At 41.1% G+C, this 267500-nt stretch overlaps 8 protein-coding genes across 19 annotated transcripts in view; 6 read left to right on the top strand and 2 right to left on the bottom strand.

Moving 5' to 3' along the window:
• Positions 1-36888: 36888 nt before the first annotated feature.
• On the top strand, positions 36889-48613 carry LOC137601104 (CTP synthase 1-like). Of its 5 annotated transcripts, XR_011037026.1 has the most exons (20): positions 36889-37219; positions 38337-38517; positions 38658-38828; positions 38916-39016; positions 39634-39750; positions 39883-39966; positions 40096-40176; positions 40267-40418; positions 40642-40774; positions 40932-41020; positions 41443-41537; positions 42983-43045; positions 43186-43229; positions 43334-43430; positions 43531-43586; positions 44227-44323; positions 44470-44614; positions 45068-45117; positions 46499-46636; positions 48488-48613. XR_011037026.1 is itself a non-coding variant. In XM_068323114.1 (19 exons), the coding sequence occupies exons 2-19, from the start codon at positions 38352-38354 to the stop codon at positions 46528-46530; spliced, it is 1773 nt and encodes a 590-aa protein (XP_068179215.1). In that variant the 5' UTR covers positions 36889-37219; positions 38337-38351; the 3' UTR covers positions 46531-47894. The 5 variants fall into 5 exon arrangements, 4 of the variants coding, with proteins under 4 accessions (XP_068179215.1, XP_068179216.1, XP_068179213.1 ...); XM_068323114.1 differs by lacking the exon at positions 48488-48613 and having other exon boundaries at positions 46499-47894; XM_068323112.1 differs by lacking the exons at positions 46499-46636; positions 48488-48613 and having other exon boundaries at positions 36890-37219; positions 45068-46118.
• Positions 48503-52244, top strand: rab42b (RAB42, member RAS oncogene family). Of its 2 annotated transcripts, none has more exons than XM_068323117.1 (3): positions 48503-48696; positions 48907-49159; positions 49955-52244. In XM_068323117.1, exons 1-3 carry the CDS (start codon positions 48639-48641, stop codon positions 50400-50402), a joined length of 759 nt encoding a protein of 252 aa, XP_068179218.1. In that variant the 5' UTR covers positions 48503-48638; the 3' UTR covers positions 50403-52244. The 2 variants fall into 2 exon arrangements, with proteins under 2 accessions (XP_068179218.1, XP_068179219.1); XM_068323118.1 differs by having other exon boundaries at positions 48626-48765.
• Positions 52245-52393: 149 nt separating this feature from the next.
• taf12 (TAF12 RNA polymerase II, TATA box binding protein (TBP)-associated factor) lies at positions 52394-57131 on the bottom strand. Its single transcript, XM_068323119.1, has 6 exons — positions 56995-57131; positions 56198-56419; positions 54607-54684; positions 54180-54294; positions 53573-53661; positions 52394-53108 (listed from the first exon to the last, which is right to left on the bottom strand). Exons 2-6 carry the CDS (start codon positions 56273-56275, stop codon positions 53073-53075), a joined length of 396 nt encoding a protein of 131 aa, XP_068179220.1. The 5' UTR covers positions 56276-56419; positions 56995-57131; the 3' UTR covers positions 52394-53072.
• An 883-nt stretch (positions 57132-58014) lies between these two features.
• si:ch211-79k12.1 (uncharacterized protein LOC568891 homolog) lies at positions 58015-66955 on the top strand. 2 transcript variants are annotated; one of them, XM_068324729.1, is made up of 8 exons: positions 58081-58164; positions 58652-58753; positions 58829-58950; positions 59315-59513; positions 61389-61534; positions 63503-63647; positions 65198-65339; positions 66274-66955. In XM_068324729.1, exons 1-8 carry the CDS (start codon positions 58113-58115, stop codon positions 66359-66361), a joined length of 996 nt encoding a protein of 331 aa, XP_068180830.1. In that variant the 5' UTR covers positions 58081-58112; the 3' UTR covers positions 66362-66955. The 2 variants fall into 2 exon arrangements, with proteins under 2 accessions (XP_068180831.1, XP_068180830.1); XM_068324730.1 differs by lacking the exon at positions 58652-58753 and having other exon boundaries at positions 58015-58164.
• Positions 66956-69901: 2946 nt separating this feature from the next.
• On the top strand, positions 69902-211981 carry cadm4 (cell adhesion molecule 4). 5 transcript variants are annotated; one of them, XM_068324231.1, is made up of 10 exons: positions 175893-178211; positions 185250-185396; positions 191534-191821; positions 194253-194414; positions 195957-196047; positions 200330-200502; positions 206049-206159; positions 208703-208831; positions 209802-209880; positions 210066-211981. In XM_068324231.1, exons 1-9 carry the CDS (start codon positions 178109-178111, stop codon positions 209840-209842), a joined length of 1245 nt encoding a protein of 414 aa, XP_068180332.1. In that variant the 5' UTR covers positions 175893-178108; the 3' UTR covers positions 209843-209880; positions 210066-211981. The 5 variants fall into 5 exon arrangements, with proteins under 5 accessions (XP_068180331.1, XP_068180332.1, XP_068180334.1 ...); XM_068324230.1 differs by lacking the exons at positions 175893-178211; positions 209802-209880 and adding an exon at positions 69902-70261; XM_068324233.1 differs by lacking the exon at positions 206049-206159.
• Positions 211982-214367: 2386 nt separating this feature from the next.
• LOC137601488 (adenosine receptor A1-like) lies at positions 214368-216815 on the bottom strand. Its single transcript, XM_068323687.1, has 2 exons — positions 216448-216815; positions 214368-215214 (listed from the first exon to the last, which is right to left on the bottom strand). The coding sequence occupies exons 1-2, from the start codon at positions 216813-216815 to the stop codon at positions 214368-214370; spliced, it is 1215 nt and encodes a 404-aa protein (XP_068179788.1).
• A 3326-nt stretch (positions 216816-220141) lies between these two features.
• rps19 (ribosomal protein S19) lies at positions 220142-226123 on the top strand. The gene is made up of 6 exons (XM_068323495.1): positions 220142-220181; positions 221187-221257; positions 221574-221674; positions 222249-222432; positions 224910-224964; positions 226068-226123. Exons 2-6 carry the CDS (start codon positions 221187-221189, stop codon positions 226095-226097), a joined length of 441 nt encoding a protein of 146 aa, XP_068179596.1. The 5' UTR covers positions 220142-220181; the 3' UTR covers positions 226098-226123.
• Positions 226124-243550: 17427 nt separating this feature from the next.
• Positions 243551-267500, top strand: part of bcam (basal cell adhesion molecule (Lutheran blood group)) — a 43444-nt gene continuing 19494 nt past the window's right edge. Inside the window, exon 1 of one of the 2 annotated variants that reach the window (XM_068324479.1) lies at positions 243551-243858. In XM_068324479.1, coding sequence (XP_068180580.1) covers positions 243795-243858 — 64 coding nt within the window. In that variant the 5' untranslated portion in view covers positions 243551-243794. The remainder of the gene's footprint in view (positions 243859-267500) is intronic. The other variant, XM_068324478.1, reaches the window with a different exon arrangement.

Genomic DNA, 267500 nt, shown 5'->3' with positions numbered 1-267500 from the left:
TCTTCTCATGTGTTCCTTCCAGGTGCTCAATTCTCATCCCATAGTTGAAAGACATTCAATGAGTGAATTTGTGATCCACAGTTGGGTGTTGTTTTTCACCATAGCCCTGTTCTTACGAAGACATTGCACTACATGCCATTCTTTGTTTGTTCACACTGAACAAAACCATGTTGAAACAATGCTGCTCTGTTGTTGTGATTTTAATAGCAAGCCAGCATTCCTCAAACACAAGAGGCGTGACGGACAGCAACACTGTCACCTAGAGCGACGTCTCACATGCATCAAGCAGTGCTTTGTAGACAATGTTTGGTAACATGGCAGAAACAATCATTCACCATTCATTCACTTTTGACATGGTGGTTGTTCTTACCCTTTGCTCAAAAGGTAAGGGGCTCTTGGACGTCGGGGTCTCTCCCCAACTTGATGGATTTTGAACTGGATATTTTACGTCTTATTCTTGTACTCAATCCTCAGTTCAGCCTAGCATTCATATAAAGGTGTGGTTCACCTCTGTTACTCCCTCTGGTGCTGTCAGAGAGTTGAAGTAGCACATACAACCATTATGAACAAAGGAAGAGTAAAGGTACAACAGTTCCTGAATACGGGGCTCATCGGTATCAACCCTGTGATGATTTGGTGACCTTTTAAAGATGAGCCTTGCCTCTGACTGAATGTCTGCAGGAATATATACCCTGTGACCCTGCAAAGGAAAATGGATAGACGGATAGATTTAATGAACACCCCAAGCAATATACAAGCAATTCACAGTGAAAATAACATAGTGTCACCATTAATGAACTCTTCTTTTGTATTTGAAAGTAGAGAATATTATGGAATGGATCTTATAGAGGAAAACTAAACTGGTGCTAGTTTTATCTGTCTGTGTGTGTGTGTCTGTCTGTCTGTCTGTCTGTCTGTCTGTCTGTCTGTCTGTCTGTCTGTCTGTCTGTCTGTCTGTCTGTCTGTCTGTCTGTCTGTCTGTCTGTCTGTGTAGAGAGAGTGTCAGTGAGAGAGAGTGGTCGTAGTGGAAGAGTGTTGAGTTCATTCAGGGAGTGACTGGAACACATGCAGTTCATTGAAAGCATAGCTGAGTGACCACACCAAGGCACAGAACAGCCATCAAACCTCAGAACTCTTCAGAGAACACTTTGTGAACAGGGTTTTAATTGGAGTTGCAGTCAGTACATGTAGTCGTTTCAGCCGTGTGTTTTGCTATAACATGAACTGCACATGCCAGCATTATATCTGTCAGGTTATAATTAATTTGTAATCTAGGAGTGCCACCTTGTATGGATATGTAGTTGATTTCTCATGACCCACCTTGTGGTTCTTGTGGTGTTTTCTATGCTTAATCCTACACCTTTAACATTATATTTACATCAATTTTGGCTGATAAATACCAGTTTTGCATGCCTGCGGGCCCATTGTGTGTGTACGTATGTGTGTGTATGTGTGTGTGTGTGTGTGTGTGTGTGTGCGTGTATGTGTGTGTGTGTGTGTGTGTGTTTGTGTGCGTGCGCTAGGGCCTGCATACCTACATGTATAAAAAGTTTAAAAAGAGTGGAAAAATTTCCACTCATTTTCCAAACATTTTGAAAACTAATCTCTAAATAAATAATAACAGCTGAAACTAGATGGGCAGTGAGTAGGTAGAGTACTTTAGGCTTTATGCAATGCTAATGAAAAAAAAGTTTTCAAAATCATGAAACTGTCCCTGATCCACAATGCTTTAAAGTTTAAAGTAGTCTAGGATCTGACTGTGTATGCAGATCCACTTCACAACTTAATGGCCTCTTCTTTACCATATGTCTGATCCACTCACCAAGTTTCATGACGATCTTTCAAGTACTCAGTGCAATTCTGCTGACAGTCAGAAAAACCAGCCAAAAAGCTGTTGAAAACATAACCTTGTTGGTGGAGACAAAAATAGACTGCTTGCATTATGACTCAAAAGTTAATGCATCCGATATTGTGTAGCCTCATAACAGGGTTGTCTCCAACATTGGATTTTGTTTCTAAAAGCAGTCTAATTTAGGGCCTTGCTTCTGAAAAACTGAGCTAGCTAGTGGGAAAACATGGTTATCTCCACTTAACTGGTGCGCTGTAATTGCCATTGTGATATTGAAATGATGTATTTTAATTTTATGAGGTTTTTTTAAATTTATGTGAATTCTTTTGTAAAATGCCCAGTGGCTGCTGTAAAAAAAAAAAAGCCAGACTGCTCTGGGCAATTATATGTGTCTTTTAAAACAAAATAAACTACTATCTGTAGGCTGTGGTGGGCTTTGCACTTTCGGGGTAGTGGTTGTATTGAATTCAGAGCTGCTGGCATATCTTTCATTTGTATTTTTCAATAAAGAGCAACTGTATGTTCAGACACTTATTGACAGTATGCTATTTACCTTTTTATGTAAGTCATTTTCTCAACAGACTGGAGCTGTGTGAATGCCACTGATCCAACAATTACTACAGTCTGAAACGCGACTGATTTCAGTTTCAGCAGGCAGCAAACAGTTGTGCACATCCATGTGCAAGAGATAACGACAGGGAGGACAAAGGACAAGATAAGACACTCCGTTCTTCAGTCAGGGTGTATGGCCTCCTCTCCCTCCTCCATTCTCTCTCCTCTCCTGTGTCCTCCTTATCTGCTACCTCTGTCTTGACCTCCACCCTTCTTGCATGGTGAAAAAACATCATAGGACTGTTATAAGTACAAGTAAACACAGGGGTAAAAAAAAGAACAATCCTCAGCACTTCTCTCATAGAAGCAGTTAGTTCATTACACTTTTCTTTTTAATCTGTTGAAATAGAGCTTCTGAAGGTGTTGCGTAATAGACAGCATTTAGTTTTTCTATAGTATAAGTTGTATGTTGAGGATTTTGTATTGAAGACGCAATAACATTTCCTGGACATGTTAAACAAAGAAATCATGTGTGCATTGTTAGTCATGGCACAGCACAAATGTTAACACCACATAATGGCTTATGATTAAATAATCGTATCCTTCACCTTTGTTGCTAGTGACATCATTTATTAGAGCATTCCACCCTTGTCAGTACCGTACAGTGCACTGCATTGCATTTTATTCCTCACATTGTAAGTCATTGCTCAAATTCAGATTGAATAGTTTTTCAATTCTAGTCACCAGATCAACTTGCTTAACCACTGCTTTTAATTAAATGTACGTATCAATGCCATGACGATGGCTGGGCAACTGATGTTGCAACTGCAAAGATTACAACAGGCAGTGTGTCGACATGAGCCACAAATAGAGTTCCAAAGTCTGATGTTGAAATGTAACAGGATCTATTATATTTTTGTGTACAAAAATGGTTGGTTGACTTGATTCTATATAGAAATAATGACACCATCTAGTATCAAACGAACTACTGGCTTTTACGCTTTGGAAAAGGCTAATAAATATCTATATTTAAAATCTTTGCACACATGAATGACTGTTGAACATGACTGTTGCAACACTTTCTCTTAAGACTTTTGTTTTTATTTTAGATGTCTTCATCATTTATGCTATTGTCATTTAAAAAATATTTCTGGACCAAAAACATACTGACCCAGAGGATGATGTCTCAAAATGTATCTCAACTCTTCATTCATAAGAGCCCAGTGTTATTTGTCTGTCATACACAATCATGGGATCATGTGAAAAAGTCATGCCATACGCTACAGTTATTTACTGTCATATAATAAGACGATTGTACGCCAATATCAAGTTTTCATGCTGTTAATATGTGGATTAATTCTTTTGAACTACGGGAGAATGTATAGTGTGTAAAATGACGGTTTGAAAAGATCTTTCTTCCAACTTCAGTGGGTGTCTGGTTTAATCTGAATCTGAACTCATTCATTATGCAATGACTTTCAGCTGGTGCTTCAAAAGATCCGTAAGAAGGACATCCCCTAATGTTATAGCATCTGTGCCATTCAAACATTATTGAAGTGTTGTGTGCATTGGTTTTTTTTTAGAAATGTATATACCTGTTGTGAATGGCCTGAAGGTCACACAATAGAACTACAACAAAGTCCATTCTCTACATGTATGGCTTTGTTTCTTTAGGGCCATACTGTGTGATGTGAGATTGTATAGCATTTGGCATTCCACCTGCTAAAGAGATATAACACTGTTGACATATAGTTTGACATTTTCCGCATGCATCTTGTAAACAACAAAACAACATGGCATTTATCATCCCTGTCGTATAGCAGTAAGACAGTAAGGAGCTCCCCGACTCCCTGGGTGCCTCTTTAATTTGACGATGCTTCCTCTTCGTCGTTGATGAGGGCCTTGGTTTATGATGCGAATGATGCGCCACTAATATTTCTGAGTTTTGATTAGGGTTAGACACAAAAATCACATGATTATGTTGAGAGAATTTACTTTTTATCATGCTTACTCTAATAAAAGGTAGGAAATGTTTTGAATATGTTTGTTGATGTTCTAATGACTTGTTGAATTTAATTGTTGCTCATTCTACATTTTATTTTAATGACAATAAAAATAAAAATGTCAACTGGTTATGAAGACATCACTGGAAGCAAATTTAAATGAGCGTACTCTTTGGCATGCACATGCTTTAAATTGTAAATTGAATTTACTTGGTGCTTAGTTATCCAAAAATGGTTATTCAAGGTCGACTTGCCATTTCTGCAAGTAGAAGCAATTCCCGAGTCAGCTTCAGTAACTACTTCCTTGTGAAAAAAACTGTGATCATCCTGTTGTTATGTGCAATTTTGCCACGAGGAACTGAAACACCTACACAGACCTGACACACTGTGGATGTGTTAGAGCAATTTCAACAAACGCTTCTGAAATGTTTTGCAGTTTTGGGCTGTGGAAAAACCACTGCTACTGAGACGCTGCTCGCTTTAATGTTTCATCAACATGTTCCAATGCACAAATCATTTACACATAAATGATAAGGGGTCAGAATCAACAACGACGAACCACAGTAGACAAATATATCTATGCTATATTGTGTCAGGAAAGGGACATCATGATATTATCACTGAAATGGGACGAGGTATCATCAGTAATAGTGAGACCATGACCGGGTAGCTTGTGACGCATGAGTCATAGGGGAACAGATTCATAAGACAACTAAAAATCAGTCATAGTTGTCTAAAGAGACAGGCTGCATGTAAGTCATTCTGTTGTTCAGATATCAAGACTTATGTCACCGATAAACTGACGATGTCTATTCTCGGTCGACGATGACAGGAAGGCCGTGTTTGACAGAAACAAAACGAATCCTATTACTGCAAACCACGTTTATCAAGTCACGAGATCTTTATGACAAACATGAGCGTCTTCAACATAAGCAGCACCTGTCATCTACAGAACAGGCACATTATTCAGCTTCTACGGTTGGAGATGAATGAGGGAGGAGAGGAGATTCAATTTAGGGCAGACTCCTTTTGTTCAACTGAGTTTCATATAGGAGAAAAACAGTCTCTGTAGCCTTGCTTTCTTTGTTGCTGTCAGTGTCTCCTTCTGGCTTCTTTGTTCCTTGTCACAATACAGGCATACCTTCAGGCATCAAGGCTTTTCAAAGTCTATACAGCATGTATAAGAAGCTAGGGAAATCAGTGAGCTAAATTGTTTGCTAGCTGCCGATTGAGTTGAATCTCTGTAGTTCAATCCATGTAATTAAAGTTTGCCCCCTGCTTCAAATCCCACAGTTTGATTCCAAAGAGACAAATCTATGACACTTCTATTGTTTTTGTTAGCTGACCTTTTGCCAGTGTGAGGTTGACTTTATAACTGTGTGTGAAAGCGAATGAACGAATCGCTGGCGAGACACCTCCATGTGACCAACCGTCATATTCACGTAAGATGCTGACAATAACAACTGTCCACAGCATCAAATAAGTGTGTCACGCCACTGAATGGACTTCTCTCTGCCTGGTACGACGTGACCTTTAGATAGCTGTTAAAGCATTTATACAAGATAAAAACCACTGATCCATAACTGCTAGAATTCATCTGGTCATTGAGCACAGATTTGAAAATGGTGTTCAGTCTAACTAGAGGAAGTACCTGACAGACCAGCATTTATATGTTATGCACTGCAGGCGAGTGAGAGTCCCTCTCATTCTTGATGCGTTGATCTGACCGTCTATCCCAGGTGAAATACAGATAGAGCAGATGTTGAGCATCAAAAGGCATCAAATCTTTGTCTTTTGGGGGAAACAAGCCTGTTTCTTTATTGAAGAGAGTTCTGATCGGATACCACTCTCATGACCTTATGCTAAATACAGTGAAGTTTCAGCCAGGAGACAATTAAGCCCTTTATACTCCAAGATTATGTAACCGGGCCACAATGAACACAGTATGCTGTCTTCTTATTTAAACTGCCCAAACAAAGGGTTATGTGATGTCGCTTCAATGTGTGTTTTTAAATAGCATATGGTGTGAGCGCTTTATTCACAACAAAATAAAGAATCATTTCATTCCCTGTTACGTGGCAGCACTCTCTCACTCACAGTACGATCTCTAGTTAGCAAGCCAATTGCCACTAGCCGCTTTCTGAATCTCCCAGTTGTAGGTCAGGTCAGGCATGGCTGCTTGTGTTAGTGGTAGTCAATCAATCAACTTCTATTTATATAGCGCTTAATCATATCTGAAGACATTTCAAAGCGCTTTACAGATAGAAAGCCAACAATGCCAAAAAACTCCCTCATTTAGGAAGAAACTCTGGGCAGGACCCAGGCTCTGGAGGGTGGTCATCCGCTTTGACCTGTTGGTTGGGGAAAGAGATAGGTCAGGTAAAAGAGACGGAGAGAGAGAGAGAGTGAGAGAGTGGCAGATAGGCCAGTTTGAGTTTAATGTCCACAGTGCTGTCGCTGAATTGGGGGTAGGATTTCCAGGCCTTTGGGTATCCTGTCTTCCATCCGCGTTCTCCACCTTTGGAACAGAGGCACAAAGACAGCACAGTGTCATGCAGACAGAGAGTGTGATTTGACAGTAGTAGTAATAAATTCTAAGAGCACAGAAAGATAAAGAAAGCGAAGGAGAAGTGACAGAAGCTTCAGAGTATATCCCTTTAACGGGAGAGACGGAGAAAAAATACCCTCAGCAGTCTAAGCCTATAGCAGCCTATCTAGTGGGGTGAGTGTTATTTCTAATTGTTGTAGGCTCTATCAAAAAGGAGGGTTTTTAGTCTACTCTTAAATAAGCTAAGGGAGTCTGCCCCTCGGACCAAGGTTGGGAGATTGTTCCAGAGTAGAGGGGCCAGATAGCTAAAGCTTCTGTCTCCTGTTCTACTCTTAAAAACCCGACGGGTCACCAGAAATCCAGCATCCTACATACACTTCAATAAGATCTTCAATGTAAGATGAAGCCTTACAGTTGGAGAGCTTTATATGTAATCATAAGGAGTTTGAATCATATTCTATAATTAATGGGGAGCCAATGAAGTAGTTAGTCTGATGGCTAACTGGTTCTCAATGTTAATGATGGATACAGATAAGGACAGAGCTATTTGTCAATACTCGACATTCATTTTGTCTGTATTTGGAAATGTTCACTGGAAGCCCATGGATGGGGATGAAACGAAGTGCTGCTAGTGGAAGTAATGACTGCAGCGTAGCCATAATTCAAGCAAGACATAAATGAATTTGGACATGACAAAGAAGATATATCTCTCAGTGCATTTAATGGCCTCATTGAGCAATGAGCATACTGTTACTGCTTTTTATTTATTAGGTACATTATCACAGCCTCTGACAATGCCATTGTTGTTGCCGTTGAAACTGTTGACTTAGCATTGCCAACTGGCAGATGTAAATGGTGTATAATTATAAGGGCATTTACAGATGCGTTGTGAAATGTACTTATTTTTTTAAAATATGTACACAGTGAATAGTTTAGCCCTTGTAGGTTATTGTCTGATTGTGCTGATATGTAAGGTAGGTGTGTAGACATCAGTTTGACACTGTTGCTACCTTTAGATTAGGGTTAGCAGAAATAAAGCTGCAGGCTCTTTCCTGAGTTTAAAGAACATGCCTTTCATCAATAGCTCTCACTAATTGCCTCATTGGTTCAATCCATACAGAATCAAGTAAGGGTTTTAAGGGGAAATACATGCTGGAGCTAGTTGGTGGGTGATTCCCTGTAATCACAGTCATGACAAGACTCCAGGAAGTTGCACCCAGACAGAGTTGTTCAGCAGGTCAGTGCCCTTTTAAACCAGAAATTTGTTGTGCTGATGTGTTGTTTGTTGTTGAGGTGCAGGCAAGCTGCTCCTGGGATGTACTCTGTCTTTAATTTTCAGATTTATCCCATGGACATTAACAGATTATAGATCATTTTGTTTATCGCAGTCTCACTGTCAAACTGCTCCTCGTTTATATGTTACTGAAGAGTTTATCCCCTCAGAAAATCATTCCCTGGACCATTCATTTTTAGCAGTGTGATGCAACGACTTAACAATGGGGGAAACAAAGGAAGCCAATGAATAACAGGTTGTATTATTGCAGAAAAATGTGCAATCTGTCTGTCCTGTTTAGGGTAGGTGAGATGGTGATAATATAATTGCATTTTTTTTGTGAATCCTTGCAGCCATAGTTTCTCTGGACTTCTGAGGATTTAAGTTGGACTTCTCATAAATATTATTAGTGCTCATGAGTTTTAATGGGGATTCAGGAGGCTCGATCAGCAATAGTGTGCATATTGAGAGATTTAGCATTATAAACTCACATGTATGTGTACGATTGTGCACACATTGTAAATTGTATTACAGGCCAATGCATCAATCTTCTTCTTTTCGTCGCTTCTGTCCACGGAGACCCCCACTTTATTTCTCCACCAGGCTTATCTTGCACAGCCATTTATTCTTGTGAGAAGCAGCGTTCGGCAGAAAGAGACATCTGCTCAGTGAGAGAATGCCCTAATTATTCATGACCATTTAGCCATTCAGGATTTGGACTGCGTGGCATATGTGGCATTTCTCATAAGTGTGCATCAGCCGCACTTATTAATGGCAGTTTCATTACTGTTGTATTGTATTCTGTTCCTCTAAATTGTCACACAGCATGCAAAAATTCAGTCTAACAGTAGTTGGTTGTTATATTTCGAGACAACTGTATTTGTGGGCTGTAAGGAGAAAACACACAAACAGGACCCTTCTTCTTGTTCTTCTCTGCCCTGCCTTGAGTATGTTTTTCTTATAATCTGCAGTGGTTTAAATGTTTTAAATATTTGTGACATGACACTGGCAGATCTTTTGTAAGACTATTTTTTTTCCCCAGGTGTTGTTTTTTTTTTTGGGACAAAAATGAACACATGGCCAAACGGCTCTCCTAATTTGTTTTTCCTTTTGTTTTCATCCTACTTGACTTTCCATCCTCTCTCTGTCCCTCCTCTCTTTCTCTGCCTCCCTCTCTCTCTCTCTGTTTGTCCTTATCACAACAAAACCTTGTCACCCAGTAGCCGGGGCCACGTAAATCAGCCCGGCCAGCATCATCTGTTCCCAGCTGTTTACCTCCAGCCAAACAAAGGAGTCTGCCTTTTTGTTGTCAATGGGGTGGAGTGCTGCGTCGGCTGAGGGCTGTTATTCAACAACGCATGCTGTTCTCACCACCCCCAACCACCCCTCATACCCCCCCCCCCACAATATACACACACACACACACACACCACACACCTCCTGAAAAGGCCAATTCAACACTCGGAATCGATGGAATAGGAAAGGAGGAAAGATGTAAGTGTGGGGGTTGTCGTACACTTAGAAACTATATGCAATCCCTCTTTCCCCAAAGGAGGAGACAGACAGGGCACAAAGGAGGCTCATCACAAGCAAACGTGAAACGCAAATAAATAGTTGCGCATCCCCTCTCTCCTCAGTTCAGGTGTATGCAGGAGCTGTTCTCTGGGGAGGATGGGGGGGGGGGCACAGTCTGTGTCTCCAGCGGAGGCTTAGAAAGCCCTGGTAGGAGCTTCGAGGTCTCGTTTGCATCTGCAAATGAGACAGAACCCGGCTGGTCCATGTCACCTTGGCAACAGGCCATCAGCACCTCCCTCTCTGCTATATTAGCAACCACGGTTGTCTGTCTGCTTGTCAGTCTGCGCTCAGCCTCCCTCCATCCCTCCACTGCAGGTCTCATCACCACAACAGCAGCAGAAGTCAGTCCAGCTGACTAGACACGCAGGATTCAGTAGTCACCTAAATCTTTCATCAAGCCTATCAAATAGAGACAAAACATCATCGTAAAAGATAAAAGTGGTGACATGCTGTGGTCATTAAATTTACATGGTGTGTTTGTGTGAAGTGATGAGAGGCAGGAAGCCTGTTTTTTTTTTTTTTTTTGTATTTATTTATTTGTTTGCTTGTTTTTAGATGGCTGGTGCTGTTCGTCGAGCGCCAGCTGACAAGTTGTGCAAAATACAATCCCAGGTTTGTTAGACTGAAGATATATGATATATACAGTATATATACATATATATATATATATATATATATATATATATATATATATATATATACATATACCTATATATATATATATCTTTAGCCTATATATATGACCTTTCTTTCTTGCTTGCTTGCTTGTGCCTCCCCTCCCCCCTTTGACATGCCACACACTTCCTGTTTACTCTTGATACAACTGGAAGAGAAGAATATCTGGTTTGGGTTTGGCTCCTTACAGCTCCTTAAGGCAAACAGCAGAAGTAGCTGGCATTATAAGAACCCCATCAAATCACTGGATATAAATTCCCCTTCAATCTTACAAATCGTCCGCATGTCTGTAAATGTGAGTACTCTAACTGATTAAGCTGTTACATGCCAGTCAGGAACTGAGTCAAGCTATCTATTTTCATGGTTTTGCACACCAAGTGTCAAACACTGCCAAGCCCCTCCATTCAATGATGCAGTGGATGGGATCCAAAGTCTTCATGCTGAAAACAATTAAACTAAACCAATGCTACCCTGCCAGACTAGAACACGTTTAGCTCATCAAGTTCAAAAAAGACTCTCTCTATAAGAGAACAAGCAGAAAGTGAGGAGTTTCTTTTCGATATAAATCAATCCATCTGATGTGTCATCAGTAGTCGCCTCGTGATTTAGCATGACGACACATGTCATTGTCTGACATATTGCAAAATAGCGCTCTACTACTTTCAAGATTTTACATGTCTGATGTCACGACACTTAACGACAATTTGCTTTTACTTACATGCTAATGTGGGATCTTTGGGTATTCATGTAAAAACAGCCCAAAGCCTTGTGACCTTTGAGCCTGTGAGTTCAACATGCTTATGTTTGCCTTGGTGAACGGTGTAACACTAGCCCCAGCACTCTGGCCACACGGCGTGTAACTTAATCACGTCCGGTGTGATTGGCAACACTGATGAATGTCCACTTTGTTTGCACAGCGAATTCACCTCCCCCCCCCCAGGTTGGGTGCAAGCAAGACCAAATCTAATTAAATAAGGACACCAATGCTCCCTACCCCCAATAATATACCATCAGCAGTGAGGGAGTCATGGTCCCAGTGTACTGTGGCCAACATGAATACTTTTGTTTTTGTAATAGACACAAAGCTCAGTGTTCCCACACATGTGACCTATTTTCTGACATCCTGTCGTCATTGGGCCACACCTCCAGCTGTCTTGTCTGATTGCTCATCGCAGGTCACAACACTCTTTTTACGACTCCCGTGAATCTAATCCATTCCAGCACTCATTGGTGCTTTGTCATTGTGGTAAGATCATCCTTACCGGTGAAGGTAAAATGGAAATGGATCAATACAGAGTGAAGCAGTGACGGGGGTAACGAGGGCCCACTTGTCCTTTTGCTTTACAATACAATGTCCTTTTCTTATGGAGACCTTGCCCTTGTTGGAATTGATCCGTGGCTGTCTAGGGTAACTCACTTATCCTGGTTTGGATTATATAATATAAAATATATCATATAAAACATTTGTTGATATTGTCTATCGCAGGACAAGGACACTAAAAATGTAGCTGTTCTATGAAATATAGTTCTATGAAATAAAGAATTGAAATAGGGGGAACTCATTAAAGCACATCCCTACACCAAAGCCCAAAACTGCATTATATTTATCTTGCAATGTTCGAGATTGTGAAATAAAATCTTGGATCTGCCCTTTTATTTGAATCCACTATAAAGTTTCTTTGGGTTCTTTTCTGGTATTTAACATTCCTACCACTTTAGAGGAAAACATGCAAATGTCTTTTGTGTCTTAATGTGTATTGGCTTTGCTATTATATGCAAATTAACTTTGCTATTATATGCAAATTAACAAATGTAGCCGCAAGAGGACACAAGCCAGTGTCTTATTGTGCCGGTCCCAAGCTCGGATAAATACAGAGGGTTGCGTCAGGAAGGGCATCCAGCGTAAAACTTTTGCCAAATCAAAGATGCGAATCAAACCTATGTCTTCCATATCGGATCGGTCGAGGCCCGCGTTAACAACGACCGCCATCGGCGCTGTTGACCTACAGGCCCAGCCGGGTGTGTGGTTTGTACTGGTCATCTACTGTGCAGCAATCACCGTTATAAAGCAGCACAAGTAATGACAAATGATGGCTTTCAGAGTGCAGTAATTTTGTTGTTGTGTTCTGCTCCATCACTCCACAAACGGCATTGTTTTGGGAATAGTAAACCATTTGCTTCTTTCGTTTCCATTTTGATGAACCTCACTATCTATCTAGCCTAATTATTCTGCCTCTGGCTCATTCAATCTCTATCTCTTATACACCAGAAAAAAAGAACATGATCTAAGTAGGAGGAAATGTCCCAAATTCCACTATTTGCACGTTTTGTTTTGTTTTGTCTGATAAGATGGTTCTTATTTCCAGGCAATTTTAACATCAGAGTATTTGTGTCTCAGACTAATTTGTCCTTAATCAGATAATAAGACCTGTTGCTTGGATTATTTTTCTTGGTTCTGAGTAAGAAATAAAATTAAAGCTATATGCACCAGATTTTTTATCGACACTAACAAGTTGATTACTGCTTCATCCAAGTCAGTGTTTCTACTTTCAAACAACATTTCAACCTTTTCATCTCTTCACATTTTTAAAACTGAGCTATATGTCTGACAGAACTCATTCCACGCTTTAAAAGGGATTTGTTTATAATTAAGAATCATAGAAAAGCCTTGCCACACTTGACATCTTAACAGCTTATATTTATATTTTTTTTAGGGTTAATAAAAATGTACATGTTAGTTGTACAAACACATTTATCTGAGTCAACATTGGTTATTTTGTTTGGTGTTTAGCATAAACAAACTGTATTTCAAGATGACACCAGTAGCATTCCATTCTAGATTACAGTCACTGTGACACAGGGTAATGGTGGTACATACACTGGTAAGGGGTTTCTGATTGAATTTGCTTGGCACTTAGTACTAACATGCCTAAGTTCAACTAGGTTTGTTACAAGTATTCTTCAATTCTTCATTATAATGATGAATTCTTGAATTTAGAATCCCCACAATGAAAGATAAAAATGTTCAAGGTCATTGAGTTTATGTTTAGTACATAATATGTGCTTGGAATAAGGATGGTCACTCGTCTATTGCCTATTTACCTGGTGCAATTACCTGTCTGAACTGTCGGATATATTCACCTGTTTATAATCTACATTTTCTCAGGTCAAGTATTTATTTCTTATGTGTTGATGGTTAGCTTTTGCAGTGCCAGTTCGTGACTAAAACATCACCTTCCATCAATTAACAAAAGCCTGAAGTTAATAAGTTCCCACAGAAAAAAATAAAAATGGAGGACCAGGAGCAGAGATGATGTGCGTCTTTGTTAAGTCAAGTATATTATGACCATACTGAAGACACAGATAAACAATGGAGATGTGGCTGCAGCCTTTTAATGCTGCTGAGATGAGTGCAGCAGGGGAGGCTTTCTGCACACAAAGAAGCTGGTGGAAAAGACTGAAAAGACACAAACACACAGCTTCATCCTTTTGCTGAGCCACTTAACTTAAGTAACAACAATGACAATTTCCCTGTGAGTGTAGTAGAGTTCATAGGGCTAGGATACTTGAAAAATGGCCATGTAACGCAGTTAACTGCTGTTTTGGTTGTCATTTATTTTTGAAAAAGCAAAAGTCAACATAAATGTGTTGTGCTAAAAGGAAAATCTACTCCAATTATACGATAGGGTGTCAAAAGGTCAGGTGGGGTAGTAACGAATGACAGAGTGATGGTTTGTGCAAAGTACTGTATATCTTGCAAAATGAAAAATGAGTAGTATATGAAAAATGTAGCCTATTAACATAATATATAGATAAAACATTGTTATGCAGGGAAAAATAAAAATCATATTTTGGAAAAACTTTGAAATGAAAGTTTTTTGTTTTTTCCTGGAACAATTCTCACCCCAACTGTCCTTGGAAGACTGCAGTGAGCCTGGATGACAATAATAAAGTAATGTGTGCTGATAAGGAGCAGTAAAGAAGTATCAGCCTGAAGGTCATTCCTGGTTGTGCAGGGAGCTCCCAGAGCACTGAGGATTCTGCTGACATCCGCCGTCTTTGTTCTGCGTAATTGGCTAAAAGACTGAGCAACTATATTTACACATCCCCCGAAGAACATTAATTACAGACAGAGAGAGAAAGAAGTATCATCACTTTGCTGGTAGCTGCACATGTGAATTCTTATTAAGGATGGTAGCTGATGTACTTGCTCCGGTTACATTTAAGATCATGCACCAGATTCAGCCTGAATAAATTTAATAAGCATGACTGTTGACTTACAGAGTATGCATAATCCTTGTCTTGTTTTACATCATTTTCTGCACATGCTTATTTTTTTTCCATTTCCCATGTAATTCAATGCTATCCTTTTGTCAATTCAAACATGCATGCCATACAGAAAAAAAGTCAGAAATCATGTTGAATATGTGCGTGTATTAGATCAGAGATAATCGGAAGTCACAAATTACACTGATATATTCTTTTTGACACATAACCACACATTACTCATTTACACCCGCTGCAGGTGATTAACTCCTTCATTTCTTCAACGGCATCTTAATAACCTTAAGAGAGAAAAAAAGATGTGGAATATACAGGAGAAATGAAATCAGTAAAATAAATACCGGTGGGGAAAAAAAGCAATCTAGAGGAACTCATCATGGTCCCATCACAAAATGTACCTTTATTTATGAATATCACTAGTTTGCAGAAGGAAGTAATTAAAAATGGAAGAAAAAAAATTACCAGAATCTTTGTTATCAAAATCATTTGGAATCTTTTTGTCATAAAAGTGCTGAACCAATTTGCACAATGTTTGTTTTCATCATAGTAAACAAATATGTTTGTTGTTTTTACTAAAGTATTCTTTGGTAATTTGCTCATTTGACTGCTATTGCAAAACAAATGATACTTGCTGCAGGTCAACCATGATAAGCATTTTTGTGTCACAGACAGGCTCTGATGATTAATTCAATTGTTGTGCAGCTATATCTTGTATAGGGTCAAGCTAATACTGTATTTAATTCAACTCGAAAAATTGATCCAGATATAAAGAGGAATGTAGGTGTAATGGTTAAAATAAAACATGAAAAGGTTCATTAACTATTGATTAATCCTGATTTTAAGTTTGACATACAGTATACAATATATGCTCACTGTTTTTCATGAATTGCAGACTTGATTAGTTAAGAAAAAAGCACATGGATTTCCTGTAAATCTCACTTAAAAGCCTCTAAACCTCTGGTTTCCTCGCCTTCCCACTGCTGTACAACTGAACTTATGAAATAACAGCTCCCATCAAGGATGGCTGGTATGATGGGGCCCCAGAGATTGCCCAGATGGTCCCTTGAAGGCCTTGGTCTTCAACAATATTAAAGTATTGCTGTAGCTCACAGCATAGCTACTGATGCTTTCTTCACTGTTTTATGATGGCCATACTTTGCCACTGTATTTTAGATGTACTGTATATCTATTTATAATCATTATGTCACCACCCTTGCCAGAGGCTTCAGAAATATGACCAGGTGAAATAGTTCAGTTTTTGCTAACACACAGTAACAATAGGCAAGAAGACAAAGCCTTGGATCAGTTCTGAAAAGATTCCTATTTTTCTCTGAACTGTAAACACTACTCATATGTATTCACACAAATTAGTACAGTTTTAACCCCTTAGTTTAAACTCTATGTGAAAGTGCTTAAAATAATCTGTAAAATTAGTGTAATTTGTTCTTGTACAATCAAACCTAACTATGCATGTGTTGGTAACAGAGAGGTGCAAAAAAAGAGGAAGAATATGAGTGAGATGAAGACAACACCAAAGACTGTTTTTTCTAGTGCCTTTTGCGTAATAATTTTTCAGTAGTTGGGTGTGTGGGATGATAACTGCAGCTTTTACTTCTCCACAGTACCGTTTTTTAGCTACCTTTTTTTGGGGTTTGTTTTACAGAAATGAAAGACAGCCATCACCTACTTGCTAACCAGTAATTTTTCAACAATGTTGCAGAAAAATTCAGCCTTGTATTTGACTGAAAATATGCAGAGTACGGGTGAAACTGCTGTGTGCAGTTTGACAGGATGTCAACAGAGTGAAGACCCAATGTACTGTAAGTGTAGGTAACAGTAACTTTCAATTACTGTATGCAGGCGATACTTTGTAATGTGGTTATTTTATAAACTCAGATTGCTGGACTTCCCATGATGCACTTAGGATCTCTCACCTCCTCTCCCTCTCCTTGTCTACACATCCATGTGACAATGATGCATGTTACTAAATTGACTTCTTTGACATCGTTGTGCATTCTCATCCTGCAGGTTCTCATTAATGATGATAATGATGATGTCTTAGTCCCATGAGTACATCTTTGTTGATGCCGCAAGGTTTATCTTCGTGAAAAAGCACATGACAGCATGGAACATAACTACAACTTCAACAGTAAAGTGACACAGGGTACCCAGACCAGTTCACTGACAACCATTTTCACTGACTTTTTCTTACTTGCATGGTCTTTTATACATTAGAGGTTTTTCTCTCAGGAAAATACTGGAAGATTTTTGACAGAAACCTCTAAATGAAGTAAAGTATGAAAGTCATCCAAGGCTGGATAAGGCACACATTTTAACATTTTCTGTGCTGTTATTGGGGTTTTATGACCAGATCAAGACCACAGAAGCGATGATGTGTGACATTTTGTTGCACAATATTATTTTTGAATGCTTTTTAATGTTGTTTCCTGCATGGGTAATTTCTAAGAAAGTGATATTACAGCACAAAAGACAGCACATTTCAGACTTTAATATGAATTTCTCAAGTGTCATGGTTGTACAGCTGTGAAAGACTAAAGAATCTGGTGCTTGAATAACATTATGAATGGTTTCAGAAAATGTGTCAGGAAACAGTTTAGCATGTTAATATTTGATAGTCCTGGTTTAAACCAATTTTACACGTTTACAGGAACTAAAACACTGCACAATAATCAAATCTATCATCACTGAGTATTTGTACTCCAATTGGTCATATGGATGGCTTAGTTAAAAAATTGGCCACACCGTTTCCTGCTGTTCTCGGTATGCTTCCTGTTTTTTATGTACAAAACTTCTTTTTTTTTCTTATTTTTTACAGGAGTAGTGATGATTCTGTGCTCTCTGACATTCAGTTTGAAACCAGCCATGCTGCTGTGGAAGGAATTGCATGCATTTCCACAAATGGGAATGGCTGATGGGGACCTTGTTAACCACTTCCTGTTATTGTCTGTCACAGGAATCTGGAAGCCACTACACTGCAACGTTGAGTGGAGGAATTTTAATTTTCTTCTGTGTGTGTGTGTGTGTGTGTGTGTGTGTGTGTGTGTGTGTGTGTGTGTGTGTGTGTGTGTGTGTGTGTGTGTGTGTGTGTGTGTGTGTGTGTGTGTGTGTGTGTGTGTGTGTGTGTGTGTTGTGTACGTATATTCATATTAAGTGTATTTTCCAGAAATCATTAAGGAAAAAGGAGAAAACATAAATGACAATTGAAAGGTTGCAAAATGTGACAATTGTCAATGTGAATGTCAACTGTCTGTCACATCTGCAATTTCATCCGTGCTGTATGTCATGCATATATGGTACATTTGACAATAAAGCTGACTTTGACTTTGACATCCGAGCTAGCACTTTTTTGTGGGATGATCAAACTGTCCTTTTTTGGTGCTTATTAACACTCCTCCAATATAAGTTTGTTGAGTCATGTCTGTGATCGCATTTTGTGGTGTTGATATTGAGAAGTCACACCACCAACCCTCCTGCCTACAGTGTTTTTAACGGTTTTTGTGTATCCATGTGGACGGGGATCGAAAACAATATCATCAACTTACGAAAAAGCAACAAAAAACCCCACAAATTTTCGACAAAGAAAAAAATGTGTCAAGGGGGAAACAGCATGTGACAGACTTAATCAATGCCTTAAAGGGGTGCAGAGAGGAAATACACTTCACAGCAAAGTCAAGCGCAGCTTATTTCCTTAAGACTTCATACAATTAGAGGAGATCATTCAGAGATTATTTTAGAAAAAGCAGTTGATTAGTTAGAGCTGAGCAAGAAATACAGTCGGAATCATGGTAAAATTCAAGGGGACTTAGCAGATTGTGAATTATCAAAATGTTTCTGATGTGCCACACTGGAGTTATGATGAAATACAAGACAGTTGTGTAAGCAAGAACCAGTTTGGCTGATGTGGCTTTAATGGTAGCAGCAAGACACCTGCAGTCTACAAACACGACTGGAGAATAAACTCTTGGCTTCTAACGGAATTTGAAAGTCAAATATCTGAAATTGCGTCACAACAGATCCTAATCCTTACCACCTGTCACAGAGAGTGGAGCATTGGAAGAAATATTTTGGATTTTATTGTTCAGTCTGGAGACATTTAAAAAAAAAAGCATCAAATTACAGCAAGATGAATCCATAAGGGATGAGTCATTTTTCGCTTGTTTTTGCATGTCAACTGACATTGTCCCGTAACATCATAGTACACAAATTTAATTGAACTTGAGTTGATAATGTGTGACCAGTGCAGCTTATTGTTTTATAACCAAGAGCGGTGATGCAATTGAATGCCAATGGCTAATTATTGGAGCATGATTTTGTACCCTAATCTTATCCATCATTAATCAGCACTGCTTTTCTCTGGGTTTCAAAAAAACCGAACTGACGCCTGAAACCTGTTGACTCAGGTGCCAATCATACTCTTCATATTTATTTTAATTTGGGACATTCAGCCTATTATTACAAAACCCTCAATTCTATTTGACTGAGACAAAATTGACAGAAGATGAAGGTGCAAGCATAGGAAAAGAAGAAAAACAGTTCTTGCTGAGGAGGATAGGGAGTTGGCTGATGTAATTGAGATAGAATGAGATGGTATCAGTACTGAGGTCACCGTGAATAAACAGAGGGGGGGCACTGAGGACAATTGAGTGCGTGAAGGAGAAAGAGGCCAACCTTGTGCGTGTGTGGTTGCATTCGCTCATGTGCCTTTGAGCATATGTATAGCTTGCATGCATGTCCGTGTCCATGTCTGTGTGTGTGAGTGTGTGTTTGTGTGCACGTACGTACGCTAGCAAGGATCATCTTTGTGGTGGGGGAGGGGAAGCCCGTGCTTTTAAGCCATGAAACTGACTGACTGGTGCTTTGCTCTGTTGAGTGCTGGCAGTATTTGTGCTGCGTGGAATAAAGACCTTGCTGCTGGGGAATACCCAGGGGATTGTCACCTACACAAAACATCACCACACACAACATCGTCCTCTCCTTTGTCCGCCCACATGTCTAGCTCCCAAATGCATTTACTGTACTCCAATCCGTGCACTCACACACGCACACCTATCACGACACATCATCCGCATCAACAATCAACGGCTATCATACAACACGTACAGCCGACAGGGATGTTCATGAGGGAACTATTGTGAACATATACTGTAGATCAGAATTCTTCCCAACGTGTTTAGATTACCACATGGGTTTGGTTTACCTGTCTTACACAACGCAAACAGTGTCAGCTGATTGTCACAAATACCGTGAGTCAACTGGATTGTAGACGCCTCTCTGCAGGGTTAAATTGAGCTTAATGTCAATACTGATTTGATGCCTAGAGAGTAATAACCTGGCAACAGACCTGCCTGCAAAGTGTTGTACTCTTTACACAGTATTATTATGTTTTAGAATGACAGTCTAATACTTGATGTAAATAAATGGTCTATTAAATTATTCTGGTAATGTTACAGTGAAATATTGGCATGTTTCATCATTAAGAATCCACGTTACTGTTATTCTGCTGCTACTACAATGGGAACTGGACCGTGATTGCATCCTTGTAGTCTGACAGAATTTGCAACATAAGTCAGAATGAACCCATTCACACATACGTTCATAGATTATCGGTAGAGGATGTCGTCCTGATTGGTGCACAAGGACTTGTGCACCAACGCAATTGAAATGAAAAATAATTAGTTGCTGGGACTCCCAAAAGTAGTCTTACTAAACCCCTAAACCTTTATTACTACTCAATAATAATAATAATAATAATAATAATAATAATAATAATAATAATAATAATAATAATAATAATAATAATAATAATAATAGTTGTTGTTGTTTAAATGATCATGAAAACAATCTATTTATAGTTTAAGTGTAGACGATTGAAGGTGGTGCCTCATTCATTGGAAACTGCTTTCTCAATGCAGCTCTGGACATGTGTGAGAAAAGGCTGAGCAGATTGTTGCACAGGGGTCTTCAATTAAAATTGCAAGAGGTCGAGTGCGTCAGCTCTTATCCCCTGCTGTGATCCAAACAGTTAGATGCCGACAAATATGGGGTTTTGCTTTTTGCCAGACTGAAGGCATCAGTTTAGTTCATATTTTTATGGAACAAAGCATATAGTGTTATCAGTTTTGCACATGTTAACAACATGTTTTCGGTATAACTAATCTTTAACAAACATCTGTTCTCTTGGCCTTGGCAAGGATACAAAATTATTAAAAGCCGCAATCAGGCAAACATACAGGACAAATATGGACACGAAGTACAAGAAAGTCTTGATCTCTAAATTTGCATTGTAAATGGATTTAATTCAGTCCATAAAAAACAATATTGAAGGATGTGTTGTTTGTTTGTTTGTTTGTTTGTTTGTTTGGGTTTTTTTGGGGGGGGTTACTGTACTTAACAATCAGTTAAAGATATAAGCACAAACTCACTAAAAAAAATTTTTTTTAAAACGTGAGAAAGCTTGAGCACATTCATCGTTTTTTTCTTCCAAAATTCATTCATTTTTGTCCAAAGTCAACATGAGAGGGAACTCCTCACTCACTCTGAATTTGAATCGTTGCTGAAATGTCCAACCCTGTTAGAGATTCACATTGAAAATGTCTATGTTACTCTGGAAAGACCCAGTAGCTGCTACAAATCACACACCTCTTTGTTTTCACAGTGTAATTTTAATACAATGTCATCATTGAGATGCGATGTGATATCAACCGGAAAAGTTATCAAATCAGATTTCTTCTCATCTTCTAAAAAAATGTTTAGCATTATCTTCTGCTGTGCCAAAAACATTTTCATTCCATTGGAACAAGCGACAGTGTCTACAGTTGATGTTGCAGCGCAGCACTAAGTCATTTGAATTTGCATCAACTTCAGTGAGAAATTCTCCAAGGAGGCGATGCTGATGAGATGAGGATGCCTGAGGAAGCTTTATCACTGCATTTCATGGAGTACAGTCTGAGGGATAATGCCCTGATGGCTATAACATGAAACATAACCAAACTGGCTGAAATCACAATAAAAATACTCTCTGGTTGATTGTTATGCTGTCTGGTACTGACTTCATGAAGGATGTGTTTATTTTAATATTCAGTAGTTTTCTGCTGTTAAATTGCTGCGTAAATAACATAGTGTAGACTGATGTGTGAAAAATGTACTGATGTTATGCACAATAACATACAGTATAAATTGCCTGTGTGCATAGAGACAAATACGTAAGCGTGCATGAAACAGAGACAAGCATGTAGATGTAAGCATGTCCTGACTAGTCTCTCCTGAAGCAGCCTAAGGAGAGTCAGGGTAATGAATGAGTCCTTTTGAGTCCTGGTTGGTGAGAGGGAAGGTCCATTGTTAAGGACAGCTGCGCCTCTTGTTTCTTCCTTTCTCTCTGGGGGGCCATGAGCACCCAGTATGGGGAGATTGGGTTTCATCCACACACTCCCTCCCAGCCTCCCAAGCATCTGTAGCAGCATTTTCCTGTGACTGTCTACCCTTCTGCCTGAGGTAGACTCTGGGCTCCATGCTGACTGTGAACAAGCTTTGACATCTGGGCAAGATGGAAAAACATGTATCCACATTTTACAAATACAGACACCACTTGCGTTTGATGGTAAGGATTCAATCACAATGTGAAATTCAGTGTGATTCACCAACAAATGGTGCATTGCATATGGCAATATCATCACTATGCAACATCACTGATAAAGTGTACCTGGTAGTTGTAAACTCTTTCAGTACCATTCCTAAATGCCAACTGGAACATCACTGCTCATCGTCGGTTGCCATATATTGTCCCTCTGTATCTCCATCCTCCATTCCTTCACCCCCCCCCTCATTTTTCCCCACACTCTGCTACTTCCTTCCCTCCCTGAGGAAGAACTATGATTGGGTGAACTCTCTATGGAGAGCACTCCTTCTGTCAGCATCCTTGTGGCAGAAGAATGAAAAGGAATAAAGCTCCCAAACAGGACTATTAGTGGTTATTTCCATCCCAGCGTTCCTCTTTCTGTGGAGCCAATGCCCCAAATATAGACCTGGAGTTAGGCAGTGACGTTAATGAAATGCGTCCTTCTTTCTGCTGCTTTTAATCTACTTATGTAATCTCTTCATCGCATGGAGAACTGGACATAGGGTACTTTTTTTTTTTTGCCTGATCCGACAGTTAACTTCTCCTGTCATTACAAAGCCAGGCCTGTGTTTTTTTCTCTTAGAGGTCAGGTGCATGAGATGAAAGTGAGAGTGCAGTAATGTTTTCGTTTGGATGTAAAGCACCAAACCAAGAAAAACACAGCTGGGTGTGACCTGAAAGTCCCAGCCAGTATCCTGTCATTCCAGTGCACAATGCAGGGAGGGAGGTGACAAATCCCTAAGCCACTTTGTGTCGGAGGCGGACACAAATAGAGCGGCATTCCATGTGACAGATGCTGCACACGTTGGGTCGTGCATGAAAAAAAAAAAAAATCAATGATAGTTCAGTTCACTTGATGTTTTTGGCTTTGCTTCTCAAAAGAATAAATAAGTAACATCATATAAATGAAGCTGTTAAAACAAAGTCTGCACACATAAGAGTGCAACATTAAACAGTAATGTTACCGTCACCCTAAGATGCAAACATTGGATGATTTGTTTATATAACCTGTCTATTTATTTATTTATTTCTTTTTAGTAAAATCACATTGTAGTTATTTATAACACGAAGATTCTGCAAGCATTCTCATCAGTGAAATGTACTTAATACAGTTAAACTTTCAAAATCAGGATGTACGCACCAGGGAGAGAAACACTTTATGTAAAGGAGGGACAGATCTGTTCCTAATATATACAGATACAGAGACGTTTCATTCTGGGCCTGAATGGTGCTGCTTCAGCAGTAAATCCTTATACAGGTGCAAGAATTCACAGCAAATATAAAGTGAATTATACGACTGAACAGCTCCACATGAACGCTCGTGGCAGTATTCCCTTTACTCTCCGATGTGTGTGTGTGTGTGTGTGTGTGTGTGTGTGTGTGTGTGTGTGTGTGTGTGTGTGTGTGTGTGTGTGTTGGCAGAAAAGTGGTACTATGGGTCAGTGGAGCAGCTGGTGACTAGGAGGAAGAACTTAACCAGGCCTCCTTTGTGGATCAGCTGTCTCTGACTGAGCTTTGTCATTCCAAATTGGGTTCCTTACATCCTGAGTCTGGGGAGGTTTTGACATGTAAATGGGGGGCTGAGAGCAGCACAATTATGCACTGAAATGCTACCGAGGCCAAAACTGTTCCCTAAGATGCGCTATTTGGGGGGAGGGAGGGAGTGACACCATGCATGCTCACACAAACACACACACACACACACACACACACACACACACACACACACACACACACACACACACACACACACACACACACACACACACACACACACACACACACACACACACACACACACACACACACACACACACACACACACACTACAGGCCGAAGTGTGCCTTGCAGCCTGGATTTATGTTAATGACTGAGCTTCCGTCTGGGCACAAAAACAGTCTCCACCCTAATAGAATTATTTAAGGATGTTATGGGCAGTCATCGTGAGGGCAGTTATGCGAAGCATGTAAACACAAGGCCTTTGGGACACTGTATAACGATTTTGACTGGTAGGAAAAATAAAATTTGAGGAAAAAGAAATGGAACAGATGTTGCGATTCATATTGGGGCCAGTTTGTGGCACTTTGATTTTTAAACTGGTTTAACAGACACTAAAATTTGAGAGAACAATTTTTTTTATGGATTCAATGTGTGCCTATAAACCCTGAATCAAATGATTACAAAAAAATAGATGCGATATTTATTTTAGACTACGATGTAAAGTGTAGAAATTACGGCAGCATTAAGGAAGTTAGGAAATCATGTTCTTCAGTTTTGCAACCAGTGTATAAAAACACATCCGATGGAACATGAACAAGTGATGAAGACAGTTGAGATGATGTTTAATGATGCCATGGGTTCCTGAAGTGTTGTAAAATACAAATATAAATTGTTTTTGCAGGGTAGATAAAATGTAGAAACCAGTTACTCCCTTTAAACCATTTCCACTCTGTGCTATTTAACATTTCTGTATTTATTGTGTGTTTTTACAGTAATGATATAATAATGATTTATTTCAAATAATTATAAATTTCCCATGTAAATAATCTGAAGTATGAAAAAATGCAAAAGAAACATATGTCAAAGCGTTCTGAAATGTCATATTATTGTCATATATGTCATAGTCACTTTTTTCAAACATTAAATAAAGCTCACAACAAGATGGGGATGCCAGCATGTCTGCATGCCACATGTGCACACTGAAAGATTTCCAGCTCCCTCACTTGCGAGAGTAGCTGCTCATATGTGGTTAAATAGTTACGATGCTGCTTTGGGTCATGTTTGTGTTCTCCAAGAGAAAAGAACAGCAAATAAACAAGAATAACTCGGCACGTTGGGTCAGGCGCCAGAGCTGCAAACATTATTGCATGAACACAAAAAAATAAAAAAAAATCTGTGATATCCTCAATAATACAAAACATCACAAGGCCGACATGTGCAACTGTCACATTTTTATTAAAGAGGGGAAAACCAGCAGCATAGAGCCGTTGAGCAGCAGCATTAGGCGCACAGGAAGTGAAATTTACTCAATATACTGTAGCCTGCGGCAGTTTGATGGATAATTGCTGACACTCCTTGCTTGCTAGGCAGCCATCCTGTGCTGCAATGCACAGGAAAGCCCTGACAGCTGTGTGAAGCATGGCACACAGAAAGGACATGCCGCGAAGCATGTAAACACAGATTGACCCATGTTCTCTGTGCAACTTATTACATACAGAAGGATGTTGGATGCACAATAAACCAGGAATGGATGCCTGCTGTGGCAGAGTGCTTCTTTCCAGGCTGCCCTACTTTCTGCCTCTAGTTGTTAACTTGGTTTATTTGTTCTGAATGGCCCCTCATTGCTCCTTTTTCCCCTTACTTTTCTGTTTATGAGGAAATGGAGTGACTGTACAATTGGGGCCAGAGAATGTATAGACCTACTGCTGTGCTTCGCTGAATAGTTTCCATCTCTGGTGTCGGGGTTGTGAGGGAGGTTGGGCCTCTTGAGCGAGGAGACATTTTTCACACAAGCAGAGAAAACCATAATAATGAGTTTTAAATGACAGCAAAACAACTACCTAGTGCGTGTGTCTAGTGTGTACATTTAATACCAATTTTTAAGTAATTTCATATGTCTTTTTTGTACACTGATGCAGTAATAGAAAGAGACAGACAGACAGAGACAGAGAGAGGAAGGGTGTGGCTGTTTGGGGGTAAGGAGATGAATAGAGCAGCAGATAATGACCTCAGCTTCCATCTGCTGGCCACTGTGGGGCGGAGACACTTCCAACCTGCCACCGGTCGGTTGCTACAACAGTCTGCCGCTCCCCGTCATCCCGGTGACATCTGCTTTTGGGTGACTGAAAGATGAATGTCGCACCAGCCAGCATGGGCACCAAAAAAAGGACACCACGCAGACCCCGAGACATTCACTAGAAGTGCAGCACAGATGGCCAGAGACACACTGCTGAGGAGATGACAACATAGGCATTCTCCACAAGCGCTTACCTATCACTTTATGATAGAAAATATAATTTAAAATAGGTTTGGAGCATGAAACAATGTTTGCACTTTTGATTTGGGTTATGCAATGCCTGCTGTTACACTGTTTGCGCACACAACATAAGCTTCCACCTGTTTGAGTCGGTCATGTCATAATACCAATTTGTTTGTGGAGCACTGGGAAAAAGCATTGTTGTTTATTTGCACTCTGTATCTATAGTGATATTGTTTTTGCTTGACAAGAGTCCCCAGTCACAGCTGTCATAATTATTTAGTGCCTCTGCAGTAACCTTGGTAACACCCACTCTGCATACCAGTGTTTTTCACAGAAGTGAGAACCTGATTAGCAGGTGAAGAGCGGAGAACACGGTGACTGCAAACAGACCAACGTGAAAAAGGCAACGAAAACAAAAAAAAACCAAACTAATGTGTCGGGTTCAGTTTGAGGAGAAGGGCAGTTGGAGAGAGGACAGAAAAAGAGGGAGAGGAAATGAAAGGGGCGGGGTGGCGGTGACCGAAGAACAGTAAGCATTCGAGGCAAAGGAGAGAGGGGAAATCAGGTCAGTGTTGTGGTTGGTGCGTGCAGGGCTGCAAAATTTTTTTTTTTTTTTGATCCACCTCTGGTTTAGAGAGAAGGAGAGAGAGAGAGAGAGAAAAAGAAAGAAAAGCTGTGTGAAAAAGCAACCTTTCTGTGATTGATGGGTCTGAGAAAGGGGCAGCAGAGTGAAAACATAATCAATTGTAATTGACTTTCATCATTTCTCAGGCAGCAGGACTGAAACTTTTTTCACAATCATCTCATGAGACAGCCCGTTAGATTTAAAGGAAGTGCTGACAGGTTATGCCAGGCCAGAAAATATTACGCTACCCTCAGCTAGATGAATGTGATCCAGAATGACAACAACATCCAAAGGCTGCTTCTTTTTTTCTTTTTTTTTTAAACGAAGAAAGTAAAGCTAGGAACTGGAATTTACAGCAGAACCAAAGTTAATTTAACGGTTGATGTCAAAGACCGAATAACCATTGGCAAACGCAGGTCAGACTTTAATGGGTTGATTTCACTTTTCTGAAATACCTGGCAATTTAGAGAATGATTGTAATTCACTTCATGCCTTCCTTCAACAGCTCAGCTTAGAACTCAGCCTATCCCTGCTGACTTAGGTGAGGCGAGGCACATTTGAGGCAAGTTGCCAGTTTGCCTCAGTGCCACATAGAAAAATAAACAACCTAACTCACATTCACACCTACAGTCAATATGACAGGCTGCTAGAATGAGATGAAAAATAAACTGTATTTCAAGTATGCAAAGGTTTAGTCTAAGTTTGACTTTTACATAAAAAAAAAAATACTACAAAAGCTATTACATAATGTGCTTACTCGAAAATTTGGTTTAACCAGTGGCAAAATCTCATTCAGTTGTACTTCTCATTCTAAAAGCTCATGAGACGTAGGGTTGGCCATGTAGAATAAAGAGTTATAAAAAGTTATAAAGTTATAAATTGCAGCCAGTTTTAAAACTCAGATTTCATTAGAATCCAAACAAGGAAATTAAAACTATAATTTTTCTCGTCGGTTCCCGAACAAATTGCACATGTGTTCAAGTTAAGTTTCAAATTTCAGATTTCATGGTGGTGGCATGCTGCTTGTGTAGTTTCTCTCTCACATGTTGGATGGGGTTTGTCTTTCATGTGGTTCTGCGATGTGCTGAAAAACGTATCCTGAGCGTCTCCCTGCCTCGTACCCCTAAGCCCACTAGGATAGACTTCAGCAACCCCCGTGACCCACAAAAGTGGAAGAAGCAGTATGGAAAATGGATAGAATAACAGAAATAAAACAAGATTAGCTGATCGCTTGATGAGCAATGTTGCCCTGCAGGGGGCGCTGAGACTGACAGGAGAGCTTTCATACATAAAAACTACATCAGTGAGTGAATTTAGTCAGAATGATGATGTTCCACGGACAAAAGAAATGTGATGTCCTCACAACAGTGACACTTACTTTTATATTTTACATATGCCTCAAGCAGCGCATTCAGACCAATAGAATAACACAGACAACAAGTGTTTGCCACTGACATTACAGGGGAGTTCGTCTTTCCCTCTGCTCAGAGAGAGATTATCGAAAAACAGTCCATTTAGTATAATGCTCAAGCAACTGATGACCACTGCAACACAGAACTGGCTTTGTACATTGTATGCAGCACTAATTCTTTTTGTCAGCAGTTCTCTCAACTGACAGAAAGAATTACCTTCACGTCTACAAGATCAGCTGGACTGACCTGTGAGTGCTGCAGAAGTATTCTTTGCAAAATGTCACCTATATCCTTTACGATAGATCTGCTAGCCACAATGTTAGTAAATGTGATGCAGTGAGCATTATTTTGCAAAACTACAAATAGAAGTTGGTACGATAGAGTTCATATGTCCATGTGTTAACGAAAGAAGAAAAAAATGAAACGAGGAAATAAAATAACATCAAAACAGGAAACAAAAGGAGGAAATGAGCCAATAGGTAACAAGAAAACAAAACAAGGAAACAAATGAAGGAAACAAGGGCACAAGGAAGCAGAAATTAAATTGACGAACAGAAAAAATAAAGTCAAGGAAATGAAAAAATACAAACAGAAGGAGAACACAAAACAAGAAACTTTTATACAGTAGCTATATTTATTCATTTATAAATGTTTTTACACTCAATTTACATGGTTTTTTATGTTTTCCTTTCTGAGAGATGTTCGTAGCATTTCACATAAAACCACGTATCTGATCGTAAAGATATGATTTGTAGATATAGAAATTTTTCTTTTCTCGTGCATGATTTGTTAAGTGAAGTGACTGCTTGTTTGTAGATATTAAAATTCATTACTGTCATATCTAAATGTGAAATGTAGAAAGTGGTAGGATGGCCTGGAGCCAAATGTCTTTATTTTACAAAAGTGATTGGCTTGCCCATAGCGTTAGAATTTCATGCTGGGTTTGCATAATATGTAGTTTGTCCATTATTTAAAATCTAGCTGTGCGTGTTTTATTACAAATCCTTCAGAAATATATTGGTTTATACATGATTGACATTTTAATGTTTTATTGCTGGGCAGGAACATGCAGGTGGTTCAGAGGAACTTATTTATTGAAAACAGGTGCTTGATGCTGAAAAGTAATGAAAGAGGTAAGAAGAAAGACAGATCCTGACAACTTGACATGAATCAAGCTAGATAATGCACATTAAGATGCCGCGCCGTCTGCAGGTTTACCAACAATGATTGTGTGTGTTTTGATGATCTTAAATCATCAGCGTGTCTTGCTTGTTAATGTGCAGATCAGTATCTAAAAATGAAACACGAGCTGAAGGAGGTTAAAATAGAGACTGCCGAGTTTGGTCATAATTCTCTGTTTGTCACAACTTTTTCATGATGTGTCTGTATGATTAAATGAACATACAAACAATGGCAATCAGTATAACTTTCAAAGACAAGACACATGATTGCTAATAAAGCTAATGTACCTTCCTGAGAGGCTTGTTTTTGTTCATTGCAACAAAAACATCGCCGTATTGCCATGAACTTATGGAAGACCAGCTTTTCTCTGACTCTTCAAACTCTGCAAATATAACATCAGTATCCGAAGATCCCATCCAAGTGTGGACCCCCCCCCCTCCACTCACCATGCCCCGCTGTAAAGTATTTTAAACACACGTGTGCCCACAAAATCACATGTTCCCTAATGCTCATGTGGGTACTGACTCACAGAGAAACACCACCATGTACCCGATCCCTGCTGCGCCTGTAAAATCGGCATAACTCTCAGAAATTCCACTAACACCTCCCACCCCATGTGGATGCACACAACCTCCTGTGATCCCACACAATTAATGTGAAATCACATCTATCTCAAACCCCCCCCTCCTCCTCCCCTTGTCTCCATTACAAATAGCTGACGACTGCCTTCTCTCCCTTTGGCCTTGCCTGATGTTGTTTTTACGTGTCTTCTTGTGTGCAATGTTCTCCCTTATGTAAGACAAAATTACCCAACATGAGTGCTATCCTCAGTGGGGGCGATTGCACTGGTGCATTCCAAACTCAATGAGAGATGGAGGGAAATTGAGAGGGAGGTGAGAGGGAGATAATCTTCCCTTAATGATTATTTTTATGGCGGCCATGCTTCACTAGAATGTCTACAATGAAGACGGAGAGGAAAACACGAGGAGAGAGAAGTGTGCAGCAAAAAGTCATGAGTCAGATTCTATTCACGAGCACCTGATGAGCTACTACGGCGCTTTGGAGTGAAGAATCTTAAATGGATTATTTCTTTGCAGATTTAACCCCTACCCCAACACGAGCACGAAGGATTCCTAGATAAACATTGACCAAGAGATAAAGGGGAGTATATGCAGTTAAGATTTTTGTCAACCTTGTACAAACTCACAGGAGGATGGAATGTAGTCTGTCATAAATTGGATGGAGGAGTGTAAAATATCTTGAACATTCACTCCTATTGGTACACACTGTATTGTAGGCAAACACACAAGCACTCAATACTCAGACACAGACATAGGGATCCCCTACAAGGCAACACATGGAAACATGACATGATGGTAAATAGCTCTTTGTTCCTGATGTTTCATGCGGTGCAGACGACAAATGGCACATTCAGCCTTTTCTGTCTGTAATTACGTTAAAGTCTCATGGTGGACCTTGATGAACCTTTGGACTGTGTAGTAACACATACAAGCTTTTTACCAAACAGTTCACAATTCACAAGTGCCAAACCACATTGGTTCTGGCTGGGTCATCTTCCTGCATTCTTTCATACATGTGATCTGAAGTGATACGTCCTCCAATCAAGTCAGCCATTGTCCCCTGCGCTCTATGGTGAAGTCCTTTCACAGATGAAGTGGGGGACTGAGATGTAGACAGATCTTCTATTGATAAGACGACCAAAACAGGACTCTTTATCATGATGCAATGACCAGTTCATATGACTATCACTTGTGAAGCAGTAACAGAGACATCCATTGGATTAAAACAGGTTCCTCTGGGCAAAAATATCACATGTGACTGGATTTGGCAAAGTTACATTACATTACCTTTTGAAGTACAAACCTCAGTTTTTCTTTTGTAACTTACCATAAACATGTCAGACATTCAGCCTGACCCCAACAACCTTGTCTCCAAATGCTAGGATGTTTTCTACAAAAAGAAAAAACTAGCGTAGACCAAAAACAAGATAAAGAGAAGATGAGTATTTGACTTAATTTTGAAATAGGGCTTCAAAGAAATGCTAAAGTTCTTAATTTTTTCATGTCTCTTGAATGTAGAGACGGACAGTTTGCCTTTTACTCTAGCCTTGATAGGAAGAGACAGGTGTACGACATATTGATCAGTAAGTAAAAGATTGGCAAATAAATGTCTATGGATTGTGATGACAATGAAGTCCTACCCTTCTCAGCAAAAGATGGCATCAGTGGCTGTATAGAAGAGGTCAGTAAGGTAAGTGATCATTGCTGCCATGTTATGTATTTATATATTGTTTTGAAATAGCTTCATATAATGTATGTAGATTGCAGGTTTTACCTGTTTACCTGTTTTAGGTCTCGAGATTACAAACCGGAAAAGCATTATGCTGTAGTTTTTTGGTTTAGTGTCAAAAATCATACCCAGCATGTAATGGTGTGTTGAAGTACAACAGTGCAGTCCTTGTATGAAGTATGCAAATGAGAATAATAATGTGTACGTCTCTTTAATTATTTCACATTACATGTTGACTGGAAAAGTCTAAAATGTTTTCATACCAACTAAGAATATGAGATAAGAATAACTATCAGCAGCAGCAACATCTTAAAATGACCTGAAGGTTAGGAAAATTCCAAATCATCAGATCAGGTCATGAATTAGTTCAATTTGATGTTATCTGAGTAATCAGCAGCCAAATCCCATCTCTTCTGCTTGGAAAAGGATGCTGTCACAGCAAGGTGGTGTGTCCAAGCTGAACAGTTTCAAATGCACGAGGAGGTTGAAATAATGGAATAACTAAGTGATAAAAGAAAACGTTGTTTAGTCCTCTTGTGCATCTGACATGAGAATGGCATGAAGACTATGAGTGCTAATCCCCATGGATACACAGAAAATTGAAGTTCTTCTCTTTCCCATGTCCGATATGGTCTCTTATCCGGGGATTTGTCAGTGCCACCAGTGAACACTGACTGAGGACGGACACGGGAAATTAATTGTGATTGAAGAAAAAGACTAAAACTACTGAGTTGCATGATCTTGCTTCATAATAAATGAGTCCCAGGAACGTTTATGTGTGCTGTGCAGCAGTCATCTTTACATGCTTTTCTGTTTTACTTGAAACCAGTAATGTGGCATGCAATTAAAAGAGAACATTGTGTTTTATTACCTCAACTGGTGTTAGTTTGTTTGTCTCTCTTGTCTGAATGTCATCTGGCAGGATTATACAACATCTAACTGATGGGTTTTTGTGAAATATGATATTGAATAGGATGGCTAATTCGTTTTTTCACTGTCTGATTACTTTTACTACGAATTTGTAAAATGTGATGTTTGATGGTTTTGCAAGGAAAATTATATTTGGTGACACACTCTTGGAAATGATAAAAACATGATTCCAAAAACTCTCGGTTCATGGTCAGTGTGTCATGTCATGAGTATCACGCTATCATGCAGCTATTAGATGCAATGACTTAATGGGGAAATGTGATTGATTTGAGTTGACCTTGTCACTGTTGCACCAAAAAATCTTCATAGATCATGTTGTAGCTGTCCCGGTCAAAGGTCACAACCCAAAGTGGAGTTACGGTTGTTTTCACATTACATACATTGTAATAGCATACATGTCTTGATAAATGAGAGCTCATGATCTCCCTCTTAACCTCTCATTGAGCAGACATGTCCTCCTTAAAGTGGGCTCAGTGTTGAGAAACTGACTACCCCCCCCCCCCTCTCTCAGCAGAGACACATCTCCTGAAGGGGGGTCTGCGGCAGTAGAGCAGAAAAAAAACGGGAAAAAAAACATCAGTGTCATCTGTTTTCATGGAGATGGCAGAGGTCCAGCCGCTAGCTGTGCCTTGGCTAGGAGAAAGAGACGAGAGAGATAGAGAAATGAAGCATTGAAATGAGGATAAGGAGGCGTAGAGAAAGAACGACAGATAAAATAGACCACCGGATGAGATTTATGCCATGATAATAGCTTAGGATCATGGGATATGTCGGCCTCCATACGTGTACATGGGTTGATGCCAATGGAACACTGAGTACTGAATCAGATGCTGACCATTCATGGCAGGAGTCTCTCTTTCATTCCATTTGTCTCTCTCTTCGCTTCTCTATTACAAAATCACTAAATTTCTGTGTTTCCCTATCCTTCATCTTCTCATCTCTCTGTTGTCATTCTTGGACCTATTTCACCCAAACAAACTCTTTTCCTCAATGCCTGTCCTCTTTGGTGCTGATAATCATATTAGACTTGCTCCAAGCAGCATGAGGCAAGACAAACTCTTAGCTCAGACACCAAATAGACAACGCCCTTCAAGCGACTTTTGTTTTCTCAATAACTTGTGGCTTAGGCAATGAGAATAGAATTGGTTGCCACCCCCCCCATACACACACACACACACACACACACACACACACACACACACACACACACACACACACACACACACACACACAGAGTGACACTCTGTAGTGAACGTAGTAAAGCAAAGATTTAACAATCCTAGCTCGGTAGTTTTGCGAAATTAGGGAAAATATTAACTGTTGAAAATTGAATGCATGCATTCCTGGCACATGCACCAGCTTTTCACTGAATTTCATGAAAATCAGTCCAGTGGTTTTTGCACAATCCCTTTCACGAACAAGACAACCAGTCTTCCAATCAATCCTATAATATCCATTAGGTATGAAAACCTGACCTCCTGTCCTGGGAAGAACTAAGTACAGGTAACTAAGTACACACAAACAACAACCCATGGCTATGGTTGAGTCGACCCAATTCATCTCTCATTAGTGGCAAAACACGATAAATCATAATTCCATCAAATTCAGCGTTCCATATTGCTGGAGGCAGTCGGTGCCTGTTAACAGAAGCTGTCAATCAAGCTTCCAGGAGGGTGTGACAGCATCGGACACGATCACTCATTAGTGGGCCAGTGCCTCTCTTGGTTATTTCCTTTCCCTCTGGGTGTGTTATTGGCCAAAGTTTTATGTTAATAACTTTTTAAAATCCTAGGTTAATAATGATATTCAGGCAATCATTTACTGTTACAGGATTTCACTGGAACTGCTTATTAACTGCTTGTTAATGGGAATTATTGGATAGCTTGCAGCTAGTCAAAGTAATGCACTCACCCAGACAATGACAATTAATCATTGCTTGCAGATCTGAGCTTTGATGCTCACTTGACGCTGTTTAAATTTTCATTTTCCTTTCTATCCCGTCTCTGCACCAGTGCTGTTCCGATTACGATGGCTATCCATATGGCTAACCATTTGCCACTGCATCCACAATGTCATCCAGACTACCAAGCACATAAGCAGCCATAATGACACTAATTGCCCAAGAGCTCACTTTTCCTCCGAGAGGCTTTGGCACTACGTTGTGCATTAACAGCCATCTGTGTCCCAGTCTTAAATCGATGGATATTTCAAATTATAAAATTACAAAGGGACAGGGAGACACACCACTCCCATTCATAAAAAAACAAAACATGTACGGCATGTGGGGGGATGTGGGCTACTGTTTCTTTTGTGTGTCTGGTTGAACAGGAAGTTGGAGGTTTCCATCCCATCGGAGGTCTGGAAGAGTCAAGCAACTCATGACATTTAACCCGAGTCCCATTTAACTTCTGAGGGTGGAGGTGAAGAAGATGCTGGCAACACCAGTTGATATTTTTACTTTGGTAGAATGCTTCTATCCTTTAGCTAAATGTGCATTTTTGTGTTAAGGTTGTTTTTTTGTGTGTGAACCATTTCAGTTTATTATTGTAAAACAGAAATCCAGAAAGTCAAGAATATGTTAGTCATCAGTAGCAGCACGATGCCAATTATTACAAACTCTGGAAAAAGAAAATATCACTTGTGGGGTTTTTTTTTTATTTCAAGTGGAAAATGGATAATGATGTGTTGACACAGTTATTAAATTAGTCCAAATTGGGAGACATATTCATTCACTTACTTGTGAATGGTGTTAAAATATAAGACTAATATCATACGTGGGTGTTGTAGGAATAGGAATATAGAGGTTATGCAAAGATGTATCAGGTTAGCATTAAGACTGAAGGCAAGGGAAGCAGCTATCCTGCTCAGAGTTCACAGATATTCTTTACCATGAGTTAAACAATACTGGCAAGAAATACTTTATAGTCATGACTTTCCAACGCCTGGTCTGTGGTGCTAAATCTTTTCATTTAACTTCTGGAAAGGAAATGTAGAATTTTTCTCAAAATGTCAAGCTATCCCTTCACTGATGACAATTTCCAAACAAAATTAATTGAATTCCTAAGTGTTTCCACTTCACAGTCATTGGCATGATCTTATGTACATTTAAATAATAACAAAGTCAACTGATTGTGTGGGTGCACCAACTACACTGTGAGTAATAAATAAAATCAGACTAGTTTGCAGATCTCTCCACATTCATTGGCCTCTTCTAATCTTTATGGAAGGTGGTATATGTGTATAAAAAATAGGAATCAATTATTAACAAAGGCAGACTGGCTGTGAAAGCTGACTTTGGACCCAGCCACACATGTGACATAAACACATTGCAAAAAATTCCAGCCCACAGTGTTATTTTGACATCTGTATCAACATGTTGGAGGGTAATACTGTGTGCTGCCATCCCCAGATGTCTTTTCCAAGATCCATTCACAGACATGGAATTACCTTTGAATTACACTCCCAGTTATTTCAGTATGACAGTGAGATAAAGGAAGCGCAGCACCTCTTCATGCAGGAGGTTAATTTGTGTCTGTGCTCACTTGTCAAATGTAATTGAAGTGAGCAGCTTATGAAAATGAGGTGGAAGGGAAGAGGTCTTTAATTAGATCAAGTTCACAGAATGAAATGAATTAAAATCACCAGTACTTTTGCCCACAGCAAAACTAGAGCAGCACAACATTGAATACAGGAATGAAAAGTTAAATTGTCATGGATACAGTCTCACTGTATGAATGTTGTTTTGGTTGAGCATTGTATCATTATGTCGCATCTCACTCAAACAAACCATAATATGTTAGGCTACTTTTGCTTCCTCCCATATTAAGTCCGTATTTTTTAAGAATAAATCTGATGATTTATTTCCTTGAAGAGTGTTCATGTTCATTTCATGTGAATAATTTCATTCCAGTGCGAACCCGTGTGAAATTTGTACATAGGCCGTAAACGCCATCTAGTGGTGAAATTATGTTTCGAAAGAACGCAGAAAGGTGACGCAGGTGACGGAGGCGTTAAGTAGAGTAAAAATAAGACCTGTGGCAGAACTGACAGGGGAACACGATAATGCGTCGGTCAGGTTATGCTAATCATCATATTTCAAATTAATATCGTTGCGAAAGCATTGAGTTTTAAGAAACTTCTAATCGCAACAGATGTGTCACGGGGTGAAAGCACAAAATGTAGGGAATTTACGGCTTAGATTTCAGCTGAATTCGTCCAATTTATTGGTGGATCCTGCGCGCCCGGTTGACAAGTGTCTGCCTGACAGGCAAGGAAGAAGGTTTTATTTCCCAAACGAGCCGTAATCTGTGGGAAGTGACTATCTGACATGTGCTCGTCCAGCAGTACAGCGGAACTAAAGCGCAGCATATAGCTTCATAAACAGAAGTAAGTTTGGTTTATGGTATTTTTACAACAGGTATCTTTATTGAAGCGGAACTGTACTTGCCGATACCGTCTTTCTGTTCAGTTGTCGATTGAATTTGCGTGTTGTTTTTTTTGAAATATTACATTTGTGTGATAGTTAAAACCTGACATTGCAAAGTAAAAGTTTTTAGCGGTTAAGGTAGCTGCTGATGCAGTTAGCTTTTCTCACGTTAACTCGTCAAGTTTAGCTTGGCTGCCGTAGACGTCACGCCTATGGTCTGGCTTCATAAACTAGGGGACGTTTAAGGTTAAGATTCAGGCGCCATTCAAATGGGACGATAATAGAGCCTGCGACTCTGGTTTAACAAGTTTTCAGTGCGATTCATGCTAGAGAGTTGACCTCTTTAAATTCAAATGAAGTCTGTCGCTATAGTTTCTAAAAACAGTTAGCAGTTAGCTGCTTTTGCTGTAAAAGTTAGCTAAAGCTAGCTGCTCAATGCTAGACGCACACACACCCTTCGTCAGCCCAGTTTCTAAACTCTCAATTTCTGACACCGAAGCTTGTCAATGTGTAGGACTGAAATGCAAAAATTCAACAAGGACGTTTAAGGATAAGAGTCAGTTCTTTGCGCAGTTATGAGTTCACTGCCTTTCATTTTAGAACATGTGGGAACACACCCGTAATTATGGGCGGGAGTCGGGACACTGAAGTTTTGTCGGTTGTGGCATTTTTGTTAAGCGTCTAAATGGGATACGTTTGTCTGGAATGGAGAAAAAAAAGTTACGGGTGGAATAGGAAGTTAATTCGTTGCATATCCAGATGTGTGGTTCCTGGTTACTGATCTTGTCCATTGCTGATACTGGTTTGTGTACAGCGATGTTACGTTCAAGACACAGAAATGACGGTAGTAAATCAGAGGACTGGTTTGCTTCATGATGCAATGGGACACAACTACAGTACATGAAATACGTCGATATATGTGGTTAAATTGAGTCCGCGACATTCACTTTACACACTGCTTATATTATTTGTCCTGCATCCGAGTTTCATTGTTCCTTTCACTTACATGTGATTGACTTACAAATGTTCTTTTACTTTTGACCTATGTCGTGAATGCGTCCCCTTTCTTATGTCCAGTCTTCACTTGTCACTATGAAGTACATCCTGGTTACTGGTGGAGTCATATCTGGCATCGGAAAGGGGATCATTGCAAGCAGTGTGGGAACCATCCTCAAATCGTGCGGTCTTCATGTGACGGCAATTAAAATAGATCCATACATCAATATAGATGCTGGTACATTTTCACCTTATGAGCACGGTGAGTAGAGTTAATAAAGCGATGCCATTTCCTTATTGTTATTTTATGCGTTACCTGATGTTTTATTTAATGTTGTGATTAGCCATGCGGCCTAAACCAAGTTTTTAACAGATGTTGAATGGATGATGTCTGTTGCACAGGTGAAGTCTTTGTTCTCGATGATGGAGGGGAGGTGGATTTGGACTTGGGGAACTACGAACGTTTCCTGGACATCTGTCTTACCAGAGACAACAATCTCACCACTGGAAAGATCTACCAATCAGTTATTAACAAGGAAAGGAAGGGAGACTATTTGGGCAAGACTGTACAGGGTGAGTTATGAAGTGGAAACATACCCTTTTTAGCATTCTTGTATTTTCCAAAACTGCATATTTTGATAATACTTTTGTTATTTTCAGTGGTGCCCCATATCACAGATGCGATTCAGGAGTGGGTGATGAAGCAGGCCAAGATCTCTGTAGACGACGATGGCGTGGAACCTCAAATTTGTGTAATAGAAGTGAGTTCATCCTAGGTTTGTGGAGTTCAAACCCACTGTGGAAACCCCCTTCCTCAATGAGTTATAAATGATATTTCAAAAGATTATTGGTCCACACCTGGGTGATTTATTACCTGAGCATTTATTTAGTGCACAGAATGGAAAAATAGAATGTTTTTGATGAGAAATGAAACTGAGTGCATTGCCTAAAGCAGTAGGCAATATTGGCATCACTCAGCATGCAGTGGGAGAATTTGCTGACTTGGAGCACAGTGTGACTCTGTAAGCAGAAACATTATTTAAAAACTAAAATATTTAGGGATTTTTTTGTGCAGTGTGTATAGAATATTTCTCATTTCTAAATCTGGCTCCATTTCCAATGGAAAAAACACAAAGTCATCAGTTTCCTTGAGACCAAAGAGGCATCTTCAGATTTCTTTATTCATTAAACTAACAGACCAAAACACAAAGACCCCTTATTTACTGCTTTATTATTTAAATCTATTTCAATGTGTTTATGTCACATTAAATGAAAACGAGTTTGGCTCAGTACATTGTGTACCCTATAAGTCTCAGTATTATGCAATGCTTCCGAGAAGTAAACCTGTGTTCATGCATGCCTCTCTGGTTGTCAACAGCTGGGGGGCACGGTTGGCGACATTGAGAGCATGCCTTTTATTGAAGCTTTCAGACAGTTTCAGTTCAAGGTGAAGAGGGAGAACTTTTGCAACATCCATGTCAGCTTGATCCCACAGGTACGGCACACTATGAACACGCATCACATCTTCATCACATTATCCAAACGGCGTCGCTGCTGGATCACGTTTAAAATGACTGCTTGTTTATTTTTCCTGTCATTTGAAGTTAATTTGCTTCTGTGTTCTCAGCCCGCCGCCACAGGAGAGCAGAAAACCAAACCGACACAGAACAGCGTGCGAGAGCTCAGAGGCCTGGGTTTGTCCCCCGACCTGGTGAGACCCTTTTAATCTTACATCGTTTCTTCCTATTTGCCTTTACGTTAATTAAATTGATCTCCAAATGGGACTCTTTGAGACCTTGTATGTTTTAAATAAGACATTAGACACTTTATTTTTTGTCAGATTATGTGCCGCTGTTCATCACCCCTAGAAACGGCTGTCAAGGAGAAGATTTCCATGTTTTGTCATGTGGAACCTACACAGGTGCACTTCTGGTATTTTGGTATTTTGTTTTTGTGTTTGCTGATGCGAAAGGGACACAGTATGTTTAACTGGCTTTATAAATGTGCGCAGGTGATCTGTGTTCAGGATGTCTCCACCGTCTACAGAGTGCCCCTGCTGCTGGAGGACCAAGGGGTCGTCAGCTACTTCTGTCAGCGGCTGAATCTGCCCATCGAGATGAGGCCCAGAAAAATGCTCAAAAGGTGGAAGGAGATAGCCGACAGGTAAAAACGTGTGTCTCAGCCGATAACTTTGCTGAAAGTTTAGGAAAGCGCTACTTATTAAACCCGCAGGTATGGAACAAATAGTTTAATCATTCTGTCGCTTCACAGATTAATTACAACCCAGAAATTAGAAAGACAAATGTTCCTCTGTTATTACGGCATGGAACACAAGTTCTGGTTAGATGACGCCCTGGGTAAGCACCGACTTATTCCTTCTTTTCAGATCTGACCGTCTCTTGGAACATGTTTCGATAGCTCTTGTTGGGAAATACACAAAATTAGCTGACTCCTACACCTCAGTTATCAAAGCCCTGCAGCACTCAGCCCTCGCCATTAATCAGAAACTGGAGGTCAAGGTATGGAAGTATTTCACACTTACGTGTTCTTTGTTTTTATGTTGTTATCTGTCACAGAACAGTGTGCATAACAAGCATCAGCTCCTGTTTGGACAATAATGAGCTTCTTGGCTGCGATGTTGATCATTCCAAATAAATCCATTTGCTGTCTTTGCAGTACGTGGACTCTGAGGACCTGGAGCTCACCACTCTGCAGGATGAGGCAGTGAAATATCATGAAGCCTGGCAAAAACTATGCAGTTCTCAGTGAGTAGACAAACCTAGTAAAGTAGGGAAACTGTGTCAATGAGTTGCTTTTTTTTTTATCCCCATCGTGGACCTAGCGAGAATAGGGGTACATCAGTCCTGTTATGTCAGTCACATGATGGCAGTAGAGAGCTGTCATGGTTTGAGTTTGGCAGCGGTGGACTTGCCTGTCTTGAAGATATCCAGTTATATTTCACATTCATTTAAAGACTTGCATCTGCAGTGTACTCCACAGTCTGAGTCTGACAGCTGTTTTCAAGCAGATTTATTAATTTTTTTTATTTGGTGCAATAGTTTTAACCGTCCTGTCTGTGGAGAAAGTAAGTCAAATTAGAGTTTGAACAAACATTTCTAAAGTATAGAATATCTAAATATAGTGTATCTAAAGAATGTCCTTCTTTTTTTTCCATCCATTTCCACAGAGGTGTTTTGGTACCTGGAGGTTTTGGTGTGAGGGGGACTGAGGGCAAGATCCTTGCGATCAACTGGGCAAGGAAACATAATATACCATTCCTGGGTAAGAGAAACTGGAAATTCCTGCATAGCACAGATTCTGTAACACAAAACAGCAGCAGGCTGCCTTCAAAATAAGATCAGTTAAAAGCTATTTAAAATGGCAGATCAGCCCAAAGCAGTTGAATTACAAAAAAAGTGCTCAGAGAAAAGAGTCAAGTAGCGTTTCAATGGTGGATAAACTTGTTTAAAATAAGAGGTGAAAATGCTTAAAGCGGTGAGTTGGGAGAGGGAGGAAACTAAACACCCCCCTTGTTGAAATAAAAGTTCGACAATCCATCATTACAATGAGGTCATTGATCAGGCTCTGCAGTGTTTGTCTGTTGTGAGACCGTGGAGTTTACAAATGAAGTACTGCTCTTATAGCCATACATTGAATTCTAAATAAATAGCTTGGAAAGCCTGTGATATTCCACATAATTTAAAAGGCAATGTAGCATACAAGGACCAGCGGAGGCAGGGGGAAATGTCCATCTGGATGCAGGGTCAAATCCAGATAATTAATTTGGGTGGCCGGCTGCAAGATTAAGAAGAAACAATGGCTACGCATATGGCTGTTTATTGAGACCAAATTGTTCAATTATCACTGTGTAGCATATGTTCTGCTAAAGATACGTTTTAAAATTAGATTTGCAATCATTCCAGAAAGCAGATTTTATATTAAATCGAGCTCACTGTTGACCCTAACCAACATGTTGGTCTCGGATGCCACTGACGTGTCGATGATGCCAAGCGCTTATTGTTGCTGTTCAAATGTTTCTGCAAAGATGATCATTTGTGGCGCATCAAAATCTCACTATGTGAATGAGGTTGGCCCAGATGCACCTTCATTTTGAAGCGGGTTTCACTAAATTATTCATTCCTAATTGCTATTTGATAGCCTACTTTTTACAGAAGTAATATTTGTACTGGTTTAAATGAACAATTTGATTGTCCCACAACTCCCATCTGTACGCAGTGAGATTTTTTTTTTTTTTTTGTGAGGAAGGAATTAAAAGGCCTGTCTCAAAGCCGCTTGTCCAATTATAGATGGATTGAGTCCAGTGATTGAAGCAAACAGAAGCCGGAGTTTTTATTGAAATTGTTCGGTAATAGCTACAGAGTCCCTAAGAAGTCATTTGCTGGTGTGTTTTGTTCTACAGGCCTGTTTACAAGAAGTGAAAGCAAAGTGTAGCGCTGCTACTACAAAACAACACATAATTGATTGTCTAAGTATTCCATCACTGCAACACAAATCACTGCCGGTGGAACTAAGAGTATTTTGAAATTGCATTTATGGTTCAGTAGAATTTATGGCAGCATTCATGCCGTGGGGGGATGGCTGATGTCAAGTCCAAGGAGAGGTAAATATTATCATATGTGAGTGGAATAGTGTCGTGCAGAGAGATGTTGTTCAGTCTGTAAAACACCTCAATGAGTAAGAATATTTCTGGATTTTTTTTCTTGTAGGGGTGTGTTTGGGTATGCAGCTGGCAGTGTGCGAGTTTGCCCGCAATGTTCTCGGATGGGAAGGTGAGTGATCACGTAGTTCAGCCAGGGACACTTCTAAGGAGAATATGATTCCTGTGTTTTCTATTTTAACGATGAGAGAAGCTCAGACGTGTTGTGAAGTGCGACTTCAGCTTTATGCCATCTCTGCTTATCAATTTCAGATGCCAACTCCACAGAATTTAATCCAGAATCTAAACACCCAGTGGTAGGTTATCCTTTTCTGCAGAGCTCACACCACATTGTATTAGCTGGGGGGGAGGGGGGTGCTGCCATGCCAGCATGGTTCTGACACCGTTTTGATTGCGATAGGTTATTGACATGCCAGAGCACAACCCAGGGCAGATGGGAGGGACGATGAGGTTGGGAAAGAGACGGACCATTTTCAAATCCAGTCTCAGTGTGCTGAGTAAGTATCTTCTTACAGTCGTGGCAGTTTCTTGGGGGGTTGGGGGGTGTTTGTCTTTTCCGGCTGTTTTGTGTCTAATAGCTGATATTTCTACTCACAGGAAAACTCTATGGAAACGTGGATTATGTTGACGAGAGGCACAGACACAGATTTGAGGTAGAGGCTGAAACAAAGATTTTAACCAGTGAATGTTTGATGTTCTGTACATGTTGGACCAGAAAAATAACAAATTGATATTATCAGATATTACACAATAATGTAATCATTACCGGTGTATAGAGTTGGTCAAACCTAGCTATATTCCAATCATTGACTTCCCAAGCACGTCCACGTTTTATAGTTGTCTTTGCCATCCACCGTTAAACACGGAACAGAAGAAGAAGCAGAAGAAGAGCAATGCTCATGTCAAGCCGCTGCAGCTGCAGTGGAGGCTACAGAGCCAAAGATGTCGCTAACGCGGACATTTTTTTTTAACTTACGACAACCTGACTGCAGTTTGCAATAAATCTTCCACCGGGGTTCAGAGAGGAGAGAGAAGCCTTAACACGAGTCTTAGTTTTGCTACGGAGTAGTAAACCATCAGCTTTTTCTCACTGAATGGTAGTCTGCCTTACCTTCAGGTGTGTGTTAACTACATTTCATTTTAAAATGAAAAATCCACATGTATCTTAAGTTGTGAAGGTTTTATCTGATCACAGCAAACATTATTCCACTCTCCTGTTTTTCTGCCTGTGTTCAGATGTACTGGTAGTGTATTTTAATATTTTTTCCATCCCTTGGTCGTGGCTCTTTCCAGGTGAACCCTGTACTGAAGCACCACTTTGAAAACAACGGCCTTCAGTTTGTCGGTCAGGACGTGGAGGGTGAGAGGATGGAGGTCATCGAAGTGGAGAGTGAGTCGAACGTTGTCCTTAAAACCAGAATGCACCTCCTGTTGAGTCATGGCAATACAGCAAGCTGTATAGAACGAGGCAGGAAGTAGTTGTTTCTGCTGTGGACGCCAGTGTGTTCACACTAATCGACAGACGCGTTGTTCCAGATCATTGTTACTTCGTTGGAGTGCAGTACCACCCAGAGTTCACGTCGAGGCCCATAAAACCTTCTCCTCCCTACTTCGGTCTCCTGCTGGCTGCTGCAGGGAAACTTCAGAGCTACCTGAACAGGGGTTGTCAGCTTTCTCCCCGGTAAGCAGTGGAAACAGCAACATATTGCTTAAATCGTATCTGATTTGGAAGTAAGCGAAATAGTTCCTGCATGATCGTAAATTCCATTTTGGCTTCTCTACAGTTTGCCAACAAATTAAACACTGAGTTAAAATGTTAATTTAGTGCTTTATGTGTTTCTTTATTCTCTGCAGTCTTTAAAGTGGGTTTAAAAGTGATCACACATCACACTCAAAAACTTTATTTCTTTCACAAGAGACAAACTGAGGTTTACTATCATTTATAAATATATATTATGCATTAACTTTGGAAACTGGAAGTTAGCTAGCATATTTTTATTTTGCTATTATTCAATGCAATTGCATCAACAGCCCCATGGGGTCAGGCAGTTAAAAGGCACACTCTGTCTTCATTGTACTTTCAAACTGGCTCTTATTATCGCTCTAATACTTGGAACTTTATCCTCCGTTGCAGGGACACTTACAGCAGCAGCAGCGGCAACAGCTCTCCCGATGCAGATATCTGTGAGCTGAAGTTCCCGTCTTTGTCTGGAAACTGAAGTCTTGCTTTCATTGCGCAGCACCGGCATATGCGCTGTCCTCTAATGGAAAACAACCTTGGGTCATAACAGTACCTGAGACTATAATCGAGTTGTATAGAGCCGCTGCCACAAAGTAGAAACACGGCAAATGTTACACAAGGTTATGTTTGAGTGATATTGGTGCGGGTAAATCCTTAAAAAAAAAAAAAGTCTTCTGCAAAAGCAGCAATTTTATGAAACTGTTACACTGATTAGAACTTTTATTGAGTTTTTGATAAGGAATATATTACATCGTCTGGACTTACGAAGGGAAAGGGATGTCTTGCTGTGAACTTTTGAGATTTTAGTACAGCTGCAACCAGCAGGATAGTGTTATGTCGGATTGTGGAACACTGCACCAAAATAATCACTAAATAAAATACTTTTAAAAGTACATATTAACAAAAAATAATCATCGGCATTTGTCAATATGTACGCTTTTTGTTTTTGGCAGCTCATCTGCAAATCAGTTTAATCCAACTGATAAATTCTGATCGGCTGATGAATTGGTAAATTGTTGCCAAATTTTTGCACGTGTCTCTTTTTAGTTGCGTATACAGCTACGGTTCACGGTGTACCTGCACATGTAAAGTACTTGCATATCGATGAAGTCCTGAGTTTCCATTGATTCCTGTCACTCTTATTGTTCTGTTATGGACTAACAGAACAATAAGAGTGACAGAAATTTCATTTGACAAAAAGCTGTCAAATGAAATTGAACTGCACCAATTATGGCAGGATTGTCAGACATAAAGCAGAAGCCTGTAGATTGCTGCCAAAAGCACCTACGGTCATATGAAAAAATTAGGACACCCTATTGGATAATCAGCTCTTTATTAAGAAATGTTTGCACATCAATGTCCAATCTTGTTTTATTCATTTCTGGAAAAGAAAGTGATTTACTTGCAATTGAACAACAAATCTACATTTTAAAAAATATTCCAACTAACGATATTAACAAAAGTGTGTATTTTAATGGAGGGAAAAAGGACACCCTATCCCATAATAACTAGTGTTGCCCCCTTTGGCTGAGATAACTTCAGTGAGAGTCTTCTTGTAGCCATCTACCAGTCTCTGACATTCATCTGATGAAAGTTTTCCCCTCCACCCAATGGAGATTTCTTTCAGCTGTGAGATGTTTGAGGGGTGTCTTGCGTGTACAGCCTGTTTGAAGCAGCATCTCAGAATCCGGGTTTTGACTTGACCATTTCAGGACTTGCTAATTTAGGGTTTTTAGCCAGTCCTTGGTGGATTAGCTGGTATGCTTTGGGGTAATTGTCGTGTTGCAGCATCCAGTTCCGCTTCAGCTTTAATTTTTTTTACAGATGGTTTCGCATGTTCCTCAAGAGCGTTCTGACACACATTATAATGCGTGGTGGATTCTGTGATGGTGAACTGGCCACGTCCTGCTGCAGCAAAGCATCCCCAAACCATGACACTGCTGCCTCAATGCTTCACAGTTGGTATGAGGGTGTTTTCTTGGAATGCTGTATTTGATTTACGGCAAATGTGTCTTCTGTTCTCTTGTCCAAATACAGATAGTCCTCAACATACGAACACATTTTGTTGTTCATAAGCTGAATTGTTCGTTTATCGTTAATTGTTACATTTCAATCTATAATCGCCATTTGAGGTCATTTAAATACCATTATTACTATATATATACGAAAGTACTATTCCCTACGACTTCCTAGGAAAACGGAATACATAAAAACAACAAATTGCATTTAAAAAAAATCACATGTTACATCAAGTTTTAAACAGATTTTTCTTCATTTCTTATTATTTAGTTATATTGAATCCCTTAATACTGTACTCACAACTGTAACTGATATGTGAAACTGGAGATTGCCATGACACACACGCTCTTTACACATGTAGGTAACATCTATCCTCAACTGTACATACAACTTGAGTTCTATGTTGTTGTTATTCACTGTTCCAATTTTATTTTCTATATATTGCTGTATTTTTACTGTTAAATTTAGAGCCATCTTATTTAACACAGAACTTGTTCATTTATCTAAAGATTTATCTATACTACACTGACATGATAATTCTTCAGGTGAGCGTTTGCTGGACCTCAAAGCTGTACTTGTGTGGCTGTATCGTATGTGTGAACATTTGTCTTTGTTATGAAGTGGTTTGTTGACAGCGGGTTTAACTTCCCCGTGAAATATTTTTCTACAGTGTTCAGATTGCATGACTGGCACATGTGAGAACTCGTGCCTGTTGGCATCCACAAATGTAGTTTTTAGCTGAGTCAACGCTTCCTAAAGTGAATTTATACTGATGCACATGTCATCTGACAATGCTAACTCAACAGTATCAGTAACCATTAAAAGAAAGCTTGGTTTTTTTGTTGCCTTTTAAAGCCAAACAGACTGAGCAGTCAACTGGAGATGATAAATGTTCCAATTTCATTTGCAGTCTTGTCAAACTGACAATGAGTTGTTGCTCACAGTTCTTTTACACATCTGTCAGAAACCCATTCGCACGAAACAAATATTTTTGTATTTATGATGTTAAGATGCATATTTTATGTATGTTGAAAATAAATGGGGTTTTATTGTAGTTCGAGTATCTGCTTCTGATTCCACAGTGAAGCTGATGCAGCGCTTGAACTTTGAAACCATGAAAAGACATGCACTGATGTAATCACACTGAAAAGCTTTGTCTCTATTGACTTTATTGTCTTAGACATCAAGACCACACCAAACTACTCTGGCCAACAGCATTTAAATACAAAACTAAAAGCCACACTGGGAGCTCCTAGAAGCTGATTTACTCACATTATGAAAAGGTAGCAGCTGCTGTTTGCTCAGAATTAATTAAATCAAATTAGAAAAAATTGCATTTTGGTGTTAATTGAATGCTCAGTGAAAGAGCATTCAAAGGGCGAAAGCGGTTTAATGGTGTAGAATGTTTGTTTGAGTCTCGGTCATCACACACACAAAAAAAATGTTCTATGAAAATAGAATCCTTTCCTAGTAAATGAATTCCAAATCCTGAGCCTGTCTGTTTCCCAGGGAATGAAAAACTATATTTTTATCAACTTCCTTTTTTCACTCTTCAGATACCATAGACTGAAAAGATTTACTGTATGTATTGTGACCTGAGAGTCACCCACGTTCAGATAACGGTTGTTAATGGCTTATATTTATGACCTGGTGACAGCAGGAAACTACATGGTTTGTCTGGATGTGGCGTTAGACAAATGGAACTTCCTCATAATCCACACCCCCTTCCTTTTCTCCCACATCTGGCCCTCCCTTTTCTCCCTTACCCTTGTGCTTTCACTCCACCTTATCAAGTATCAACAGGCAAATTGAGAAGTCCACGCCCCTGAGCGACAAACTCCTGCACATGCTTACACTACCAGTTGCGATCAGCAACTCTTGACAAGAAAGTGCAGCACAACTGGGATCTACTTTGTAGGATAGATGCTTCTGCGTGTCCGGTTTGATGCTTCCTCCGTGCCAAGAGATAAGGCTGAGAGCTGTGATGCAGCCGCCAACTAGAAGTAAGTGTTTGGGATGACTGTAAACACAGACTGTGCTGCGGAACAAGACATTTATAAGGAGTGGTTGAGGTGAATATTTCTGGAGCAAACAGCTGTGACGCTGGTCCCCGATCCGTGAGACTCAACTACAACAATTATAATTTCTGCATTTGCCTTATTTATTTTTCTTTCCCACAACTTCATCTGTGCACCCCCCCCTCTATCACCAAGAGCTTTCTGCACCCGTCTTCATCCCTCCAATAAAAATGGACTCGAGTTTTTGGCGGTACCAGTTCAGGTTCATCATGCTGGGGGATTCTACAGTGGGCAAGTCCTCGCTGCTGAAGCGTTACACTGAAGACTTGTTCACGCAGTCTGTCAACCAGACAGTGGGAGTAGACTTCTATGTTCATTTCCTGGAGGTGGAGCCGGGCGTCCGAGTCAAGCTGCAGTTCTGGGACACAGCTGGACAGGAGCGGTTCAGGTGAGGATGAGCACATGTTGTGACACGAGGCCCCCGGGCACTGGCTTCTACTTAAGTGTGAGTCACAACTGAACATGTTGGATTCATTAGATGTCTTAGCATGAAGACATGCATGTAAACAGTCTAGAATGTTAATGTTAAAAGATACCTGAAAATGATTCTTCCTGCTCAGCTGATTTATTAAAAACTAGGAGTAACACATTTTATTCCCTCAAGAAAGAAAAAAAAAAATCATATTTTCGGTTGGATAAAATGTACCAAATTGCAGACTGTGTTGACCTCTTCTCTGCCCGGTGTTTGCAGCCATCTAATCCCACATGAGTCAACTAAAAAGTTTTTGTTTTTGTACAGAAGTATTGTTATGAAGAAAGTTATTTTTCTTTTAGCAGACAGCCGCCAGGAGAACTCTTCACTAATCTGTCCCTCAGGCTTCACCACTCGGTGGCTCATGAGTTGACTGTGTGCTGCTTTACTTCATGATTAGTGTGAAAAACCTGTGACTGTCAATTCCTTAGACTCTATCAGCTTATCTAAATAAAAAGCTAAACTCTAACAGTGCAGATGATCGGCTGATTATTTACTCACTGAACAGGAAAGGCTGAACTTCACACTATCATAGTGAGTGTTGGGACCTTCTTTTCTGTTCCGTGCGTTAAAATTCCAGCCAAGGGTTGCTACCAAATGTAAAGCACTACAAGGGCACATTTCTAGTATCACTGTTCTACAAAATACTCATGGTTCTACAAATTTAGTAATACAGTGCTGGTAATTTTACTGCTGTGACTCTTCTCTCAGGTCAGTGACTCGTTCTTACTACCGTAACTCGGTCGGAGGCCTGCTGGTGTTCGACATATCCAACCGGGAGTCCTTCGACCACATTAACGAGTGGTATGATGAGATTTATGACCGAGTGCAGCCTCAGAGGCTTCAGTTCATGCTGGTGGGCCAAAAGTGTGACCTGGATGCTGAAGGGGAGAGAGTGGTGAGCCAGGAAGATGCCGAGAAACTGGCCGAGCAGCTTGGGGTGCCCTACGTGGAAGTCTCCGCCAAGACGGGCGAGAACGTGAAGGATATCTTTGAGCAGCTCACTCAAACGGTCTACCAAGGTCTCGTGCACGGAGACATAAAGCTGCATGAGGGCTGGGACGGAATCAGATGTGCCCTACCACAGACGGTGAAGTCACAGAGGACCAGTCTGACCAAGACCAGCAAAACCCCCAAGCCCAAGAAGTGCTGCAATTAAAGAGTAGCAGCACTCCTGTTCCTGCAGACCGGAAGCAGCCTGTGGGAGGTTGGATACCTCTGGTATTACACTGTAATGAGATCATCATGAGACACTGATTACAATGGAGGTTACGTTTGTTTGTTACTAAAACATGAGAGTGTTTTGATGAAAGTTTGTACAGGATTGACTCTTGGGAAAAGCAATTATTTATTAAACCTTGATGGAGATCTGAGTACGAATGAGAAATCTGGGTCACTTTATCTCTTTCTCTGACAAAACTTTTATTTTGCCAGTGCCTTGAAACTTTCGGGTATGTCAAAATAAAAACACCCAGCTGTGTACGACTCACAATGTTCTTCCACTACGCACAACTGGATTCAACAGAGAAATCAAAATATGTATTAGGTCACAGTGCAGTAAAAATAGTAAAGACAGCACTGTGGTAAATTGTCTGATTATTTTGGTGAAAGGTTGGAAGAAGTTTGTTATGTTAAAAATCCTGAAATTAAGATTTAACCTAAAATTCCGTCCTTTACAGTTGTGTGAGAATGTGAATCACTGTGGCCTGGACTGAAACCATTGAATGGATCACTGTTTTCTTACTCAACTGGATTGATATAATGACCTCTGACCTGGGTGTTTCCGTAACATCAAGGGTCTCCAAACTTATTCCTGTAAGGGCCACACAACTTTTCTCTGATGGGGGCTCAGGGTCAGTTTGTAACTGAAAGACTGTCGATCGCAGGGGTGCCTAAATATAAACATTTATCTTCTAGAACCAAATATTAATAACCCTTTCCAGTTGCTATGTCATTTGTGAGGGCGGCATAGAATGAGACTGTCGGGCTTGAATCTTTCAGAACATCACAGTTCTGTAATTCGGCAAACTCATAAGATGGCTAGACTTCATCAACGTAACAAAGGGGTTCTGGAAAAACGGTTTTCTTTTGCATTAGCATGTAGTTCACAGAATCTCACACCGAACTCCGCCTTCAGCATTTCCAGTGCTTCCACACTTCAGCTGGGAACGGGACCGCTGGGTTATCTGCATAGATGTTTTGGGTAGCAGGAGATGGATGGAGTCATGCTTTTTCACTTGTTCCAAAACCAGAGCTATCACCTCAAAAGCTTTTATGTGGGAATACATGTCGCAAATGAGTTTCCCCTCGTAGTTGCAAGTTAAAGCTGCTCAGCATTTGTCACATCTGTTAAAAATGCAAGGTGCTCTGGAACTGTTTTGCCTTAGATTGGGGACCATTGCCCTAACGTTTCATCTAGAACCACACTTAGGTTAACTTTTGAGGGTCTTGACAAAAACAGTTGTACAAATTTCATGGCCACTCTTGGTTTGATGACATTGTCGCATTTTAACCAGCTCTGACTGAATACTACCCAGAGAGTTCTTCCAGACTTTAACTACACCCTCAAATCCGAAGGTTGGTTTTGAGGTTGCAAAATTACACATTGTAATGTAATGTTTTGAGTGCAAGTCGTTCATTGCAGTATTTCAGCGTACAATACTTTACTATCATGCTCTGAAGATCTTCCTGCAACACTGCAGAAGTGTTGTCCAACCTGTGGATCTTGAACCACCAAGTGGTTTAAGGTAAAAGTGACCTAGTGTAAGATGAGGTTGGGAGCAACAATACGACAAGAACATTGTATTTTTTCTTTGGAAGCCATTTATGAACATGTATCTATAAGTATATAAACTCTAGAATGCTTTTCATTGTTGTGCTTTTGGAAGGTTGTGACATCAGTTATTGTTTATCTGATTATTACTTTGTTTCAGAATTTATTCTGCTGCTCGCTACAGATTTAAGATTCACCTGCTCACTATCCTGTAAATGAACAGAAGGACACACATGAATCCTTATAATTCATGATTGTGGAATGTTTTGCCTCCATTAAACCACTCAAGTCCTCAATGAAGCTGCACTTCACTTACTGGGGAGTCCAGTAAAAGCATTTTGATGCAAATTGAAAGTCAAAAGCAAATGACACGTTGATAGTTGAAATTAATGTATTAATGTAATAAAGCCTACCACATTCATTAACAATACAGAACGGCACAGACATGTCTAACAACAGAGACAAACTATCTGTGGCTTCTTTATGGCCACTATCTGGAGAACAAATCTGGTACAGACCATCTATTGATTTAAAAAGAAAAGTTTTCAACAGCATTGCAAGAATAAAGTGGATAAACAAGGGGGCCTTAATGTCTGACATTGGTCAATGCTTATGATTATCTATTCTTGAGAGGATGACAACAGGCATCAATTTCAAAAGAGACAGATGTATCGGTAGCATTCACATTCAGATGATCTAGTATCAAAAGGTAAACTGGATACAGCAGTGGTCGTAATCCAAACGAAGTATTCCAGTCTGTGTTTGTTTCAAAAAATGTGATGAATAAAGATTTTTGCCAGGTTTAGCTTTTTGGCAACAGAATGAATCAAAGACAAGAATTGCATTGCTGTGTGACGGCACCGGTGAGACACTGAAACCCTGGGGAGCCATGACAAAGAAAACACCATCAAATGGAGAAATAAAGAAATAAAAACACCTAACATAAACCTCTTTTTCATCTTCATTAGTCCAAAAACGTGAGTTAAAAAAAGAAAGAAAGAAAAAAAGAACAAGAGACAATACAAAGAGCGGGTGCGACGTGTTAGCATACTCTTGCTACTTTTTGGTTGTCTTGCGGATTAGCGCCATTCTCTGAAATGAAAGCAAAGAGGAACAGTTAGACTAATGTGATTCTTAACAATAAAGCATTGATAAAAAACAACATCAGTAGACGTGGCAACCTTGGAGTAGAACAGTAGTATAACAGTAATGCTGAGTCCACGTTTTCTCTCTGTTCCACATAATACATTTACCCACTCCCTGCCAAATCAAATTATTCGACACACAAGTCATCCAGGACAAAACCAGTTTCAGCTTTCCTCCTCCACATACTTTACTCTCGCAAAGGTGATAAAAGCAACAGACTCAGTCAAATGTGCTTCCTTTTCAGAGAGAACTTGCATCAGCATACTTTACAGTCCAAATGCGTAGCTGCTACTAAAAATGCGTCACGGTTGGAAGGTCTGCATAAATAATGGACCGTAGTCATTCTTCTTGTGTATCTAATACAGATGAATATTCTATCATCCACAGAAACAAGACCCTCTATCTCTCACCTGTTTATGAGCTTCTGTGGTACAAGCCTTTTTGAATGGCCGGATCTCCTCTGAGCCGTAACCAGGAATCCACATGTTCCATTGGCGCTCTGAGAAAAGTAATACATGAGTTCAACAAGACGGATATGCTCCCAGAACATATCCAGAGCACTCCTAAAATCTACTTTCCATCTCATTTCCAGCTTGAAATGCCACAACACCGTCATCTGTCTCAGCCAGTTACAGTTTACATGATGTCTTATCCAGAGTCGCATATCAAAACAGTTTCATGGTAGTCAGCCAGAAATACTGTCACCAATTCTATATCCAACTGATTCTGAGGTATTTTCACAATCTTTGTTTGTGATTTATGGCCTAGAATAATGATCACAAGATAATTGCACACATGAATTGTTCCTTAATGGCCAAAATCTTTTTGTGATGTCAAAAATTGACAAACTATATCAAGTTTAGGATTAAGACCAACTAACTGATACTTTAACACATATATCATTATAGCAAGCATTGATACAGCAACACTTTAGTTGAAGATAGAAATGATTCATGCATTAAATCGGTATATTTTTAAAAATTATCCAAAAGAAAAAAAAAGTCACCAACAACTTACCAAGATGCAATTGAACATCTTTCACCTCCAAGGTATTGGACTTGCGATGACGTGCCAGTTGACAAGCTGCTGTCACCACACTCTCTATAAAGTCATCTGCAATTTGTAAAAGCATCTGCAAAGAGATAGAAATTATTAAAATCAAGAACTGTGCAGATAAAAGAAGCAACATCCCACAATGGCTGGAAAGTCCTTCATGTTTTCAGCTGCTCACACCATATGCAGCCAGACTTTAAATAGATTTAGATTTCTAAATGATGGATGTGGCATTGGTTGGGAACCGCTTTAAAGGAACAAAAACAAGAGGCAAGTAATGCTTATTTCAAACCAAAAATTCCAATGCTGCTTACATTTATGCAACACTTGACAAACAGCAAAAGAAAAAAAGACTTCATTTTTAAAAGTGCACATAAAAGGTCTGACAGACCTCCTCGACATCCTCATCCAGCTGCTCGTTCGGATCGATTTCTCTCACCAGGTCCTGCAACTTCTTCTTACTGAGCACCTGGATAGGAACCAGAATTATTTTATTACAGACTCTTTGTTTATTATAGGATTGAATTTTGAGATTTTTCTTCTCACATTTAAAAGCGTATCTTGATCATGACTGAGAAATGCAGCAGAACTGACAACCCATTATCAGTCATCTAGTAACCCTGAGCTGGGCTCAAATCTAAAGGGGACAAGCTGGGTCAGAATGCCTCGGCTTTGGAACGACCATTCCAACTAAAGGAGTTTCGCATTATCATTGACCTCTAATCACTTCTTAAGGAGAATATTTCAACTTTGCTATACTAAAAGATACTCTGTACTCTTGTTTTATTGCTAATAGTTGTCTTCATTGTCTTTCATCATTCGTTGACTATTATTTGGACTTTTGGACATCACCCGATATATACTCTTTTTGTTTGCAAATCTGTCATCACCGTCTTAGATTTGTTGGGTCTTATCTTGTCTGCAGAAAATTACTTGGTAGCTAAATTTGATTCAAAACAATTCTTTCAGACTTATGCTTTTCCACAGGGTCCCTGTTATCAATAAACTCATTAATTCATAAACTCAATAAATGAAAATTAGAAGTATGATTTTAAGGTTCCTGCTATGACCATGTAACATCTTTTGCTTTGTCAAACCACTTTGTAAATGTTTGTTCTGCTGCTATACAAATAACTGTTTGAAGGTTGAATATGAAGCAACTGGGTTCGAAGACATTTCAGCTCTCACTCAGGAGCTCTGCTCTGATTGGTGGCCAGTACAGACACTGAGACTCTTCTGATGTCATCAAAATTATCAAGTCACCTGATTCAACGTTTGAACAGTCACCAGATTGCCTCTATTCAGATCCAATGCCAAGAATTACTTTGGCATACGTGGATTAAGAATGACACCAAAATTTTCATAATGGCATTTTGTCATATCTAAACTTGTTTAAATCATTGGACTTTAAGAAGATTTAAAGAAAGTTTCTTGAAGACTTGTCATCGCTCATCCAAGAGGCTTCTTCAGTTCTAGTGTTGGTTAGTCTTGTCCCAGCTTATTATATCTGTGGGGTGTGGTCAGTGATATTCGCATTCCAACAACCATAGTCGAAACCTGTCTGGGTGCCCACGAAGGTTGATGGGGTTGTCAGGGAGTGCCAAAGAAGGGTCGTTGAAATTTGAGTTTCACCAGGCCTTTGTTTAATAATGGGTGTCATGAGCATGAGCCACATCACCTGGGTTAATCTGCTGAGTCGTTCTTTATGGTGTTTCAGTAATGCACATGAACAGTGGTTCTTTAAAAGAATTACTTATTCTTGCTAAAAGATTGATGGTGTCATTAATACTGGGACACCAGCAGTGGGGAGGCATATAGTAGACAATCTTGTCAAGTAATGCACAACTTTGTCCATTTCAAAAATGATACAAGACTTGTATGAGCAAAATTTATGTAAAATATGCAAAATGGGTATTTTTTTGTTTTGTTTAAACTCATTTCTGTATACAGCCACTCATTTAAGGATGAAAAGCTGGACTGACCTGTGATCCCTCTGGACTGCTTCTGCCAGCAGGGCCAGGCTGCAGAACCTTCATTGTTGTTGTGGTGCTGTTCGCCATGCTGGTAGCAACAGAACAAGTGGAGGGACTCTGGAGTTTCAGAGGATGTTTTTTGCTTGTGTGTGTGTGTATGTGTCACAGTTCTAAGTGACGGTCCAAAATGGGAACGGATGTATTATGTTTGCAAGGACCAGGTCCGAAAATCTGTAGAAAATAGTCATCAATTAGACAAGTTGGTATCACAAAAGGTGGATAAATCTGGAAGCAGATCTTTTATGATGACAGTGTAAACTGGTGCTTTGAGTCTTGTTGATTTTTTTCAGTTTACTGTATAGCATTGGACATGGTGTTTATTTCCATTTCTTTTTAATTTCTATTCATTTTGATTTTTGTACGCTTTCGGTGTTGTTTAATTTACACCACAGCGTAATTATACGTCAACGGTTCAATTCAGAAGGCTATCTATAACAGTTAAGAATAGCATGGCTACAAAACGCAAATATAAAATCTGCCGTTACAACAACGGTATAGGCGCAACTAAATGTACTGCACAAGTGGAGCAATAACACCGCACTCGTAAAATAAAACTGCCGAGTAGCTGGGAATGTTCACCAATTAAAACAAACACACAACATTTCGACCTAAAATACTGTTACGTGCTAAAAACAATTAGCAGCAACCTTTGAATTTAGCCACTCTGGCTAACATCGGTAGCTAATCTAATGGCGCGTTACTACACAGGATGCATTCTAGAGTTCTGCAAAAAAACGCCAACTTACCCAAATAAATAAACACTATCTGTCCATGTTTCACGATCCTTGTGACGGCAAAGTTTGATATGAATAACGAAAACCTGCTTAAAATTGACACAGCACAACCGAGAACATCGGCGATGAAATCTGTGTACTACTTCCGCTTTAATATCGTCTATTTCCGGTGGTAACGTATCATTATATTCTGCCATCTACTGGATATTTTTAGAACTACAGCACGATTCAATAACCTGGAACCCATGTTCTGTATTATTCTTTAAAAAAAACAATGTTTACTCTCAAATCTTTTCTCCGTGTTGTGTATGGCTTTATCTTTTGTAATGTTTGTCAAAACAGCTGTTGATGACACTGATTTTTGTGTCATTGTCAAATAAATTGTTTTTGAAGATTGCAGCCTAATACAGTATAGTTATTTGGTTATGATTCATGCACTATTTTTTAAGTTATTTTAGCAAAAAAAAAACCCTAATATTTACTAACTTGCATTATCCTTTTCTGAATGCGCAAAGACGTCATATTGAAAGTGAAAAATTAACATTTTGCGCGTCAATTTAAAGCGCTGACGCTGCAAGCATTTAAAGTCTGTGTTGTCTACAGCTAAGAGACTCTTGGACGGGCTTCAATTTATTTGATCACTGTCGTCGGTTGGGCTTTATTTAACAGATAATAAAAGTAAAGGCCGTGCCAAATGAAGCATGAAATGTTTGCTTGTTCGGCGTTACCTTTCACGTCGTCCGATCAAGACGCGCTTCAAATTTTGATTCCTCGCAAACAGCAGCGAGCTCTGAGTGAGACGCGTCTCTTCTCAGTGACAAATGACGCGCTTAAATCTAATCATTTAGGCATCCGTCACGGACAGACGTGTGCAATATTCCATGCGTAAAATATACCTCTGTAAGAGAGAATCTGGGTATAAAGCTTGTTTAGTAATTTATTTGTTGTACCATGTTTGAACTTTCCTTGGGCCTTTACACTTTCTGGCTATTTTGAGTTGAGTTTCTGGTGTATCAGGTTTGTAAACCACACCTCCACGCTTTAAAGGCAGTGACTTTACTTTCATTTCCGAATACAGTACAAGCTGCGTAAGACCGATTGTTCTGAGCCACAAAAGGTTTTCCACAGCCATGAAGGCATTTATATTCGTTGCTGTGGCCGTCCTGTTTCATGGCACTTATGGTAAATATCTCTTTCATTTCCCCAATTTCTATTAGGAAAATATCTTTAAAACTATGATCTATTCTTCTGTGTTACCTGTAAGCTGCCGGTTTAATATTCGAATGTTGATCTAATCTGTTTGTTTTTGGTTTTTGTTTTTTTTCACTGACGCATTTCCAGTTTCTGGCCCTGGGATTTGTGTTCGTGTGTGCTCGCCTGTCTTGTTTGTCCTCAGGAGAAAACACTTTATTCTATCTTCCTTGACGACACTGATGGGTTTCCCCTGGTGGTTTTACGAGGCTCAGACGAAAACAGGAAATGTTCCTTGAATTATCAAGGGAGTGAAAGACTGAACAAATTTCTTATAGGTTCAGTCTGTATTCAGAAAATAAACAGTGCGATGGTGGCTGTTCTTGTTCCATAATATTAGAAACACATATTGTTTTCGTTGACTTTAGCTTCAGTAAAGTAGAATAACCTGTTCCTGGTGATGTTGTCTTTGTGGAAGAAATGGCGCCTTTCCATCGGCGGCCTGAGACAAAAGGTCAGGAAGAGGGAGAGGTTGTTTTAAAAGGCTCTCCAGAACAGAAGCCAGAGTCCCGACGCTCGGGTAGGAACTCTGTTTTTCCCTGCCAGTTCATGTTGAGATCAATAACCCAAATATGTAATCTCTGTCCACATGCAGCCAGATTGCTCATTAAAGGGCCAAAGGAGCCAGTTCTGGAGGGAGAGGAGATGATGCTGGAGTGTCTGTACTCTGATTCTGATCTCAACATCAGCCAGGTCCATTTTGAGATCTTTTCCACGGTGAGCCACAGGAACTAAATGATCCTCTTCACACCAATCGTTTAAAAATCATCCATTACGAGAGAAGAATATCACTAAACATTTCAGAATGTAAAAAAAAATTACAGCCAGACTTAATTTGCAATGCTTGGAAATTAAATGCTCTCAACAAATATCATACTGAGCAGCTAACTGCTCAATATTTTATAAAACCCACGCATATTCCACCAGAATTTGCTTCAATAAATATGTGGATTTATGCTGGATCTCAATTTTAGCTCTGAATTATGTAACATATGTATATATAATAGACTGTTATGATCTTCACGAACTATAACAATGATTCTTCAGTGACCAATCTCCCACTCTCTCTTTCCCTGTGCAGTACACAAAGAGCTGGCGTCCACTCTGGGACAGATTCTGGTGTCGGTATTCAGCACAAATCAAGCAGACTGCAGAGAGTCTGGTTCTGTCCATCCCCAGAGCTGGAAAGTACTACGAAGGACCCTACCGCTGTGTGTCTGATGCCCCTAATGCGACTGCTCCAGACAACTCCTCCGAGGTGTTTGCTGTCCAAGTACATTGTGAGTGTTTGATGTTTTGATGTGTGTAGTGGCTGTGCAGTGGCCACCGTGGAACAATGACTGATTCCTCTGTTTGCCAGATAAAGAAAGCTCACATCTTTCATGTTGTCGGTATCCTGAATAGGTCAAAGATATTTCTGTAGGGATTTGAAAATAAAAAGGAAAAGGAAAGGTCAAATTAACCCCACAGCTGTTTTTTGGGGGTTTTTTTTTGTATGATTATAAAGTTTTTCATGTTAACAGTTAATTTAAAGTGATATCAAAACTGTGTGAGTGTAAATGCAGGTGGTGGTAAAACTTAGTCATTCATGAAACAAATGAAACAAACCATTCTCGCTGTTTAAATCCAAATGCAACTCCAAATTGTTTTCATGGAAATGCAAAATATTAGAATGAGTATTATTTGTAAGTAACTTGAGGCATGACTCTTGCCTACGTTCGATAAGTTGGCAGGTTTAATGAAAAATTATTATTTATGCTTTAAAAGTAAAGAAAAATATCAGCAAAACAGTCAAAGCAATTGTCTGTAGGGGGCCTTGAACATCAGCGAGAAAAGGAAAAGAAAATATCACTGCTATATTTTGCACTTTGTTAAATTCATAGATTTTTAAATTGTGACCATATGACAAGATTATAGAGACTGAGAATAGCATACAAATACAAATAAAACACATACTTTGTCAGATAGCCTTTTTCTGTGAAATGAGGAAGTCTCTGAACTGCCTAACCTCGAGGGAGCTGCCAAATCCTGGTTAATCCAGCAAAAAAAATATTGTCCTCATATCTCATTTTCTGATGTACAGTTTGAAATGTCTGTTTTACCTCACCTGGTACTCTTTCATTTCTCTGCTTCATTCTGTTTGTCATACAAAGGTCTTAAAAACAAATAGCATTTGTCATAAACCTCGTGATGCTGGGATTGTATGGCTATATCTATGCATGGGGTATCTGTCCCCATCCATTAAAGAAAGAAACACATTATGATAAAAAAATGCATGTAAACAGACAGACAAAGTGATCGCTATATCCACCTGTGTTGTGTGCCGGAGGGATAAATATGTGACTTACAAGAAGAGCCACAATGTCTGTGTTTTACGTCTATGCAGAAGTGACTTGACAAAAAAAGGAATGGACTTTTGGCGTAGTTGGTTAGGTTTGGTGGCACAATAGATGACACTTCCTCATATTTCAGATGTTGTGGATACATTTTTCCAAACAGTGAAATACATGAATAGTTTATAAATTAAGATATATCCATCTGGTGCTGTAGCAGAATTCACACTAAGACTAAAACAACTGCAGAAATCCTTCACACACACTGCAGCATCTGTGAACTCCAACAATAATAAAAAAAACGTTAAAAAAAACTGGGATGACGCATTCTCCAAGTGGAAGACTATCAGTTCGGGGTACTCGGCTATATGACTTCCGTAGCGCTAGTCACATTATCTTCTTCCTCTATCTTCTCAGCAGCCATCAAATCGACCGTGATGCTGTTCGATAGGCTCTTCAGCCTCATGGGGGGAATCAATAAGAGGCAAAGATTAGGATGGACTAAGGGAACCAAGGAGATGGAGACAAGGAGAAGCCGGGTGCTGGGTAGACATTGGCCTTCTTAAAAGATGGAAGAAAAAACAAGTCATTATTCACAACTCTGCCTCCCAGAAGACTTCGATAAGATGAAGCCTATTATCATTATTATTGACTGCTTGTTCAACTTGTACCACTGGGAAACCTTCATACTTGAGTCTATATGCTCAAATTGACTTTAATGTCTTCACCAGCTGCTCAGGAACGTCAGTCTACATCAAATGTTTTGCTTCATTAATGCTCAAACATGCTCCATCTTTCTGTCACATTTTCTATTTTGTGTAGATATGGGACAGGTGTCGGTGACCAGGGAGGGCTTCACCAGCTACCTTGGTCTCCCACGAGATCTGAGGGTGCTATCTGGGGAGGATGTTGTTCTTCAGTGCTTTGCCAGTTCATCGGAGGACCCGACGTACTCCTGGTACAGAGAGGTAACAGGAAGTCCCTCCATTACGTGTTCTGATACTCATCATTCTTGCTTCTGCTCTCCACCTCCAATTTCAATGTGATCTCTCCTAGTTTCTCTTCCAGCATCCTTTTAATTTTCTTAGTATACGTCTGTTTCTGTCCCTGATTTTCTCAATGTTCTTGCATCCAGTCTTCCTTCGGCTTAGGCCCACCCCTCGCTGGGGATTGCAGCTTGCCCGTTTACAGAGGATTAATAGTTTAATGAGGTCTGGACAAGAGCCAGTCAACCTGAAAACAATTACGTGGATGGATTTTTAATGTTTTTTTTTTGTGTGTTTGGTTATCCAGTATTGAATTATTTGGGGGGGGGGGGGACCTTTGCCCAAAGGGTATTAAGACATCTCAGCATCAAATGCCACAGTGACAATAACAATCTATAAAAAGGGGGAGGTGAAGTATTGGGAATGAAATTCCCCTAGTGGTGAAAATATGTACTGCACCTTCAAATTCACCTCAACCACAATACAGTACAAGATTAGTCTGTACTTTTATAATTTTGAAATTTTTTTTGGATATACTTGATCTAGTTTATTTAATGCAATGGATGTGTGGTAGGTCTTATGAGACTTGCATTATACACTATGATAGAATCATGAATCATATTAATGTCCCTATAGTCTGAGGGTAAAAAAAATCCTTTAATATACTGTAATCCTTTAAATAAATTCTGGATGCAGGCGATGAGCTCAGTGTCAACTAAAAATTATTTTATCAATAGTAATTCCCTGCCCCTCCAAAAAAAAATGTTATCAAAATCCATTCACAACTTTTTGACGAATCCTTCCAACAGACCAACAAACAAACTAACTAACTAACCACTCTTGGCAAAGGTAACAGTAATTATTGGCAGTTTGACTGGCAGGTCCATCATTGTATGCAGTTGGAATCGTTCACCGGTCTGGTGCTCACAGTTCACCTGTACCTATCAAATATTCTCGCTCCGTTTAAATAAGTCACAAGACCTCGGGAGAAAAGGAATGAGACATTCTAGGAAATGGAGAGATGAAATGCGAGCCTGTCGATCTGTGTGTAAACCCACCCTGTGTGTGGTATTAATAGATATGGGGCAGACATTGGACTCAAAATCAGCCACTTTGACAGATAGCTGCCGTGGGCACATTGGCCTCCGGTGATGACAGCAGGACAGAGGCAGAAACAGGCGTGCTCTGGGAGCCAGTGGATTTGCATACAAAATGCTGCTTTGGCCAGACCTGGCCTTTATGGGAAATCCTCTTAATTCAGATCCATTGAAATTGAAATGGACTTTCTTGGCAGGAGCTGACTCTCCCAAGAGCCAAATCATTTGCATGGTGTAATGTCTTTTTTTTTTTTTTGCCCTGTCTTCTACGTTCATTTGTTTTCCAATCCTCATGTTCAGCTTATTATTTGTTTCCGTCCATGTCGGGTTCTATCTCATAATAGTGCAGCTATTTTTGTGTCAACAATTCATCTTTCTCCCTTGCCATCTCATTAAATGTTGTGTTAACAGTGTGTGGTTGTGGCATTGTTCTTTGCGGATGATGCCGTTATCTGGGTTATTGACTTGTGCCCATGTGTGTTCATTCATAGGGATTACTGCTCAGGTAAATACTCTTCATTCGGGACTTTGAGGGTTGTTCTCTCAGGACCAAACACCCAGGAGATAGTACTGTCAGCATCACTCTGCCACTGCCAGTCACTTGGTTTCTGTCCATCATGTTTTATTTTATTGATGGGCAACCTTTTTTGTCCTTTTTGTGGTCCTTTTTCTCCCGTCATGTCTTACAGTCCCCATTTATCTGTCTGTATTCACTAACTCCATCTGTCCTCTGCTGTCAGCTCAGCTTGATTTTAATTATCCTAGAACTGCTATCAAACCAGCCAATAAAGAATGTTCTCTGGCCTGCTGAAAGTTTATCTCACCCTTCTATGACTCTGTCTTTCTCTCTCAGGGTGATGACTGGATTTTGCCTGAGTCTGAGCTCAGGCTAAAAGACGTGGACGAATCAGATTCAGGACTGTACACTTGCACGGCTGAACATCCCTCCATCGCATCACTAAGGAAGAGTCGCACCGTCAAAATTACTGTCCTGCCTGGTGAGAAAGCTTCTGTTTATACAGCAGACCATTCTCTCTTCCTTTTTCTAAAGAATGTTTTGGGGATTTTTTTTTTTTAATGCTGGGAAATTTAGCTGTAAACATCCCCTAGATATCCAATCAAATGTCTTTGCAATGCATCATCATGAGCTTTTGCAGTAGTGCTCATTTGTAACTCTGAAACCTTAAAAGCTCTGAATTTACTACAAAATTGTTGACCATTGAAATTCATCTTAGCTAATTTATCCACACAAAAAATGGTAAAAACAAGGATCATGGTGCTCTTATAAAACTTTAAGGCCATTTTTACAAAAAAAAAAAAGATAAAGTAGTCCTGATTCTAAAATAACAACCGACATAGTTGATAAGATCCCAAAGGATGTGGGACATTTTAATGAATAAATAAAAAACTATTTGAAAGAATAAAAGGATAGTAATTAAATAGTAAATAGTAAAAGGATACATTAATTTACCTTATTTTTCGCTTTTGACAGAAATACTTATGGAAACACAAGTGGTCTCTAAAGAACAGAGTGGAGGAACACCAGAAATAGAAATAGTCCAATAGAAAATGACATTTTGGAGCATGTCATTTGCTTTTAATTTTTAAAAACTGTATTATATTTGCACCAAATTCTATTTTTAGTTGTAGATACACTCACTGGCGTTTGTAACATCATCAGGAAGTATTCAGCACATCCTAACAACTGATAATAATTCAAATACGTTGCGTTAGCTTTTGTGGATGAACTTCTTTTGGAGTGACGGCCTTTTTCTTTATCTGACAAATTGAGTTATTTCTCACAGATTGCATTCAAATGCAGGGCTAATTTCATTACAGCACAACTCGTACAGCTAATCCAATTTACGGCACTTCATCCGTCTTCATCATCTTTATCGGTGACCTGTGAGACGAGTGCTCTGTGTTAATGCACTGCAGTTTTTAAACACCGTTCTCCCACCAGTAAGCTGTGCGATTTCACTCATTTAAATTATGCAACCTCTAAAAATGCAATTAAGCCAGTGTATGTTATTTATTATGGTGGGGTTATCTTATTACCGCTGCAGTTGACTTATTGGTCACTGTGCTCCGCGGTGTCTCCTGTGTTTTCTGTGAAGCACATGTACTAATTAAAATGATAATAATTTCTAGATGCTGGACTAATGTTTGCTCATTCGTGAAGGCAGGGTGAGCAAATGTTTCGTGTCACTTCTGTCGCTCTGAAGTTGTATGAGAAAAGTCAAAATAGTATTTCCAAATTTGAAGAACCCCACCACCACCACCACCACCTCCACCCCCTTCATTTTTCCACCATGCTAGAGAAAGATTCAGATCAATCCAGTAGTTAGGATCTTGGTTTCCCCTTCAAGATTGGTGTCACATATCATGGGGCAGTATTAGAATCTGAGCCACAGACACCCTCCTCATTCGGAGGCTTTTCCACAACCTTTACAGGTTTTTGCCCGGAGGTGGGAAGCTCATCGTGCTGCTGATTTCAGAGTCTGTATGATATATGCTTTCCTTCATGTCTGGCTGATTTGTCCCACAGCGAATGCCCCCTGGTACCAGTCTAGTAATGGATTTGCTGTGTTGATGACCTCTGCGGCGGCCGTGTCTCTCCTGGTGCTCTTCATTATGGCTATATTCATGTGCCGCAGGGCCAGGCGGGCCAAGACCAGCAAGGGACCCATGTAAGGATCAGTGACATGTGTGAATGCTTGTGTCTGCCTCTCTTTCATGATAAGGAATCACTTTGCACTTAAGACTGCAATCATTTTAAATCACTTTCAAAATCTGATGGATGAAACGCCTCCGACCACAGGTTAATATGTGTTTGGGTGTTTTTTAATTTCTTTACGGTACTTTATTTAGACCCACCTTCATATTTTTCTCAACTCAGCCTGCAGTCTCTCCTCCTGCAGTTTGACTTTATATAACAGATATGGTTATTGCTGTAATATTTCATTCTGTCACGTGTGATAGAACCAAGGCTATTTCAGCTAGAGCATGTATTTTGGTGCAAGCACCTTGGTTTACACTTCACAGGGTTGGCATGTCACGTATGCTGGGTGTTTTTGCAGAACACAATTCCACACATGCAGATGTGAACCTTGTGCTTTTTAAAAGGCGCTATTCATACTTAGTATTGAAGTCTACCCCTGTAGGTTTGACTTGTACTCATCCTCATCCTTGACCTTTATCACTTTCCCTGTGTCATGTGGTTCTACCTGTGAAAAGCCTGGACTAATTGCATCAGCTTTCATTTCTCTGTTTCAATATTAAGCATTAGAAATTATTTAATGGAAGTCCCATTAAATCTGTTGCTGTTTTTAATGTGCAAAATGACCCTATGCAGCCTTGCTCATTAAATTGTTTTTCACATGTGCTGCACAGAAAATGAATATTTGATGTCTTTGAAGAATGGTTAATCCTTACAAAATGAGGGCTGGACATGTGTGCATAAAAAGAGAAAAAAAAAATAGACTTTCATGTTAAGAGCCAGGTGCAGCTCCATCACATGGATCTGGTGTATAATTTATTCACTTATACATTTCTAGTTCCTGCTTGAGGTTTATTGTACTGATAATCTTGCTTCTCTGTCTTTCCTCCTGTCCCTTTCTGCAGTGATGATCGTTCTCAGAAAAAGCCCATCTACAAAACTAGCGTGGAGTCCTTGCCTTCCAGTTGCGGAGACAAACAACCTCTGGTGTGACTGCATGGGCAGGTGGAAGGATGCAAAGTGTTGAAGAAAATAGAATGGGGGGGTGGGGGGACGATGAAATGGAGTGGGTTTGCAGAAAGTGAGCGATACGTAAAGAGGGAGGAGAAGGCATGGGGTAATGAATGGTAACGTTGGACGAGAAGAATGGGAGGAAAGGATGGAGACGGAGGGATATTTGGAAGCTGGGGAGAATGAAAATCAAAACCAGTAACAAGCTATGCTTTAAAAAAAATTTGAAGGGAAAATGATTGCTTTAGATACACAAAAGCTGCTTTGCTTGTGGGTGTGTGCTGCACTTATGAATCTTTAATAAAAAAGGTGGGCAATTTCACTTCATTTATTCTGACGGGTAAAAGATGCTGAGCTACATTCATATCAAAATGAGGCGGGATGAGTTGTGTACCGCTAGAGCCGTAAAGACTCCACATGTAATTCTTTGCTTTCTGAGCCTCCTTTGAAGAGCTGAACCAGCTCAAAGCGTCTGTAAGAAACTCATCTCCTCACTGTCAAAGCTATCAAGCGCATTGCACTGTAATATTTCTTTTACTGTACTTTAGATTTGTTTGCTATTAAAAGGATTTCAGAAAAATATTGTTTGCGGTTCTCTTGTTTGCTTTTCAATTTGTTCTATATTAAAGGTACAAAAGCTGTCGGAGAGTGCAGACAACTTCATAAAAGCTGCACACTCGGTAACACGTCTTCTCCATCCATCTCCATCTCAAACTTGCATCATCTTGTTTACCAACCTTTCCCTTCAGTCCGTTGGACCTTACTCTGAAGCAATGACCTTTACTCAAGTACGGCGCAAGCTTGTGTTTTTGTTTTTTTTCCTCCCATCTGGCTGTGAGCACAAAAGCCATTCTCAGAGAGTTCAGCTCACAAAAAACATACCTAAGGTTGAAAACCACAGGCTGAGAATAATAAAGTCGGGTAACCTTGGAAGAATTGGTCGCTGCTAGTTCAGCTTAGTCTGTTGTGATTCACCTGCTATAACCACAGATAATCATATCACAGGCAACAAATTCATCTTTTTTAATTTTCTCCTCTGTTGCCTTGGAAACCTTAACGTCCTGCCACACCACCATAATTATCAGCATATTACCATAACCGTGCCCATAATACAAAGAAGTTCATTATGCTTGTCTATTGAAGTTATTTTGGCTTTTATTTGATGGGTTGGGGTTTATTATTGGTGTGAGGTTGACCATGGGCCGTCGTTAATAATGGGGAAAGCGGCAGTTTAACATTGACACTCCATTAACGGGTGCATGCACCACAGAGCACAGCCAGGCTAATGTTATTAAACTTATTATTCAGGCACCCTGTGCAGCTTGCCTCTGCTGCAGACACCCTTTTTGTAGAGCGTTTCGCAGACTAGTAGGATTTATTTTCTAACTCCCCCCAAAAATATCTGCTTATTTCATATCATAGGTTGAACATGAGAATAAAGAGACAACAGATATCAAGACTGCAATTAAAATACGAGTTTTAAAACTCATGATTGATAGGAAAATGAAGAAAATCTTATTTTTTAAAATTAAGATGCCCTCCTGTATGTGAAATGCCAATGAGCGCCATTTGTTTTTGGCCTTTGAATCAGTCGAGAGTGAAACGATGTGCTCTCCCTTGCAGGCGATGGTCCTGGGGTTTCAGAAAAGACAAGATTTTCTGTCAGGAGTTTCACTCAGTAGAGCTGTCCCCTGGGCACCGGGCTCCAGTTAGGAGGTAAGGAAGTCTAGTTTACAGTGACAGTTTGACCTTGATAGCGTGTCATGTATAAACCACCGGACAACAGCTTTGGGGAAGGCAGGAGCCGTGCAGAGAATACACAGCAGTGAAAGTGGTGTTTCAGGGTAGAAATAGGGCCCTAACAGGACAAGGGTATAGATGTGTGTAGTTAGTCTGGGCAAACTCATACAATGAGTCATCAAAGCCTTGGGCATTGATAACCTTGTTTTATCCCCCCACTGCTGTTCTTGTCATTGTCACTTGGGTTCATGCACGCTTCCTGCATATGCTGTGTCAATTGGCTGAAAATGAAGGAGTGGCAGTCGTTGGAGAAGCAGGTGTTTTCCCTTCATTACTCCCTGACAATGCCCCATCTGGTGTGGGGGACACGCTGCCACCGCCAACCGCCTGCCAACCAGGGGAACAAACACTTGCAAGAGAAGCTGACGGTGAAAAATGGGATGGCAGTTTGGAAACTAGTGGGACACATATAACTCTGGGATAAACAGTCACAATTCAGTCGAAAAAAATGTCGATAAGATTTATAAAAAGTCATCAATGCTAGTATAATGGTTTGATATTTTACTGACAGTTTGAGGCACACAAACCAGGAGAGGACAGATTGGCTGAACCAGACTTGAAATCCTCGACTTGCTATTCCCAATATTACCTTTAGGGGGCGCCAAAGATACAGTCTTTCAAAAAAGATGTCAATCCTGGATGGATGTGCCAAACCATGTCATAACACTGGATTGTAGGGGGGAAAAAAGGAGATGTGGAAAGAGGAACAATTTTCATAATGGAGCATCACTCTCTGACTGGAAAACACAATTATGGGCAAAATGTGGCCACAGCATGAGGGTAAAGTTAAAGTGGCCCTTTAGCGAAGCCTAATAGGTTCTGACTACAGATGAGCAGAAACTGTGGCCGGTGTGGAGCACAAGTTTTAGTTCCGGGCCATTACTGTCATTCTGAACGACAGTTTAACCGTATACACTCAAGCCGGCTCTGCTCTCCTTCCTTGGTCTTTTGAACAATTATTTTGAGTCTGAGCAGCTTCAGGGGAGTAATGTGCCCTCATCACCTGAAGACCGCTGCACACATGCTCATCCAGCAGTGAGTCAGGATGTAGCCTTTCCATCAATTATAGTCAAATAATAGATAACAAATTACAGAATATATATCTATTTGCCATCTCGTCAGACCTAAAATGTAGAAATTGTGAGTCTATTACTTCTAACTGGCTGATGAATCATACGTACACACACACACACACACACACACACACACACACACACACACACACACACACACACACACACACACACACACACACACACACACACACACACACACACACGCTAAGTAGTTTGCATAATCTTTTACAACCGTGTTGGGAAAACAATAAATGATAAATAATGATTTCAATTGTATAATTTCTGGAAACAATAAACATCTGTTTCATTTTGTTCATCTTAATTATTGTGCCTGGCATCTTTCGTCCCTGGAAGTAAATTGGATATAAATTGGTTATTTGCGTCTGAAAATTAATGTTTGTTATCAATCAAATTTAAAACAAATTGATTTCAATTAATTGGAAGTTGCAGCCCGTCTTTCCTCCCCGTTTTCCTGCTGTAGGCTTTCTCTTATTCCGAAAGCCCAACCCCTCCGTCTCATCCACACACCCCTCCACCTGCTCCAGCTCCCTGCAATTGGTCGGTAACGCACACAGGCCCGCCCTAATTGAAGAGCTCTTTAAATATGTTTACAATGAAAAGTAACCAAGAAAAACCGGCCGAACCACAGTTTTCATCCATTCAGAGGTGGAGAGAGTCGGTGCGCGAAGGAGAGAGCGCTACTATGTAAAAGACCTGCTGTTACGCACCGAGGGCTTGATATAATACTAACTCACGCACAGTAACCGGCGTGCGCCCTCACACACACACACACACACACGCACACACACGCACCACTCGCAGAGACGCTGAATTCTCTGCGGGGAGAGTGAACCTACGAGTTGGTGTCACTGTGATTTCTCCAAAGGAAGAGGAATAACGAAGAAGAGATCACGGGGAATATCGGCGACAGCGATGGCTCTCCCGTCCGTGTGGAACTACTGCGTCCCTCTCACCGTCATCACAGTCGCCTGCTTGGTGCGCACTGGTAAGAGTCGGACGAGAGAGTGTGAGTGTGACGTGAATGAGAAGAGTGCTTTACCGTCCGCGATGTGGATGTGTCTTCCCCCCCACCCCAGTGCAAGTTTCCTTAAGTCTAGAATAGGGGAATAGCGCGCAAAAACGCGTCAGGTCTGTTCAGACTTGTCAGGCAGGGATGAAGGCGGAGGAGGAGCTCACCGCGGGACAAAAACACGTGCAGAACATTCCTTTTTGCGCTCGTCCTGCGGACCGATGCTTGGATTCAGCGCTGGCATGTTTAGAATGAAAGCAGTCTGCGCACGTCTGAGCTTCTTGGGTGTGAATCATTGTTTTGAGCATTTCCCTCAAATATACAGCTGGAAAAACCCCGAGCCACCAGGATAAAATAAAAAGTGAAAGGCACGGACCCGCTTTCACTTTTCCTTCCCTCCACATAGCAGAAATAACACATGAAATCGTGGTCTGTTGACCCTTCTGTGCAAGATGTGGGGGGAAGGGGGTCTTCAGAGACTTCTGGGGACATTTTTGCATACAGTCATGCATGTAAAGATATTCTATTTAACATCCTGTCAGCCACATGAGTCCCAGCAATTTCCCTGCAGAGCATCGGACGTGTGTGTCACATCAGACCCAGCGGTGTGGTGTTTGCCCCTGTTTTATATTCCACAGTAGTGTCAGGGACTGAATGGACCTTTGAGACCTCACCTTATCAGTCACAATAACACCTAACAATCTGTATGACACATCATTGTGACCGCACCTGCAGTCCCTGTATTTCCTCCCCACTCGAACATCTCCTCGTGGGATAGCCCTGTATCTCTTCCTTATAGGCACAATAGATTTCATGGTCACTACCCTGTACTAACCGCTGAAAGACTAAAGGCTTGGATGCGGCCCCAATCATGATTCTGAGCAGCAGCATCCATCTGCATGGATGTGAAAATATAGAGCTTATTAATTTTCACCCCAGGCTTCAGTGATTCTCATCAGGAACCAAGAAGTTGCTTGGTTGATTTGTGGCTGTTAAAGGTTTTTTATTTAAGGGCTCGTTGCTATGTCGGATATTTGCAGACAACCGTGGTTTTATTGTCGTTGTGATGTCTGATTTTCATTAAGGAGGCTGTGCCGCTTCATAACCATTTACCCACTTGATCAGATACTGTCCTCTCAAAGACACGTGCATTGATTTTCTCCCTTGAGCACCTTTGCATCCATTTGTGTGTGTTTCTACAGCAGTGGAGGGCTCATTCACATGTACAAGTGGGTAGAAATTTGTGTCAGTCTAACTGGAATACAGTACTGTGTAAAAGGTGTGTGTTTGTGTGTGAATACTCGTTTATGAATATGCTTGCGTGTTGCATGTAAATGTGCTGCTTGTCTCTGTGTGTTTGTGTTGCTGACTGAGCCTGGTTTTGCTTGAGCTGCAGGCAACCTCTGCTGGGGGCTGCTCACTGATCATCGCCATTAATCTAGCCACTGACAGGGGCTGGGGGAGACAGGGGCTGCAGGGTGGAGGGAGAGGGAATTGTGTAAAGACAGTCTGTTTCTTCACACTCCGTGCACATGCACACACTGTGCACATGCACACAGTTAAAAATGCCTCAGATAACAAATCAGCATGTCTCGGCCCTTTCTCCATTGTAGACAAAAATGGCAAAACTAATCTAAAAGAAAGATGGAAGAAAAGGTGGGGAAGGATGAGGGGGTTAGTGCCTGTTTTTTATTCCAGTAGCAAATTTGATTGATTTATTTGACAGATAGGCGAATGGGAGGACAGTGGGGTGAGGGAGGGTGAGAGGGTGCTGTGAAGACGGTGAGGCCGAGAGACTTGGCCCTCCTTTGAAGACGGAATGAGAGATGGAAGGCTGGAAAAATGGATGAGCAAAGCAGGCAAAGAAGAGCGAAGAAAATGGGAAGAGTGAGAGAACAAAGGCAGAAAGACTTCAGATAGGCAGGCTTGAGGGATGCACGCACACATGCACACACACACATGCACACACACACAGTCATCGCTGTGTCTTTTGAGTGCATGCCTCTCTGGGGCTGGCTGAGCCACCACAGCTGTGGGCCAACACTTCCACCCCACGTACGGTCACAGCGGTAACAAATGCTGTCAACTCCACCTCTGCTGCTCGCCCTCTGATTATACCCACATACACCTCGATCACTTCTATTCCTCCACCTCCTCCGCATCCCCTCGCCTAGGCCTCCCATTACCACCTGCCTTATCGCCGTGTGCATTAAATCACCACCATTTGTTTATTTGAACGTTTGCAATGAGAGCCATCCGTTTGAGCTTGTTCCCCCCATCCTGCTGTTTGGACCTTGGCTGCGGCTCTGGCTGTTGAAAAACGGCAGCAGTTGGACGTACTTGTGGGAGGAGATTTGAATACCAATTATAGGTGGTATATGTGTGCAACCACACAAACGCACACACAGACAGAGGCCTTGCATAAATCAATGCCGCTGTGAGTCACGGAGGGGGAGGCCTGCCGTGTAAACACAAACATCAAGGGAAATGCTGTACGTACGAAAAATCAAAAGATATGGACACAGGGACAGGAGCACATGTTCACTCATTCACGGACAGCTTGATATAGACACCTTATGTAGTATTTTAGAGGCTTTTTTCCACAGTGGAACAGGATTGCGAATGAGTGAGTCCAATTGTAGGTTTAGATGGTTGTCAGATGCCGCTTGCATCAATGCCAGAATTAAGATTGCTACTTTATATTTCTCAACACCGTGCCAGGCTTGCTATTTCAGCAGGTTTCTTTGTTCTCTAATACACGGCAAGAGTCCTCACTGAGAGCAAAGGTTTAGTCTTCTGATCTGTGGATAATAATTCACCCCCTAAAGTAAAATAAATGTGTCCGCAATTTAATTAAAAAGACCAAGACCTCCTGTCTTCACTCTCTGCCCTGCCACCTGCTGGCTCACAGTGTAAGTCTGAGCCCGGCTCTCAATCAGATCTCATTCAGTCTTTTGTAGTTCTGAATAACTGGACAGCTTGAACTTGACGGAGAGTGCCGGTATGCTTGAGAGAAGCTGAAATGAGTCATTTTGGAAAAAAAAACCCTCACTGCTGTCATTCACTGCCCTTTGTGATCAACTAATGCAGTCTTAAAGGTCCCTGACGGGACGTTCTACTACCTCGGCTCAGCAACTGCTTTGGCAAAAGCTCCATAAACAAATTGGACGATGTGACTTTCTGTGGAATCCACGAGTGAAAGAGTTACAGAGTTTAGTGTGGGCTGGTTTTATTCTCCCCTAGGCTTTTATGGGTCCATTACTCAGAAGTAGAAGAGGGTCCCTGGCTCATTGTTTAGTGCAGGTGATGTATTTTACAGTCATTTTCTCCTAATCTGCCTCCGGTCTTCAGAGCAATCTATAACTTCTTGTTTTGAAGTACTTTTCTTTCACATTATGATGGCATCTCAATGACCCTCTTCAGCATTATATACCTGATGCACAGACAATTTTATTTTTACATCAACTCAGAAATATAGGGAAGTAAAACCAGATAAATCATTTCATTTCCGCTGTAAGGACAGATCATATGATATCGTCGTCTCACATCGTCTTTCACATCCTAGAGCCAGTGATGTGTTTCGATCTGTTTTGCCCTTTTGTAGAGGTTTGTGTGTCACATGTAGCGCAGTGATTGAAGGGGCCACAGGAAGACGCTGATCGCTATATGAAGTCTTATCTCTCGTTTGGCCATTTGTTTAATTATCCATTAGTAAAACTTTCTGTCAGTCTAATCAGGCCAGTGCTAATGTAGAAACACTCTTTATGGCTGCCACCTCATCCCCTTCCCATTACTATTCCCCAGACAGTGCTGCTTGTGATTATCATAATGGTGATCTATGTCGTCCTTATGTGTCGCTCTGTGAGAACAACTGGCATTTCACCAACTTGGCCACAGAAGTTTTTTTAATGCTTAGTAGGATGCCAAGGACGTCTCCTTCACTTGCTGCCATCCAAAGCCTGTCAATCAATCAGCGCTCTCAAGTCCATTCAATCGGATTGGCTCGGCTCTGAAGCTGTTCGGATGCAGCTTTGTCTAGCGTGACCTAACGTCCCCCTGAGCCAGCAGCTTTTCTTTGGCTGCTGACCCCTTTAGCTGCATATTTGTCTTTGCCATGAGAGTGTGAAATCAGTAAACAGTGATTCCCTCTGCACAACACTCAAAGGCAGATTATAATGTACTCTTTCTGCTGTGGTAAAAAGTGTGTTTAAAGCTATAATGTGGTTGAGGAGCTGGCATGGAGAGAGCGGGAAGAGATCTTTAGTCTGAAATAACATTTGCACCACAGGGTGAGCATTCTTCCCTATTGATGATACGGTTTCCATGACGAAGAGTAAATGTTTAGATGTCCTGCTAGGCCATGGGCTTATTTAACACCCTCTCCTACTGTTTTGACACCTACCTCTGCCACTCCCACGGGGTGCAGTGCTAACTTAGCTCCTGGTAGCTCCAGTAACCAAGGTGATTATCCCCTCTAAGGCACTATGGCATAGCCCTCACAGGCCATGATTGGGTGAGGGAGACTGATTGAGCTAAAAAGGGCAAGTACCTAAATTTGAGAAGCTGGAAAAATGTGCACTCTGCCAGTGTGGAGACTAATACACATCCCACCTGGATGATACCATGTAGAGAGATGACAAGGCCAGGATGGCTGGTAATGAGGTGTTCATCCAGTGGTAAGAAGGGTCAGTCAAGGACTTAAACCTAGGTGAAACTGTCAAGGCTTGGCAGAGAGGTTGCCTACAAGACTCAGCTTCCCTTTACCTTTGGGAGGTCTGTGTATCTAATGGATCCTAGCTGATGAAGAGTGACCGGACTTAGCCGGAGCACTGAGGTACTGATGGGGTCAGAGCAAGGGAGTGAAAGAGAGAGGGTGAGATGGCTGGCTGAACAGTGTATAAAAGAGAGAAGGGAGGGAGGTAGGGGTAAAGGGAAAGTGCTAGGGGCATGTGTCACAGATCAGTGAAGCAGGGAGGAGTGTAGCAGAGGGAGAAAGTCAGGCGGAGAGGAGTCCAACAAACAAGTGACTGATTGCAGGATTTCAGCTCTGAAATGAAAGGGTGTAGCCGAAAAACGACAAGTAAGAGAGGGAGAACGAGGAACCCCTGCTGAGGAGAGTGACGGATTTTGGAGGCGGGAAGAAAAAAGGAGGAAGGAGAGGATGGTGAGTTCAACCAGTGCAGAAAAGTACATGGTGCTAGTGAGGGTAGGAGGAGGAGAGACAGAGAGATAGATGAAGACAGAGAGTGTGTAGGTGACCACACCAGAGAGATGAGATGTCATGATCGATGAGGCCACGGCGTGAACACACAAACAGTGTACACACAAACACACACTAGAAGCAAACAAGCACCAAAGTTCTTTTATTCCCACAACTCCTGGCCTTCCTCCTACTTTATGAGTAGTTACACAAGGCCTGGGCTCAAATAATTAACACCCACACCGCACAAGCCTATTCATCTGTCTGCCATTTAGAAACTGTCTTTGTATCATTGCCATTAAGAGGTTCACTTTGATGAGATCGACAGAAGCTGAAAATTACCAGTCAAAGCACTGCATTATCTACAGGGAAATCAGATGGAGATCTTAAGAAGGCAGACACAACAATGTTGAAGAGGCCTCAGACGACTTTCTATCATGGACAACTCTTTAAAATATTTCTCCCCCCAAATAATTTATTCATTGGAGCTGTGACCATGGCTAGCAGAGATATCGTGGTAGTGTCAAGTTACTTACATATTTTTCTTTCTCTACCGTCATCAGTGTTCAGTTTAAGGCATCGTGGAGGCACATTCGAAATCGAGAGGCAAAGTTGAATGTTAGCATTAAAGAAAATTGTTATAAATAGTAAAAGATAAGCAGAAAATAACACATTATCTCTCACTGCTTGTGCATATCTGTTTCTCCCTGTGGCCATTTGTACATAGAGATCACTCATTGGGTTCAGTTAGCCGCTTTTGAAATCTTCCAGTTGCGGCTTACACACATTATGCAGCATCAAAACGCCACACTTTGGTCCTGCACTGTTGCCTTGCCAGCTCGTTGGCTTGTTGACTCTTGGAAAAACACTGACCCTGATCATCACAGCTGCATTTCAACTACGTGGTACCAGCTTGATTCACATAAAGCTTTTGTATCACATGCTTTCATGGAGGTCATTTTCCGTTAGACGATAGTCACATCTCGGACTAGCTGGTCGTCATAGTGACACCATGAGAAGTCTTCGGTAACAAAAACATTTCTTCCAACACTCTTGATCCGCTCATCAGCTATCAAATACAGGACATCTTCACCTCCTCAAGAAGTGATAAATTACAGCAGAGGTGGTACCCAGTAAGTTGCACCAGTGACCATTTACTTTTTTACGTCATGGAAAACTAAAAACAGCGAGTCAATACCGCGCAGTACGAATGCAGCTTAAGCCTTTGTTGCTTTTATTTTATCATTTATAAAGAACGTCCAGGTGGGATAAAGGTACCCCCCTCCCACCTTGAAAAGATGGTGTAAATGGGACCATTAACCCTTATCGAGAACAGTGAAGCGCAACAGTTCCGCTTCATACATGCTGTGTAAAAGCATCTCAAATCTCTCTCTCTCTCAAGCCAGAGACAAGAGCATCAACATCAGGAGCGCCCAACTCTGATCCACTTCATTAGCAAACCACAAACAACCATTAATTATAGCCAATTAATTAGCGGCACATGAAAATAACCCTGGAGAAGTTTGTGTCGCTCAAAGACCCCCAAGCGCTTGTAGGAGCGAGATGAAGAGAGACAAAGAAAGAAGAAAGAAAAGGAGAAAAAATGAGGGGAATAAGCCTGCAGTCATGCTTAATGTGCTGGGGCGAGATTTACCGCAATGATTTGCTGGGCTCCTTTGGGATTCATAAGGTCATCAATTCATGCGCCGCTCTCAGCAGGGTTAAACAAAAGTGAGGCTATGCACTGTCTGCATTGAAGTAGAGAGAAAAGAAAGGAAGCAGGGCCAAATTGGATTGGTGCTCCAATTGTTTCTACAGAGAGTGTTACAGTTGGCAAGACCACTTAAAAAGTGGCCAAGCACCAATGACCTTGAGGAAAGTGCTGGCTGATTCCCTCCCAGGATTCATTTTTCCTGAGCAGCAGAAGTGACATTTAAGTGTGAGACTGCTCATCCTCCTTATGGTCGTAAACAGATACACCCATTCTCCCCTTATGTCCCATAAAGTGCACCGGCAGAATGAAGCCGCTTGACTCACGTTTTTAGATATGTTTGTATCTCCGTGTCTGTAAAGATGGATGTTATCGTGGACCACAGAAATGTCGGCCCTTCTTTCTAGCCATGATAGTAGAGGAGTGTAACATCCATGTCCTCTCTAATACTGAAAGAGTTTGACACAGCCCCTGAGCTTTAGGTATGCTTATGGCAAACGTTGCTTTATAGTAACCACCACCTGCTGGGCGGTTGTATTTAACGGAGCTGTGAAGCCAGTCGCAGAGGCTGGTGGGGTTTCTTGGTAGATACCAAAAACAGTGAGGGGTTTTTGTGTCTGCAGTATGGATCCTGCAGCGTGGAGAGCCGCACAGCTCACACACTGTGGCCTCATGACTGCATATACAGTAACACACTTTATTGCAAGAGAAACTAATAAAAGAAAGCTGTAGGGGAATGTGCTTTCATTCTTGATTATCTCGCTATTCCCAAGGGCCAAGATGACTGCCATCTGTCCTCCCTTTTATCAACGCAACTACATCCAGCAAAGTATTTTTTTTTTAACTTGCTGAGCTTCTGTTTTGTGGTCTGTCTCTTCCAAAACCAACCATATCCTCACATACTGTAGCCATTTCATTTTAGGCTAGAAATCATATATTCTGTTGTGATTGTTCTGTTTTGTTTTGTTTTTTAAATTTCCAAATAAAGTAACAAAAGTTATAAAATTTTTTCGCAAAACGTATGGAACCATTGGAATGAAAAGACCAATGCTCATACTTCTGGACAGTAGAACACTTGTGTTCATGCAAATGAAATAATGATTTTTTATCATTACTATCATTGAACTATATCATATTTACCCTGATACATGTCAGTGAAGTGTGGCGCATGTGAAATGAATTATTCTGTTAACAATAGCACATTTATAAGATTGACACTCCTGGAGGCAACAGTCAGGAGACAGTCCGTCAACGTCCTCGACAGTCTCAAATGAACGTTTTGGTGAAAAAGCTACAACCCTGGGTGATTGATTAGTTAAGCTTCATTATAATATCAACATGATCGTATTTATCTTTACATATTTACACAGATTTTTTCAGCTTCTAAAGTGATTAAACTCCATGAAGGCACTGGTACTCGCAATACTTAAGTTTGCAAGTTAAATGTATGCTTATTCACCAGGGAGATGGACTTTAGTTTTGCAATGAGGAAAGCAATTTATTTGCTGAAACCAAAGGTAATTAAAAAAGCGTGTTGATCCTGAGTGATGACTGGCCATGTTACAGATGTGAGCCACATCTCTCTCACACACACACACACACACACACACACACACACACACACACACACACACACACACACACACACACACACACACACATGCATTTATATATATATGCGTGCTGGATACGCACCAACACAAGCATTACACTGGACTCAGGAGACCATAGAGACCTTTTCAAAACTTATTTACTGCAGTGTGTGGCATCCTGATCGTCTGCTTTTTAAATGCCATGTTCCCTCTCCGACTTCCGTCTCCTAAGGTTCATTAGACAGAGAGACACAGCTGATTATTGTGTTTCAAGTACGCAGACATATTCACAGATGACTCAAAACTGTTCTGATATTTTTTTGTTCTTTAGCCACCCACTCCCCTCTTTTTAAATTATTTTAACCTTTTTATTCTCAACCAAAACAGGTGTTTTCACTCTTGATCACTGGCTTCGTTGTCATCCTGCCCGCCCCTGAAGCCCTCCCTTCATTCTGATCCCTCACTCAGCCACTTCTCCCACAACGTGAAGTCTATTCAAGGGCCTCCGCAGTGTCTTTTTTATCTGTACTCGCCATGATCACTCAAAAGCTTTTTAATCCCTCAGATCCCTCTTGATGCTCCTGTCTTTTTAAGCAGACCTGCCAAATGTTTTTTGTTGTTGTTTTTTTTCCAGCTACTGCGTATTTTGACGTTAAAGTAGGCCTATACGATTTGTGACTTTAAACTATGCAAATGCCGGTTAGGAAGAACCTGGGGCTTTAAGCCTCCTAAATGGTACCAGGATGCTCACACATGCCGAAATTGGTGTGTTCCTAAAAGTTTTCATCTTTCTTCTCTTCTCTTCCTATCTGATTTATATGTTAAATAACGTGGCTCTGGCAGCAAGTTGGTACAGTGCTATGAATGCATGTGAATTTAGCACGATGGGTTACGCACTCGTGAAGCTCAGAAAACTTCCTCAAGGTTAGCAGGTCTGTGTTACCTTGTTGGTACAGTGTGTCAATGCGTACAGCCATGCACACCTCTGCTCATCTGATCCAGGGGCATGTCCACACCAACTTGCTCCATCTGTCACTGCGAATCTGCACCGAAAGGGAGACGTGCTGATAGCTGAAAATAATTTTGGTGGACGAGTGGGAGGAACTTCTCATTGCCAAGATCGTTCGCTGATGGATCTCTTGGATAATAACCTTCCTGCTGCTTGCCCCCTATTCCACCCCCCTCTTCCTATTTACCTCTTGCGCTGTAGCTGCGGGCTACAGGATTGACAGGGCCAGGTGCATAGAGGTAGAGAGTGAGATGAATGGAGCGGAAGAGAAAAGAGAGAGGAGGGATTGACAGAGCCCAGGTGGATAGCCTGAACGCATGAGCTTCTGCTTTCCCTTTCTCCCCATTTGCATAGACAAAATGGGTTTTCCCTCTGACTCTTTTATTTTCCTCTCTCTCACCATTTTCACACACCACATCATTTCATTTCCAATATTTTGGTTTCCCTCCTCTTCTCCTGCTGCTATTCTCAGAATAACTTCCACTTCCTTCCTTTTCTTTCAACTTTCTGTTTTATTTTTATAGTCAATTGCCTTTATTCATTTTACCTTACCTTCAGATTTACCTCCTCTACCCATCTCCCTTGCTTTGGGCTTGCTGAACTGTGCATTTTACTTACATGCTGCTCTGCAGTATTCTGGAGGTGGAAGCTCATTTTCATTGTATGTGCACTTCAGAGACCGTCTGGTCCCCCCAACCATCGCTGTTCATCTCCCACCCGCCCTCTTTTGCTCCCTTGACTGTTTTTTTACTAACCTTATATCTTCTCTGTTCCTTCCAGCACCCTCTCCTCATTCCCCACTCGCTCCCTGTACTCTCCCTGATGCCTGCGCATAACTTTGTTTTCCTATTATTTGCAGCAAAGCAGAGTTTAGCTCCTTCATATTTAATTTCCCCATTTACTTCCTACCAATCTCTTGTGATCAGTCCATCACACACACACACACACACACACACACACACACACACACACACACACACACACACACACACACACACACACACACACACACACACACACACACACACACACACACACACACACACACACACACACACACACACACACACACACACACACAGCATCATTCTTCTTTCCTCCTAAACTTTTTCCATCTCTGGTAGGCACTCACTTATATTACATATATAATATTATACACCCCTATTTCACTTCTGCTTGGCCTGCTGATGGCATATTGGTCATTTTACTGTGTGTGTGTGTGTGTGTGTGTGTGTGTGTGTGTGTGTGTGTGTGTGTGTGTGTGTGTGTGTGTGTGTGTAAAAGGCCGAGCAGGAGCAGTATTCTACTCACACATGCAGACACATACACATGCATCATTGTCCTTCAGTTTTTGTCATGCCAAACACACTCCTGACTGGCTCAGCCTGAGTCTGAGCTGAAATTTTGCATAACCAAGCATGTGCTTAAGTATGAAGATATTTTTGAATAGTTTATTTTCACACAATTGATGTGCACACATTCCTTTAAGAGACCTGCAGCTTCTCCTCTGTAATATTCCACCCGTATATACTCTTTACATCCATACATATATACAGCTGACAGTGTCTGATAACCTCACATACACACAGACAGATACACAAATAAACACACAGAAAAATGGCCATCACACTGCCTCAAAATTGCTGAATTGAGTTATGTAGCCTGTCAGTCAACTCCCAAACATGCACCCCCTGCCCCACCCTCCCAACAGTACCCCTCTATACACACATCAGCCTGTCTGACGGTGCATATTTCGCATGGGGAAGGGACTCAATTACGGCGAAGGTGAAAGAAGCAATAAACACGGTGCTGATACAGTGAGGCTCGCTCAGCAGCACTGCAGTCAATCACAGAGCCAGGTAGGTATCCACTACTGTTTTGCTCATCCGGTTGTGAAGTACTAGTAATGGCCAGGGGTTGTGGATGGATAGAGGAAGGGAGGCAGGGAAGGTTGAGAGCAAAATGCTGCCATCCGACCCCTTAGAAAATGATGTGACAGACATGAATTACATGGACCAGCTTATGGTTGGATGGATGGATGGATGGATGGATGGATCGGTGGATGAAGGGAGGGAAGGAGGGAGGCAGTAGGACATAACAGCTTCCAGTTGTCAGCCTACACATATAGATGGACTCTACAGGGAGTACTGTATGTCTGTGTACCGATCAATCACTATCAACTGTCATCTTTCTGTCCATCTGTCTCTCTTGATATTTCTATCTTTCTAGCTCTTGATATCTCCATCTCTGCATCTATCTACACAATCGGTCAAAAGTTTTAGAACACCCCAGTTTTTCCAGAATTTCATTGAAAATGATCAAGTTTAATGTCTGAGTGTACTCTGAAATTAAAGCATAGAACAAATAAGCAAATGTTACCAACCCTGGATTCAGCAAAGCAACCCGAAACCATCACACTTCCTCCTCCATGTTCAACAGTTGATGGCATACACTGAGGAACATCCTTTCACTCACTTGATGCTGTACGTAAGTCCTGTGGCATGAGTGGAAGATTTCAAATTTTGATTCATCAGTCTGACATCTTCTTCCAGTTTTCAATAGTCCACTGGCACCATTTCATTGCCATTTTTTCTTATTCTGAAGTCTCAGCAATGGATTTCTTGTTGCAAGTCGAACCATGAAACCTGCAACTCGATGTCTTCTCTTGACAGTTGAAATGGAGACTTGCTTACTACGACCACTACTGAGCTGTGCTTGAAGCTTTTGTCCTGTGAGTCGCCTTTCACGATAGGTATCGACTCTCAGGAAACTTGTCCTCTGATTCTGCTGTGGCTTTGGGTCTGTCAGACCTCTTCCTGTCTGCATCTCTTCCAGTTTCTGAGTGCCTTTTGACGGTGAACGACACTGTACTTACTCACACCTTGACTTTATTGGCAATTTCTCTGTAACACAGACCTGCGTTTTTAAGTGTTATGATGGTCTGTCTCTATTCTGTTGTTACTTGCCTTTTTCTCTTTACAGTAACACACCACTTTCTGCAATACAATTCTGTTCAAATAATGCTACAAACGGTATGATACCAAAGTGTGTTCCAATACTGCTTTAATGCAAACAGAAGGGGTTGTAAGTAATTGAGAAACATTGGGACTCTTGTTGGAATTGGTAGCACCAACTTTTGAGGTTTGATTAACCTCCGTTTCTGCAGAACTGCTTTAAGTTGTGAACCCATCTCTGGCTCGAGTTTTGTATAAACCTGAAATATATATTATTTTTCAGTTTTTAAAAAAAACGTTATTGTTTTTCTCTGGCAGTTCACCGTTTTACCTGTGTACCATTTCAAGAAGTTCAATGTTTGAAACATGAATTTAAATACAAAACTGGAAAAATATTTAAAAACTTTTAAAAATTAAACTTTTGACCAATAGTATATATAGATGGCTAGACAGAGATATCAAGATCTGTGTCTGTATCTCTATCTCTCTATTTATGCACACACACACACACACACATACACACACACACACACACACGCATTTGACCACCATGGTCACAGTTGGTTACCCTCCCACACAAGAGGACCATCAACACAATCACACAAAACAATGCATCATTTGCCCAGCATGCATCTGTTTTTTGTCTTGATTTGTGTGTTTGTGTGTGTGTGTGTGTGTGTGTGTCTGTGGTTGTGTGTGTGTTTTTATGTGTGAGGCTGATACTACAAACACCTCGCCTGATTTAGCTGTCAGTAGTTCCATTATTTATGCAGTACCACTGCAATATTGTCAGGACACTACACGCAAGTGACAAACAACAGCTATGAAATCATTACCCTCGTGTCCAACTTTTAATCTTTGAGATAGGGTGCACTTTTGACAGAAACACGGTCATTTTTTCCCTTACCTCTAAATAAATGGATTTACTGTAGATTATTTCGGTTGAACTGTTCTGCTTAGAGTCTGGCAGCTCTTTCTTCATGCTCCTCTTTGGTGAGTACAGTATTACCATTTATAAATAAGGTCCAGAATCATTGTTTGGGTTTGGGACAGGAATATCCTAGTGACTGTCATATTTGAGTGTTTTACACGTGGGAGCTTTCCATACTGTATACATAAAATCTAATGAAAAATACCCTGACAGCTGATGAAATGTCGCTCTATTTCAGCACTAACAGGTGAACAGTTTGTGGGAAATAGGCAGCATATGTAAGAGAGTGTATGATCACCAAAAATATTTAATTCCGGCAGTAATGATGTTTCATCTGAAGTTTATTCAACTAAAATATAAAAAATCTATGTGCGAAATCCAAATTAACCACATTCCTTGAACGGCTCAGATTACTGCAGAGTACCGGTACTTGTTGAGGTGAAACCTTTCAACGTAACTCTTAGAAAGAACCTTTTTATCCACATAATGCAATTCAAAGGAGATAATACAGATAGTCCTCAACTTACGGACATCCATCTTTCGAACATTCGGCCACTTGAACAAACATGTGCTGCCATAGCTGACTATTGTACTGCAGTTCCCCTTTCTGCCACAACCCCCGCTGAGCAGCACCGCTTTAATCACGCAGCTCTGACACTCGTTTACCCCTGTTGTTCTCGTTGTTGGTGTTTCTGTGAACATCTCAGCATGTCTAGCTGTGTACCTTGGATAATTTACTGCTTATCACAGATGATAAAGCAAAGGCTAGTGAAGATAGTGGTAGTGGTGGCCATCTCTCTGAAGACAACTCTGCCTCAGGCTGACAGTGACTCCTCCCTCTTCCTCCTCCACTTCCTTCACTCTAAAGGTAAGCTATGTGCTACATGCTACATGATACAGTAGAGTGAATTGTCAACAGCTGTCTATTGCTGTTGTTGTTGGATAGGGTTGAAAACTGCTCATGAGTTCCTTGAAGTTTCTTCTTCTTCTTCTCTTCAGGGAATAAATTGTAAGGAACTAAACATTTATCGTGAATTAATCTGAATTCAAAGCAATCGTTTGAAGTAGGAGTGATGCTTAACAGTTGATATCGGAACTATACATATGTATTTTAATATGATTATATGTTTTTAATCTCTTTCATTGTACAGTAAATTGGTTTTATGTGCCTTTAATGGTTTCTGTTGATTGTAAGAGTCCAATATTTGTGGTGAACAGACATTAAGTCGAGTGATGTAAACTTGATTATCATTTTTCTGTCTGTTTTTTCAAACTGAAGTATGACCTACAAGGATTTTACTCAAAATGACCTGTACCTGTATTTTATTATGCATTGTTTTTAAAGTTGTCAGGTTGGCACCCTGTAGGACCTTAATGATGTAGGAACCAATGTTTTTGGGTTAGGTTTCTGAACGGAAGTATTAAGTGACACTAACGCTGAATTCTGAATGACTATTTTATGTTAACTATTGGTTGAGTTAATTGGGAAGTATATGGAAATAAAACAGAGTAATCAAGCATAAATTGGCATGTCTGACTTTTGATGACCAGGAAGCGCATCGGCGCATTATTCATGTAAGTACAGTGGATTACCTTAGTAGCTTAAAACCTTGGCTTAGTCTCTACACTTCTGAGGATAAAATTAAAATTCATTCAGCAGAGGTAGGGATGTAAAATTTACATTATGGTACAACAATATTTTATTTTGTTTATGTGATGTTTTTATGTCCTCTTATTATTTCTGGTAAGTCTTAGGGAATAGTACTTTCGTATCTAGTGTAACAATGCCTTTTAAAAGACCTCAACTGGTGAAGTCATTAAATGCTATTACTATGCTAAATATGAACGTATTTAAATGAGATTCAAATTTAATAAATAAACACTTACGAACAATTACGCTTACAAAAAACCAGAACAAATTATGTTTGAATGTTGAGGACTACCTGCATATCATCTATTGTATATACTGTATGTAAAGCACAGAAATGCAGGTAAACGGAGGTGCCCTTGTTTAAATTCAATTAGCTGTCATGTTGTGCCAGTTACGTCATTGTATTAGCATCGTTAGATCAAGTACAACTCAGTGATGATAGCTCCAACATCTTTATCACTCACAGCTACATTTTTTAACATATCTGTCTTCATCTCCGATAAATTTCTGTTCCCCTCGGCACACCCATATTTCACTTCTCCTCCCACTCTGTCACTCTGATTTTCCACCTTGCACACCTCCTGAAATTGCCACCAAGACCTTTCTTTTGGCAGTTCTTCCACTGTTTCTCCCATCCCCCCCCCCACCCTTTTGTTTTCCTCTCGGCCTCATTTTCCATCCGTCACAGGTTCTTGTCTTTTGTTCTCGCCCCAGACCTCTGCATCATTTGTTCCCTCTCTGTACAACTTCTTTCAGAAATTTGAGTTGGCTGAAGGCTAATCTGGGAGAGGAGGAAAAAATAGTAGGAAGGTCAACCACTGAGGAGACCCAGTTACTGTAAGGAACATCATAAACTCACATCATACACCAGCTTCCGATTTATCATCTTAATTACTCATGCAAAACATGAGGGTTGGTGACACTCCTGTTATTGCTTCTGTTATTAATAAAATGAGTTCTAGAATGAAGTGAGCTGCAATCAATAAGCGGCCTTAAAGGGAAATTAAACAAGGAGACATGGGGGAGAAGTTATAGCGACCAACTTTGTACAGCTTGGACAATGTTATTAGTTGCTGGTGCTGTTTTAATGAGGGCCATTTAATGGGCCAGAAAACAGGCACACACAACAGCTAGCAAAGTGAAAGCTGATTTGCATCTGCAAGTGCAAAACAAAGTCCAACAATACTTCTAAGCTAAACTGAAAAACAAGGGGAGTGAAATATGTGCCTGAGAAAGCAAAGACCTCATCCAATTCCTTCCAGCAGGCTTGCCCTGAAAGCCCCAACATTCACTTCTGCTTGTATTTGTCTTTTCCCCCCTTCTACCTATCTCTAATCCAGGTCTCTCCCTTTGTCTTTTCCTCCTTCAGTTCTCTTTTTAAATCCCGACTGCCTTTTTATTGAAAATGTATTCATTACAGGACAATAAAGGTCTGATTGGAATGAATGGTCTGGCTTTCAGAACAGCATGAAGAGACGTAAAGTGAATCTGTGGAAGTGTTACATACCTGATGTCTGCAATCAGAGGTCACACTGATTATTCTCCGCAATGTGTTGTTCAAGGCAATCGGCTGCATGCAATAACTGGAAAATTTGCAGCACAATGACTCGACTACTCAGAAACATGTGTGGATACAGCACAGGTTTTCGTCACTTCAACCATATTTAGCCATACTCACATTTAAACAAATCTCAGGATGTGATACTCATGTCAATTATGTGATGTGTCCACCCTGTGTGAAGTCAGAATAGCAATGTAATACACTCTAATAAAGACATCTCAAGACTGGATGAATGAGATGATGGGGACCTAAGTCTGGGTCTTCTCTAGACTTTTCTCCATTTCTGCTTTTTTCCCCTTCACTCCTAAGACAAGAAGATTCAGTCTCGTGACATTTGTTAAAAAATGATGATCGTTGGTCATTATTTCACACAAGAACGTCTCAATCTATGCTTGAACACTCAGAAATTGTGCTGTGGTAAATGAGAAGTGTCTCTGTGGGTATTAGCGGGAACTCCTTTATTCTGGAACTTGACAAAATGGCCACATCAATACATAGATGTCACAGCTTAGTTAGAGAACTAGACAAATCTACAAGCTCTTGTTTCATTATCTCTGCCAAATATGTCTGGCCATTCTCCCATTCAAACATATTTCCCACCGTCCTGGCTACGACAGGCCAACCTCACATTTATCTATTACGCAATTGGTTTAATCGCTGAATAAGAAGGTCTAAAAGGGCCTATTATCTTTGATGGAAAGTATATTGTTCACCATTAAGGTTATACGTTAATTGACTGATTGCCATTAATACCACATGTCACATGCAAAAATGTATAACAAACAATCATTAATAAACGTTAAAGAACATGATGAAAACAATTCCTAAAACTCCTACTTGATCCACTCCAAAGTTTAATGGGTTTTACATGGTTTATTCACAACCCCCCCACAATATTTACCTGAAATCTGTTGAGTAGTTTTCTTCAGCTATCCATCTAACAAGACAATGAATTCATGACTGATATTTTTGGTGCACAAACATCCTCAGTCCAGATTTGTAATATTACAGGTCACATCATTTCCTTGTTGCGGGTGCATCTATCTCCAGGTCTGTTCAGGCTGAAGGAACTCAGATTAAACTAAACAATACTGATCAAATATCAATCAAAACTCTATTGAAGTTGCCAAAAATGTTTCCCAAAAACATATTTCACTGTCGTTTTAGTTTACAATCAGGCCTTCTTGAAAACCCTACAAGCACTATTCCATCTTGTTTGGTACAAGGTCATTCATTTTGTTACTTTAATTGGTTATCCACCTTGGTGTACACCTCTAACACCACCCCCGGAGAACTGGAATAAACAGATTTTCCAGTCTAATGTCCATTTATGATTTAGATTGACCACGCAAAGCCATGTCAGGCTAATAGTGGCCAAAAGTTAAGAAGAAGTTGTAGAACCTGAATGTCCAACATATATTCTGGGTCCAACTTTCCCTGGATGCAGATGGCTACCTGACTCATTATATAAAATGCAATCATTACCCTCTTGATACGGCATCAAAGTTATTCTTAGATGCCCCAATTACTTATCACAATGTCACTTTTGGACTCTGCATATGGCAGGTGGTGAATTGTTTGGGTATGACTTAATAATGCCACTCAGTGTGACTTTATTTTGTGTGCACTACATTCTGAGAGTCACAAGTTGCCAAAACATTGCAGAAAAAACTGCCAGATATACTGGACAGAGCAGTGGTCATTAAAATCTGTTTTGGATTCTGTGGGAGGACAAAGGTAGCACAACCACATAGCTTGTTTTTTTTATCTTTCCAGGAGAAGGTTTTGGGCTGACTGTACTAGTTAACAGAAAAAAAGAAAATTCTGCATGCACACAGTTGATTGCTGGTGTTCAGCGGCGCATGAAACTAATTTGTTTTAATGATATTGAATGTGCACTTATTTCTAACTGGATTTTCTGGATTATGTATGTAACTATTTGGTGTAAACCATTTTCAGAATTTAACTGATCATGGTGCAAGAGCAAATGGCCATAAATAAAATGAAAAGTGCTCACAGTTTATTGACATCATTTTTTTTTTTCCATTGAAAACTTGCCAGATGTGTTGACATCATCACTGGCCTCCTTCATTCATCAAAACTTATAAACACAGAAGACACTTTTATTACATTCTGGCACAGAAAAGCTGCTTTTGATTAGAAAAGAGCCAATAACAATAGACACAATACCAACTCAACACTTTACTGCACATTGCAGACAGCAGGAGAACACTGGCATCCAATACAAATATCTATGATAAGGAGAAAAAAAAATTATTCATTAGAAAAAAAATAACGGAAACATTGATTTGTGAAAATGTCAAACCATCAAAGATACATCCGCTTTAGCTGAACTTAAGGATCTTAGTTCCATCTTAAGCTGCATTCACACAAAAGGAGAATCTGAACAATTTATCCATCCCAGGTCTCAAGGGAGAAACTGGTTCTCAAATTTTGATCGGCTGATGTTTAGCTTAGATTATCGGATAGTGTGAAATGATTTTAGAAGAATTAAGGCCCATTTTGCTCATTCCATCTATTGTGTTCATCGGGTATGTAATCAGCATATTTTTAGAGGGCTAATGGATACGGATGAGATGGATGAAATGAAGCATTGCAACTGGAAATGGCTGAAGTGAAGATGTGATAAAAATCTTCACCCCCAAGTGTTAATGTACTTAATGGCCTCACAGACCATTGCTGAGGACATTGTTACCTTCATTTTTGCTGCTTTGTGCTTACGAGATTGTCACAACCTCCTCCATTTATCACCATATTTGTTATCGTTCTTGAAACCGCTGACACTTCACTACCTTCCTGTGAATGTATGGACATGTGAAGGTGTTGACAGATGGATCAATATGGACAGATGAATCCATTTATGTATGTAAAGGGAGCATAAATGGTCTTCACACCTCCCAACTCGCTAGGAGGAATAATCAACAATGTTTAACAGGATTGAAATCTGGGTTATTATCAGTAGTACTTTCTGAGTGACATCCCACCAGCCAATGAGGGAGAACGTTAGGAGCAGCTGACGGTGCTGCAAATGACTATTTCCTAATCCACACACGTTTCTTGTCTTTTGATTTTTTTTTGGTAATGTGTGTGTGCGTGTGTGATGAAAACTAGCTGCTCAAACTTTTTGGATTTTTAAAAAAAATTAAACATTTTTTAAAATATACTGTTATAATCCCCGAATTGAAATTAAGATTTTTTGTAATTATTTAGTTATTTTTATTTATTTTTTATTACACATATATTTATACTGTATATATATATGCATATATGTATGTATATATATTTATGTATGTATGTGTATGTATGTATATGTGTGCATATATGTATATATATGTATATGTATGTATATATATGTATGTATATGTGTATATATATGTATATATATATGTATGTATATGTGTATATACTGTATATATGTATATATAAGTATACAGTATATATATATATATGTGTGTATATATATATGTATGTATGTATGTATGTGTGTATGTATGTGTGTATATTTTTCTGAGTCTCCTTTTGTCCAACATCCTGTGCAGTGTGTTTTTTGTGTCTTTTTAACTTATATTGGTACGATGCACCAGCATTCCGCATAACCTATTGAGTGGAGACAAACTGCTTTAAGCACTGATTAATTGAGTAGTTTTTCAGAGGCGTTCAGGAACCAGCCTTGATGTACTGACATTAAAACTGAAAAACTGTGTTCTCCTGTGTGCTCGTTTTTACAAATTAATCTGTGTGCAATTATGTGCTAGGACTTGATGATAATGGCCGTGTGCACAATTATCTAATAATTGACGTCAACAAATCCTTATTCAACCTTCTTTGGATATATATACCAGATATATATTTTTCCCTAAATCTGGCTTTAGCAAGATTCTCTGACGGTTTGTTAAATTAATTAATTACATGCATCCATTATATGCTGACGTGAACCTGTGGGCCTATTCATGGCACATGTGGGTGTAAACTATGAACTGTATAATCGTATGCAAATTATTCCCATGTTATGACACACACGTCCTTTTGACTTGTCTTGGTAGGGGTACCACAGCTTGTCATCCTTTTACCATTTTAGATGTACACTAATATTTTTTACCAAAGTTTTCTTTCTACCAGATACCCAAAACCCTCTGCATTTATCGGGGCTGGGGACCGGCCTATAGTTGACATTGACTTGTGCCCCCGTAGGGCTGCAAATACATGGGATTGAACCCATGTCAGCACACATGTGAAACATGCTCTGTACCACTGAGCTACATCCATGGCTGTTATGTTCTGACACAATTTGGGTTTATATCATATGATAAACTGTTTACTTCCACAAGAATAAAATCATCATATAGGAAATAAAACAGACTCTATTACTGTTGAGCTTTATACCCACAGCATGATGCGCTGGAAAGATTAAGGCTCCAAATATAATGTCACCCAAAGCCCAAATTTCTTTTCGATGCAATCTTTTTGTTTGCAACCTTGCAATTTTAAACTTAGTTCTCAACACAAAAGGTGTCACAAATGTGTCATAATGAGGGGAAAAAGAGAACCAGAGGGAGACATTGAAATTGATTGTATGTTCTTCCCCCTGTAGAGAAGACCACTCAATAAGGTGTGTGTGCGTGTGTGTGTGTGTGTGTGTGTGCGTGCGTGCGTGTGTGTGTGATTTTTGAACCATCCTCATTGGAAAGTAACATATATCGTCAGATAGGGTCACACCAATAATCCTACATTCTAAAGATATGTGAGGTTTTCTGCTTTACAGCCGAAGTGTGGGACGTTTTCATATAAATTAAAATCTGTTGCATTCGTGCCCTCGCCAAACGAGTTCATGCAATGCTGAATAAGCCCACCCCCACCCACTAAATCTCTTTGTAATTTGCAGTTTGCTGGTGTTCTAAAAATTTCGAGACCATGGCAACTTTCCCAAACTAACACACAAGTCAGGATGCATCATACACCAAGCAACAGAGTAGGATGCTGCATCGTGCAATCTGGTCGCAGTGTTTGTGTAGGCTGAACATTTTATAATGTTTCTGCATAGGTATTCGAATAAAATTACTTTCAAAGTATGGAATAAACTTACAGTTAAAGTATGCAGGAATAGTCTAAATAACTTCAACATTGCAGCCATAAAATATAGAGTTTATTGTAACTGATATTTCTTCAACTACTCATAGACAACCCATAACCCATGAGACCTGCAGGTTTGAGTTGGACAGAGTTGTGCATTCAGTGTAGTTAGTTAGTGCATTGCAACATACCAAGTAAGTTATTAGTAACTTAGAGTAAGGTATAATAGGCCATACTCCATGTCTACGTCACTATTTTCAAACACACCTTATTTCAGAGTCCAACAAAAGAAACGGAGGGAGAAAAGTTTTATATCCTTAATGAAAGATTATTTGCTTTGATAATATTGGGCAATGAAGAGGACAATTTGGAACAATTCATTTCTTCAATCAGTTCATCTTTTTTAGCCTAGATCTCCTCATTACTGTGGTTGAGGGAGAAAGAAAAGAGAACGAATCGCTCTGCTGCTCCCATCAGCCAGATCAGTACCTTGGAGAGTGGTAGGGTGCCAAGACCTGTCTGTGTTCTTTTCTCAGATTTGACAATTGTCCTATTAGAATGTATAGAGGTGACAGTTTGGGTTTAGGTTCTGTTCAGATGATTGATCAGGGCATACTTTTAGGGGTCGCCAGAGCAGATTGGCTCTCGGCGGTATTAAAAAAATTATCCTCACGTCGCCATTTTCTGGATATCTTGATCTTTAACAGCGCAAGCCTGAAAAGCAAGTACATTCAGTGGGTTAGAAGTATAAAGCAATATTATGACTTAAGTGCATGCACACTTGGTACTAATAGACTCCTCTGTACACAATGACACACTCAGATACACTATTATCACTTCCTTGCCTTGGTAAAGTAGCATCTAATCAGTATAGATCCCAGTCTGCAAAGATTTATCTTGGCAGCGTAGAAATGACCTATTTATGTTGTTGAAAAGCATCACTTGTAATCACCCCCCCCAACCTGTTAATATGTGCATTGTTTACCATCATCCTCTCAAAAGGATGAAGAGTCGGAGAAATTTCTTCTTATAAATCAGATGGCAGATGTTTTCGCCAATACAGTAATTCCTTTGAATGTTTTAATGCGTTTCATGGGATATGTGTGTGTGTGCGTGTGCGCACGAGTGTGTGTGAGTGGGTTAGTGTGTGAGGGTATTATCAGTGTGTGCGTGCTCAGACTTGTTTTTGTTGCCATTTCTGTTTTGAAAGAGTACAAAGAGTCGGCGGTGGGAGTGAAAGCTTACCCTCTGGTGTGATAGGGCTCCGATGAAGAGATTAGCAGGGAGAGATGTGAAATAAAGAGTGTTAATTAAAAGCAGCGAGTGGAGGTGTGGGAAAATCAGGTAAGAGAGATAACACAGAGTCAAGGAGCTGAATAAAAAATGATTTACCTGCCCACACGCACTCACACACACAAGCACATATGCACAGAAAAACCCATTTTAACCTGAGAAGATAGGGATTGAGGCATAAAATGAGCAAGTTACTGATGTGGAAACTGTGCAAGAAAATGAGCATTGCTGAGTAGGAGGCAATGTGAATTAGGGATTAATTGAATTTTATTTTAATCCTGCTGTTTGCGTTTGCTTGTTGTATATATTTTATGGTTTTATTTATTCATTTATGCCGTCTCTGTTCCAGGGCTTCAAAATAAAAGTTTGAAAAAGTTTAAGCCATCGGGGCTCCGATTGCAGATAAAGAGTGAGAAAAGGATCCGCTTCAGTTCTTTTCTTCACATTTGAAGCCGAGCAGGAGATAACATTTGTGTCAGGCACCTGAAAATGATTAGTTTTCAACCATAGTATAATTACAGAAAGGAAGACTGTTTATTTGTCTGGATGAGAGAAAGAGAGAGTGAGGAGAAAGGAGAGAAAGACATCGCGGATAACCATTTTCAACCAAAAAAAATTAGGAAGTGGGATGGGTTCACTAAAGAAAGTTACAAAGGTGGAAAGGGCAGTAAGAGTGGAAACATGAATAATAAAAGGGATTAATTGAAACAAATTGATCCTGGGGGGTGCCAGGGGGTGTGAACCTAGATAAAGAAAGGAAGAGAGAGAAAGATAGAAAGTAGGGGGTAATGGGGGGAATTACATCTGTAAATCATTTTAATGATGCCTCTCCTCTGCATTAGGGGGCAGCTAGGAGGCCAAATAAACAGTGTGCAATTAGAGCAGGGAAATGGGAACTAGAGATGGTGAGAGAGCTGGGGCAAGAGAAAGTCATTTGGTAAAGTAAAGTATTGGAACAGGAGACCTTTGGACAATAATGGTTATGGCTCTCATTATATGGTGCCACTGTTAAGAAATGAGACCCGACAAGCTCTGTGAAACCACAGAGGAGGAGGAGGAAGATGAAGCTACAGGCTGCTGCTGCTGCTGCTGCGGTGATATGGGTTAGCATGGCGAGGACGATGATGACCGTGAAGGCAATAATGGAAGATACTATCCTCCTGGGGTTGCATGATGATGATGATGATGGGGATGGTGATGAAGATAGCGGGCTAATGTTAATCATGATAGCAGTAATAGAGGTGATGATAGATGTAATGGAGGAATCATTGTTTCCTGCACTTTGAGTTTGGTTACCTTAGCCATCTATCCATAGTCCATAGTCACTTATCCATGCAGGGTCAAAAGGGGCTGCAGCTTTTCCCACAATGCATCAGGGCATATGTTGTACATTAGTAACTGTGAATTTATATGAACGTCAGGCCTCTGGCATGTTGGAGGGAATTGGAGCACTTTCCAATTACTGTAAGGTAATACCTGTAAAAACATTATATGTTCAGCTGCTCCTTTTGATTTAGCTTCTCTTGGGCGAAGGACATTTTCCACCATCTAAAATTACAAATATGGCATCATTTGAAGATGCTAGGTTTCTATTTTCAAAGGGTTTTTATTCTAGATCAATATGAGCAATTTCCAGTTACATTAAAGTCACATATGTGAAGAACGATCGCTTAATATGAGTGTTCTTGGTAAGTTGTGTCTGGACTGTAACACAAAGAGCCAGAAACCTCTGTTACGCCCATCTCTTCCTCTTTCACCATCACTGTCTAAAAAAAAGGCAAACAAAAAAGTTATGCAGTGAAATAAAAGTCAAATATTTTTTTATCTGAAATAAAGTACATCAAAATTGTGCAGTGCTTGAGTACGTGAATTTAACTTTATTTCTACTACTCACAGACACCGCAGACTCACTTGTACACAAAAACACACACACATAATCACATATTTTTGACTTCCTTGTCTTGCTTTCATGGTTTCTGCGATGGAAGCGAAAACTCAAGGGGGATTTTTTTTTCTTTTCATTATTTTGGTTATGAAGAGCATCGACAGGTAGGAAAGACACAGGGAACAGCATTCAACTTAACAACTTAAGTCTTCAAATGGATTCCGACTTGGGGCTTTGCACTTCCTGTGCTTTACCTTAATCCACCAGAGGGAATCAAGTTCTTTTTTTTTTCTTTTTTTTTTTTGGTCTCAAACTTAAACTGCCTTTATTTGGAAAAGCCATTCCATATTACATCACATAAATTTCAATCATATTAGGAAGGGATCTCCAAACCTCTTTGGAAGAACTTTTATATTAACAATCCTGCAACAATTATTCCAAAATATACATGTAAAAAACATCTCCCAGGATGTGAATGGTAATTAAAATAGATGTTTTCAGATGTTGTGGAACAATGGGTAAAGCCTTTGCGATGCTAAACATACGGTCAAGTAATGATCAGTTAGGGCTATGTCTGTGACACCTGCGACAATGACACTGATGTTATTCAAAGCATCTCCGAGCTTTAATTTAATTTTGCTGATGTCACAGGTCAGCCTCAGAATACGAAGGTTGTTTTCCCTCACATGTTGACAGTGTCTCTGTGAGTGTTTATATCATTACCGGCGGCGCTAACAGTGATAATGATGAAAACAAACTGTTCCATTCCTTGTCATCAATCATCTAACGGGGGCCTGAGGGATCGCCCTTTTTCATTCGGGTCTGACCCTGGACTCGCACTCCCACCTATCCATAATTCATGCGGTGTGTGTTTGCAGGTTGGATGGCGATGCAGAGATTCACGGATGGCTGTTTGTTTTGCTTAGGAGCTGCCTATAAATGAACACAGGTGGGAAGCCAAATCATACAGGCTTCAAATGATGCTGCCTTGGTAGCGAATGAAGGGAAGGATGAACAGAAGGATGAGAGGGAGCCAGGTGGAGAAGTGAAGCACTCTGCACTCGCCTGAGCCATAGGTGTGTGTCTGTGTGTGTGTGCGTGTGTGTGTATCCTCTACGCGAGTGTGTGTGATTACAGATGTGTTTAACGACACAGAGACAATTGGAAGGATTATGTGGAAGAGAAAATGGGCGAGCGGAGGGGATGATTAAGAGGTGTGTGTGGATGACTGTGTGTTTCTGTGTCCCATGATTCCAAGCATGTTTGTGTGTGTGATGATTCTCTGACCTGTCGCCCCTGGCCCTGTGTCTACATAGACCCTCTCATTGCACATACATACAGGCACTTTCTTCTAAATCCAGTGAGTAAATCTTGCCAAGGGCCACAGTGTAGGCAGGAAAAGCACCGCAGAGACATAGAATCTCTCTTGCTCCCTACTTTTCACTCTTCTGATCTCTCCCTCGATCCCCCCCCCCATTCCCTCCCCACCCCCTCTCCTAAATCCTCATCTCCATATTCATAGACAGAGGGCCTCTTAAAGAGGGCTGCTATCTGAAATGGGCCAGCAGCACCTCTTGTTTGTGGCTCTCCAAATGTAGAAAAGCCATTTCCTCTTCCTGTCAAGCATTGCGGCTCACTTTTGTGAGTGTGTGTGTGTGTGTATGCACGTTTGCAGTTTAGACCTGAGTTTGGATGGAAAAATGTGTTGTCAGGCAGTTTCAGTCTTATGTCTTATGGGCTGAGCGCAGGCCAACTGTTGGAAGTTAAAACTTGCCTCCACTTTCACAATCGCACTTCTTGTAAATGCTTAAACTGTGGCTGTGGCTGGAAGACGAGGAAAAGTACACAAATGTGGTAGAACCCAAAAGAGAAAGGAGAAAATTGCAGTTTTCCACCTTCATCTCAAGGCGCACATTAATAAGAAACGGCGAGTTACATTTCTTTCTGTGTAAAACCTCATATTTGATACAGCTCTGCAAAGCGTGATTGATGTCCTCTTGCTCAGTGATGGATCGTCTGTGTGGAATGAATGAGATGTTTCTCCTGATTTGTTTTCCGTGCCGTACGGATATAAATGGGAAACGAATGACATTTCATTAAACAATTCACCAAAGATGTTAAAAAATGAGCAGAAATATGAGCAAAAACTCAAATATTACTCCAAGTGACCTTTAAAAAAAATCTACACATAGAAGCTGCAGTAAAGTATGAGACTTTTATGAGTATGAGCCTCAACCATAAATATAATACAATATAAATGTAGTTCATCACGCAGTATGCATAATTAAACACATTATGCATAATTCCATTAGCGGAATAGATCTAATACATGTAACACCAGCATCACATCGCGTCCTTTCTGCAGTAGAATGATGCAACGCCATTGCATTTTCTAATTTCAAGTGAATGAACGCACGATCGCTAGACTAGAAAGCAATTCAACGCCCCATCTTATCGCCCAAGGGATGGAGATAAGTAAAAGAGAGGAGGAAGGTAAGTTAAAAAGCAGGAGGGGCAAAAGTAAAATTAATTTGTGCAAGTTGAAGGGTTTTCTTTGCTGTCTCTCACCTTCTTCCCTGTGTTTTATTACTTTCACATCTTTGCTGTACACATGATGCAATGGAGGGCAATGGCTGCTTTACTTACAGATTCATTGAATCATCAACAGAAAAAAAAATAATGGGAGATGAAGCAGGTGGGGTAAGGGTGGCTTTTGCTGTTGCTCTTTCTTTCCTCTACTTCCGTTTTCATGTGAATCGAGGCCACCTCTGTGGGATCAAAGGCGTGCTGTTGAATTAATGGTACGTCACACTTTGACTTGTGTCTAACCATCCCAGAAGCTTTGCCTGTCTGGCTCAGAGTCAGTCTGCTGTTTCAAGGAGTCAAATGTTCTGTGCTTTTGTCTCTTAAATCCTAAATCCCTTACAGATTTATGGATGCTGAGAATATGGGTGGCTGCAGGCTGCTGTAGATTTGGGAGGGTGTGTTCTACTGCAGTAACCAGGATCAAATAGTCGATGAGGACCTAATATAGATATATACAGTATATGGATTTGTAAATGATCGATGTGGTCATAGTCTTCCGTCATTTGTCAAATTATTTGCTGTGGAACGCAAGTAAACAATCAATTACACTACAATCAATCATTTTGCAGTCACATAACTCAAAATAGTGGTGTTTTGTTTTTGTTTTTTACAGATTAACAATATTGTATTAATCAAAAAGACAGTGAGGAGGAAAGCAGCGCTCTTGTATATCTATGAGGTTGTGCTTTGAGCTACATGCTAAAAGAAGAACACTAATATGCTCACAGTGTCATGTTTGACAACACTAATCTAAGTAGCCACTGGATGTTTAATAGTCATCGATTTAATTTAGCATGCAGTGTGGGTGAAAAAATATTCCCAAGAGTCCTCTTTCTGATGAATCCAATTTGTAAGAATAATTTAATCCACCAATGATGTATTAATAATCCACCGAAGATGTTCCAATAATTCACTAGGCTGTATCAAAGGAAGAAGTATTTCTAGTCAAAAAGGGTTTATTACAGAAAAAACAGGTCCTAAAGACCATGAATATACCTCGAGGTAAACTGGTAAAGTCCCTTTGTGTTAAACCATAAGATCCGTGGGCAGCATCCACCTTTGTCCTGCCTTAACAACTTTACATGTTAATTTAAATCAGCAGTGACTTTCTTCTGATAGGTTCATATAATATATTTATCCTTGTCGTTCCATATATGAGCCTCCTTTTTACAAAAAAAAACAAAACACTAGAAAGGTGCTCCTCCTCCCATACGGGGTGGTCATAGCTACATTTCTGTTTATTAGCATATCTCGAGGTCATCACCTGTGTTAGTAAATCAATGACAGTTTGTACAGTTAGCTCAGAGGGCCGCCCACCTTCAGCCCTCTGACCTGCTTCAGGTTTCTGCCTGTTAAAAGGCAGATTTTCTTTGCCGCTGTCTCCATATTCCTGCTCTGGGACGATTGTAGACTTGCTCCTTTGGGAAAGTGCCTTGATATAATTTCTGTTTGAACTTGTGAATTGAATAATAACTTATGCAAAACTCAAAGTACAGCTGAAACCAATGGGAAGGTCATCAGTTTTGGAGGAATTCATCTAAAAATCAAATATCCACTATCTAGTAAAATCTTGATCTGTTGCACTCTTCCTGTGGAAACCATGAGTATACTGTATGTGCAAACCTTCGTTGCAATCCAGAGATATTTAACGTGAACAAAGACAGATTTATGGTGTCATCCATGGAGACGTATTAGTGTAGCTAAAAATAGAAGACAGTACTGCTGTCTTTGACAAATTCTAGAATCTTTAACTTTAGAACACCTTAGATAAAGTCTTCCATTTCAGGTGTCAAAGGAGTCTGCTAACCTCACCTGATCTGTTGACTTTCGGTTTACAGAATGCAGAAGTCACATGTCAAAACAAGTGAACGTAATCCAAACAGCGATTAAGCCTCGAAGCAACATATTGGTTTGTATGAATGCATTTCCCAGAAGAAAGTTGAATGACTGAGCTGACAAATATACCTGATCCATGCCAATGTTGATCAAACAGACAGATATGAGGCTTTTCTTCCTTGGGAATTTTTATTGCGAAAAGAAACTGCTTCAGGCACCTTACGTGTACGTCCTTAGGTGACTCTGTCATAGTTCTCACTAACCCTGTAAAACATCTCTTATGTCATCGAGCCCCTATAAGAGGAGTGTGCATACAAGTCAGGATGTGTGTGAACTTGCCTTAAATGTTCAAAAGCAGAAAGCGAAGAAGAGTCAAAGAGCAGACATACACTCATGCACTCCTCCCTGAGCACAGCGTTGTACATTTGTCCTCATTTACTCCTCCTGCCTTTCCCTCCCACTCTCCTTCTTCTCTCACTAATCCTTTTTTTCGGAGCATTCTCTGTGGGATGATTTTTCTCCCTTCTGCATCCTTCTCTCTCTCCTCTCTGCCCATTCTTTTCATTTTTAACTTCTCCCCCTGTTTATTTCTGCTGCCTTGTTCCCTTTTCCTCCCAATCCCTCCACGCCTGCCTTGTGTCCTTTCTCTCTCCACCTGCACTCATTTTTCTTCCTGGCTCATTTTCTCCTTCTCCCCCTGTCTTCTAGTGTATCACTGCAGACTCTTGTAGTCAATTATCCCTTCTGTTAATGAGCAGATAAATCTAATTGCTCTCTCCTTCAGTGCCTGACTGAGTCTCTCTTCTCTGCCTTTTTACACCCGCAGGATACGCATCATTCTCTCCCCCGTGTCACTTCTCAACCCCTTCCTCCTTTCCATGGCACTATTGCTATTTTTCATCCACTCTTTCAGCTTCCTGGACCTTAAAAGGATTTGACTTGGTCTTTCTATTCGTCTTCTACCTGCATCTTTCATGTCATTCACATCTTTTGTGTCAATCCTACTTATTTATTTCCGCTCTTCCTCACCCCTTAAACTTTCACCTCGGATCCTGCCTCACCTTCTGCCTGGATTTTACCTCGGCTCACTTTATCACTCAGTCTTCTTTTTTCTCCACTTCAGTGTGACCAGTAGTTTAAGATGGATGATGGACTGTGAAGGGCTTGTGGTCACAGGGATTGATGGCAGTAAAGGGCAGGGGTTGTTTATCGTCTCCACTCATGGGGTCAGCCTTCTTGGTGAAATCCTTTCTACTATTGACAGGCTTTTAAAGTCTTACTGATTTTGCCGTTGCACAAACTAATTAGGGAGCCACTTTGGTCAGACTGGTTTTAAGCAATAATGACCCAAGGAAAAAAATCCACAACGTTAGTAAGTAAGCAAGACAAATAACCTGCAAACCATGCAGAAAATGAAGCATGCTCTTCGAAGTTTGTTTAAAAATGTGAATTGTAGATGTGACAAAAGGACTCCATGACGCAACTATTTGATAAATTGGTCGCAATTATAATAATAGAACACCCCCAGATAATTTTTTAAGTACAGGGAATCTTTTGTTTCCAGCTTTGCAAATGTAATGAACAGTTTTTCCAATAAATATGATGGCACAATGTGATTGTGATTACAATGGAATTTAAAATAACAGTAAACCCAAGGTAAAAGTAACACATGCATGGGGTGTCACAGTTGATGTAGATTCTCATTCATCCAGGTCATTGTAACCTTCACGGATTTTTCTGTAGCTTTATTTCTTTTCAGTGTGTTTCAGCATGTCTCCCTGCTACAGCCACAGTAACGTGACACTGATGTCTCAACACTCCAGGGTGTTGGGGAAACCTTGGCAGAGGCATGTTATTGATATAATTGATGGCTGGGTGAGCGTTGTAACAGATAGTACACTGTAGCAGCAAACAGCATGGAGATTGCTTCACGCTCTGGGACACAGGGGTCAGTATCACTTGTTGGATACAGATGACAAGTTAATACAAATGAAAGGTCATGCTGTGATTTAGAACTGGATGGATGGATGGATGGTTTAGAATTACACTGGAAGACTAAATGTGCAGCCCTCGGTTTAGCAGCATTTGAGTGACAAGTGTTTGGTTTTAACCTATATAATAAACTTGTTTGCTTTGCCTCAGCAGCAACTTGTGGGCTGAAGTTCAGCCAACACAAATATAGCACTGCTATAAACACACAGTCAGCATCAATAATCATGAATACTAAATCGTTTTGCTTAGTAATTAGCGCTGATCAAAGACAACAAACAAATACAATAAAATGCCAGGGGGACTGGTTTTACTAGAGTGTGTTAAATATAGGGGATCTGTTTTTAACCATAGCCAATCCACCAAATTCTGGCAGTCACAGAGTGGAAGTGAAAATGATGGCTGGACTTCAATACGTCCTTTGAGAAACCTCTTAAACTTGTGTCTTTTTGCAGTTTCTCTCTCAAGACACAGTTGCAAGACTTCCTCCATTGCTGAAGGGGAAATTAAGCCTGCCAATGGAGAAATGTCAAAAATCCCCTTTGAATTTTTAGGGTATAGCTGAAGCTTTAGCTCATGCTCTGACTCTCATTCATGGTAAGCTACTTCAGAAAAGGGAGAAATAATCTTGAACTATAATGTGCTGTAACTACATTGTGACCCAGACATTGTGTAGTTGTGTCTTTGTGTAGGTATACTTGAACACTTGAGTCTCCACATTTATTTCATACAGGTTAGAAGTCTATCTTGCTGATGTAAGCATTCCAAAGTGATGTGATTCTAAAAATAATCTGTTATAACCATTGATAGACATGCCAGGAGTTCCGAAAGGCAGCAAAGATGTGGTACATCACCTCCAAACATAGGTATAAATTACAATTCACATAATCTATACGTGTGAATCCACAAACATCAAAGCACAACGCTATCTGTAGCCAAATATACTCGGTGGGACGCCGAGAGATAAAGCATCTCTTACTGGATGGAGCCATGAACCTACCGCGCATATACACAATAGGATGTAGAAAATTAAGAAAAGAATGGAAGAACATCACATACACACACACACCCACACACACAGAGTGAGGCTGGAGGAAATGCAAACAACAGCGCATTGAGACATCATTTGGTGCCATCAAGCTGTGGGATATATTTATGCAAATATGAGGTGGATCTTTGTGCATTTAATCTAGCGGATAAATATAAATGTTTTTGTCACTATACATTCCACCAAAGCTGCCATCTAAGACTAAAGAAGAAACACCACTAAGTAGAGCACACACACCTTCGCCATGACCCAACAATTACATGTAATTCAATTCAAAGTGGAATTACTGCCCCCTTAAATACGATTCTATTTCTGTAAGAACAAAGTGTCATTTCCGAAGAAATAACAGTAATGCTAAATAAAATGAGAATTATAATAAAGACAAGTGGCTGATTCATCACAGGGCCACATAGGAAGATGAGCAACCGACCACACTCAATGTAGTCAATGTAGAATCACCAAATTCACCTTTATTTTAGGTGGTGGGAGGAAACCGGGGGGAGAGACATACAAACACGTTCAAGAGGATTTTTGACCAGAACCTTCTTGCACTGCGGCAACAGCACTACACATGGTGCCACCTGTTGAAGTAAACCAAAAGCACATCCTGAATATGTTAGAATAATGTATATAAGTTATGTCATATTTACTTTTTTATTTTCCTTTATTCTTTGTATTACCCTCCATGACCATGTAAATGTCATTCCCAACCCATTCCCTTAGAAAAATAATGTAAACAGGGAACTCCCCAAGTGAATGAAGGAGAGGATTCGGCAGAGACATTTTGAGAACGGGTTGGAGATCTGTAACTGAGCACATCTCTGTCCGTTCTCCTCGCGAGCAAAAAATACAAACTGTTGTCTTCTCCTTTTTGTGAGTGTGTTTTAAATGTTCTTGGTTGGTTGAACCTGACAGAATACACACTGCGCAGTTGGTCCTGGTTACACCTAAACAATAGGTCATTGGTGAGGCCTGGTGGCTACCCACACTAAACATGGCTATGCTCTCACAGGGTGTGTGGCCATGCTGGTGGAGCTGCCAACCAATGCTTTGAGACTCACTTGCCACCAGCTGCCGTGTTAAATAAAACCAAATCAAAAAACCTGTTAGAATCTCCAAGTCTTGCCACATGCTGTAGCAACAGAAACTTACGATTTATTATTTAATATTTTCATAACCATATTTTAGTTTTAGAAGTAGAAAGTTCATGATAGTTCAGCTGCCACTTACACGCTACTCTGACCCTTTGAGTTATGCAACTTCGGTCAAGTTGTACAATTAGATAACAGTACTTGAATATGACTCAGTATTATTTTGCTGCAAAGATTTTTTCTAATTTAAAATCTTTTCTGAATCTTATTTTAGAACACATTTCTGGCTTGGCTGAAATGGAAATGTTTTCTTACCGAACAACCACTTTGAAATACTTCGCATGCATTAACATACATGTGTGGCAGTAGCTAAATGAGAACAACACAAATAGAGGGAACATCATGTTATTCTCTGTTCTCTTTGAACTATATTTGTACACAGCAACAGTGCTATTTTAAAATTCAACGTAATAGCCAATAAGTTATCATGATGTTATTGTCAAGTCTTCATGTGACAAAGCCAGGTGTGGAGTGTATGCGTGAGAGTGTTCAGATTGAGGTCTTTGCCACGTGCTGCAATCTCATCATTCCCTGCTGAGACAATCATTGTCCTGCAAGACAACCTATGCATCCAGCCGTTTCCTTGGAGCCTGATTCGGTGATGAACAAATGCAAATGCAGACCTCAGTGCTTGTAGGTTCCCATATACACTTGCACGCTGAACATGAAGGTCTTAGACCTGACTGTGGGAGATGAAAGGTGGATGAGGACAGTTGGGTGATGATAAAAGCTGTTGTTAGGGCATAATTTTCAACTGCACCCGTTGAACGGTGCTGCCGTCATCAAATGCAGCTCCCATCATGAGCCCGTGCGTTTTTGGCTACCCTACACACAGCACAGGTCACTGGTGAGGCCTCTGGCTGTCTACATCAAAACGTGGTTATTCTCGTAGAGTGGGTGGCCGTGCTGGTGGAGCTGCCAGCCAGGGCTTTGAGACTCGTTTGCCACCTGCTGACATATTAAATGCCAAATTAGAAAAACCTGTTGTTTCATCAGAAGCATCAAAATGTGATGTTTGCTCTGTAAGAAAGAAAAATTCTGGGCTGATAACAGAAAAACCAATCAAAGCCCTGAGGTTACTTCTCAGGATGTAAGTGAGGCCTCGAGTGGTAATCCCCTTTTGATAGTATGAAATATGAATTTTTCTATGGCCTGAGGGTTGAGTTACATGATCCTCCATTTTATGGCTCGGGTTCCAGCGAATTTCATGAAGCACCGCTGCTGTTTAGTATCTAAAAGGGCAAAATAAAGTATAAGTAGAGCAAAATAAATAAAAGAAAACAGATTGCCAGGGGTCTTTAAGATTTAATCTTAACCTCATTATTATAAACCCTGTTTAAATTCCAAGCTAGTGACCTGAAAAGCAACCGACGCAGCCACATTAGCGACTGCTGTGATTCTCATTGCTTCCTCGCGGGAGACGGGCACATTTCATTTCTGCTCCTTCAATGGAAAGCCGTCAGATGTGATTGATTCCATTGGAAGATGCACCTTGATAATATTGATCACCTGCTTTGCCTTAGGCATTGTTCCCGCCAACAGTGAGACCGAATGTGCTGCAAACAGCTCCGAGCCAATTTTGTCTAATCCGAGTCCTTGTTTGTCTTGTGAGCAACAAGTAACAGCAAAAAAACTGGAATCTGAGAGGGGATGGAGACATTTCTTCCAATATACTTTTAGATATCATTGCTAGCTGAGCAACAGAGGATTTGTAGTCCTCTCATGTTGGAGATATCACATGGAATGACTGAAAACCTGTTCGTCCTTTGTGTCTATCTTTCTACTCCTGGTAAGGCGTTATAATAGGTGTGTGTGAGGCGCCTATTCATTATGTATAGGATGAGCTCGCTACTGGACATTCATGCAAATGTGGCTTATAAATAGCAGCTTCAAAAATTACATTCAGGTCTCCTCTATCTCCAATGTACTTGCTGTTCTCAGCGAGAGGTGCAATGAGCTGACTGACTTTTATATATTCATGTTGTGTTCGTTGGCTTTGATTTAAAATCCTCTGTTATTGCCACTGATCCAATGTGACAACGGCAGGGTGGAAACAATTCATTAAATGTCTGCTCGTTCTTAGCTTTTGCTTTGACTTTTATAGGTGATGAAATACAGCAGATCATGCTGTTGAATGAAAATGCATGGTTCGTGAAAACCAAAATGAAGAGGGGCTTGTCCACATTGATAATTTCCAGATGAATGTGAAAGTGAGAAATTGATGTACTTGAGGGGCAGAATTGAATTCATGAAGAACAGGTGTGTTTTTAGTACCCAGATAATGTTTGATTATTGTCTTTAACTTTCCAAAATTATGGTCTTGCCAACTAATATAAAAACAAAAACAAAACAAAACCCCAAGATAATATATATGTAGCTCTTCACCTCGCAAAGTAACCATTTATATTGATATTGATCCACAGTCCTATTAAAACAGAAGTGCAGAAGTGTTAAGAGCTAATTCAAACTGATTAGCAAAAGTCTTAATTATCCGACTGTTTAAACTGCTGTGTCGTCTATCGAGCAGCGACACTGAGAGTGGAGAGAGAACAACAGGAAATCAGATTCTAAACGTATAATGACAATTAAGCCTGACACGAGAAGTGCAGATTCTGCAGACAGAGCTCTAGCAGGCAGTATTTTTTTAATACACATTTTACTTCTTCGCACTGACAGTTAAAATACACAGATGGTGATGTAAGTTTGTCACAGTTCCTGAATTTTTAACGTGGATACAATGTTGAATAAAAACTACATGATAACTTTGATTCCACGCAAAATGAAACAAAAAAGTCCCTGGCAGGCAGGATAGTTTTTCCTTTTAATTAAAAGCCTACACACAGTGAGAATATGGAAGACGCACTGCACCTGGTAATCTGAAGATGATGACTGACTGCACCTCAATATATAGAATCACATTTGTGTCAATAGCAGTATCTGTGCAGTCCCTGATTCAATTCTGATCAGAGATCAGCTTTTCTTCATGTTTTGACTTGGGGAAACCGAAGGAAACTGCAGTGATCAGAAGTCTGGACGCACAATTTGAGAGGAAAAGTATTGCAACCTTCTAAGAGCTGATTCCCAAACTACATGCTAACTTTCAGGGTTTAAAAGGCCCAGTTCAGTAGCTTGGATCAGGGTGTGGTTTAAAATAAATATGCAAATCAGAACATCTTGCATGAAATGAGTTTCAGCCCAGAAGCATTAACTGCTGAACGCTGTTAATAGTTGTTAACTATTGGTCAAGTTAACTGAGAAATTGAATGGAAACAATTCAGCTTACAAACATCGTCTCGTAACCATTTGTGTTCATAGGTTGAGGACTACCTGTATTCCTAAAATTCAGACCAAATTTTTTCTGTAACGCTTCATTGTTCAATCTATTTATCATAGATGATATAAAGCATAACTGAATTAATAGTAAAAACAAAAGCTGTGTTTGCACCATAACAAGGATTGTTGAAATATTAATAATCTGTCATGTTAGAAAAGACAAATATTTCAGAGCTTTTTACTGACTTACAAAACACAGTTTTCTTTGTCGAACAAAAGACTAGAACTTGACCGCACGGAAACAGGCTAACACTGAGTAAATATTATTAAAAATTAATAAGGGTATTTGGCACTAGACTAAAAGACCAAATAAAAACTAGATGACAAATTTAAAGCTCCTAGAAATATGAAAAATCCCCATAGAGCTTTGGCTTCAGACGCTTCTCTGAGTCCACAGCTTTCAGAATCTGCTCTGGTCCTTCATCAGTTTTTCATGCACGTCTTACCTCTGACAGATCTTTGTGACATGTCCTCTCCTGCTGGTTTCCCCTGTGTGGTTACATCGTGCTTAATGGCTCTTGCAGTCAGGGTCAAGTGATGTAGGGCTTGTATCAAGACTGGAGGATTTTTAATTATCAAAACTTAATATTCCTTCAAGTCTTGCTTCAGCGACGTCAGACTATTCAGTAAATAAATATGACAAGTCGCTGGGAATGAAGTGGTATAAGGATGACAAAGTAGGAAAAATAGAAAAAGAAAATAATAAAACAAAAATGGCTTATTAATCCACATACTTCAAAAACAATGGGCCAAAAAGCCAAATGACAAATGTGCTGCTGAATCGAGCAGAGAAAATCAAAAGACAACTAAACCTAATCAAGAAGAAATTACTGTTCAGAGTGCAAATGAAACACTTACAAAAAAAAAAAAAAAAGAGATGGAAGGAAGAAACATCCGTGCATAGCTCATCTCCTGTATCACATTACTATTTCATGTGTAGAAGCAGAGCTTTTTCTGTGTTTTTCGTGCATCATCCACAAGGAGATTAAAGTGAGTCAGTCGGATTTCTCGCTTGCACAACGCATCAATAATACATGTGGCAGCTGATCGACACCTTAGATGTTGAGGGGACTGAACTTGCAGACTTTGTGTTGTGAGCAGAATGTCTCTAATCATTGCATCATTCTTTTCTTCTGCAAACAAGTGCAGCGTTTTAGTGGAACAAGTTGAAACAAAGAAGTGAATGTATGGTAATTCAACACAAATAAAATTTGGAAATATCTAGTTGCTATGTGCCCCAGGCAAAAACAAACCCTAAGAACAGTTGGCCCAAGCGAGCTAAATTGTATTCCAGGTTTCCTGCAGAGCACAATGTTTTATGTGATATCTGGAAACTGGCTGCCAGATGAGTCATTACGAATGAACAATTGAAAATGGACGTGCTTCTTTTTTTCTTTCCCAGAACACAATGCATTTACACTGATGGATTCAGCTGCAGACTGACATGATTGTCTTGTCAGCGGGACCCGATGGAGTCCCATATTCCACGTGTTCCATAAGTGGGAGACTTTGAATTGCACAAAGTCACATAGTCAAAAGAGGTCAAAAGAAGATTTGAACGACAACAACAACAAAAAAATTGTTTCCCATCTTTTTGACCGTTCTTTTTTCCTTGTTTGTCTTTTGAAGTTTAAACTTCTCAATGACTCCAGAGTTTGCTATTGGCATTCAGCGCCACGTGTGTGAGAGAGCAACACTACTGCTGAATGTGAATGTCTGCTGAATTACAGAGGCTGTTAAAACTGTTACTGTGCCATTTCAAGTCGACAATGGATGCTCCTGTGCTACTTATAAGCCAAGCTGGGCTATGACAGGTAATCACTATTATGCCTGCGTTTCCATTTGGGTTACTGATCACGGTATGAAAGCCCCATATCCTTGATTTGTGTGCGCTATAAAGCCTGAGGAGTGAAATGAGGGGAGAAAAGTGAAGTGGGATGTGGGAATGGTGTCGAAAAATGGTGGAGAGATGAAGAGATATAAGTGCTGGAGGAGGTGTGATATTGAAAGAATGGAGGCATGGGTATATGAGATGGAAAGAAAGGGGAGTGTCTGCAAAGTATTCTAGTATGAAGATGTGGAGATTGGACATGAGGGTGAGAAACTACAGCAATGACAAGTGTGTGGGCCAATCAATAAGCTCCTGTCAGGCAGATGGCAAATTGGAGAGAGGCTTGACACTGAGACAAACTGACACAATCAGATATATGGCGATGAACGGTGGATGGTGTGCGTGAGTGTTGGTAAATCGACGCGCATATACATGGAAGAGACACTATAGAGAAAAGAATAGATGGCCTCAATTGTCGCTGTACAGAGCGAAGAAGAAACACCAAGAAAAAAAGCAAAAACAACCTCGGCAAACATGGAGCTGACATCACAGATTTTAGAAAAAAGGGAACAGAAAGGAGGAGAAACAGATGAGGAAATGAGAGCAGGAGAAAATGAGGATGTGTGTGTGTGTGTGTTTGTTTGTGTATACAGCACAACCTTAAATCTGTCACTTGTTGTGACCAATATTCTCTTCCTCTGTCCTTGTGTCACTCACACATTCTCTTTCCATCTCAGTCTCACTCTCATCCCTCTTTGCAATTGCGCATTAATTTTTCAGTGTCAATCTGGCTTGTGCCCTTAGCCCTACTATCTTCTCCACTCCCAGCTTTTCTCATTTCTTCACTGCTTCTTTCAGCTCCGGCATTTTCCACCTCGCTCACAGTTTTATTCCACCCCCCACCCCCACACCCCGAAATTCCCCTCAAATTCGTTTTGTTGTCGCTCCCGTGTGAGTTTTTGGTTAATGTGTGTGTTTGTGCTGGTGTGTCTTGAGCACCTGATTGTACCCCATTCAGTTCCAGTTTATTCTGTCAGAACCATTTGTCTCGTTTGTTTTGTTTGTGAGCGAGAGATAAATATAATTAGACAAACGAAATAGCGCCTTCTTCGTTTTTATCTCCCTTTGGTCTCCCTGTGTTGGGCGTAATCCATCTCTGGCTCCTTCAACCTGTTGCCCCTTTTACCCTTCCCTGTCTTCTCCCCCCTTTTGTTTCCCTCCCTTTCTCCTGCTGTCTCATGTTTCCTCAGTTTCTTGCCCTAACATATTTTCATTTGGGCTGTGAAAGTTGCCGTTTGAATAGGCATATTTGTCCTGTTTAATAGCATACCTCCTTGCTCTCTGTGATTTAGCTCCTTGGCCTTATCTCGTGCAAACACAACCACTTCTTTCGACACTGGGGCCTTCTCACACTCTTTCTCTCCGTCACCCTCCCCCTCTTTCGCGTCTTTCTGCCCACACCTCTGTGCACATTTTGTTGGTCTAATTGTGATAACCATAGCTTTTTTCTCATAGTACCAGCATAGACCACTGGGAGGGCTATATCTAACGAACAGCGTCTAGATTCATGAATTCTATGTTTGACTTTTATTGAGATTTACTTTCAGTAATATGGCTTAAGTTTACAATTACAATTTATCTGACAACATAAGGTGTTTTGAGTGTGCCCCGGTGAAATTTATGTCAGGAGAAAAGAATAAAAAAAACAAAAAACAAAAACCGTCCACTGTTCTCAACTTTTACAAATCATCGCCAAGGTTACATTCCCCCAGCTGCTCCAGTGGAGCTGCTCTGTGTTCAGTACCAGAAGGCTGCACATGTACTAGGAAGCTCCCTGGTGAGGCTGCGTGTAACTGAGAATGAATACACGAGAAACAGCTTCACTCTCGAGCCAGCCATGGATGTATATAGAGTGTAGATTTAAAAATGGAAAACTGCAGATTTTTTTCTGCTGACTATAAAAATAAGTTACAATAAGTAGAATCAAAGCTGAATAATTAAATTTAATTCACGCCATGAAATAAAAGATAGAATGAATGCTTTCCTGGGAATTATAAACTTTAACATTATCATTTATACGTATGCTTCCCTTACAATTATTTCTGATAACATATCATACTTTCTCCAACTTTTATGCGCCTCAGTGCTGATTACCACATTGGTGCAGTATTTGTTGTTTTCTCTTTTCAAATATCAGCGCTTTGAGATATTTCTGTGTCACAAATATCACCGGGGCAAATATGAAGCTGTTTTCCCAGGGGAGAGCTGCAGACGCTTGTAAAACCCAATTATACTGTCCTTCCAAACCATCAGTCAGCCGCTGCGTGCGTCTGCAGAGGGTATGGGAACAAGTCAGACTGTTGTTCATAGATTGAGAGAACATGCTGCAGATTTTTTTTTTCCTGGGGTTTCATGAACTAGAGAAGAATGAGAATTCATTTGAAACTATCTTTTGGCGTTTGTTGTCGACATTTTCTTAATATGTCTGACTGACCTTCAGCACTCCTACGCTTCCATCGTTTATTCGATCGACAAGGCACACTCACACACACACACACACACACACACACACACACACACACACACACACACACACACACACACACACGCACACACATTTGCAGGATCAGGCATCGCACAAGTAAACACTTATCCTTGGGGAGTTATTATGTAAGGAGATTTACGTAATCAAAGGTCTGAGACTGTGGCTGTACTGTCTGTCTTTGTCTGCACTGGGAGCACTGGGAATTATCCCAGCATTGTCGTGCTCAAAAAGGCAGTGGCAAGTGGAACCCGACCCTATTTACCCTAACTGCTGTGATGTCGGTTAAGTACGTGTGTGAGACTATGTGATATTTTAGCTTCTGTGTCTATTTATGCAAACAGTATGCGTGAAGAGATGTTTAGCCTTTCTGGACTTCAGGTCAAGTTTTCATTGTGATTCCGCTTTTGTTCCTTTCAGAGAAAATGTTTTTTTCATGTCCTTTATATTCATTCTGTGTAATAGTGCAGGTCTAGGGAAAATAACTTTATAAACCATAAACTATAAAGCTTTGCAGAAGAATAGGAAACTCAGGAGTCAAGCATTAATTTATTTAACTGAACAGAAAGGACTGGTGAAATTGCCTTTCTTTTGACTGTTAGCTCATAGGTGTTGTGAGGGCAGGTTCTGACAGGTAGTGTGACTGACTCTATGTCGCTACCACAGACTGGAATAAATTTTACAAATTCCTTTCTCCAGAAAATAATAGATAATACCTTTAAAAAAAAAAAAAAAACTTCAGAAATTCAAAACATGACAGTCAAGTGTAATGCTTCCCAAAACATGTTTTTTTCATTCTTTATTGGGGAACCTTATTTTTACAGTGACAGATCATCACATCTCAAATCACAACAGATTTTGTCTATAAATTGTAAGTATGATGATGATTTGTACATGAATTAATCTCCTTGGCCGTCTTCCTATCTCGAATAGGTAACCCAGCCATTTTGACGCCATACAAATCACAACTACGTAGATTACTTATTGAAAATATCTATCGTACATAAATTAAATAATTTATACCTTTAAAAAAGTGCATTTAGGACTGGCTTGGAATCTCATATATTCTCAAATTAGAGTATAAAGATTTTAAATTGGCTACTTTATTAATGAGGGCATACACTGATGCAGATCGAACAGCCACTCCAGATGCTCACATTTGTAGGCTATGTGAAAAACCACATCAGTCATTCCATGTAAACTCATTAGGCCTGTTATTAATTTACATTGCTAATGTAAAACATAGGTCATCTTGTTCTTTAGCATCATATTCCAGTCTGGTGTAGGAGAAGAGAGTACAATAGGCATATCAAGTGTTTACCATGAAGCCCTTCCTCTTCAATGGTAACTTGGCTACCATTACCTGTAGTTTGGTCTTTTCCCATGGATTTAGCTACGCCTTTATTGTGTCTTGTTAGCAACACAACCGTTCTTGTGTGATCACGTTTAGATTCTATTAATTTGCTTAGAAAAATGGTGAACAATGAGCTGCTAATTATCAGTGCCGAGCAAGTCACCACCGTCCCGACTGAACTCCCTGTCAACCGCGAACTCCAAGCGTTGTGATGCCTGAAATATGCTGCCCCACATGGCTGAACGCTGTACTGCAGGTGACCCACGAGTGGAATATATTAATGTTCCAGGAACAGACAAGTAAATATATTAAGCATAACAAACAGAAGAGTTTTTCATCATCTCTCCAACTTTAATTTATTTCATTCTGTATACATATTTTCCTAAAACCATCGTTTCAGTTTCTAATAAGCTCTGCGGCTCATTTAAGAAAGTCTGTATTTTCTTTCTGTAGTGTTATTATTCAGCCCTATCAGCTTTGTTCTCACTTACACAAATGGATGAAAGGAAGAGAGTTATGATAGAGAGTATGAATGAGCTGCTTGCATTTGAACACAATGAAACAGTTGGTAAAAACACTCACAGGATTGTGTTTGAGGGTTGAAAAGAAAATCAAAAGGGACGTTGGGATGCATGCCATCATAAAACCTGTTAATCATAGGAGTCACAGAGAGTGTGTCTCATGACTGTGTGTGTGAACTGCACAGATTGCTCATTCACGTCCGCTGTTGTCTATTTTGCATGCCCCCTCTATTTGCATGTGTGTGTGTGTCTGTGCTGCAGGTACACTGTGTGTAGGTGTCCATGTTTGGCAAAGTGCTGTTTCACTGTATGCCAGTTTACCAGTGTGATTTTTCTCGGGGACAAGGCTAGGTCATGTTTGTACTTGTTAGTTTCGGGAAGCCAGCTGTGAGTGTGTGCCAAGGTGTGACTCTGGATAATTAAGTGTATGAGCCTGTCTCTCTATTGATAACGTGTCATTCTCCCTGTCATAGTCTCATCTGTCTGATAGTAAGTGAAAGGGATCAACCAGGGTCTGGTGATTTCAGTTATGAAATCATTTGATTCACAGATACAGACAACATATATTTTTGCCACCTTGCCACATCCACCTAAGTTGAGTTTAAATTTGTCCAACGCAGAAATACAGTACAACCTACATCAATGATCTCTTAAAATGATGACAACCAAAGAGCCAGTTTGTGCCTGAACTGTTTTTACTCTATCACATATTTAACTATTTGCTGCACTTTGGGGTGGCAAAACATGCTGTGAGCACAAAAACTGGCACGTTGTCTTTAAAGGAGATGTTCTGGCCAACAGTTGCTCTGAGAAAAATTGACTTTCATGTCATGTCTTTGGCCTTACATTTACACCTGTTTTGGGTCTGTCTTGGTCTCCAGACACTCCTGAGGGAAATATCTGTTTCTGTAACTACTAAGTGGTAGGGCTGAATGCCATTCACAAGTTACAACTTCTTGTGCTTGTATATGGTGGTGGGTGATTTGTGTCTAATGGAGTTATCAGAGCTTTTTTTTATGGACAGAAAAAGCTGCCGACTGTGTCTGTAAATGAGGTGAGCAGTTGGACTGAACAAAACTGGCAAAGTTGTTGACCTTCAGACCAAAACAATGAATTGGCATAGGCTAAAACACAATGCACCCTGGATACGTTCATTCATTCTGTAAATGTCTTGAAGACAAGACAACCCGTCCCGTACCCCGTCACCCCGAATGTACCCCGAAACATCGCCAGTGATCGCCATCATCAACAAATACAATTGTTCGTTTACAATCGCTTATCTGCCAGAGCCCATCCCAGCTTCCTACGGGCATGAGGTGGGGTATACCCTGGATAAGATTCCAGTTCGTCATGACACACACACACACACACACACACACACACACACACACACACACACACACACACACATATACTTTGTATGTATGTATTTTTTGTATGTATGTACGTACAGTATACTGTATATAGTCCCCCTAAGTCGGCCCTAAAGATAAAACTTACCACCACACGTATTAAAAGATATCAAAATGTCATCAAACTTTCACACATGCAATAAAAGCTGAAAATATAACAGATCTTTTATTGCTATTTATGCTGTATTTGTATTGTCCACCTCTGCGTTCTTCAGAGCTTTTGTGTGTACAATTTGTGTCGAGGAGTGTGTGTCAGGAGCAGAGGTGTGAGATGCATTGTGGACATGTGTTTATTTTTACTCTATTACTCTGCGTTTGTGTCAGAGTGTCAGGGATAATTAACATCATTGATTTAAGGAGCACTCGAGTGAACTGACGGACGTGTGTTAGCTTCAATGGCTCTGAGTGTCGGTGGAGTTTTACGTCACTATGTCTGTTTGGATTAATGTCTTGATTTAAGATTTCTTTTTAATGCATGTGTATGGTGTTACTTGTTTTGTGTGTTTCATGTGGGAGTTGTTGTGTTTACATGTGTTCATGTGTTATCGCACACATTTACGCCGCCGTAACAGCACTCTGGTTAGATAACAGATAAGAACATGAGGTTCTGTTTTTGCCGTGCGTCCCCATGCTGTTCATTAGTCTGTCTCTCCGTCTGGCTATGTGTGTGTGCCTGCTTGGCTAATAGGCTTTATGGCTTGTTGGCTGCTTGGATAACAGTATCTGTGGGTGCTTGAATGCCTGAAAATGTCTTAAATTGTCTAAATGAAAATGTCCTCAGTGCAGTTAAGAGAGCTAATTTTTCCCCATGCAGTTTCTTTATTCAATGGAAGGACTAATTGTACAATAAACAGCGTTTTATTAGCGACTGCGTTACTGAACACAATTGAACTTAATGTACCTCAATAATGCATTGGCGCCTTTTTGTTTATACTGCTAATACACTTCCGAATTTTAATCCAGTTCCGTGTAAATAGACTTAGTTTGGTTAGTTCTCATGATTGTAGGCTGTAGATTTAACCTTCTAAAGCTTGCAGATACCCTGAGGTGTCTGACGCTGTGCCTACTTTTACTGTTGATATTTGGTCCTCATTGAATTCACATCTGAGTCAATGAATGGGAGCGTGCCTATTCATCCACCTCCTGTTTTGTGGTCCGATTTTCCCGTGTGAATATTTAATGGATGATATATGAACTTCCCATACTTTTTTTTTCCCATACTCGCACCTTATTCCATCCTTCTCTCTCCTTACATCATCATCACCACCATTTCTCATTGTCATTTCTCTTTTGCTTCAACCCTCCACCCCCCTTGCAACCTTTATTCTCATCTGCCCTTGCGCCTTCACTGTTCTTCTAACTCACTTTTCTCCCCTTTTCATTCTTCACACCTGCCTTATTCCTTCATACATTTCTGTCTCGCTCTCTCATCTTCTTGGTGATGAATGGGCTCTTCTTCCTTTTTCTGTCTTTTTTACCAATGTTGTCTTTTTTCACGAATCCTTCTTGCTCAACTTTCTGATATTCTGACTTCTTTTCTTCTTTCCCTCCTGTCATTGCTCACTTCAAACACTGAACCTCAATTTCTGACTTTATTGGTCTGATGTTCATAACTTCAAAGCCCTTTATCCTTTTTCTTACCGTTCTTGTTTGACCACACACACACTTACACAATCGTCACCTTGTATAAAGACAGAGTGACAGGCAACCAAACACACACACACACACACACACACACACACACACACACACACACACACACACACACACACACACACACACACACACACACACACACACACACACACACACACACACACACCTCTCCTCCAATCTCTGTGGTAATTTTTGGACCCTCTGATCTACCTTTTTCGTTTTCCATCACAAACTTGTCCCTTCACACACTTCACCTTGTCTCTCACTCTCCGCCCCTTCTCTTTCTATCCAGCCACACTTTTTTCTTCCACTTTTAAATCAGTTTCTATCAGTCTGTGTTCCCTCCTCTTTCTTCCTTTTCCCTCAGCGAGCACTCTCAGGTTCCATCGCGGTCCGGGTCAAAATAAAGAAGGTCCTCTGTAATTCAAACCGGGACGAATAGGAAAGACTATACGAAGACATATCAGATGAGAGAAAGTGGAGGAAAAAGGCTGGAAACAGTAGAGGGGCAAAGTATCTTATTCTTCATTATCTGCTTTATTCTCTTTTTCTCTGTTTCTCAATTTTCTCATTTCTCTGACTGCCTCATCTCCTCTTTCTCTCTCCTCTCTCTCACGTTATCCAGGCCTCTAGAGGGTCCGCTTTAGAGCGCCGTGAAAATCAATCACTCACTCCGTCCCGTCCACCCCTCTTTCATCTTGTCGTGACGGGTTTTTCAGAGTGTGCGGTGGTGCTTTTTTTTTTTTCTTTAAACCTTTCCTTTTTTTGTTGTGCTCCTCTCTTTTCTTTTTGGGCGGCTCAATCCCATCTGCTTTAGAAACAAATCGCTCCGTATTTGCTTTAAGTTGGAGTGGCAGTAAAAACAACCCCAGCTTGGCTTCCCTTTACTTCACTGCAAACACTTCATGATCTGCATCCTGATTGGACTGCGAGTTGGACTGGAGTCTAATTTAGGGTTGTTTTTTAAGGTGTCCTTTTTAATTCAAAGAGTGGCTGCCTGGTGCGCTGGGTTGGTAATCCAATCAGTCGTCCGGTTTTAAAGACTAAATTAACCCCCGTCTAACCTCCGGCTTTCCTCTGTCTGCCTAGTCTGCCTTGTTCCCTCGGGCAGCAGAAGAGGAAGAAACAGAGAGGGAGGCAGACCCACCAAGGATTTCAAACCATGCTATTGTATTGCATTGGGATGTGTGTGTGTGTGTGTGTGTCCCTGTGCATGTATGTGAGCGTGTGTGTTCCCTATCCTTATAATCAACCAGTATGACTTCCCAGACATCTCAGGTGTGATGATAATTTGGTCTGAACTCAGTTAAAATAGTTATTTCTACCAAAAAAAACCCCCAAAAAACAATTCATAATACACACGTGTCTCCGCGGTGCACTGGTGTCGTGCCTGGAGTGTCCCCTGCCACACGCGCCCAGTTGGCTGGGATGAGCTCAAACACCCCGCCACCCCACGATGGTGGACAAAGCGGGGTATAGAAAATAGATGGATGGACTCATAATACAAACACATTTTTAAAAATGTTCTGAGATATGTGAGTGGTTTAGTCTCTTGTTAAAGCAGACCTGTGCTGGCAAGGAACACATTAAACCCGGGAAGCTGTTATGAATAGATGACTCATTCATTTCCTTCTGAATTTAAAAAAATTGAAAAAAAAATTCAAAATGGTTAAAAATGAGACCCAGTAGGTTTCATTTATGGAAATTTGAAGCTTACAGAATTTGCAAAACAGGTTTGCAAAATACTTTTGTAAATGAATCCAATCCTAGAGAAAGTACACAAAGAAATGAACACAGGACGAAAGGAGATGTTTTTTTCCATTTTGGAAATTAAACCTGCTACTCTCCTAGCAGTGCTAGAGGTGCTGGCAAATTTTATTTGTAAGACTCAGTAGCCCTTGAGCTATCATTGTATTAAAATATTGTAATACGTTCTGTTGTGTTCACCAGTCTTTCCTTGATTCACACACACTCATAAACACACATGATCCTTGTTCCTCCAGCGCTGTTCAATTTGTTACTCTAAAACTCCACGCCGGTATCTTTTTATTTCTATTCACAGGACCTTCTCTCCATTTCTCCATCCTTCGTTCTTGCCCCCCCCCCCCGTCCGTTCTTTTTTTTTCATTGTCATTCCCCAGGAGTTATATCTAAAGTGTCCATTGGGGATTCAGTGCTTTCATTAAAGTCATTAAACCATCTCCCAAACTCCCACCCATTTCCCCAGTTCCTCAGCTTTCTTTCTTTTCTGTCTTTTCTTTCGGTCTTTCTTTCTTGCTTGCTTTCACTGACATTATCAGTTACTCACTGCAGTCTGTAACTTGTTATAAGAAACACACAGGAGATTAATAGATGTATTTTCTCCACTGTTCTGTTTGTCTCTCCGTCTCCTGCTTCAGCTTCTTGCTCTCATCTCACCTCTGTTCTCAGTTCAGTCACTTTCTATTTCTCTGATGCTGGGTTTCATTCTCCTCTTTCTTTATATTATAATCTCTCTATCTTCTCTTATCTACTTCCCCCCCCCAGTGTGTGGCTCGCCTACATAACACAGGATGTACATGTCTTCTCCACAATGTAGCCCCCACCCCCCACCTCTGTTTTCTGTAATCCATACCTCTTATGAGATTCCTATGAATTACCTATCTCAAGCTTCTCCTCATACCTGCTGTTTTGATTCTCATAGGCGCTTTCAGGTTTGCCCATCCTTCATCTGTGCTTCTGCTTCCTTTTTCAACCTACTTTGTTTTTCATTGCTTTATAATTCCCCCTCTTCTCCCCTTCATTTTCTTTCCCCTTTTAGTCCCCAACTCTCCTCTCTACTTTTGGTTTCACTGGGATTCATCTTCTCGCTAACCGCCCCTCTTCCTAAAAATCTATAAAAAGCCTTTTGAGTGTAATAGTAACAATTTTACCTCCTTTTCATCCAGCCTATCCTAAGAGTGTGTGTGTGTGTGTGTGTGTGTGTATATGCATGTGTATATACGTATCTATATATCTATATAATATATATCTATTTATATAAAATATACAGTATATATATTATATATATTATATATATATAATGTAATATATATATATTATACACACACACACACACACACACACACACACACACACTGTATTTGTGCCTCAAATGGTATCCAAGATCAGGATGGGGCTCCTGGGGGACCACACCTCCGAACAGCCTAACGAATTCAGGACCAAGACATGAATATTTCACAGTCTGCCTCATTCCTGTTTGTTTAATGACGGAGCTAATTCAAATGGCTCCATTGATTAAAAATTCATTTTATTTGTTAGATGCTTGCCTTTTATTTATTCCCACCACTGCCTGCATAAATAGCTGAAGTGTGAATGTGTGCGTTTGTGAGCCTGCTGGTGGGGAGTGGAGATACTTGCAGACAAGTGGAGACTGGCTTTGTGCTTTTTGAGATCCCCTTTGAGCAGATAACATGTGTTGTGTGGAATAAATTAGCATGTGTGTGTGTGTGTGTGTGTGTGTGTGTGTTGGTGTGCATCTCTGTGTTTGCATGGCCTAATTTTGCAATGTTTAGATGTTCACATATTTCCTCCAGAGGCCTCACTATCACAGCACAACAACTTCCTTTATCACAGGCAGAGAACACAGAAACCATACCGCTCTAATGCATGCAGACCTCATTTTCTCGCCTTCTCATTTATTTGAATGATCGCTGCTCCTCCATCTTTTTGCCCCTTATCTCTGTTTCTCCATCCCTCCCCTCTTATCTCCTATCTCCCATCTTTCATCCTGGTGAAATAAGCCTCTGATAATTCCTCATATCTATTTTTGCGTGTTTGTCACTTTGGTCAGGGCAGCTCTATATAGCACAACTCACTGCGGTAACAAGAATCACTTCAATATATATAATCTTTTCTTTTTGTTGTTGTTCCAGGACATACTGTGTGTGTGGGCGGATTCACACACGTGTTCAGCCCACGCATCCCGAGTGACACCTGATCGCAATTCTCCTGCGTCGACACACGTCTTCCTTTAAGTCATCTGTTATTCCTCACTCCAGTGATCTTCCGCTTTCCAATTCTTCATGCTCACTTCCTTTCTGATCCTTTGCTTTGCATCGTTTACACTCTCTATATTACCTCCTTTCTATTCTTTATCCCCCCTTCTGCCTTTTCCAGATGTTGGGAGAGAAATCTCTTTTTTTGTGTGTACCTCCCCTCCCTTGCTTCCCTCATCTAATCTTGTCACAAGGCCCCGACAAGTGAGGAAGAGAAAAGGGCCGTGCGGAAATAGGAAAATGGGGTCTTTATTCATGTAATTCTCCATTTTTCTCTTTTTTATGTGCCACTTTTTTTGCCTGAAGGGCAAGTTTGTAGCACATATCTGAGAGAAAAGCGAAAGAAAAGCCTCCCAAAAACTGCTGCGGAGGAGTCTGGTGGTAGAGAACATAAGGGAACAGAGAGGGAGTGAGAGTCAGAAAGTGATTTTTTTTTTTGAAGGGTTGTCAGGCAGTGTGGAGTCACAGAAAAGAAGGGACAAGAGGAGAGAGGAAGAATGCGGAGGTGTCAAATCTGTTTATCTCCCAAAAGAAAGTGACAGTCATTTACCAGCTAACAATCCATTTTGGCTCCCTAGCCTCTGCCTCTTATTCTGTCTTTCACTCCATTTCCCTCCCTCTCCCCTAGAGCGTGCTTCCAGAAGAGGCCTTGCCAATTTACTGTAGCTCTCCATCATCGTTTCTCTTCTTCCACCTTTCCTCCTCTCATCTTCCTGTATTTCTTTTTCCAATCAAATGTATACATCCTTTTGAAAGGCGTCCCTCTTTTCGCTTTAAGTCTCTTTTAAACAATAATTCTTTCCACCTCTGTCGCTTCGTTTTATCTTGATGTTTCAAACCCAGGCATTTTGTCTTCGGAAAGAAAATACCTCAATTTTACACACAATGTTGTGTTGATTCGTATACTAATGTGTGTGTGCGTGTCCTTATTCAAAAATGTGTCTTATATTCCATCAAGTATTGCGGCGCCCTGAGGCGATCCTCAAAATCATTCATATTGACAGCGTGGCGTTGACAAGTTCGGCAACTGTTTCTTCTGTGTGTGTGTGTGTGTGTGTGTGTGTGTGTGTGTGTGTGCGTGCGTGCGTGTGTGTGTGTGTTCTGTGTGTGTCTGTGTGTGATTGTGTGTTCTGTGTGTGTTTATGTGTGGACATGACATTTTAAAATTGCTCATGTATACACAAGGATAGATAATTGATTACGCCTCAAGTGTACCCGCCATTGTCTCCAACAGGATGTGTGATGGATGCTGCGCTGTGGGGAGTGTGCGTCTGCACTCTCAAAGAGTAATTATCACTGGAAGGTTGCTGCCCTATTGGCAAATGCCAAATGTTTTGTTCTGCTCTGCTCCGGGTTAATTGTCTGATTGAAGTACAAGACTCCTACTAATGCTTTATTGTGTTGGAGGTGTGTGTGATTGGGAGTGTGAGTGTGGATGTGTGCCTTCTCCCATACTTACAAGAAAAGGACATGGTTTGGTGTTAAAATAAAGAAAAAGTGCTGGTGGTGATCATGTGACAAAAATCAGATAACTTCTTTCATAAAAATAACTCACTTTTATAGCTTTTATTTATATGGGATAATCGTCCTACTTGACCCCACAATGTGAACGTGGACACAAAAGTAGCAAAGACTGCATTTAGGTAAAGGTTGACCCATAAATGTGTTCTGTACATGGAAATAAAATACGTGCATCCACAAGATTTAAAATACGATTTTCCTGGTCTTGATTTTTACCTGTCAGAAACTTTTCCACAGATTTCATTAACTTGGTGATTATGAAGTTTTTAGGTGAAAAAAAGACCAACATTTCACACATGTGTCACTTATTTTGAGAAGATAAACGAAGTTCTTAAAAATCAAAGCCAAACAGCAGTCGGACCTACTCATTTGGCTTGAAAAACCTTTTGTCACAGCTGACCTGAGCGCTGGAAGGAATGAAGGTAAGACTTCTCTCTGGCTGAAATGTCACCTGTGCTTGGAAAGAATACACCGAAGTCTCTGAGCAAGTGTGGACATGCAAATTGTGAAAGAGCGTGAGAGCGTGTGCTCAGGAGACAAATGGAGATAAACTGTGCCCTTTCAAGTGTGTACGCATGTGGTTGTGTATGTACAGTAAGTCTGTGGATCACAGCCTCGGTTAAATGAGAAGGTAATGCTGTAGCTTTGTCAGAGTGATGAGGGGACTAAGTCAGCATTAGTCCGACCGATCTGCATGTCCTCCCCCCGGTGTAGAGAGTCAGATGGAGGGTGAGAGAGAGGAAAATGAGGGCAATGTAAGAGGGAGGGAGGGAGGGAGAGTGAAGAAGTACATTTCCATTTTGGAGTAGAAACAGGGCAGGAAGTTTGGTAAGGAAAACAGCCGATGAAGGCAAGACTGTTTTTCGTGTGAAAACTCAGTCCCATATCCACAATATAGGACTTATTTTTCTTCTGATGTGACAAAACTAATCATCACTGGTGTTTATAGGTAAAAACAAATAACTAGAGGTTGCAACACCTCTTGACAAAAGCAATTTCAGTGAACTGAGCATCAAGCAGGCCGATTTTACCAACTGTATACTGTTAAGTGGTAGGTGTGAAATGTAAAGGAACACAAAAGAGCCACCTCAGTGTCTGCTGGTGCTTATTTCATCATCGACTGCAGGGTAAAGTCCTTCTAGAGGGTGCTAAAACGCATCACTTTATGTCTTGTGTAGCACTCCATCTTGGGTCAATGTAGGCCCCATTAAAAAGAAAGAAAGAAGAAGAAATGCATTAATTATAAAACGTGACCCAGTGTGGGAGTACAGTAATAGAGGGGGGAAAAAAGGAATTTTATAGGAGAAAATATGAAAGTACAGACAAGATTGAGAGGGGAGCATAAAACGCTGAAGCTTTGTTGCTCTGGTATCGTTTCCCCTCCTCCTCCTCATCCTCTCCTTCTCCACCATTGCTGTCCTTTGATCTGAGCTCATGCCAAATTTAGAGATGTGGTTTAGCCCTAACCTTTGGTTCTCTCTCTCTCTCTCGCTCTCTAACACACACTCATACACACAAAAATGCAGGAATTCACAACTCTCTCACACACTCTCTCACACACACTCACACACAGTACAAATCCAAGCATTCACATGGCTTCATGCTGTTATAATTTGGGCTCCGCGTGAGGAGGTGCATGACGATGAAAGCTAGAGGATGGCATGAAAAATGCTGCAACCCAGTCCACTGGATTAGATGAACCTGTAGGCCCAAACTCCGACCGGCGACTTAACCAGCACTACATTATAACCCAGTGCCCATTACTTTTTTTTACAATGTAATTATCATTCACTGGAAATTTCAGTCACTGTGTCGCCCAAACAGTCTTTGAAAAATCGCCCATTCATTTTTCTTTTAAACAGCCACAGGACTCAAAGACTGTAATCTGTTTCCTGGAATTAAAAGATCTAATGCAAAGTTAAAAATCAAGAATGCATGAACAGTGGTAATTAGGAAATCAAAAAGGACTTATAGGAAGTTGAGCAGCAGATCTAATTAACAGGCCTAGTTTATCAAACTAATGGAAATTTAAAAATTTAAAAAAAAAAAAAAAAAGCATTTGAAAGTTGAAAATGATCAGCAAACTGAGATGCAAAATCAAAAGACAATATCACAAATACTTACAAGACTAGTCTGTCAAAAAGCACTCATTGTGATAAGAACTAAAAACCAGAAAAACCTTCAAAAGATATTGAGAAAAGGAAAGAAGTATGAGTCAGCTTTGATGCTATTGCATTTTTTTTTTTCCAATTTCATAAAAGTTTATTGACAATTTGGCGAGGATGCACACACCTGGTACGTCCAACTGAATTAGAAATATTCTATTTGTGTTATTGTGAAATGACTTCAGTTGCTCTTGGCGAGAGAAAATTGGAACAGCAGAAGTCCAACCGTCTAAACTGGCACTCCATCATGCACGAACATGAATGCTGACTAACTGGTAACTGGAATATTTCTTCCTTATCTTGTTGAAACAACTGCTTGTGCACGACTTATGTGAAAAATAATGTTCAAGGCGCGTATGCATCTAAACATAGCTGAGATGACAGTTCAAGCTGACATGGCGTCCACCTTGTCAAATTTCAGGTGAAGGATAAGGTGTTAAAACATGTGAGTTTGGACAGCTTTCACCAGCACAATTCATCCTGTTCACGCAGGCATCCACATTACCTTCATCCTTACTTTGAAAGCATTTTCATTACATTGCCCTCATCTTCCATTGAAATTACTTTTGTAGATTATTTTTTATTCGTCCATTGCGAAAAGGAAGAATGATTACAGAGGCCAACATGTCCTTTCAATGTAGAAGACTAAAAAAATGCCTTTTAAAGTATTCTGAGGATACTTATTCCAAAAGCAGGGTCCAGAAAAATGGGTGCAACATCCTACAAACATCTTTGCCTGGATTCAGAACTCATTAATCACCAGACTAAAATTACATCTACAAGCATGTACTTCAACCAGAAAATTACTGGTGAAAAACATAAAAGTAAGTCTGAAAGCAAAAGATTGAAAGGCAATGCTCCTGGATGAAGATAAACAGTAGCCGCACAGCTGCCACAGCAGTAATTCAAATGTAAAAAAAAAAATCTGAATGTAAATGCACAAGGAATTAATTGGTACTTTAAGCATAAGTGACCTTAAAAACAACCGATAGTGCCTTTGTCTGTATCTTAAAACCTTCTGGTGAGTGTTCCAAGAGCAAATAGCAGGTTTTTAGCCTCTCTCTGAACTCCGAGAGATATGGATGCATATCTGATTCGACCAACATCTCTGTTTGCCAGGCAACAGCATCTTTTAGTTTCAGAACCACAGGTGAACAATACTATCCTAATCCTGTTGTGACCTTTAAAGTCTTTACAGCAAAATGGGTGAGAACGCGTTTAAGAAAAAGCCCAGACCACAATGAAATCGGTGGTTGGCTGGCTGTAATGGGCCGATATGGTGTGTTTATGTTGTACCTGTGTAATAATGTTAAACCTATGCTGACCTTGCTGTTGGCGGGCCTCCAGTGTGAGTGGGAGGCCCGTGGTGAGAGTGAGGGCGGGTGAACCGCTGAATGCGCTTGTTGGCAGCGTGCTGTCTGTGACCGAGGCTAATGCTCGACCTCTCAGGCTCGGAGTGTAAAGAGAGTTTTTTGTGCATGTTGCTCTTGTGGTGGGCAGATTGAACACGTGTTTGTGTCGTCTGGGTCAAGGGGTCTGCTTTTTGTGTGATTCGTGTGTGTGTTTTTCTGCGGTGCTTTATCTGAAGGAGCAGGTTTTGATTAATCATGACTAGATATCTGTTTGTTTGGGGAAACATCATGTGTATTTTTATGCTTGCGCGTGGGCTGTGGGAATTGTCGTGCATGTCGTGCGTTGAGTGTTTTCTCCCACTGTGACAGGTGAGAGGTCAGGATGTAATAGAATACGGTGGGGAAAGAAGCAGTGGGTGAGCTCTCCGAGGGGCTAACCAATATTTTCTAATGAGACCTGGCACCTGCCCTACAGGAAGGAGGAAGGGATAAGAATAGAAGAACGGAAGGAGGAGGAGACATGGGGGGGCGGACAGGGGGGCAGAAGGACGTCTTAAGACAGGAGACTTTCCATCTCTTGCTTTTCAGGTTTCTGGAATCACAGCTGCTCTCGTTCACTTCCTTGAATTTCTCTACTCTCTGGTGCCTCTGCAAAATTATTTTCCATTAATTTCTTAATGTTTGTTTATTTTATTTTTTTTTCTTTTACAAGAAAAACTTAAATGCTGAATGTCATTATCGCCATAATCTGTCATTACCAGAGAACAAAAAGAGCGGTGGGGTGAGTGGGAGAAGGAATGAGAGCGATGGCGTCGACGGCGCGGTTGCAGCTGGGGGAAAAAAAATGGCTCAAGGCTAAGAGTTGATTAAGAGAGGAGAACATGAAATGATGAGAGCGAGGTATAATGCGAGAGAAAGAGCCTGATGAATAGCGGGAGGAAAGTAAGATGAAAATAAAGATGAAGAGGAATGTAAATGAATGATCTTTTCGTAAATAGAACACAGCGCGAGATGAGCATCGCCGGGAGCGGAGGAGAGTGTGAAAGGGGAAGGAGGCGCTGCCAGACAGGAAAGTGAGCAAAGCTCTAACTTTCAGCATCAAAAACCTTTTCCCTTCCTCCTGCTGGTTACTCTTGTATAATGACTTTCATTCAACCTCCAAGTCTCATTACCTGACTTACCCGCATAGGTCAAGTGACGTTGACCTGAAACCTAAGTGCCTTGAAGTGCCTCTCAATTCTCAAAGTCAATCTTAAAAAACCCCAAAAAAAACAAAAAAAACAGGCTGAGAGCTCGGCTGTGACTGAGGACTGGGTTTTCATACACCTCGACTGAGGAGAAAATATCGAAGCAGCTGATATTCAGTGAATGGAGTTCTGATGTTGAAATGTGTTTTCCAGCCAAGGTAAAGACGGTCGATTAAAACTATTTCCGGTGCTTAGCGCGTATTGGATTTATTCTCAAAAATCTGGGCGATGGGAACGACCTTTTGTTTTTTTCGTCCACGTCAGATCGCTTGTGTGATGGGGATGTTTGTATTTCCATATAAGGAGATGATAGGCTGCATTGCATCCCCTTTATGGCGATTGGGTTATTGCTTACATCCCACAAACCCAAGAGATTGAAACGGTCTATAAAAGCACTGAGGACTGAGGAGATACCCATTAGCCATTTTTTAAAAAAAAAAGTTTTTTATCAATAAGCTAAGAGAAATTCACACAAGCAGCGAGTGTAAAAATATCACAGCGTAATGAAGAGGATAATTCTCGTAATGATACGGTGTGTTTGTGCCCATAGAGCTGCTCACCTGAATGAGTAGAATCAGGAGCTGACCTTAATGCAAACACAATTACAGCGAACACATTAAGGTGCCGTGCAAATGAGGATAATTTGTTACCACTTATTACACAATGATGACAACACAAACAAGCGGTGGCGGGCCGTATTTGTATAACAGGAACATCACCATTTTATTTTAAACAATGCATCCACTGAAAAGGTGTGACGGTTTCTTTCTCTTCTTTTTTAGCAACACAGGTTCACAGTTTGTCGCCTCCATTACTGTCTCCCCCCCATTAATTACAAGTTTCCGTTCTCCTCTCTGCCTCCCACCTCTCGATGCTCCATTATGGGAAAGGGATAACACACACACACACACACACACACACACACACACACACACACACACCTTCATCTCATCCTTTTTTGCCTCGTTTCCTGCTCTCTTCCTCACTTCCAAATCACCGTCACATCTATTTTTTTTTTTACCCACTATCTTTATATCTGCCGCTCCACAATAGCCATCTCTCCATCTGTCCTCTCCCTGCATCTGTATTGGTAGCTCCCCTCATTTCTCCCTCCCTTTCCACCAATGGTCTTTTTCTGGAGCTCTTCTTTCTTTTTCCGTCACTGGAATGAAAGATAAAGATCTTTAATTAATCAATCCACATACAGTTGCCAACGCTGTTTCCCTGTCTTATGTCTCTGGCTCTGCACTGAAAAAAATATGACCTTTTCCACCCTTTGTATAATTCATCTCCATTCTAAGAATACAAAGAACATTATTTTTCCATATTTTGTGAGGTCAATGAAGATCTGACCTTTTAACACCTGACTGAGCATTTACTGAGGAGGTAGGGCAAAAGTTTATTTCCATTATTCATCCTAATCAAATTTCATGTCAGGTGAATTAGATGTACTTTGAATTAATTTTTGGTTATGGACTTTTTATTCAGTGATACAATTTAATTATTTCAAGTCAAACTTGAACAGTTGCCATTGAAAGCTTTTTTTTTGCCAGAAAAGTAATCTGATGACATTTTTTTTGCTGTTCCATGTTGACTCTTGCAGCTATTGAAGTATTACTCTAACCCCCCCCCCCCCCAACTTTGGACTCTTTAGGGCGGGTGTCCCAGAGGTCGAATCGGTTTCCACCTACATTATCAACTGTGTCCTGCACTCGCTTCCTTCCCTAAATTGCCCATCACTGAAATTTAAAAGCTATTAACCACTGACAATGTCGACTGGATTATTTCCCACTGAAAGAAATGAGATGACTCTCAGCCATTGAGTTTAATTCAGTTAAAAGAAGAAATCTCATTTTTTATCTTTTCCTAAGTGTATTTATTGATGTTCATTTTGATGGAAATCTGACAAAAATCCAGACTATCTCTCCTGTGAGATATCCAGGAGGTGCAAATTACATTTCATAAGAAAATATGCTTATTTGCGTAGAGATTTGAGTGCAGTTGTGATGACTCATGATGTTTATTTTCCACTGCTGCATCTCCGACTGTTGACCATGTCATGAAACAAACCAACCATGCTTTCCAAATTTTCAGTCCTCACCTGAACCCCTGATGTCTCTCCCTGTGTACCCCAATTCTCCAATCCCTCCATAGGGAACTGCTCCTTACATTCAGAAAACATTTGTGTTATATAACCCTGATTGAAGGGAAAAATTTATAAATTTATATTTATACACTTCAACTTGATTGCACCTGACAGAAATTTTGCTTGAATTGAAATCTGCCCATTCGGCATATTTGTTGGACCCGGAGAATCCAGTTTCTGTTTCTCTGTGTTGGCCGTACTCCATCAGATTATGCTTGGATGTGTTAAAATTTTGGCAGTCCGGATGTACTTGTGTAAATTACTATGAACAAGAGCCTTGATCAAATGCCTAAAATATAACCGTGTCTTTTTTTGTGTGCCTGACTGACTCGCAGCTGATGTACAACACCATATTGTTCCTTTTCTTGTGCGGTGGATGTAATGGTTTTTCATCCCTTTCCATCTGCACAACCTCACACCTACTGTTCCTGGTAGGAGCTGTTACCTCACACACACACACACACACACACACACACACACACACACACACACACACACACACACACACACACACACACACACACACACACACACACCATCATGTAGATGTTTACACATTACACCATCACACTTAGAAATTTTGCTGTGAGCCGTGATTGTTTTCTGCTGACAATAAGAGTGGAGAATGACGTCTTGCAACATCCCTGTGACTTACACTACCTCTCTGTAATCCGTCATCTCTCCCTCTCCACGTCTACACCTGCCTCTCCTCACACTCCTCGCTTCCACTCTTCTCCTCATTCTCCTTTGTTCCTGATAGTGGATTTCTTTGTTTGTTCTATTTTCTTGGCTAATCTGTTTCCTTGCTTTTTCCACTCAACCCGCCCTGCCCTTTTTCTTCTTCTATTCATTGTTCCATTTTTCTCTCCATCTCATCTTATTATTTTTCCTTTTACGAATCGTTTACATACATACGACATTTTCCCCCCTGAACACTCGTCTTTCTTCTTGTGTTCGTACGTTCACAATCGCAAAAGATCTCTGCGTCCTTTCCTTCCCTTTCATGTCATGAAATCCTTTTACAAGATGCACTCCTGTAAATACAACTTAAATATTGTGTTTAAAAGACCTTGCCATGTCAGAAAGATTGTCATGCACAATTGAGCACAGCTCCACATGCCACAACACCCCAGCTTCAAGTGTCTGTCTGCTGGTTCTTGTGACTCACATTGATATGGATTACTGTATTAATTATAAAAAGAGACAGTTAATTAGTTGTTGTGACTTGAAACACTTTCCACAGAAGTTACCAAACGAAGAGATGTTTTAAGAAGAGAGGTACATGAAAAAAAAAAAAATCCGTCTTCTTTCATGATGTTTCACTGAAACACGCACAAGCAAACAAAGCTTTTATTTTGTGTAAAAGAATAGTGTCGGTATTTTCTCATTCATAGTCAAGCTACACTGATAATATATTCACATCCTAAATATAGCTATAAAGGTGAGATGACAATTTCATCCTAATGCCCATTTTATTGTTGTTTTGGAGTGTGATTTTCATCGTCGAGATTCGGTCAATCCTTGAATTGTACACACTCCGATTTTCATTTCTTTCTGAGTGTGTCGCAGTAAAGCCAAGGCTTAAACTAATATTGAAAGCATATAATAGCAGAACAACCTTTGATCATTTCCCCACGATCTAGTATACTAACGCGACAACCAAAGAAAAGCTTATCTTTACCACTGTCTGACTCATGGAAAAGAATTCGAAGAATTTCCCACAATGCTGTGAAGCTAAAATACCCAGTAAAGTACGCAGACAGCCACTGCAGAGAGAGTCATTGTCAATCAGTACACTAGATCCTATTGTAACTACAGGAAATGGCTTTTCAACTGTAAGCATTTTTGAATGTCTTATTTCACCAACAGCTCGACAAAATATATTGGCTGCCGCTGTATTAAACAATGAATGTCAAAACGGGGGCGTAGTGTGTATTATAAATGTGGACTTCATGTTTAATGCATCAGTCTCTGATTAATTATCCCTTCTGAGATTGTGACGTGTTGAAGCAGATTTGGCAGCAGAGACCGTGCCACCTCCACCCCTCCTCAGTCAGCCTGAGTTTCAAAATATTTCAGGGGAAAGAAGGAATCAAATGGGCTTACATTCAGCCACTTTATATATTCATCATTTTTTTAAATATAAAAAGAGACATTTCTCTCCCTCCTGTGTCTTTTTGTTTTGCCATCCACGTGCTTTTCTGTAACTGTCCAACACTAATCCCCCACCCACCGATTCTGCATATGTGTCCACTGTCTGTGGTTAGAAAGGATTACTTGAAAGATTAATCGCAACCTACTGTGGTTATTGTCAACAGCCCCGCTGGACCATGCAGAAAGACAAAGTGAGACATAAGATGGAGAGTAAATGAAACAAGGGAGCTGTTAACAGAGTGCTACCGAGAGTGAAAAAATAAAAATAAGAGGTGGGCTATGAGACAGGAGGTTGATGAAGAAGAGAAACTGGAGGGAGTTTGGATAGACAGTGTAGAAAATGGGATAGAAGGTTGCTGTAGCATCTCTCTGTCTAGAAGGGAAAATAAATACCGGTAGTCCTCAACATACGAGCACTCAGTAACAGGAATAATCATAATTAAGAAGTGGCTTGCTAATTTTACCTAGCTCTGTCACCAAGCAAATACTTCTCCATAGATACTTTCTGCTAAGGCTCAAATAAGTAATTTAACTTCCCAGACTAAATGCAAACAAAACTAGAATAATAACTTTTGGCATCAAAAGATAGAAAACTGAGCCCCGGCACTCACCTCATTTCTGTGTCCCTGAAAATCGATAACCGAGTCAATAATTTTGGACGCGGCGTTCAAATTGAATGGTCCAATCTAATGCAAAGGCTCCATTCTGCGTTCTTAAAAAAATACATCGAACGTGCATGATCTAGGAATAAGTTAAAGAATCTAATCTATGCTTTCATTTTAAGAAGATTGGATTATTATTGCTGTCTTTGATCAGTTCTCACCCAAAGGATGATTTCACTAAATTTTGGATGCCGCTGTTCTCAAGAGAAGGAAGAGAACCAAACGTGTGACACCTTTACACCTTGATCGTTTCGCTGGTTTCAGATAGTAGAAGATACAGCCAAATGACAAAAAAGTTATCCGTCTGCTACGTTCTAAAAGAGCAATTCTAGACAGTCTGTATTTTAAGGACAAACACTGTCCCACAAGTGATTATTTGGCAACAATAGTGAGGGAAAAACTGTGATTTCTGCAAATAGAAAATTTTTGGGCAGACCTCGATGATTTAGGATGAGAGAGAGAGGGAAAAGCTCAGTGTCTCATGGGAAGTCTCAGGGCAGTCAAAGAAAAAAGAGGCATAACAAGGGGCTATAATATGGCAGGACTAACTCCAAGCTTCACAAAAATTTTTTTTTTAAGGCCTGGGTTTAAATGAGAGCGGGCATCAACCTCCCAAACTGACAGCGGAAGATGCTTCCCCCTTGAGAGAAGATCGATTGGCTGTTTCTAAGGTTACTGTGTTCAAACCTAAATTAATACCAAATGAAAGCAGGAGATGATGAATTTTGTTTGTAATGAGTAGTTTATTGGTTCAAAAAGACGTTATTATTGAGGGTTAGGGGAACTCAAGGCTCAATCAAGCTATCAGCTGTAGAGCTGAAAAGAAAACTGAGGTTATTCTTATTTTCCTTGATTTGTTGTGAGTGAAACAGGACTTGGACGTCATGAAGGGCTTGTTTTAGGGCTATCTTGCCAGGATAAATGGGATTCTTCCAGTTTAGTTTATATGGAGACCTGGCACTGAAACGTAAAATGGAATCACTTACTTTAATTCAGCCACAACATAATCAGACATATACCACAGATACTTTTATCTAGTGGCTTTTAGTGGAGTAATATAAATTCAAAAGGTAATGATCTGATAAAAGAGATGTTCTGTGAAAAGACAAAACACTTCAATTCAATGTCATGTGTAAGAACAAGGTTGAGGTTGTGATTAAAATAGTGAGTGGCTTTAAATACGCACTGGCAGAAGCCAGACAGACTAATAATAAGATAAATGCTGCACCAGGGCTGTCATTTTCTATGTCTACATGAATACTGAAATCATGAATAAGTAAGAAAATGATATGTATCCGATATAAGACCGCATTAAAAAGTAAGTCAAACTTAATGTGAAAAGATCAGAGTATTGTGTTTACACAGCTCTAAAATATTTATGTTGCATTAAGGCAAAGAAAAGTGAACATATTATTCCTGACCCAGGCAAATGCAAGAAAAACAAATAAATATGATAATCTGATTTGCAATTGTTTAGTAAAGCAACTTTGAGCAGAGATCCAATCCCCAAGAGTCCACCTCGAATCTTCCTATTTTTCTTAACTGTAGTAATGGTAGCGTTCATTTAAGAAAGAAAAAACTGCTCCTCTTTGTAAAGAGGTAGTTCACTAATTGAAGGGACACACAAACACACTCTCCAGGGTTTTTTTTTTTTTTTTGGTAGATTCTCCTCTAATGGAAACACAGAGAGGCATGTAGTACTGCAACTCTGCCTTCTGCTCTCTACTTTTTTTTTTTTTTCCACGGGATTAGCGAGAAAGTCGCTAAAACAAGAGATTATTATAAATGCTTGGGCTAAACAACTGAAGGCTTAAGTGTGCAGCAGCCAACTGATCAGTGTAGCACTGAATTAACAGAATTATTGGGGTTAAGATGCTCACAGTTACAAAAATGAGCTACAGCGCATCAAAACAACATTAAACAAAAGCAGTACATGTACTTCATAAACCTGTTATCCTCTCAGGTAATCAGTTAGAGAGTCCCAAACTGGTATACTATGGAGTAAACACATGGAGAAGCAGCATTTTAGTGCAACACAGAGCTTGAACAAACTTCTAAAAATTGCAGCAACTTTAACCACCTCAAAATCTAGGTCAGAAGTGTTCCTGCACTGTAGGAAAAAAAAACCTTAAAATATTTTATTTAAGATGCTATTCTTTTTTTTATGCACTGTACAAAACTGCTAAATAATCTATCTTACCTCACCTTGGATTACATAAAATTAAAAGTTTTCGATGTTTGTGATTCTGCATGTTTGTCTCCATGTATTTTTCACAAAGCCTCTTTCCCATTTCCCTTAAGGTTTCCCTCCTTTTTTTTTTTAACGCTGAAATGTTTCTATTAAAACAAAAATTACAAGGCCAATAATTCAACAAGTAATAGAACTACTACTTAAATATATGTCCTTTCACTTTACAACACAGAATTTGTCAAAATCCTCAAGGATCCTTCCGGCACCTTCCTTCTCAATTACTCTGCTGCTCGATAACTACTAGCAAAGTAAAGTAGAGCAGCAAATGAGATTCTCACACAATACAGCATGGACGAACATTCCCTTTGAATACTCACTGCATACAGCAGGACAAGTGGTCAGTTATAGTGACTCTGCTCTTAAAAATTCACATTTGTAACAGCAAATCCTTGTCCTCACAAATGGAATGTTTTTATAACATAAGCTACAATTTTGTTTTATTTTTTTGGAAATGTTTTCTCTGTACGACCATTGGCATGTTAAAGCGAAACTGTATCAAGAGAATGTGACATGCAGTCGGAGTCCTTGCATAAAGTTTGTTTTTGTGCTACTCACAACAACTGCATGAGTAAAGTAGTGTTAGATTTTGCGCAGCATCAACACCACACTTGTTTTCATTGAGGTGTGCCATTGAGCCATTCCCATTTTTTTAAATAAATGTAACAGTTCTTTCTGTAAGATGGCTGGTATTGTGCAGAAATGCAGACCGTAGAGGCAGCGCCGAGCTGCTGTGAGCAGCAGTGATTAGAGAAGCGTGGCAGCATCACTGCCCTCTCTGCTCTCGCTTATATATATATATATATATATATATATATATATATATATATATATATAGATGTTTACACTTAAAGCCGTACCCCACTTTATCACGCTATAGAGATGTACATGAAACATTTTTTCCTTTAAAATGTGGCAAACTCAATTCTGAACAAATGGAATGTGTAAATGTGTGTAAATGTATTTGCGGCTGAACATTCTGGTTGCACTGGCTGACCTCACCACTGGAGGAGGAATGGTGGTAAAAGCTTTCCTCTGCTTCAGATAGATGGATTTGGTCATATTGAATTTTGCACAAAAAGGAAACATTTGTTTATCGCTGCACAAAGCAGGAAACAATGTGGTGTCTGTGAGTCCAATGAGCTGCAAAGCAATAAGAGTTATTTCAGACGGTGGTGTTAAAAACTACTTAGACACGTCTTTATGTTGCGTCTTCATTCACTATTCAGTCACGGTGAAGAGGAGAATATAAGGATGCCTTCTCTCTGTCCTTCCAACCATTTTTTTCATCCGTCCGTCCGTCCATCTGTCCGTCATGTTTCATTTCCGGAGCGTGTTTCAAAACGGCTTCATATTTTCACGCACAACAAGGAACTCCTGAAGCGGTGCCTTTTGCTATTTAGGAATTTTTCTGTTTCTCTTCATTTATATGTATTTGTGTCTCCATAGTTACAAGTCTGGAATTTGTTTCAGATGAGCATTTATGAGGCATAACTCAAAAAACGGAGCAGTATTGTTATCATTAAATCTGATGTGCATGTCCATGAACATGCCTTTTGATATTTTAGGAATGTTAAATTTTTTTTACCTGTGACCCTCAAAGCAAGTAAAGCGTCTGAAGACGGGGACGATTGTGATCGTCTCACCTTCAAGATGATTAATGAATGGATGAGCATTTTATTTATGTATTTATTCAAATATGTAGTTATTTCTTTATTTATTTATTCATTCTAATTTTGAAGATGGAACTAATGGAATTGATAGTGATGACGTAACCTTCTTTCTGTCTTTGATGAAAATACATTATATATCATGTATCTGGGTGTTATGGCATCACGTACGTGACAGGCTTATGTTGGCATTGCACTGTGTGAGGTTTTGTGTCTGTCTTGTTCACATTCTGACTCAAAATTAACAAAGACTGGGCTGGAGAACCACACAGACGGTCACCCGTTGGTTTGTGTGAGGGAGTCATGTCGGTCAGTTTAAAAAGCTGTTGGATTCTGATGCTTCAAGCAGCCCACACACCGGGCATCCCACCAGGATCCATTCTGCTTCTTCACTCTGGCCATGTAATATGTGTGCATGTACATGTGGGAGTATCTGCATGTGTGTGTCCATTTTCATATCTTTGCAGCCTTTATTATTATTTTTGTACGTCTTCATCTGCTTTTGTGTGCATGCATACAGCGAGCTCGTTTGATATTTGTGTGATCCTGTCTTCGTGTGGCCTTTGAAATCCGCAGAAGGGGGGCTGTCTCTCTTTGTGCGTCTGTCAGTCTTTTTGACATGACAGACAGCAAAGCAAAGGAGGGAGGAGTGGGCGAGGAGGGATGGGAAAGGACAGATGAGAAGACGGAGGGGAGAGAGTGACAGCGAGGCGGTTGAAGGAGAGAAGCTTGAATTTATTGTTTCATGCAGACAGCGTGTGTGCGCGCGTGTGTGTGTGTTTGGGAGTGCTTTAACTTTAACCTTTTGCAGAACAGCGTGATAGCGAACAGACACTCAGACGCGACTTTAGAGAAGTACACATGCTGGTAAGAAGAGGACTACAGTACTTCCAGTGAAATGAAGTCACTGGAAAGATCAAACAAATCATCCATTGTAGAATAAACATGCCCACCAAAGACAAGCAGAGGCTCAAGTGAGGCCACAAAAACTCAGCTGTTAATGAATAATTGGACACACACACACACACACACACACACACACACACACACACACACACACACACACACACGCACACAGATGAATCCAGCATCCTTTTAGAGATTTGAGTCACACAAACGCACTAATGAGCAAACTACATAAGCTTAACGTCTCTTGTGCAGGCTAACCTCCCAACTCACACATTAACTGGAGATCACGAACACACACACACACACACACGCATAAATCTCTACAGTCCCACTCTTATCATATATCTCTCCCCCATGCAGACACATGCAAAAACATGCACTAAACCAGAGACTTGTAACTAGGATATCTGTGATTTAGCTTGACTAGACCTGAAGCAGTCACAAGACCGTGATTATCAACTTGACAAGTTAACTCAGGCTTTTAAAATCATGTTTGAAAAATACTGCAGTATATATGTTCAGATATAAAAGCTAATGTTTAAGATAAGATAGTCCTTTATTAGTCTCACGGTGGAGACATTCACAATATAGCTGTGCAATGAGCAATTAATCTACATTTTTATCATCTAAACATGTATTTTTTTAAACTACTGCCCCCACCCGTAATGGGTGTTATCAACAACAACAACAACAACAACAAAAACAACAGCAATGAATGAATGGAACCAGTTGCTTGTTGGCAGATGCCTCAGGCCCAGGCGTGTAAGGATATGGTAGAGGCTTCACCCACTAATCCCAGATGTTTTTTTACAGTTAGTCACACATTTGCAGGTCTTGATGGTAATCAAACCATTACAAATTTGAGAAGGTGTGAAAGACTTTAATTTTGGAAGAAAAATCTCCTCTGCACTCTCTGCATCCTAAAGATGCAGATGCAGCTAGATGCAGCTTCACCTTGGAACCTTGAAACACCCGCTGAAGTTGGTAAGCCGAGGTAGTACACAAGTCAATCTCATTCATCCTTTTATACCTGTCTCCCTATTTATGAAAACTCCTCAAATTTTTTTTTGTTTGTTTGTTTTTTTTAATGAAAGAAACTGGATATCTTGTTGTCCTTTCAATTCTCAATACTGGTATCTTTGTATCTTTGTCTGTAATTTTGACAAACATGGGTTGCATATTACTGCTTTTTTGTTGTTGTTGAGGTCGTGTCTTTAAAAGTTACACTTAAAGGTTTCAAGTTAAAAGCTTCAAGTATCGGTGAAATACGTGTGTGTGTGTTTGTGTGTGTGTGCGTGGTCAGTATTTTTCCCTCTAACTCTAACAACAGTAGATGGATGGCCTCGCTGTGGTCCATCAGTCCAACAGCCTTGATCCCCGTGGGACAACACAACAAACCATCAAGTTCTCATTTCTCCAACTACAGGAAATCAAATGCACAGATAGCTGTTTGTGAACGCTTGTCCTGGAGGGCAGAGTGAACAGCTGGCTGTCATAGAGAAGGGGGTGGGGGGGTGGGGGGTGATATCAATTCAAGCAAATGTTTATCTCCCTGAAAAACATTCCCATATTTTTACATTTACATTCAGGTGCAAAGACAGAAAAAGTTGTGTCACACATGAAAAAAAAAAAGAAGAAGACAGAACTAGAGAGAAGTTCAAGCCCTTGCTACTTTTACCAGATTGTTATTTTTGGCAATTTAGTCATCTGACTCCTGAATCGTTCTTGGTGAGAGGGTTTCTGATGCTCTTTGGGTTCCTGAGAAAGGGTTTTTGTGTTGTTGTTGTTGTTGTTGTTGTTGTTGTTTTTTCAATCATAGAAAGACTGTGTTCACTCATTCAACCTAGCTTTTGAAAAGCTGTTGAGGTTACAGAAAATGTAGCCTATCACAAATACTTGTTATTGCTATTTTAGTGATTGTCTTGAATTATACTCATGGTCGGGCATAAATGAAATTTTTTTATTTTTTTGCTCCCTCAGTTGTGTCACGACAGAAATAAAAATAAATATGTAAATGCGGCGTCTAAATTACAAGGCTGCCTGTACTGAAACATAGTGTATGTGACCGGTGAGAGCAGAAGCATGAACCAGTGAAGACAGCTTAATTATTACATGTTGTTAACCGCGATGCACAGTTATGTTGTTTAGCCAACCGAGAGCGAAATAGAAGAAGACATTTGGTCACTTTCTCACTACTGCTGTTTTTTATTTTATACTCATTATGGATGACAAAAACAAGCATGTGAACTTTAGTTAATCTCTCATACAATGTTTTCAGATTTGACTTGCTTAGTTTGGACATAGAGAGAGAGAGAGAGAGAGAGAGACTTAATTTAAGCAAATGTTAATGCTAATGACTTAAAATACGGTGATTTTTCATTTGCACTTGATTGTTCACACCTTTATCTACACGTAACCAGTGTCGCTGATGGAAAGCAATCAATTGTCCAGCCATCCCATTAGCAGCAGGCCAGAAAAAAAAAAAAAAAGGATTTGTGCATGTATGTCTGTTGTGGATAAGTGGTTCTCTCTGTTAACTTGGATCTGGCTATTTAGATTCACAATACAGCTGCAGGAGAAAGAGAGAGAGAGAGAGAGAGACGAACATGTGAACCGACCGAAACCGACAGAAAACAAATGGAGTGGAAGGAAAAACAAGACCGGTGGCAGAGAAAGGGAGATATATTAGATGGGAGGAGGTAGACCGAGTGAGAAAATGGGATAAGAGAAGAGTCAGAAGGGTAAGGAGTCAAAGTCAGCATTTAATCCCCGAGACGGCTCAAAGGCATAAATCTGCCTCACTAAACACGCAAACACACATTGAATATCATGCATATTACATGTTCAGTGCACCTTGTATCCACTCCGTGCCATTGAAGAAGGACTTTCACATTTGCACATCTGCACCCTTAAAAGACATGCAGCTCTTTGAAATTCCTTTGGTAATGAGTCTCAACTGTCCCCACTCCTTTAGAACTGTATTTTTTGCAGAAACCAGCCTTTCTTATATATATATATAAATTTTATTTACATCCGCTGATGAGGTTATTCTCTAACTGGTCATTTCTATTTCCTGTATATTCTGTTTCTCTACATTCTGGTCTAAATGCTTTTTAAAAGAATTATCCACACCGCCAGAAATAGCGGATTTGTAATAAGCTTGAGGGAGAAATATTAAATCCCTTCATTTTATTCTAACATGTTTAATTAGAAGCAGGTCTTTAAGTCTGTTTCAGTTGCTTCACTGTCTTCTTTGCATACATATGCTCAACGTGATTTGATTCATCCTAATACGCTGCTGTGGATTCTGCTCCTTCAGCCCCGACAAGGACATTATTTAAGCGCAAATTGCTTAACTCACAAGCCATTTGCCACTGATCTCTTCCACCTCAGTAACTAGACTCCACTGTCTGCAGTGACTCCACTAGCATTAGCCTATGCATTCATTTCTTCATTACATTTAGCATTAGCTGGGATACAGGCGCTATGTGCCGCCCTGTTAATTAAGTCTGTTTTGAACACTAAGTATTTCAGATCACGTTAACGTGCCAACTGAAGCAGGACCACTCTGTCTTGCCTTGTTGCCTCCCTCATCCCATGCCTGTTTCTCTCCTCAGGCTTTCGTCTCCTTGCCTTTTGCTGCTCTCGTTTTCTCCTGAGGTCACTAGCCGACCATAACAAATAAGAGGGGTTATGCACATTTTTGTGACACACGTGCTTTAATTCTGTCTGTGTGTTAACCTTCAATTGTGATTTATCTCTTGTCAGACGGACGTGCGTCCTGGTTAAGATCTTACGTTGAAGATCAGTTTGAGGGTAATTTAAAGGTGAAGCTAACAGAAAAAGGTTAATAATATGGTTTTGGCCTCGGAAATTAATGTCATGCTGCTTGTACTAAAGGACGTATGGCAAGACTCTGTTGTTATCTAGAGGATTTACCTGTATATATTGGGTTTATCCTTCTATCCCTGTGTGTGTGTGTGTGTGTGTGTGTGTGTGTGTGTGTGTGTGTGTGTGTGTGTGTGTGTGTGTGTGTGTGTGTGTGTGTGTGTGTGTGTGTGTGTGTGTGTGTGTGTGTGTGTGTGTGTGTGTGTGTGTGTGTGTGTGTGTGTGTGTGTGTGTAAGGGAGTGAGTCAGATGTGGTTGGGCTGGTGGCTATTATTATTGGAGCAAAAGGATGTGCAGTGGATGAATGGAGGGAGGGAGATGAAGAGAGGAGGATGACATGATAAAACGACATTGAGGCAGAGTGTAAGACAGCTTTCCAACAGAGGAGAGATGGGTGGCGGTGCCTGCAGTGATGAGAAAGAGTGAATAGAGTAAAGAGGACTCAAATAAGTTCACACATTTCATAATACCTCTTTGTGCAGCAGAAGAACCAAAAAAAAAAACCCAACCAGAATTCCCGAAAATGATTCAGGCTTTTGGATTCCTCCCCCCCCCCCCTCTTCCTCCTCCTCTTTTTTGTTTTTTTATTTTGGCGGTGATGACATTATTATAGTGATGTCATAGCAGACCTTGCTGCTCAGTAGGACAAATGCCCCTCAACAGGTGAATATGAGCAGTGGTAGCGGTTACCATAATTGGTCAGAAATACGAGATGAATCTTCCAGTAAGCTTGACTTGTGTGCGCCTCAGGCAGAACTCCTGGTCAAATATGAATAAATAAATAAATAAATGACTGGTGCAAGCAGCGCTTCATCACATTTTTAGCAGTGTGGCGGTCTGCTCCATGCTAAGCTGTCAATTTGCAACATGTGGAGTGGAAGATCAGATCCCTGATTGAAAGTGAACATTAGATGCATGGAACGCACCACCCAGGGAGGATTTACTCCATCTTTATAGGGACATAATGATGCAAAAAGCAATTCTTCTCATCCCACTGAATGTAGGTAACAACTGTATGTTACTCCATATTATAAGATAGAATGTATGTTGGGATCACGCAGATGTTTTCATCTTAAAACCTCCATTGCTCATCCATCCATGCATGGCCCAGCACAGACTATCCTTTGCAGCGTTGGAGGCGATTATACTCTAGCCGATGTCTGGGGGGGTGGATGGGTTGAGCCTTTGACAAGTCACCAGTTCATCGTAAAGTCACATAAACAATAACTCATTCTTACGTTCTTGCCTTTGGGTGATTTAGAGGCACTGATTATTCTCTCTTTAGTGGTTTTGAACTATGTGAGGAAGCCAGGGCACCAAGTGGGACCCCCTCGGGGACACAGGGAGAGCATGTAAAACTGCCCCTATGAAATTAAACCAGCTATAATCACATTAACAATACGAACGCATCCTGTCTGTGAAGAATGACTTAAATAAACACTGTAATTCTTGAACATGCTGGAATTATGCCCAGTTTATACATCCACACATGTGATTTTGTCTGTGCGTAATCTAATATCTCCAAATACACATTTGCAATGATTTGCATGCTCATGTTACAATAATGCCAGCAGGCCGTAACAGCTTCTTGATCTTAAGTGAAATGAATTAGAAGTGAGGAGAGAGACACAAAAGAGTAGAGGAAAGCAGAGCGAGAGAGAGTACCAGAGCAGCGATGGAGTGTGAGATGGATTGAATGAGAAGTAGAAAGACTGTGAGAAAGAGAGGGAGAAATGAACAAGTAAAAGCGGTGAAACACCTCTAATGAAGACGAACAACTGAGACAATCTGTCACCGAGGAGTGATGGCTGATGAATGGCAGCGATAAAGAAGAAGATGAGCATTTAACTTTGGTAACGGTCATCCTCTGGCCGGTCTATAATGGTCTGGCCACCCAGTGATGTCACTCCCGCTTGCTATTTGGGGGGGGGGGGGGGGACACACACACACACACACGAGGCGTTAGTGTCACCGCAGCAACTGGCTGTCTTCCAGTTGTTGCCAGGCGGCAGTCTCCATGGAGATGTATATGGTCGGGATGAGAGAGGGAGAGAAGGGAATAAGGTCTAAGGGGCGACTGTACGGAGGTGTGTGTGTGTGTGTGTGTGTGTGTGTGTGTGTGTGTGTGTGTGTGTGCGCTTGTTGTTGTGTTGTTTTTCATATTGAGAAAGTGATGCCATTAAGTATATTGGAGACACAGACAGAGGTAAACAATCCATAATGGTTATTTGTGGCTAATTCCACTGGTGTACATCCAACCTAGGATAAAGCCTGCTTGAACTGACAGCTCTGATGCTCAGTGTGTGTGTTCGTATCTAAAAGTGTGTGTGGGGTGTGTATCTGTACAGATAGGGGTGAAGATTAAAAAAAAATAGGTAGGAACGTAGGTAAGTAAGGACCTCTGTCTTCCTGTCTTCAAAGATATACTGCCTGTGTGTGTGTGTGTGTGTGTGTGCGCTTGTTGTTGTGTTGTTTTTCATATTGAGAAAGTGATGCCATTAAGTATATTGGAGACACAGACAGAGGTAAACAATCCATAATGGTTATTTGTGGCTAATTCCACTGGTGTACATCCAACCTAGGATAAAGCCTGCTTGAACTGACAGCTCTGATGCTCAGTGTGTGTGTTCGTATCTAAAAGTGTGTGTGGGGTGTGTATCTGTACAGATAGGGGTGAAGATTAAAAAAAAATAGGTAGGAACGTAGGTAAGTAAGGACCTCTGTCTTCCTGTCTTCAAAGATATACTGCCTGTAATTAGGAAGGTGTGAGACACACACACACACACACTCACACACACACACACACACACACACACACACACACACACACACACACACACACACACACACACACACACACACACACACACACACACACACATTCCCGTACTGTATATACACACTCCCTTTCCCTTTTTTAATTTATTCCCTCTCTTTTATTTCACTTCACCACCTACATTCCTGCAGCTCCCTCTTTGCCCTCTCGAGCAATCAGAAGTGAGTAATACACGTGTCTCCACTGTGCAAAGTCACAAGTCCACCTCTGTTTTTTTCCCATCACGACACACACGCTCTTTATATACACATACTGTATATGCGAACAGCGCCTACTGTGCTATAGGCGAGACATTTTTTTTCTGCACACCAGTGAACTTTATGTTCTGTACTGCAATGCCAAACAGTGTATCGTCCTCAAAAATTGTGCTGGGCCTCCATTAGAACACACACACACACACACACACACACACACACACACACTGAAGGTCTGCTAGCTATGGGGGCCGATAGCAAATCAATGTGATTATCTGTTTATTTTAACTGAAAAACATTTATGGCATGAAAAAAAAAAGAATGCATTGAGCTGTTTTAGAAAAATCAATTATATTTGGTAAAAAAAAATTATATATAAAAAAAACATGTTAAAACTGCTCTTGAACTGCTCCTTGGCAGCGCTTCTCAAACTTTTTTCAAGCATTTGCTGTTTCACAAATGAGTTTCATTTCTACTTGTATCCTCAGGGCCAAATCAAAGAAAGACACTTTTTTTTTTTTATTACAGACCATTGACTTTATAAGCATTCATTCTACCACCTGTAAAAGACTTTCTAATTTTTGCATTGCAGCGCCTCCATCCATCCACTAGAAGATGAGATGACCAAAATGGTCTCATCTTAAGCCGTTTTACCACCATGTGGCTAATGAATTTATCTGTTTTGCAGGGATTGGGAATTCTATACATTTGCACCTTGTACTGATGTTTGACCAGTAAGTGAGACAGCAGGAGGAGATGGTGACTAAAATATTTCTACAGTTGTTGGAATGAAACGAACAAGCCCTTAAAACAATATTTGCACCTCCAGGAATTAGCATTGTTACGCTTTAGACTGAGACTCCCTGGCCAGTCCTGATCTACTCCTGTCTTGTGAGCGAGTGTTTTTCTGCCAGCTACTTTAATCAGCATCTTATTGCTGCATAAATTCTCTATGTAGGGCTGGCCTCCTTCCCCCTGTGCCTGGCAGCCTGTTATTTTCCCTGCCACATCCACAGCGCATCAACCTGTATGTGTCATTTAGCTATCAGCACACACGCTCCCCAGAGCTTTTTTGTTATTAAAAAATGGGACATGCTCCTTCAACCACCAGGATGCATGTGATCGTTCCGTGTGAGTATGTGTGTGTGTGTGTGTGTGTGTGTGTACACGTGTTGATGTTCGTTTTGACTACAAAGAGACAGTGCTATGACTAAGACTAACTCTGCTGTTCCCCTGTGGATGCAATGAATTGAATGTGTGGGAACCTGTGTGTGTGTGTGCGTGTGTGTGTGTGTGTGTGTGTGTGTGTGTGCATGTGTGTATCTTGTAGATCTTCAAGAAATACGTGAGCCTACTGTATTTTTCCATACATTACACCTGGTGATTGTGAATACATGTGTGATGTGTTTTGTCGTTAAGCGTTGGGCAGAATGTTGCCATAAGCTGAATCGGCAAAAAAAATACAACAATGATTCAACAATGTTTGCCTCATTGTTGAATCTCAAATGCTTTGCCTTAAATATTTTTTTCTCATTAATTTTTCATACTTCGATCTAGATAAGGGAGATGTTTACTTAGGTTGCTTACATGCTTTCGATTTTCCAGCTTGTACGCAAGCCCCCCCCCCCCCCCTGTGGGTTATATGTTAGCCTTTTAGTTTAAGAGACCAACCTGCACCTCGTGTTTTTGTGCAGTTGTTTACGACTCATCGCTTTCTTCCATTATTTGTCTTTAGTGCAGATTGAAAGGAGAAAAAAAAATTGTATAAGTGAATCATTAAAATTGACAAATGGAAATGTGACACAGCTGGCAGCCACGATTGGCTTTGTATTTCTTGTGCCCAGCAACCGTGGCAAAATGAGCTATTAGACAGCATACATAGGCTACTCTGGGTGTGATATTTGATCAAAACTGAAGCTGTTAGAGATGTGTCTTTTGATGGATACTGAGAGAGCCATGAGTGTGTGTGAGTGTATATGAATGTGTATGCGTACTTGCACAGACACAATCTAACAAGCTTTCCCTTTGCCCAAATCTGTGCCATATTAATATTTATATATTCAACTTTGTTTTTTGTTTGTTTACCCAAAAGGACAATTACATAGGTGCGCAGACCACACACACACACACACACACACACACACACACACACACACACACACACACACACACACACACACACACACACACACACACACACACACACACACACACACACACACACACACATACAATGCTTCATTTATTAGTGGGAGTTTTTAAGCTAATTAGTTCGGGTCCAGGATAAAACAGTAATTGCCTCCCAGGAGTAAAGGGGGATGACAAATGGAAAGAGGGAGCACAGAATAGAAGCCTGGTGGGAAGACATGGAACTGCAGAAGAGTGAAAGGGAGAGACATGGATCAGAAATTGTGGCGTGGAAAAAGCTTCAACAGCGGTTGAAAAAACAAATTTTGACAAGCAGCATCTTGAACCTCAAGCCTGCCGATGTCTTTTTGAGTCTGACGGATCGCTGGTGTTGTTGACAGTGACTGAAATGGCGTGCTCTCAGAGACGTCACCCTCTCATATGTGTGCGCGTGTGTTTTTGCATTTGTGTATGTGCATTGCAAATGAAAGACTGTTTTACTAATGGTGTGTTTGCAAGCACGGGTAGTGAGTGCACTAACTGACACTGTCAATACTGTGCAATTTGAGCGACGGAGCGCAGTTACAAAGATGGGCAGAGACGCTTAGAGTAAAAGCTGTGTAAAGATGGGAAAGGATTTGATGTTTAAAGGGAAAGACAAGCGGAGATGCAGAGAGACAAATAGTGACAAAGTTACACAAACAAGAAAGACAGATGCCACAAAGCTCAGTGGCACCATGATGCAGGGATTGATAGAAGTAAAGATGGCGGTGCCCATGGGATTCAATGAGAGGAAAGATAATAGTGAAAAGTGTAGGCCACCTCAGAGGATTGTTTGGTGGCCGTTAGATCAATAAATTTATTAATCTCAATCCTTTAACCGTTGTCCTATCTATTCAAGCCTGACCCCCGGCCTTCTATCTGCAATTACTCAGAATGTTGCTCTTTAAATCCATTCAGCAGGTTGGTACAATTCACAACTCAGGATCGCCAGAGTCATAATATGCACAGAAATCCTATTTTACTCCCACAACGCCGAAAGTTATGGCAGGGCGCTTTCCGGAAGAGGAGGTCTAGACCTTTTCTCTCTTATTTTTACCCCACAGCTCCCGTGTGAGCAAGCAGTTGGCGACAGTGGCAAGAATAAGTAAGACATCTTTGGCGGAGGGCATTTTTTTTTATCCTCTTTTTGTGTAGGCATGCTGTCTAGCACCGCTCACAACAAGCCGCTATCCCCTGGGCTGATCTCTCCAATAAAAGCGAAGAGTAAAAAAAAATAAAGTACATCAACCCCCTCATGCTGTTCTCAGTACTGGAATCAGTAACTGTTGTATTATTTCATTTTGTATTGTCTTTCAGGCACCAACATGTTTAACAAGTGTTGGTTGGATGGCGGAGTAGCGTCTCTAACTACACTTTTATGATGTCAGAATTGTGGAGGATGCCCTGTGGCTGTATCTGTAGCTTTCCAAAAACTGACAGTCTGGCATTTGCACCCACTTCAAGCAGTGATTGTTTGATGCAGTGCAGATGTGAGAAATGCAGCTTTTTCTTCTCATTTTTCATTCTTTATACCCCTATTTGTGACTCTTTGTGTGCACAACTTTTTACAACTCTAATTTTCAACGCATTCTAGTAGGGGTTGTCGTGTGCAGTAGTAACCCTCCCTGATGAAAAGATTATCATTACTGAAGTGATAATTCTGTACTAACACATGTCTAAGTTTAGCATTGCTAAGCTGTGCAACCTCCAGATGTTATCACTTCTTCCACTGCACCCCCCCCCAAACCCCCTCTGTCAATCTTAACATCTGGTGATGACAAAAGTATGCAAAGTAAGATTATGACAATTTGCAACAATTTACCAAAAATAAAAATGGATTATGTCTCACACAGTACAGCACTGGAGTGTGATCCGCCATCTGCCTCAGTGCCACATGCTGAAATCTTCATCATGGTAGAACAGACCCCTTTTTTTTTTCGTGCTGTAAAACTTTAGCAAATTACCAGTTTTGCATCAAAAAAAAACAAAAACCCAACAACTGATTTTGCAAAGTCCAACCTGGTGGATCAGAGGTGGAAATGATTTCATAAGCTGGTTGAAGCATTTCTCTCTCCCTTTTTCGTTTCTTGTTGAAATGATGCACGCAGCACCTTTAAACTCCACAAGGTTTAAAGAGATATTCTCCTGCAGCATTGCACAAATCTAGCCATGCAGTACATTTATCTTTTCTATCTCTCTTGCTTCAGCTCTTATTACATCTCTCTCTCTCTCTCTTTCTGTTTTCTTTCTTTGTCTCCCTCTTTTTTTTCGGGCTGGACTCCTGCATACAACACACCATCTATGTGAGCTGCTTCTATCAGCACTTGTTCTCCTGGTCCTTGTATGTTTCAAGGCCATTATTCACATTGTCACGGGGTCATTCCAGATTGCAGCAGAGTGCAGCCTGGGCTTGTTTTCCCCTCTGTGTTGCGAACACATCTGTTCATCTCTCTGCCTTGGACCTCCCGCTTGACTCATAGCAGTCTTTCCTTGTGGATGCATGATTACCTGGATCATTGTAACACACCTCATACAAAACAAATCAGCATTTAACACTCTCCCACTACCTTGTTCTACACATTTCCCCCCTGTCTGTCTGTTTCAAGTTCAAATCAATTCAATGCTCTTTTTGGCACGGTCGCATCCGTCCCTCGTCACCATTGCGCGAGTGTAAATCGCATTAGCAGGGCATCACAGTTTCAACAAACAAGCAAGGATACATTTACAAAGTGTTCAGACATATCATGCTACATTCACCACATATAACATTTCTTTTTTTTTACTGAAAATACGTAACTAATGTCCCAAACGCAACTGCTGGATCTTTCATTGCTGGCGTGAAATTTTGCACTAAATCGAAACCACAGATGGAAAAAATCTGCTGGATAAAGAAGGAACTGAAAGATTCAACTTCCACCAGCCTCACCACTGCGTTCCCCACTGCCTCTCTCCAACCACTTCCCATCCATCTAACCTCAGATCAAATAATACTTCAAAAAGGCACAATCAAGTCCTTCCCACACCTCTGTATCACATGTAAAAAAAATCTCTTTACTGATGCGTCTAAATCGAGATGAAATCAACAAGTGAGCAATCATGGAAATTTACGATGTGCAGACACCCTGCATCTGTTTAATCACGGTTCTAAATGTCAGGTATAGATTCACTGGCCTTTATCAAGAAGGATGACTCCGTAATAGTCCTTCTGGGGTAATCGTGAGTGCATATAATAAATGTGCTGTTGACAATTATGACATTAATTAGACATTCTGAGTGGGGAGGTATGAAATATTTGGAAAAAAAATACATTTTGATTTAGTTTCAATTGGAAATGTCAATAATAGTTTAATAAGTTTAACATACGCTAGTATAGAAATGAAATTATCTCCATCTGTTGAGTCACATTCCTTGTCTCGTTGAGTTCTCCCCCTCCATCTGTCTGTCGTACTGTCTTCTATCGTGCTCCGTAAACTGCATTATAAAACCATTTCCCTACAGTAGCTGCTCTCTCTGAGCCTCACCCTGAACCCATGCTCTTCCTCCCCCACTGGCTGAAATCAATGAAACTGCGCAAGCTCTTCCTCTCCCAACTGATTCTCTCAATGCCCTTGCTCTCGCTTTTTGAATAAGTTTTCCTCCCTCTGCTTTTTCTCCTTTTCTGTCACTCTGTCTTTGAATAATCTCTCATTCTCTCTCTCTCTCTCTCTCTCTCTCTCTCTCTCTCTCTCTCTCTCTCTCTCTCTCTCTCTCTCTCTCTCTCTCTCTCTCTCTCTCTCTCTCTCTCTCTCTCTCTCATCAACGCTGGACAGTCGGTCTGTTTTCATAAAACTTCCTTTGTGTTCTACTGGCTAGATTTTAAAATGTCAGATGAAAACCAGCGATTGTTTTTTTTCTTCTTTCCCCTCATTTTTGACACACAATGTTCCTTTCTGCTCTCACAAACAGAGAACTAAGTATTCTCTCAGTCTCTCACATGTAAACACTTGTCGTCCATCAATCGCACACATATTTTGTGACTCATGCTAATAGGTAACACTTTCTTTTGCATATTTGCACACATAACAATTGGTTATCGTGAATACAGCGGCACATTTCAGAGTACTGTATGTGCAGCGCAGCCACTGGTGACAGTATCTAATTTTCACCTCCTTGACATATCAAATGTAGACTTGACAGTAACGAAGCCGTGAACAGTTCTAGTCCTCAACAGCACACCCAATTACAGCAAGCATATCCAACACCACTTTATATTCTCCCATGTATATGAGGAGTCGTGCAATGACAACATCCTCTCATGCTCTTGCATTGTTTTAACTTTGTCATTTCCCTGGCAGAATGTGGAGAATAGGAGTTTACTTTGGCAAATTGTTAATGCTGGCATGCAATTTGTTGTTGAGTGGAGGAAACTAATGAGTGATGCTAATCTCGGTGGTAGAGAATTTGTTTAATTGGAAATCTTCATAATGGGGGGGGAGAGGAGAAATGCGACAAAAAACGAGTACTTCTGAGTCTAGATAAACTCTCAAAAGAATTTTCAACTTGTCAGATTTGAAGAACTTTAATTTCACAGCTACTTGGGGATGTCTTTGTGAATGTGGACGTGGGTAAATAGCGATTGTCTGTGTACACACGTTCCTGTGTCTGTTTACCAGCGTGAATGGGATGTTGTTTTTTCTCTTGTACGTTGTTCTGGATTTTTCAGTAGGGTTATGTGAATGCATCTGTTTGTTCGCATGTGCCAGCATGTTTTTCCATTCAAGAGTGTGAAGAAAAAGAAGAAGAAGAGTGTGTGTGTGTGTGTGTGAGTGTGTGAGTGTGTGTCTGGTTGTGTGTGCACGCAACAGCTGTGTCTGCAAAGGAAATGACGGAATTCCTTTTTGTCCAATCACAGACAGACAGACAGACAGAGAGACGAACAGGGTCATGCTAGTTTCATTTCCCCAAAGTCAAATCCTGATGGTTGCTTGCGCAACATGCAAATGCAATGCAAATTAGAGGCAACTCTGGTAGGAGATGGGTTATTTTCATGTTGATGTTGTCATGGAAATGTGGAACCATGCGGGATTTGTATATGCATCCTCTCAGCTGCTGGCCTGGATGGATTGGATTGGTCCAAGGAGGTGATTGAGGTAAACAAAAGGAGGGAGTGGAAGGTCAGTTAATGAAGACAAAATGGCAAGAGAGTGGAGTTAAGGACAGAGGATGGGAAGGAGAACTGCATCTGGTCTGTAATGCAAAATACCGAAATCCTGGAACAAATTTAATAGGAGTGAACTGAATAATAAACGAGGGTAAACAATTGACTTTATTGGTAGAGAATGAGGCAAGACAAGGGGAGAGGGCAGGAGGGAATGAGGCGGACAAGCCTGAGAAAAGTTTGTCTGAGCCATCTGTTTGTCTCTCTCCACTCTCCTGTCCTTCATATTTTTCTTCCTCTACTGCATTTATTCATCAGTCCTCATTCTCTTCTTCTACACTTAATGGGCTTCAGTCATTGTTCTTTCAATTTGCAAGGCACCATTAAGCAATACAAGTAACTGTTAATTGAAATGTTGTTACACCCCCACCCCCCTACACACACCCCACTTTCAAATGTCTTCCCTCTACTCCTACCTCTCGAGATTAGCTTGTACTCCTTCTTTCAAAGAAGTCACATTTTCGATGTGTTCGGTGTGTTACCTCCACAGGATCAGCGGCTACATAACACGGATGGAAAAACATTCTCTGATTTCTGATTTTATCCCTGGTATCATGGGTAAAAAAAATCTCATCTTCATATCATACATCCTCTGTGACTTTTCCATCCAAAGTCTTTCACAAAATTCCAATATCAACTGCGTTTGCTGCCAACATCTAATCACAAGGACATATTGAATACTCGCCAATCACAGCGCAGTCAGGTCTGAATTTCGTGGAACATTCTTGAGGAAGAAAATAATACAAGTGACTCACTTGTTTGCAAATTCTTCACTATGTTCGTCTTTCTCGTAGTAATACTGCAGGCAGTATTTTTCCTTGCATTTTCTCCTCAAATAAGGCCAAAGTATTACAACAACAACTCAACCAACACATTCTGAAGGTTGCCTATTTCATGTTGACTGATAGCAAAAGCAGAGGAAAAAAAACTTTCCTTTTTTTATTTATTTATTTATTTTAATAATGTCCTCTCGGGAGCCAAGCCAGAATGAACAGCAGTTTGTTGTCAGTGTGCAATTTAAAGAGGAGTTTCAAGATTGACTGCATTCTAATGTCCACACTAGTATGAAATGGTGTGCAGAGAAACAATTAATTACAATGTGTGTAAGACAGTGATTCCACATAAAGGCAGACAAGGAAAAAAATAATGAATAATAAAAAAAAAAACCCCACACACCTGGATGAGGATGTGAGGGAGGGAGGGAGGGAGGGAGGGAGGGAGGGAGGGAGACAGAACAGCAGAGGGACACAGCCAGGCAGGAAGATCGAGCTAGTCAAGGATGCAGAGTGTACAGGAGTTATGGAAATGAGAGGAGGGAGAGAAAAAGTGGAAAAGTTTGGTGAGGAAGTGAAAGGAGTGATGTGAACGGGAGGGAGGGGAAGACGGATGAGAGGGGGGTGGGGTGGGGGGGGGTCAGTCATGCAGGGAAGGACTGCAAGGCGATGGAGAGAGGGCAGTGTTTTACAAATTGCCATTTGAAAGGAGTTCATGGAGGCTGGTGGGGGGGGAACGGGGTGGGGAGCTGGGGGTTGGGGGGGGGGGGTGTTACGGCCATATACAGTACCAACTCCAGATGCAAACAGCAAAGGATGCACTCAGCATCCTCTGAACACGGCATCACGCACACGTGAGTGAACACACACATACACACACACAACACTGATCTACGTACTCAAGCATGAGCTGTTATGCAGTAGCAGGTTTAACATTGAGCCGTCCCTGTTCGTAATTAAGGAATTACGTTTATCCACTGACCCGCCCCCTACCCCCCAAAATTTATTGGATGTAACCTGTCAAGTGATCAAGAGTTTTTTTTGCTGACATTTTAAAGCAGCTTTCTTTCATGTCTTCCTCAGACGTTGTGAATTTAAAATCAGTGGACACAGATGTGTCTTGTCAGAAATTTCACATTTCTAAGAGGGAAAAAAACCCGTCACGGACCATGACTTTTGCTCCTATTGTGCTACATGTGGAATTTTATAATGTGCCGGCAATATCAAGGACTGCTGCACAATGTGATTGGATAGTTTGTCACCATTGTAACAATAGTCATTTTCATAAATGAGAAAGAAATGAGAAACTATCATGTCTTAAGTGACTGATTTACATGAATATAAAATTGTAAACTTTTTTTCTATTTTTCTCTTTTCAAACTTGAGGGAAGTAGCAGCCATCTGGAGGCATCTTTTGCTTTTTTTTCTTTTTCTTCATTTCTCCATCTTCAAAGGTTTAAGTGCACTGTGACAAAATATTAAGATAATATGGAATGTTAGTAGTCTACAGGCATAGCTTTAGAGAAAATATACCAAAAGGTAGTTTCGCTCCCTGGCTAGTTAAGCTAACTATAAATTCTCAAGGTAAACCAGTTCAGCACCCTTGACTAACTGCAGTGTAATTTCCCCATTCTCTCATCACATCCAGTTTAATAACACATTTTTTGGCAGATTTAATGTAATGTTGTGCTCTGTGGGCACAGTCGTCTGGCGAGGTGCCGACATCACAAACGGAATTCTGTGTATACATCAAGGAAAGCCAAATGATAAAAATCCACAATACATACACCAAATTAATGATTTTTCACTCTCTTTTTTTTTTTTTTTTAAATCCTGGCAAGTGAATTTAACAAGAAAATCGTGTTCCAGAGACATGATTACTTTTCATCCAAACACACCAGTGAGTGGCTTCTATTTATTTATTTTATCATGTGAGACATCAATTTCATGCAAAGCAATTTTTCAGATTTTTTAGAAATTTTTGTCATTTCTGCTTATGTTCAAATCCAACTCCAACTGTTTCGACCAGAACGGCAGTGATCGATTTTTTTGTGTAATTTCCCAGCTTTTAAATCATTCATTCTGTTGCAATGTGAGATTTCTAGCTTTAATCTCTATGGTTTGATACATAGATTATTTCATGTCTTTTGTATTAAACTTGGGTGTTCAAAGTCTATGTGAAAGAGTGAAAAACTTATATTTTCTTGGTACAACACAAGTGTACGTAGAAGAACACCCTCCCCACACACTACCATCACCGCCACCCCCTCGCTGTTCAACCGGGGTACTCGCAGGCCCTCGTCCTGGAGCATATCCTTCCAGAGCCCCTTTTGACTCCCTGCCTCTTCTTTTCTGACTCTACGCTCCATCAGCACAGGACATCTTAAAAGTCCCATCAGCACAGGACCACCACTCTTCCGGACCGCCTGTCCTTCCCTCCCACCTCCCATCCTCACTGCTTCCCCTCTGGTGCTCTCTGGCCACCAGCAGCAAACCATGAATGAGACTGCGACTATAAAGGGGGAAAAAATGTCCTCCTCCCTGGCAATTTTATTCAAATAACACTACAGGTGAAGAAAGAGGGTTATTGAGCTCAACGTGGAGTGTCAAGCCACATTAAATAGTGAACGAGATAATCCCTGACTTTATCTTCCCCTGCCACGAGCTGAGTGAGGAGCATAGGAATAAGTTCCTTCCCTTCATGTTTCTTTTGGTCTGTCACATTTTACTTTAGGAGGATAACTCAGAAACAGTTGGATAGTTTTTTGGGGTTTTTTTTGCAAAACTATACATTTTCACACAAAGTAACAAAGTGTGCCTTTTGCTTTTTAGGAACTTTTATCATTTTTATTCTATTTCCATGGTTACAAGTTGTGTGTGGGCTCATCCTGTGAGCGGGATCTATAGCAGCTCGGAAAAACCCATAATTTATCATAAAGATATTTCGCTATTTCTGAATTCTAAGGATTATATATATATTTATAAATGTCCACTTGAAACTTTTAACCCATTTTTAACTGTTTCTTCAATGAAATGTACCCGTGGCAACAGATTATGTGCATTTCTTGCTTGTTGTTTATTTATTTAGAGAATTTTTTGTCAGTTTTTTGAAACTCCACATCAAGTCAAGTACACAATGCAGTCTTGTGTGTCTGCATCATTTTGACTGTAACAAATGTCAAAATCTCTTTCCTTCCTCTTTATACATTCCTGAAATATTTTGAAATATGCATTGTTTGCATCCATTTTCCCTGGCATGCAGTTTGCACTAGATGTTGGAGCTACACTGGAAAATAAACAAAATGAGGACCGGTTCAAATGTTTTATAATGTTCCACCAAAAAAAACAAGTTTCTTTTTAGTCAAAAGAAATTGGAGCCAGTTTAACGATTTCAGTCACTTATCAGCAGTTCTGACATGGACTATATGCAGATGAGAGTCCATTATCAGCTGTTTTACAGGACTGTGGGACAGCCAATAAGGAAATAGTTCCATTCAGCTTAAGTGAAAGGATCAAATTGCATGCAGTCTTGTAGAACCATCACTGTAACTTAGTCCAACTCTTCACAACATGCTCTTCTCCAACACAACTATAACCACCAATGATATATGCGTTGTTTCAAACCGATTCTTGATTTTGTGTTACTGATTGCTTTGATCCCAGTGTAGATTTTTTGTAAATATTTGTGAGTTGCTTCCTCTTGCATTTAGAGTTGGTCAGACGGAGTGCTTCACAAAGACCTTTTTCTGTTGATCAGTGAGAACCACTCAGTAACAGTATTTCAATAAGGGTGCTGTATATTTGACATTTTACATGACTGTACCTAAAAGGTAAAGTCAAATATAATCTTTTTTTGTTGTTGTTTGTTTGTGTGTTGTTGAATTATGGTTTCATCAAATGCAGCAAAAAAAAAAAAAGCTTAAACTTGAAATTAGTAAGGCATGTCAGGGTTGAAAAGCCAGATAAAACTTCTTTAGCAAAAGTAACACCTCGCTGGCTCCTCTGCATTTTTTGCTCTCACTTTATCGTTTTTTAGATTTTATTTTCAAAACACATCCATATTTCAGGTGTTGCTTCGTTTCCTCAAAATACATCCATACATTTTTTTCACAGAAACTTTCAAACACATCTTTGCCCTGGCCTCGTACACAAAGGTAATACATCTAGGATCAGGGTGAATTGCCATTTTTAAAGTTGAGGGATGTGCTGTTGGAGCATTTGGTGTCATTCAGCCAGTGTGAGAACTGTGTCACACTATTCTGTCTCACACTTTGACAAGAGCCTTCGCCATTCTGCTCCATCAATATAGGGCAGATCCACAGGGGGACCAGACTGAATACATGAGCCTTTTGGAGGAGAGCCTTTTCATGCACTGACTGTCTCTGGGGTTTACTGAATTCTCTTTGTGTCACGGAGACATGCAGTGGGTGTGTGTGTGTGTGTGGGTTTGTGTGCGTGCATGCATGCGTATGTGTGAGGGTCAACAAAAAAAGTGATGACGCTGATGTAACAATGCTCAAATAATAACGTTGCATGACTATTAAATCAGCTTCTTTTACTGGACAGAAGCTTTTTTATGTGGCTTATATACAGAAAAAAAAAGGCACAAGCCATCAAGTAAACTGATCACAGCAGCTGTCAAATCATAGCAAGATTATATTTTATATCATTTTGGCATCCTCTCCCTCTTCCACAAACTTTCTAGGCACTTTATTTTTTTATTATAGGATTTGTGGAGGCTTAATTGTGTAAATTAAATTATTCACATATTTAAAAACACATTAAACATTTAAATGTGTAGAAGGGGCGCAGATGGCTTAAATCTGGGCCTAAAGGTGGCAATGAGGGAAATTGTCTTTGAAGTTACTGAAAGAAATAAAGCGACGTGACCTTGAGAGATTTTAGTTAGCGTCTGGGTTTAGGTCTTTGTCTCTTTGACTCTGGAAAAAGGAATAACACTGTTTATGATGGCACGGTCAGTTTACCACCGAAGTTTGTAGGGAGGGGCTTCCACACATAAACACCCAGCAGTCCATCATCTCATAATCCTTCTATGACTTAGAGGGACTCTGGTGAATAATCAGCAGCTTATTTGCATTCTATCCTCATTTATCTCTCCGGTCTCCATTACTGGAACTTTCTTTGAGCTGTCTCTTCCCAAAAAGATCTCATTTACTGTAAACAGCAGGGATCAGAGTCTTCTTGCTTCAGGACCCCCGGCGGCTTTATTTTTTTTTTATCTGTGCATACATTTTAAGAAATGTACAAAAATCTGTGTGAACTTTTCTGTTTCTTTGAGAAAATCTTTTTACCTTTCTCTGTATTATACCAGTGTGTGACTCTGGTATAATACATGTTCCACGTGTTATAAAGGGTCACTTCTTGCAGGCTCTGTTAATATGGACAAACATCTCGCTGTGTTGTTCATCGGTTATCAAATTATCTCATTGCTGTTATCTCAGCAAGTGGGGGTCAGCGGGAGAGGACAAAAAAAAAAAGTAGATATATTGCACTCATTTGGCCCCCGCTGAACTGCTAGGTTTCATATTTAGCAGGCTTGTGTTGTTGGGTAGCATGGGAGCCGGGAAAGAAGGAAAGACAGAAACAATAGAGGGAGGGATGAGATGAAAAAAGAGAGAACACTTTTGTCTGCTTTTGTTCTAGGGCTCACAATGACCTCTGTGTTCGACAAGTAGAGACGGGAGGGAGGGAAAGGGGGACGAGCAGGCGCAATAAGCGACAGATGATGCAGCGGTGTACTGTAAATGGTAAATAATCCCTGCAGAGGGAGAGGAGTGAGGGAGGGGGCAGCAAGAATAATGGAAAAGATGCAGGAATGAGGGGAGGAAGGAGGAGGAGTAGATACTCGATTATGTCGGGAGTGGAGTATGTCAAAAATGTATGGCCTCCTGAAAATGCAGCCTGGCAGCCTCCATGGGGAATCATCATAGAGTGACATTTAAGTCTGATTCTCAAGGGAATAAATTACGTGTAATTATAGAGATGATCAATTTCTGAAATCTTCCTGCATTTTTCTTCCACTTGTTCGAGTCTTTGTCACTCACGCACTCTCGCATCACTTTGCAAACGGACACACTGGCGCGCACGCACACTGACACACAAAAGCTCTTTTATGTCCATCCTGGTGAATAAACAATAAGTCATCTTTGTGACAATGGAAGACGACACTCCACCCCCCCCATGAGCATCCATCCCCCAAATGAATGGACCTCATTACAATGAAGGAGCGCCATACACTTGGCCTGTCTTCTCCTTCCTCTTGCTGTATCTCTTCCACTACTCATGATCCCCCATCAACATTTCCCATCTCTCTCTCTCTCTCTCCCCTTCTTCAAGTTAAACTCACATCTCGAACACTGCTTGATGAATCCATTGTTACCATAGCGCTTCACACAGAGGGCTAAATGTGATCAGAATTAATGTAGACTCAGGACCAAATAGCTTTCAAAAGGAAGCTCGTCCTCAGCTTTTCTTATTGTTCACATCCATCCCTCTTTCTTCTTTCCTTCTTTCTTTCCTGCGTACTACATCTCCCATTCTCTCTGTTTTTTTTCCTCCCCCTCCCTTCAGGGCTTCGATAAATACTCTTTCTACCTTTCCCTCGTCTCAGAAGTTTCCTCCCCATCTCTCTGCAGTGCCTTTCATCTTTCCTGTTTCTGTCTTTTTATCTATCACGTTGCTCATCTCTCTCGCTTGCTTCCCCCACAGTCTCTTGCTACCGCTTTGTTTTCCCTCTCTCGTTCTGTCATCACAAATTACCTGTCCTCTCAGTCTACTCCTTCTCAGCAAAAACACTCACTCCATTCACACGCCCCCCCCATTGCTCTCCTTTCTTTTCTTCTCCTTCTAATTCATCCCTCCATCCTTCTCTCACTCCTGCCCTGAGCAACAGGGTGTCTACAGTCCTCCTGGGTGTGTTGGTGTCTTGGTGAAGCTTGTGTTGTCGCTGCAGGCAGCTTTGATCACCATCGGCCTTAGAGGACCACGAACACACGCAAACAAACACACACTTAACAAGAGATGCACACACAATTTTTAGATGCTGACGGGAAGCAGCGGGAGGTTCGATCTTTTGGGGGCAATTTTGGCATAAGAGCTGTAACATTGTCAAAGTGTTCCCTTACATGCAGTTAGTGTACATTTTGTGTTTGGGGGTGCATCCATGCTATGGCTCCACACAGGGATATTAGCTATTTTAATCTGCATTTATGCCGTTCCTAAGTGTGTCTGCACGTCCCCACGCTCCATTCTGCTGGGAGGTTCCATCAGCCAATACTTCACATTTCATGTGTGTGGCCATTACGTGTGTGTGTGTGTGTGTGTGTGTGTGTGTGTGTGTGTGTGTGTGTGTGTGTGTGTGTGTGTGTGTGTGTGTGTGTGTGTGACTCATTTAACTCCTCCTCCCCCCCTGTCCTCTCTTTGAACTCAGTCTCAGTGGTTACTGCAAGCCACTAATGGACACAAGGATCATACCAATCACATTTTTGTACAACACAGAATCACAGAAGGTTCAACAGCTACAATTACTAATAGAAAAAAAAAAAAAAGACACTACCCTAAAGCAAGACTGAGGTGAATACACCTGTTCGTTTTGATCTTAACATAAATTTTATGCTTATATTGGCAAAAAAAAAAAAACCCCGGCCTGAAGTGTTTAAGATGAAAAAGCCGAAGATTGAGAATGAAGAAAGACATCAGCATGATTTTGTTAACTTTGTGTTCCTGATCATACACCACAGATGACAGTGCAGACATCTTTATGAATATAGCATGAGACAGAACACAATGACCGTGTCAAGGTTTCATTATGTGGTATCTTGCAGATTCGCAGTCACAAAGTTCAAGAAAATTCTAAGAGAATTTCTGATTAAATTTCATAATTTCAATTTTTTTTTTAAATTTTTAAGAATTAATGTAGTAAAAATTCCGTATGAGACGGAAATGAAAGCCAAATAATTGCTTCATGTAGAGAAGATGAAACACAGGATGTAAAGAATGAAAGACAGACAGAGGGAGAGACATGGTGTAACAGATTATGAATATCTAGAGCCAGAATGTGACAAACTGATAAGATATAGTATGATGGCATGAAAAAAATGAGAGGGGGAGGGGTAGAAAGAGAATAGAGTCAAGGAGAGGTAACTTGATGGACCTGGGGAGGGGGGGGAGCTTCAGAGAAGGGGCTTTATTGAAAGAGAGAGAGAGAGATGGAGGGAGAGTGGGGGAGAGAGATGGAGGTTGGGGCCAGAGGGGAAGGGGACTGTTGAAGTGATGAGGCGAAAAAGCACGGCACACCAGGGAGAGATAGAAATGATGGAAAGATCGCAGCTGAGGCACAGGGACGTAAAGATGGAGACGCAGCGATGAGGGAGGGCAGAGAGGGGAAGGAGTGACACGAAAAAGCAGGAAGTTTCTCATACCTGCTACCCAGTAGCAAGAAAACACAATGTCTGACAACTATTTGTCTTCACAGTCTTATTAGCAAGGGGCCTTACTGGGCCTTGAGCCCTTAACCTTTGAACTGAGTGCGTGTACACAGATGTCCCAAAACCTAGACCAGGCGAATGAAGCTGGTGTAGCATGGACAGAGGGTTTAAAACAGACATCCATCTAAATTCTTCCGGTAGGAGGAGAGTTTTAAAGTCTCTATTTCAGCAAACCCTATAAACTTCCAAATTGATCTGTGCTTTCTCAATAAAGCTAAACATGTCTGCTAATTACTACTAAGTGTCTTCAGATCCTGACATATCCCAAGTTGCTCAGACTCACAGAGTCAGGGAAGCAGCGAAAGAGGAGAGTTTATTACTGTGTGAGGTGAGCATGCACGAGTCTGGTCATCTGCTTTCATTGTTGTTTTGATTGGGATTTCATTGGATCAAGCGAGTCCTCATGAGATTAGAGGTCCTGGTGTGAGGAACCGTCTGGATCGTCTCACTGTTATTAACTGATAATATTGCTGTTTGTTTAAGTCTTGTCTCTGGCCTTTCTGTCTCTCCTTGTGATGATTCAACAGAGCTGGAGACAAAATTGTTCATTTTTCCACCTTCAGATGAATCTTTTTTTTTTTGCTGGAAAAAAAACAACTCAAGCAGCCTCCAAAATTGTTAAACACAGAAAACACACAACATTTAAAATAAAAAAATGAAGGCTTGATTTTTGTCTCGTTAGAATCCTGTTTTATCATTATCTCATTGTGCCAGAGATTCCCCAGGTTGACTGCTTTCATATCACTGCCTTGCATTGTGCTCCACTTACTGTCAATCACCTGACAGCTATGAGGAGAAATGAAATTCTTCGACGGGCCATAATCCTTCTGAAAGCGTGTTACATTACAAACTGACACAATCTGAATTATTGTCACGGCCGCGTCTTGGTCTGTGAGTCGTCTTTGTTAGCTGAGATAACAGCCAGTTCCGAGGAAGGTTTGACAAGACGAAGTCTGCAAAACAATGAGAACAAAAATATATATTTTTTTGAAATACAATATTGGTGAAATGCCAACTGGAGATACAAATACATCTATGATGTTCTTTTTTGAGGGAGAGATAACTCGTCTTTTATCTAGATCTGCCTTTAAGCACGGTGATGCATCTAATGTACTCGTAGGTTTTAAAGTCGTGGAGTGCCTCCTACACTCAGAGAGACAGCGAGAGAGGGGAGGAGGACAAGAATGGAGTTTGAGTGCTTTGACATCAATAAACGTGTCATAAAAACACAAAGACAAAGTGAAAGGCTGGACTGGAAAGGAAGGGGAGGTTGGTGCTGGTTACGCTGAAGCCATATTGACGAACCCTCTGCACCTCCCCCATCCTCTTGATCACAGTAACTTGTCCCAGGGGAGCAGCTCACCTGATTGGCTGCTTTTCACGGGCGAGCGACGCAGGTCCAGGGGATGAGCGTGTTTCCTGATTGGCGGTTGCTAGGCGATGGATGTTAGCACGAGGAGATGGTTGAGAAGGTTGGACCTACAGCAGTGAGTGATTGTGTGTGTGTGTGTGTGTGTGTGTGTGTGTGTGTGTGTGTGTGTGTGTGTGTGTGTGTGTGTGTGTGTGTGTGTGTGTGATGCTGTGGATAGTTGTGTGTGGTTTATATGCGTTTGCTTGCTTTAGTGTCTTGGTTCCATTCAAACTGACTATATGAGTTGATGACACAATTGCACTTGAATAATAAATAAATAAAGAAACAAATAAATAAATAAAATAAAATCCATAAAATGGTGTGTATGTGCATGCGTGTGTGTGTGTGTGTAAAATGTGTCTATGTGTCAGTCAGTGTGACAGCCTCCTGCAGGCAGGGCAATGTAATAACTATCATTACAAAACCATGGGCTGATGCTGTCATTCAAGGGTCAAAGACAATTAAAGGAGGGTTGCTGTCAAAGCAGTCAGAAAGTACAGCATGTGTCTGTGTGTGTGGGTGTGTGTGTGTTTGTGTCATGGTGTATGCAGGTAGATAAATAAATATCTCGATTTATACCGATGTGTTTGCCAGTAATGAAGCCGCATGCACATCTTGGAATACACCCATTTGCTGGCCCTATAGAGTGCCATATCAGGTCTGTTTAGGACTGCTGAAGCTTAATTTAACATCCTCTGCTGACTGTGTTATTTTCTTCATTAGAATTTTCAACAGGTGCTCTGGGGCCTCACAGATAAAGCAGCACCTGATTGCATTCCACGGTGTTAGTCAAGCTAGTAGTTCTTATGGTAAGTCTCAATTCCCACAAGTTTTCCCCGAGCTAGTTAGCTGACCGCTCCCTGCCATCGAGCTGAATGAAAAATATTCAACGTTGAAGTCTAAAAAAAAAATAATTAAAAAAAAAGGCGAGAGGCATATAAATTCTGGACTGCTTAATTGCTGCAAGCTCATTTGGTGGCTCATTGTTGATGTGTCTCGGCAGATGGTCTGTCCATTCTGAGATGTCAAGGAGTAAATAGAGAAATGTGTGTGTGTGTTGTACTCTGTGGGCATTGTATTTTTGAGAAAAACGGTGTTCCTTGAGCTCCTTAAAGCAGTTTGAACAAGAATTTGCTTGTTAAGGGTGAACAACACCCAGTAGTACAGTAGATTCTGTACGATAAATGATAAAAAGAAAATCTCTTCACTTGAGGCGAGTGGGATGGAGGCTGGACCAGCTCTCAGTCTCGTCTGTATTCCGCTGAGTTCTCTGTCTGATCGACAGCTCTTATAAAAAGAAGGTTCGATATATTTACAAGTTTTAAGCTGCTGAGATTTCTTTAAATGTTACTTATCATAAAGTCCAGGTAACATCGAGTCTTTAAGGTCTTCCTGCCTGTTTGGGTGTTTGTACATTTGATCCTCTGTTCTTGCATGATTAACACTTCAACTTAACTATTCCAGAACGGTAGTGACTCATTAGTGTTTGTATTTCTGTGACCATATGTCAGGAGTTAGCAGCTACGTTTATCTAATGACCAGAGTCGGCAGAGAGTGCTGGGACCGGACTTTCAAATGAAAGATATTTAATTCATTGAGGCCTAATTAGCCTCTGACTGTTTATGCATAGAGTTTTCATATAATTAATGTCACATTTACCATGCAGCATCTCAGTTAACAGAATATTAAAAATGTGTGAAATTTATAATTATAATATTGGAAGTTGCTCTCAGACGTCAAGCAATTGGACACCTGAAATAAACTCAAGGTTTGCCTCTTGCAGCGACTACACAAGCTTGGCAGTTCTCAAGCAACTCCAGAGTTCATGTTGTCAGCTCCAGGGGATGACCGGTCTTAGGGCGTTTTACACCTGAAAGTATGAAACAAGATTTGGGCTTTATTGCGTGACTTTTGGTATCAACTTGGAATTTTGCTACAGCTCGTTCTGGAACTTTTCTTGACGTCCATACATCCTGTTGCCATCATCTATGGATTTTGTCCATCTATTCTTTACTTTTTGTCATCGCTGCAGGAAATAAATTAAAAGTTTAAGTCTTAAGTGTTGTTTCGTGCTCGCTTTTGTTTTCTTCATGAGAGTACACCACAACCACAACACCTATTCCTGTTCTTAAATGTCACCGTGACTCACTTTTCCTTCTACCTTTGGTTTTTCTTATCATTATTTTTGCTGGTATTGGTTGCCTGTGATAGCTTCCTGTGATGGCTCAGAAAGTCTGAACCCTTCAACGTGTTTTCACTCCATAAGGGAATTTGACAATTGTCAAGTTCAATCTGGGTTGAGACCACCTCTTTTTTTGTCAGACAAAAATCTGGCTGCTTGATCCAGACCTTGATTTAAAGGAAGCTCTCATCTATTTTAGTCTGGATCAAAGTGAAAAGTCTGAAAGTCCAGATCAAACAAGGTAGGTGTGAAAGCACCCTTGTTGTTTGGCCACTGAATAGAGAAGATGGTTAGAAAATAATCCAAAAATTTTGAAGAGAACTATTTTGAACATTTGGCTCTTTTTTGAGTGTTAGAAGACCAAATGTGATGATCACTCTCAGAGCAACCTGAGTCTGGTCTGCCGGTAAAATCTAATTAATATTTTGGGTTGGGTGACCCACCATTCTCCAGTTATCTGTCACTGCTCTATTTTAATTGCTTAGTCCAATGTGAGAGCATATCAGGACTTATTACGTAGTTATGAACAGAGATGGTGCAGTACAAATGTGAAAACCAGCCCTGAGGGGTAGTTGGTGCAGGACGATGTGATGAAGAGAGGAGGAGGAGGAGGAGGAAAAGGCCCATGTCAGGGTCATTCATGTGTAGGCAGTTAAAGGTACCTCAAACATGTTTAACTGGTGGTTCTGTGCAGTTCTGTTCCATGTGGGCAGTTTGATGAGGAAAGAACGGAGGAAAAACATAAGATCCATTTGATACTTTCGGCTCTCTGATGTCAGGAAAACAAACAATCTTTGAACCAAAGAATGTCAACCTTTTTTCCCAGAGGAAAAAAAAAAAAGATAGAGAAATAACAAAGCCTCAAAAACAACAAATAACTGAAAGGAACATGTAAAATATAATCTGTACCTGACACAGCAATGGCAGAACGACAGATGGTGAAATAGAGAATGAAGTTGTAGCATGAACAGTCGTACACTTGTTACGATCAAATAAATCATCATCGGTAACCGTTACTATAATTCATTTAACAACCATTGCCTCTTAAACCATGATTAGTAGCTTCATCATGCCTCGTAATTAGCGAAATAGTCATTTGTCAGCATTGATCATCATTTTGCCTGTTTTGATCATTTAGCTGTGATTTAGGAAGTAAAAATGTGGGCAGGTACCCAATGATAAAACTGTTTGTGAAACAATGTTGTAAAAAATAAATAGAGCTCTACAGATGAAATAAGGTCACTTATAGAAACTATACATACTGTAAATGTTAAATCCTACAATCATGTTTCATTATTAACTTGTAGTTACTACTTTTTTACTGTGAAACCACCAAAACATGAGCAGAAGCCAAGTGCGGTTTTATTTCTATTTCATTAAAATGAAACAAAAGTTATTTCACTACAAGACTTTACTACTGTATATAGACCATACTTTTTATTTTACAAAGACCAACAAATTCCCCCATGAGCAAGAACTTGGCAGGACTGTGAAATAAAAACTGGCTTTTAACAGGCAGAAACCTCTGAGCAAATCCCAGCTCTAGGTGGGTGGCCCTCTGCCTTCACCAGTTAGACAGAGAGAAAACAAAGAGAGGGTAGGAAGAGATAAATAAAGATGTAGAGAGGGAGGAAAGGAGCAACAACAACAACAATCGAGATAATGATAAAAATATAGAAATAACAACAATGACCATTAAACAACAGCAAAACAAAAATAATAAAAATGGCAAAAACAACATCAATAATAACAATAATAATGGAGGAAGTAGTAAGGAAAACGAATGAATTAATAATAACAATGATGATGATAATATTGACTATAATAACTAATAATAATACCAATAATAGTGTGTGTTCTTAATTTCCCTTCAGGGATTATAACAGTGTATTAAATTAAATTTAAATTAAATTAAATAATAAGTCCTGTGATGAGCTGGCATCTCATCCATGGTGAACCCAGCCCCTCGCCTGTAGCCAGGTTAGGTAGGCTCCAGCAACACCCGTGACCCATACTTTAGGTAGGCCGTAACTGTTTACAATCATCTTGTCTTCGAGAATCAAGAAGATAAATGAAAAAGAGGTTATTAGTAATAATGATAATAATCGTCAAAGCCATTGTAGCCAAGTCTCATAGAGCATAGGAGATGGTTCCACAGGATAGGAGCCTGATGACTAGAGGATCTGTGTCTCATTCCGCATTTGTAGACCAAGCATTTATTGTTCAGATAATGTTTACAACACATTGTTTGTCCATCTAGATCCTCGATCAGGATGCTTTGACTAAAGACGTGACAAAAATCTCTGATCTGCAAATGTCCTATCAGAGATTTTACCTGACAGAAAGAGAGAAGTTCTAATTTATGCAGAGAGACAACAATAAGTAGAGAGAAGGAGACACAAAACAAGGGAACACAAAGAAGTTAAACAAGGACTACTGCTGTCAGAGTCACCTTGTAGGAACAGGAAACAAATGTCCCAGTGAGAGATGTTTTGTAGAGGTCGGACTGAAAAGAACAGAATGGAGATGGAGAAAGAGAGACAGACTGATGAAAGAGGAGGATCGGTTAGGGATCTTAGACAGACTGTCATTAAGAAGGACAGCTGCATTTCTGTGTGACTCATCATATCTAACTAACTTTCATTTTTTTCCAGTAGTTGCTAGTCTTACTAAAATTGAGATCTCTTTTCCAAAAGAAACCTTTGCAAGTACAAGTGGCAATGAAAACGCACCATATAATTTAATATCGTGTTCAGTCAACATACACATAAAAAAATAATTTGTGAAAATACTTAAGGAAACCAGAGAGGATAAGAGATTTTAATTTCACACTGCTTTGCAGCCCGTTTTGTTTAGATGGTTCAGAGATGAGTCATGTTTGGAATCCATGCACAATGTATTTAATTAGAGCAGGATCTGTGAACTGTTTCTGTAATTACTGGACTTAAAAAAACAGCATCATAAATCCAAACCCTGATTAACACAATGCATTTTTCCTTGTCCTCTGTTGTACTGTAAGAGTCCATTTGTGATCCTAATCATGTCCTGGATGTACAATGACCTCCAGTTGTACACATGCAGATGCAGGCATGTCAACATAGAACAGCTTGTGCTTTTTCTGAGCTCTTAGGACTGGAACATTGTATTGAATGTATCTTTGTAAAAATATTGAATGTATGTATGTAGAAAGCCATTAAAGACTCCTCTCCAGACTGGCTGTTAAGTGATACTGTCCTTCTCCGCTGAGTCCAGACAGAGTACATACAGTTTCATTGAAAAGATTCAAGTGAGATCAGTTCCACATGCATTTGCTTGTGGCTGCATAATATGGCAAAGTTAAGCCCATGCAATTTGAAAAAGTGTCATATGGATCAGAGAATGTACGCTTTTAAAAAAAAAACTACTTTATAACAAGAATTGGTGAACTCATCCAGTCACCTTTGCAACACTATCATCATCGGGTTTTTTCCCCCAACCCACCTTGGTATTTCTCATTTTAGATCAAACCACGGTTCAGTTCTCTACATTTTGCAACAAACCTACATGTTGGAATGATTTTGTACTAAAATGTTTAATATTTCTGCACCGTACCACCGAAATCCACTGTTTGCCTTTGAATTAGCTGAATTGTAGTGATTCTAAAAAAAAAAAAGGGTTTCTCACTGTTGTTACTAAGAGGAGGAATTATGATAGTAAATATTGTCTTAAGATGGAAAAAAAATCAAAATATATCCCTCACAATAAATTCGAACGCATTCATGCATGTCTACATCTATGCAAGGATTCCAAGACCAGCAGGTCTCAGACCTGAATGAACAAACTAAACACACTCTATTTCTCTTCATAACACGGTGAATAATGGTTAACAGGCCCACAATGTATTAAGATAGTGTAGCAGAGAGAGAGAGAGAGAGAGAGAGGGACGAGTAACTATGGGGCTAAAGGAGATGAAAAAAAAGAAGAGAGTGGAATAGTAACCGATGAGAGGGAAAGCATGGAATGAAGAAAGTGGGAGAGTGATAGGGAAGCAGTGGAGCAAATCAAAGTAAAATTAAGTGCATTTACATATTTAGATGAGCGCTTCTAGTCAGCCTGTCTAATTATTTCATCTCCATTTTTCATTTGCACGCCGTTCAATCCAGAAGCAGCAGGCCGTGAGGAAAGTTTCTCTTCCTCCCGCCTCACCATCACTTTTATCACATTCACACTTGTCCCTCGCTGACTCTCTACCCCTCGCAGCTGCCTTTCGTTAGCCGGGTCATTACCATACACTTTTTGTCCGCTCACACTTGTTCTCCCTATCTCCCTTACGCCACATGCTCCTGCTGTCTCTCGCCATGTTTTATGCATACACGGATAATACTCCACATGTGTCCAGAAACAGTGTGTGTGTGTGTGTGTGTGTGTGTGTGTGTGTGTGTGTGTGCGTGTGTGCGTGCGTGCTAAAGTTCACTGTTAATGCCCTTTCTAGAAACATGTTTTATGCATTGTGTTGTCTTGGCAGAAACAGTTTTGTGTATGCCACTGTCCAGTGTGTTTGCATGTGTGTGCACCCACTATTAAACCCTTCAAATTATCATGAACCGTGTCAGGAGCAGCCAAGTTAACCTTCTATCACTGATTTCCCCCTTTTCTTTATGCCTTTTTTCACACTTCATAAATCTCTCTCTTCTCTTCTCTTCTCTTCTCTTCTCTTCTCTTCTCTTCTCTTCTCTTCTCTTCTCTTCTCTTCGCATGTCTTCCTCTCAACATTACCTCCTCTTGCCACTATAAATGTCCTTCTCCCTCAACACCCACACTCATCAACACAGTCTATCAGTGTGTGTGTGTGTGTGTGTGTGTGTGTGTGTGTGTGTGTGTGTGTGTGTGTGTGTGTGTGTGTGTGTGTGTGTGTGTATGAGTGTGGGAGCATAAGAATGTGTTTGATAGCATGTCTTTGCTTTGAGGCCTTTTTTTCTCTTTCTACTGATCTGTGTCTAGTAGCATGTGTGTGTTTTCTTCCAAATGTTTGTTTCAGGTGTGCATCTGTGTGCGTGCAGTGTGTGCGTGTGTGTGTGTGTTTGTGTGTGAACATTCATGCGTGTTGTCCACTGGCATAAAAGGTTATGTGCTTTAGGTGTTAATTGGCTGAGGAGCTTCATTAATATTCTCCTTGCGAGCCTGCTCGTCAGGAACAGAGCCGGCAAACTGATGAGTGTGTGATTTTCCTCCAGAGAGAGAATGAAAAAGAGAATGAAAGAGAACTAGAAGGGAGAGAAAGAGTAACACGAGTGACTCCGGTCCAAAGACCTTCTGTAAGGTCAGGGTGAGAGAAGAGTAGAGCAAGGATATTATCGGCAAAAAGGCATCAGGGGTGAGCGGGGAGGTGGGAGTGAGACAAATGCGAATGGAGGGATCAGGAATGGCATAGTGAGAAAGAAAGGAAGAGAGGGAAAGAGATGTAATAAAAAGCCATAAAGGGTTCCATTGAGACACTGGGTGAAAGGAAAGATTATATCACACTAGGGAGAAATTTTCCCTTTGTTAAGCATTTGTGAATTGGTGGAATGGGGTCAAGCTGGTTGGCGGAGCACCCATCCCCAAGGGAAGTTGCAAATAACTGCTCAATTACATTCACCTATAATACAGTGTATGCTACAAAATTCTTACGTGTACAGATTAAACCATAGTAACCAACATCCTGCAGAGAAAAGTAAAACATCATATGTTGCAACCCTGACAGGTTGAAGGTACATCAATAATACAATCCCCACATTTACCTGGAGAGTAAAGAAAACGATGGTGAGTGCACACGTGAGCACGGTGGCGACCTCTCTTCAATGGTTACATACATCAGGGAACAAAGGAAAATTACACACATGCACAACACCAATGTTTGCACATGCACAAGGGGAACACAACAAAGAGAGACTGGCACATTTTACTGCAGCAGAGAAAACAGCAAGCAGAGTCGCAGCCTGTCACTGGGAGGTAGGATACCGCGACGATAATGAGTGTAACTCCCAGCAGGTAGCTGTGTAGCATGTGGCTCACAGCACACGGAGAAACACTCTGAGCTCCGACAGTATGTTCTTAACTTGGCAGGTAACACTGTTTGCATTTATCTTGCTGAATGCAGAATGACTGAGTTTAGCATTCTGTTGAGTCCCGATGGTGGAACCTTGCATGTTAAGCATAAAGTATGCCTGTAATGACTTCTCACACTTCAGCTGTGTATTTTTCTATTAATGCATGTGTGAGAAACACCAGGAACTACTTTAAAAGCCATGAATGCGTATAAAGAAAATATCTACCATTTTGAATTGATTGCTTGAGTACTTGATTCACATTTCATGGCCTTGTCTATGTCTCCTCAATCATTTACACTTGAACAATGTCTACTAATATAATATAATAAGCTGACTTGATTTATCTGCCAGATTTCCTATAAACAGTAATTGTAACAGTTTTTCCCTGTCATGAAAGTTTGAATTTTCTAACATAGCAACAAAAATGAAGTTGCTGTTGAACTCCACAGATTTTTATCCAGACCACAGTCTTATACTTATCTTTACCAACTACTATTTATTGCCTTCCAGCTACAAAATTTGACAATCTAGGTCAGGTTAAAGGGTGTACTCAGTCTTCAATAGAATACAATATATGCTTCTTTGAAAAGGTGCTTCTCTCTACCACATTGGTCTATTTCCCAACATCTCTTTGTAAAAGCAAAGAGTTTTATTCTTGTAAGTTTTGTTCAAGAGTGTTACAGCATATTACTCCACTTGTAGTAAAAGGAAAGACTCCCCAGATTTTGCAATGGAGACAAATTGCAAAACAGTCTCACTGTATGATAATGGCCCCAAGACAAAAACATTTGTAGTAGTTGTTGGGATAAAACCATGTGCATGTGAGAAAGGTGCAAAGTCCCATATTTGTTAAATGTCTGTTTGAATAAATTAAATACCGAGAATTAACCAAAGGAAGAGTGTTTGTATTTCGACTGGTTTATTCTACTACTCTAACACACCGACCATCAATTGGATTCTTCGTCTTCAGTTCTTTCAGTCTATCACTTGAGTCTTTTGTTCAAAAATGCATGCTCAGTACTTTGCCAGCCTTGAGAAGAATAAGCATAAATTGCACAGTTGATGCATGCTTAACGCATAATGGGATGAAGCTAATAATAGGATTTTTACAATGGCCACCACAGTGCCTCCATGTTTTCTGTCCCCTCTTGAAGACAAGTGAGAAGACAGCGCCAAGTCTGTCAGGAAGGGAGATGAATCTCCTGGTCTGCTGCAGACACATAGAGAAAGGTGAGGCAAAGCGGGGGGTATACTGTATGAAACATTGCCTGTTCATGCATTCACGGCCAAACCATAATATTTCAGACAGCCAGTAATTCAAAGCCTAACATCTGTTTTGTATTCTTATAAGCCTGTCATGATCCGAGCCATATCGACTTTTATTTATTTGTCAGACTCCACTGTCAACAGACGGCGTAAAATAAAGAAAATCAAAGCTTTCTAATCCTAAATTGTGCGAAGAAATACAGATGGTGTCGATCGAAACGCACCCGAGTGATTGGGTCATATTGATTATTTCATCCAGGAGCGTGAGGTGAGAAGGAAGTACCTTGAGCCACATCTCCAGAAAATGCAGTCACTGAGAGCATACGTAGATTGAGAAGCTGTGACTTTTTTAATTACAGTTCAGAGCAAATCCACTTGTATTAGCGAGTGCTTGGCTCTAGGCTACCTAAACACACCTTAGCCAGACAAACAAGACATCAGAAAAACATAGGAGAGCAGAGGACCGTGAAGGTGAATATACTGAGGCATGGGACCTGATTTTCTCCTTCTAAAAAAAAATCAAGTTTTCAGTATGTTCAACAATAGTTTCACAGATTTATGTTTTCTTTACACTTGAGAGAACCAAAAGAAGATTACTCAACCAGGACAGCTCAGATGATGCTCTCCTGTGAGCCATTTAACTTTCCAGGAGTCTGAGACTTTGGCGGTTCTATCAAACAAATATCATAAAAAATGAAAAAAATAACTATTTTTTAAATTTAGAATAAAAAATATATAAATCTGAATATCTGTTCTCTTGTTCACATTGAATCAGAGTGCTTCAGTACATGTCAGCTAACTTAACATTAATTTGTCTGTTTTTGTACACTTACTTACTGCAAATGTAGTTTTCAAACGCATTACCACTTTCATATCATGTACTCTAACTTACTAAGGATTTTGTGAATTTAAAGTAGTAGCAGCTTAGTGGCGATTAAAATAATGTTGCTATGCATTTTTTTATCAGTTTGTTAAACTGCACAGCCAATAACTCCAATAGCTGCAACTTTGATTTAATGTTAAATTCTATTCAGTATATTTTTTCTGCACATTTAGTAAAAAACACGTCAGTAAAGAAAGAATAAACAAGAATAAATATATGATTAACAATGCAAACAATGGCTTTTTTCATTACGGCTGGGAATTTTAGCTGTGCATGATATAAAAAAAAACACACAACTATATACAGATTTAATATTCTTGTAGAAATTAAAAACATTGTGGTTGTCACTACATTTTCATTACAAAATATAAAAGTTACGTATTATTTGTTTACTCATTTGTTTGTTAGTTTGTGCTACTCGAATGGGGAATAGTCCAATCTGAGTAGTTATTTTGGCAAATCGCTGGATCATAATATATTTTACAATACAATTAGTAAAATACATCATCTTTAAAACAACACGACACACAGAAATGTGAAAAATGGTATTTAGGAAAATGGTGTGTGAGCCACAAACTGAATAGCCAGAGTTTCAAAATGGCAGGAGAACAAGAATATGGTTACAGGAATATAATTTAAGACTGAACTGGTGAATAACCTTGACTGCATTGGCATGAAGTGCTTGGAGAGCTCTCACTGACCTGTATATAATTCAGGTTCAAAAGAATGGAGACATGGGAATTGATAATCTTCGAATGAGTGAATTCCCCTGTCCTCTGGGAGACGATCCTGCCCTGTTGGCCTTTGTCTCTTTCTGGTTTTACTGCAATGAATAACCTGAGAAAATACAGTCCAAGATTAAAGGTATGATAGAAATAAAAATCTGCTACTATATGAAGTGGTCATGAAGTCAGAGTTTAAGATCCTCATGTTGAATTAGTATCTAAGAGAGACAAGAGCAAATACATTAAATTGATTGAATATGGGACCTTTGAACACCAACCATTATGGAAGGTAACTGTAAGGCATAGACGGACAATATAATTCTAGCGATAGTATTAAATCCAAAAAAATAATTTTTCAATGTTACATCAATTAACCTTCGAGAAAGCCATCTGGTCATTCACTGGCAAAAAGAAGAAAAAAAAAAAAGCGCAATGGTAGAAGTCAAGTAAATCAGAGGACATGAAGATGGAAAGCCAGACACTAAATTCAACGGGCAAGAAGTGATTTATTCATAATTAGCACCAAACAATCTTTGTCATTACCCAAGAGGGAACAAACTAGACAGTTAACTTACCACAACAGCTGGATCTCAGTGACAAGGCAGCAGACACAGTCAGTAATATTGTAAGACAACACCAAAAACCTCAGCATGTTATGAGTAAAGAAGTAAAAATAAAAAGTTAAATTTACGATACCAGTGAATCATTAAAATATCACGGAAAAATTTGCGTGTTCATTAAATCTACCTGTTCCTAAAAATCTATTCAGACTCACCATAGGCAGGTTTAGAGGACTGCAGTCTGCTGCCTGTTGCTGTGAGGCAGTTATCCAACACTCCCAGCTGTTACTCTGGACATTATGAATGAAATCAATCCATAGTACATTTTGTCGATTAGTAAACTAACTGCCTTAATTTGGGTAACTTTCAATAGTTTGTGCCTAACTGTTACCGGCTGTTGCTGCGTTGGATTAATCCAGTTTCCAGCTTCAGTCTGTGTAAAGGTAGTTATAATAATGATAGTGCACAGACAGAGAAAATATACTTCAAATTACCATAGAATTTGCTTTTAACATGTCATCACCATCATTGAAAAAGATGTCCTGAGGTGACTTTACGATTTTGCATTTGGTTTTTCTCCTCTGGAAACGCAGCATCATTCAGTGTTTGAATTAAGGCTCGTATAGAATTTGGCTGTTCCAGGAATTTCTCACAATTCAGATTAATGTAACCACACTAATACTTTGAGGCTCACTTGGGTTCAAACACCCTTGGGGAGATGTTTGCTTGATTTATCTTTACCTTTCAGGAACACATGCCCTCCTTCACACTTTGCCAGCTAATAAACCCTCGAGCATCACGCCTACTCAGACGCATATACATGTTCCTGCAACATCACGCTCACACTCACGTACCAATATATTATCCGAACCCACTCGATTGCACCACCTCAAGGGAGACGTAAGAAATAAATTCGACACTTCCGCTTACCCAAGAAGCGCCTTAAGGACAAAGAGAAATTTAATCTTGGATAAGCCTCCTGATAGAATCTCTGTATTAGCCCTCTGCTGCTAGTTCACAGCTATCCCATCAACCCCTTACCTCCCACACCTTGGCCTGATTCCTTCGTGTCTCTCCTCTTCGATACCTCCTCCTCCTCTCCTATGGAAGGCCTACTCTCTGTGTTGTTTCTCTAAGACTTTCTCTCTTTTGTTCTTCATCTTTGGCTACACAGATATTTTTGCCCCCTTTTCAGTCACATACCCTTTGGCTCTCCCTCGTCTCCTCCTTTATGCTTCTACAGCCTCTTTCTATCCTTCCCACCTGCCTCCATCGCCCCATCTATTCCCAGTTGTGGTACACACTGTATAGAGTCATATTTCTGTTCTTTCTCCTTGTCAGAGCTCTTAAATACTATTGGTATTAAATGCTGGCACGACCTCCATAGCATACTGAAGCAGACAGGAATCCTTGTAAGGCTGTTTGAGTGCTTAATATTTTCAGCACGCCGCTGACTTAAGCCCCTTAAGTGCTTTGGCAACACTTATTCCATGGTGGCACCAATGAAGCCCATTAAAAGTTTGAGTTGGATAAGAGAGACAAGAGAGGGAGGGAAAAATGGGAGGATACGGGACGCAATTTACCATTACCTCCCTTCCTTCCGCACTCTGTGACAAAAACAAACACACCCATCAGGGGGCTGCCCACACAGGGACTTTGTAGAGACACAAGTACACAGAAATGCAAACACACGCACACTTGCCAACAGTGCAATGTTTGCAATCTGTTCTTCTTTTTGTCTTTAATTATGTCCTTTGTTGCACCATAAAACATTTTGTGGTGACCCTATTATGTTGAAAGCACTTGATAAATAAATGTGACTTCATTTGACTTGATAATGGGGAGTGGAATTATTCAAATTAAATGCATACAGATAAATACTGCTTTTGGCAAATTAGATCTCGCAGTTTATGATAAGTTGATTAAGAAACAAGTAGAGAAGCCATTGTAAAAGCAAAGCCGTTGCTTCTTGCAGCTTACGGGACAATGAATGTCATAGATGTGTGGAGTTGTGTAGTTAACTTCCACCATTGGCTTTGTATTACCAGTTTTATTGCCAATAGCAGTAAATTGGCAATGAGCATGAACAAAGAAGCTGCATTATGCATGATGTGTTCATGCAAAATATGATGTCAGGTTGGACTGTCTATTAGTAATGATTTCTCCCTCACCTTTTTATGGAGTTCACATCAGCGTAACTCACAAATCTGTCAGTCGTGTTTTATTTCTGCTTTACACTCATCTGCTTCAAATTCTAAAAAAATACTGCACAAAAACACACAGTTACGACACTTGTCAGCAGACAGCCGTGTGCATCCCTTCAGCCATAAAAATGGTCATTTAGCATAAAGAGACACTATGATCCTCTGTGTGTGCCTGCATGGGTAAATTAATGGGTATTAGATGGTGAAAGGGCCAAATGTACACTCTGCTTCAGTCCACACTGGACAGAAAAGCACATTCAGACACACACACACACACACACACACACACACACCGCCACTGTTGGTTGACCTGAAAAGCATCCATTGTCACTGCTTCCATCCACACACACACTCATCTTTAACCTTCACAAAATAGTATGCAAAATATTCAGACGCTGATCCCACACTGACACACACACACATTTGGAGGAAGAGGAGGGTAACTGGGGTTATATAAACAAGCAGAGGGAAGAAACGGATAGACAGCTGGAAGAAACTGACGACGGTACGACAGTCGGATTTTATCAGTTTTGAGAGATCAACAGGAAGGAAGTGAAGCAAAAGGAGGACCACTTGGTGGGAACTAACCAGCCTTTACAGACTGACTGCAGGAAATGCAGACAGAAAGGATGGAGGAAGGACACACAATTTAAGGAGATCAATTTGAACAAGTGAATAGATTTTGTTTCTGTCAGGCGGCTGCCAGGCTCCAGACCTGGCAGACCTGAATTATTTGTACACACCAAGACAGAGAAAGTTTCATCAGCCAGAAGACCGGTGAGGTCAGCGCGGGAGAGAACATTGGCGATGATCCGCATCCAGCTTCCTGAGATGTGTCAGGGCCGTTGCTGTTAGAGTGCGTTGTTTATTCCCCGCCACGGAGAAGGAGAGAGAGTGGGCAGTGTTTCATAATCTAAGGATGATGGCCACATTTTAGTCCATCAAACAGGGCTTAGCGAAGGGTGCGTCGCAGCTCATCACGCTTTGTCTCTGCTGCAGATACACACACACACACGCACACTCTTACTAATAAACACACATATTAAACATGCATGATTACACAGACTAAATGCACCTTACACTCTTGGAAACCAATGATGCACAGTCCTTCCGATCAGTAGAAGTCTGACCGGGCCTTAAGCACAGTAGGTATTGAGATTAGCATGTAACACCGACTGCACCCAGTGGAACATGCTGGATGAGAGGTGCTGTGCGATTACAGCGTCTGATAGCCTGTGATTATTCTGTGGAGTAAGAAATTACCATGTGAGATCTCTGTTCATTTAGACATCAGGGTATACGTGATATATGTGCACAGAAACAGCTCTAGCATTCATGCGAATAATAGCAGATACCTTGCAAGAATTATGTCTCAAGTCTCGGGGGTAAAATCCCACATTGAAAAGTGTAATATCTGAAACAAAAGCGTTTGACTGCAGTTTGCACAACCCTTCACTTGTTGTGCTGAACAGGGCAAGCACTTCCACTCCACCTTTATAGAGCAGCACTCAAGCTCAATGGATTTTATTTAACCTTAGCTATCTCCAGATGAGTTGTAAGATATTGTCTCTAACTCTCCAGAGGCCTGGCCTGGATTGGCTATAGCTCAGAGAAGCATTGACTCCTGCCTGTTGATTTGTTGGGAGAAAAAAGCAGAAAGGGTCAGATGCGACGATGTAGGTGGCTCTTTTTCAAAAGTAAGCATTCAGTCAATGTCAGCGAAGTGGAAACTTGACTTGCTCTGGAGGAGAGTTTCCCAACCTGTGTCTGATTGGAATATAGTATTATTGATGTGCTCCGTTCTCTGGAGCAGGGTGGTTTGACCTACAGAAGACAAGCAGTCTGTTGTTGTGGTTAATTGCGTGGCTGATTGTTAGGGTGCCTGGCACTCAGAGCCTAACTCTGACTTTGACACCACAGTGGTCGCTTGGTAAGGTGCTAATTAAGTTATCCCTTGTTTGGTTAATTGCGTAGCTGCCATTGCTAAATTCACTTGCTGGTAAATAACACAGTATTGTAGGTCAGCGTCAGTGACTTTTTGTATTGGTTTTTTCTCGTTTATTGATCTGACAGTCTTGGGTTAGGGTCTCAGGAGGCTCTGAACACTGGTGGAAAGTAGCTAGCCTGACAATGTTGTGTAGCTTTTCATAGATGGCACTGAGTTCTTGTACGTCTTTGTAGCAGCAGCAGCATTTCGACCCTGTATGGATTTAAAAGAGCGCAAGTTCTTTCCAAGGGGCACATGGTGCTTAATTCCATAAGGAAACTTTTTTGCTGCCATTAGGGCACTTCTGTCTACACAGTGAAATAGTGTTGTTAACAGTGTCGAAAGTTGCACGTCCGTTGCTTGCAAAACTTCTGTCTTTGCTATCCCTGGCTGCTATTTAGCTCTGTGTGATTGGGCAACCGAAGTAGTTCCTTTGCATTTCTTGTAATGCATTATTACAAATAAGATTCCTTTTTTTAAGCATTCTTTTCAAAAAAGCGGTTTCTGTTTGCCTGCGGTGAAGTAAAGCTGAGCAACTATTGTGCGCACGTGCCTGCGGCATTGCAGTAAAGAACAAATTGGTGTGTGTTTGTGCGTGTATAGACTAGTGTGTTTGTAGTGGTACAGACAGGGTCACAGAGGAGCCATTGATCAAACGTGCACATCCACACACTCAACGTCACGCACACTTTCGCTCATATACACACAGAGCTTCTCAATACACAATGAGGCCTGTCCACAACTCTGTCCTCTACTGCCTCCTCCCTGCCCCCTTCTCACTGGTCCTACGAAGCCTGGTCCTGGTCCTGGTCCTGCTCTGCATCGCCCGTAAGTTGCTACACATCGACATTCACATGTAAAACCAAACAGAAGTACACATCACATGATACAAGGAGATTCAGGAGTCATTAAACTCCAAAATGTAGCGAGTCAAGGTAACAAGTAAATCTGCAATTTTATAGTCAAGATGTGAGAATCTAATAAAAAGGTCCTTGTTCTTTTGATTTCATCATCTTTCATATCTACCTCTCTTGGATGCATTTAGTTTCCTGTGTTGTATGAAATGAGTACATAATTTTGAATGTGATACTAATTGGTGTAAATTGATACAAAGGCAGTGCTGTGCAAAGCACATGTCCAAGGGAGGAAGAGTCTGCTAAAGAATGGTGAAATGAGAGCTTGAGATGAATTGTTCAAAATGCTTGTAATTAAGTTGGAGTTGGTAATTATGATAAGGACTACTGAGAATATGAAAGCAGGAGTGTATGCCCAGGAGGTGAAAAGTAAAGGAGTGTGAGAGACTAGATGGGGAAAGAGAGGAAGACCGTGGACAGACGGTTGGAAAGGTTTTAAGGGAAATGGTCGCGAATTAAAACGGAAAGATACAAGAGAGTATCTTGGCTTTCCTCTGAAGAGCCTAATAAAAGAAAGTTGGACCCCAGAGTGGGAGAGATATGGCTAGCCAAATGGAGAAGTTGTCGACTCGAAAAAGAATGAGAGGGCGTGCTGTGAGAGAGACCTTGTTTTTTTTATTTTTTTGTGGAAAGACCGACTGACAGAAGGAAAGAAGAACGTTGCCAGAGAGAAACTATACTGTATGCGAAGGAGGGAGGGAGAGCAGCAGAGGCAGAAAAAGAAACACAGTGAGACAGAGATGGAGAACAACACAGCCTCTGTGTGTGTGTGTGTGTGTGTGTGTGTGTGTGTGTGTGTGTGTGTGTGTGTGTGTGTGTGTGCCGTAAAGAAAGAGACATAGGGAAGGGGTACAACGATAAAAACAAGAGACAAGGCCTCAGAAAAGAGCTGCATGAGGTCGACATTTGTGGCCAGAAGTCACAAGATTGACTGAACACAAGGCACCGAAGTAATCTATTAACTCTGGCAGGATCAGTGGCAGAGATGCTATGTGTGCTATTAATACCTCCTGTCACTGTTTCTTTATTATTATGGGAAATATTATTTTGCCACTGCTAATTTGGCAAACAAGTACTGTGATGACGGTTTGCGCAGCACCTTCTCCACAGTGTTGCTTAAATGTGTTTTATTTTTTTTGCATGTGAAATAAGGTTTTTTTTTTGTGGTATGGTGAAAGGGGTTGTTGGGTGAGGGAGGGGGGGGGGGTAATGGAGGGAGTGATGGAACAGAGAAAGAATGAGTTTGTGTCTTGGCAGTCGCTATGGTTATGCAGTTCTTGCCAGTAGGGCGGTTTTGTGTCGGGCCATGAATCCGCACAGACATATACTCTCTCGTACGCTATTTTACACAAGCACGATTTAATTGCATGCACACTCCCATACATTCCGTTTGTCCCACATGGCCATTCAACGGCGTCGCCCTCACGGATACACGCCAGAGGAAAATGCGGCCGTGTGGCAGATTTTGAAGGGGTGTTAAGACAAGTGCTTTTGGCTGTGGTGAATCTCTAGTGTGGTAGCTGTCGCGTAAAAGCCCTGTAAATTTCCTCTAAGCCGCTGGCCTGTGTTTGGCGACCATTGTGGTAGGGTTGTTGGGACTGTGACAGACCCCGGCTATAAAACGCTGCACAGCTGATAGCGCTAACCAGCTTTAAATGGAGGTTTGTGAGGAGTAAGAAGGGGCGAACAAATGAACAGAAAGAGTAATGGGATGGGTGGACAAGAACAGAGGGGGAACACCAAGGGGGATGCAATATGGTGGAAAAAGAACAAAGACAGGATGGAGAGGTATAAGAGGCAAGTTGTATTCTCTGAAGGCCCAGAGAGACATGAGACATGAAGGTCAAAAAGGAGAGCGGCAGGAAAAAGAATGGGAGGAGATAAATTTGAAGTGGTGGAGGTGATGATAGCGGATTTGAAGATGAAGAAATAGAGACCGTGTGAGAAAAACAGGGTGTGAAAAATAAGAATACATGAAAGTCAGTAATTCTAATGAAGGAAAATATTATGCTGATTACTATTGCAGTGCTAGCAGAACTCTTGTGGATAGTGAAAGAGTTGGGGGGGGGGAATGGTTTGATGTTCTTGACAAGGAGAGAGAACGATTAAAGACAGAAAGAAAAACAAAATGGAGAGACATACAAAGTTGAATGAAGGCCGAACCAAATAACCGGCAATTAAAAGAAGCAAAAGTGTGGTGAAGAAGATGAAAGAGGGAGGAAAAAGGAAATATTCTCTTTCCTTCTCATTTGTCTTATCCGCTTGTCCCATTCCCACCTCTGTTTTCTCTCTGTCTTTCCTTTTCTCCCACTCTTCCGGCATGCTATAAAAACAGCACGATTATGCTGCAGACTTGAGCTGCAGAACAAATCACATTTAGCAAAAGAGTGTGGAGATGGAACCAGCAGAGAGGCAGGAAAAGATTCCCACTGTGTCACAAAAAGGAAAAGAAAGAGAGGGAGAGAGAGAGAGAGATCGCAAAGGGAATGAAAACCTCTTGCAGCTTGGAAGGAAACTATTGCAATGGGGGGGGGGTGCATGAAGAAAGGGGGAGGGGTACATGAAGAAAGGAGAAGAAGGACAGAAGTTAAGAGTAGGCAGCTAATAGGAGAGATAGAAAGAGTTGCAATGATTCTCCTGGGGCCCAAGAGAGAAGGGATGGAGATGAGAGATCTTTAGAATGATGAAAGATAAGGGAGAGGAGAAGGAAGAGGATGAGAAGAAAGGAGAATGAAGTGGTGGAGGGAGAATGTGGGGAGGAAAGAGACGGCAGGTGATGGATGGAGAGACTGCAGGTTTAAATGCGAGTACAGAAGAGATGGTAAGAATTAGATTAGACGTGAAGGCAGCAGGGCCACGTATGAGTTTTGTACTAAGTATGGTGGTGGAGAAGGTGGAGGTAATGGACAACAGGAGAAAGCAACATAATGAAAGTAATGAGAGAGACTAGAGCAAGATTTGTAAAGGATTATGTATTATTTATAGAGGAAGCATCTTTCCTTTTCTTTGCACTGGATGTGATTGGCAGAGTTTTGGCTCCCTGGGAGAGATGAAGTGATAATTTTAGACGGGAAAGAGAAAGGAGGGAGAGGGAATGGGGGAGACTTGTAAGTCTGCAGAGGGATGTATAGAGGAGAATCTCAAAGTCAGCTATTTCATAGATTTGGCATATACTGCAAAACTCTATGATTAACCTGGAGCAAGTGTGAGTACAAACATATGTACACGGTCGCACAAACATTGCAAACTTAGTTTGCATAAATACCGTGGAAACCGGCTCGCCTCGCAGACTCTTGGGATGATGGGGGGAAAAATATACATCCAGATGGGAAGAGATGGAGAAGCTGCCAACGGTCGACCCCAGAAGAGTGGAAACTATGAGCTCCGGTTATTGTTTTAATTAAAGCAGCAATAACATAAGGGGCAGTGCATTGTAGTCCGCTGCATCGATTCCCTTGTAAATCCGTGGCCAGCATGTAAAGAAAACACAAGCTCTTGGCCCCCGTCCAATTGAAAGATAATGAATAGGGAGATGGTGACTGCGCTGCTTCAAAGATGCTTGGGGGGGGGGGGTTTGTGTGGGGCAAATGGAGACAGCTCATCTCTTACTCTGATTTTTTTTTTTTCTCCTCCTGTCTTTACTTTTTCTTCGTTCACATGGACACGGAGAGAGAGAAATAAGTTGAGAGTGAAATGGAGGGAGAGGGGCACAGCGAGGCGGTAATTCAGCCGGCTAACCCCGCACCAGTGAGGCAGTTTCTAGAATTTATCGTGACCAAGGGTGAGCCAGCAGTCCACCTGGCTGCCTCCCAAATCCCCCTCTTTTTCTTTCTCCACACCTTCCTTCATTCCCTTCCCTCTGTCCCTTTATCCCCTGCCTCCTGCAGCTTATAACTCAACCCCATTGCGGGACCATTAGGAGGGGCCCCTGAACAGCCTTGTCTTATGAATTTGTACGTCTATTATTTATTTATTTGTTTATGTATTTTGAAATGATGGCCCTTCCTGGAAGCTCTATTGCTGCAGTAAATAAAGACTCCTGGTTTTTTTTTTTTTTTTTCCTGGGGCCCTGACAGTGAGGGTAGAGGCATTTCAAATGACGGGAAGCATCAATTCACTGCTGTGAAATACTGCCCCCGCTTGGCTGGAGAGGGAAGTGATTGCTTTTGTTCGCCTTCTCCACTTAATTTATCCATTGATTCTTGCCATCAGTGCCCTGCCATAGTATCGATTGCCCTTCAGCATTTTGTCTTAATATGATGTGCTTGTGCGGTTCTTTTATTATGGGCCCTTTGTAATGGGGTCAGATTAGTACCACTGTCACAGTTGCTTCCCCCTGACTCCTCCTCATCCCTTTGCTGTCTACTGTATATTCTGGTGATCAGACGCATAGACTAATGGCCTTGATGTAAGGCCTGTAAAAACCCACAGTCAAACTAAAGTGCGGGACCCAGCTGTGTTATGAGCGGGGGTGGTAGAATATGCGTCATGTCGTATATTTTGTCCAGCCCCTGCCAGCTGTATTATTATACCCAAATCATCACTTCCGAGCTCCCCGCTGTCATTTGGTTGGAGCCCTCACTCCCCCACCGTCTCATCCTCTGTTCTCTCTGCCCAGGATTGATCACCCACCAGAAGCCAGCAGGTGTTTCTGGGTGGTGTCTCTCAGCAGGAGACAGCGGATGCAAGTCGTTTCGCTCCGCAATTGGAGTTAACACTTATTTATTTTTATTTTTCTTTGCCAGTTTTGTTTCTGCTTCGCTGCCATAGCACTGTATCTAATTTCCTTTCAAGAGGTGACAGCTGTCAGGAGAAGTGGGTGTTCAAACGGACAGCTAATTAGTTTCCACGTTCCCCTCCCCCAGGAGCAAACTTTTAACCATTTTCTTTGACTGTATGTAGTCGCTGTCTTTCTGGAGGCCCCTTTTTGCTCTGTTGTTTTAGAGGGGTCACTAATCACACAAAGACACCACATAGCCTTTGTCCGTATGCACAGAAGCACTATTACAATTATCACTATTTAAAACAATGGCAGCCTAGGCTGGTTGCCATGGTGATGAGTAATAACAGCCATTAGAAAAATAATTGGGATGATGGTGGCAGACCCCTATGCCCCTGACATGAATCACAATATTGATGCAGAGAATGGGAACAATAATGACTACAATTAGTGGTAATTGTCCAAAGGGAAAAAAGAACTATGTTTCAATGAGTCTTAGAGTCCCCTTTGCCTTAATTCCCTCTTGGGGTTTTTTTTTTTTGGTCCTCAGTTCAATATCCATTGTGTCTCTCTCTTCCCCCGATGTGATGAATATGAAGGCTGTGAGTATTTCATTAAAAGAGATTAAAATCGAGCAGAGAATTAAATTTGGATGAAGTTGTCAGAATTGGATGATGTCAAAGACACTTAATTGGAATATGTTAACCACTCCAACTCCAACACAATGGACATGCCCGCTTTCTGTGCTCCTACATGCACACTGGTACACTGAAACCTACCAGGGGCTCGGCCGTAAAGAGGTGTAGATGTTTACACTATAGATGTTTATAGCAGTCCATATCTGTTTGTCTAGCACCAGTTTCTTTCCTCAAAGTGAGTTTTACACAGGTGCCGCCAGAGATCCTTTAGTGAAGTTATATAGGCCTACGGAGCCACCATCTTCATCGGCCCACTTTATTACCGAATTCATCATTATGCATCGATATTGATGTCATTCATTCTCTGAATCTTACCCACAGCCAACGCTTTACCAGGGAGTGGGGAAAAACAATTGGGAATAGAAGCTGATAAATACTAGTTTGGGTAAGCCATCAAGCTGGTCCTCTCCTCCAGGCAATCACAATCCACTCCTGGCTTGAGCTTGGTGGCTAATTGTGCATAAATCGTTTGAATTCAAATGGCAGATTTCATTGTCCGTTCTGTTCACTGTGAGATTTGATTCAGCTAGGGTCAACAGCCTGACCCGCAAAACGTTGAAGCGCACCAATCAGAACGTAATCAACCTCGCCATTACTGACTCTTGGGCTGCCGGTGACATCAAAGCAGCTGCTTGAGATTTATCAGCCTCTTCACTGAAAATATGTAATGAGACAAGTTGGTTTGTGAAATGATGCAAAAGTTTCTCGTTCCCGTGTGTGTGTGTGTGTGTGTGTGTGTGTGTGTGTATATGCATCTTCATTTGTGAGCACATGCAGGTTTGTGCGACTCCCCCCTCCATTTTCAAATGCCCACAATAAGAGCCATAATAACAGGATAATGGAGGGTAATCTATTGCTTTAGCTTGCACCTGGATGAGAAATGGCATTCAGAATGAGTTACAGAAAGTGCATTCGAGGCTGTCGGCATCGTCTCACTGCTTCAGCCAGCTTTTTGGCTCCCGGTTGATCACAGACTCCACCATAAGAATGCACTTTAGACTATTACGTGCAGGTGGCTCACTTCATGTGTTTGTGCTTGTTTGTGACTACATTCAAGACCAACAGCCACTTAGAGATTAAATGAGGCATTAGTAATTCAAATGCGTGAGTTGATGCATTCTGGTAGACCAGCCAGAGGGAACCGACCTTTTCATATGTCCACATGTGTTTGTGCACATAAAATGATGAATTGAAATAAGCTTATCATTAGCATCCCTGTTGTTGATAATGACCCTCTTACTAATTTAATTCTAATGACTTTGTTTTTTTTTGTCAAACTCACCTCCATCTTTCAGTCTCCTCTTAGCTTCTCATCCATTTCTCTCTAGTTTTTCAATGCAATGAGCAGTGAGTAAATGAAGGATGCATAATTAGTACCTTAATAGCAAAGGTTATATCAATGTAGGTGCAAATTTTAAACTTGTTTGTATTTTCACCGTTTCGACCTTTATCCTTGTTTTGTTTTTTGTTTTTTTCCTTCTCGGTCTTCCACCTTCTGTTTCAGAATATTAACCTTCATCTTTTTCTCCTTCAGCCCGTTGTCAGGCGGTGCAGGCGGAGAATGTGACGGTTTTGGAGGGAGGTACTGCCCAGATCTCCTGCCGTCTGCAGAACTACGATGGATCAATCGTGGTCATCCAGAATCCCCGCCGGCAGACCCTCTTCTTCAATGGCACACGAGGTTTGTGTATATGTGTGTGTCTGTGTGTGTGTGTCTGTGTGTGCATGCACGCATCTCTGCAAAAAAAATTTCATCAATGCATTTGCCCCCAGTGACATCAGAAACCAGGTTTTTAAACACATTAGCAATGACTCACCAACTCTTCCACTTTACATTTTTCATTTTACAAATGTCCCGAAAATGCCTTTGAAGCTGTTCCACATTAGAAAGTCAGATAAACCCGTGAGTTAATTTAGGAGTCGGTGTTTTTCTCTGCCCTAACGGTACAACTGCTTTAACTGTTTTAAAAGCATAGTTCATAACTCCCTGCATAATCAGCTGTTAACCCCTATGATGAGAACAGAACTGAGTACAGTTCCTCATTAGTGTATGGCCTTGGCAATCTCGCGTGTTCTGCAGTTATATGGTAAATTCTCATTGTAACCAATATTATAACAAAGGCAGAGTTCACAGAGGGCTTCAGGGGAGGAAAACACTACAAAGATTTTCTTACCTAATTAAGGGCAAAAGCTGCCACCTTAGCCACATTTTCTGCTAGTGCTGCTTGAAAACCTCCTGGCAAAAGAACAATGATCAATGATGTTAAACTTTGCCTTTGAAATATGAGTAGAGGGGCTTAATTGAACCAAAATGTTGTGCAAAAAATAGTCTTTTATACCTAAAATAATCTATAGAATAACTTTGGTAAGGGTTCACCTCAGCCTGAAGGCATGGTGTCAAAATTTAGTTTAACTCTTGTGTCTGAACTAAGGGCAACATTGAGAATGCTGACCATTTTAACAAGTTTAACAACATGACAAAAATGAAAATGTATCATGCTGGTGCAACTTCACCCTTCCTTGATTCCCAGCATGGCTCAAATAATTCCAAAATAATTTTATGAAAGTGTTGTATATTAATAACGATGCTCTCAGAGACATTAGCCATAATGATGACCCCAGGTGGCTCCATAGGATATCCAGTTTCCAGTGTCTATGACATCACCTCAACATCCCACGCGTTCATCAGAGCAGCCAGATAAACTGGTAAAAGTCTTTATTCTTTAACAATTTTTGGTCTCTTTTCTGTTTACACGTTGTTTTTTGCGTATTTGTACATGATAGTGATATAGTTTGACCAGTAATTCCTCATTGTAAGACAGGAACACAGCATTGTTCACTGGCAAAAAAGAAAAAGAAAAAAGAAAGCCTTGTGTAGTCAATTGTAAACCTTAAATCCTCCTTGAAACGACTCCCTCTCGCCGCTCAACTGAGCTCGAACTCCTCCACAGTGTCTTTTAGATCTACATCTCGAGATTTGATCCTCTGATTGGTCACTCTTTTAGTCTCCGACATGCTGCTCCAACAATGGTTATGTCAGTTATGATCCTGATAAGGATTGCTCTGCTGTTGTAATGGGGTGACAGGTGCTCATTTCTCCATCTTAAATAAGACTCTCGCTGGGTCTTACTTAACTCAAGCTGCATGGTGCTGATGGGATGCTAATGGGATACTCATACTCTCATTCTATTGTCTCATCTCCCTCTACCACAGCTATTGTAGGCCTCGAAAGTCCTTTATTGCAATTCAATTAATTTTAATATGAGTATCATATGGCTGAAATTTTAGATGAAAATGTTAACAATTTTTTATATTCATATCATGGCTTTGAGCTTGTGGTAAAGAACTTTAACTGCCAGGGCTGAAACTACATAGTAAGGCAATATATCTGTTGTTAAAGGACTGGCTTATGGAAGTAAGAAAATTACTGCTTGCCATATTCGAAACTGATTTTTATTAGTTAAACTAATCCTCTGTGTGATAAAGAGGAATTAAAATGACATTTCAAATCATATTACCTTCATAGCATTAGCCTATAAACCGTGGTAAAACTACTTAAGAACTGCAGTTATTAACTGCAGAGAAATACCTCATAAGTCAAAGGCACATTTCGTGTTTGCAAATATACAACATGATATTTCTGTCTCTGAAAGTTTGCACTTGAACACATTCCCTAATTTTCCCTAATCATTACAACCTTGAGTAGTTAATAATGCTCAATCAACAATCAAGACTCCCACATTCCTCTGGGGAACAGCCTCCGTCATTGCAGTGGGCACCGAGGCTTTTCAGAAAAGGATTCTGAGATTAGATTCTGAAGACAAAAACAGCCACTTTCTTTGTTCACCGGTACAAAATTGAAATGCTCTTGTTCGGTACACTTTTTTCCCCTCACTTGTCACCTCCATCACGGAGCAACCGTAATTAGGTAGTTGAGGTCGCTGCTTTGGGAAGGTTTGCTTTCAACTTTCCCCCACCCCTCGAATCCAGCAGATCAGCATTACCAGCAAGTTCCATTAAGTATTAAAACACAGCCGACCGCCAGCTACCCCGTGAGACTTGAACTAGTGCCCTTCAGAAAGCATGATGAAGCCCGGTCGGAGGGAGAGTGAGGAACACGAGTGAATGCATAGAAGAGAAAATGACAAAAGATGAGGGACAATGAGACTATCGGACTCAGCAGGAGAGAGAGAGAGAGAGGGACTGCTAGAGATCCTGGGGTGCAATCCAAAGGTTACGCAGGGTATAAAGTTTAGATGGTTTCCCATAACTAATTTGGCTGGCGTAGGCACTGGAAAGTCTCGTTAGGGGACACTTTTTAGTAGCGTAAATTACATCTCACTCCAGCTCTCTTCACCTCCACATTTGCTGTAGGACTCTTCCACTTCTGCCTATCGCCCATCTGCCACCCAGATATCAGAGCGACAAACTGAGGCCCGTTTGTGCCGTGCCGTTCCGCTCTAACTGCGGTAAAGAGCCGCTACGAATTCAGCCGCCTGTTTCACAAGTGAGCTACCAGTCAGGGGTGTGTTTTATGACATTGTGGGGACTGATAGTCTTAATAGAGTGGTGAAGCTAACAATAAAAGACCCTTTCTCCTCATCGGTTCATATCTCTTTTTGTCTGCTGCTGCCAACTCTCCTCGGCATGCAGATGAGAAAGGACAATAAAGGTGAACTTGGACTTGAGCAGAAGTCTGACATTTAGTTGCCATTTAGTGCAAAGAGGGAGTAAAAGATTTGTGAGGGGGGTTGGTAACTCTCCCTAACTATGCCCTTGCTGCCATCCGATGGAGGGGAAATATGGGGGGTGGGGTTGAGAGATTAGTGTGGTGTACTTCCAGGGAAAGTGGACTAACTCCATCGCCACTCTCGCTCGGCTCCCCTGGGATTCATGTCCCTATCTATATTATTTTTTCTCGCCTGCCACATTATTTAGTGCTATTAGACTTCTTCTATCATTCTGTCTTCCTCTCTTTCTCTCACACACACATTCACATGCACAGGCAAAGCCAATGTCCATAGTGTGCGTGTCCATGTTATGATGAATAATGCTGCAAAATGGCTGGTTGTTAGATCACTGAAGAGTCTGCTGTGAAGCAAAGCCAACACAAAGGAGTGTATAAAACCACTGAATAAAGTAGAGATGGAGGGCGAAGGAGGGGTTTCACCGTGAAGTCGATACAAAATGAGTCCCAAATGAGATTCAATGGTCATCGAGCCACTGTCGCACACAGACTGTTATTAGTGTTATGTGTTATTATCGTACTTTTCTTACCATCGATCCTACGCTCCCTTCAGAAACAAGAGGAAAATTGTTGCATGTTCACTCCTTCTTCTCCTCCCAAGTGGAACACCTTATTTTATTCCACCTGTTTAAATCCTCTAATGTGACTCATCATCCAAGGTGGAGGATTTTCTGTAGAATTTAACATTTTTTAAAAAAAACCCCAATGCTTTTGTCTTCTGAGCTCATGTACCGTTGCCTGCTTATGTGGACAGTCCTATTTTTATCTCTCACTGAATCAAAAGGGCAGAAAGACTCAATTTAATAGCGTTTCAGAAATAATTTCCTGTTGTGCAATCGGATTTATTTGCATAGCGCGTTCAAAGAGATACAGAGGGCCTCACAGCAAAGAGAACAATAATGATTAAAGCCTAATAAGTTGAACAACAAAAATGCCAGACGCTGATTAGAATACAGAGGAATAAAGCAACCAGTTACAAAGCAAATGAATTAATAGATTTGTAGTTTAGGATATTCCAATCAACGTTGGGGAAAATGAACAACGCTTGGCTTTAGAACTGCAAATGATAGAACTGAGACATTTGTTATGTTCTGTCAATCCACAGCCTGGAGCCTCTCTATCAAGACGAACTCTCTCCGAGCTTTTGATATCACGTAGAGTTTCACATTTAGCAACGCTATCAATTCCAGAGCAGAAAATCGTCTGGAGTGTTGTCACAGCCACTATTTTTAATGTGTCTGACAATTTTTCCTCGGCAGAGCTGTCCAAGGGAGCGACATCACAAATTATAAGGTGTTGAAAACTCTATCTACTTCCAAACCATGGGAGATGGTGCTGCCTGTGTTGTGATAGCAGACTATCTTGGGGCTCTAAGTGTCAAAATACTAAATTAAAAACAGCCCTTGATTCTCTTGTACTGTTTGGTGTATTTGCCAATTAGTGCTAGTATAAAGATAAAGCATTGCATTTTTAAATGTCGAATGGGAAAGGACTTTTAAAGATACTGCTGACATGAATTAACAAGCATACATAGTTTTATTTCTAAGCAATACCTCCACTCATTGTCTAGCTGTAACATTAATCTGCAGAAACACAACACAATCACTTCACCTTCAAACATGAACCTATTCTTCCAATCTAGCCCTCATGTTTATTGTAAAGAAAATCTGAAGCGATTGTAGCAACAATCTCTTACTTTGCCTGAGCAACATCACTGTGCCAACATTTTCAGGTTGACGACCTCGCGCATTCACGCATCAACACCAGCGACTTCACCTCATCGTGGATTTTTTTTTTTTTTTTTGGTAGGCAATCACGTGATACCGTACGCGCGTTCTATTGGCTGACGGCATCCAGAAGTGCGCTACGTTCCGTGAGTCTCGGACTTTCGTGAGACACAAAATGTTTCAAACGTAAATAATATCTTATTATTTATGTTTAAATTACCATAAATAATAAGATGAGTAGTTCGCCGCTATATCGCGGAATTCGTTAATGGAACACATTAACCGAGAGAAACGAGGGCGCCCTGTACTTGAATTTTATGTATGCAGGGCACTGTGGTATTCAGAGGTTATAATATGTGCAAATTCATTCCATCATTTCCAGTGCTGTGACATTATCATGACAGACAGATACCAGCGCTGATGCACTCACTGACAGCAGTACTGACTGTACAGTGGTGTGACTCTACGGTGCTAAGATGACAGAATTGATCAAACACACTTTCAAAATGTAAGATGAAATGCTACACATGAAGTTGAGTTTTGCTTCCTCGGTTTGTAAAAATGTTCTTGATCGTCACCAGTGCTGGTAGCCTGGCTTTCTGTGCCTACGGGAAATTATTTTTTGCTACGGCGGATGCATCATTTACAGCCGATTTTCAAGAACAAACTTATCGAAACAAAATGAAATAACATGAAAATAATGTCAGACTAAAGAATGACGTTTCATTGTAATTGTGTGGCTTGGTTCGTACGAGGAGAAAACGTGTGTCAATGACCAAACGGCTTCCTCTTTTGAAGAACGCGCATGTGTGTGTGTGTGTGTGTGTGTGTGTGTGTGTGTGTGTGTGTGTGTGTGTGTGTGTGTGTGTGTGTGTGTGTGTGTGTGTGTGTGTGTGTGTGTGTGTGTGTGTGTGTGTGTGTGTAAAGGGGGGGTGGTGTCCATGTCTGGTATATTTCATGCAAATCACCATGACAGACAAAATTCTTAAAGCTCCGTGTCTATCTCTGCAGCATTACAGAAGAAAACATCTCCTGCACTGATACAGTATTATTATTTTTTTTAATATTCTTTGTTTACCTAAGAACAGTATTTAGTGTTTATTCAAATTGATTTTCACTTCTCAGGCAGATGAAGTGATAAACAGGTGATTTTTCTACTGGCTGAGACACTAATCCTCTCCTTGTCCTTGCCGATCTTCCTTTCACACACTCCCAATCTTTTACCCACCACCTCACCTTCCTCTCTCCCCCCTCTCCTCCACCTGAAAAACTTCTCATTCTTTCTCACTTCTACACCCCCTCCATCGCTTTCCTACTCCCTCCATCATTTCTGTCAAATTCCAGCCCTGAAAGACGACCGTTTCCAAATGGTTCTCTTCACGCCGCGGTTGGTGCGCATCACTTTGACCAATGTCAGCGTTTGGGATGAGGGCGGTTACTTCTGCCAGCTCTACACCGATGCCACGCACCACCAGGTGGCCACGCTGTCGGTGCTGGTGCCCCCAGAGACGCCCACGGTGGAGGTGAAGCAGGAGGCGGTGGAAGGAGGCGAGGTGGAGCTCACCTGTGTGTCGGCGCGCAGCAAGCCAGCTGCCACCCTGCGCTGGATTCGTAATGGCCGGGAGATACCAGGTACCTGGACGTGACGAATACAGTCTGTGGACTGATGTTCAGATGACTATCAGAGATAAAGGAGGGAACTAATGAGGAATGGTGGCTGGAGACATAGAAAGTGTCGTTGTTATTAAACACTTAGTACCGAAATTACAAGGATGAATTGATGGGTGATTGATACTCCAACAAGGAATGGTTGAGTCATTGGAGCATGATGGATGGATGGATGGATTGATGGACGGAGAAAAAGAAGTTTTTGTCAGCAGGTCTGTCACACTGAACAAGCTAGTTTCAAATGATTAGACACTGTTGATGAAATGTAAATTATATGTATTTTTATTCATACTAGTTATTATATTTTTTGTATAGATGGATGGATGGATGGATGGATGGATGAGGGTATGTGATGAGGGGACGGCCAGCATCAGAAAGATTTGAGTGCTTTTCAATCTAACATGTCCATTATTATTTTTCTTTCCCTGTCAAGAATCTCTCTCTCTCTTGCACATGATTTCACAAGTAGTTACATGGAGGCACAGATGATGCCTACACCCCAGTTTCTCTGCTTTATTTCACTCTACCTGTTTTTACAAACTCTCACAAGACACATTTTTTAATTTACAATCCTATAAATCGTCTCCCCCTCTGGTGAATCTGGGAGTCATCCATCAGTTTTTACCATTCTTTTACAATGTCTCCCTTGGTTTCTCTCAGTTTTAGGGACACTTCTCTCAGTGATACATTTCAGACCTATGTTTTCCCTTTCTTTCAGTTACTTATTCCACAAGTAATAATTTACTCCACAGTTAATTCAGTGTTTTTCATTTGTTAAAGTCCTTAATTTCTCAATACATTGATCAGGTGGCTTACCACGAACCAAAAACGTCTTTGAGAAGAGGTTATGTCATATATATATATGCAATATATATATGTCATATATATATATGCAATTTCCTCCGGGATTAATAAAGTATCTATCTATCTATCTATCTATCTATCTATCTATTGCAAAGGACCTCGGCTATTATTTCCTTTCTGTTCATCCAAATGAAGACAGCATTCAGCCAAGTTTATGCATTCAAATAAGTCACGGATAACAGATGAAATAATGTGATAATATGGTGTCATCACTTTTTCTTGGATGCATATTGAGCGATGCTTTGCCCTTTCAAACTTCATGTCAGTCTTTGTCTCTTTTACTCTATTATTATCTGACTCTTAGCATAACTTTCATGGAGTGTCTAGTGTTTGCTCTGTCAGGACGCGCTGGTCATCATCTCTACCCTTCCTGTCCTTCACGTCTTCATTTTATCTTATCTCCATTTCTTATTTCTTTAGATTTTACTGGTTAAAAAGACATAAAACTCCTTCTGGCAAATGGATTTCAAAAGGCCCTCTTTAGTTCTCACCTCTCCTCCTCTGCTCTCAACTTTTCTTATGCCTTTTTCTTGCCCTTTCGTCTTTTCCTCTCCCTTCCTCCTGTTTCCTATTCTGTCCTTCTTCCTTTTGCCTCGCTGTCTCTTCCCAATGCCTCCTTCTGCCCTATCCTGTCTTTTCTTCCTTTCACTTTCACGCTGATTTAAATGAACTGTGTCACTAAAGGTTAGAGGCAAATCCCAACAGATATGGCAAAGCACTCTTTAATTAATGCATTAGCTTCCTGCAGCTCCCTTATTCCTATTCATCTCCTCCATTCTCTCTCACACTTTGATTGGTCGTACTAACAATAATGGAAAACTTGGCCCGGTATATATATTTTGTTGTATATGTGATTGTATCACCCCACTGGTTGTCCTCCATCCTTCTGTCTCCTTTCTTTTTCTCGTGTCTTTCTTCCATCCATTTTCCTCCCCATCTTCAATCTGTCGTATCATTCACTTTTATGCCTGGACTTGCCTTGCCGCACCTCTCCTACCACCCCCACCCTCTCACTCACCCCCCCATTCCTCTGTCATGTACATTTTGCTACCCTTTCCTTCTCTCCTTTGCTTTCCTATTCCCACTCTGCCCTCTGTGTCAGTTAATAATATCAGTTTGATTATTCATATACTCTCTTTTATCCTTTACTTTCTCTCATCACTCTCCCTTACTCAAAATACTCACTGTGTGCACAGGATCTGCTCACAATTGCCATAAAATACATGTTGCTTTCTGTTTTCTCTGTCTCATTCTGCCTTACACCATCATGTCAGCCTCCCCTCCACAGGTGCATACAGTCAAAGCCCTCTCATCACCCCCCAGCTTACTTTGACTACTCCTATCCTCCTGTGTCTTCTCCTTATCTTTTCCTCCCTGCTTCTTGCCTGTCTCTTTCGCTTCTTCCTCCATACATGTGCTGTCTCAACAGGTAAGGAGGAACAGCGGGCATGCTCTGCTTGTTAACTTGTTTCTCGGCATTCCCACCTGTCTGTTTTTCTTTCATCATTTCAACCCCTGCTTCTCTCTCCAGGGGTGGTGTCCCAGCAGGACAACGGGAAGACGTTCAGCGGGTCCAGCACCATCCGCATCCCAGTAGAAAGGAAAGACAACGGTGCCGCTCTGAGCTGTGAGGCTTTACACCCGGCACTGGGCGGACAGAAGAGGATTCGACACTACCGCCTGGATGTGTACTGTAAGTCTGTCCTTCAGGAAATGGGTTAAAAAAAAATTTTGATTCTCTGAGAAAAAAAATGAAGAAACATCACCAAATATTTTAAAAACAGTGTTCTGCCAATCCGAGCTCACAGAAATGGACTGATCCAGTTCCTGTTCCAGGATTGAAGTAGCTCTCCTCGCCTTTTTGGTGAAATTAATGCTCTCTGAAATCTCTGTATATCATCTTCTTTTCAAGCAGGCAAAAGAAAATAGAAATACTGCAAGAGATTTTAATTTATAATTGGCTTAAATATAATAATCACTCAAGGCAACAAGCTGAGATAGAAGCATGTTTTTATCATCAGCTTAATTCTCAGTATTTTTTCAGAAATCCGTAGATGGTTTAGTGGGATTAATTTTAAAAAATGCCAGACAGCCCTATATGCCTTTTTGGAATATTCCCTCCCCCTTCCACATAGTGAAGCTTTTGAAACTTTAGAGGGGAAAATCTAGTAATCCATATCCACTTGAGGGGGGAAATCATTCTCTTGTATTCTTGCTGAAAGGTAGGATGGCAAATTTTAAAAGTAAACAACACAACTTCCCAAGGTCTGTAATAATTTATAACTGCCCTTGAAAAAGACGTGTGTGCAGATGCAGTGCGGATCACAGTTTCATAATATCTTGCTGAATTCACCAGAAATCACCAGAAAGACAGAATTTTAAGTCAACTGAACCAGAATATTTTTAAACTGACATCTTGGTGGAATAGTTGAATCAAAGCTGATGGTTTGACCAAATAAAGTTATATCATATTTTTGCACTGGCATAACTTTATTTTGAATATTTCTACTTGAGAAAGGAAAATTATGCATTGTTTGTTATTACATAATAGTGTAGTATATGATATATAAAACTATGTGAACATTTTGGTTGCTAGTAATGAGGTACGGTGTATCTTTAGTTTTTTCTTTTTAAAAAAGCACAAATTAGTCATTCTATTTGTTTGTTTCTCAAATAATGATCAAGTCTGGAAGTTTTGAAGGTATTTCATGGGTGTAAAATGCATATTTTTCATTGTCCAATACTTCTGTCATTAACTTTAGGTGCAGTTACTTTGCCACTTGTATTCTAATGTATGATGACAGGTCAAAGTGATTAATATCCAATAATTTTGTCGATCTTTGTGCTGATGACTGGTAATAATGACCAGCTGTCAGTGAGGATTTGACTCCCCATCGCTCCGTTATTGGAGTAAGTACAGAGCAAGCAGCTGCCGAAGTGGCGGGCTGCTTATGATAACAGGTGCCTCAACCGTAGGATTGTCTGCTGGTTGCCTAGGAAACAGATGTTAAAGACCCCTTCTTCCTTCCACTTTCTTGTTTTTTCCTTTGTCCTCTTTATTTCATTTTATTTTTTGTTTGTTCCCAGGCCGACTCTCTTTCATTCATGATTTTCTCCCTCGATTGTTGCTCAGTTTTGATGATTTTGTTTTCCATTGTGCCTTTCTTGTTTGCTCTCTGACATGAATCCTCATTTATCCACCCCGGTTTCATCTACCTCTTCTGTCTCCCTGCAGTTGCACCCACGGTGAGAATTGTTCCCCCTGCTGGCATTTTGAGAGAGGGTGACTCGCTCAGCCTCACCTGCTCCGTCGTTGGAAACCCTCTGTAAGTCTATGTGGAAGCAGTCTGTCAGGTTCTTTTTTCTTTTTTTGGGGGGAGTTGTCGGTGCAGTGTTTCATGTTTTCTTGCCCTCTGCTTAATGAATTCCTTGACAATAATCAAAGTTTTTAAAAGATTTGTCTCAACAAAGAAAAACTGTGACGAGTCTCAGCAAAATCGGCTTGATTATACGGAGAGAAAAAAATTGATTGACAACTACGTGTAGGAAGTCATCAAAGTTCAACTACAACTCCTTAGAAAGAAAACTTTTAACTGTTGGTTTGCCACAGGTAGCTGGTAGCTGCAGGTAACGCCTACAAGCCTACAGGCTCTGCATTCATTCTGATGATACACTTCTTTGGTTTGTCGTATTGAGTCAGTTTGATTTCAGCACACTGAAAATTACTGCAAAGGTCAGAGCTAAAGGTCATGATGTTGTTATTATAGTAGTGTGGGAATTAAACTGATGAGCTTGTTATCTATTTGTAGTATTTCCATGGGTTTTCTTAGAGTAATAAAGAAAATGTAAAACAAAATAATTTTTAAAAAAAATATTGCAGCACTCCGGCCAGTTTTCAACCATATTTAGTTTATAGTTGAGACACACAGACAAGCACAACGGATCATTCAACAAGTAGGCAGGTTTTAAGTTTGATTTATGGGCTTTAGAAATTAATCACATTGACGATCTGTGCCACAGATAGCTTTACTATATCTACTGTTGCAAGATGGATAGCAGTAATTGCTATCTGCCTTCACAAAAACAAATATCCTCCTTCATAATCTTTCCAATGAAAACGTCCCTGAACAAAATGTTTCTTCTCCAACGAAGCTTTTCACCGGCTGCAGCAAAAAAAAAACAAAAAAAACAAACCATGGCCATCTATCAATCGGGTGAATTGGGACCCACTAAAAGAGGAGCACATGTACTTTATCAATCGTCAATACTTGAAAAAAATCAAATTAAAAAAACTATGTGAAGTGTCTTGGATAGGTACCATCAAGAGATCTTAGTGCTGTAAAAGCAGGTTGACTTCTTTCTGGGTAACTACTATCCTATGTATAATTTATTAATTTCAAATAGATACAAAGTATCATTTCCAATGAGATCAATACATTCTTTAGGATTACTGGAAGATCTCCTCCTTGTCCCCTGGAACCATCCATAATGTTAGCAATGTAATACTGCCTTCAACACTTTGATGAAGTATTCCAAACTCCAACTGAATGCAACTATAAGCTGTTCCTCTAGTGAAGCAGGCGTCCTCTGGCTAAGGCTACTGTTAGGGAACCAAATGCATCTCCCCAAAAACTGAAATTTGATCCCTGGTGTTAATTCTAACAGGTAAAATCAGCCTATTTTTGCAGTTAAGAAGTAATAGATGTAAATTATGCTTCTAAGAACACAAAAGTCTGCTAGAAATTTAATGTAAATTCAGACATGTCATACTCTTGTGATTACATGTTGTGAGTGCACCTTCTAAACCCAATCAGATCAAATCTAATTAATCGACACATTTTAGCTTACCAACAAAGCCGGTTTCTAGTGTTCACATCACTCCTGCACTCACCAGATGGGTATTGGATCCTAAGCTCTTAAAACCCTCCCCTAGCTGGTTCGTCTGTCTTCGGGTATCAAGTCCACTAAAGCTCCCTGCTAAAGTGTGTGTGTGTGTGTGTGTGTGTGTGTGTGTGTGTGTGTGTGTGTGTGTGTGTGTGTGTGTGTGTGTGTGTGTGTGTGTGTGTGTGTGTGTGTGTGTGTGTGTGTGTGTGTGTGTGTGTGTGATCACTTAAGTAGAATCCCATAGAGAGGACTGGTTGAGAAGCATGTTGGCTGTAGCCCTGCTAAAGCTTTATAACGGCTGATCGAGGATGGTCTGTGTGTGTGTGTGTGTGTGTGTGTGTGTGTGTGTGTGTGTGTGTGTGTGTGTGTGTGTGTGTGTGTGTGTGTGTGTGTGTGTGTGTGTGTGAGTGTGTGTGTGTGTGTGTGTGTGTGTTAATGTCATTCAGAGATGGGACAGAGGCCCAATCCGGTGTCTGACCCTCATGTCACGGAGGCCTGTTCTAGCACACACACACACACACACACACACACACACACACACACACACACACACACACACAGTCCTCTGGTTACCCTTACGTTTCCCTGTTGAGCATTAACGACCATTTATACGCCCCCTCCTTCTGGTGGAGGGTTTCACTCGTTGGTTGTTGCGAGGCAGAGAGACGGCGTTGACTTCTTGTCATTTTACTGAACTTCTTGCTACTGTTTGAAGGAATTACTGTGTGGGAGCGCAACTAAGAACATGTCTGTTCCAGAGAGGAACAGCAGGAGATTATATTAAGTGTGTGTAGGATAAGTGTAGAGTGTGTGTGTGTGTGACTAAGCAAGAAAGAGGTTTAATTAGACGTCCTGAGGGATTAGCACCCAGATGAGTCATGATCGTAATCTGGCCAGGGTGGCATGAGCCATGATACTCTGCCAAAAGCACACACACACACACACACACAGACACACACACACACACACACATACACACACACACACACACACACACACACACACACGCACACACAAATTTTATTTTCACCAAGATGTCTCAGTAATCCTCACACCTCCTGTCCTCTCTGCCTGCCCATCTTTCACGACCAATTCATTTTTCCAACCCGTTACTGCCTTTCATCTCCCACCAGCATCTCTCCCCCACATATAGAAACACTTTTTTCTATCACTGTCTTCCCTGCTCCTTTTTTTTTTTTTTTTTTCCAGCGCGCACATCTGACACCCTATTTCTCTCATCTGGCCTCTATTCCATCCTGCCAACCTTTTCACACCACCGTCAACCCCTGACCATCCATCGTTTCATTATTTGTCAGGATGCAACCCTCAGCCGCCATTGGCTCATTTCACCCATTCCCTTTTATATTTTCTTCTCATGTCATCTTCACCCCGTGGGTTTCTTTTACCCCTTATTCTTCACCTCCCTTTTTTTTTACAGCTTCCCTCTTGTCTCTTTTAACTTTCTCATTTTTAATACGCTTTAGCACTTCACTTTTAATTTACCAAATGTGTTGACAAAAGGCTGTCTATTAGAAGTATTAATTAGAGATGTAGTTGCTGTCTAGCTTCAATGATGGGTAAGTCCATAATTATTCATGAGTTGTTAACATGCCGGAGTCATAAAGATTCACATCATTTTTACTACTTGGCCTAGGAGGTGATTTGAAGGTGATTTAAACAACTCCATATCCTCCATATTCCATCCACCTGATGATCCATCTCTTCACAACACACGAAAATAATGTGGATGCAAGAACTGCTATTTTGGAGAGTCTGCATGGCAGTGAGTTGGTGGTAGAGCTGTGGCATGAGGGTCACATCTCAATCCAACATGAGCCATGACATTTGAAAGCATTTGTGAAGATTCATTCTCATTTTTGATTGACGTTATTAGATGAAATGTGTTTTTTTAAGTCCCCTGTTCCAGATCCTAATCTACTTTCTCACCAACATCTATTCACCTGTAGGATATGCTCGGGTCCATCCATGGTGAAAGTCTCATGTAAATTTGTCCATTAAATTTTGTGTAATCCTGCCCAAAAAACCCCCAAACAAACAGAAAAACAGACCAAACCAATCACATAACCTTTTTGGCAGAGGTGACCAGTAGGGGGCAGAATTCATGACTGGTGATAAAGTCAGCCAGGAGATGGCAATCAAGAGTGTCTTGGAGCTGTTATGTCATCCATCTTCAGTCAATGGTCCTGCATATAACAGGGGTACAAGTAGAGCATTAGACCATAGCTCAACAGGTAGAAGCCTAATGGTATTTACTGACCAGTAGCAACTGATGCTAATTAATGAATGAATTTGTTGAATTGCTATGTGATTGTATGACTTACTTAGATAAAAAAAATTGAAATAATTATAAATGACAATTTAGAATCTTGCTGTTTTAAAAGAAACCATACAGGTTGACCCTTAAGCTGTCGAGGGATTTGCTGTGGTGTTAAATTTGCAAACTTTTTAAGCACAACATCACTTTTCACACTTTCCACCATGATAGGATCCCCAAAAACCTAAATATAAATATTTTTCTCCCTGGTATGAATGAAAATAAATCTGGGAATCCTCGTATTTGGAATGCTTGAATGAACAAATGTTTGTCATCATTCTTTCGTAATGTTGCAGCCAATAAAAAAAACATTTGCGAGCAAATCAATAAATTAATGTCACTTCAGAGGTATCAAACTATATGTCTCCCTCTTGTCTCCTTTCCCTCAGGCCCAGGAACATCCAGTGGTCCAAGATTAATGACACTTTACCTGACAGGGCAGAAATCTCTGGCCCCACCTTTCAGATTTCTCGTCTCAGCCAATCACACAACGGGACATACTTGTGCCAGGCCCAAAACAACTACGGACGTGCTGCCGATCACTACACCCTATTGGTGTATGGTGAGTAATCCAGTTTAAAACTTTTTATTCTATTCTTTAAGTCTCTATAAAGTTTGTAGCATTGATTACTTTCATCCATTAATTTCATTTCCAGTCTGTAGCCTGTGCAATTTTGATCCATTCTGAATGCTTTTATTCTTTGTTGATATTTTTTGTCACATTTATCGTGATTTTTTTTTTTTTTGACAGCTTTTTAAAAATTAATTGATCTTTTTATTTTCACAGTTTATTTGGAGTTTGGCTACTCTTGAAGCAGACAATAGCCCCATTACTTTTTAATGCTTGTCTCATCTGTCTATCTGCTTTATTTGTTTTCCTGATTCGATGGTGGGAAACCTCCGCTGAACCTCGATTGATTCAAGGGAAATATCGATTTCACAAGAAGACGTAGGCTCCCTCACTCAGATACGAGTCACCAACATAATTATTCAAGCTATATCTTGTAAAGAACCAATTTATCGCATCCCCTCTGACCCAAATTGTTTCCTTAAGGGATTTGGAGTAGCATGCATCTCCAAGTGCAATAAATAGATTTTTCGAGATGCTGTGACAACTTAATGAATTTCACAACACAAGCTTGTAGGCACACAGAGACAACAGAAATTAACGCAGAAATGCAGAGAATTCCAGCAATGCTGCAAATCTGAATTTTACGAGGTAACATTTACCAAAAAACAGAACAGACAAACATCTGTTTGCATTTAAAATTCAGGCAAATCGACTTAGCTTGTTGCCGGAGCAGATGTATCAGAGCAGCGAAGGAAAACGTGGATGAGGGCCCTTTTGTTGACGTGTTTTGACAGGTTTTCTGCACCTACATCGCCGGTGGTTGCTAAATTCTTAATGATGAATGACCCAGATAAACTGGATCAGAGGGGATGACGTCGGTGCCATGCAACTGCACATGAAGATTGTTTCTGTGTTGTTGGGGGGTTTTTTTAGACAATGTGACAAATTATCTAACAATCCTGTCTGTGTTTGCGGCCCATTTGAAAACATTGGTTTGATTGCGTGTCGACAAGATTACAATTTTGTGAGATTTTAATGAGATGGCAAGCAAAGCTAAATTGCAAAGTTAGCTCATTATTGGAAACCTGCGGTCTGACGGTACAACCGTCTCTCAGCAGGTATGCCCTCTTAAACCACACACACACACATTCCTTGTTCACCTCCTGTTGTCGCGCCCTTTAACATGTGATGCCGACATCAGAAGCAGAGGGATGGAGGGCATGGAGACGCGCTGTCTTATGTAACAATTTTTCAGCTGCTTTAGTAAGCGCCCCCTCCATCCATCCATCACACCTTATTTCTTTCTCATGCTCACAATTAACAATCAGAAACTCTGGTACGAGCTTGTCTGGAATCAAACAGCACACATAATGGCAGCTTTCCACAAACATCAAGGGTAGCAACAGGGGCAACATGAAAGGTGACATGCCCACCAACTTCCTATCTGTCTCTCTCTTTGAATGTATAAGTCTCTCACTCTCTGTGTCAAGCTTTGATGATGTGCATCGCCACCTCTGTAGAAAAAATGTTTTCTCCTTCCTCCTCAGTATTCTCCCTCAACATTTTTTTTTTTTGCTCTCTTCTCCATGTGTTTATATTTAGCTGTTCCTGTCCTATAATTCATCTTTCATCTTCTTTATCTCATGCTTTCTCTTTCCTGGTCGTTAGTTTTAAAAAAAGCTATCTGTATCAAATCCTCTCTTATTGTATAAAAATGGTACATTTTAAAGTGAGGACTCCTGCCTCATGGAAAATCCATAAAAGAAATCCACATAGCCGACATAATCTGCGCTTCAGTCGGTCCGCTCTGCACGGTGGATTTCCAGCAATCAGCTTCATAAATCCTCGCGCCGTAGCCCCACATCAGTGGTGGTTTTGGCTTGTATCAAAAAATATGTGCTCACCAGCCGGGCAGGTTGTTTCGAACCTTATCTCAATAAGCTCAGGGTTGTTCATTGGGCCATTGTGGTAATCTTAGACAAGCTAAATTCGCTTAATTTTTTTTTTATGTCACTACTTGTAATCTTGCCAATATCCCGTTAATTATTTCTTAATAAATGTCAAACAGACTCACTGCATTTATTCAATAATATTTCTGGTGATGTATGTCTTTTTAAGTGCTACAGATATTGAGTCCGTCTGTCTCAGTGGTGAACACATGGAGACAGAAATTTTCTCTTTTTGTTTCGTCCACTTCTCCTTCTTTTTGACTTTCGATACCCTCCATTGACTCTCTTGTTTCTTTCTTCCAAATTCTTTCCTTTCATCTTCTCCTCCTGCTGTTCTCACCTCTTTTGCGCCACCTGTCCACTTCCTCCCTTCACTCCTCCCACACAGCTTCCACCGTTCTTCACCTTGCACCATATTGCCCCTCGTTCTTGGTTCAGCTGAAGTTCAGCCTCTTCACTCAAATAAGGCCTGAGAATATGGCACAGCTAGAAGTGAGTATAATTGAGTGATGATGGGAAGGGAGGGAGGACGGACGAGAGGGTCAGTCGAAGTACGAACAGGGAGAGAAGGAGGTAGATGGAGGTCAGACGAAGGTTAACATTCAGTCCCACAGCTTGTCAGATAAACGGAATGTCATTATACCCGACTCTCATCCTTCCCAGAGGGAATTTCAGGTTGCAGAACGGGATGAACAGGAGCAAGAAGGGACTTCTGGAGGATGTAATATTTTAAAGGTTGAGTCAGCAGGAAGGAAAACGCTTTATTGTAGGTGCAGAACAACCACCAGTGCTCTCTCTCTCTTTCTCCCGCTCTTCCTTTCGTGTCAACCTTCCCTCCGTGACACTTATCCGCCATCTGTACACCGGATACAAACTCGGGCAAAAAAGCGGCTGTCAGTTTGTCTCAGGTGCTGCCACATTCTGGAGGGAGATGAGCTTAATGCTGGTGAAGGAGAACAGAGAGCGAGCGGAAGCCCTCCAGAGGCCCGTGGTTGCAGCAGAGACATGATTCATCAAGGCTGAGGTTTATTAGACTGGTCGCACTCGTGTGGAGCTATTCTGTGTGTGTCTTTTGATATGTGGGATAGGGAGTAGCACAACCAACTTTGTGTAATTTCTTTTTCTTTTCTTTTTTTATTAAAAAAGCTTAATTTTTTTTAAAAAATGTTCATGTGTGTGTGTGTGCAAGGTGTATGCTTGTTTCAGAGAAGAGAACTCCACAGATCATGTCGTGAAAGCCCAGAGGGCTCCCTTACGTAATTGAAGTGAGCTGCAGCACTCGGATGAATCGCGAAGCCAATAAAACCCATTAGAACCGAATTGCTTTGAGAAGAGCGAGATGGAGAGACAAAGATGTGAAGAGGGTGATGCTCAGATGGGAAGAGAAGAATAGTTTGCATATATGTAAGGCACATGTGAGTGCAAGTGTGGCAGGGAAGCAAGATAAGAAGAATTGATAGACTACTGGTTTTACAGAAAGATTAAAGGAAAGCAAGAGAAAGTGGCAGAAAGATGAAAAGACAGGTGCATTGTGGGGGATATAAGGTGACCAGGGATTTGTCTGCGTCTTCCTTCCTGTTGTAATGAGCCGTCAGGATAATTGGCATGAAAATCACAGAACTATATAAGTGGGACTTTTGAAAATTGTAGAATGAGAAGAGAAAGTTTAAAATATTTGGGTGCAATGGAAGAAAAAGATGGAGATTAGACAGTAAATTTAGTTTGGGAAGAAATGATGTCGCGTTCTCATGCAATGTGTATTGTGTGTAGAATGAATCCGTACCCAATCAGTGCTCACCTAGCAGTGGACCTCTGACCAATAACCTACGTAGGGTGCATTGACTGACAGCTGGAGCCACTGCTTCTCCGGGCAAAGCCCCTTTTAATCAGGATGACTTTGTATGAGAGAATAACAGCGCTCATAAATAATGGCAGCACTGTATCTTTATGCACACTTAAAGTGAGAAGAAGAGAAAACGTCTGTATTGCGAGTGCCACCACATCCATCGTTGATTCGTGGCCACATAGTGTTAATGAATAACAACATGATGTGGGGGCGAAAAAAAGGATGACAGCCGTGTGGCATTCTCTTTAATTAAGCTGAAGAGAGGCGGTGAGGGAACGTAGTCACTGAAGAATAAAACCAGAGATGCAGCTGAATTATGGGAAGGAGAAAAGGAGGGAGGCGTTCTGCAAATAAGGGAAGAGTTTGGCCGAAGCTGAACGAGGAATAAGGAGTGAAAGATTCCTGTCAGGAAATGAAGAGGAAGTGTCTTTTATGATCATCAAGAGAAAATTCATCAGCATCTGGTGAATTCATTCATTCATCCTCATGTTCAAGCGACAAACACACGTGTGTATTCATACAGCAGCAACAGATGCACACACTTCGATAAGAGTAGGTGGATCTCTCTCTCTCTCTGTATCTCTCTCTGTTTTGCTTGACTTCACGAAAAAAAAAAAAAGCTCATCTCTTTGTCTTTCCCGTGAAAGCGTGAGTTATATTTTGTTGCAGGGAGGAGACCGTTCTGGATCTGAGCATTATAAAAAACAAAAGTATAAAAAATCAGAAGGTGGAGGCATTGTGCTGACATAAAAAAAAAGGGGGGAATAGAGATTGATGATCTTTGAGTCGGTGGGAGAATGGGAGAGGAATACTCACCTATAAATTACTCCTGAGACGAAAGGGCAGAGTGTGTGTAATAGTGTGTTTGTACATTGACAGTGTCATGCTTTGCGGTTTCGCGGACTGCTTGATGAAGTGGCATGTTATTCAGTCTTATAGCACTGCTGCACATATGTAAACACACATTCATGCTCGCTGCTCCATCTCCTTCTCTTGTTCTTGTCAGCTTTATTTATTTATTTATTTATTTGTCTTTAACGGCATTATGAACATGTCCCTCTCTGACTCCATACCTTCCATTGTGTCTCAGCCATTGATCCAGAGAATGCATCAAGATCCAAGCTATTGTTTGGCAGTGAATGAGACGGTCCCTGCATGGCACGGTTCCATAGGGACTGCATCCGTCACACACAATGTCCCATCACCCTTTCTATTGTGCCATAGAAAATGTGTCAGTGATAGAGAATGTGTTGCTGTATATTCCAGTTGCCTCACAGATGAATGTCAATCTGCCAGATGTAATTCTCCTCGGCCGCTGCTTTTAAAGCATGTCTCTCCCATTGCAAATGTCTTCTTCAAACTGGCTCCAGGCCTGCCAAGGAATATCATCATTTGTCCTTGTCCTAATATCTTGTCACGGCTCGAGATCGATTCCATTTCTCACACATGGGCCATTTGGGAAAATAATTAGTAACATTTGTCTCTGCTTTCGAAGTGGCATCGACCTCGGCTGATGAGAAGTGTGTTTGAAAATTAGTCTTTTCTGCTCTTCTTGTATTTTACATCCATTCCTCTTTCTTGTAACTAATCATACCATCCAGTGGCAGCCTGGCAAGAAGCTCTGTTAGGACCTGTAGAGACTCTGCTAGAAAACCCTGCAATGCCTTGTTTGAAATATGCATGTTGTAGATAATTGTATTTGTGTATATGTGTGTGTTATCCCATGTTGTGTTTGTCTGTAGATAATATGTCACTCACTACCACGGCCCTTCCCACTCCTACCACCCAACCAATCACCTTCCATCCTGCCACCCCAACCCTCCTAACGCCCACCTTTGCTCCAGACTCAGAAGGTAACACACACACACACTTATCGTATCTGCTCGGCCACCCTCCATCTCTTTCCTTGTCCTTCCCTGCTCTCCTTTGGTGTTTTTCCCTCCCGTTCTCGTTTGATGACTGTCGGCTGGCCCACACACACACACACACACACACACACACACACACACACACACACACACACACACACACACACACACACACACACACACAAACACACACTCTTTGTCTGCTGCAATCTTTCTTCGCCCTGTATCTACACAAGTCTACAGACGCTTCGCTCTGCACCATGTGCTACCACCCCCTTTCTTCCCCTTTCTTATCAGTGGTTGTTTGATGCTCCTCCTTGCAAACACTTTGCCCAGTCAGCAGTTTTTTGTGCGTGTGCATGTGCGTGTGCGTGCGTGCGTGTGTGTGTGTGTGTGTGCATGTCTGGGGTAGGTCTGCTTAGTGGGTACTGTTGATGAATCTGCGTTAAAGGGTTTAAGGAACTGGCAACACATCCATCCTTTAGCTCACTGATTCTGGCCTCTGTTGGGATGTGCAGCTGCCAAACAGGCAGATTTATCTGCACGTACACACACACACACACACACACACACACACACACACACACACACACACACACACACACACACACACACACACACACACACACACACACACACACACATTTGTACAGAGAGATGGAGAGTGGGAGAAGAAAGAAAGATCGTGGATCCAGGTGGTTGTCTAATCATATTCTCCCAGATGAATGTTGCACAGCAGGAGAAAGAAAGGCTGCTTGGCAGTGGCGTGTGTTTGTGTGTAAAGATACACACTCACTTAGCACTGTAGCTACACACTTAGCTCCAGAATCTGTTTATCTCACATGGACTCTCACACAAAGACATACACAAACACATACTCAGTCTTCCTATCCTCTCTCTCTCTACACTTTTGACTACTTTTTTCTCTTGTCTGCTGCTTTAAAGGAAAGATCAGTTGAAGGGAGCGGGAGCTTCCCTCTTCATCGTCTGTTTCCACCAGCTGGTCCTGTGCAACAATGTCATAAATGCTATAAGAAAAGCTGGTGCCTGACCACTTTGGTGAATTTAGCTAATAAATATGTCATCTGATGAGTCTCCTGGTGCAACGATGCACTTTTTTTTAGTATTTTGGTCTTTTCCTGTACTAAGCTTTGGGCTGCGGTGGTTTCCAACAACGCAAGGTTAGGAAGGAGTACTGCACTGGAGTTTTATCCTCTGGGAAATGTTTCTTGCTTGATCTTATGGCAGACAAATCACGCTTTTTTTTTTTTTTTTTTTGCATGTAGATGCAAAAGTATAAAAAATTTAAAAAAAATAAAACACGACACACACTGTCAGAGCCCTCAACGAGACACCTGTTAAACAAGAACATGCAAAAGAATAAAGCATCCTTCCTCAGACATCAATCCCTCCTCCTCTTGATTCTCCTCTTTCTCTTCTGATCAGTTTGAGTTAACTTTATATTAATGATTCATGTTTTAATTCTTTCTGCATTCAAGAGCTGCATCAATAACTTTGCGCCCTTGTCTCCTGTTGGCCTTACTTCCTCCTACGCTGCACTCCCTCAGCTCCATTAAATAAAGCTTTTGTTGCCGTCAGCGACTCAGATGACACCTCAGTATTTAAGTACAGACTCCAAGGGCTGTTTCTTTCTGGTATAAATTACATTAATTCACATTTTATCAACCGCTTCTCCTTCTTCCTCCACATCATTGCACCTTGAGCTGTCATTAGTGATGCAACTGTGCTACAACTCTTTCCAGGTCACTCAAATAATTTATGATTATTCTGCAAAATATCAAGCAATATTTTTTAAAAATGTTAATCAGAGTTCACATGTGATGTCTTCAAAATCTTTTGATTAGTCTGACCCACAAATATAAATAATTCGTCTGACTAATATAATGAGGAAAAACGGCAACATGCAACAAGCTGGATCATACAAAGATGTGTTTTTTTTAAATATCTTTCATTATTCATCTGTTTTTCCTTCATTCATCTTTCATACTTGACAGCAGCGTAAAGTTGATGCTTACACAATTCCACCATCGGTTAACAATGCAATTTTCAACTTTCAAAGTGAGAATTTGGTTTCGTTCATCTTCACTCATGCTTTGGTGAAACAATTTCATAATCCAGGATTCTCAAGTTATAAACACACTCAAAGTTTCCCTTGCTCGGAATATTCTGTGGTCTCGACAGGTGCTTCGCTGGAGAAGGTGTTTAGAAGCTACCATCTTTATTCACTCTCTTCATATTCCACCTTTTTCTCAATCATTCTGGGGTTCTGTGCAGTGAAGGGTGATGAAAGGTGATAATGGAACTTTCACGGACAATATTGACTTCTCTTTTCTTCTGTCTCCCTCTCCTTGACGATAGCATTTTAATGCACTCTCTTTCCATCACTATCCTCTGTTTTACCCTACATCTCTCTTACTATTATCTCTCCTTTTTTCCTTTCTCTTCCGAAGTTATTTCATGCCCAGAGTTCTTCTCTTTACCTCACACTTTCTCTTTTATTCTTTCAGACCCTGGTGCAGTGGTAGAGACTCACAGTGCGGTACCATATGCAGTGATAGGTGGTGTTCTGGCTCTGCTGGTTTTCACCGTCATCTGTGTCCTCATTGTCACCATCTGGTGCTCTGTCCGACAGAAAGGTAACACACTCATAAACACAGATGCACAGAATAACACAAAATTCCACCACAAGCAAGAGAAAGCATACTGGTAATCGGAGGATTTTGTCACATTTCCCACTGGCGCATTTTCTCATTTCTCAACTGTAGGCATAACATCCTGTAGAGAAATATCAATGCTGGCCAGATAAGGATCAGATTCTTTGAAAATAATCCTTTAAACTGAGGTGTAAACCTGTCTGTAGAAAGCCAACAGGATAGGATGCTCCTTTCGAGCCGTGCCCTGTCCATGATCTAAGACCTTGTCCAGCATAGCGAAAGAAATAGAGTGGAGTTGGAAATGTAGGTGTGGCCCACATGTTTTATCACCATTTCTTAGTCAATCAAGGTTCATCTATTAAAAGCGGCCTCCCTGAGTTCCCTATCTTTTTAAGTGCCTCGATTTTGGCAGCCTTCAACTGTGCACAGCAGTTGCCAAAAGAAGATCTAGGAATTAGCAGGCAGCAAATGCTCCCCTTGGCTAAGCTAACTGTCAGTCAACTCTCGGTATGGCTTGACCGCCAGTCAGCACTGAGACGGGATCATTACAACCAAACTACGTTGAGACAAGACCAAGTCTTTGTCTTCAGCCGTGACTGTCAGTATGCCAGTCAACCTCTGTGGTAAGTAGAAAGGGAGTGTCACTCACCCCTGGAGTGAGGGGACAGTCAAGCAGGGAGATGACACGAACAATTTGCTCCCTGTAACCTACAACGCGCCATTATCATTAATCATACACACATTTAGCTGGTAAAAATGTGCATAATGGGTTTCCTGAGTGACGCAAAGGTGCCGTTGTTCTCTTTCATCTAACCTCCCCTCCTCCCTCTTCTGCCACTCTTTCCTCCTTCCCTATTCCCCTTCCTTTTCTCTATTATCTCCTCCAACCCTGACCCGCCCGCTGCATCTTGTGTTTGCACATCCATCCCCTGCGTTTAATTTCTGATGGTAGGCTCGTACCGTACCAGAGAGCCTATTCTTGCTTGGTACTGACATAACAATCAGTAAACTAATGAATTAATCAGTCACAGGTATGATGCTCAGTAATATTAGGGCACAGTGATTTTGTAATGCTGCATGGCGCCTCAATGATCATGACGCTTTGCCACCTAACCTTCCCCTTCCAATCTCCCTCTTCCTCTTTCTCTCTCTCTCTCTCTCTCTCTCTCTCTCTCTCTCTCTCTCTCTCTCTCCCTCTGTCTGACTCTTCACTCAGGGTCCTACCATACCCATGAGGCCAGTGGGTTGGATGAACATGGTGAAGTGCAGGAGGCCTTCCTCAATGGGAACGACGCCAGCCAGGGCAAAAAGGAGTACCTACTGTAGCCCTATTCCTTTCCCATTCCCTTCTCTGATGACCTCATTCCTAAATCCCCAACCCCACCTCACCCTTCCCTCCCCTTATACAGTATACACACACATGCACACACACAGACACACAAACAAACACACACCTTATATACAATGTGCCATAATGGGCAGCCTTCTGAAAACGACTGTAAACAGACATTTCACACGACCAGACCATCTTGCTTCATTTCACACCATGTCATACACACAAATACGCAGAGGCAGACGAAGAGAGAGGGAGCCTATAGAGACCCACCAGCCATTAACGACTGTGCCATATACTTATACGTTGAAGAAACTGGGGAAAAGTGGAAGAAGCTAAGGGAGGGGCGGGGGGGCAGGTGTGGGCACGGTGAATGTAGACAATAACAAAATGATGCCATAATTATTTTGATCGAGGAGGAAGTGGGGAGCACAAAGGAAAACAGGCACTCTGCCCATGCGACCGGCATAGTGGGAGAAGAATTAGAGGCAGATGATTGCTATAATTCTATGCCTGAAGAAAATTGCCTATCTCACAAAGCTCAGTGTTTGAGTGGCAGTGCTAGCAGTGTGTGAGGAGGACCAGGAGAGTATGTGAGGTGGAAGGAAGCTGACCGGGACATACTAACCACTAGGTGCAAATACTGTCGATTTAAAAATTTTAGTATTGCCACAGCGTCTCGCTACCGAGTGGAACTCGTGTATGATTTTTTTACATCATTGAGGTGTCCATGTCCCGAGTTCGGGGAAATATCCAGACATCCCTAACAAGCTGAATGCCCTGCAAATATTTTCTTTTTTTCTCTCTTACTACAACAGCATAGCAAAGAAGGTTCCCTTTCTTTTCATTTATGATCAAGCTCCTCCTTCTTCTGTGTTTACCTGCCACCATCCTCTCTCCTCTCCCTTATATCTCTTTCTCTCCCCCTCTGTCTCTCCTCTTTTGTTGGCTCCTCGTAATGAAAGGATTAGCGCCGGGCTCCGTTCCGAACAAAGAAGAAATGAATACGGCTTGCTAAGGCATTAAAGAAAAGCTTAATTATTTTAGAATGTTATTAAGAGGATGAAAAGGTTAAAAAGTCTTATTAGGGGGAAAAAAGGCAAAGGGAACGATAGAAGAAGTGAATGACAAAGTGTAATGGATGGATTGCTCTGAAGGCTACCACACATATGCAGCTACATGCACACATTCATACGTACAGTAAACACGACCGAACAAATATACATATCTCCAAACTTCATGTTTGTATAAAAATGAACAGCAACATAAATTAAAGGAAACTTTTAAGAAATAAGAAAACACTTTACTATTGAAACGCATTATGAAGCAACTATACTAACACAGAATATTAGCCTATAGAGGTGCAAAGCCGAACAAAGTACTGTCCAGTGATCTTTAAAAAAAATTGAGAAAAGTATAAAAAAAAATATCATGTCTTTATGAGAAACCAGAGGTCTTATGGATTTTTTTAATTATTATTATTTGAACAATTATGATGTTAATGTTATTATTATTGCCGTTGTTATTATTATAATTGTAAATGTTAAAGAAATGTACGCTTCCCATGGTTTGTTTTTAGTTCTACTGTAAAAAAAAAAAAAAAAAAAAGTCTTTTTCAACTCTTACCTTTTCTCCCTTTCTCAGTCTTTCTCTCTTTGTCTCCTGTGCCAAGTTGTCTCTTCTCCTGTCTTTCACTCTTGTTTATTTTAGAGTCCATGTGTCATTGTTGATATATAGCTAACTATTTCTTTATAGGGGAAAGAAACAAAGCACGACAAAATAAAAAGAATCCAAAAACAGCCTTTTGGGGTCAGAATGTTTTTTATGAATGTGTTTACTGTATAATTAGCAGGTGCTGTTTGTGAAATGCAGTGGAAAAGAAAGCAAGACGGAGCATATGATTAGAACAATGGGGAGTGGTGGAGTTATTGGTGGGTAGATAAAGATGAAGGCGATGGAGCTTCTTGCTTATAACCGGCAGCTCATTCAAAGTAAATAGAATAAACAATAGAGATGGTTTTGTGGTGCTGCTAATGAATCATACGAATAGATAGTGGGGAAGAAAGGGTGACAGGAAGGGGTGAGTCAGATGCACGTCGAAAAATATGACTCTACCATTAACTTCTGTGCAATCAATACCCGATTCTGTCGAGAAGCACTCAACATGTCCATCTATGCGCGGGGCTAGATTTGAAAGCTGCCGGAGGTCTCCGGGTGATAGATCGATGTGTTTCTCTTCCATCGATGGCAAGGCTCCATGGTCGCCTGTCATAAAGACAGATTGTCAAACAGCAATCAAAGTAATGGACTTGCCAAGTGCTACCAGCTTGAGTTGACACCCTGGCCGACAAACAAAACACACACAAAAGTGTGTGGACAGCATGTATATGTTCAGTTTATGATGGAGCCAAAGTAGTCCAGGTAACTCCTGCTCTCAATAGTGGTCAATGAGTCATAAATCTGAGGATATTGTCCCTTTAAATATCTGAAAAACAGATGTGTGTGTACCTCAAGCAAATTTTTTATCTGTTATTTTTCTGGAATGCAGAGCACAAAGCCTAGCTGTGTTTTTCTGGTTGTTTGACCCCGTTATGTCTGCTTCTCCACACAGGAAAATAGAACTTAAAAAAGTAAATTGTTTTTTAGAATTTCCACACACAATTTCTATTACAAACACAGTGTATTCAAAAGAATTACTGTTAGGTAATTGCTGATGCTGTTTCTGCTCTTTGTGCCACTCCCATGGGAAACCAGCCATTATCTGATCATAACGCTGAAGCTGCTGGATCTGATGACAATCAGATGACCACTGTGATCATAGAGAGTGATTATCAAATCGATAGACATAAGCAAAAATGAGACTGAGACAAGCCAGACAATAGTCAATTGTATTCCTCCCTGAGTTTATGACATGCAGTGAATGTAGCGTACTCTGGCCAGTAATGACAGCAGGATATTGATGAATTATTCAGTGCTGCTCCCCGATGTTTCACCGATTAACGTCCTGTAACATCAGAGAACCCCCCATTTATGACCCATTTATAGCAGCCATATTTCATTTCTAGGAGTTACAGTAGATATTACAGCCCATCCAAACACAAGTATCATTTCTGGAGGCTTCACGGTGTATTAGACACACTTATTTCCATATGTAAAGCGAACTGTAATGACCCAGAGATGGGGAACATAGCTTACGTTCACTGGTCTTTCAATGGGGTCCTAGTGAAGCAAGAAGTATATATAGTGGCAGCGCAGCGTGCGGCATTGATTGAGGTGCCCGAGTGTGTTGAGACCTACCATAATCAGGAAGCACAGAGGCAGACAGAACAATTGAATGGGGAAGCTGGGGAAATCTTTTTTTCCCCTTGACCAGATTTCTCTATGAATAATGTGTTCCAGTCAGGGATTTTTTTTTTTAAAGCGATGAAAGACATACTAGTGTATTATGTGTTTTGTACATAAAGAGGAAATGGAAAGCAAGGAAAGGCATGATGAAAGAGAAAAATGCAAAATAAGCAGAAAATCTAGAGAAAGGGCTTGAAAACGAGAGGGGAAAGAGCAAATAAGTAATCTAAAGTTGAAGAAAAAGGGATAAAAAGAGCTGCTGAGAAATGGAAAAGATGTGTGTTGAATGTATTGGCCGTGTTCCATGTAAATAGAGATGGATTTCTCCATCACTGATTTCATACAAAACACTGTTCAAGATGAACAATCCAATTAGAGTGAGCAAGGGCCTTTTTTATTGCAAGACAGCATCACATTGTATTTACAACCGTAATCAAAACAGCCATGAAGATTGTCATAACCAGGTTAATGATGTTTTCAGCACAATACTTCATCCTCTCTAGACCACTATATTATTATCACATGTTTAATTAAGTGCTGTCACTCAGATGTCTACATTACTTATAGCAGGCTTAGCAAAGACTAAGAACAGGCTTAGAATGAGAGCCATAAAAAGCACAAGGAAACACACATCTGTAATCATCATCAGGAGGCTTAATTTTCGTATTGACATTTAGTGTTGGACCTGATGATTAACTGGCCTTTTTCATTTGCTGGTAATTCATAGCATCTGTGCACAAAGTTTCTGATTAGTTAAAAATTAAAAATGCCAAATTTATACTCTGCAGTGAAATGTGACAAATGCTAGCCTTTCCTTATATCCAAACGTTTCTGAGAAACTCAGACCTCTGGACACACTTTGGCTTTCAGGGAGTGCTTAGCTGACGACCACGGAGCAGCTTGCACGGCATCACAGATGGCTTTGCGGACAGATTTTCTCCTGGATGGGGCTAATGCAGGTGGAAGATTTTGTACAGAAAGAGGAAAAGATGACCGTTCTTCCCCAGCCTGTTTCTTTGGATGAGTAAAGAGGATCTGCGGGACAAGGCCATACAATTGGAAGAGGAACATGGCGACTGCGTGAACCCAGGCAGGAACATTGGTACTGGTGGTGAAAAGTAACAGGGCATGGATAATGTGGAGCGGCAGGCACAGCAGAACTAAAAGAGAGAGGGATAAAGTCAGGAAATGTACCCAGTTGGAGTTGTGTTTGGGGGGGTCTCCATGACTAAAGGGAGCCTGCCTGGGCTTGATGCATAGCACGTCAAGGTAAATGAACAGCAGGCAAAGCAAGGGGAGCACGAACACCATCATCCCATGGACATAGACCAGGAAGTGGGGACTGAGAATAGTGTCAGGGGCACACACTCCCCAGTGGCTTCGGTGTATTTCAGCATAGCTGAAGTTGTGCATGTCCTCCACGTAAAACTTTGACAGGAATCCTCCATATGGAAGATGCTGTCCAATCACCTTGTATTTTGGGGTTGGGGAAGGAGTGCCATGGGGTAAAGAGGTTGTCCAGTTGCCTTGCAGTTCAAGGCCAGCGGTGTCTGAATCTATAATGTCTCTTCTCCAAGCATCAAGGACGTCCGATCCAATGAACTGGGCGAAGGAAGACAGAACGGAGGCCACCCAGCAGAGCAGAACCACACACAGAACCCGTTGATGGGTTATCAGTGAGGAGTACCTGGGGTTACAGATGTGGATGTGGACATACAGTATGTGAGTGCCATCTATACTGAAACAACATTGAAAGGACTTAAAGAGTGAAGTCAACACAAGCGATTAACTCATAAGGTTTCTACAAAACTATTAAGTCACTGACACAACACACAAAATACAAATCGTCTCTAAACATGCAGAAGCAGCAGTTTTCAAGCTCCACACTCCTGAACCAAACATAGTAGCTTCAACTCTCAGTTCTATTAAATCAAGGCTGAAAACATTCCTGTTCACCTCTGCCATTGATTCGATCAATTAATTTCTCAGTTCTTCCACTGCACTTGAACCTTTATCCACTTATTTTGTTATATATTTTATTCTCTGTATTTTTTCTTTTAACTCAATCAAAATGCTTCTCATGTTGCTTCATGTTTTTCTTGTTTTAATATTTCATCCCAATGCCTTTTATATTTCATCCAAAAGACTTTGAATAGCTTTGTTGATGAAAGATGCCAGACAAATAACTGTACTTTGCCTTGGCTAACATCAACTATTATTGACAATTTCGAGTGAACTCTTGCTTTTGAAAATAGTTCTGAATGAGGTGAACAAAATCCTACTTTCTACAGTGGGTGCAAAGCAAATTGAGACCATTAAATAAAGACATTATTCTTTCTTTCACTGAAATGATGGCGTTTTAGGCTGCAATCAATCGAACATGTGAACACTCCGGAACACATTAGTATTACCTACCCCTGCCTCAACAGTGGAAGGATGTGATTCAAAAAAATACAACCTCATGTGTCTTGAACAAACAGCCTGTTTTATAATGCCATTCAATAGCATGTTTGCTGCTTCTGTCTCTTATTTTCTTCCTTTCCTGCAGAAAAAACATGTTTTGTGTCAGTTGATGCTTACCACCTACATATTCTTTCTCACAAGCACAGCTTTCAGAGCATTGTGGATTTGTAAGATGGATTTTTACACCATCTGTATGAGTTTATCTGGCGTTGTTATCTGTTTACTGATAGGCTTTGCGTGGGAACATATAGGCCATATAGTATTTGTTGTTAGGGGATACTATAAGGGGATGAAAATGATATTAATTCTCCTCCTAACGTGGTGAATAAAGGTCTGTGTTGCTTATGTGGACTAACCAAGGAACAGATTAATGCAATCTGAGACACATTTTTCCAAATCACCTCATGTCTGACATTTGCATAGTAATTATTATTCTCCAGCATTCTTCTGGACTCACCGGTGCTCCAGGTGAAGCTGCAGATGGCTGTCCAGTGTGAGCAGCATCATCAAGAACATGGTAAATTGCCTGACCAGCATGGGGCAACACACCAAAGTTATACAAGTGTAAAGGCACTGGGAGGTTCGCAGGTTGAGCAACACGGTGACGGGGACCCCAGCAGCACCTCCCACAGCTCCCACCCAGCCGAGGCACAGGCGCAGACAGCATGAGACGCTCCTCGGTTGCGTCTGCACGTGTTGAATTCTCACCTGGACGTTGGTTTCTCTGGTTCCGCCACTGACCGACATGCATAACCTTACACTCACCACAATTATAGATACAGATACGATGCACTGGCACAGGGAGTACAGCCACATCAACTCCATGCCTGACAGAGATATATAAAAAAAAAAAGAACAGTTAGGACGTATTTGAATGTGGTTAAAGTCGTGACTGATAAGGATTAAAAGAGCAGAAATTGAAGGAAAAAGTACTGATGCTTATGCAAATGCAGCCTCGCTCATTCTGACTCTAATTGCCACCCCTGCCTTCCGTTACCACATCTCTCTGCTGGCATGAACTGTACTTGCAGTGTTAACTTGCTTTGTCAAAGAAATGTCCCAACAAACAGAAGGAATACAAATGAGAAACAAGTACAGAAAATGTTCAGTTAAAGCAAAGGGTTGTAGGTCAGCATCACAAAAACAGTTGACAAGAAAGGACTGATGCTGGATGTGGCAGGTTTGAACCCAATGTAGGTCTATGTTACAGGCAAAAAGATTGGCAGGAAGAGAGAACATGTTTTGATAGTTATTGGAGAGCTGTAAACGTGCCTGGAGAATGAAAAGGTCAAGCCAGACCAAACTTGACAGAAGTTCTCCACCGAGGATGTGAGCGCCATGCCAACATAGAGCAGCAAGCACCAAGCTGGGTGGCAACACACTGTTAACAGTTTCTATTCTTGCCTTTTTCCTGCTCTTTGTTTAGTCTCTCTTTTCGCTGTAGCCAACGATGCATCATTTGCACATTCATGCTCACAGAAACAGCAATAGGTCTAGACATTCTTGTGCAAATACATGAGCACTGACAGTCAATCATTCCGGCACGCACTCCCGCAGTGCATAATTTGTAGCAAATGCATTCAAAATGGATTGGCAGCTAATTTCAGGGAATCATCAAACAAAAGTCTCTAATACCATGAAGTGGGTCTTCACTGAAATAACAGATCTACCACAGAAGTACAACACCTGTCCATTCAGCATAATTAGTTTGACCTTTTCAGCACATTTGGTGTGAGTTGTCACTTTTCTAAAAAAAATCATCCTTGTCTGAAATAACCTCTTTGTAGCATTTCATAATTACTTTACACAGTTGTCTCCTGTCTCTCCACTTGAAGGGCCTTGGCAAAATTGATTTGCTGGAGTAATTAATGGGGTTTAATCCACCTTGTGTGAATTCTCAATTCAAATGGTTGCTGCTGTGTGGCAGTGTAATTAATTATCCCATTTAATCAATCGGGCTCTTTGAAACAACATTCAAACTACAGGGTGAAAAATCAGAACGAGAAAGTTGAGAGTTGAGAGATGAAGAGTGACAAATTTCTCCATATTGGCATGTTGAAGAAGTAGATGAGGATTAAAAGGTGTAGTTACCTGTTTCGAAGCGTTGCGATGACACAGACAGGCCTAGTTTATACAAACGCTATAAATCTAGTCACTATGATTTGTCTGTCTATATTTCCCTCCAGGATCTTTATCTCTTCTTCTCACCTCACACTCCAATCTGTCTGCCCCAACTGAGAGCATATAAACCTGATACATAAACATCTGCCTATCCTCTTGCCTTCTACAGTCAAACTCTCTCTCTCTCTCTCTCTCTCTCTCTCTCTCTCTCTCTCTCTCTCTCTCTCTCTCTCTCTCTCTCTCTCTCTCTCTCTCTCTCTCTCTCTCTCTCTCTCTCTCTCTCTGTGGTGTCTGCAAACACATCAATTGTGTCAATGTTAGAGCATGACTGCCCTTTCCATCTGAGATCTGCAAAGGGCAACAAAACTGCTGCTAGCCAAGGAAATATGGAAATAAAGTATGCACATATGCCCAAACGAGCGTGCAACACACACCAACATGAGTTCTATTCTTTGTTCTTATTACAAAGCCCAGCTCTGTCACCTTGTCTCTGTTCCACAAATTTTCAGACAATTTGAGAAAAGCAAAAGAAAATAAGAGATAGCTCTTAACTCAGAAGGAATTGTGCTTTTTGATGATGGACATGTGTTGGAGGTGATAAAGAAGAGATTTTACAAAGGCTTATCTAAAGGCATTGTCTCATGAATCAAAATACAGACAGCCTCAGACTTTATTGCTAGGATACTGTATGTCTCATCCTCAATGCCACCTTTAAGCTTCTAACTTACATCATCCATGTTATTATTGTGATATTTTACCATTCTTTTTTTTTCTTTATATGGTAGTTTAATATTCGTCATAAAACAGAGAAATCGCACAAACCCTGAAATGATTTTCACATATAAGTGACTTTCATTGAGGTATAGGACAATCATGGCCTGGATAATGTGTCTATACTTCAAAAAACCCGCCTAAGTAGGTACATCAATAATTCCACAAATCAGTTTCCCATTGTCTGTAGAGCTCCTGGCAAATGGTTGCTATAGATTCAAAGTAAGAAGGGTTCAATTCATAAAAACGTACCCACAAGCCAAATTAAAAATAGACTGACTACACAGCATTTAGAGTGTGCAAACCTCTGCCAAGGTGACTTAGTTTCCCAATTACATCATTGCACCTAAAAGCATTAGTCTCTTATAGCTTTGTATTCTCTTGAAGAATTCCTGGATCTGCCCATTTATCCAGATTACTCCAAATTTTATGAGATGAAAATGTATCAGTGAAAAATAAATCTGTCCACAGACAAACAGACAGACAAATCAAACAAATCAATGCCAGCAAAAACATCACCACCTTGAAAGAGGTAATAATGTATATCAAATACACACACACACACACACACACACACACACACACACACACACACACACACACACACACACACACACACACAGTATATACACAGTACAGTGTATACCCTGTATATATACTGTACACAGAACATATTACACACTGTTCACTTAGCCTATATTTACTTATTTCGACATGAAATGAAATCTTAATCTATGTGGTGTTAATGTTGCCTCTTAAAGATTGACAGTTTGCCCTTATCCATGGTTTTGGAGCTTAACTAGATGGATGGCTGGATAGACGGATGAATAGATGGATGAATAGACGGATGAATACATGGATGAATGGGTAGATGAATAGACAGACACTTTTTTTTAATCCCAAACTGGAAAATTAGACAATCCACATTGCGGCGTCATTTTTAAAAAGTCTGTGTGAAATAGGAATGTTGAAATGGTCGGAATTTGGAATGTAGGCCCTACAGTTAACCTAAAAAACGAATCTTTTTTTTTCATGATCTACCCTCCTTGTTTTGTTTGTTTGTTTGTTTGTTTGACAAATTGCACGCTGTATCTGTATGTTAAAAATTCACGAAGTTACACGTGTGACCTTTCCGTCGCAACGAAACCTTGGTAAAACCTGGTCGGAGAACCGCGTGGACGAGAAACGGTGGGGGGGGGGAACGTCGCTCCAGTCTCGCGTGATCTAACGAGATTTGCCCGTTTAAACATGTGTCGGAAACCCCGTGTAACCCTCTTCCCTCTCCTGTGCACAAGCAAGGTAAAGCGGCTTTTTACTTCTGTGATTGTATGCTATGAAATGGAAGAAAATCTTCACTATTTTCCCCTGAAATGCGGCCAAATAAAATATAAAGTCGTGTAAATTGTGTTGGTTGTGGTTGGCACATGTAACTAAATAATGTAACCGATAAATTAGGTATTTACATTGTTGTTGCGGTTGTGCTCGTGATGGCTGCCCCCATGCTACCTCGTTGGGGCCTACTAGCTTCTAGCTAAGTTAGCCGCATTTAGCTTTATATTTCATACCGAAATGTCAAGTTAGTGTCTTGCTAAGATAATGACACTGAAAGGTTGTCATTGTTGATAGTATGGTTTATTTTATTAGGATTACTAGATTAATTGTATGTAGCGTACTATTAGTTGACATGTTAGCTAGCGATGCTGTGAAAGGACGCCTTTGAGGTTCCAAGGAAAGCTAATCCTAGAAAGCTGATAATATACTGTATGAACCCAAGCATCCATCAGCCATAAATTCTTAGATCGCTGCTGTGGTTGTTGGTGTTAATGTTGTCAATAACAATAGATCAATAAGCAATGGTGAGTCCATAGACACATGTTCCATTGAATCCTATACTTATACGCAGCTTGATATGTTTATTTTTATTATTCATTTGGTTTATTGTTTTGAATGTCATTTCAATAGACTTCACCATCTCATTTGCGACATCAACATCAGAAAAACAGGGCTGACAGGTAGAGGCCGTTTGGCTTGTGTAGTCCCAGGGATCAATGAAACATCTCTCTCATTACAATATTTTCAACCAATTCATACAGTTAATACAATGCATTTTGAGAATCATTGTTGTTTCAAACCATTCATTCAGTCTTAATAGACTTACATGTCTTCACACATCAATATCAGTTCCTTTAGTGAACTTAAGTTGTTTAGTGACTTAATACAGAACCTTAAAGGTTTTCTGTATCAGTGGAGCGCACAGTATATGTATGTAATGTAACCTCTCTGCAATGTCGTCTCTATCGGTAGATGCCGGGTGTCACAGTGAAAGACGTCAATCAGCAGGAGTTTGTCCGTGCCCTGGCTGCATTCCTGAAGAAGTAAGTTCCAAATGTAAAGATGTATTTTCCACTGATAAATAATGTATGCTTTTGGGTGATCATATAATATATTTACTGAAGGTAATTGCTGATCATTTTAGGCCATATTAGCAGTTTGCTCACATGGTTAAATGACTGTATTTTAATTTATTTATTTTATACCAATACGATTTGTATAATGTTACGTCTGAACTGATTTAATAACTTTTCTATATTCTTTTTATTGTCACAATGTAGTTCTTTGTTAAGGTTAAGTGTTAAATTATATAAACCTGTTGCAGTAGTTTGTCAAGTCACACTTCTTTTCTATCCCCAGATCAGGAAAGCTGAAGGTACCTGACTGGGTGGACCTTGTGAAGCTTGGCAAGCACAAAGAGCTGGCCCCCAGTGATGAGAACTGGTTCTACATCAGAGCTGGTAAATGGCTGTTTTTAGTTTGAATTGAATTTGTTTGAATTACAGTGTCTCTGTATTACAAGAAGTATCCTAAGTTTGCTTAAACGTGCAGAACAAATTTGAGACTTCGCCCAGAAAAATTCGGAATCACTGATTGTAGAAGTTAATTGATTTTCACATTATTACTAGACAGTCTCGAAGTGCTTTTGGGCTAGAACCTGAACTCTCAATCTGTTCCATTAGAATCTGAATGGTTATTTATGCTGAAGGACATTTTGCTGGTCAATGAAGATTGGCTTGTTGTAAATACTTCAATTTTATGATAATTGATACCTAATAATTACCTGTGGCAAGTGACACTTTATACCACGGAGCGCTTGAATTTTATTTTATAAGTTTTAAAACTGAAAACATTTCAAGTTATTGTACGTAAATCATGTGACAGCTGGGATTATACCTTTTTGTCCTTGTTCTGATTTTGATTTTTTGATTTTTATTTATGTAGTCAATAGCATCTGTTTCACCATGTTGATGGAATTCTGAAAGCACTTATTACTACTGTTTTGCGTAATTAAAACTGCATCTGCTTTCACAGCATCCACAGTTCGCCACCTATACCTCCGTGGACGTGCTGGTGTTGGCTCCATGACAAAAATCTATGGCAGTCGCCAGAGGAATGGCGTATGCCCTGCCCACTACAGCGTAGGATCCAAGAACGTAGCTCGTAAGGTCCTGCAGGCCCTCGAGCTTCTCAAGATGATTGAGAAGGATCCCAATGGGTGTGTGCCTCTTATTGATTCCCGCCAGCAGATCATGATTTTATTCTAATGCTAGAAATGTTTATCAGTTTGTTTAAAGAAGCCTTTTCAGTGGGGTTGAGTAATGACATATCACCCATTTGTCGTTCTGTTTGAAGTTTGTGTGTGGTACAGACAGTTGTGTCTATTCTTAATAAGCCTTCTTCCAATAATAGTACCAACAGTATTATCCTATCCTCAGTCAAATTTCAAACTGGGCTAAGTGAGTAACCAAAATTTTAAGAAGAGACAATTATTTGGTTTCACCAGTTAATCTGTGTTGTGCTAATTATGTTTTTTGCCTTGCACTGTTATTAGTGGAACATAACTTCATCATTGGCCACACACCCACCACTTATCTGGGGATGTTGGTTCCAATTCTGCATAAATGCTACATTCACATTAACAAAGGGGTCACTGCTTATCTTACAGTGCTACAATCTTACAGTGCTACAATAGCTTCATCCATAAAATAAGATTTTCATATTGTTGTTGGTCACTGTGTGACATTGTTAATGTTGCAGACAGAACTTGGCGGATGAACTGCTGAAAGCATGTGGCCTATTTTGCTGTTAAAACTAATTAAGCTTTGCAGTTACCATAAAGTGGGATTTTATTGTCACCACTTTAAAATGGAAAAGGCTTTGAAATTTCAGAATGGTCATTTGTAGCTGTATGATCTTAGGCTTTGGTGATCGGACTAAGTACCCTTCTTCTTTTCCTTTCGGCTTTTCCCTTCAGGGGTCGCCACAGCGACTAAGTACCCTTAAGGGTTGTAAAACATGCTACTAGTTTGTCCTTGCAACTGTCTCATACAGGCAAGTTCACAAGCAGCACTCCTAACATGTGCCTTATGAAAATCCACAGAGATCAGATGAGATGGATAAGCTGTCCCAGTCTGTTACACTCATGTTGATTTTTATCTTGATGATTAAGTGCCAGTCTGTCCTTCTGTGTATCTGCGTCTCACATTAGCTTGTAGCAGTCCACAGTGAGATGAGGAAAAAATGGGACTGTAAAAGCACAGGCAATTGAACCATTAGTGACAGAAACCAAACTCCAGTGAAAGCTGTTCAGTTTGCATCTCCAGCTTGTAACCCTCATAGTGCCCTTGAAAAGTATCAGTGTTACTCTGATGTCAAGTAACTGCTAATGTGGTTTACAGGCATCTAAGTTTGCAGAGTAACACTTGGTGTGCAACAGATTGTCAAACATAGCTTTTTGTACTGTTCTGTGTTCTGTACTGCTACTGCAGCCAAACATGTAACTACAATACAAAGCACAGATCATTTGCCAGTGAAATAATTTCAGTGCTCCGAAGCTGTCATACCACGCAGTTTGGCAAGTAATCACCAGGAAAGTTAGTATATTTTAGCTGTCTGTAGTTGGAAGTCCCGTATTATTTCGAGTAAGCTACATTTTTGTTAATGTTTGTAGGATTTAAAATTTTAGCTACTGTTAAAACTAAGTTAAATGGAAATCTGTCAAACTTCTATATTTATGTTCAGGTCAAATGCTATTGACTTATCAGTTGTTACCCTCAGTAATCACAACAATGAGTCATTAATTATGGGATAAATTAGACTGGAGGAAGGAAAGAAGTAACATGAGTCATGATAAATAGTGGTGCTCATAAAGTTTTTAAAGGTTGACTATTACGGAATTATAACAATGTATAACAAGGCATTTGTTAGTATTTATCTGTACTTAATACTTGTGTGTATTAATTGGCACAAATGGGGTAAATTTGGGTCACCAGAGGCACTGGATAGTTGAGTCTTTTGTTATATTTGTCCTCTGTCATTCTTACTATGCAGACAAGTAGACCCCAATTTCCCTGCCTCATTTTTCTGATTTCATGGTCACATTTTAAGGAGACGTGTTGCTGTAATTCTGCAACTAGGAAATCTTTATATTCATGAGTTAGAATTTTTGAGTTGAGTCAGCGATAAATGTGTAACCACACTGTGTCAAGGACTAATTAATTGGCTCTAAGTTCAAGCCCACGGGAAAATGATTTTCCCATTAGAAATGCTTTTGTTTCAGAGTTGATGATGAATGATTTTTTTTTGTGCCTTGGTGTCAGATGGAGGATTGATGTGATTTTTCTCGACTCGAATAGTGTTCATTGTGGCAATAAGTGGTTGTTAAGGTCTTAAAGCAACAGTTCACACCAGAGTAAAATATATACAAATTTTAAAAATAATTTTGATGCTTTCGGCACAAGCAAAGTATCATCTATTTCTACATTTGACAGAAGGCTGTCATGTCCACAGTCATTATCTCACATTATAACAAGTTAGACTGATAAATGGCTATACAGGCAGATAATGTGAGTTTACTTTTGGAGCTTGCTGTTAATCTAAGAATTTTGCATGTACCGTTTTGACAGAAGTTCTATGTTTTTTGTTTTTTTTTAATATTCCTCCATTTTCTTGTTTTTGTCTCATTTTCCTTAGTGGTCGCAGACTAACCTCCCAGGGAACCAGAGACCTGGACAGAATTGCTGGCCAGGTAAGAAACAAGTCCGTCTGCTGAAATTGTTATTGACATCTACTTCAACTAAAACCTGCTAGTTTTAACACACTGGTACCAGGCACCACATCTGTCAATAGATATGACAGCCTCATGCTGGCCATGATATCTTTTTTGTCATTTTTGTAGGATATTGTAGGATTTCATTTGATATTCAGCTGCATAGTGTGCGGCGCTGTTGGTTTGAAATAGCTTTTTGCTTCGATTTGAAGGCTTGTCTGTTTTTGGGTGTACAGGCGCTGCGCCACTTCAACATTTGAGGCTTTCTTAAGCATTTGTCCTTGGTCAACTTTTGTCTGCCAGTGTAGGGTGTTGCTTGTCCTGTATGGCATGCTACCAGAATTGTTTGCTCTCACTAAAGCAAATCACAGTTGGGTCTTGTCAAAAATCAGTAGAGAGGCAAGCAGCGCTGTAATAATCCAAGGGTAAAGGGGGTAAACACGAGGAGGGAATTTCATGCTTGGCAAGTCTGCCATATGGCACCAGTTTTCTCCATGTTTACCCATGCTAATGAGCTGTATGCAGATGAGCAGACCAGCCCAGCCCCACCTATCTGCTGCATCACGCTGACAGGGAATCATGTTGGTGCAGCTCTACTAACTCTCCTGTTGCACCTGTTTCAAGAGATTGATGCTTTTCCCTGTACAAGTGAGATTTTAGCCATGTGCTGTCAGACCAGTCGCAATGTTTTTGGCAACAACTGTAAATTTCTCTTCCAAACTGTTTACAAGCCTTGATGAGATTGCAGTTGATAGCATCTTACTCCCTTAAGTTGCATTTGCAGCTTAAAGGCATTATTACAGTGAGCGTTAATGTGGTGAGGAATTTACAATAAACCATAAACCCATAGTTTAAGGAGATGAGGGGATTTTATTTGATTGTCTCATACGAGTTTGAATAGTTGGTTATTTGCAGCCACAATTGCAGCCATTTAATGAATCCATTAAAATGCCCCCCCCCTCCTACCAAGTAATTGTGTTTTCAATTTCAAGAAAAGTTCTGAAAAGCAGAATAGCACCTGGCTTTCTGTTCAACATAATAAGCATATCTTCTGTATTATTTTTTCTTTCCTCTTTCCACAGGTTGCTGCTGCCAACAAGAAAACTGTTTAATAAATCTTTTTTGGAGAAAGTCAAAACACTGTGTGCTTGTCTTTAATTTGTAAGAACAAATAAGGTGACCCTACGGATTTGGGCAATATCTCGCTCTTCCTCATTGAAAAAGTCACTTGAACTGTCTTACTTGTTAAGGACAGTTTGAATGTATGAGACCATCCCCCACCTGTGTCAGAATAGTCGAAGTTAAAGAAATCAAGGTACGGCACAAGAAAATCCATAGCTGATTTGTGCCTGCCTAGTTCAAATATCATTTAGCCCAAAGGGGAGCAAATGACCAATAATTGTAGTGTTTTCAGATCCTCATCCTAACCAGCATAAGCTCACTACAGGGTGCTGTTTCATCAAGCCCTTTAAAAGCTCCCAGGGTGCTGCTCCATCGCCAAGCCAATACTCCATCCATGGCCCACAAGCTCTTAGGATACCACTTCTATTAATTTGTCTACACGTGTATCAAGTTCATTCAAAAGGAACTCAACCACATTTGAACGTTTTAGGAATGGGTAACCAATGATGTCACGATTAAGCAGCTGGATCCAGGGCCACAGCTCCACCTAGAGACTTGATGTCAAGTGACAAAAAATATAAGGTGTGGGTTAACGGTTATTTAAAGCAAAGTATCTTGAATAAATATTTATGGAACCAAATCAGTTTTATATTCGGCTTTATGATTTGGTTATTTCTATTCGAATGAGGAACACCTGTGTCGCAGAACTCCCAACACAAGAACCTTGGTGACTGATTTAATTTGGATGTGCTCCTGAAATCCTGTAGAGGGTGCCAAAGTCTACAGAATACTACTTTATGTGCTTGGGGGGTGATTACCCCTGATGTCCTTAACGGGTTATAAAACAGTGCAGCATCAGCCAGCCTCCAAATGATAAAAGAAGGTGCCTCGTGTATTCTCAGTGTGTAATTTTCCTTAACATTTGTTCAGCTGTGACATCCATCTTTTGCAATAGCCCTCCAAATCCTCATGTCTGCTTCAGAAGCCCTGCACAGAGATATAATGTCTGCTTCAGGAGCCCTACACAGAGATATAATGCATGGCCAATAAACTATGTTTCAATTTTCCCATTTAGGCCAGTTGAGTTTCATGTGCAGTTTTTCTGTCATTTATCAACTGGCTTTGAGGCAGAAAAGCTCTCAGGTGCAGTTTCCTTGTATCTGCCTGTGTTTATTAAGCTGTTATTTCTAGTCTAAATTCAAATGCAAACAAAGCAGAAGCTGTTGTTTGCTGACAGAGCTCAACTGATGTACAAACCTGCTGTGAGAGAGCTTCCACTGGGTCCTGTGTTTACCAGATACTGTATGTCAGATCCCTGGACAGTGTCTGCCGTGGGTGTTATCCACTGAATCTGTGTATACAACACAACACCGATATACTGCATCCTATCCGCCTGCACACATGGCTGCCTCATCTTTTACATGTCAGTCATCATAAACAGTTCATCAATTACTTTCCACATCTCCCAGGAAATATCAATCATTTGTCTATCTTCATCTCTCTGTCCACCCCTCCACACTCGGTACTGTTTGCTCTTCAAGACCAGCTGTTCCTGAACACCTGAACACATCTCCCCTCCTCCCCATCCCCTGGCACGCCCCCCCCCTCTCTCTACCTTCATGATCTCTCTCCCCTACCCTGTAATTTGTAAGAAAGAGAAGGATAAACATGTCCTTGAGTGGTAGAAAGAAATGTGTGGAATCCAATCAGGGGAGGTCCATCATGTTCCTACAGTAGCTCCTGTTCAAGTGCAAGTATGTGCATGCTGGTGGAAGTGTTCTCTGTACAACACATTCCTATTTGCTATTTTTAAGGTCATTCTTGTCTTGCTCTGTAAATTTATGCAGTTTTTCTTTGTGATGTCAATTACTGTAGTGCAACAATTTCCACTTAAGCAAATCCACCAATGTGTGTGCTGCCCCCCACCCCCCCTATTCTTCCAATTGTTTGGCAGCTCAGCAATCGCATTGAGAACTGAACGGATGCAGACCTACCTCTCAGCACCTTAGGGCTGGAATCAGCAGATAACCAAAAAGTGTCTGCACAAGCCTTTAAAATAGAACCGCTATCAGGAGAGCTCCTATACACACACAAACAAACACACACACACACACACACGTCAACCCACAGCTTCATGCCCTCTGGCATGTTTTCCTTAAAAGACAATACATACCGCAGAAAGTTTCCCAGCATTCCCAGTCGCAACTCGAGGCATATTGAGTTTTCCTGGGAACGCTGGGAGATCCTACAGAATCCACTACTGGCTTAGCCTAGATTATATCAACCCTTCCTGCAGCACAACAAAGCCATTCTCATAAATTACATTGCTTTCTTATCAAAGGGTTAGTGATTCTTTTCTTCTCTTCCAATTTTGCACTTCAACCTCAATCGCTTTCATGTGTGTTAAAAAGCCTTGTTTTTGCGCCGATGGCTGTGGGATGAGGTTTTTGTCCCTGTCCTTGTCAGTGTATCATCCACAAAGGCACTCAATAGAGCTCCTTCTGCCAATTAACTGTCCTTGTTAATCAAAATAAACGTGATCTAAATTCAAATAAAACATTTGCTATTAAAGTGTCTGTTCTCTAGGCTCTGCTAAATTAAAATAAAAAAAAATAAAAAAAAGACTAACGGATTCACTTCTACCTGGATGTATTTCAAAATTTAATGTGTAAATTTTGGCATATGCCCCAATTTTCCACCATGTTCCATGGAAATATGCTAGGTCTTTAATCTGTGGTAGATAAAATTTGAATTTAAAAGGTTAAAGTGAAAGAAATGTGTGGGTCTGCCCCGTAATCGAAAGAGATTCCCAAATGAATTGGTTCTTTCATTCAAAGTAGAATAAAGTACAATCCTCTGAGCAAACAGATCAACAGGCTGATCCCAGTGAAAACGTGTCTTGGGGGAGGTAATAAAAGTCTTCAACACAGCAGATGCAGCGCGGCGGCCACACGTTAAGGGTCTGCCCTCATCTGCTAGAATGTGTTTATAGAAATTAGTCGGAGGCCAAAAGGTCGGCGTTGTTTTACCAGCGAGTCGAGCCGCAGCCTTCTACCTTACAAGCCTGCTCGCAAACCTCCAGATAAGAAGTCCTGTTTACAAAATTTTCCGTCCCACTGGGTGTTTGAGCTACTTGATTGATGGATGGGTTCCGAATGAATGAAGTTTGACCTTCTCAGATAGTTGAAGGGTTTAATGTTTTGTACATTTGTGTATTGTATGTGTGTTGCTATTCATCTGCGTCTCGTCAGCTGTGATCACTCGTTGGGTGTTTGTCCAGGGAGCAGGTGGCGTAAACAGGCAACGCACCCATCAGCCTGCCTGGCACCATGGGGCACTGCAGCACTGCCCCACAGCAGGTGTGTGTGTGAATGCGTGTGTGTGTGGAGGCGAAACTTGCACCATGTGTGTGTCTCTGTGAGCTTTGTGTGCACCCCTCAGATCGTGAGTCTGAAACCCTTCCACCTGTCATTGAGGGGGTAGGGGGGAGAATGACAGGTTGCAGAACAGATGCTGTCTACAAAGCCAACTGATGTGACTGATTTGTGCAGTGTGTTTTCTATGTGTGTGTGTGTTGGCTATGTTTATTCCTATGTTGTGCCCATCACTGTGCGTGCCCACATTCAAATCACAGCTTTCAAGTCAGTTGTACTTTGATGCCGCGGCCCTACGCTTTCTTCAGCGCAGAACAAAAGAGTGACAGAGGGAGACAGCCAGACACCAGTGTGACACCGACTGGCTGTGGAGATAGTCGACACGGCGACAGACTGCGATAGGAGGAAGTGTGAGTCTGCAGCTCTGTGGTTCCCTCATCTCTCTATCTCTGCTCACTCTTGCTTGTGTGTCAGCGGGGAGGGAAGGAACTATCTTCAAAGAAACACCAAGCAGAGGTGTCAAGAAACAGGCCGACCGATGCTTGGACTGCGCTACCAGAGAAGGGGCGGAATTCCCTCGCCATGCCCGGTTTCTGAGACAGCCTCACTGCCACAGTGGGTCTCTCTCCTGTGCTGCAAAGCAGGCATATTTTCAAGATTCAGGACATGCATGAGAACATCTTTGAAAGCCTTTCGCATGTCCCATTTGCGATCATTTGTTGAGCTAATCCTGTGCTCTTTGGCCTTTATCCATGGACTTCATGTCACATTGGATTTGGTGTAAACGCAAGCGCTTGGTTGGAAAAACAGTTTACTTAGAAGACGTGAAGCTTGTGACAGTGACAAGATGGGGTTTAGTATTTCTCCATGTTGTGTGACACAATCTGAAAATCAATTATATACACCTTTATTTTTGCCTTTTGGAATGAAGGTTAGTGCATGGAAGAATTTTAGAGTCAAAAAAAGAGTTGAAATTCTTTCAGCTGCACAGAAATGCACAAATCCACTAAAATTGATAATGTGGCTAACCAACATGATGAATGTTCCTGAAATGCCTGCTCAGAATCAGCAGAACTGTTACTGTGAGAATTGATCTCATGCATGTGGGTCTAAGGAGTCTGCAGATGCTTATTGATGCTCCTGTTTCATTCAGCACCCAGTCCTGTCTTTACGACTTAGGAAAAGCTTCTGTTAAACAAGAAAAGTTTCTCTCACTCCTTACCCTCACCCACTAAACCTTTTCCCTCATTCCGTGCCCCTTCATCCTGCTCCTCCTCTTCCCTCCGATTGAAACAATCCTTCAGACTCAGTTCGTCGCTCTAATGATCTACCTCTTTCAACATTTCCTTTTGAATGTCAGCTTTCCTCTCTTCCCGCCATCCCTTTTCCCCAGCATCCTTTATCTTTTATCCCTCAGTACCATTACTGCCCTATTACCCCCCCCCCCATTCTTACCCATTCCTCACAGGGACTTAAAGCCCTTGTCTGCATGCGCTGCCGTTGCATCTTGCTTTGCCTCTGCTTTAAATGTCAGAAGCCTTCAGCCAATTCCTGAATCTTTTTTTGCATCATAACATGGATATAACTTGAAACCAAATTCAACCCTTGCATATATTTTCAGAACTCAAACAATTTCTGTGGATGAGTGATTTTATTGCTGTCTATTTGCCAATTCCATCTGTTAAATGTAACATGAAATGTCTTGGTGGGTCAGTGCGTATTTAATGGCAAACAGGAACATCTCTTTATGTAACAGAGGAACATTTAATTGGTCTTTTATTGATTTTTGCGGCTGACACAATTGCTGCAAATGTTTCAGAGGATCATTTAGTTTTATTAGGTCTTAGTTTTGCAGCTGGCCATAATTTCCTGCTTAAACGAACACGATACCACCGTAACCATGAGAAATTACACCTAATTAATCTATGTGACGCAATCCTGAAGAAATTATGCATTTTTTCTTCTTCATAAAATGTTTTCACAGCTTGGCATAATTAAAGTATGTTAGGCTATTAATAGAATTTGAGGTTCATTTAATTAAAAAGGATTGCCCTACTCTACTGCTCTTTTCTATTTATTCATGTACTGTACTTTCCACTGCATGATCTAGACACAGTTCCTTCTCACACTCAGCTTGTGTGTGTGTGTGTGTGTGTGTGTGTGTGTGTGTGTGTGTGTGTGTGTGTGTGTGTGTGTGTGCGTGTGCGTGTGCGTGTGTGTGTGTCCTTATTGGTTCAGTGTGAGGATCTTGTGACTTTCTGACATCTTTCCCAATTGAATTTTCTGTCGTAACTAAATGAAGCTGCAGATCTGCACGGATTCAGCAGCAGACCACCACCACTGGCAGAGACAGGCTGTATTTACTGTACAGGTGCTGTTTGCTGGATTTTATTTTTACTGAAACCAAACCCATGAGTTTGTAGGCGTGTGCAGTTGTGTTTGCAGTGCAGGGTTACAGAGGTTATGGAACTATATAACGGTGCTGTTGTGCTATTGTCTGTTTTTACTTGCTCCTTTAAACAGTTTCTTCCTTTGCTCAATCTAATTTTTTTTCCCTCCCTACCCTTGGACCCTTGGATAAATTCCAGTATGACCTTATTTGACCTCATCTTGTTAATTTTTTATTTTCTATGCCTGCTACATCCTCTTTTTTTTCTTTGAGAAATAAAATCAGATAAATTAATGTCTTTATGTATCTTTCTATCTTTTCAATTTTGATCCTTTGCCACTCTTTCCAAGCATGTAATTGTTTAAACCAGATGTGTCCTTGGACTCAGGAAACCTCCCCTCTCTATTGGGCTTCTGTTAGTGTATCTTAGTGCCTTGAAAAGATACAGTATACTTGCCTATTCTTTAATGTCGTCAATGGGATACTGTCTTTGTGTGTGTGTGTGTGTGTGTGTGTGTGTGTGTGTGTGTGTGTGTGTGTGTGTGTGTGTGTGTGTGTGTGTGTGTGTGTGTGTGTGTGTGTGTGTGTGTGTGTGTGTTTTGAGAGAGACTGAAAAACGCAGACACCGCCCGTGGAAATGTGTACGCACAAAAACTGTGTGACATAGAGGTGAGGTTGCGTTAGCAGAAATCTAATTAACTGCTGAGCTGCTTTCAAAGCTTCCTCTTTTCCATGCCGTCAAAACAGCGTCTCTGCTGCGCTCTGTCGCTGCCAGAAATAAATGGCGGGGTTTTTTATTTCAAAAAAACTGCTGCAAATGAAAATTTCATGAAAAATAAATATTATTTTCTCCCATATCGCATAATGACAGCAAATATAGTTTTGTTTTGTTTTTTTCCCCAAATGTGTTGGTTTTCTGGGCCATTTTGGAACCTGTTGCATTCACGGCTTCAGAGCGTGAGAGAGAAGCTCAGAACAAACGCTGTATTTGAAAATTCCCATCTAGAACTTGGAAATCCAGGCACATCACTGGAACCCATCGTCTGTTAGGGCATTTAATTTGCTCTGGTGTGGCAGAGGTTTGGTTTAACATCGTGAACAAGCCTCTGGGTCTGTCGATGACAAGGCAAGCTGCAAAGCATGGGGATCAAGCCTCTGTGGGTCCCGATAAAGAAATTGTTCTCAAGGTGTTATTTGGTGTCATTTTCAGTTCTCATTATTTCATTTTTTGGTCTTTTTTCATTTTCAATTATACAGATTTTCCGTTCTCCCATCTTCTCTCTGCCTCCCATCTGCCTGTTCCAGCTGAGGCCAATAAACACATCTCTGTTAGAGCACCAGGACAGAGGAATCTCATGAATAGCAATGCACCAAGATGGCAGGTCCCTCTGACATTTGATACTGTGTGCAAAATTGAAGTTCATTTCAATATTTTGATTGTAATGTAAGAATTCTCCATCCTCCAGTATTTTAATCTTATTAGTTTGAACTCGGGAACTTTCAAACAACTCATTTCCCAGCATGTTACGTTTCTCAAATTTTCCTTTGAGGTTGTTTCTCTCCGATTTTCTTAGCACAAAGCAGTAATTGTTTTTAACCTTGCATGCTTATCAGAAGTGTGACATTTTTTCTCCTTCCTTTACCACAGTGTGTCATGTTTCAAGGTCTGATGAGCTGAAAGGCCAAAGAATCTAGTCTGTGTGTCTGTGTGTTCCTATCTGAGTGAGAACACTTGAAACAGTTCTGAACTCGTTTCACTTTGCTTTCCAGCTCCTCCAGGATATTCCACCAGGTCTCTCCCCCCTTTAACTTTTGCACATGAGTATTTTTTTTTTCAAACTTTTCTCTCCATTTGCAGCTCAATTTGTTGATGTGTAACTCTGCTTCCTACATTTTCCCCCGTTAGCCTCCATCGTCCCGCCACCCACCGACCCACGTTACTTTTTCTCTCTCTACTCAGCTGGTGGGCCAGACAGGAAACGGTGCTTACGTTCTAGGAGTGTAATCTGCTCTTTCTCCACTTCCCATTTCCATTTCAATCCCTCGTTCACAGCTGGATTCGAGGCGCTCTGCATGCAGATGAGCAGGAGTTGACTTTTTCTAGAGAGAATGTAGACAAGAGCTGGGCAGGAGAAGAGGGGGAGGCAGAAGAATTTAAGATTATATGATGAAGCGGAGCAACAGTAGCTGCCAGGCAGAAACATTCAGCTCGGCTTTATTATGATTCAGACTTGTAAATGTGCATAGAAGAAGATTCATTCTTAAAAGAAAGAGTTATGACAGTCCATCAGTCAAACAGCAAGATGTGACACATGTTATGTGACAGAGAATCCAAACAAACACAAAGATGATGTGTCAGATATTGTTCATTCATTCATTCATCTTCAGTACCCGCTGCATGTTTTTGGAGGTGGGAGGAAACCGGAGAACCTGGAGAGAACCCACGCAGACACAGGGAGAACATGCAAACTCCACACAAAGCGGGACTCTAACCCGGAACCGCCTTGCTGCAAGGCACCACCGTGTTAGATATTAACAATCTTGAAGTGTATGAAGAGAAAGTAATCCAGAAAAAAAGAGGAATCAGGTACCATCCATCCATACTTCCTTCAATGTGACCACGTGTAGACCTCAAATAGTTATCCAAATAGATAAACTAGAAAAGAGCAATGAGAAGCACTGATCTGTGTAACTGAGAACATGGGAAACCTCCAGAATGCTTTAAGTCTGACTAATCAGAATTACCACAAGCTGATTCACTCTCTGAACTAATCCAGGAAACCAAAAACAAAGCTTAGATTTCATATGCTTCCTGCTCACACACCGCATGACGTGTGATGATCTGAGAGATCTCTGTCTGCTCTGCCAGGTCAATTATTTCGTCACTATCCCTGAGATCGTGATGCCGGTGACTAATGACCACCAGATCGCCGTTGAAACAGCAGCCAAGTCCGAGGGAATAACATCAGAGGCTTATGAGCGGGAGGAGCTGAGTCATGTTGGGATGACGGCGTATGAATATGGATGGAGGACTGCTGCAGAAATGAGCACACTCACAAATGTGGGCAGTAATTGATTCTATTGTTGTGGGCCACGGGTCCCTAATGCCCCCCCCTCGGTTGCTTGAGTTTCACTCAAATCCCATTTCTGGCCCCCCAAAAAAAAACCCCAAAAACCATCTGCTGTCCATTGATTCTTAACACCGTTATTGATTTGAACTGGTGAGCTCAGCAGCAGGAGCGACTCACTCACAAGGAGGCAGTGAAGTGTGAGAAAATGTGCTGACAACTTAATATGGCTTTTTAATCTTTAATGCCGTTGTCCACTCTTTTGAATTAGGGAGTGTTTCCGGACATCTTTTACTGAGAATCACATGATAGAGTTTCTCAGTCAGCGTAGGTGAATGAGTTTGATATTAATGTTGTTTGAGTACTTCACCTCCCTCAGAGGACGACTTGCTCCTCTTGCTTTGCAGGAACAGCCTCGCCTCCCATCGCTAGCTTCTAGCCACTTCTAGTCATGCCAAGTGCTCAGTTTCACTTATATTGATAGTCATGTTCTCTTTTTGGCCTTCCTGTTCCCCCCTTTTTCCTCCCGCCATCTCTGGTCCCGGGTCGATCCACCGCAGTGTGAAACACATTAGCCTCTCCCTCTTCTTCCCATCCTTCAATCACTTCCTTTTGATCCCAGCTGCACTCACGTGGCCGCTTTTGTTTTTCGTGATGCATCTGAGCAATCCACACGTCCCCTCCCGTTTTGTCTGTATACTTTCAGACTAATCGACTACCCGGACCTCTGACAGCCGTACTCTCCCTCCTAATGCCCCCATGCAGAGATGGAGATGTACATAATGATGGTGGCACGTCACCGTGGTGCCTGAATGCGTGTCACGGTGCCACGGCTCCAACTGCACAGTCTTTGTGGCTTTAATGTCATAACTAACCCCCATTATTTTGGGCAAGACAAAGTCAGAGGGCTGGAAGATCATCTGAATAGAGAGATGAACGAGGGAGAAGCTGCTGGAGTCTGACATGACTCTTTTTAGGATTAGTTTGCCGGTCAGTGGATCAATCAGACTACGTAAGGAGGAGACAGTCTGGGACCGTGTGCCTCGAGGGACCGCCTGCTCCTGGCTCCTGTCATAAGGGGCCCCATCAGAAGAAATGCAATGGTTCATGCTTCATTGGACACACACAGATGGGTCCATCACTTACTGCAGTCACTCACTTACAAACACAGGTGGAAAAACAGAACTGGCACCGCCGTGCAGGCATGGAGACAGATATAATCTGAGCTCAGACAACGAGACGACTCGATCGTCACCTCCAGCTTCCATAATCTGTCTTCTTAGGACCTACAACATACGGAATGGTAAAAATAGGGAACAACTTTGCCATAAGTATCTCATTTGTACAATTCAGGCTGGCATCAATCAGCTTGATCTGTCAAACTCATGTACATAATGTTTTATTTCTGTTCTCCATCTGGGTCATGTGATGCAACCTGTCTGTCAGAGCAAATATAACATCTTATTTTGCAACGATACTCCTCGCTGCATTCCTATTAGGTCTCAAACAGAGACATTGACTAGTTACATACTGAAGAACACATATGGCTGTTTGATACAACAAACAAGAGCGTTTCAAAGTACAAGATAAGATTGCTCAGGGTCACATTGTGAAACCAAGGAACTGTCAGGATGAATGCTAATCTGAATGTGCCCACACACGCGGCAAGACCATTTAAGTTTGACAAGAGGTGCTAACATTTTCATATTTGTATCAGAAGTCCCGGGGCAGACACAGTAACTGCAATTCCTCGCAATTCATTCAGTGTTGAAGTATGATTAAAATTCTATAACATTGTTGATGTATTCACAAAAAGCCTGTGGGTTTCAGTGCAGAGATGACACCAATGTTGAGTTGGTGGAGGCACGATAGGTCCACACAGCCCAGCAGGCATGGAGTTGTGTGTGTGTGTGTGTGTGTGTGTGTGTGTGTGTGTGTGTGTGTGTGTGTGTGTGTGTGTGTTTGTAAGAAATAGAAAGGCAGAGCAGAGACACTGTAGGCTTTGAAGGCAAAGAGCTGAATCCTGATTAATTTTTTCACCGAGAGCTACTTTTACTAATACCAAAAAAAGAAAAGCCAAACGTGTTTCAAGACTATAAAAATATACTCTGATGGAGTTTTGTAGGGAAGTCTTTTATGTGGTCTCTTAAAACTCATTAAATTGTTCATCCTGTTCTTTATTATTTAGTAATAAGATTGGCTTAGTATTTTTTTTTTTACATAGATAAGCTCCCATTTGTAGTTTTCTATCTGCATGAATTAGAGAACATTATTGTTAAGGATGTAGTAATTAAAAGATCAAGTTGAATTTTCTTTTCCTCCATTGTGACATGAAATGAAGTGATAATAAATTGGGGATTATGTAATAAAAAATGGCCGCTCTCTCTTTTTATTGACAGAGGAAAAATACTTTATCTGAAACTGAGTTTCTGCTGTGTTGATCTTGTAAATGCTGATCGCATAAGGATGGTGTTAACATTCAAAGTCGCATGTTTCATTATGTGTTGCTAGACAGAAAAATGCCACAAATGTAATTCCAGTGTCGTAAATTGGATTTGCAAATAATTCAGACTGATGTATAAGAAATCTTTTCTGTAGGAATATAATATGCATGATGCCGGGTTTGTCTTTAGAGAGAAGCAAAATACATTTCAGTGGATTATATCTTTTGTCCTCATGAGCCTCAGTGCAAATAATACTAAACAAATTGGAATAGGGCAAACAGAATTACAAAGCAAATTATTTGTGCTGTGTTTATTCTGCGAGGCTCTGGAAACGTCTCTATGACATTGAATTAGTGAACGGCTTGAAGGAATCAGACATTTTTTTGTTTGAGATGTCAGGGTACATGAGTATTGTCTAAATGAAGGGCTTACAGCCGAGAGTCGCAAAACGTCTCCATATCCCTATTTATTCACTGTAGCTTTTGTCTCAGTGGTTTCATAATTCACTCTCCATGGAGCTGTCTTTGGGTTTTACTATAGATTACATCATCGTCACAATCCACCTCTCATTTTAGTGACGGTCGGCTCAAATCTGAAAATGTGCCCCCCCCGCCGGATGCAGCAACACAGCTAATGATCTCCTTATGGTGATACAAAATGGAATGAATGTGTGTAACGTGAACACTCATAAGCGTGCCCAGTTGTCAGAGGCTTGACCTCTGATAGGCGTTGCAGGAAGGGCTTTCGCGCTTTCAGATTGTTCAGATTTCAGAGACACTGGCGTTGGCGGAGGTCTGCGCTGTCTGAGTGCTTTTCTAATTTGAACTGGGCTGGCAGCAGATGACCCCAGATTTGACCTCTCCTCATGCCGTGGCCCGGTGGGCAGAGAGCCGGGTATGTGACTCCCTCATTGTTCGGCATTGCTTGCGACATCTTGGCCCGTGCGCCGAGAATGACGGATTTCCCTCCCACGGAGTTCCTGTCAGAGCGGGTGATGTTGTGCCTGGCAGGACTCTGTGATCATCAAAAACACACATTAAAAGACGCTGACACTCTTCAGGGGATGTAAACAAACAGTAGCGCATTTGATCCTACTCTAACCAACACTATAAATATCACTGATGAAACGGTGAGCCCACTGGATGAGCCAATATTACATCTAAGGCAGGTAAACCAATGGGATGCGGATCAGAACGTGATGTCAGATGAGTAATAATCATGAGCTGACTTCAGCTGGGACTATTGATCATCAGAGCCAGTTGGCAGTAAATATGAGTTATCATCATATCATACAGTAGGGTCAAATTCTCATCGGATAACATCATCACAGCCCAAATTCTGCAATGTGACTCACCCTCCACTCTTTGTCTGTGCCTGGAAAACAGCTGTGTGATCTTCTGCAACTCAGCCAAGAGGAAAGGGGGCCAAAAAGGAGAAGGAATGAAAGCTGTAGAGGGTGTGGATGAGGCAATAAAGATGCATGAAGAGATTAGAATAGACAAAGATGGAAGGCAGACATAGCAGTGGAGACTATGGGAGTGAAACAAAGGTATAGATCAAAGGATCCTGGGAGGAAGATGGATGGATCTTCGGCACATCTTTCATTTTTCTTTACGACACCGGGACAGACGTGCGAAGTCACACAACATCACAACTCCCTTCACTTTCTGTCTCACCCACTTTTCTCCTCTTTTCTTTCTCTCTTTCTGCCAATACTATGCAGTCATTCCCGGGGGCTATATGTTACCGATCCCCTGACTCTGGAATTAAAGTAGTCACCTCCTCCTCCACTTCTAATCTGTTCTCTTCATTATTCTTTCATTACACATCTCTGTTCCCTTTGTAGTGCGTCCATGGCTCTGTTTCTCTTTATCCCTTTGCTTTAGGCTGACGTGTCAAATATTCTCCCCGTTAGGTAGCTTAGGTCCTTAGGTGTGTGTCTGTGTGTGTGTGTGTGTGTGTGTTTGAGAGAGAGAGAAAGGGGGTGTTTGATATATATTTTGCAAGGTGTGACAGTTTGCCTGTAAGGAATAAGTGTCGCACAGTTGCTCAATTTCATTTGTGAACCTTAATAATGCTAAAAAAAAAATCTCAGAGGTAGTGGTTTTGATGCAGGTTATTATTTTTACAGTATTCCAGCAGCCATAGAGTTGTATGATAACCCTGCAGAATCATGGCCTCAGGGATAAACTGACATCATATTTGCAGACATTTAGAGTTCATAGAGAACAAATTCTTAATTGTTCCCAACATTTGTCTTAGCAGCACCAACATATCAAACATTTCTTATAACCAGAGAAATCTTGACATCGAATGTACCGCCATGTTTTTTGGGGTTTTTTTTTTTTTGGGGGGGGGGTGTTTTTATACGATTATTCCCAGATAAGGTTTCTTAATAAGTTTTTTGATCCCCTGAATTTTCCAGAACTGCTTAGAGATCTAGGTCTATGAACAGTAACATGTCCCTATGGATAAATTGTGCTAATTTTGATGATCACTCAGTGGAACCCACAGATCAAAGTCTGTTTCCAGGCTTAAAGCTGCTTCTGGCTGCAGAGGAAGTCATTATTTAAGTTTGAAAAATAGAAAGTATTTTTATCAAGTAGTGAAACTTGACTAGCACATGAACACATTACACCAAACACCAAAGAGTTACTTTAACCCGGTAGGCTTATTCAAATGCACACATTTGCACACACAGGAACCCTGAGCCCAACACGATGTCATGATATATACCTTTACTAACACACTGACCAAAGCATGGGCCTAGCAATGCTAGCAAATACAATTAGCTACTTATTTCAATCTATGCAAAGTTTGCATCCATAATTGAATTCCTGTCTTGGTTCTATTTTGTGTCCAGGAAATTGGCAAGTGCAAAAATCCAAACTCAGATGGTGAATTTGTAGCTTGCAGCTTTTTTTCATGCCCAGTGCTTCAGGCTTGGTTGGTGCAAGGTGACTTTTGATTGTATTTGGAGGCAGGAGGAGCTGCAGCCCTGTGGTTGTAGATGCATAAAAATTTGTTTTTTCTTCCTTGTTGTTGAAGGGTTGTCTTTTGCCAGAATGTCAGATTATCTAGCTAAAAAGCTTTATGAAATGTGCCTCTGGACTGACAGATGATGGTTGTGGCTCAAGTTCAATGTATCAGTTTCATCCTAGCTATGAAAGACTGGGCCAACTATTTATCCCTTCAAGGACACAGAACATTCACAAAAATCCGACCAGTTTAGAGCAAAGTAGCTGAGGAACATAAGCAGCTTCCTACAGTACTCAGCAGGAAAGTGGTGGATTTCCCTCTTCAGACTGGAACCCAGTTGCGACCCTAAGTTAAGAAGATGAAGTATCTCCGTGATTAAAAGTGGTGATGCTAAGTGGGATCAACAGGCAGTTTGAGGAGACGTCTGCAATGGTATAAATTTTCAAATATAATTCTGTGGAAAAAAAGAATAAAGATAAAATTGAACGAAATAATCCTGATCCATTTGTAACCCCACACCTTGAAATCTTAAGAACAAAATGACTGATTCACAAGACTGGTATTATCCCTGTTCCTCCAGAGATAAAAGCTGTGAGTAGGTCTGATGCTATTTGCAGGGTTTTGGGCATTCGTGTGTCTCCCTGTGGAGGTATTCTGGGAATGTGCATTTGGAAGGAGATCCCAGCATAGAGTTAAATCTTACCTGTCTAAAGAATGAATACTATTTTGAAAGATTATCTGGGCTGCCTCGCTTAGACTAGTCTATTTTGCCCCTGGATCCCAATGAGCTGCATAAATTGTATGATGGATGAATCAAACCTTTTCTTTAAAGGCAAACAGCACAAAAGTATCCAGACATAGAGCGTGGCTTGTTTTTCTTATTTGACAAGTTGTGCGGTACGCACCAGCATATAATAGCACGGTTACACTTCTTTACACAGTGAGAATACAACTGAAGAGGTGTAATTTCCACGCAGATTATAGGGAATAAGGTTCAAAATGAATAGTCTTAGAGCTCATGGTGCACACTTTGGATTCTGTCAAACAACACAAAGCCCAGTTTGTCAGAGGAAGGGTGACAATCGTGTCATTTCGGGATTCCCCTTGTCCAACGCCGCTGACGACGGATCCACCTCCCAGTTGATGCTCCAACCCACCCTGGCTCCATCTTTATTTCCACTGAGGTAATTAACAACTGATTTCAGTGAATACAGTTTATTCAGTTCACGTAGAGGAATGACCGGAAGGATGCATTCTCGTTTTCTGTTTTTATTTCTCACGTGATCCTTAATGTCTTACATCCTCCTCTCCTCTCCTCTCCTCTCCTCTCCTCTCCTCTCCTCTCCTCTCCTCTCCTCTCCTCTCCTCTCCTCTCCTCTCCTCTCCTCTCCTCTCCTCTCCTCTCCTTTCGTCTCTTCTCCATTAGGTAATGAGCTTGTACAGTAAATCACAGCCACATCTCCTAAATGACTCAAGACCTTATGTAAGAACGCCCCATGCGCTGCTACATCAGCATTAGCCACAGCTATGCAGCATGATGTAGGACTTTTGTAGGACACTACAAGGGTTACCCCCTTGTTCAGTCCTTCGCCACAGAACAGTAGACTTGTTAGTGGATCTCATCTCTTTACAACATGGAGGGAGAATTATGAGTGGGTCGATATGAGGGATGAGTGGGTCTATTGATGTGAAGTAATCTACAGAAAGTCTCTTTTCTCCTCCGGCTGTCAATGCTCAGAATAGATTTGGATTCGGAAAATGAAATGGCGTGAGAGTAAACTAGCTGCCTGTCCCTTAAATCAGCTTCTACAAACTCCTGCCAGTGTGTTCTTTATGTCCAAGACAACTGTGTGTGTGACATATCTGATCCCGTCTACAGGGCAGGGGGTGACTTTAGGTGTGCCGGATCGGAGCAGGTTGTAAGTATCACCTCACTGAAAGGACCTCAGAAAATATTAACCAACTCTTTTGGACCACCTTTGTTAGGAATGCACGTCTGTTATCACCTGCAGTGTGACCTGGTTGCGTAGCGTTTCTCGACAGTCAACCAGTCTCCATAGACGACAAGTAGATTAGACGGCGTCGTTAAATCAACTCATAACACTGAAAACCATCTGTTTATGATTCTCAGCTCGTACGCTTAAAGGATTTGACCTAAATGAAGTCCATAGGTCCAAACAACACCCATTCCAAGCACACAGACTAGCATTATAGCATTGCCAATATACACTTATTCGTTCATAATAACTATATCTGAGCTGTACCTACCCAAATACTCTGAACCATACCTTATAAATACCGACACTGATTCCAAAAGGATTACATGTCTAGGAATGATTGGTATGTCTGTCAGTGACAGACAGCTTAGCCTGCTCCAAAGAAATGGCCTCTAGGTGCTTGGAGAATGAAAATCATTATTTGAGACATATGCAAGTTAGGGGGAGGGGGCGTGGGGGTTCAAGTTAAGTCCACCCAGACTAAAAATGTGTCTGCTGAAGCATGGTTCTTTTTTCAACCAGACTGTTCTGGGGTGAGTTCTAAACCTTTTGGCTTGTCGGATTAATTTGCTATTCTTTAGCTATTGTGTTGAAAATAGTTTCTCATGCGATTGTAAATTAGCATCTTAGTAAAAATAACCAACTGACAGTATTTTCCGCACTATAAGGCACACCTTCAATAAATGGTCTATTTTAAAACGGTTTTCACATATAAGGCGTACTGGATTATGAGGTGCACTGATGGATTTTGAGAAAATTAAAGGTGTTTAGGTGCGCCTTATAGTGCGGAAAATACTGTAATAATCAGTTTTCTGTACTACAGTTACCTTTAATTAAAGGTATGCGTTTCCCTTGTCATTCATTTAATACAAAAAATATTAAAAAGCTGTTCAGGGCACCCTCTAGAACTCACACAATCTTTGTCAGTGGATTTTGTCCATCTCTACAACTGGAAGCTGGCATGTTGTTGGACTTGCTCTGAGTCAGAGAGCCTCTTGATACAATCACTTTTAAAAGAAATGCGCGCACGATTAGTCAAGCACTTCTTTTCACTGCATGTCAGGTGGCGAGAGAGGGAGAAAGGGAGAGAGAGAGAGAGAGGAGGGGAGGAGGAGGAAGGAGAGGAGGAGGTGGGGGTTGTATTGGTAGGAGGAGGGGGGGTGGGTCACCTTTTGTGCAAATATATCAACCGAGAGGACCACCACCAGCATCAGATTTCTGTGTGTATGTGTGCGTGAGGGAGAGAGAGGCGCTCCTCTGGCAGAGAGAGAAGGGAGTGAAAGAGAGAGAGAGGGGAGAGAAATCCAGAAAGCTTTGGGGCATTGAAAGAAGAAAGAAGACTAGCTGCTGCCAGATTTCCACACTCCACCACCACCAAAAAAAACCCAAAAACAAAGTCAACACTCTTTACTTGAAGAAAAGTTAGAACAGCGGACATGGGCGGGATATCACTCGGACGCGCGTCGTTTTTGTGCACCTTGCTGTTGTGGGCATTCCAAGGTAAGTCTCAGATACTTTCCGTCACGGTGCTTAAATCATCCCCTGTCTCGTAACTATGGGATGTAGGACTCGCTGAGTTTTTCCATGGCTCCAGGCTGCAAAAAAAAAAAAAGTCTACTTGACGCTTTGGCTGAGTGAAGACTTGTGAGGTCCGCCGCCTTCAGCGCGGAGCGGACCCGCCTGTCGCCTACATGTCGCCGTCAAAAGTTCCTCTGTCGGATCACACACTTTGTCACGCTTAGAGGTCATCGGTTATATATTTGAGAAAGTGACACCGGCTGCACAAACAAACTAGAATTCGCCGGTAGCAGGTGGAAAACTGGACTGGATCTCAAAATACATGGAAAAGTTGTGTTTTAGTTGCGTCTCAATTGAGCAGAAAGCTCGTTTGTAGCTGACTTGTTGCGACATGTTCTATCCCCAATACCTGGCGGTATTAGAGGTTAATTTGGTGGTTTGTGCTGGTTCTAATGTCCGCACTGGAGTGCACCTCGTGCACACGGACTGCGGCACGCTAAAACCAGTCTACTACCCAATAAACCGGGGGGGGGGGACCCCATTGAACTACAGTATTCTAATAAACAGCTTGATAAATGCTTAAATACTTGTAGGCTTTAATAAAAACACTGAGAAATGAGAATCTTTATTTCCTTTTGATGCTCTCCTTCACTCTCAGTCGTGTCTGGCTGTTGGGTGAGGGTTCCAGCGCTTTGATGTCTGATCTACAGGATTTGCGACTCTTTGGCTGAGCTGCGCGCCTCACCCCCTCCCCTCCCCCCACCCCCACCAGAGAGACTAAGCCAATTTAAATCCAACTTGACTTATATGATCTTCTTCAAAGAAAACTTTTTTGATTACTGCCCCAAATAAAATAAAAAAACCCCAAGTGTGTATTTATTTGAGGAGTTGCCTCCGCGCTCCACAAGTGTATGAAGTGTACTGTTGATCTCCTGCGTCTGGAGGTTTATCTCCCGTGCTTTCCCACTGACTATCCATCCCATAGGTGCATCCTCTCTGCTGGTGAGATTACAGCTGTACTTAATGCTGGTTGAAAACCTCCCTATATTTCCTTCTCAGCTCTGAATGCATAATACAGTTCTTCATCTGTGCGGTCAGATAGTCCTTTGAAGCAGGATGAGACTGAGGGCGGTGCTGGGCAACCCCCCCCCCCCCTGCCCATCCTTCTCCCTTTTTCTGTCAGATCTTTATCATCTGTTCTTCGCTTGAATCTTGTTTTTTTTTTTTTTTTAAACTACAAACATGTATTTGATTCTGAATTTACCATTTTCACGTTTACCTGGTTTGGATTCTCTCTCCTCTTCACTCCACTCCATTCTCCAGCTCTCCATTTACAACTGCCCCCCCTCCCTCCCTTCTCTCCTGGAGACAGTTGTGCTTTGCTGTCTGCTCCGGCCTGAGTGGAGCCTTTTAACAGGTGCCTAGTAAAGAAAAAAAAGTGTCCTGTAATTGTTGGACACAGTATAGATCACACCACCCTCTGTACAGCCGTGGCACATTGATTTAAAGGTTCATCTCCAGGGCAATCCTCCCCCCCTTCGTTCTTCCTTACCCCTGTGGCGTCAGAAATCTGACCCCAGGACAGGCGTTATTGAAATTTTTGGGACATATGTTGATCACCCCAAATCCATCTTTTGCTGAAGTCAGTCTCTGTATTCCTCATTTGCATAGTTTGCTCTAATCATAGCAATTTCAACCTATTACACTTCTGAGCTCCAGGTGCTCCAAAATACAGCCAGAGGACATGTAACGCCCAGATGTGGATCCACTCAATGCATGTAGTTGTGATGCAAAGATATGCGGTGCCCCAAGGTGCTCGGCATGCCTGTGCCCATAGGGTTGACCCCTTGACTCGCTCACCCAGACATGTTAGTGAATGGCTCCTGCTCCACGCTCCAGAGATACCAATGCTTTTCCCATGGTAGCACAGGCAACAACAGCAGAAACATGGTGAAATGCAGCTTCATTCCATTCAATTTCATTCAGCTGTCTTCAGTTTGACAGTATCAGAACCACAGCCTGGAAAGGGATTTTGCTGCAACCTTAAAACCTTATGTGGCTTGAGATTCTAAAGACACATAAAGTAGGAAAATTACAGAATCAAAGCATGACTTTCCGTCCCTAGTTTTAGCTTTTTCAATCTGTCAGACCTGTTGTTTTGGAAGTCTTGGAAGAGTAATAAGTACAAGTGTCATTAAACTAAACTTTAGAGACTCCAAAGCAGCCGCTGACGGCTGGAAAGAATCATTTTGACAAGCATCAGCTGAGTTCAAGGTGTTAAAGTCTGACACATAGCATCAGGCTCTTTGTCTATCTCCTCCTTAATTCCCACAGTCATTTCCTCACTTTTAATTTCTCTCTCCTCCTCCTAGCACAGCATCAAACGGTAACCCCCTGCAGCCATGTGTAATTATTATGGTATTAGCCTGGAAAAAGAGTCATTTAGCCAAGAGGAGATAAAACCCTGGGGACTTCTTTGTGCAACTGTCCTGGGACAGTTGATGTTAGTTTTCTTTTCTTCTTTTTTTTTGCACTAACACACTGATGTGTTTTGGCATGCACAGGGGTGATAAGCTCACACTTCTACATGATGAATGCATATATTCCATATATTGCAACACTGGAAACCTTGAAGCTTGCATAATCATGAGTGGCAGATTGATAGTGGCTGCTTTAGGTGAACAAGTCCGCGTTTGCCTCCTTTCATTCATTCCCCTTGGGGGCGTGGGTCTTGGAATGGTTGGCCTGTAGTTATAGAGGTGATTTGTGTGTGTGTGTTTGTGTGTGTGTGTGTGTGTGTGTGTGTGTGCATGTGTGTGTGTGTGTGAGAGAGAGAGAGACAATAACGGAGGAGAGCGCTGGGATGGAATTAGCAGCATTCCACCAGACACGTTGAAGCTCGTACTGTAATGTGTGTGTTTGTTTGTCAGCACCTCAGCTTCTATGGATAAGAGCTACCTTCCCTGCCTTTAAAACCCCCTCTCACCACAAGTCAATGGCAGTAATCCACGTACAAACAAGCAGCCACAATGCATCTCCCATGTTACCGTCCAGAGGTAGTGCTAATAGGTGCAAAGCCGGGCTGCATTCTTCTGGTTTGACTTGGTTTCACTCGACCGTAAAAAAAGAAGGGACACTGGTTAAACATTAGTCAGATAAATTTAAGGGGCGACTTGTGTCAAGTTTTTTTAGCAATCAATGAGCTCTGAGAGGAACATATGAGCTCATCAACCCTTCACATACTTTTATTATCTGCAATGAAAAAACAAATTAAAGTTGACGGCACTCTATTGTTGACGATACCCAAAATGGTCCGGCTTAATCCTGTTTTGTAGTTGGTTATTAAGAACGTCTCGGATCATCAGAGATAAAAGTTTATCCCCCTGCTTTTTCATCGTTTTATCAGTCTTCAAAAGAGCAGCAGCCAGAGCTATGATTACACACACCTTTTCCACAGGTTCCCAGAAACAAAGGTGTGTTTTTCCAGACTGGCTATGTTTCTGTTCCTTTAATTTCCTTTGCTTAGCTTCCGTTTCTGTTTCTATTTGGTTGCTTTTAGAAAAAAAAAAAAAAGAAAAGCTGTGTTTTAGTGGGAACTGGCTCTGTTTGCTGTTCTTACGCCCTTCCCTAGAGTCATCCCTTGGCAGATTTATGGCTTCTATTTGAGATTTTAAAATAGGAATGACCATCCTCCTTCTCCGTGTAGAGCCACTGTGTTTCTCTCCATTTCTGTTTGACTCCAGATTTGAAGTTTTGAAAAATACATAATAATTATGAATATTGAGTAAAAAATTTTTTAAGAAAGTTATTGTTAAAAAAAGATGTTAATAGGAGGTGTTATATTTCAGCCTGTTGCTTGAAGGATGCTGTGTTGTGATTAAAGGGAGTTTTAGGAAAGGAAGGAAGTAAGCAGCGTGGAAGGGACGGACAGAGGAAGAGATGAAGGGATGGGATGATAGATGATTACTGCTCACTATTGTGTTGCCTCTGTGCGGTCTTGTTATTCTTATCTCAGGGGAGGAAGACGTTGATGATGGGTAATTTCAAATGCAGCCTTGAAAATAGGTGTCCTTGTCTCCTCATCTGCGTAAGCGACGGTGGAGGAGGTGGTGGTGGTGGTGGTGGTGGTGGGGAAGCTGGGGGGAGGGAGGTTTGGAGCAAAATTGAAAATTCACAAAGCTCTTTCGGGAGATGAGGTTAAAAGTGCTGGCAGTCCATTTTTGGAGGAGAGTTTAATGGTAAGATATGTACGAGATCCTTTATTTGTCGCTGTGTTTGGAGTAAAAAATTAAAAAACAAAACAAAACAGTAGCAAAGGCTTTTATTATTTTATATCTGGTGTGTCATAACAGAAATGAATAATTGATGGTGGGCCCCTGACACACACACACACACACACACAAAAAATAGCCTTCATAGATGTCGTCTTCTGTCCAGTTGTTTTGATCAGTCAGTCTTTGTAAGGGACGAGGGCGAGCAGCGAGGATCAGACAGGCGGAGTACGTCAGGATTGAGGAATACCAATTAAGAACGAGGAATGTCGTGGAAGAGCCTGGATCCATGGCCAAGGAGATCATTTTTCTGGCACTGGAGTAGAAATCCTAACCCTTGCGCCCCTCCAAACCTAAACCCTCCATCTGATTGTTGGCTGGCAGAGCGTCCTGGGGGAGCTCTGCAAGCTGTTGCCTTTCAGACACCAACAGCTGCCTCAGCAGCAGTTGTTGAATTCACCCCCTTGAAAAAAATCCCTGTCGCCGCTACCACCCTCCTCCTCCTTCGCATGCACCCACGGAGACACACATGCATACACTCGAGCTCCATTACCGCCTCGTGTCTTCCTGAAATACTCGCTTGGGGAAGAGGGGAGAGTAAATCCCAACTTAAGTTGTCTAATTCTGTCATTTTTACAGCTTTTACTTGACGTGTCAGAAAATTCCTCTGCATGATTGTTAACACTTCACACAATCCGAACCCTGTGGACAGATGCTGGAGTATACATCTGACCCTACAAGTCTCACTTCTTCCTAAGGAGTGGCTTCAGAACTATCACGGTTTTCCTTCCCTTTATCTGTATCACATTACAATAACCATGAGATGAGGGTAACTTAAAGTTCACGGGGCTGCTGAATGTTCTGTGTTCACCTGTAGGAATGTGTGTGTGTGTGTGTGTGTCAAGTCACAGCCATAAAGGTAAACCCCAACCACAATGATTTCTTTTCTCTCTTTAAAGCCACTTTTTCATGTCCAATCTCCCTTTTTCCATCTGTCGGATAACATTCCAGCAGCGCCTCCTCTCCTGACTTTAATCTAGTTAATGGTTAAGGAGCTGCGGTTAACCTCTCCTGTGGGGCTGGTCACTGTTTGACAATGAGATTTTACTGCTTTAACTGGGCCAGGGGGAGCTGAGAGATGGGAGCGAGAACATTAATCCTTCATGCCGGGAAGGAAGATTGCAGAGGAGGGATTGTGGAGGCGTTAGAGTGCGAACTTCATTTTTTTCTGTCACGAAACAACTGCTTCATATGTGCCGGCTGCTCGCTTTGACTTCATGCCTGCATGATTTGGGAAAGGGGGTTCCCTGCGTTACCTGAGCACTAGGCCAGAGTTTCATCACCGCACAAATCCAGTGTCAGTTTTCAGGGCTTCCGAGGTTGGAGGCTGGCCTGAGGGAACAACTCGTCTTTGTTTTATTGCGGTTCCGCTTACCTGAGCCCCTGAAAACAACGACCACAGCGCTGAAGTTTCCTTTGCACGTCTGCTTGTGTGAACTTGACTTTGAAAGAAAAGAGCAGAGGAGTAAAGTTACCGCACTTCATGGCTGTTAATATTCTCCTCCAGTCGCATCCTGTTCTTAAACTTTCCAAAGCAAGTCTTTTTTTTCTCTGTTGTTAAATTTCTCCCTGGAATTGGTTTGACGGCCTCTTTACCATGCCCTGCTTTATGCCCAGCTCTGTGAATCATCACTTTTATCATCTTGTTTTTCTTATCTTATCTCTCTCTGTCTGAGTTCTTTCCTCTTCCAACTTCACTTCATCCTCCATCCACCATTTCTCTGTCTCTCTCTCATTCCTGCTAAGGACTAATACAAAATTCATGCATCCTCCTGAACCACGTGTCATCTACTCATCACAGTATGAGCAGTGGAGCTCTCTAATAATATCTAAAATCCCTGTTGATTCTGAGCAGTGGGGGATCATTGTGTTTTTTAATGACAAAAATCAAGCTCAGCGGATTTACAGTCACTTCCTACCTGGTATACAAAGATCAATAAAGCTGCATGCAATGGAGGAACAGAGCTTGAGCATTTTTTTCCCGCATTTGTTTTTATTGGCAATTTCATAGCTTTATCTCAAGTGTTGTTTTTGTTTTTGTTGTTGTTGTTCCATTAAAGGTATGGAGAATCAAGTTTCATAGCATTTGATTCACTCTTGCGGGAAGAAAAAAAAAAGTACAAGGCTGCTTTTGCTTTATATGAATATTTAATCCAAAATCAATTGCATTCAATCGAGTTATGATTCCATCAAGCTAAATGATTCCCAATTATGTGTCTGCAATCTGCAGAACAACAAGCATGATGGATAGTTATTGTGTGGATAATGTTAGACTTACAGAGTGCATAACTGATTTAGCCTGTTGTTATTAAGGGGTAAATTAATTATAACCCCACTGCTCCTTGCTTTCTGTCCTGGTGGCTATGTTTCAGAAGCAGGACTAAATTTAGTTAATGATTATTCCCTGCTGAATGACTATTGAGCAGAAGTCAGCTGAACACGCTGCACATCCTCTCCTGGCTGCCTCACAGAGTGGTGAGAGAGGCTGAGCTGGTCCAGGACAGCAAGCCAAGACGACCCCCTTTGATCCTGTTCCCCACTCACATCACACTAACATCACACACACACACACACACACACACACACACACACACACACACACACACACACACACACACACACACACACACACACACACACACAGACACACACACACACACACACACACACACACACACACACACACACACACACACACACACACACACACACACACACACACACACACTTCAAGATTTGTCTCCATGGAGAATCATGAAAGATATACCGGCTCCCTGCGTCAATTAGCAGTTTGGGAGCGTGCACAGTGCTGTGTTGTTGGTGTGAGTGTGTGTTGTGTGTGTGTGTGTGTGTGTGTGTGTGTAAAGCCATGTGTGAGGGTGGGGTTGTTTAATGGCAGGGGCAGAGAGGACTTGTTCAATAATAAGGGCCGACAAAAGGGGGGACAAGCAGTGGGAGGGGAGAAGGCAGGAAGGGAGGATGATGGAGCTTTCATGCTGTCATTCTTTTCATCGGCTCTCTTCTACTTATGGTTGAAAATCAATACATCATTTTAATGAGGGTGTTTTTTCATGTTTAAATATATCGCAAAATGGCCAAAGTCTATGTTTAATGCAATAAGTAGCACAAATAAAGTCAAACGTTCAACGAGTTGTTTTTGTGGTAATAATAACTGGAATTATTATTCTGGAGAAGAGCTGCAATTACTGATTATTCTTAGTCAGTAATTGTTTGAGCTATAAAATGTTGAAAAGATTCCTACAGACAGAGGAAATGTTTGGCTTTTATGTGTGAATGTTGGATTGATTAAACAACAAAGAGGAGCTTTTTTTTTGATGCCTCTTCAAACTATTCAGTGATAAAGCTGCAGTATCTGTGAAACAAGTGCTATACTTGATGTATCCAGTATACTCTGGTATGTTGTTTTGCACGTACAGTATGTGTGAGTATGCGGGTTTTTTGTTTTTTTTTTAATGAATTTGCCTAAACAGTTGGAAGCAGAATGAGTCCCAAGTGTAACCGCTCAGCGTTGAGCAGCTGAAATCAGAGAGTGCTGCAGTTCATATATAGCTGCAGCCCCAGGACTCCTCACTGCAGCACTTTATAATGTGATTTTCAGTGAGGTCTTCCCGTCTCTGCACCTGAACAGGGCTATATTGTTGAGACATTCCTTGTAGGTGGTTGGAATGCAGGTATTAATGCTGGGCTGATTACACACACTTCAGAGATGAGGAGAGAGAGAGGTGGAAAGGAAAGGAAAGAAAAGGAAAGGAAAGGAAAGGAAAGAAAAGAGGAACGGTGACGAGTTGTTGAGTGATGGGGGTGTACGAGGGCAGCATGTTGAGGCACAGTGAAAGGGTGATGAGTCGTGCTGTTAAAATGTTTCTACTGTATGTCAGTGTATAAACTAGGTGTGTAATGGAACATGCATGGATGAATTCATGCATACAGGTGCCTCAGTGGCTCGACACGACACGATAAACGTGTAATGAGGAATCCTCTTCTGTATTGGGGCTCAATCGGAGATCTATATAACGGCGAGGTTGGAAAGCGAGATGTGGCGTTTCGAAAGTGCATTCTCTACGGCTCATTGAGCATTTAGCATGAGCATTCTTTGGACTCTACCGATGAAAAAGAATCAAAAATGTCCTCAAATTGAAAAGGCATCATCAGCTTAGGAGATCCTTACCCTCTGAGTGGGAAAGTCGGTCGTCACGTAACGGCTAAGGTACACTCTGTTTTAGACCGTGTTAATCCATTTTGCACAAAGTTCTGATCATTGCATGTGTAGGTACAGATGCTAATGAGGTGTTCTCCATGCCTGTTTTGCTCCTTGAACACTGTCTTGCCGGAGCGGCGCTGTTTAGTTCTGTCCAATCAAAGGCGTCGTGGAGACTGGCCATCGTTACAGCTATCTCTGTGTAAAAAGCAGGGAGAGACAACAACACGAACCAAGACTGAGCTGCAGCTTTTGAGAACCCTTCATGCAAGCGTGTGAACATTACTGGAATCCTGATTTAACACAGTTTATTAATAGGTGTGTGTGTGTGTGTGTGTGTGTGTGTGTGTGTGTGTGCGTGTGTGTGTTCGTGTCCAATCCTTCATCGCCAGCAGTACCAGTTTGTGATGGGAGCGCGGTGAACTTGTAGGAGAATGGTCCTTTCTTTTCCCCTTTCCCTAGTCGTACCATTTGTGCCACCGTGGTTGTGGCCTCTGCTTCACCAGCTGGTGGTTTATAATCCAGGCTGTCCCTTCCTGGCAAGGAAGTCACCAAGTTAAAGTCAGCCAAAAAAATATACCCACACACACTCCCCACCTCGCCCCATCTGTTTTTGTGTGTCTCTGGGTGTGTGCGACCACACATGCATGTGTGTTAATGTGTGTATGCATGGCGCTAGTTTCCAGGGCAGCTGGTGTAACAGTTCTGGAGAGCATCTAAAGCCGATCCACCATTGACATTGCAGGACAGACAAAAGTCAAAGTAGCGGCTAGCTGATGCTAAGGTTACTGGCAAAGCAGTGAGTCAAACAATGACTCATTCTGCTTGTGGCTACCAAACCGTCCTCGCCTCCCTCATTTTGGCTGATTCCAAGTATTTCAACCTTCATCTAACACTTTCTCTTTCCCCACAACACGCCGATTGCTCCTCTCTTTCTTTCTTTTAATTGTGATTACCCATTGGGCAATGGTAGCATTTTGAGTAAGGTAAAGGAAGCATTGGTACCGACAGAGGAAGAAGAGAGGTGGCAAGATATTCAAGGACTGAAGATTGAGTTGCACGTTCTCACTTTTAACACCATCTGCATATTGTTTGTCCTTCATCGCATCTTCATTCTTCGCTTTTCTCCTTTCTGCTTGTGTTCTTGTCCACTTACTACCATAACCACATTCTCTGTTTTTCACTCATTCGATTTTGTACATCACATCCCACTACCCAGGTCTCTTTCTCTCTCTCTCTCCCTACTGCTTATTTATTCTTATTTACGTCTGTCTGTTCCCATTTGACTATGTGGTCAGAGCCCCTGCAGTGGATTATCAGTCAGTTGACTCACAGAGGGCAGCCAAAGCCTCTAGTACAAACATGAGACAAAATTCAAATGATTGGCTGCTTGATTCTGGACCGTGGAAACCAGCCTCTATATCAGCCCGAGCCGTACTCGGTCCACGGGTCTGCCTATAAACCATAAGAAAAGATAACGCTGACACTGGCGTGAAGCTGTTTGTTTGCGGCAGCTGCTTTGTGAGCAGCACAATTCAAAAACGGAATGTATTATCAGGGGAAAAAAACCACACATAAGCTGTTAAAGGTTGTTTTCACAAGTGATTATTATGCATGTGGGCGGGAAAAGGAGCTCGGATGACAGAAATCATGTTAATGCTGCCAAACGCTGCATGTTACGAAGACCTCTGGCTCAAATTTTATTTCTCTCTTTTTGACTGACGAGAGCAATCCGTGAGTTCTGCACTTTTCTTTTTTTTTGGTTTTTATTTCTTAATGCTTTAATTCCTCACTTCCTGCATTTAGGTGTCAACAGTAAAGTAGCTACAGTCTGAGCAAAGGGTATAATCCCAGAGCAGAGTGCACTGTGTATATGTTAAATCTTGTTAAAGCACATTCTGTCTCATGGCTCCCATATGTGACTGCTTGGTGGATCTTTGTATGGTAAATATATTTGATACCTCTAATCTAAGGAACACATTGCCCCTGATTTACAGGGTGTTTCGGCCTCATCTGCCTCCTCTTGTTTTTAGAGTGTTACCTCCATGTGTCCCCATACCTCTCCTACCACCTCAGCCTGTAGTTCACAGCTCATTATAGAGATACTGTGGTTGAGTTCTCTGCCCCCCCTCTGGCTATCTTTTTGCTCAGAGATGGAGACTTGACATCATGGAAAATTCTGGAACTGATGATGGACAGCTTCAACGTCTTATGTCCCTCATTCGGTTTCCGCATTCCGTAGCTCACTAGTTTCTTAGTTTTTCTCACCTCTTCTGAGATTTGACAGTCCCTCGATTCCTTCCCTTCCTTCCCCGTCCTCACCATATACTATACCTGTGTGGACATGCTTTCCCTCGCCTCTGTAAACCACTCTCAAACATCCTTACCCTCCCAACCGAAAATGTCAGAATTCACCCTGGGGCCCCAACCCAAACCGTAGTATATCATCCCGACTGTGGCTTTAGAAAAGCTAAGGCCTTTCATGACAGACGGTAAAAGTCACATTAAATTACTCACATCATGAGAATAAAAATTTAAATAAAATGTCTTCCTCATAAAAAATGATCTCTTATAAACATTCTTGCGATTCAAATGCAGTGTCATGAATAATTCATGAATGATGCTGTTGGGATGTCCATCCACTGTCATCACCACCTTTGAGTTCATCAATTCATCAAATAGCTAAAAATGCGAAGAATTTTTGGAGCCTGGTTTTTTCTTTCTTAGGATGGCCTCGAGCCCACTACCTTCTGTCTGACCCCACCCTTCTTTCCTCACTGTCCTCCAGCTATCCATGCTTTCCTCCTTCCTACTCTTCTTTCTCTTGCTCAAAGGTCTCTACTTGATTACCAGATGCTTGGAAATGGAGGAGGCGGATGGTGCCAGAGTAGGAGAGGTGTTGATAGTTAAGTTTTAACGCCCCAATGAACTTCCAGAAGTCTAGTCTTTGCACACATGCAGACATAAACACACACACACACACACACACACACGCACCAACACTCACACACGCACATACACACATACTCTTCGTCTTCTTGCTTGGCTTGCCACCATATGATGTTTTACTTCCTCTGTTATCGCAAGTAATTAGCATTTGCATTGCCTACCTGCACCATCTGCTCTAGTAAACGCCAACAGCCAAATGCATTTACGTGGCTCAAACTTATTCTTTCAAATGGAAGTCGGGACTTGGTTAATTTTAAACTTATATTTGGTGTCTGACCTGCATAAAGATGCACAAAACGTGATGAGAAACAAAGAAACGTTTTAAAGATCTTGGGAGTGAATGTTCATTTACTGGCCAGGTAGGAGGTGGTTCTCCATTGTCATCTCTTTTAACTTGGAGGCGAACACATCCCTCCCCATGCTGTCTGCTTCTGTGGTATGCAGTGCATTGTTATTAAAATCACACAAGAACGCTGTGACTCACTCCTTTCTCATTTTTCATTTCACTTTGATGTTGGTATGTAGCAAAGTATCTTCATGCCAGTTTCGCTACATTTTCTTTCTTCCTCCTCTCTTCCTATCTGTGTCTGTCATCTGGTAATCTCTGCCCATCTGACTCAGTCTTCTTCTCATCTCCTACTTTTTTATGGAATCACAAATCTGCTCTCTTTGTTGCGTCATCGTAAAATCTAAAGCGAGATTCAATTAAAGCCCTAAATTCCCACATCAAAATAGTTAGTAACCTTTTGCTTGAAAGCTTTACCAAAAAATTAATTTTGTCACTGACACAGCCAACTTTTTAGACCCATTATGATCTTTTCTGAATAAGAGTCCTCATTGGTTCTTCTTCACTGGTCAACCTTGTTATTCAGGGATGGTCTTGATTTTCAGTGGCCAGTAAAAGAGGTCGGTATCAATAACGCAGTGGAGGGGTCAGGATATTGATGAAATGTCAGTGGGAAACATAGACCTTAAAGAATCATATTCCACAGGGTCACAAACCCATCCGTCTGATTCATCGGGAAACAAAACAACATCGCGTCCGTCTAAATGACCTTGTATACTTACACTTTAAAGGAGAGGAAGAACTGGGTCTATTTTTGTCCTGTGTCGTTTCCTTATAAGCAGGAACAATTCAGGCCCTGCAGATTTTATATGATAATACAGTGCCCGTTCTAAATGTAATAAATGTCCCTCAAAACATGACAGTAATGTCACAGCCCACATCTAGCAGTAAAAGTATGACTCATTGAATCTCCATTTATGCCCAAAAGCAGTTATATCCCTATCCAACGCTGTGCCAGTTGAACGTCAGAAGTTTTGTCAATGTAAAATACGACGATGGCAAAGCATTGAACATGGATTAGCATTCATTTCATGAACACATTTCCTTTAGCTTTGCTTTTTTATTCTTTGTTGTTTCCACACACATTTACTGTACTAATTTAGTCATTTCCCTTCCCTGACACATGTCTGACTGGCTCTTGAATTTAAATCCCGATAGATTTTCTCTTCATTTTGGTCTTCTTTGATTAACTAGCAGCTTTTCGAGTTGTCCATTTTTGGGTGAACACGTTATCCATCGTCAAAGCATTGCACTGCTTCCTGCCTTTCAGTTTTGTATTTACATAGACTGCCGGTGCTACCTCCATCATCATCAGAAGAAGCAGCCCCTATTATGTCTTCCTTGCTTTTGTAGGCGCACCAGGCCCACCATGAATAGGTTGTGGACAACCGTGTTTAACCATACCCATCTCTCCTTCTTCCCTCTTTCTCCTAACCTTTCACCACCCTTCTTTGTCTTTTTCTCCATCCGTGACGGCGTCCCACTGTTTTCTTCAGTTTGTTTTTTAATTTACTGTCTCTTCCAGCAAACCGCTCAGCTATTAGACCCCCTTCACATCTTCCTTGCCCCACGGCGTCTCCGTCTTCCATCTCCGGGAATTGCGTGTCCGTGCAGGTCGAGGTGCATTTTGTTTTGTCTTTCTCAGGTTACACACATTCCAGATATTATCACCCGACTCCGGTTAGCTTTGCTGATAGTATTGTAGACAGGGCGGTCAATCACTTAGCAGACAGTGACGGATGACGACCTCCGTGACAGACCTGATGCCCACAGATGAACGGCTTGAGCCAGGCGTGGCCTCACAGGACGACCCGTATGTGATATCGGACAGTCGTGAGGTTATCTTGTCAGACAACCTTGTTCTCCTGTCAGTCATGCTCTCTCTCTCTCTCTCTCTCTCTCTCTCTCTCTCTCTCTCTCTCTCTCTCTTTTTTTTAGCTCTGCAGATTCGACAGTGTCACAAGTGTCCCTGCAATCAGACCAAATGAGAATGAATGCTGAATATTTAAATCTGAGCTTCATTTCCTTAATTACTTCTGTTGTCTCCCATTTCTTTTCCAATTACATGTCTATTCAGTCTATGAATAATTACTTAATGAAGCATTAATGAATATGAAAAATGTAGTCGGTAGCAGATTGGAATTTTTTGGAAGTGGAATAATGTACCTCCTGAAAAATCCCTAGTGAGTCGTGATGTGTGAATGAGTCAGTCAGAGAAATGTTTGATTTATGAGTATAGCTTCATAAAGAATCTGAAACTATCCTTTGTCTGAGTCTTGTAACTTGTGGATGATGACATCGCTGGTTGTTTATTTCTGAGTCCGTCTCTATGTACACCTCTAATTCAGCCTTTAGCAGGTCTGTCCCCCGCAGGCTCAATGTCAGCTGTCCCACTTTGAAGTCGAGCCACAATTTATTCGTATGTCTCTGCGAACTCCCCCACCGTCCACATAATGTCAGGCAATCAATAATAATGTGAACAACCTATCTCCTCCGCCTGCCCACAGCTTTAGTTATTCACCCCCTGGCCTGTGTTGCTCCCATCTCTGACCTGCCCCGGAAAAAGAAGCCCCTCTTTTTCCAGGTTTAAACAATAATGCCTGTCAAGTATGACAACAACCTCTGTGTCTGTTACTGCGGTAACACACACCCCATTAAAACATAGACATACCACTGCTATACTTTTTTTTAATAATCACTCCGTTCCCTATGGAAACAGATCGACTGAGGGAGGGTTGACGATGGATGGATAAATGCGTAAGAGGGAAAAGAGGGAATTAAAAGAGAGGATGGATCAGCCGTTTCTTCATGAATATGTTTAGTGTGCAGCCTGCTGCCTCCCGGGCCACCGGAGGATTTCTGTGGAGGTAATGGAGAACGGGGAGAAGACAGGTGTGCCATTGTAGTGAAGATTAGCAAGGAATGCCGGGAGGTCGACACGGGCTGGAGTTGGCTACGTCCAGTCCGCATCTGCGTGTGTGCATATCTGGGTTTACGTTAAAGTATGTGTGCAAAGTATGTCATCCGAATGCCGCTGGTAGCGTGTGTGCTCGATTTGACCATATGCTGAATGATATTTAAAATATGCTGTGTGCGCGGGCGGTGCATTCAGACTTCTTTCGTCTCTTTGCCCTACCCATGTATGGGCAACAGATACCCCCCTCTCGCTATCTCATCGTCTCCAGCTTATCTCTCTGGCCTGTCTTCAAGTGTTGGTGCAGAAAATAGAAACAACTTTGTGGGAATGCAATGCTCATTTTCTTTTTTGAGCTGAGTAAAATATGCATCTCATGTGCACCAAAATACCACAGAGAACAAAAAAAAGAAGAAAAAAAAGAAGGGTGACATGGGAAATGCAGGATTTTTTTAAGTGCACGCCAAAAGGTTCTTTTTTTATTATTATTATTCTGCGTGAGAACATGAGTGGAATCAGACAGAGGAAGTCATCTGCATACAAATATGTGAATAGCTACTGTATCTATAGCTGTAAATATTTTACAGTTGCATTTGCCCATTGGTGTGCGTGCATCCACGCGCGCGTGTGTGTGTGTGTGTGTGTCTGTGTGTGTTATTCCGTGAAGCTTCTGCTTGTTCATGGGTTTCTCCAGTAACCCACCTCTCAGCCAGCCATGTGGTTGCTCTCCAGTCTAATTAAACTCACTGTGGTTCCAAACTACAACCAGAAAGACACAACCTTCATGCCAGACTCGGTGTCAGCTGCTGCCAGGATTTGTTAGCTGCTCTGTGTGTGTGTGTGTGTGTGTGTGTGTGTGTGTGTGTGTGTGTGTATGTGTGTGTGTGTGTGTGTGTGTGTGTGTGTGTGTGTGTGTGTGTGTGTGTGTGTGTGTGTGTGTGTCTGTGTGTGTGTGTGTCTGTGTGTCTGTGTGTCTGTGTGTCTGTGTGTGCCAGATCGAGAGAAAAAAAAAATTGTGAGGCATAGAGAGGGGCTCATACCCATATTTACCTCTGATTTTACTCTGTCAAGACAGAGTTGAAGAATCTGCCAAAGCTCAGGAGGAGCATTGGGGGGTGAATGCAAAACCAGGGCTGCAGTAGTCGAAAATATATTCCAGTGGATGCCTGCTGGGGAGGGGGTGGGGGTGGGAGAAGGAGTTTAGTGGATTTAGAAAATCAAGACAAAAGAAAAAGAGATGCAGGCGAACAGTAATTAACTAGAATTATTATATCTCTGAGGGATTGGGGGGGGGGGATTATTGTGGGCTTTGGTTTAGATGCTGCACCTTTCACTCTGTTTCAGCATGAAGGTCTGGATCATGTATTTTAATGTATGTTTGTGTGTCTGTAGTCCAGAAGGCTCCGTGCGTCTGTGCCAGTGGGCTTGTGACCATATCTGACTGCCAGCCAGCGACTGTGTGAACTGACGTGTGACCGACATAACCAAGGATACACACACGCAGACACACACACTCTGACACACACACACATTGAAGTTCATCCAAGCATTAGAAGTTAATCCTACATAATAGGCAAAAAGACAGAAATTGGGGGTGAGTAGTCGGCTAGGGGAGAAAGAACTTGGGTGGGAGGAGGGCAATCAAAAGGTAGAGTGTGTGTGTGTGTGTGTGTGTGTGTGTGTGTGTGTGTGTGTGTGTGTGTGTGTGTGTGTGTGTGTGTGTGTGTGTGTGTGTGTGTGTGTGTGTGTGTGTGTGTGTGTGTGTGTGTTAAACTGTGTGTGAGGTATGGTGAGCAGCAGACTCAGATTTAGTGCCAGACAGACCGTTCTAAATCTGCAGATTATACTCTGCTCTGTGACACGGGGTGTCGATAGGCGACGCCTCACGCTGTTCGCCGTTGCCTCCACAAATCTATCCGCCCACGGAACGGTAACGCCGATTGAAGAGGGCGATTGTGGCGCTGATGTTTTGTTTTCTTTTAAACACATCACCGGCGTAGCGTGAAGACGCGAGAGCGATAAGCCTAGCTCTGGTTGTTAGGGCCTTCACACGGAGGTCAGAGGTCGTGATGAATTAGCTTCGGTCAAGAAAGGAGAGCGAGAAGAAAAAACACCTAAATGAGGCTTTTGTTGTTGGAGTCATCTGGTCCCGGCTGGCGATGAATGGGTTCACCTTCACGTTGGTGTTTCCTGTATCTTTTCAGCCTCACACTGAGTGTCTCCACTGTCAACACCGTAAAAGACTGTTTGTCTAAGGCCTGAGGGGCGAGCAGGGAGTGAAGGAAGAGTGGGAGGGAAAGACGAGTGGGAGGGCTGAGGGCAGGTGCAGGGGTATTTTACGATGGTGGAGGAGTCGAGGTAGCCTTAATACAGTCGGTCTGGAGGTGGTGACCCTCACCGCCTTCACCATGACTCTGTATCTGTTGATTACTTCCTGTCCTTCTATTTTTTTTTCGTGACCTCTTTTTTAAATCCACGGCTTCTGTTAACATGAATACATTTTCAGAAACACACAGAGAGACGTGCTTCTTTTCAGGCTTTTATTTCCACATGCATGTCTCTTTCGCCCTATCTCCCCACCAGAGTGTTTACCCTGTCCTCTCGATCCCTCTATCTGCCCCTCACACACAGGCTTTAACGGCCCGCTGAGCATGATGGTCTGTTTATTAAAAAATAGAGCAGCGGATGGATAAGAAAACAGAAAAGGGATAAGAGATGGAGAGAAAGAAGGGGGTAAAAAAAATCAGAGCGTACTTCAGGGGCCTGTTATCTCATTACTATGGTACCGGCTTGTCACGCCCGGCTGAATGGCCCCCTAAGGAGGGCCCTCGTCCCCTTATAAGACACCCTTTCTTCATAAACCCTCTCGTATTTCAGCTTGGGCACAAAGAGGGGCAATTCTCTCTGGTTTCAGGATCTGTCTACACCCGATTTGTGTACCCTAGCTTAGCCGTGGCACACGATCGCGCCTTAAACAAGACAGGAGCTCACGTACAGACTTGTTAGCAGCGAGTTATGAAATGATGCCTGTGGATAATGGAGGCTAATGGGGGATGTGGATATCTATTTGTTCACCCCCCCATTCCAGCTTTCTTGTATAGTCTCATGTGGGTATTAGAGGAGGGCTTGAAGAGGGAGCTGCTGCCAGCTGAAGTAGTGAAAATGGTGTTCCTCTCTCCGGCTTGTTCTCCCTCCTCTGCCAAAATGAAAGGCTTGTTAGAGGTAAAGGGAGGGCTGCATCTAAATTCGATGGCCGAGCAGAGAATGAGAGAAAAGATGGAACAGGAGAAAGGATAATGCAGACAAAGTGATCTGGGTTAAGCAAAAAATTAAAAAAAAAGTAAAAAAGCATGTATATGTCAGAGCAGTGTCGTCGTTTAAATGAATGCATCTCATGAAAGCAAAGGTTGGGGAAGAAAAAGCGCCATCCAAACGCCAACAGCTGTTTTGTCAGCCTTTTTTTTTTTAATTTTAATTTAAAAACACAATCCCGTGGTTATACCCCAACATCTGGACTAGTTTGTTGAATGTTAGTGGGTTGAAAATTGGCGAGCTCAGGAAGCAGCCTGCGGTAGCGTCTTGGTGTTGTTTACCCAGAAGCCCTCTGCTACCTGCTTTTTGTTTACCTCAGCTTGTGCATCGTGTGTATAACCCCATCCACCCAGGAACAAGCGCTTCTGTTGGGCCAACAAAACACCTGGGTTCTACAATTCGGTGTGAGATGCCTGCTGCAGGGAGGTGTGTGTGTGTGTGTGTGTGTGTGTGTGCAGGGGTGGGGTGGGGCTGTGAAGGTCGGGTTTTGTGTTTGAGGAATCGAGCTGATGAGATATGAACGGCGGGCAGGTGTGCTTGCATTGCGTCTCACTCAGTCGCTGAACGTTGCAGGGATCATACTGTAAATAGGCTTCTGTAAATAGAACTTTAGGCATTTGGCCTTCTACTCATCGGTATTAAAATACACATCGGCTCGCAGTACGGCCTCTCTACGTTGTGTAACCGTGTGTGTGTGTACGGCTCTAATCTACAGCATAAATGTCAGGCCCACAGAGATACTGTACACTTGACCGCCCTCACCTTTTCTTCACCTTACATGTTATCTCAAATCTCACTTCCCTTATGGAACCAAAGTGTCTCAGTCTGTTTCTTCTGTCTTACTCAAATACACCGAGAGCTTTTGTATTCTTAGAGACACAAATATTCAAACACTGTAATGGACACACTCCAGTGGGCTGTTTATACCAGTAAATAGGCATAAGAGCTTCCCCACACTGAGTATTTATCTATACAGTATGCAAGGAAATGACTTGCAGAATGAATTGATTTCGGGGGGTAGAGGGAGAGAGGAAGGAAGAGAGCGGGCCGAGGCGGCAGCACTTTGTCCAAACCCTTTTAGCGAGATTAGCTGCAGTCCTAATGTCTCTCCCCTTATTTATACTCTGAGTCAGCCATTCGCCTCGCCTCTCTCCTCTCTCTGACATTCACCTCCCGACTACAAAAGACAGAGGTGTCGATAGGTTTTCATTTTGAAAATAAGGAAACCACTATGTTAATAAATGGCGGCAACATGTGAGGAGCGAGGACCATCCGGTAAAACCCGCCTAAAGTCTCGCTACAGCAATTTGAATAAAATCAAGTTAGGAGAATGTCTTATGTTTTTCTTCTTAAGATGAATCCATTGAGTCTTTCACCTTGTTCTAAAGTAAATGACCTCTGGAATTGATATTCAGTGACAGAACAGCTCCGGCTTCGTTCTGCTCTGCTTTGTTGTCACTAAACAACCTGGAGGCACAAGAGCTTGACAGAAGACAGATAGACAGAAGCACAACAAAGTGAATCACGAGATCATCCTTTCTTGAAGATGTGCTATTTTCAAAATCTATTTGCAAAGTGAAAAATGATGGACATCAGTGATTTTTTTGTTGTTGTCCAACCATTGCAACACCACTGCTACTGAGTATTGACATTATCCTCATGCATCCTGCAAACAGGTCTGTTATCTTGTGTCTTTTATTCCACTCTTCCGAAACAAATTTTACCAGAGGCCATGGTGTAATTATCACTTTTGGCCTTAGGGGGCGCCAGAAGTAGATACCATCTATTGTAGCAATACTTAAATTATCATTAGTATAATTAACATACCAATTATCCACCATTTCTGTCAAGTCGTCCGTCTGTCCACCCAACCATCCATCCTTCCATCCATCCATCATCTTTCTGCCCACCTTTAGGGGTCTCATAGAAGACCTTCTAATTCCGCAGCACTGAATGCACCTCATTACAAAACCCATTATGGACACCAGTGACATTAGAGGCAACATGTGCCGGCAGATTGCCTCTGCCAAACATTGCATATCATTCAGGCCCATTAAAGTGAGTCATTTACCTTGATAAATTGGCCAGGACTGAAGGGAATTGAAAAGATTCTCAAAGGACCTTCTTCTTCCCTCAGTTCATTTTTCTCTTTCACTGTTTTGCTCCAGTTTAACTTCTGCATCTGCTGTAAGAGACCCTCATATTTTCATCTCTTCCCGGTTTGATGATCATGCCTGCCTTCCCAGCGATGCCCTCCTCCTCTTCTATGTCCTTCGAGACCCAAACCTTCTCAAGCACATCCTAACTTTGCATCATGCTGCTTAACACCATCCCAGCCTAAGTCTCTTACTCTTTTTTTTATTTCTGTATACCCCTTCATTCCTGCCTCCCATCTTTGGATTTCTTTTTTTTTTTTTTTTTGCCAGGGGCTGTGTTTCAAGGAAGGAGGGAGCGGTGGGAAAAAAAGACTGAGAGGGGGGAAGGAAAGGACAGGGTGTGTTAATTGGAGTGCCTTAGGCAAAAAGGGTGGAAGGAAGAGGGAAAGGATGGAAAGGAGGCCCAGATTCAGGGGCCCAGAAACATTAAATATTAACAATTTTCTCATCTCTGCCCCTCATGTGACATCTCCTGATTGGGTTCTCGTTCAGTTGATCAGGACACACACGCACACACACACACACACACACACACACACACACACACACACACACACACACACACACACACACACACACACACACACACACACACTTCTACCTCTCTTTCTCCAAATTGAGTTCCCTCTGAAAATGAAAGACAGCCATTGGAGACATGGTGGGGTAATTGGGGTACCCTCTCTCTTTTGTGCCCTTTGATTCGACAGTAATGAAATTCCACTTGATATTTATATCAGATGTTGGATGTCATTCACTACCTTTTTTTTTAGTTTTGCTTTGTTACCTCCACCCTCCTAAGACCTGAAAGTGGGCTGTAATAGGAACATGACACAGGCTATTGTCATTTTAACTCACAGTTAATGGGGTCACATTAAATGGCACAAGATTATGCCAGGTAAGAGATATTAGCTTTATAAATGACCCAGATATTCCACGTGAGGGATGATTTCAATTTTACTCCCCTAACTAATGGGTAAGGACACTCAGAGAATCCTTTGGTTTATCAGTGGGACGATATATCAAAGCTGCTTTTGCAGAAGCTCTTACACAGCACTAAAACCAGACGCATGTATTCGCCGCTCTATTTATAATATCTTTACAAGACGTCTCGGCTTTGTTTTATTTTTCCAATTTTCTCTTTTTGTGCAGAACGGGGCACAAGACTGCAATGTCAGCGTGAAAAATTAATATTTTGCTTGTGCACTCTCTGTCTCATCTCTCTATTCTTCTTTTTTGTTGTTTTTCTTCACCTACTTCCACCCATCCGTCCCTGTCGTCATTTTCTTCTCCAGACTGACTGGCTCGTGTTGGAATAGAACAAACACGCTCATTGAACACTAAACTCTCCTGGTTGAATGGGGTTGACTTCTCACCCCATCTCCTGGACGACAGAAGCACCGAGGGGGAATCTCCCCCTGGACAAAAGAGTGTGAGAGGGGCTGATGTTGTTCCCCACTTCAAGACTGTTTGTCTTGAGCGCCTAAACTGCTGTGAGATGACACAACACACACACCAGTAAAGCTGTGATTTATTGGCGACTGTGATGTTACCCCTCTGCCCTTCACTCTTAATACAGCTCTTTAGAGAAATCCTCACATCCGCCGCTTGGCTCGCAGACGTCATTTGCCGAGTCACTGAACTTTGTGATATTTCTGGCTTCTGCATTTTATCGAATTGATTAGGATGCACAAATCCGAATGTAGTTGAGTTTATGGCAGCAGAGGAGACTGATGCATACCCAGGCAAATTGCTAATAGCCTCGTGTTTGACTCAGCTGCATTACATCAACGTCAAGCCACCGAGGACATCAGACCACTTTTCCAGCTTGTTTCCGCCCTCCTCCGGTGCTGTCATCTGTCTTGCTCATGTTAAAAAAAAAAAAAAAAAGTTCCGCTCAAGAATCCAAATGAAGCATTTCAAGCTCCGTTCACGTCAGCGTCCTGCTTTACATATCAGACGTGAAAGAGGTAACCGATTTCAATCTAAAATTCTCAGTTAAGATGAATATAACTTCAGTCTGAGAAAAGAATGGCAATAAAAGGCAATAAAAAAAAAAAAAACCAGAGCAGACTCAGACTGATAACAGACCAATAAAAGATTACACAGTTCTTGTGTAACAAATAACAGAATCTCCTTCGCCTTATCTCCTCTCTTCCATCTTGAAAAGGCACCCATTGCTGGTGATTTGTTGCCAATAAACATACAGAGAAATATATCACAGTCGCCACTGTTGTACCCGGTTGACCTCCACAACCAGCTGCAGCCTGTGCGTGTGCGTGTGTGTGTGTGTGTGTGTGTGTGTGTGTGTGTGTGTGTGTGTGTGTGTGTGTGTGTGATTGCCACAGGGTACCAGGTGTTTTTTTTTATTTCCACTCAGGTGGCGTATCAATACAAGCCCAGACAGGAAGACAGGCAGCACCCGCCATAACCTGTAATTTACCGACTCAACATGTGGCACCTAAACATCCGCCCTCGGCCCCTTTAATCAAGATCGCCCCCACCCCACCAGTTTACCTGCACATAATAGACACAAACAACACAAAAACAACCTTTATTCTAATCAAATGCCAAATAATGAATTGGAATCAGAGATAATATTAGGTTTTAACCCAACTAAAGGGCTTGGATATCAAGCCCTGCAGACCCCCCACCCCCATCGGCTCAGGGAGTTGTGACTGCTGGAGCGCTCAACTGGCTTATGAACAGTTAGCTTTACAGAACTGAAGCTGATTCTGTAATTACTGTAATTGGTACTCAGCAGCGCTGCTAGCCGTGTGTTATGTGAGAAAAAGAGAAAAGCATTTTTCGTCGGCGTCTTGTGAAGTACAGAACAGACAAACCGTGGCCATTTTGCTGTTTGTTCATTACGAGTTTTCTTTTGACGAGGAATTCGACGATTGCTGTACAGTCACTTTATGATGCAAATAAACCAAACAGGCATTTGTCTTGGGAACAGCTCCTCAGAGACTCTTAGGCCTCTGTTATAAAGACACTGGAGGTGATTCATTAGACCCACTGGTTGAAGTTTCTCCTCCTGTTACATCAAATGGAAATCAAGGCAGCATCAAACGCAAAGTAGCGCACAAAGCGCAAACAATAGTGACTGTAGATGCACAGAAAGTCCAGGCAGACATCCATTAGATCATTAAGACAGTTTGAACATCATGTGAGGAGTAAAACGATCACCTTCTGTGTTGAGTTAGTGACTCATGTGTGCTGTACGGATCAGACATTCAGTTCAACAAAATGTTCTTTATATATAATTTCCGACTGCACTCAAAAGATTTCCGTGTGTGTAGTTTAAGCCAGGAATGCCCACTGGGACAGAGCATCAGGAATTTCCTGAAATCCATTTTCTAAATACTATAAGACCCTCTCTATCTTTTTGTTCAGCCGT

Source organism: Antennarius striatus, chromosome 9 (assembly GCF_040054535.1).
Source record: "Antennarius striatus isolate MH-2024 chromosome 9, ASM4005453v1, whole genome shotgun sequence".
In the NCBI taxonomy this organism is placed as follows: Eukaryota; Metazoa; Chordata; class Actinopteri; order Lophiiformes; family Antennariidae; genus Antennarius; species Antennarius striatus.
The sequence above is the reverse complement of the archived record's forward strand: the minus strand, read 5'-3'. Positions and strand labels throughout refer to the sequence as shown.

What these genes read in the sequence shown, in the direction of transcription:
- LOC137601104 (XM_068323112.1), top strand. Translation starts at nt 38,352, where the DNA reads ATGAAGTACATCCTGGTTACTGGTGGAGTCATATCTGGCATCGGAAAG. An exon ending in CAGAATCTAAACACCCAGTG is followed by an intron (nt 43,230 to 43,333) that starts GTAGGTTATCCT and finishes TGATTGCGATAG; the next exon opens with GTTATTGACATGCCAGAGCA. An exon ending in GGAGGTCATCGAAGTGGAGA is followed by an intron (nt 44,324 to 44,469) that starts GTGAGTCGAACG and finishes GCGTTGTTCCAG; the next exon opens with ATCATTGTTACTTCGTTGGA.
- rab42b (XM_068323117.1), top strand. Translation starts at nt 48,639, where the DNA reads ATGCTTCCTCCGTGCCAAGAGATAAGGCTGAGAGCTGTGATGCAGCCG. An exon ending in GATGCAGCCGCCAACTAGAA is followed by an intron (nt 48,697 to 48,906) that starts GTAAGTGTTTGG and finishes TCTATCACCAAG; the next exon opens with AGCTTTCTGCACCCGTCTTC. An exon ending in GCTGGACAGGAGCGGTTCAG is followed by an intron (nt 49,160 to 49,954) that starts GTGAGGATGAGC and finishes CTCTTCTCTCAG; the next exon opens with GTCAGTGACTCGTTCTTACT.
- taf12 (XM_068323119.1), bottom strand. Translation starts at nt 56,275, where the DNA reads ATGGCGAACAGCACCACAACAACAATGAAGGTTCTGCAGCCTGGCCCT. An exon ending in GCAGTCCAGAGGGATCACAG is followed by an intron (nt 54,685 to 56,197) that starts GTCAGTCCAGCT and finishes GTTCCTATCCAG; the next exon opens with GTGCTCAGTAAGAAGAAGTT. An exon ending in CCACAGAAGCTCATAAACAG is followed by an intron (nt 53,109 to 53,572) that starts GTGAGAGATAGA and finishes CTTTCATTTCAG; the next exon opens with AGAATGGCGCTAATCCGCAA.
- si:ch211-79k12.1 (XM_068324729.1), top strand. Translation starts at nt 58,113, where the DNA reads ATGAAGGCATTTATATTCGTTGCTGTGGCCGTCCTGTTTCATGGCACT. An exon ending in CGTACTCCTGGTACAGAGAG is followed by an intron (nt 61,535 to 63,502) that starts GTAACAGGAAGT and finishes TTTCTCTCTCAG; the next exon opens with GGTGATGACTGGATTTTGCC. An exon ending in AAGACCAGCAAGGGACCCAT is followed by an intron (nt 65,340 to 66,273) that starts GTAAGGATCAGT and finishes CCCTTTCTGCAG; the next exon opens with TGATGATCGTTCTCAGAAAA.
- cadm4 (XM_068324229.1), top strand. Translation starts at nt 178,109, where the DNA reads ATGAGGCCTGTCCACAACTCTGTCCTCTACTGCCTCCTCCCTGCCCCC. An exon ending in TAATGGCCGGGAGATACCAG is followed by an intron (nt 191,822 to 194,252) that starts GTACCTGGACGT and finishes TTCTCTCTCCAG; the next exon opens with GGGTGGTGTCCCAGCAGGAC. An exon ending in CTACCGCCTGGATGTGTACT is followed by an intron (nt 194,415 to 195,956) that starts GTAAGTCTGTCC and finishes GTCTCCCTGCAG; the next exon opens with TTGCACCCACGGTGAGAATT.
- LOC137601488 (XM_068323687.1), bottom strand. Translation starts at nt 216,815, where the DNA reads ATGGAGTTGATGTGGCTGTACTCCCTGTGCCAGTGCATCGTATCTGTA. An exon ending in CAGCTTCACCTGGAGCACCG is followed by an intron (nt 215,215 to 216,447) that starts GTGAGTCCAGAA and finishes CTGTAACCCCAG; the next exon opens with GTACTCCTCACTGATAACCC.
- rps19 (XM_068323495.1), top strand. Translation starts at nt 221,187, where the DNA reads ATGCCGGGTGTCACAGTGAAAGACGTCAATCAGCAGGAGTTTGTCCGT. An exon ending in CTGGCTGCATTCCTGAAGAA is followed by an intron (nt 221,258 to 221,573) that starts GTAAGTTCCAAA and finishes TTCTATCCCCAG; the next exon opens with ATCAGGAAAGCTGAAGGTAC. An exon ending in CTGGTTCTACATCAGAGCTG is followed by an intron (nt 221,675 to 222,248) that starts GTAAATGGCTGT and finishes CTGCTTTCACAG; the next exon opens with CATCCACAGTTCGCCACCTA.